The sequence below is a fragment of the Odocoileus virginianus genome, chromosome 22 (assembly GCF_023699985.2).
Source record: "Odocoileus virginianus isolate 20LAN1187 ecotype Illinois chromosome 22, Ovbor_1.2, whole genome shotgun sequence".
In the NCBI taxonomy this organism is placed as follows: Eukaryota; Metazoa; Chordata; class Mammalia; order Artiodactyla; family Cervidae; genus Odocoileus; species Odocoileus virginianus.
In genome coordinates, this window is record NC_069695.1 from 16,763,987 (window position 1) to 16,991,397 (window position 227,411).

Genomic DNA, 227,411 nt, shown 5'->3' on the forward strand with positions numbered 1-227,411 from the left:
GGCAAAAGGATGCTGGCTGGCAGGTGACTTCAGGTGCAGACACGTGGGGGAGCGAGCACCATTTTCCTTCCCTTTCTCCTGCCGTGTCCCAAAGACAGGCGGGAGAGGACAGAGCCAGCACCACAGCCTCGCAGTTTTTTTTCCTGCAATCTGGATGATGCTAGAGAGATTGCAGAGGGCTGGAGGGCAGAAACAAACACGGATGTGCACCACAGCTGGGGGTGACAGGAGCTTGGCGTTTAGTGATGCTGGCAGTCCCACAAACGCGGGGGTCAAGACGGCACTCGGCCTAGGTCACTGCCAGGCCCATCCTCACCACAGACAGCACTTGATACCAAAAGACGCGGCTTCTGTTTCAGCTTGTCTTGATGACAGATTTGTTCTTTTAAAAATGTCACAGAACAAGTAGAACTGGAAGTTATGCTTATGCTTCTCTGTGGCTCATTTCATGTTCTTTTGATAGTTCCAATATGTTTCTGCTCTTGAAAAACTGGTTTTGGCCTGAGACAGTGAGAACTGTAGCTAGATATCTTGGGAGGGCCAGGGGAGGGTGAGGGTGGTGGCCAGGACTGGGGCTGGACAGACTCTGGGGGGGAAAACTTCACCCATTTGGGTGGTGGGTTTCTGTGGCAGATGGTTTTCAGTAGATGGGCAGAAAACTGGACTTGGCTGTCATGATGGCTGTTCAGAAGTCTGGGTGCCTGTCAAGGAAATTCGATAAAGCCTTAGCCATATTTATGAGAATTCTCACAGTATATTGTCAAGTTAAAAAGAAAAAAAAAGACTGCATTTCACTGGCCTAGTTCTGTAAGAGAAAGTACACAGGTACATGTGGGTAGAGAAAAAACACTAGAACATTGGGTTACTTGGGATTTGGGGCTTTAAAGAACAGACTCGCTGAAATTTCTCAAGAAAACTGGCTTGTTGTAAGAAAACACCCACACGAGGATACAGCAAAAGCAGAAAACATGGGGCTGAGATCATTCTGGGTTCGGGCAGGCCTGAGCCCGTGCCACGGGGGCTTCACTCTGTCTTGTGACTGGCCAGCCTGTGACACCCCTTTCTGTTCCTCCATGATTCTGGCGTGCACAGGACCTGCGGGCTGCACTGGTCCTCCTGGCGTCAATCTTTCAGCTAGGCCCCACTGAGAGCAGCTCCTGGTCCTCACATGGGGAAAGAACAGCCAGGGTCCACATCATGGGGTCTGCCTCACTGTCAGACCGCGGCTGGGAGGCAGGCTGCTTCAGGTGGGACACCTCTGCTCCCTGGTCCACCCGGCACAGGACCCGGGTCCCGGGGTTACCTGACCAGCGGGGCAACCCCAGGTGTGCTCAGATCATGCACACACACGTTGACCTAACCATGGATATGGGAGAGGACGCAGATCTGCATGGTACCATGGTGCCCCCTAGAGGGCGGTTGTCACCCGCAGTCTCCAGACAGGCAGGTGGATGCCCCTCACGCACCCCTTGTCCAGCAGAGTGTGGAACAAGTCTAGCTTCCCGCCACTGTCTTGCTCTGCGCTCAGTGTGGCTTGGAAGCATCCGGAAGAGCCCCAGCCCTGTCTGTCCCCATTTCTCAGGAGAAACATCTGAATTCGATAAATAATTTAATCATTCCCCACCCCCCCAAATCCATTCTGTGAATCCATTACTATCAGGAGAATCAAGCAGTAAATGAAGTTTTCTCCTTTGCCCTATGTTCAGCAGATGTTTGTTTTTCTTTTTATCTAGAAATCAAAGAGAGAAAAGAATGGGAAAGTCTTGAACACAAAGACATGGCTGTTAGGAGACCTCAGTGCAGGAGGATGGGCCACAAAAGCCCACACCTCTGGGCAGTGGAAAGGCCGGGGCCTTGCTGTTTGAAGACCGTCTCCAGAGTCGCTGAACACCTGCACCTTCTGGACATCACTCAAGATGCCTGATCAGTGAGAATGTGTTCTTTCAAGGGGTCAGGTCCACTTCTGGAGCCTGGAGAGGAGCCTGCCTGGCGTCCTGCCACAGCCCAGGGATTCCTTGAGTCTGTGCTCTGGGCCCCTGTGGAAGGAGCTCTTTGTGTCTGTACTCATGTCAGAAGGTCCCTGGGAGGAGACCTGGTAGGTCAACTCAGAGGATGCATAAAAGGAGGGTTGTAAACACTCTGGGAGACAAGGTTTGTTTTAATAAACTAGCAATCACCTTGGAACGATGACACGGCTCTGCTTCCTCCTCCCCACAGGGCACTAGGAACTGCCAAAGTTGCTGGGCGCTTTAGAAAACAGGCATGGACAAGGACACTCCAGCTCAAAAATGCCACGGAGGCCCCACTGCTGGGTGGGAGGGAAGGGGGATGTAGCACAGCCTTGAAGGCGGCAGTTCCACAGCTGGTCGGTCGATGCAGCAGCAGAGGCGGGCCCTAGGTCTGTGTGCTTTGCTTGACCAAAGGACATTCTTCTTAAAGATCATTCTCACGGGATTTTGAAAAGCAAGGTTTGGAGTTTCTTGCTGAGGTTTTTGTTTAATCTGATTAGTTTAAGGAAGTTGAGATGTGGCTGTTTAAATGAATACTGTGGCCTGACTTTATATTCTTAAATTCCTTTATAAGGATAATGAAGTAAATCCCAGGTAAGAGAAAACACAGACCATAGGACTATCTGTCCTAAAATCTTATCGCTCAACTCTTAGATCCCATTTGGAAACTATTTATTAGAATTTGAGAAATGAATATATGTCACTGGTCTGTCAAAAATGTGACTAGATCAACCATTTGGGGGGTTTTCAGTTACTATCAAGACTCCCACTGACAAAGAATTTTGTCCTTGTCATATGTTGTTAGCATGTTTATTAGAGATCAGATAGCTAACACTGAGAGGGACTTAGTTTTTGCTGGGTGACAGAATAGATTTTTTAAGGAAAAATATTTTAAAGAAAAATTCTGCTCATGTGTTTTTGAAAATTTTAGTTTTAGGTACATATTTCTGAAAAGGTAAAACATGCTCATGGCTCACAGTTCAGGGATAAAAGGGTCGGTCCCTTCCCATCCTGCTCTTCAGCCTCATGTTCGCCCACTCAGAGGCAGCCAAGGTTTTCATCTTGTGAATCCTTCCAGGTATTTTACGTGTACAAGCGAATGTGAACATTGTAGAATATCATACGTTTTAGGGTTCCTCAGGTGGCAGCCCCATGGAGCAGCTACAGAAGCAAACAAAACATATTCCCAGCAAGCCAGGTCTCCTGGGAATGGACCTGAGCCTGTTTATCTGAAAGAATAATGTGAGTGGAAATGAGACTAGATGTAACCACTGGAATCAAATGCATCAGAATGCTCCTTTAGGCAAAACCTACTACAAACACCTGTGGTATGCCTGCAGCCTCACTGACTGGTCGCCCCCCTTGTCTGTCCAACTCATACACATGCTGAGGGGCCCTGAGAGTAAAGTCCTTGGCAAAGACACACAGAAATGACACCACTTCCTGTCAGCGAGGTCTGTGCCCCAGACCAGTACAGACATCAATTCCACCAGTACCTGCTTTATTCCCCAAATGCCCACAGGCATAAGTTTCAAAAGTTTAATTATCAATACTTCAATTTATTTTCTTGAAAAAACCCCCAAACCCGAGGAACCTGCTAGCAGTACCTGGAAGAAAATCTCAACAACAATCCAGGGGGGAAAGTCACTTAAACAAGTGGCAAAGCCAAAAGCATTACAAAAACTATAGAATGTGATCCCAGACTCTGTCCAAAGGCAGGGAATACAGGATCAGACTTGGCAGATGGAAGGAATAATCAACACAGGTGTTTGTACTCAACACGGAGAGTGTAGAAATATTATTAAGTATTTCCTGAGTTCCCTGCGGCCCAAGTATAGGCTCTAAGTAAGTTTTTAAATATTTTGGCTGCCAAAAGTTAGCCACCTGGTTGTGGTGGGTGTTTAGTTGCTAAGTCATGTCCAACTCTTTGTGACTCCATGGACTATAGCTTGCCAGGCTCCTCTGTCCATGGAATTTCTCAGCAGGAATACTAGAGTGGGTTTCCATTTCCTTCTCCAGGGGATCTCCCTGACCCAGGGATTGAACCCAGGTCTCCTGTATTGCAGGCAGGTTTTTTTACCATCTAAGCCACCAGGAAAGACCCAGAGTTAGCACCTACTAAATTATAAAATTAAAGATTATAACAAATTATTACTGCATTATCCTCTTGTGAATTATAAATAAGCTTAAAATAACATGTAGCAGTGGAGGAGTAAGTCCTTGTTGATGAATGTTTCAGTTCAGTTCTGTTCAGTCTCTCAGTTGTGTCCGACTCTTTGCGACCCCATGAATCGCAGCATGCCAGGCCTCCCTGTCCATCACAAACTCCCCAAGTTTACTCAAACTCATGCCCATCGAGTTGGTGATGCCATCCAGCCATCTCATCCTCTGTCGTCCCCTTCTCCTCCTGCCCCCAATCCTTCCCAGCATCAGGGTCTTTTTCAATGAGTCAACTCTTCGCATGAGGTGGCCAAAGTATTCAAGTTTCAGCTTCAGCATCAGTCCTTCCAATGAACACCCAGGACTTATCTCCTTCAGGATGGACTGGTTGGATCTCCTTGCAGTCCAAGGGACTCTCAAGAGTCTTCTCCAACACCATAGTTCAAAAGCATCAATTTTTCAGCACTCAGCTTTCTTCACAGCCCACCTCTCTCATCCATACATGACCACTGGAAAAACCATAGCCTTGACTAGACGGACCTTTGTTGGCAAAGTTTGTCTCTGCTTTTTAATATGCTATCTAGGTTGGTCATAACTTTCCTTCCAAGGAGTAAGCGTCTTTTAATTTCATGGTTGCAGATGAATGTTTAGAATGTCCTTTATTGAAACTCAAAGTACTTTTTTTTTTATCCTCAGAAAATGTATCGTGCTTGAGAGTCAAACTGGCTTTCAGACAAGTTCTTTTCGTACTTTGGCTAAAGTACTATTTCTTGACTGATTTACTAAATTATATTAGTAAGAATTTTTATTATATCAGGCAAATAAAAAATATTGCCAGACCTCAAATGAAAAACTGCAGGTGTGAGAACATTTTAATGCAGATTTTCTGTTGTTTGATGGTGAGATGAAGAGGCATGAGGCGAGCGAGCGTGGCAGGGTGAGTGGGATCAGACTGGGGGCCTGAGAGGCCTGCTGAGGAGCCGGGTCTTTATGTGAGTCCATTGTGGAGCCACCGCTTTAAGCGGACATCTGATAGGATCTGCTGAGTTCATTCATCCATAACCCAGTCGGGGCCAACCTCCAGGGTGCAGGGTACTGTGCTTAAGGCAACCACAGAACAGAAAAACAAGGCCCCTTCTTCATGGGCTTTGAATGCTGGGTGAGAAGAGATGATTAACTTTGGGGGGAGGGGGTGCTGTCACTGCCTATTAAAACAATGGAACTGGAGGGGGGTCACGGGGAGGGGTTGCTGCTTCAGAAACAGAGGTGGAGAGGCCTCAGCTGAGGTCTGAGTCAGAACGAGGAACCAAAATCTGCACAAACAGCAGAAGCTGCCGAGGAAACAACTCCTGCAAAACCCAAGGGTGGCGTGAAGCTGCTGGGGGGCAGAGCCAGCAGGTGTGGACAGAGGAGAGAGATGGTCTGAGCAACGAGGTTGCTGAGACTGCAGGCTGAGGGGCTGGGGAGTCACGACCATAGACCCAGGGAGGCCTCATGTCTAGTTTCCTTACTTCTTTAAATCAAGTCTGATCCTGAGTTCTTTGGCAACCAACGTGTCAGCCCGAGAGGCTGTCACCTGCCCTGTGTCACACAGAGCCCTGGGGCCAGTGTGGGGGGCCCTGAACAATGAGGGCTGAAACCTCCATAAAGAGGCATCTGCAGGCTCAGGAGCCTGGCCCTCTGCATGAGCTGCCAGCCCTCTCAGAGGGCCTCCGCCCCTGCGGAGGCCGGGGCACCCCAAGGCTGGGGAGGCCCAGACCCCTTCTGCAGCCTCCTCTGTGCTCTCTCCCCTCCCCCCAGCAGCATCCCCAGGGGCAGGTGAGGCTTCTGGAAAACAAAAGCAGGAAGTCTGCCTGCCTGATTCCTCCTGGGCACCTCAACCCTCTGGGGCACAGGAGCACCCAGGCCTGGCTCTCTGCCTGGAACTGGAGCTAGGGTTAGGTGGTGATGACCACACAGGCAGTCTCGGAGGCTTGCCCTGGCTTCAGTGTGAAGCAGTGAGCTCCAGGGGCAGGAACCATCAAGATACTGCAGGGGTGGGGTGGGGTGGGGGAGGGAGGCTATCTTCAGGCAGAGGGGTGTCTCTGCACTCTCCAGCTTCCTCCATCAGTAGTACCAGCAGCACCAGGAGGATGGGGGGCGGCCCTTCTCTCCTCATCTCTGCTCTTCAAGCTCTCATTTCAGAAGCCAGATGGCAGAGTTGTAGCTGCCTCTATCCTGCCAGCACGACTTCAAAATAAAAAGATGTGAATTTATTTTTTGTAGGTTAGGAAAAACCTCTTAAGAACTCAAGAGCCACAACTCCTAACCAGCAGCTGCAGGCTTGTCTGTGGGCACTGTGGCCTGGAGCTGATGCATCTTCGATAGCAGCCTGCTGCCTGGGGTCCGCCCTGTTGCAGGAAGGGGGACCCCTTCCAGGGCCCGAAAAGGGCTCTTGTCTAACACTCCAAAATGAATTGTCCGAGGAGACACTTGTGCTGACAAAGCAAGAGATTTTATTGGGAAGGGGCACCCAGGTGGAGAGCAGGGGGGTAAGGGAACCCAGGAGAACTGCTCTGCCTCCTGGCTGCAGTCTCAGGTTTTATGGTGATGGGATTAGTTTCAGGGTTGTCTTTAGCCAATCATTCTGGCTCAGAGTCCTTTCTGGTGGTACAGGCATTGTTCAGCCAAGATGGATGCTAGAGAGAAGGATTCTGGGAGGTGGTAGGACCTGTGTGTCTCCTTTTGACCTTTCCCGAACTCTTCCAGTTGGTGGAGGCTTATTAGTTCCGTGTTCCTTAACAGGACCTCCTGTCATAAAACAACTTATGCAAACGGTTACTATGGTGCCTGGCCAGGGCGGAAGGTTTCAGTGTGCTTCCCCTAACAACCCCACCAACTTCTCAAATTCAGAGGTCCCCCTCCTGACTCCAACCCTCCCTTCGTCAGCTCCTCACAACCGCCGGCCCTGGACACCGTCGGCAAAAGAACAGCTTTCTGGATCCAATGAATAACCTTTCCTGAAACTGATTCTACCCCTCAGGTCTGTCACCCCTGACGTCAAGCAGGCGGGCAAGAGCAGCCTGTCCCCTGGACCTTCCCCTCTCCACTACGCTGTCACAACGCAGAGTCTGGGAACAGCCCTGACCTCACTGCACGAGAAGCCTAGGTGCTCAGCTCCAGCAGCCCTGCCTGTCGAGTCAGGGTGGGGCCGATAGGCCTCTACCCACGGCCTTCTCAGTGCTCCTGCTGACCAACCGACCAATCAACCAACCCTTGGAAGTTCACGGGAGGCTGTGTGGCTTCACAAGGCCTGCAGGGCAAGGAGAATGTATGTATTTCATTTCCAAGTTTTCCCCATGTTGGAGTAAAGCCCATGAAAAAGCAGAAAGCAAACTTGTGAAAGAGCCTTTGTTTCAACAGATCTGTAGGGACATCCAGAGAGAGGGCGACATGCCCTTAAACAATAACTGCACTAGCCAGAAATGGCAAACTTATTCTAGTTTGCTACATTGATGTTAACAAAGAACACTGCACACTCATTTCAATTTTTTATTAAAATACTTTTTTGTTCATAGGGACAACCAAAGGAAAAAATACATAATTTTATATGTAAAATACAATAAACATAAACTCTTGGGAAAGCAGAATAGATTTTAAAAATCTTCAATGAAGATTTCATTAAAAACAAACTTTAAATATGTGGCTTTTTATATTTACCTCATTTTCCAGATGTCTTGGCTTCTTTTCTCTATTGTGATGCTATTCTATTAATAAAGTTATTCAAATATCCTAACATTTTATCGAGTTTGCTTTCTGAAACTTTAGAAATCATATTTCTAAATGAATGACTCTCTTTTATAGCATCTATGTATCTTACTGTACTTGGATTATCATTTGATTTGGTACTACTGTTGTGAGCACAGTCTTAGTAATAATTAGATGTTATGGGGGGGGGCAGAAAAGCACAGACATGTCTTACTAAAGGACAGAAACTTTTATATATGACTTTTAGAACACCTACTGGTTTAAGATTTAATTTTTTTGGATCTAGTTATAAAAAAGGTCACAAAATGATTTTTTATTTTTTTTTAAACCAGAGCTTTAATATAGAAGTGAATTGTGCTTAGAATGAAAATAGATGGTATAAATTATAGTAGAGCTATCAGTTTCCCAAATGCTATACTTTTAATTTGGAAAACTATTGTTTAAAACCTGAAATACATTATAGAATTGGAAATGGAATTGTTTAGGTGAATGCTTTAACTCCTTCATAAATCAGAAAGTTAGGTAAATTTGAATGTAAAACTTACCATTATATTTAGGGATAATTTCTATTGGGAGAAATAGTGATAAGAAAAATCAGTTAAAACACAACATGGTTCAAGAAATTATTCTTCCAATAAGTGATATATATTTTAGAGTTTAATAATGAACACCAAAAAAGGAAGATAAATGCAGTTAAAAAAAAAAGCTTGCTGACATATTTATGGAAAATTAAGCATGTTGTCAATAAACACAAAAACATTCCTCTATTCCTAGGTATAAATGATTCTGAAAAACAGTAAAGTGGAAATGAAGCAGCTGGCTGCAGATATCTTTAAAATTTTCTCTCTTAAGTTCAAGAAAACCTTCGGTTTTATAGTTATTAGTGAAGAACGGGAGCTAATGTTTGTTTTCAAGGCACTTGTAAACAGAGGCATTCTAGGTAAAAGTAAGAAGACATCCCAATGTTTTCCCATCTGAAAAATACATCCATGAGCTAAATTTCAACTTTTTAAAAGGCTAAAGTACCTTGAGTGTTCATTAGAGTTATCTGAGAGAAAAGGTATCAAGTCTTTATATTTTAGGAAAGTTAATCATAATATCACATGTGATCTTGTAACTACTGTTCAGATAATGAATACAAAAAGCATTATCTATTTTTATATACTAAAATATTTAGATATACAAAGAGGTATTCCTAGAAAGTTATTTATAATTCAAATATATACTATTTGAGAAATTAATAATTTTGTAAAGCTAAGAGAACATAAACATGTATGTTTCAGTTTCACCCTTGAAGACCAAGATTTCACTACCAAGAAGGGCACATACTGTTGAAACTTATCTTCATTGACACAATGTTCTGTAGTGTATTTAGAGTTAATGTCATCTTGAACAGAATTATCTGGGGGTGGGGGGAGCAGGTAGCAGTTCATAATCTTAACCTCCTACTGTGTGATTTCCTTTGTTTAAGGAGAACACTTGATTCAGATACAAACCTAAAGGAAAGGTTACAAAATAACAAAATAATGAATGTAAATAGTTTTAAGTTTGTTTCTGTTAGAATCCCCATTTTCAACCCTCCCCGTTCATACCTGGATTCTCTGCTCTGTCCCCTCTGACCACCCGTCCACTGCAGGGCGTGGCTCTAAGCCTGAGCGGGCTCACTCCCCCGTCCAGCGAGCACAGCACTGCCATCTCCACACAAGGGGCGCCGTGTCCCTGGAGTCCAGGTGGCAGTGGGTTCCCATTCCTGGAGCTCTTTATGCTGGCACCTTAAGTCAGAAAAAGCTCTCCCTTCCTGTTTACCGAGCCGTGCTCTTCACAAAGCCTCAGGTGTGCCAGGCAATTCTTGTAAAGATGCTTCATATGACCCACACCAGCACTCTGGGCCTGGGCTGGAGGAGGAGAGACTCTCCCTACAGCTTTGTCGTATGTGGAGTGCAGGACTGAGTGCTCCAGAGAGTTCTACATTGTAAAATACAGTAAACGTTTACCTTCAAAAACCAATGTAAAGAGGTTTCAAATTAAACTTTTATGGTGATCTTTTGGTGAGATCTCAGAATGATCTATGTGAACATCTATCATACGCACAGAACTAAACTTTTATGGTGATCTTTTGGTGAGATCTCAGAATGATCTATATGAATATCTATCATACGCACAGAACAGATAAATAATACCAGGCACAGTGGAAAATGGCAAACAACTCTAAAAACTCAGTGTCCCAGGAGTAGTACAGTGAAGAAATCATAACTCATTAAAATGCTCTAAACCTTTGACACAAGAGGCTTCTGGAATGTGGCAGAAAATGACAGGAGGCTTTGTGTTAGAAGCCTCTCCTCTCTGCAGGCATTCTCTATGCACTTGCTTCTCACATGACCAAGGCTGTAGGTGTTTAGAAGAAAGGGCTCCCACCAGCAGCAGGCAGGAAGAGCAATTAGAATTGGAAGTCAGCACAATCCTCGATTTGTCAGACTTTAAAAGTAACTCAGTCCAAACTCTTTACATCTTCTCAACCTGCTGCATTTGGATGCAACCAGTAGACATTGCTGAATAGCTTTCCATATCATACCTCTGACGAAACTGCTTCTGTCTATACATCTTCTCCTTCCTTAAAACATGCAGTTCATACATTTGACAGTTTTGCTACCATAGTCGATACACTCTGGACCGATGCACTCGCAGCAGGCATTATGGAACCAGCGATACTTGGAAGCACCCATGGACTCGCAGGATATTTTACATTGATGTATGGACATGCAGTCATCAAAGTAAACCACAGTACACATGTGTTCTGAAAAACCAAAGATTAAGTAAGGTTTCAGAGCAATGAGTAGGAAAAGCAGGAAATGCTTTAACACCTAGCTGAACACTACTAGCAAGTTATTTATCTAAGCTCTCTTGCTGTGAGCCTGCCCAGGACGGTGGGTGAGGTGTGGGGAAAAGAACACATCTGTTAATCACATCAAGGGAGTCTCCTGCTCCAGCTCAGACAGAGGGCTTCCTTCACCAGTTCCTCAAATTTCACTCTGACCTGGAAGGAGATCATTGGGCACCTCCAGTAAGGAGAGGATCCTCCAGCTAAAACAAGTTTGGGAGATACTGTTCTAAACTTATACTGAGAATGTACAATAAAATAAACTTAAGAAATTCAAAGGATGCAGTGTGGTTAGCAATGTGGCACAATTCAGCACTGGTTATTAGAAATTACCCTGGCTGGTGTCTCTAGTAATGAGCTTTGTGCTTATTAGTTCATGAATTTGAATAATCTTTGAGAAGAACTTATGAATTATTTAACATCTAGCATGTTGATTATCTCGGAGAAGGCAATGGCACCCCACTCCAGTACTCTTGCCTGGAAAATCCCATGGACGGAGGAGCCTGGTAGGCTGCAGTCCATGGGGTCGTGAAGGGTCAGGCATGACTAAGCGACTTCACTTTCACTTTTCACTTTTATGCACTGGAGAAGGAAATGGCAACCCACTCCAGTGTTCTTGCCTGGAGAATCCCAGGGATGGGGTCGCACAGAGTCGGACATGACTGAAGTGACTTAGCAGTTAGCAGTACCATGTTGATTATCTATATTTCAATAATGGGAAAGTGGTAGTAAGACATATTTGTACATTTCTGAAGTTTCCCAAGACCCAGAATTTGTCTTATAAAGCACTTTAACCTGAGGGGAGTTACGGAGTCTTACTCTTAACAAAAACTGATCTGCTTTTACTATTGAGGGCTTAAGTTCATACTACTTCAGATAGGTAGGCTTGTAATGGAGGGCACAACAAGAAAGGCAAACAAAAAAGCACAAATTATACTGCTTGTGCGATACATCTCAGATTTTAAGAAATAACTGTAATACTCAAACCTGTCTTATCCTTCCACAGTGGACCTGTGTGGAGAGTTTTATTTGGAAACATCACAGACTTTATGAAAGTTACATCCCTCTTACATTCCAAAGTTCAGGTATGACTTTGTTCACTATTACATGTTCCTAAACATGCTTCTCCAAGTCTTACATGTCACTCATTCAGTTTCCCTTCTGACCAACAATGCTCACTTGCAGAGCACTGGCTGGGGTTAGGCTACACCTGGAAGTCAGGTGTCTGTAATACCAGCTGGCTCATTACAAAACTGAACTGATGACCTGGCATCATTCATGACATCAATGCTATTATAGAAACCTGGGCTCCTAGGATGCTCCAGATGTTACCTGATGATGAACAGCTCTGCATAAGGTAAGCAACCCTGTTGTTGTCTCATGAAAATAACAATGAAAGCCTAATGCAAATAAAATTAGAACCAGGTTATCTATTTTTCAGTGTAGGCTTTATCATCAAGAGTCTGAAGGAGTTGTGAGAACAACTCCTTGTTTACTCAGGGATGGGGTTATTAAAGTCCAGAAAATACTTAAAGACTATACACACTCAAAACCAAAAAGCTGCTCTAAAAGATGTTAGAACAGGCTTCACAGACCACACAGAAAGCAAGGGAGACAAGAGAGAAAAAGTCGCCTTTGGCAGTTACCTTTGTCACTAGAATACGGAGCATGAACGTTGTTACTGGGAACAGACACGTTTTGGTGGTGGGGTTGGTTCACGGTTTCCAAAAATGAAACCAGGTTCTCGTGATGTGAGAGCTCTTCTGCAACAGGGAAGGAGACGATGTTCCAGTTCAGCTGGGTGTCTCCTTCCGTGAGCGCGCGGAAGAGGGAAGGGATGGGCTCGTGAAGCTCCTCCACCGTGCTCTTCGAAGTTGGTGGCGTGTCGCTATAGTTGCGAGGATTACACATGCCTGGCAGTTGGGGCGGGGGGATGGGAAGGAAGGCAAAGAGAATAAAATTTCTTTTTCTCACTGATTGAAATGTCATGAGATATTATTAGCTAGTGCCTTGAAACTGAAGCTCCAAAATAGTAAAGTCAGGTGCCTTCTAACATGTACACAGACACTTTCCTAGCTTTTTGGCCAAGAAGCCTAGAGGCAATGACACCCTAGTAACATAGAGTACACCAAGGGCCCAGATCTTGTTTTCTAAATACCTATACTTGGCTAAGAGGAACAAAGCTCCTTGGAGAAAAGAGTGACTCCAGGGGTGGGTTAGGGAATGTCCAAAATGACCCTGGGACACCCTTCTGTGCCAGAAAGTAAGAAAGTAATTAATGAATGATGGGACATGCCAAAAGACATGGGAGGCAACCTGAAAAGGCTCCCATTGGCCAAACTGACAATTTTAACATTAAAATAAATACTGACAATAATGGATTACCACTCTATACATAAAATAGGGATTTATGAGTCTTTATATTATAAATAAATGAATTTAAAAATGGAGAAGGGAAAGCTCTTCCTTTTGGTCTTCTAGTCATAGGAAACAGAGGACAGAGCAAAAAGTTACATAATCACAAGAAGCTCTCAGTCAGATCCAGAAGGTGGCATATTTTCCACCAGAACTCTCTAGTTCCTTCATCAAGTCAATGGAATTTTAAAAGGTGATGAGGGGAAGTGGAACTTTTTTAGAATAAAAGAAACTAAAGAAACCTAACAAGCAAATATACTAAGTGGACTTTGCTGGATCTTGCTTTGACTAAAACAACAATAAACAGCCCTTAGGCAACTAGGGCAATCTGAATAGGACTGGGTGTTAGATATGAAGAAGTGCTGTTAAACATGTTAGCTGTGGCACTGATTTTATGTTATGTAAGGAAACTCAATCTTTCTTGAGATGAGTAACTAAAGCAGTTTGGAGGTACAGTAAAACTATGTATTTACTTTCTAACAGTCCGAACAAACAAGGCGGGGACAGACACACAGGCAGATGATAGATGGTGCAGGCATGGCTGCTGGCGCTGGGGGCCATTAACAGCAGTTCACTGTGCTCTGTGTGTACATTGGGAAAAGTAAAAACAAAACAAACATGCGCATACCCAAAACAAAGCCTGCGGGTAGATCCAGCATCTAAACACCACCCGCATCTGAGGAGTATGTTGAACAGCAATGATGAAATAAGCTAGATAAATAAGCTAAACAGTTCCTCTTAAGAGAAAATCAGAAGGTAGGAACAGATGCTCTTACATAAGGGTGCTGGAGGAGGAAGCTTGCTGGACAAAGTACATGGTTCAAGTCCACAGTAGGAGACGGGACAGGAAGCCTGCCTGCCCTCTAATCTGGGTCCCTTCAGAAGTCTGGACCCCACCCACAGAAAGTATGGGAAGTGTTTCCACTTAGAAGGGAGGTGCGGCCACAGGTCTGCAAAGGACACCAAGGGAGCCCAACAAGGAGGAGAACTGCCGACAAGGAGGAGAGCACTGCCACATAAAAAGAACTGGAGTATCTAAACTTTACGCCAGAAACAGCAGCTGAAGCTAAAATGAGAGATGAAGTTATGTAATGAATTAACTCAAAGTTGAAAACTGGTCATTAAATCCTTAAAGGTAAATAATATTTTGGAGGGGGCAAGCTAAGAAGCACACCAGTTACTTCTAAAATTGTAGAGATATGAACACATATAATTAATCTTTCTCAGTGGAAGAACTCTTTCTAGAAAAAGCCAAATGGCACTATTGTGTGATGGTTAAAAGACACACACTCTCTCTCACACTCACACACATTCTCTCTCTCTCTCTCTCTCTCACACACACACACACAAACCTCTCTCTCATACACACACACTCTCACACACACATACACACTCTCTCTCTCACTCACATAGTATTTTAGGTAATGATTAAAAGTACATTCGTGTATTTGGCTTCCATGTTTACGATAAATGCTTTTACGTGTTTATCAGGGGTCAATACCATTGTCTCATTTTTGCTTTCATTATACATACTAAATTAACTTATATTTAATGCTCTAAAATAATTCAAGCTTCTTTTATTTCAGTTAACATCACACACACACACACAAAACTACACTCATCAAGGGCAGAGAATAAACTGTCCATTTTGGGAGGATGATGCAGTAAGAACTCATTTATTTGACAGTCACAAAACACTGGCATGCCTTCTGTGTGCCAGACACTGTACCTGGTACTGTCTTAGATACCGAGATATAGGGGTAGGAGAAGGCACATTGACTGCAGCTGTCTCAGAACTCAGTACAGGGCAAAAGAGAACAAGACACTGCAACATTTCTCCTCTTTGGGAGAGTACAAGAGCTGAATGTCACCGCTACAGTCTCCCTCAGGCCCATGTCACCGTGTAACTCTGGGAAGATTCAGGAGCAGAAGACCTATTTTATCTATAAAACAAGAACTGCATGCCCCCTTACAAGGATAATCAGAAGAGGGCTCTTGGAAGTTAAAAGTGAAAGCCATTGGAATTCCCTGGCGGTTCAGTGGTTAGGACACTCCACTTCCACTGCAGGGGCCACACGTTAGATCCCTGGTCAGGGAAGTAAGATCCTGCATGCTGCACAGTGCAGCCAAAAGAAAAACCAACAAACAACTCTGCTCTCTGCCAAGACTGACCCACCCCCACCCCTGGCCCTCATGCACCTATTCCTGACCTCTCTCATTTAAATTAATAAATAAAATTTAAAAGTAAAATAAAATTTGCATGACTTTAAAATATATATATATATGTATAAATAGTACAAAAATTAAAAATAAAAAGTAAAAAAAAAATCTTCTGCTTGTTCCTCCACTCTTATTTCACAAGAATTTCTTCCCACACCTTTTCTATAAAAATACAAACACACATATATATGTATGTAAATACTATTTGATACAAGCAAATGCAATGATGTTCTAAACACCTACAATATCTTATACACACCCTAGTCTATGAACATAAAATACATTTATACTGTTTAAAGTCTCTTAAAGTCAAGGATTCTATGATAGGAAATATTAAGAAACTTAACATCAACTTACCAACACAGTCACAGCACTCATCCCAGAGGGTCCCAAGACACAGCATGCACTCCTTACAGCAGGAGCAGTTTCCTTCTCCAGGGCGGCACTGGCAGAGCTCCTAGAAATAAAGCAGATGCTCAGACTTAAAATTCCAAATAACTACATTTAAAATCTCTACTTTTTTTGCAGCAGAAAAGCAGTCCATAATATCTGCATTTATAGTAATTTACTCTTGGCACATTATTTTTTTAAATTTAACATCATTAACTATTTGTAGGAACATAAATATCTACAAAGTAGATATTTAGACTTGGAATTAGATTCAAGTACTACTTAGCTCTCAGGAGATTTAGATTTTCTTTTGGACACATTCAATGAATGCATTTTGGATCCTTTTATCTTATTTTGAAACAAAATAAAGAGATTTTACTTCATAATCCATAACTTCATCTCCCATATGAACGCAACACACTCAGTACAAGAACAGAATCCACTTTCCAGCTATTAGATTCATTGTAAAATGCATGGCCAGTTGACTTGTAGTGGGAGCTGTGGTTCCTCAATATGTAAAGTGTAAATAACAGCATCTTTTAACAACTAGTTTCATTGATCTAAGAATTCGCTGACTGTTTACAAAATGGGCAGCGATCCTTCCCCTCCCCATGTCACCTTCTTTGCAGCTCCTCTGATCTACAGACAAGGATCTATTTCCAGACCTCTTGAATGGAAATCATCTTGAAACTTGCTCTGATCAACAGAATCTGGTGGAAGTGATTTAGTGTCAGTTCTGAGTGTGGGCCTGAAGACGGCGTGGGTGTTTTCACTCCTCTTAGAATTTTGCCCAGCTGCCATGTGAAGCCCTGGAGAGGGCCACATGGACAAGTCAGTCCATCTGGAGCCACCCCAGCTCAGCCATCCTCCAATCAACCAGCAACTGACAACAGCCACAAGAATGAGCCCAGAAAACCCACTCGGCAGATAAAGGCCCAAGCTGCTGACCCTCAGAAAGAAAAGCAAAATAAATGGTTATTGTTTTAAGTCACAAAACTTTGGGATGGTTTGCTACTGCACAGAACTAATCAATGTGGCTTGCTTTGCACATGAAGCTTCAAGGTAATTCCTTTAGCCTCTCCCCTACCCCTCCTCTGGCCACCAGGGCCACTGCGAAACAAATCCAACCTGAGGGAAACTCCGTGAACATGTGGCTTACTTGGCTTTCTCCAGTTGGTTACATTATATATATACACATATATAAAAACATAGCACAATATTCATCCCTATTAATCTTACTATGTTTCTAGACCATTAGAGTCAATCCATCCTTCTTATACGACATAATTTTTTGCAAGATGCTATTTCCAGTTTTAGTGAGAGGTAACTGACATATACCACTCGCTGTAACACTGACATACATTAAACTTTCATGTTTAAGGTGTACAGCATGATGGTTTGATTTACATTTATTGTGAAATGATCCCTGCAGTAGGTTTAGCTAACATCCATCATCTCATATAGATAAAATGAAAAAAAAAAAAAAAAAAAGATTTCTCCTTATGATGAAAACTCTCAGCATCTACTCTCTTAACAGCTTTCCTATATGTCATATAGCAGCGGTAACTACAGTCACCATGTGGGACATTACAGCCCTAAGACTTACTTTTAACTGCAAGTTGGTACCTTTTGATCTTCCTCCAATTTCCCCTCCCAGTGATTCCACTTCTGGTAACCACAAATATGACCTCCTTTTCTATGAGTTTGTTGGAGTTTTTTTAACGTATTTCATTTAGCACAATGCCTTTAAGATCTATCCATGTTGTTGCAAATGGTAGGATTTCCTTGTTTTTTATGGCTGAATAATATTCCACACCCCTGTATGCGCGCGCGCGCGTGCGTGTGTGTGTGTGTATGTATACAAATATATGCAAATACACACACACACACACCACAACTTCTTTATCCATTTATTCATCAGTGGAAACTGAGGTTGTTTCCCTATCTTGGCAGTTGTATGTTATGCTGTTATGAACATGGGGGTGCAGAGACCTCTTGGAGTTGGGTTTTTGCTTCCTTTGAATATATCCCCAGATGTGGAATTGCTAGATCATGCGATGTGTGATGGTTCTATTTTTAATTTTTTGAGGAACCTCCAAAATGTTCTCAACAGTGGCTACACCGATTTACATTCCCATCAACAATGCACAAAGTTCCCTTTTCTTCTGAAATTCTTCGCCTCTTTCATAGCCTGTCCATGTTCCAGCACCAGCTTCAGAAAGATGATTATCTTCTATATCATTTTTACTTCAAAGTCTCCATCTTAACTAGAGAGCCGGTTGTGCTGAGATGTGGGATTTCTGTGTGGACTGGCTATTTACTAGTTCACTAAACTCCCTGTGACCAACCCTGAGCACCACTCTGTAGGCTGAATGTAGGATCCCAACCAAAGTGGATGTTCACAGAGCCAGAAAGAAAGCCTAACCTAGTGCCTCCACTTTTGTCCTGTCACCACCTCCCCCAGAATTCCTAAGTGGGTTTTATGTAACATTAACAGGCATTGTGCTAAGAGTTTTATATGCATTATGTTGAAGCTCATAAAGCCCTTATCAAGTTATAATTTATCTCTATTTTCCTATAATGTTATGAATTTGTACATCATTCAATTAGTAAGTGGCTGAGATCTGACCCCGGTTTTGGATCACTATTCCTGCTTTTAAAACATAAAGCTTATTAATATAAATAATAATATAAAGCTTCTCATTAATTTAGCATTTCAGTAATTATAGTTATTACTTTCTTAGAACAAGCCCATAATTAAACTTAGCTAACCCTTCAGGTTGCCTAATCAAAGGCACTATTATATCTTTCACTCTCAGTACTTGAATACAATGACAAGTGCTACTGCCCAAGTTTAATCATTGTTTGTAAAGGTAAAATAAGTATCATTGGCATGAGCTGCAAAACCAGTGAGTTGGGATTTAATACCTAATTCTGTTTTTGCTCCAGCCAGTTAATGATTACATCACTGCCTCCATGGTCTGCAAGTCTCAGGGAAAGTGTGGGTGCTGCTCCTGGTCCAGATGAAAGGCTGGAGGGGGCAGACCAGCAACCCAACCCAACTGGGCTCCAGTGTCCTCCTGCCTCAGGGCTGCTCCAGCCCCAAGGCCTCCGTGAGCCAGAGCCAGTGGGACATTCATCTCCACCTCTGCACAAAGTACCACGCTAGGTGTTCTTAAGGCATGGTGATCACACCGTTCAATACAGTTATAGTGGAAAAAACTGAAACCTTATACTAAACAGAAAACAGAAATTTATACGTTTGAGCTATCCTACATTGAACAGCATGAGTATTTACAGATAATTTGGCAATCTGCTTCAAAAGCCTCTATGAAATGAAAACATGGCAGGATGAAAAGTTGTGGAAGAGTCTAATCATTTAAAATGTATTTTTACTATGTTAGTATCAGTGAGAATCTTGAATATTACAAAGAATTTCAATTTTTTCATGCCAAAAGACAGATTTCATATGATTATTCAATCTTTAGTGGAAAATCTTATTCTCTGTATGACTAAGGTGCTGGTGAGATCTTAATCCTCTATGCAAAATAAATTGGGGGCATTATTCATCTAAGAGTAAGCCAAGACTTATAGCTTCATTTTATAAACTCTTTATGAAAGAGTTCATTTTATAAACTTCCATACTTCCAGGTCAGAGATGGAAACTGCTCACTTGAGGGGAATTTTTATTTATATTCTGATGTAAAATCGCTGGTAAATATCTCCACTCTTTAACTGTTGCCAAAATCTGAGAGATTTTGGAAATATCATCACCGGAAACAGCATTAGAGTCTAGTGGACAGCAGATGACTTGGATTTACAGGGTCTGGATTCAAGTCCTAGCCTGCAAATGGTAGCATGTCACACCAAGTCTGTTTCTCAGATGCTGTGTGATCCAACAGTCCCACTCCTAGGTATTTACACAAGAGAAATGAAAACACATCCACACAAAGACCTACACATGAAAGTAAATAACTTCATTCATCATCAACCCAAACTAGAAACAATCCATGTCCATCAGCGAGTGAACGGATGAAGAAATACACACGACAGAACATCACTCAGCAAGACCAAGAAAGGACTTCCCTGAAACACACAGCTGCACTGTCAATCTCAAAAGCACTCTGCTAACTGAAAGAAGCCAGTAGGCACAAAAGGGAACACACTGTACGATCCTGTTAGCAGACATTCTGGAAAAGGTGAAATTACAGGAACAAAAATCAACCAGTGGTGGAAAGGTACTGAGGCTGGGGAAGAGGTTAGTCTTGACTCCCTGGGCACGATGGGACTTTTAAGGGTGATGAAAATATTCCCTATCTCAACTGCTGTAGTGGTTACATGAGCATATAAGACCAATCTTACCCCCCAAAAGCTTTGGGAGACTAAGGAATACCTCATCTCATCTTTGAAGGACCAGTATAGTACACTGAGATCCATAAATTTATTATTTTAACAAATCTGACCTGAAAAGTATAAAGCATTATATAAACATAAACTGGAATTTTAAAAAGTAATGCAGAAGATAGTTCTGAAAATATATTTCTCTATTTTAATTTCAAACTAAATTTCTCTAACATATATTTTTTAAAAAACAAAGAAACATAAAACAATGCTGGTGAAAAATGCAGAATGTGAAAGTTGTACTGATATACAACAACCTTTATTCTATATTTGTGTTAAAAAATCACCTAGACATAGAATAAAAAGGACTGTATCAAATATTAAGAGTAGTCAGTATTTAGATTCTAAACAGGACTATAAATTGCTTCCTTTCCTTTTTCTTCTTCTATGTGTTTTGTGGCGTCCCTTTGAGAACACAATATTTTTATCAAGGCGAATAAATTTAAATTTAGGTGGTAGTAGACTTCTTAAGATTCAGTTTAATTGTGTACAGTACAATAAAAAAAATAAGACACTCAAAAACATAAGCTGAGGTCCTTAAATATTAAACTAAACAAACTGATACTATTTATAATATCATGACCTAAAACCCCCAGGAATGTAAGAACAAAGGTAATTATGAAAATGAACACTGTGGGAACATCAGTAACCAACAAACCATCAGCCTGTACCTGCGGTGACACAATTTTCACAACCCTTACTTAGGTCAAATGAGTGTTTAAAAACCAAATATAAACAACACATCTTCCAATAATTAACCTTTATTCAAAAGAATAAATGTAATTATAATTATGCTAGTTACAACAAATCTGTTTTGACATATGAATATTCTTTAAGGAGGACATCAGACAGACTTTCAAACTTGGGACAGAAATATCTAACCCAAATCTTGTCAACGTGTTCAAATTCTAATTGGCCAACTTTTGCCTTGAAAATAATATAAACTTAAGTGAAATACTACTAACATTATGAAAACAGAATTTATCCTTTTGGTTAAATAGATCAGCATACAATACATAAACTACCAAAATATATTAAATTACACCCATTTCTTATATAAACCTCATAACAAAACTTTAATCCTACTTCAAAAGTACCCTAAAGCATTTCTTTAAAATCATCCAGATGAGGTGAAATGGGAGGAGGTAGAGAAGAGACTGGACTGGCCATATGCTGACCACTGCTGAAGCTGAGTGATGGGTGAATGGGGAGTTAATTTACTATTCTCCCTATGAACATTACATTTAAAAACTTCCAAGTCTTCTGATAAAATCCTCATCTTTGGGTTTTTTTTTTTTTTTTCTTTTGGCCCCAACATGCAGCATATAGGGAAGCATGAAGTCTTAACCAGTGGACTGCCAGGGAAGTCCCCCGCAACTTTGCATTGAAGGGAAACAATGACTTATTCTACCCTTAAATTACATCAGGTTTGACTTATTACTTCTGGATATTAATTTCAAAGATTTTCAGGAGGCATTCCCTGGAGCAAAACAGGACAAAAATAAGTCAGAGTCACAACTTTTAAAGACAAGGAAGTAGAAAAAAAAGAGGGAAAACATAGTAATGTTCATAAAAGGAAAGAAGAAACATCGCATATTATACACCAAAATATTACTAGTCTAGTAACAAAGCAAGATAACTGTAGCAAAAAACTAACGTGGAATTTAATTAGTACTGATTAAGGAACAAGGGAGAGTAAGTTAATTGTTTAGTTTACTGTGATTAAGAAAACCCTGATGTACCTGAACTATTTATAATTTTAACTTGAAATACATTTAAAAAAACTAGATTAGTGAGAAACTACTTTGAAATTTCAACTTATTTCAGAAAATCTAAGATTTATTGAGTAGTTAAATCACTTTTTACAATTAAAAAAAACCAGACTGTTGATTTAGTTCATAAAAGTGCAAAATAAACATTCAGACAACTGGCAAAGTGCTAAAAGAATGCATCAGTGATCTCTGAACCCAAGTTTGAATAGCTTCATGAAATATAATGTTTATATCATCCTAAACATGACCATAAATATTAGCTAAAAATACAAGTCAATAACGGGTGTTTCAGTTCTTAATACAAAAGGGGTCTGAAGATTTCATCAGTAGAAGTGTAATATTGATCCAAATTTTAAGTATTCTTTTCGAAGAGGCAGAAGAAAAAAACAGGAAAGATTTTGTTAAAAGCAAAATCTTGTATTATCATTTTTCCCCTAAAAGAGGACAGCTCAACCACTCGTTATATGAGCAAAGGAATACACCAAGATGACAATATTGCTTTCCTGATGTTAAAATTAGATTTCTTTCCTGTCAGCACAAAATAAATACTTACACAGGGACCACCCTTCTACACAGCAATTTGTAGGAGGGGTAGGAATACTGTGTTAGTAAAACACATTTACAACTCTGAGCTTCCAGGGAAAATGTTTTATATTTAGTTATTTCATGAGTTGCCGAGGGCTCAAACATAAACAAATGTTCTAATTTATCCTCACAGTACATCATTTCAACACTACAGATGTTGTTCAAACTAAACCAAAAGAACAAAAAGCAAAGCTAAATGCCCTCTTAGGAGGGAAGTTTCTTCTACAGCATGGACTTCCTTAAAGTTCTTATCTCCCATCTCTGTTTCTGTGCATGTTTTTCTGCAAGTTTAAGGAGAAAAGCTATCACTGCCATCTAAAATGTCAATGTGCCTTAATCTATGTTGAGTGGAAATGTAGAATTTTAATAACTCAGTATGTGTGATGGCAGACAAAGCCCCAGCAATTCCTCACCTTCTCAGGGCTGTCAACCACTCTAAGAACCTCCTGAACACTAGGGACTCTTTTACTAGAAAACTGTACATATGCAAATTTGAATATAATTCTGGAGATCCCCTTTAAGAGAAGCATTTAGGAGGCCCAAAGACCCCAGCTGACAATTCTTAACACGTGAAAGGTCAACAGCCAATCTATTTCTCAAGTGAAGAGAACAGGAATAAAAGAGGGTATTAAAGTTCAAGTTTCTACCTGATCAGTCAGACTACCCTCCACACAAGGGCAAAAAAGACAAGAACCAGGTATCTACCAACCAACCACCACTCCAAACACAGCACAAACATCGGCCATTCAAAACAAACAAACAAAAACTTAACTTCAGGAAAACGATCAGCCTCAGAGCAGAGAACACACTCCAGCATCGAGGAGTTCTCTGACCCTCAAGCGATACCCTCCAGTCTATGTATGCCAGCTCTGCCACAAACAGTCCAGCCAATCAGGCTTTTATGCTTCATTCTTAACTATAAAAGACATCAAAAGAATATTTTACATTTGAGGAAAGCCTCCTGCATGAAATAAATATACACTGAAAGAAAAAAATTATCTTGGAAGAAAGAGAAACCTAAGTAACAGAAAGGGGTGGGGGGGGAGGGGAGAGACATAGCTCCATCTCCATTAATAAAACTTCTAGTAATTCTTAGAGATATCTGAGAAAACAGCATATTCGATACAAGTAAAAGTGTTAATATGAAAAGTTAGCAAGCAGAAAATAAGTTATTGCTAAAATTTTAAAATTCAATAGAAAGGGTCTTAAGAAAATCCTCAATACTCAAGGCCTCTATCATTTTAACCTTACACACTGCCACTACACACTACCAAGGGCTATCTCCACTATTCCAGAAAAGGAACAGATGATTCTTGGCTCTGAAGGAACAGGAATTAGAATGCTCACATTACTGAAACCGTGGTGTTTTGTTTTTTTTTAAAAAGAGTCCTACGATCTTACAATGAGTTTACCAGAATCACCATTTAATAGGAGAAGCTGCACCTGATTTTCCAGTTTCTACACATTTTCTTAACCTACTTTTGGAAGCATTTTGTATTACAGATTTTTTAAATTAAATAGCAAAACAAAAACTTTTAAGAGTGTTTATCGACAGTAACCAAAAGCTTTCTTCTTTAAATACTGCCTTACCAAGCAAGGTCTTCAAATAAAATCCAATTTTTAATTAGCTGAATAATGGAAATCATAGTCTTGGAGAGTCAAAAATAATTTGAGATTTAAGTAGATTTCCACCTAAACATGAATATAGCAATTGTTATGAGACTATTTCTAATAGTGAATAATGAAGCTACATTGAAACAATGTGGGAAATGGCACGGATTCCCCTGTGACCACAGCACAAAGCTGGACTTCACGAGAAGACTACAAAATTTTCAGCCACCATTAAGCAGGTGTGTCAAATCAAAACTTCCAGGTATAAAACTACATGATGTTAAACAATTATTGTTAATTTTTAAATTCCTGATAGCTGTGTTCAAGAGTTCTTATCTTTCAGAGATAGATGTTAGAATTTGATAAAATAATGTCAGGGGTCTGCTTGACACTAACAGAGATGGGGACCGTAACAGTGCTGGGGAACAGAGATGAGGCAAGGGAAGCCCTGGGTTAATGACTCCTGTAACTGCTGATGGTTACTATTGTTCATTATACTCTTCTCTCTTCTATTTAAAAACATCCAGAGTTAAAAAAAAAAAAAATTAACAACCAAACAACCAGCCTCTCTAGTTAAAAGTTTTGGTTTAAAATGCAAAGTGAGGGTACTTGGAGTATGAGATGGTGGTGGGAGTATGAGATAGTGGCAGCCACAGTCACAGAAAGGCCAGGCTTCCCAGAATGTTAACTATTAATGAGCACCAAAATGTCACAAATCAGCACAGAATACCTCTCATCTACATAACTCATTATCACTTCTAGTACATATGTACAAGCGCTCTCATATCTGGAGTAGAGGCAAGAGCTGGTTGAATCATACTTCATACAGAATTCAAATATATGTAGTTTCAATAGTGCACTGAATTTCTTAGCCAACAGCTAGAATGGAGGCTAATTAATACAGACCCAAGACTGATGGTCTAACAGGATGGGAAAAGGGAGAACAGCTGTATAAGACATGAAGTTCACCACTAATTAACCCAACTTTATGGGCAATAATAATCAGTATGCATATGGAAAGGCCATAGCCTTCGTGTTCAGACACAGGCCAGTTTCCACAGCCACTTATTAGCTCTATGAACTAAGCCAATCACTTAACCCCCACTTTTCTCTTCAGAAAGGCTTGCCTTGAGAGAGATCACCATCAAGGATCTTGAAAGCAGATTCTCCCAATGCCTGCAACCTTGAGAAACCCTGACCCCAAATCACCCAGTTCAGCTGCTCCTAGGTTTCCAACCCTCAGGAACTGTGTAAATAACAAATGTTTACTGCATTAAGTTACTCTGTTTAGGGTAACTTGTTACACAGAACAGACAATTAGATTTTGGAGAACAGTCTGTCTATGATTTGACTATCTAAATTTTTTTTTTCTAAATATAGTAAGTGAGCCTCTTTGCTATGTAAACTAGATTGTACAACAGAACCCTTTAATTCACCTGAATAGATAGCTCATCACCTGTAATGGCCTGTTTATAAAGCTGGATATTATTTCCTGTACTGAACTCCTTGAGTCTGAGTTAGCTTCTGAAGTATGGGGGCAAAACCCCAGACTAGTGTTAACGGTTCTTAGACACTCTCTGTGTATTTGCATTCTGTATCTGCTATACAATAAATTTTAATATTAGTAAAAAGAGCATTCTTAGTCCTACCTGAATGAGGCATTTGCTCACATCACTGGCACAGAGCGCTTTGTTACAACTCAGTGACATAGGGACCCATGTCAGGAACACCAGGATGGTGAGAGTAAGCATAACAACCGAGGGTGACTTCATGATTCTTCAAAGATAATCAGTAACTACCAGGAAGCTAAACAAACAAAAAAACAAAAAACTTAAACTCAAAGGCAAGTGCTAAGGCAAAAACAAATACAAAAATGAAAAACAAATAAATAAACCAAGACTCATTGTCTGTGTTAGGATCACTGAGTGATCATTTATAAATATTATTCTCAACAAGATTACTTATACACCCAAAAAAAAAGTTACAATTTTATCTAGCAACATCTTGTTAGCCATCTTCAAAGGTATAGAATTCTGAAATTCCTCAGACTACCCAGAAATGGGGACTGTGAAAGTTAAAGCAAATAAGTAGTTTCAATACTACACTGTTACTATTCAGCTTTAGTTTCAGGTCTACTATTCAACTTTCAGCCAGTCAAAAAAAACCCCAAAACTATTAATATTGCATTATAAAATTTTAAAAACATTTAATGATATTTTAATTCCCACAATTAAAATTTAAAAATGCCAACTATTCTAGTGGTTACTTATTACTATCTCATTTTGTCTCTTAACATAATTAGCTAGAATGAAGCAGCTCAACGGAAGGAGTGGGCAGTTGTTCCTGAAATACTTTAGAGATTAACAAAGGGAACAGTAAATTATTGATTGCATTAAGAACTCCGATTTATCAAAATGTGACGATATTCTTTTACTTCTCTGCCTTAGCTACCAGAGATTCAAAGTTAATGAGAAAGATGTTACAGTCCAAAATGAGAAAAAGACCAGCACAAATTCTGAAGGTGGTAAAAACAACCAACACGGTCATTAAATTTTCAAAAAGGAGAAGATAAAACTTCCTAGGGTTTAAAACACACACTCAAAATGGAATCAATGAAATAAATAGGTGAAGAGAGATGGATAAAAGGTACGTTTATGGGCATTTCAGATCGCTGTAAACCTTTATCCTAAGTGTGAGGAAGAACAATAAAGCAAAACCACAGAAGGTGGAGAGAGAACCGGGGCTCTGTACCCGGGCGGCTCGGTTCTGGACGAGGAAAGCCCGGGGACGGGGCCAAGGCGGGGCCCCTCCCTGACCGTCGGACCTACAGTCCGCTGCACTGAACTCGGAGCCACCGGCCCGTACTCGTGGCGGCCCAAGAAGGCGTCGGAAAATGGAAGCTTCCTGAACTAGTTATCAGCCACAACCACTGAACAGGGGGTATTTCCCCACCTCACGGCTGTCCCCAAGACCCTTCCCGAGCGTGCGTCCAGGTGAACGAGGCGCCGAGACGCAGGTAGCCGGCTCCTCAGCCCGGAGCGGCTGCCTCCGGGGCCTCGGGAACAAAGCGCCGCGGCCCGGCGGGCGGCGCTGACAGCGGCCCCGGAGGCCGCGAGGAGCGACGCCCCGCGCCCGGCCGGTCTTATCCCCCGCAGGCCGCCCAGGCCTCGCGGGCCCCGTCTCCTCCCGCCGTGCCCGCCCAGCCGCGGCCTCCAGACCCAGAGCAGCGCCCCCGCCCGCCCCGCGCCGCTCACCCTGCGCAGCGAGCTCGCCGGGCCCCAGTTCCCCGCGGGTCGGCCGAGCGGGCGCGCCGCTGGCTGTGGAGGGAGGCAGGCCGCGCCTCCACGCCGTCCTCCGTGCGGCGCCCGCAAACCTCCTCCGCACCGAAAGAGGCAGAGACCTGCCTGTCGCCGCCTCGCCCCTGCACCCCGCTTCCCTCCGCCCCTCCGGCTCCCGCCTGGGCCGCCGCCAGCTCCCGCCAGGCGGTGTCTCTCACTCCCCCTCGCGCTCCTGTCAGCGCGCGGCCCGGCTCCGCCCCCGACTAGGCCCCGCCCCCGCTAGGGCTCCGCCCACCGGAGGCCACACCCCCGGCCGGGCACTCCCGTCTGGCCCACGCGCTCTGTCCTTTCTCCCTCTTACCCGTCAGCATCTCCGGCAGCTTCTTGTTCCCACAGACCCTGCTGTCCGGCTCTTGCCCCAGGCTCGACTTGCCCTGGTTCCGGAGCTGGGACGTGACGTGCACGAGCTCCTCGAGTCCTCACGGCCATCCTGGGAGGGAGCTGGTCTCCGCCTGGTTATGGGGATGCCCAACTGATAGAGATAACTCGCCGGTACCCAGTGCAGCTGACACCTGAGCTCAAAGTTGATGTCAGAGGGAGGATTTATAAAAAACGCAGGTGTCTGAGGTCTGCCCTCACCTACTGAATAAGGGTCTCCGAGAGTAGAGCCTTCAGCCCTCAGTGCACTGGATGCTGCACCCTTGGAGGGCCCCTGACCCTGTGCTCAGCGCTGGAAGAGGGCAAGGGGGCCCGTGGTGCTGGTCCAGAGGGTGGTTGGCCAAGGAAGAGTGAAACCGTTTGCTGTCGTTCCGGGGCTCCAAAGGGCTCCGGTAAACAATCCTTTATGTCTCTTCGCAGAAGGCATTCAGCAAAGAGGCAAAGTGATAAATAAGTGTTTTACTAGACTAGGACGCTTGTAAGGCTTACAAAAGAGTGGGAAAAGGGGTGTCACATCCCTAGGCCATAGTTTTATAATCAAAGTGGGGAGAGGGAGAACTTCTTTGTCTTTCTTGAGTAGACATCATGCTTCCATCATCAGTTCCCCCTTCAGGTTGGGCAGGGGAGTTTTGTCAAGCTAGGTCCATAAATTACTGTATTTTATGTGTGCAGAGAGCATGTCCGAGTGGTCATTAACTTTCTGAGCTCATTGGGCAGGATGTGGGGCTCATTCCACCAGTGTTTTATTGCTTGGGGGTCATGTCCCATGCTTTAGTTGCATGGTTTTGTTGCTAAGCAGGACTGCTTGGTTTTGTGGTTAAGCAAACCTGCTTTCTTGAGTAACCATTAAATTACAGGGGTCTCCCTTATTTTTCTATTTACAATCCCCTAGTAGGATAGACTACACCAAAGCTTTTGACTGTGTGGAACAACAAACTGTGGAAAATTCTTCAACAGATGGGAAAACCAGACCACCTTACTTGCCTCCTGAGAAATCTGTATGTGGGTCAAGAAGCAACAGTTAGAACTGGACATGGAACGACAGACTGGCTCCAAATTGGGAAAGGAGTACATCAAGGCTGTATATTGTCACCCTGCTTATTTAACTTACATGCAGAGTACATCATGCGAAAAGCAGGGCTGGATGAAGCACAAGCTGGAATCAAGACTGCTAGGAGAAATATCAATAACCTCAGATATGCAGATGACATCACCCTTATGGCAGAAAGTGAAGAACAACTAAAGAGCCTCTTGATGAAAGTGAAAGAGGAGAGTGAAAACATTGGCTTAAAACACAACATTCAGAAAACCAAGATCATGACATCTGGTTCCGGCTAATAGATGGGGAAACAATGGAAATAGTGACAGACTCTATTTTCTTGGGCTCCAAAATCACTGCAGATGGTGACTGCGGCCATGAAATTAAAAGACACTTGCTCCTGGGAAGAAAAGTTATGACTCACTTAGCATATTAAAAAGCAGAGACATTACTTTGCCAACATAGGTCCGTCTAGTCAAGGCTATGGTTTTTGCAGTAGTCATGTACGGATGAGAGTTGGACTCTTTTAACTTAAAGCAAGTTAAGTGCTGAAGAATTGATGCTTTTGAACTGTGGTGTTGGAGAAGACTCTTGAGAGTCCCTTGGACTGCAAGGAGATCCAACCAGTTCATCCTAAAGGAAATCAGTCCTGAATATTCATTGGAAGGACTGATGCTGAAGCTGAAACTCCAATACTCTGGCCACCTGATTCGAAGAATTGACTCATTGGAAAAGACCCTGATGCTGGGAAAGATTGAAGGTGGGAGAAGGGGATGACAGAGAATGAGATGGTTGGATGGCATCACCGACTCAATGAACATGAGTTTGAGTAAGCTCCAGGAGTTGGTGATGGACAGGGAGGCCTGGTGTGCTGCAGTCCATGGGCTTGCAAAGAGGCAGACACGACTGAGCAACTGAATTGAGTGGGATTAACTGGGCTTCCCTGGTGCTCAGATGGTAAAGAATGTGCCTGCTATGTGGGAGATCTGAGTTCAATCCTTGGGTTGGGAAGATCCCCTGGAGGAGGGCATGGCAACCCACTCCAGTATTCTTGCCTGGAGAATCCCCATGGACAGAGAAGCCTGGCAGGGTGCAGTCCACGGGGTCACAAAGAGTCAGCCATGACTGAGCAACTAAGCACAGTAGGATTACCTATTTAACCACCTACTCTGTCCCTATCAGACTAGCTAATGGGGTGGATTACATTATTGATATTAGTCCATTTTTATACAGTAAGTATACTTTTCAAAAACCATCCCTGAAAATTATCTGAAAGCAATAATTAAGTGTACACAAATTTAAGGATCTTATTCTTGGAATTACTTACTGGTTAAATGACTATGATACTCCAGTGCAAAGTGGTAAACCAGCTATGAAAAATAGTATTATAGATCAGAGGTTTACAAACTTTGTATTCTCAGGACCCTTTTACACTCTTGAAGATTATTGAGTGCTCCAAAGATATTTTGCTTATGTGTGCTACAGCTATCAAAACTTTTGAAGTTAAAACTAAGAAATTTCAGAAATATTCATTATTTCACATATTATGTACTCTCTAAAAAATATGTGAGAGGAGGATGAAAAAGCAAATAAGGTATTAGAATTAAAGTAAGGATGGGGGGAGCAGTCATGAGGGCGTCTGTATGATCTCCAGAGGCAGCGGCGTCGGAGCTCGGCCAAACATAAAAGATGACAACAGCAGCTCGGCCAACTTTTGAACCTGCAAGAGGTGGAAGAGGAAAAGGTGAGGGTGATTTGAGCCAGCTCTCAAAGCAGTATTCAAGCAGAGACCTACCCTCTCATACAAAGATAAAATATAGACAGACCACTCAGGATGCCCCTGAAGAGGTTCGAAACCGTGACTTCAGGAGAGAGTTGGGGGAGAGAGAGCTGCTGCAAGAGAAAAAAACAGAGATCGGCCAACCCGAGAACATACAACCTCTTCCTCAGTGTCAAAGAAGCCCCGATTGGACCAGATTTCTGCTGCCAACCTTGATGCAGATGACCCACTAACAGATGAGGAAGATGAAGATGAAGATTTTGAAGAGGAGAGTGATGATGACGACACTGCAGCTCTTCTTGAAGAGCTGGAAAAAATTTTTAAAAAAGAAAGAGCTGAAGAGCAGGCCAGGAAGGAACAAGAACAAAAGGCTGAAGAAGAAAGGATTCGTATGGAAAACATTCTGAGTGGAAACCCTCCTCTTAATCTCACCGGCCCATCCCAGCCTCAGGCCAACTTTAAAGTTAAAAGAAGGTGGGATGATGATGTTGTCTTTAAGAACTGTGCAAAAGGTGTAGATGATCAGAAGAAAGACAAAAGACAGGGAATGCAGGTCGCTTCTAGAAGCTAGAAGGGGAGACTCTGTGCCCTTCTAGCTTCTAGAAGCGACCTGCATTCCCTGTCTTGTGTCCCTTTCACCATCTGCAAGGCCAGCAGTACAGCATCTTCAGGTCAATAAGCCCACTTCCCTTCCACCCTCCCTCTCCCTCAATGCCCCCCCTTCTCTCTTCCTCCCTGTTTCTCAGCTCCTCTACACATCTTTCTCAGACTCTCTCCTCGTCACAAAATTCATAACTTTCTCATGTTTCCAAAGTTCCTCTTCCCATGTAGATTGACATGCACAGCTCTTTGGGATTAGGATGTGGACATCTTCATGGGTGGGGTTGGTGGAAGCAGTGAAGCTAGGGGAGGGGGAAGTTGTCTTGCCCAGTATAGAAGGATAACAAGGACAATTGTAGCTTCTTACCTCTGGGTCTCTCCTCACTCCAGCCAATACACCCCAGGAGACAGAGAGCAAAAGGATCACCAAGGCACAGTGCTGGGTGCCCCCAGCACTGGAGGGCTGGTAAGCACTCCAGTTAGTCTGGAGTCTCCACTTTGGAGCTTCCTTACAGGAGCGTGGGCAGATCGCCCAGTCCAGCCCATGGGAAGAGGAAGCTGGGCTTGCCTGGAGGAGGCATCCAGCCTGTGCACCACACAGCCCAGTGGAGACAGGAAAACCACTCTGTGTCCTGGAACTGGCCAACTGCCCCAGGCTGGGTACTCCAGTTTGGAATCCACCACTCCCCTCTTCATGCTTTGCACCCAAGAGACTCAGCTGAATTCGCGTATTTGATTTACAGATCTAAAGGGAGCCAGTCTACCAGCTTCTCAGCTGCCCTGTGGGGGTAAGATTTAGGGATGGAAGGCCCTTTGGGGAGAAGCCTCCTTCCCCCATCCTCGCCCTGCTCTTCCCTCCCTGCTTTGTGGTGGGAATTACCACAAAGCTTTCAGAAGAAAAACACTGAGTTCCAAAGGCCTCTCAAGTCTTGTTTTAAACATAAAGAAATGCAGAAAATCTTGAGGCTATTTCTATTTTGTTTCAAGTTCTTAAGATACTCCTAATTCCCTCTGTGAGAAATGGCTGTGAATCCACCAGGCAGGACGCCCAAGGGAGCTCTTCCAAGGCTCAGGACCCAGTAAACCTCTGGGGAAGCTGCTGGCCCACCTGCAGGGAGAATATGCTGTTTTGGCAGAAGATGTTTGTACAGCACTATCAAAGGCTATTGAGAGATTTACAAATCATTCTGGAAAGCTCCTAAGGCCTCTCAAATCATAAGTAAACACTACTCACGGCTCACTCTTGCCTACCAGATTAGGTCCAAACTCTGTAGCTTCTCTAAAATACTTTTTTCAACTGTTTCCTTTGTTCTGATTACAGAAAATTTAAAAATTATGGAACCTCATGCTCACCCCTGGCCATTTTAGCCTCTGGAGATTGCACCTTATTTTATGTATATTCCTTCTTTTTTAAGTCACATGTAGTGACATGCTTGTGAAAAATGAAATGATGCTAAGAATACTTCACTGCAACATGCTTTTTCCCACCTGGCATATCTAGAACATCTTTTCATGCTACTAAATGTAGAATCTTTTTTAGAGGTTATACAAATACTCTCCATAAAGCCAAGGTGGTCTATTTGCATGCTTCATTCTTTTCTACTCCTGTATCCTGCACATTTTTCCTTTGGCTTTGGACAGGATTTTTTCCCTTGTTGCATAAACCCTATCCACTTTTTTTCTAAGTTATTGGAGTATAGTTGATTTACAAAGTTGTGTTTCAGGTGTACAACAAAGTGATTCAGTTATACATATTATTAATATCCACATTTTTCAGACTTCTCTATTATAGGCTATTACAGGATATTGGCTCTAGTTTCCTGTGTTCTACAGTAGATCTCTGTTGTTTATTCATTCTACATATAATAGTTTGTACCTGCTAATCCCAAACTTAGTCCATCCCTCCCAAACCCTCTCCCCCTTGGCAACTACAAGTGTGTTCTCTACACCTGTGAGTCTGTAGGTGAGTTCATTTGTGTCGTATGTTAGACTCCACATATAAATGATATGGTATTTGTCTTTCTCTTTCTGACTTTACTTAGTATGAGCAGTCTTCATTGTCTGAAAACCTTGCTTCCACTCTGAAACTCATGGGTATGAAGTGAGAGGCGAATGGTTCCAGGGCAGGTAAGAGGGGACCTAAGACTGTATCACAGCTGTGCTGATGTTTTATCCCACGGGGAAACACAGCAATTCTGAGACAAGAGTTCTTTCGAGACTGAGCTGGGGAGGGCTAAACACAACAAAATAATTAAAATAACAATAAAACCAACCCACGCCAAAAAGCCCATAGGAAGGCAGTTGGTTTCCTACTTTTACCTGTTTGCCAGCATCTGCTTGTTCACTCCCTTGGAATTAGTGATGTTTTTGGACTTTTGTCTATTTCTATGTCTGAAATGGAGCACGACCCTATGGTCCTTGTCCCCCATGTCCTCTGCCTGCCTTCTGTCTGTGGAAAAACTAGCCAAAAAAATAAGTTAATCAGAGAAATGAGAATATGCAGAAACAAGGAAAACAGTTAAGAGAAACCAAATAATAATAGTCATTAAGCATAGTCAAGGACCTTTGGTTCCTCCTCCAGGGCTACAGATAATATTCTGAGCTATATCCTATGAGCCATCTTATATGTACTGAAACCCCCACCAGGTAGAAGTTAAACTGTATGACGACCCGACCGTAACCATGACATAGCTGCCACAATTCCTAGAACTGGCCTCAAGGAAATGGGAACAAACTGACTGTGGAATTGAAGACTAGCTATCACTGATGACCAATTTCAAGGTGACTATCAGAGCTGTGCTGTTTCTGCACATTGCCCCCACCCTCAGCCTATACAAACTCTAGCCCACTGATGGTGAGAGGAAAGAGTGGGCCTTTGGACAGAAGTCTATCCTCCCCTCAAGTTGTCAGCATCCAAAATAAAGCAAGCTTTTGCCTCTTTATTACCTTCTGAGCAGGGAGCAGCTGGGCCCCACTTATGGTTACATGTTGGGAGTACACTTTTAATTAAGATGTTTCTTCATGAAACTTCCACCACCTAACTTACTTCTAAGAGCCAGAGCTTCTTGATGCTTTCTGGAGGACAAACTGCTCCTTCCACCATATCCAGCCTGCGGTGTCACTTGTTCAGGGAACCAGATGGCTTTAACAGGGCTTCCATCTGAAGTATCTCAGATTAGACTGTACCATTCAAGATTTTCTGCTCTCTGCCCTTCAACAATGGCTTCAGCTTTTTGCCTTCAAGCCTGTCAAACTTTTCAAGTTCTGAGGTTTTTCTTTCTTTCCTTCAAGCTCTTTAAAATACAGATGTCACATTCATCCCTTTCGTTTTTAAATATCATTCCCATCTCACAAAGCATGTTGCTGTGATTCTCTTTCCCTTTTAGGAAAACAGAGTTTTTGTATTCTCCAAATATTCCAGTTGGGATGGTTACACAGTAGTTTAATTAAAGCATTTTGAGATAGTTAAAAATATACTACTATAATTTATTTTAGCAAAACTGCTTACATAAGAATGTTTGAAATGATACAACATTGTGCCTTAATCCCTATCACTAAAACCTAAATGCATGGATATTCACACATTCCTTAAATTCTTATGGACATTAATAAAGACCTGACAAAGGATTTGTGTGCAGAATAAAAACTTCCTATAAATCAATCAGTAATAAAAAGACAACACAATGAACACTTGAGGACTTTTCACACAATAAAATGTACAAATGGCCACTAAACATATTAGCAATGTTCAAACTCCCTAATCATCAGATATGCAAATTGAAAGAACAGGAAGATACCACTACATATCCCTCAAAACTGCTAAAACTGAAGACTGACAAGTCAGTCTTTCCAAATGTACTTTTTCACTGTTTAAATGCTAATGCTTAAACTCTAACCTTTTTAGCCATCTAATTAGGAATTATTTAAATTTTAAGGTTTGAAAAGGATTTTTTTAAGAAGTTGTGAAAATGTTTTTTTTTTTTCAAAAATACAAGAAGACAAGACTACCTCATGAATTTTAAAAAGTCAATTTTCCCTACATAAAATTTTGGGCTTTTATGTGTCAGAGATAGAATAAAAAATATTGTTAACTTTTTGGATAGCTAAATATATACTTAGCATTGCTCAACTTCTAGAGTAACTGTCTTATTCTTCAGTCTACTAAAATGAACTTCATAGGGTCTTTGCTTGAGATTTTTAAAGTTAAGTCTGCAGCATGTCTAACACGTAAAATTCATTTTTGAGACCTCATTACTGAGTAGACAAGGCTAATTTTTGTCTTAGAAAAAGGTTGTTTCCCAACAAATGAGTATTTTACCATTTTGCCACCTGCTCAAGTAAACACTGGTGTTGGGCTTGGAGTCATGTGGGAGTGGAAAGTAAAAAATTAAAAATAAATCACTTATCACACATTTCACTCTTATTTTTTCTATAAAAATATAACTCTTTATTAAATAACATGCACAAATATCAACTAGTCATTTATTAAACAGATATGATTTAGAACAAGATTTAAAGAAATACAAATCCTTAGGTACAATTTAGTATCTTGTTCATGATATTTGAATAGTTAAAAAAAAAATCACTGATTAAACTAACCATCATTTATTTCTTTCAGAATCCTATATCATTTTAGTCATAGACTTCACTCCAAGTTTTTTTCTAGCATTTCAGAGCTTCAGAATATCTTTAATATCAAGAGCCCTTAACTACTTACTTAAGTATGAATTCCTCTGGAGAAGGCATTCACTTTTTTTTTTCCTAAGCTATTCCAATTAGCTTCGAGTCACTTTACAGAGGGAATCTGCAGAAGCATAATCATGGCAGACAGGCTCCAGCAACTTGAGGTACCGTTGAAGAGGGAGAGAACTGTGGTTAGTACTAAGACGCTGGGGTGACTAAAAAAGGCCAGATTTCTGCTTGCTTGGTTTTTCTCTTCTGCAGCTTGTTCTGTTTGGCCAAACAGTGATTTTTTTTTTTTTTTTCCTGCGTGCCCCATCTCTGGTTGAACCATCAGAACAAAATGCTGTATGAACTTCCCCTTCTCATGTTTTCTGTGACTTCAATGCTCAGTAATCTGTTTTTTTTTTTTACTTTTAGGCAAAAGTATAAACAAAATTTGCATTAATTTTTTCATATTAAAAAGTATTGCTTTTATAAATTAGCTTTTAATGTTCCCAGCCTTAATAAACTTAACTTCAACAAAACCAGTGCTTTAAAATCTACCCTGCCTTTCTTGGCCTCATTTATCCAATAAAAAAGGCCAAAATCTTTCATCTAAATTTCTAAAGACTACTACATCCAATCTTTATAATAAAGTCCTTGCACTGTGTATTTTTCACATGTGCTGCTTTATTGCGCATGCCAAGTACAGTATGAATTAAAATATAAACTGAAGTAAAAATTCAAAACCCCTAAGCTTAATATATACCTTTGCACTCAAAAACTTCAATTTTACATTCTTTCCCATTAGCTGGGACTTCCAACTTGTTAGCTGAATTTAAATCACTTTATTCCTTATATATTCTCTTTTACTTCTATTGGAATAAAAACATCCAGTATTATTTTATAATTCAAGAAGGTATTACGGAAAGTTCTGTAAATTTTATTTCATATACTTATGACCAATTTTACATATAACCTAATTTTCTTTCCAAAAATGTTTAATAAGTTTAGCAGCAGGTTTCAAATCTGAAATATTCCTGAACATTTAATTGACATCATGTTATAGGAGAAACTGGACTTTTTCTACATATATTGCTAATTATTTTACTAAAAAACAGCATACCAAATCTTACTTTAATTATAAAATTCTGAAAAGTATGTTTTGCTTCTTGATACAAGGAAAAAATACAACATATTAATTTTTCATAAACATTGCAGAGGTCAATAGGAATATGCCCATTGCTTTTACTTATTGTGACTACCAAGGATTTCTTTCTTGAGTATTCAGTTTTTATTTAAAAGTGCAAAGGTTATTAAGCTTAAAACATTATATTTGAGCAATGTAAAAAAGTTTTACAATGATTTAACATGACCAATAAAATTTATTAAACATATTTACATATATTCACAGATTCTTTCATACTTGAGTATTAAAATAGACATTTACAATTTCAGAATTTTCATTCAAAGGCATTTTTTGGGGGGAGGGAGGAGAATAGGCTCTATCGTGAGATGAAGAAAGAGCTGTTTCTTTGCATGACTAATTCTAAATAAAATGTCCAACATAGTAAGTCAAAGGTCCTACCCTGGGAGACTGGTATGAAACACCTTACACTACCGCCAGGCATCACTGTGGAGAGGGTTAAATTATAGGAAGCATGCAGCTAAGTCACAGTCTCTACAATTCTGTGATGGTAACAAGCTAACGCAGACACGCATGCCTTATTTAAAGGTCCTGCTACCTCAACACACTATCACTACACTCCATACCATACAAACTACAACTTTGGTCCAATAAAACATTAGACAAAACAGGTTTACAATTATCTCTTTGTATATGTTTTGACTACCAATCCCTTTGTATACATTTTGACCATTAATTACAAGATTTACATCTGCACAATATGTATAAAATAAGTTATTAAAAAGGAAGACAATATTAAAACTTTCGAAAAGAAAGCTATACAATTAACTTACAGATAAAATAAACTGAAGAAATTTTGTGCCAAGTTTTCCTTCCACATTAGAAACTATTTGGTAGGAACTGCGCCTTTTAGTTTGTTGATCTATTTTAGCAGACTGTGACAGAACCTGAACACCCGCAGTCACCTCGTACAGAGCGCTAACAGCTTCCAGCGCCATTAGCAGCCCCCTCTGCTTCCTACTCAACTATGACATCTGCCAACGGGCTCCAATGTGAGTCACATTCCACCAATATAAATAGTAGTTTTCAGTTAGAAACTGCTTGGATCTAAGATCCAAAATAATTCTTTTCATTTTTAATAAAATGACAGTGTTTACTACATCACCAACTTTAGTTGAACTTTACTAACAATTGTGAAGGCATAATATTGTATTTTTGTCAAAAGGCAGCACTCCACAGCACAACACTCTTGAGCCTCATTTGTTTAAGATACCACCAGGAAGTAACAGCTGCTATATAGGAGTCAATTCAAAGTCATCGTTAACATCAACCAGGGGAACGTAAAACTCCTGAATTTCATAGATGCTGATAGATTTATAGGTGGCAGGATCAAGTTCCTGGAGTTTGAGCTGCCATTCTAACCTCTGGACGGCATTTAAAGCTGCAGCTTCATGCTGTTGCCTCATTAAAAGACAGGTCTATTTAAGAGAAGAGAAGAATTGATTATTTATTAAAAACTGCTTTGTTTAAAACTTAATCTCATGCATTGTTTCTTTAGGGAGCAAGATGGATATACTAGGGTATGTGAAGTTTCTGAGTTACGTCCATTTATGGTTTACTCTGTCTATATCGATATCCATACACCAAATCCTTCTGGGCCTGTGATTTCACACTCATCTAACAGACTTCAATTTGAAACTGTTCTTTTGAGCAATAAAATTTCAAGTTATCAGAAGAATTATGAAAATCTAAGGAAGAGTGATTTTTAAAATAATTCAAGCCAAACAATTTTCTTTACAGACTATTGGCAAAATAACATTTCTTGTCTTCCTGTTCTCCCCCTCCTCTTGTACAAAGGATAACAAGCACGAAGACCCACTTCAGAAACAGCTTTTTCTGTGGCAGCTGCACCTTTGATACTAAAATGAATTAAAAAAATGGGCGGGGGGCCCTTTTCTTCATTTATCTTCCAAAGTGTGACCAGCGTGAGGATTCACAGCTTACCATCTTTCATTACCTAACCACTCCTCTATCACACAGCAACAGTTTCTGTTGATGAAGGGGAAGCATCCAGTTAAAGTGAACTTCTAAACATACATACCTTTAATTTGTCGAATTTATCATCCACATCTTGTAACCAAGACATGAACTGTCTTGCATTAAAGCGATCCCTCACAGAAGTTTTACTGTCATCAGACTGAAACAGAGTATTAAAATAGTTGGATATTACAAAATAAAATAACCTACTTTAAAAAATCTATATGCCATTGTATCTTTTTATAGTATATTCTACTTTTAAAGGAATAATGAAAGTATATTTCAAAGAAAGATAACATCTAACTTGAGTATTTAAAAAGGCTGATAAAATATTTCCATACTGAGCTGATTAGTTATTAGGATTATTAGGATGTTGGGTTTAGTAAGTAATTAAAGAGAACCTTACTGCTCTGTGAGTCAAGAATGTCTCAAAAAGGCATGTCATATGATGTATTACATGCCTGTGACCTTATTAACATATAACTGATCATGAAACTCATTTTAACGTGACAGTTGGCTCAGACCTGGTAAAGAATCTGCCTGCAACTCAGGAGACTTGGGTTTGATCCCTGGGTGGGGAAGACCACTGGAGAAGGTAATGTCAACCCACTCCAGTATTCTTGCTTGGGAAGAATAGCCAGAGGAGTCTGGAGTGCTGCAATCCATGGGGTCGCAAAGAGTTGGACACGACTGAACTACTAACACTGTCACTTACCACATGTTGGTAGTAAACAACGAGGTGGCAGACAGGGCTTTGGGGCGGACATTTCTCCCAGGACCCAGTCCTTTTGTAGGACCTATTCTCTGGAGAGTTTATAAGGAAATCCTACACCAACTCTTAATAATACCAGTTTTGGTATTTCATTAAGATAGGCAATATTCAAATGTCAGCTTTGTATCCTACTGTGTAATCTCAAACTGATTACATACTCCTTCAATTTTCTATTCTGTAAATGGGGTTAAGAGCATCTCTTTACATCTTGTTTGAGAACTGACTTGTGAAGGCCTTGTTCTAATGCCCAGGCAACAGGCAGCTGCCTCCATGACTGCCCTGCCCAACTTGACCACCAGCACCGCCACAGGGGTATCCAGGCCTCATGCAGCCCCACTACCACACTGCCCACATTCTGAGCTGTGACCACTTTTGCCCTGGTCTTCAGGAAAGATGTGTTGACTATTTTAAATTTTATCATTCAATCCTTTTTAATATTACACGTTTATCTGGAAAATGAAGAGGTCTGAAAAGAGAACAGCCTACCCAAGGAAGTGGACTTGTTCCTTAGACCCTCTGCAGCTCTGGACAAGCCTGCTCCTCAGTCGAGAGAGACTATCTATCAACTGTAAGGCCAGCCATACAAGGACGGGCAACAGGCCCACAGTCGTTCTCAACGATGACTACGTTCTGTTGACTGTGGCGTGATCCTTTTTAGCCTCTGATCAGTCTGGGTTTACTAGGAAAATTCACTTTTCAGAAATTCTCTTTATGACCTGTCTGGGACTCCTTTTTCTCCTTTTAAAAAAGATGAGAAAAATTAAGCCCAGAAAGAACTAAGTAATTTTCTCTATAGTATACCGCATATACTTTGTTTCTCTATGGTTGGCCTGATTTAATACAGCATTTCCTGGGACTTCCCTGGTAGTACAGTGGTTAAGAATCTGCCTGCCAATTCAAGGTACATAGGTTTGATCCCTGGTCCAGGAAGATCCCACAGGCTGCAGAGCAACTTAGCCCTCGAACCGCAACTACTGAAGTCCATTTGCCGAGAGCCCATGCTCTTCAACAGAAGCTCCTGCCATGAGAAGCCTGTGCACTGCAACTAGAGAGTAGCCCCCATTCTCCGCACGAGAGAAAGCCTGTACATGGCAATGAAGACCCTGCGCAGCCAAATAAATAACTGACTTTTTTAAAAAACCCAGCATTTCCTAGTCTTTTTTGGCGATAATCCTTCATTGTCTTGTGTTTATACTTTTATATTCTTTTATGACAGGTGAATTTCATTCTGGTTTATGAACCACAAAAAAATTCTGACGACTGATGTCTGGTTCTGGATTCCTGAAATTTATATGTGGCAGTTCATGTTTTCAAACTACAGCTACAGTTTCCCATAGTTCTTTTAATTTATCCCAACAACACCCAAGATCCAAATAAAGCCTGGCCCTCTCTCAGCACTGACTCAACCCGGGTTCCACCTGCCAATTTTTTTTAGCTTCCAGCTTTAAGCTTCCCAGTTGCTCGAAGGTCAGGGTCGGGGTATAAAATCCATGACAGACACAACTCACAAGTTATCTATAAAATGACGCTATCTTAAACACACACGAATCTGTTCTGTAATTGTCTTGATTTAATGACGTTCAGAGGGCCAGGTGATCTGGAAGTGCTTCACTCATTTTTGCCTTTGTTGTGCTTTACTGACTGCTAAACTCAAGTTTGTCCTGAAGATACCAACTACCAGAGGCGCTGCTGTCCTGGGGGCACTGAGGCAGCAGGGAGGCCTTACCTGGGCATCCAGGGGCACGCTGTACACTTCCGCGTCCAGGAGAACCGTGCATGCACTGAATGGCAGTGTCTGATTTGCCAGTGTCCTTGCAGCTCTGTAATGAACCCGAAGAACCTCCTGTTCATTGGATACAATGAGTTTTTCCTAGTTGAATGAAGAATTAAAAAAAAAAAAAAAAAAACAACTCTTCAACCACTTGTTTTTTTTTTTTTTTTAAAAATCACTTAAAATGTTAAAAGAACTTGAATCTCAGATCACTTAAAATGTTAAAAGAACTTGAATCTCAGAGCAGTTTCTCCTTCATAGTAAGGCTGATAAATGAGAACTCTGAGAACTCTAAAAGTAAATTTTCTTTCCAGAATTGGCAGTCTCTTTTTAAAAATGATCTTTTGAAAGTGTACAATGATGGCTTTCATTAATAATATATAGTCATCTACTGGTATCTGTGGGGGATGGGTTCCAGGACCCTTGTGGATACCAAAATTCATGGATGTGCAAGTCCCTTATATAAAATGGGATCATATTTGCATATAACCTACACACATACTCCCATATACTTAAAATCATCTCTATATTACTTACAATACTTAAGACAATGTAAATGCTAGGTAAATTTGCCAGTATGTGGCAAAATCAAGTTTTTCTTTTTAAAACTTTCTGGAATTTTTTTATTAAGTATTTCAATCCACAGTTGGTTGACTCCATGAATACGGAACCTGTGGATATGGCAGGCTGACTGTATTTACCAAGATGTATTACCAAGATATTGTTACCACTTAACTCCAGGACATTTTTGTCACCCCAGGAAGAAATACCTGGGCCCACCAGCGGTCACTCTGCATTCCCCTTCTGCCCCTGGCAACCTTAACTCTACTTCTGGTCTCTATGAGTTTACTTGTTATGAACAGTTCATACAGGTGGAATCAAACTGTGTGGTCTTTTGTGACTGGCTTCTTCCGTGTCACATGTTTTCAAGGTTCATCTGTGTTATAGCACACTTCACTTCCATTCATTTTTACATTTTATTTATCTATTCATCAGTTGACGGCTCCTTTGGGACATAGTGAATAAGGCTGCTATGAACATTCATGCTCAATTCTTTGTTTGAATGTGTATTTTTATTTCTCTTGGGTAAATAACTACGAGTGGGATTGCTGGGTCATATGGTAGGTTTATGTTTAACTTGTTGACAAATTGCCAAAATGTATTCAACAGCAAACTCCGGGAGTTGGTGATGGACAGGGAGGCCTGGCGTGCTGCAGTCCACAGGGTCACAAAGAATTGGACATGACTGAGCGACTGAACTGATTCAACAGCAGTTGTGTCATTTTATGTTCTTGCTAGCAAGGTAGAAGATTCCAGTTTTTCAAACCCTTGCCAACATTTGTTATTATCTGTCTTTTTATTATACGCATTCTAAGTGTTCTGAAGTGGTACCCCATCATGGTGGCAGGGTGGAGGCTTCTCTTCTGTAACAGCAAGGCGTTTGTAACATGGCTACATGCATAGATGAAATATACCACAAGCTTGTGGCTGAAACGGCTACTGATGTGGGTTATATGACCTAACTCCTTTCTGCTAACAAACTGTTCACCAATGTGGGTCATGCAGTGTTGTTAAGTTGTTTGAGTGCGTCTTTATTTGCTTTTCTCTTTGTAATACTATAACTTTATTTCATTCATTTACAAACATTATTCTGAGCAAAGTTTTATACAGGAATCCATGGCACAAAAAAGGTTAAGAACCTCTACCTTAGGGAATCAATCATGAATGAAGAAATTACATACAATGTTTTGCTTGTATAAGAATCTATGTGTATGTCTGTAAAGAAGGGTCACAGCTTATATCACATTTTCAGAAAGTCCCTGACTGTCCAAGAAGAGATATAGAAGGTAATTTTTCATTTTTATCAATCCAAGTTACTTTGATGATTTCTATAAATAATTAGATAGGTTTGTTCTCTTGTCATTTCATGACAAAACTAACCACCAGAAACTGGAATACTAAAGCAGACCTAAAGGGACCTAGGAGCGCAGCCTTAGTATGATTCTGCACCATGGCAGCTGGTACCAAGCAACAATCTCAGAACCTGGAAACCCCTATGTCTAGACAGGAATTCACTGCTACCGGCCTGCAGATCTGGCAAATGATACTGAGAAATTTTAAGAGGTTTCTGTATATCAAATAAATCCTGAACATAAATTGTAACATAGGAACGGCTATCCAAAAACAGGCTTAAAAATTCTCCATCTTATTGCAGAAGAACAAAGATAAAATCAAGCCATTTCCCAAAATGGATCTAAACAAGGAAGATTCACTAATAAGAAACTGTAGGCCATCATAATCTACTGTTAAAAGTTATTTTTTGCATAAGTGAATTTAAACATTTCTTACCCTTTCAATACTGTGCTGCAAACGTAGTTTCATCCTGACAACTTCCTGTTGTCGAAAAAGCTCTTTAAGTGGATCTGACAGTGAAGGTGGGGGTGTAATCTAATGAAAAAAATAAAGAGTTGAAAATATTATATTTCATTTACAATAATCAGCTAATCCTATAAAATTAAACCTTTTTAGTGCAGAACATAATGCAAACATAAATTCTTACGTTCTTTGAATTAAATAATACAGTAAGTAACAATTTCACAACTGGTTGTTACTTTTCAACTCTGAAAGAAAGCAAAACATTTCAGAAAATGTACACATTTTACTTCTGAGGCCACAGCAAATCCCAAAGAGCAAATCAGGATGGAGGGAGTTGTTTACCACAGAGACACGTTTTAGAGTGTCCGTATCTGACAGTTCACAGACAGGGAAGGAGGAGTAACACTCAAAAACACTGAACAAACAGTCCAAAAGATGACGGCAGTCTGAGTGTACAGTAAGTCAAGTCTCTCTGCAGACATGATAAAATCCAAACACAAAACTGCAGAGTCTTAAAACAAAAAAACAAACAAACAACAAAAAAAACTGCAGAGTCTTGTATTTAGCGAGTTAACTTTTATAAAAATAGATGAAACTGTCTTCTAACAGAGCTGTGGTTTTCAAACTTCATTACAAATGTTGATACCTCACTTTGTCTATCCATTCTCCAAAGAGCTTACAGTTAGTTCACCTCTGATTTGATTATCATGAACTGTGCTTTTTGATAGATGCTGGAGCTTAAGAAAGCTGACTCACTCTCAAGCGTTAATACAGAGAGACATCCAAGTATGGCAGTAACTGTCTGTGATCCCTGCGTATTCTCCCTCTGCCCCCAGCTTTTAATAACTGTCAACATACTAGAGTGAAGAAACAAAGTTTTCTCAGAACATCCTGGCACAAAGCAGCAACTCTGGGGGACTCTTTTGGCAGGGGCACAAGGAGATACTGACGTGCGGCTGCAGGGACAGTGTAGCACTATACCTGAAACACTTGCCAAAGATGCAGAACTGGACCTAATCAAGACTCTATTTATAAACAGTAGACAGTTTAACACCACTAGGATTCAATCAGGTGAGTCAATGAAGAATATTCTATAAAACAACTTATTGGGGCTGATCATTTTTCAGGTCTCTAATTATACATTTGATTTGTGTCTTAAAACTTCTTTAAATTTAGTAAGAGGCAAGAGTACAGTTTGGTGCTATTATTTCAGTTTTGAAAAAATTACACTGGCATCCTTCAAGTGGCACAGGGAAAACACCTCCTCCTTTAAGACTGGAGTGTCAGAGAAGGCTTCTCTAAGAGGGTCAAGCCCGAGCTCCACCTTAAAGGAAGAGCCAGAGTAAAGAATTCAGAGAAGTAAGTTGTGGGGGAAAAGAAAGAAAGCAGGGAGGGAGCTAATTCGCACAGGAGAGAACGGTACGATCACCTGCTAAGACAAGCAGTCTGGTGTCAGGAGGCACCTGCAGGCAGGCCTGAGCTCCGGAGCATCGAGTGTGACAGCAGAGAGGGCAGGATGGGGAGCGTGGCAGGGCCCAGCGCTACAGGCTGTAGTCTACCCTGCACACAGTGCTTCTCCAGACATGACTCACAGAACGCTGGGGCTAGAAACATGGCTTACAGGAAATGGCCCCAAACAAGTGAGGCTGGGAAATACTGTGTGTGTGTATACACACACACACACACACACACACACATAAATATACTTATTTACATATCTCATAATTAACAAATTAAATTTTAATAGTTTTAGAAATCCTACAGTGAAGAAATCTATTTTTGATTAATGATGTTTCCCAAACTTATTTGGTCATAAAAAACACCCCTCTTTCCCCACTGAAGAAGGTATTTAATTAACATGCTGTGGAACACATATTATGTGTAACACATTGGAGTAAATTTTGTATGTAATAGGGAACCAGGGAAAGGTCTTAGCAGCTCACAGCTGTAGTGGAGAACAGCTATGAGGAGGACGTGACTGTAAGCAAGGAATGAAGAGAGCAGGCCACTGCTGCACTGGTGTGAGAGGGGAGGCGGTGAAAGGGATGTGGTCTAAAATGTGGGTGACTGAGTGAGGATAAAAAGAGCGAGCAGCTGAGGACTCGCAGGTCCTTCAGCACTAGGACTGGATGGCTGCTAACAGAGACTACAAGAGGGGACCCAAGGAGAGAGAAGCAGGTTGGGGCAAGTTCAGTGCTGAAATGTTGAGTAGACCAGCTAGTATTAAAGAAGCCAAGGAGAGAGGTTTGTGCAGAATATATAAATCTGGGAATTCTCAAAATACATCCATCTGTAGAGAAGGAGTATGTGGAGACTTTTTTTTGGGGGGGGGGGGAGACTTTTTGAGGACACTTTCCCTCTGCTTTTTCCTCATCTTGTCCCATGTTGTGGGACATTCAGAAGACATCCAGAAGCACGTAGAACACAGTTACGGAAGTCAGTAGTGTAATTCAGGTTTGAAGACAGAGGCAGGCATCATTCTCCAAGAGACCTCCAGTGTCCCAGCCCTTCATAAGATTACAGCTCAAAGGGAGAAGCAGGCCTGTAAACAGTTAACTGTAACATCTTGGGGAGGTTTAAAGACACAAGCAATTCTGTTCCGACAAGATCCTGCCCAGTGACATCACAGCTCACACGAAGACGGGAGAGAAAAATGGCCCTGGTGAAGACAGCATTCCATATAGAGGGAACAGCACTGCCAAAGGACCCAGACAGCAAGCAGAGACTCCACAGAAGAGGGGGGCTCAGTGTGGCTGAAAGGCTGGGTGACTTGGACGAGTGGTGAGATGAAGCAGGGGTGGGGAGATGGGTCAGGCTGCTGTGCTCAGATGTAGGTTTTTATGTGTGGCCAATGGGGAGCCAGCTAATCACAGCTAAGATACCTCAACAGGGAAACAGCTTTTCATTGTTTTTAAAGGGACATAAATTTAACAACAAACGGAAGGTGCCAAAAGAAAGAAACTAGGAGAAAAAAGAAGTGGAAAAATTGCTGCAATGCTGAAGTGAGAGATACTGATGAGGGCCCTGGAACAAGCAGCAGAGAACGTTGATTCTGGAATGAGTCCTCAGATCTAAGGGATAGAACCTGGTTAACTGATGGGTTTCTACTATGGTGTCATCACCAATAAATAACGTGTTTGTCAGGGAGTGGGTGGGGGGTCCTGTTTCAAGGTCAGAGGTCGGAGTGGGTGCCGTTAGACCTGCTTTCTGGAAAGAGAGAGTTGGTGGCCAAGGCACCGCAGCAGCTCAAGTTAACCTTCCCCACCCAGGGCAGGCTCTCTGCCAGAGGCTCCCACAGGTGCATGCAGTCACTGCACTCACCTCAGGGCACCTGCCTGCTCTCCTCAATTCCACTTCCCTCACACACACAGGCACAGCTCCTGACAACTCCCACCTACAGCCCTCCTGGAAAAGCCTCAGGGTCAGCATACTGGGGAACCAAGCCTGGGACATGTGCCTGAGGTCATTTAACGGACTGTGTCCAGGAGGCACCTGCCATTTGATTCTAGAGATGATGTGGCTCAACAGGATGTTTTGGGACTAACTGCACATCGAAAGCTGCTGCAATCACAGAAAGAGACAGGAACCTTGCTGACTGAAGAATTAACTCCTGGAGAACTCTGATGTTTAAGGGGTTGGTATAAGAGCCATAAGAAGACAGAAAAAGATAAGTGAGGCAAGAGAACCAGAAGAGCACACCATCATGAAAAACCAGGGAGGGGAGGAGTTTATGAAGAACCAGATGGTCATGAAGTTGAATGCGACAGAGAGCAAGCAGAAAGAAAAAGGGAGAGGTCAAACAATGAGTCAATTTGGAGCTCATGGGGGATCTCTGCCAGTGCACACACAGTGAATGGATGAACAGGAAGTGACACAGAGGGGATGTTGGGCACAGACCACTCTCCAAAGTGTGGTGTGAGATCACTCACTAGGCATGACCAAGTGCCACAAGCAAGGGTAACTTTTTTCTCCCCAGGATGAAGGAGACCCAAATATGTTCAGTGGATGGGTAATGGCCAGTGAAGAGAGAAACTAAAAATACAGTAGTAAGAAGTGTTCTCATAGAGGAAGGTTCCAAAGAAGGCTGGAGGGAATGGAATCAAAAGGATAAGGAAAGGAGTTACCCTTCAAAGAAATAAAAGCATTAACTCCTTAGGGTTGAAAGCAGCAGCGGGTAAGAAACAAAATACCAAGGAGCACTGCTGTTCAGTAAGGTAGCACAGACCACACACGACTCCTGAGCACTGACTGATGCGTGGCTGGTCTGAACTGAGACGTACTGCAAGCCAGCCTGGTTTCAAATACTCAGCACCAAAAAAAATACCTATGTAGACTATCTCAAAAGCTTTTCTATACTGATTATATTTTCACATAGAATTGTGGATATATTGAGTGAAATATTAATTTCACCCATCTCCTTTTACTCTTTAAAATGTCAAAAGTCAAATCACTCAGTCGTCTTCGGCTCTTTGCAACCCCATGGACTATACAGTCCATGGAATTCTCCAGGCCAGAATACTGGAGTGGATAGCCTTTCCCTTCTCCAGGGGATCTTCCCAACCCAGGGATTGAACCCTGGTCTCCTGCAATTCAGGTGGATTCTTTACCAGCTGAGCCACCAGGGAAGCCCAAGAATACTGGAGTGGGTAGCCTATCCCTTCTCCAGCAGATCTTCCCAACCCATGAATCAAACTGGAATCTCCTGCATTGCAGGTGGATTCTTTACCAACTGAGCTATCAGGGAAGCCCCCATTAAAATGTGGTTACTAGAACACTGAAGACTACACATGTGACCTCCATCACATTCCTACCAATGGGGCTGCAAGTGTATGTCAAGTGAGGCTACTTACTGTGGGTATGCAGATCTTGCTTAAGGGGTTTCCGTCCAGGAGATACGACCCATTAAACGTCACATATTCATCATAATACTGAGGTGCCTGAGGGATCACACTACATAACAACTTGCGCTTTTCTTCAATCTTTTTTCTTATGTGCAAGTATTCAAAATAGGGATTTGCGCGCTCTGAGCTGTATGGCTGGATCTCATCGAGCTTCAGCGAGTCCACAATGGCGGCCAGGGACTGCTGGGTTTTCTCTTTTGCTTGCAGCAGAGAGGGACTCACTTGCACGGGCTGAGGCACCCGAGACACTTTCCTTTTCCGAGGGTGGTGAATCTGAGGGTCGTCCTCCTCAGTTAATCTTATTCTTCCTCGAGGGGATGCAGATTCACTGTCTTTGTCTGGTAACAGAGCACAGCTGGCCAGAAGCTGCTTGCTTTGACTGGCTCCTGTGTTCCCTTTGTTTCTGGTCATCCTTTGAGGGATCTGGTTTTCAGGTTTATCATCTTCAGCACTTTCCTCTAGTTCTACTTTAACTAAGTGTCCGTATTTATGCATTTCTGGTGGAGCCGATGGCTGTGGATGGTTCTCTAGACTCGATAAAGTACTCTGTTGTGACTCCTCATCCTCAAAGGAAAGCAAACACTTCTCACTTTCAGGACAAGGTTTTGGATTATCTGGTTCACTCAGGTTTCCTTTTGGCACCCCTGCATTCATTTCACATAAATCAGAATCACACTTATTGTTCAAATGAGTCAAAACCAAACTCTCCAGTTTGTTTTCTTTTTCATGTGAAGTATCCTGAATATCAGAAGTGCTTTTTTCAGCCTCATGGCCACTGGAAGACTTAAACATTAGCTTGCTAAATGTGTAATGAGGATTTGGCTGGGAAGACGAATCACTTCCATTAAAGTCCTTTTCTGATGGCAATACTGGCAAAGTACTAGCTTTCTCAAAATTTGGTGCTGCTTCTTCAACAATGTTTTCAGAGTACACTGGGACAAAGGCATCTGTCTTCTGAACGTCCGTTAGGACAAAAGTATTTTCCGTATCTTTTGTAGGTTCAGTATCAGTATCCAAAACAGAACTGATCATTTGAATTGCATTTTTCTGCTGCAGAATACCTGGTTCTTGAGCGGTGACATAGGACAAAGAAGTATGTCTGGAAATAGATTCACCATCTGAAAGTGATTGGCTGTGAGAAGAGCAAGGTTGCTGTGAAGCGAGAAAGGATGCTGGATCCTGAGCACAAGTGTTTCCTGGCAATTCAGTCTGGTGCACGGACACAAAATCAATATTCTGTTCTCTCAATACTTTGTTTTCAGGATTACAAAAACCCTGAACACAAGAATCTTGATCAGGTGCAGCAGAATTTGGGCAGCTAAAGTCTCTGGTGTTTAACGACTCCATCTCCCATGACTTACTTTGGATCACACCAACCTGATTAGACGGCTCTAAGTGCGCAGGACTGCCCATCAGCGTGCCCATGGGAGCAGTGCCCTTGATGACATTTGTATCAGTAGAATTATATTTGCTGTTTACAGATCTAGTTGGAGAGGCTGCAAAACTGGAATGTACGTTAACGCTCAAAAGTTCTCTTTCAGGCACATTGGAGGATACCTCAGATTTGGGAGAAGGACAAATCTCTCTTGGCACAGCTGAGCCATCTTGATTGCTCTCTTCTGATATTGTTTGAAATTGCTTTGTATGCTCACAAATGACAGAGGGCATGCTACATCTTCGGGCTTCTGCAGCTGATCTCCCTTCATTTGTAACTAGTTTAGCATCTTCAATAGAAGATGCCCGGAGATGGGAGGTCAGAAGCTTGCTAGCATACGATGCTTTAATCCGCTCTGATAGGTCAGTCAGGCTATCCAGCTCCCTGTCATGAAGGGCAGGAGATTTGGCAACTGGCAAAAACGGTGACTGGGAAAAGGACATTTGGGAATCTGAACCCTCTAACATAAAGTCTGAGTCATACTCAACTGGAGGCCTTGGGGTTGTCATTGTAGTAAGGCAGGAATCTTCTGAGCTAGCCACTGAAATCATGGAGACAGACCTGGAGCTGAGACCTGGCTTTTCACTTTCTGATCTAGGAGACCTGTTCAAGCTATTATCTGAAACAAAGGATGACTTGCCTAAACTCGTCGTATTTTTGGTGTCCACAGATTGGGATCTGTTACTTACAACATCTTTACAGTGTTTCTCCTTAGTGTAAGTATCAGTCAACTCAGAACTCTTTGACCTAGTAAGTTCTTTATTTTTGGACTCAGCTAGTCCATGCTTTGTTTTTTCTTTATCTTTTACTTTAAGTTCTAAACAATTGCGATTTCTCAACCGTTCCTTTTCTTTTTGTTTAATCTTTTCCTTGTGTTTTCTGTGCCACTGCTCTATTTCCAGGTCTTTAAGGCTTAGCATCCGTTCAAAGCTGGTCTGCATTAAGTCGTCATTCACGAGCCTCTTTTCTTTGGGCCGAGTATCCTTTGATGCTGGTGATGACTTAGGTTTAGGCTTATCTCCTTCGGATTTTAGTTTGAGTGAACTACTCAGTTGAATTTTATCCTTATGTTTGTCTCGTTCTTTATATCTATCTATATCTTTATCTTTTTTATCTTTTTCTTTTCCATCAGGAGTTCTCAAAGGTTCATCTTTTGTTTTTTCTTTGAGAGAGAAAGTTTTTTCATGTTGTGCTTTATTACTGTCTGTTATACTTGACTTTCTCTCTTCCTGGAAGTGTTTGGAATTACTTACATTTACAGTGTCTCTAGATTTGTCCTTTTTATCTACCTCCCTATCTTTTTCTTTATTTTTGCTTTTTTCTGATTTAGTATAGTCACTATTATCTGATGGCTTGTTTTTTTTTTCCATCAAGTGCTTCTCTTTGCTCTCTGCTGGATGTCTCTCTTTCTCAGGTTTTTCTTTGTCATGTTTCCTATCCATCTTTTCTCTACTTTTATCTCGGTCATCGTTTTTTTTAATAGTAGTAATGTTTTTTAGCTTCTCACCTTCTCTATGGCATTTTTCTGTGTGATGTAAATATAGCTTGTCCTTTTCTTTTATTCTGTCGACACATTCACTAGGATCTAATCTGTCTTTCTCTGACTTATGCTCATGTTTTATCTTCTTCTCTTTTTCAGAATTTTTTCTGTCAGCCCTCTCAATGTCCTTATCTTTGGTCTGAAATCGTTTCTCAGATTTTTCCTTACTTTCTTTCATATGCTTTTCAATTTCTATTTCCTTCTCCACTGAATGTAACCCTATAGTCTCTTCAGTGGCACTTACACCTAAAGAGCTGAATTCTGTTTCTTTATCTGTAAGTACATTCTCTCGCTCATCTTTTAAATCTTTTATTTTTTCCTCCCTAAAAGATTTTTCACTTTCCTTTTTAATCTTTTCCCGTTCGGGAAAGTTTCTCTCTTTGGAGATATGCTTTTCCTTGGTTGATTTATCATCTTTAATGTTTTTCTCCAACTTTGACTTTTTTTCTAATGTTAGGGACTCATGTTCCATACTTAAAAATAGATCTTCGGTTTCATCACTTTTAAAAAAATTCTCTTTCCAAAACTCTCTATCAAATTCCACACTCCGTTGCAGCTCTTTAGTACCATCCCTACTTTTGTATTTTTCCTTTTCACCTTCAATTTCTTTTTTATGCTTTTCTTTTTCCCTTTCTTTATGTTTTAACTTATGTTTTTTTAATGTTTTACCCTCTTTATCCATTTTTTTCAGTGTGCAATCTGAATTTTCAAATGTTGGACTGTGATCATCATCTTTTATTTTGGCATTTGACTTCTCACCAAATTCTAAGTGGAAATCTTTATGATGTTTGTTTTTTTCCTTATGCTTACAAGATTTTACACTTGAACTTTCTGGCAAGAATTCAGATTCTATATTATCATACCGAACAAGATCAGGCTGTAATGACATTTCAGAACTTCCTGGTGATAAACAGGTTTTAGAATGTTCTTGTTTTAGTGGTGTTGACTGCTTTTCACTGAGTCCACAAGAATGTTTGGGAGATTTACCACTGGAAATATGAAACAAATGTAATGAAGTATCATCTTTCGGGCTAAAAGATTTCCTAAAATTCCCCTCGTCTCTGGTCTTATCTGAACAATCTAGTGTAGTATTAACTGTCAAGTTTGTTACTCTGGTATTTTCTTTCCCCTCTTTTTCTTGCTTCAGCTCTTGGTTCTCTTTATTTTTGTTCTGGTTCTTTAATTTTCTTTTAACTTTGCCTTTCTGTTTGTGTTCATTTGAAACTCCATATTCCTTTTTGGTCTGAATATCAGAATTTGATGTTTCAGGGACAGAACATGGAGCAGAACACTTTTTGTTCTGAAGAATTTCTTCATCTGAACTTTCAGAACTTGAATATAAAACCCTAGATGGCTTTTGTTTTTTACTTTTAAATGATTTAGGATAGAAAGCTTTTTCCTGTTTTGCAAATAAACTATTTTTTTCTACTTCAGATTCATTCTCTTTTCGCAGCTCTTTCCTAAGAATATGTCTGTCATCAATCATTTTATTTATTTCCTCTTCATCATCATCTTTGAACTCATACTCATCAAGGGCAGATGGAAGAGGTGCTTTACTGGGAACTATCTGTTTACTTTCACAGATGAGAGAGTCTTTCTCTGTCTCAGAGTCAATATTTTCATCAACGCTGGAAGGATTTACTGACTGAGCCTCTTCAGAATCTAAAATATGAAAAAGAAAATCTCCTGTTAGTCAAGAGACAACTGTCAGGAAAATAATACTGAGAGAAAAACATAGTATATACAGCAAATACTTCAATTCTGAAAAAATTTCATATTTATATGTAAATAATACAATGAAAAAATATGTAAGAGCTCTGCTACAGTTTTCTGGAAAAGCTTCAGAGACTGCTTCAGAATGAGACCTCATGACACCTATAAAAGCACATAATACACTGGATATACTATATATATATATAAAAACTAATATTAAAATATATGAACAATATAATTAAGAGGTTCAAAAGTCCAAGGGGCTGGATTCAGGGAAACATTGGCTACTAATGTAAAAAATAAAAAAATCATTTTGTGGCCACATTATGTGGCATGTGGGATCTTAGTTCCCCAACCAGGGATCAAACTAGTGCCTTGAGATGGAAGGATGGAGACTTAATCACTGGACCACCAGGGAAGTCCTCTGTAAACTTTTATATATATGTACATTTTCTTTTTTCCTGGAGAGAGAATATTTAAGTAAAATTCTTTGATGCATAAAAGATTAACAATCACTAACTTAAAAACTTTAATTAAATAAAAATTAGATTATTTTATATGCTTCAGAATTTTTTTTACTAGTAAAAGCATAAATGATCAAATGACTCCCACAAGGACAGAACTTGAATAAAGGTGAACGGTTGTAACTATACAAGAAACATGATTGTCAGCTTTACCACCTGTAAAAAAAAAAAAAAAAAGAAATATATCCCCCAATTACAACATCAAGATTGTAACAGATAGACTGATATATAATTTGAAAAAAGTTACTTTATTCTTTAGCTCTTTTATATATATTTTTCCCTTCCTAGTTGGGCATCTTTTCTTAGCTGAAATGTATGTTGTATGCATGGAGCCTCCAACTGCAAAGAAAACCCAGGCCTGTAAAATTAAAAGAAAACTGAAGACTCTGACCAAAAGAAAACATCAAACTTCACTTTTTTGGCTAAATATATAACAATATAAAGGTAATCAATTTATTTGAATACATCAAGTTTCCCCTAAGAGTAATCTAGCTCTCAAATATTCTTTACATGGAAACTCAAATTGCAGAAGCATTTTAGAGTGCCTGTAAGGTTCTGAGCACTGGACAAGAGCTCTGGAGAGATGTGGAGAAGATGTATTAATATTCTAATACTATTAGCTGCCAAATGAGTGACAGTTATATTGACATGTGGAATTTAAAAAAAGAACATTTTTAGAATGACAATTGCTTGTAAGTGTAACTCTCCATTCCCAGTTCTTAATACTGCAATATAGAGCATCAAACTGTAGAACTTTATGGTGCAAAAAAAGGAACAGCTGTTTTGGTAGTAGTATTTGTTCTGCTCCTCCACTAAATAAAAACAAGAGTATGTACTTATATGACAGGTGTTATTTTCCTTGTTGGCACCTTATTTACAATTTGTTCTTAAGGACTTTTCTCCCCTTGCAGTTTTTAAGGAGTGGATGTTTTATGGTTTGTATATAACTATTCTATTCTTTCTCATTAGGTAAGTTTAACTGGAAACTGGGAATGATTTTTTTCCCTTGTATATTCCTTAACACCTCAAGTAGACACTAGAATCAATCTTAAGTAAACATTTAGTATGCTTCTCTAGGCACAGAGTGCTCAGCGGGAAGTGTGATGTGATGAAAAGAACACAGCTCTGCAGAGTAACAGTGACTCAGCCTGATGATGACTCAGATGGCTGTTGGCACCTAGTCTAAAGGGTGCAGGTAACCTTCTCCAGTCAGTACCTGGGAAAGGGGAGCAGGCTTCCGACAGCAACAGCACTGAATGGGGTGGGAAGGATATTAGGAACTTCAGGCAGACTTCAGGGTGTGAAAACAACTAATGTAACAAAAGGCAGCGCAAACACAGCATGTCCCATTTCATATACAGCTTTTTTTCATTCAATAGTTGCAGACATTTTCTTTTAAAGTTTCATTTTCTTTATTACTGTTTTTAAGGGCTGCGTGCTACATGGAGTTAATACGTAATCACGATATACCGTGATGACAGTGTGGTCACCCCGGGAGGAGGATGGCAGCCTGGCTCTGGCCACTGAGTTACACCTGCCCACCAGGCTCGTTCCTCTGTGTGTGGGCTCTCAGTACTGCCAATCAGGACCCTGCATGCTCTCCTAAAGCTGGCAAGTCTGGGACCCCAGCGATGACTCTACATATGTGATGCCATTCCACTGGCAGACCAGGTTCAAATCCCTTTTTTTCCCTAAGGAGTCCTAAACCTTTCTGATTTACTTTACCCAGGACTATGGATAAAGCTGGTCTTGGAATTCTGGCGCAGTAGTAAAAACAAACATGTTTGCTCCACCTCTCTTAGGATAGGGAGAAATTCACCTAAGAATCCAAACCCGAAAGCCCTTGTACTGAAAATGGCCATGGTCATCGTGATGTGACACCATTTTCAATTTGGTTCCAACTTTTTTTGTCTTTACTATCTATTTAGTTACCAGATTTGAACTTGTATTTAAAACAGTTTACTGAATTATTTCTGATAAAAAAGCTTCTTTAAAAAATATCATGTTTATCATTTCAACAATTTTCTTTGGGAAATGAGGAAGACGAGTAAGAAATAAGCAATCATTAAAGCATTAAATTTTTCATTACTTTGTTATCTGTGAAAAACTGCTAAATAACAAAATAAAACTTAACTGATTAAAAATGCAATACATTTGAAAGTTGCTCTTGTACATCTAAAGGCATTATTTGGAAAATAGTTTTCCTGAAATTGAAATCATGGAGATGCAATAAGCAAAATCCAGATTTTGAGAAAAATTACCAGGCAAATGATTTTTTCAACAACAAAAAATTACAAGAACAAAAGAACGGAAGGGGATATTTACATGACATGGTGAATTTCCAAAATCTAATTCACACACTATGTGTACTATAATCTACTCCTTTCTTGATAAATTCTTCACAAACCTCTCTGACTCTTTGTTCTAAAATATGACAATTGCTCGTTGCTGTCACTTGGGAATTTTTCATCAAAATCTGAATCTTTGTATTTTCCTCTTACACTTTTTTAACCTTGCACTTTAGCTGCGAATGAAATTCTAGCTTCAAAACAGTTTTCATACAACGTCGAGCCTGAAGCTGCACCCATCTTCTCACAACAGCTTTTAAGAACAAGAAATCAGAGTCACTCTGACTGATTCTGGGAGTCTGTAAACTTTTAAACGACCTTTATCCTTGAAGTTGTGACGTAACCTGATGTGGGTTCTCCCTTTCCATGCTTTTTGCTTTGTACATTCCCCTTTCATCTATAAATATCTTTCTTCAGTTAAGAGACATCTTCAACTAAAAAAATTATTTTCTTCCCAACAATTATTATTTTTTGGAAAAAAATACTGGATATGCTGGGTATGGTTTTTTTTTTTAACCATTTTTCTCATATTCCCACTGCACTTTTCAATGTTTATGTGTTGCCCGTCTCTTAGACCTCAAATTAGATCTTCAGCGATGTCCAGTTTATTCTTTGACCCTATATGGAATGCTTACTTTCAGTAATGATAAACACTTTGAATTTCAAGGACTTTCCTGGCCAACTTTTTCAAGGTGGCGTTCTGTTAGAGTTATTGGATTGACTGCCCCCACCATCATCCCAGCGTCTCCAAGCGCACTGAAAACTTACCCTTCTGCTTCCTATGTAATTTTCATTCTCCAGATCAACTGTTGTGCTTGTTCATTTTGGCCCTTCTTGTTTGTCTTTCAGTTGATTTTCCTCAACTCTCTGGATTTCTTTTCATACTGATAAAGGGAAAAACTGGTTTCTTCAGCAGTTTAATGGAGGACCCTCTACAGCAGGCGTCCCCTGCATGTGTGCGCCATGGTCCCTCTAACCGCAGTCTGTTGCTGAGAATGCGCCTGCAACAAGCTGGCTCTGAACTTCAGAGCCCCTGGGCTCCAATGGGAGGGATATTTGAGTTGTTGCTTTGCTCTGCAATACTCTACTAACCACAACCAGTATACTGAACCTGATTACATAAATATAACTTACGTTCTAGTCAAGGAAGTAACATTAGGAAAAAACACCTGCATTTTAGGAAACTTATCTTTATAGTTTCCATATCCCTAAATTGATTGTTAAATGCAGTCTAGAGACAGGAAAATAAAATATTGGGTAATTTTATACAGCTTATTCTGAATCTCCATTTCTAAATCTCAATTTAAAAAGAAATAAACCTCAATTTTTCTAAATAAAGGTTAGTTATTTTAATTTTACTGTATAGGAAAAAAGTAGTCATGTTTAGTACATTTATTTGGAAGTAAGTATGCCATATGGGAATATATTTTCACTGTATTTCTACAGTAACAGGTACAGGTAAAGGAGTTACAGCAAAGAATTTAGGGGTGAGCTGGGGAGAGAAGAGAGGATAATCAATAGGTGAAAACACTGTCTAAAAGAGAAATTGACATAAAAAGTAAAACCAAGTACCACACCACTCTGTACACTCCCTTAGTTATACATTCCTTTCTACCAACATATCAGTCACACAAAAATGAAGTCTATAAAGTATAAATTAATCAAGACTGTCCCCCTCTGAAAATATGACTGGTATCACTACAAAAAATTTGATGTCACTAAAGGAAACTGACAAAAATCACCCAGTCTCGGCTATTCCATCAATACGTGTGTGTGTGTATATATATATATATGCATGCATATACATATGAATGCATATATATATATATTACATGGAGGTCCTTTAAACCATGAGTAGGTAAAACAGGATGATATAGCTAAGGCTAAACTCATTTATTTGTATACATATATGTAATATTTTAAGTCAAAGGTCTTTTTTAAGAGTTCTGCCCAAATGTACCCTTCAGAGTTTTAGTCTTAAATATTCAGTAATATCTCAAGGACTAAAATAATGTGACAGACTCACTTTAAGTTGCTAGGCACTGGTAGAAACGAGGTTTATAAGAGAAACCATCAAGCTAATATATTTTTAACAAAAAATCGATTCATTTTGAATTTGCAATAAGCCATTTTATATATGTTGGGCAAATACACTTAAAATTTCTTGATTATATTTACATAAACTTAAAGAGAGGTATTGAGATTATTATTTTATGTAACATAAAAATTTAAAGACTTATATTCATTTGCAGACATCCAAACAACATACCAGCTGCAGTTACAATTTCCCATTTATTTTTCTGATATATGAGCAAGTAAAAAATATAGAACTATGCAATTTTTATAGACACTACTAAAGAGCAAATGCTTATAATATGGTAATTTAGGTATAGTAATTTCTTTCCCTTTTTCTACACTTAACAAAATTTGACATATAAAATTTTAAAAAGACATTCAACCTTGAATTTAAAACTCTTAAGCTTTAGAGTTAGGTTGATATAATGAATCTACATAAAACACATGATAAAACCTGTACTGATTTTAAAGTATTGGCTTTCAAATAAGAGAACTATAGAGGTTTTTGATTGTTTAAGATTCAGGTAGAAGTAGTTGGTGATATTTAGAGAAACGTGTGAAGAATTAAAATCAGAACTCTGTGTATAAAGTGTACCATATACATCACAAAACAGAGGAGAAAAAGCAGAGTATGCAAAACATGGTGACGGAATTTCTTTTAATTGATCACTAAAGAATATCTTATTGCCTATTATGCTGTATGCTCAGCCCTCTGCACATCACATGCCTTTCCATTTCTTGTAAGCACCTATACCACAGTGATGGGTGAAGAATTAAAGTCGTTGAACACCAAGTACGGTGCTTACTCTATGTGACCTCTACCTGTAGTCTTTATGCTTCCAAGGTTAAAAGAAGCTTGTTTTAAAACTTCCTCAGGTGAGTCTTCTTCCTACTTACAGTTAAATTGTTAATATCACATAATCCATTTAATAAAAATTTCTGGTCTATTTTGACTTAAGTAATTGTTTTTTGTATCTCTTGATTTATTAACTGTTATAATTCCATATCTGCATGAATCAATAGTCATATTTTCATAGTTCCTGAAATATAAAACTGAGGATATGAGTTTAACAAATATGACAATATATTTAGAATAGTTACAATCTTTTAACATTAAGAAAATAAGGCTTCAAATTACTGGTCATTTTGTGTATTTTATGACACAGAAATGCACTCAGTGAACACCAGAGGGAAACAACATATCACTGTCTTTTTGGAAGTTTCTTAATCTATCTCACGGTAGACTCTAAACACAGACTGCCTACTTATGATGGAGTATTTCCTTGCTTAATTTGAAGCACGCAAGTGAGCAAAGCTTATAGCAGTGGCTTAATAAACATGGCCAAATTACTGGCAGTCAAAGCAATGTAAGGAAAGGGTGAACAATTATTTTTAACAATGCCTAGCATTTTCAACTTTACCCACTGGGCACTTTGTTTACGCAATAAAACAGGGTCTGCAAACCTGCAGCAGAATCTCTACTTTGGCAATTAATGAGAGTCAGAAAGCATGGGGAGGGGCGCAGTGCGACACAGAGTCACCCACTTCTCCGTTACCGTAATTCTGGTTCAGGAGCGTGGTCTGGTTCTCTGAATATGACTCAGCTTTCAGCAGGTTAGCAAGAAGCAAATATCTGTAGCAAATCCTATTATCAGATAGAATTTCTGTCAGGAAGGTAATATGGAATAAGACTGTGGAAAAAGGGCAGAGGTTAGGGGAAAAAAACCACAGAATTATGCAGATTTAAGTGTCATACACTTGTATGCAAATCAGTTGTACTGACCAGGACATGAATTCCTCCAACAATATCATGAATATCTGATGTGCATGACATAAAATGACTACTCAGGGAGGTTCATGAACTTGGGCCATCCTGCACATTGTTTATTACTAATGTGTGATGAAATGATGAAGAAACAGGCTTCTATCAGAGGAAATCAGTGACATCACAAGTACACTCTGAGCTCATAGGACAGACACCTCTTGTCAGAGCATTCTCCTCTCTGATGAAAGAAGCCGTGCAATGGCGTATATTCTGGCACAAGCTCTGTGCCCTGAGGACCTGACACTCTGTAGAACAGTGCCTTTGAGCAGCACTGTCACAAAGCACAACATCTAATGGGATAAGCCAAACTCTAAAATGTTTCCTACAGAATGCCTTTTTATCTACTCCAAATTTAAGTTCTGAAATCCACAGCCAGTTATACTATCTAACTTTGCAGCACTTAAAGTGTATCTGTCACATGGATGACATAACATACAATATGAGTAACAATGCTGTCAGGCTTTACATGTACAAATGTCTATGGGCAGTCAGATTAATACTCGATTAAATATTAATACATTCTGAATTTAGATTAGATGATGTTTAGTCTGACAAGGACCTCATGTAAATGAAACAATAAATTTGGGTATTTTCATCAGTCTTTTTCAGCAACTTCAAAATCTTTGTATGATACTTACGGATGATTTTTACTGATGATTTTTAAATCATTCCTTGAGGGATTTTGATCAAGCAATAATTCAGGCACATTCACCATGTGGAAAATAAGTATGCTGAAAAATCAATACATAGCTGATGAACACATGAAACAGTATCAGTAAAAATAAAAAACGGTTCTAAAAGACGTGCTTTACTCTAATGAAACATGTAAGTTCAAATAAAATACTTAACTTCTTCCATGGAAAAATTTATTGCAGCACTTTTTTCTCACAGAAAGATTTTTAACCAAAGCTGCTTTTCACTGCTATTGTTTTCTGAAGAGACCAGGATTACAAAGTCCATAGGCATAATAAATGGGAGAATTAACATATAAAATGTTTCTCTTCTTCAAATCTTATTCTCTTACTTTTCTATGGAAGCTATGTAATTCAGTTATTATAATCCTTATTTCACACAGCACAAAGATGTTCAATTGACTTTCAGTTTGCACCTGGCAGATAGATTCACAAATACTTTGAAATTAAAGAAGTGACAGGGGTTAGGGGATAATCATGTTAGTATCTCCATTTCCTTCACCAGCTATGTCCTCTGAGCTCACGGATGGCCCCTCTGTGCTAAAGCACCAGAGGAGACCTTGCTGTTGCCGGACCAGGTGTTTCCAGACTCACTCAGTCTCCTTAATGGATAAACTCAGTCTACAGGTTCAGCGACTCTAGATTTGTGGGTAATGAAAGCTTCTGGCATAATCCCTAAGGCCCAATTACCCCTTCCTCCAATGAAACAAATATTTGTTAAGCAATGTCTATGTGCCAAACACTTCAGTCTACATAATTTATTGGAGGGTGAAGGAGAAAATATACACAAAAAGGAATGTTGCCACCTTTACAATTCCTCCTATAGTTTCAGTTCCCATCACTAGGATTCCCATTACTAAACACTGCTGTCAACCCTTTAAATAACATGTTTGTCTCTCTCTATTCCTCCCTCCCCCATGTCTCTTCTCCTTATAATCAGCCCCCCTTTTGGATGGGTGATAGTTAAGTGGAAGCCTTTATCTTTTCCTAAATGGAATATAGGAACAATCACTACACCGGCCCCTTTCAGAACTATTGAAAACATACCAGACGTTTCCCCTAACATATCATCTTGAGAATTTCTTAGTATTTCAAAAAACCCAATATCCTGAACCTTCTATGTGCTATTCACCTTAACTGAGTTTTGTACAAAATTCCCCTGGAGAAGTACCTATTAAGTACACACTTAAAATTTTAGTCTTGTCCATTTTTTAAAGTCTGATATGGTGTTTTAAGTCATTTTTATTTTTTTCTACAGGTCCTCCCTCTTTTTGTACAATCCAGCTGGGAGAAGATGCTGGGTGCAGCTCAGCACACTTCTCTGTCTGGGCCCCTCCTGCCAATGGCAGCAGGATCCGACCTGGAGGACTGAGGAGGGGAGTAGACTGTCCCTTTAGTAGGAGGGCAGGCAAGGGTTTCATTCTCTTTCTAATTTAATGTTGGCAACTACTGATCCTCAATGCTCCTGGACATCAACCAACAGGGGGTTGCAAAGTGGTCAGTCTCTCTTATCATTCTTTTAGCTGGATTAATCTTATAAGAAAACATTTCTTCTCATCATAATGAGGATACCCAGTGATAGAGTTCATACAGGAATATGGAGGCAAAATAAATGATTGACTTTTCCCCCTTTTCTGCCTATTTTTTAAGATAACAAACTGGTTCTTTGCTGACCATGAATTAATTTAAAAATTCACCATGAGAGATTCATGAATTTAAACATGTTCAATGGGTTTCAAATCTTTGTAATTAACACTTATTGAAGCTCAAACTTTCCCATTTTTGGCCAGTGGGGAACTGTTCCAAGCCATCTAAGGCCTTCTGACAAAATCTGAAATCTGAAATAACGAGATGTTCTATATTTCCTGCCCTAGACTTAGTTTAGCATCATCCACTGTTTTCCAAGAAAGTTTGGCTTTCTTTTAGTAGAAAATATTTCCCAATTATAATATGGGTACCAGGAATGACTACTGCCACGGTCTTTATCAGCTTTAGATCTTTTCAACAGATCTAAATTTATATTTTAGTTTTAATTTGGAAATAATTTCAACTCACAAAAAGTTAGAAAATAAAAAATAATAAACATTATAAATCCTTTACCTAGGTTTTCCTATTGTTAATGCTTTACTCTTCTTGCATTATACTTTCTCTCTATATATAACATATGTGTATAAATACATATTCTTCCATAACTATATGAGGGTAAATTACATATACAATTTAGTTTATATAAATTATATAATTTACATATATATTATATATTAATTATATATATAATATAGGTTCTTTACCCTATATACTTCAGAGAGTATTTTGCAAGACATAAAGATATTATTTTGTTACAGCACAGTTGCCAACTTCATGAATTTACACTGAAACAACACTAATCTACTGTCCATATTCCTTGCTAAATGATCTAATAATATCTTTTATAACTACTTCCCCCTTCCACGACAGAAACCAGTCCTGGAGCAGGTTATGTTTTTTACTTATCGGTTTTTTAAAAAACTCTGAGTATGCCAAAAGTTTTCTGAAATACTCTTCTCAGATCTTCCCTTTTTTAAAACTTTGATTGTAAAATTGTGCTCCAATTTTACAACAATGACCAGAATTCAACCACCTAAACACAAAAATAAAAATGCAAAGGTACTCATCAATGCCAGGAAGGGTCTGGTGAGCAGTGCTCAAATTGATAAAAGGATTTAAAGAATTCAGACGTGGTACAGCTAGCAGTGGCAGTGTGTAGCAGTGCTGGTACCTATTAATGGGGAGAGAGGCTGCAACAGGCTTGAATCTGACATCAGCAATTTGTGGGGAAAAGAAATCACAGAAATAGGGCAAGAGCATCTGGACTCCATTTACACGGAGGACGTGGAGACAGGACCTCGACTGAGGTTACCGAACTCACCATTTTGAACAGCTTTTTCTGTTACAAAGCAGAAGTATGACATTCTACTAAAATAGCATGTAAACAAGTGAACAGAGACCATGTAGAACAAACCTGTGTAACTCTCATCATCATCAGACAAAGGCACCTCTCTTTTCAGCAGCAACTCCAGCTCCTCTGTTTCTGCCACATCCACTGGACGCTCCCCATGTTTATTAGCTTGAAAAGGATTTCCACCATGACGAAGCAGCAGTTTCACAATCTGCAACATTGAACAGTAGGAAGACTCAGTCCTTTCGTAGACTGCATTATCTCAACCATTCTCCCGATTACACGCATAGTCTCCTCCAGCTCCGTCTACTCTGCCTCCTTCCCCAGTATCTATTCTAAATCATAATTACTCTCAAGTTCCATTTTCACTGCCATACCCCTTCGGATCACATCTACTACAAAGACAGTTGCTCCTTTTTTTTTTTTTTTTTTCCTCCATTTTATCCTTAAAATTGAAGTTGGGCTATCTTAGCACTGAATCTCATGATTTTTCTTCTTGTTTCATCAAACATTTGACAAATATTTACTGAGTACCTATTAACAAGGACTGCATCAAGTTCTGCAGACAAATCAATGAACAAGAGTAACAAGCTCCCTGGCCTCTTGCAGTGTACAGGCTACAGGAATTCTCAAAAGAAGTATTTCCCCTGTTTAAGGCAACCAGCCCTACACCAAGGCTCTTTAATTATCTTCTTTTCTCCATCTCCCTGGGATGTAAACTATCACTAACTGATATGAGTTTACTTAAAACTAATGAAGCTTAAAATGCAAGGCCTCTGACTTTCACAGTCCCCTTACATGGCCCTGTATCTAACTTTTCTTTTGTTTCTTAAAGAACCTTGTCCCCACAAATTACATAAGCTCTGGGCTCCACAAACCAAAATGTGCCTGGTTAGTCATTTTTTTTGGTTTCTTTCTTTCTTCCTATTCCACTTCTTTTCTATATTAAAACCTCTTTCTTGATGGACTCCTTTCTAGAAACCTATCTTTCCAGTTCATTTCTCTTTTGCCTTAAAACAATAATGGGAATAAAGAAACAGACGTTTAAAAAAAGAAACTGTTTTAAGCCTATACTCTTCTCCTCCACCTAAACCTCTCTTCTTTCCTTGCCAGTCAAGCTCCTGGACAGTGTTTATCCTTGCAGCCTTGACTACTCCTTTCTTACTGGCCCTTTACCCTTCCACCTACAATTATGTTGCCATCAGTCCAGTGAAATGAGTCTTCTAAAATCTGTGAATATCTAAGCCACAGGTGATTTCCCTAGGGCTCTGTCCTTGATTCACTTGATTGATGCTCTGTTCTACATCATCTCCCTGGAGCGCTCACCACCCACTCTGAATGAGATGACAATTATGCAATCCATCCATCCATTTTCATTCTCATGCTCATTCTTTCTTGGCCCTCTTCTTCAGCTTCAGAACCAAATAGCCAAGTGTTCTGTCAATATATTGTATTTTAATACAAATGTTGAAACCAATTGGTCCCAGAGTTCATTAAACTTGCACCCTTATCTTTTATCTTTTCTATTCTTAGTGACTAGCACCAAAATATACCCAGTCACTGAAGCCAGAAAGATGGGAGTCATCACCAATTCTTGTTTCTTATTCTTGTTTCATTGTTGCTGTTTAGTCACTAATTTGTGTCCTTCATTTTTGTGATCCCACAGACTGTAACCCACCAGGTTCCTCTGTCCATAGGATTATTCAGGCAAGAATACTGGAGTGGGTTGCTAGTCCCTTCTCCAGGGGATCTTTCTGACCAAGGGATTGAACCTGCATCTCCTGCATTGGCAGGAGGATTCTTTACCACTAGCGCCACCAGTGAAGTTCTTTTCACTCATATTCCTCGTCGGACAGGTGGGAAGTATTATTAATTCTACTTCATAGACATCTCTTTTGCTTTGAGCTGTTATTTCCAGTGACATGAGTGTGTTCTGTCACAGGTAAATCTGTACTATAATTTATTAACACGTTTCTGCCCTTATCCTAGACTATAAACTTTATGTGAAATCTTTGTCTTTGTATTCTCAATACACAACTATGATGTTTTCTGGTATATCACATCTTTCTCAAAAAGCAACATTAAACAAGATGCTACAAATTAGGAATTTCTAACAAATGAAAATATTTAAGAGTAACGATTCACAGTGAAATAAAAATGAAAAATTGCTTCTAGGCTATGAAAGAATAAACCATCAAAACAGAACACTTGAAATGTAAGAATACAAAAAGAAAACAAATAACTCATGTCAATCCTTACTGTTTAATTTTCCTATGTATTAATTTTCATCAAATTACATGTTTTTTAATAAGATAAAATAGCTTTCCAAGGGTGCTAGTGAAAAACAATTGTCCCTGATATTTATCTCCGAATGCTTAAGTATCACACCTAGCATGCTCCTTTCATATTTTTCAGTTTTCGGTATTGTCTACTGTCTTACAATGGAAGACAGGGACTCAACTCTCGTTTACCAACTCCACCCCTATACTCCTATACACAACCATTCCCCCTCCTCCTAACTTTCCAAGACAGTCATATTATTTTGTGTGTATTATGACTAATATAAATGTTGAACCAAGTAGCATACCATGACTAAATTTCCATTCTTACACAAGTTATTTTATCCCAGAGTTAACTATCTTCATTTTTCATTTGCTCAGTGTTCTACACACTTATCTTTAACTAATCCCCATTCTGCTACAAGCGCAGATCCCTTCAGTTCCACACAGAACCACTGTTTCTGTTAAAGCCCTTCTCCAAGCCTTCTCACTTACTTTAAAATGGACTGGCTGCTGTCTAGATTTGCTCCTCATCTGTCATCTTCCTTCATCCTATCATCCTAGAAACATCCTTTCCTCAGTTTTGTGTTGAATTCTTCAGGTCGTATCTTCTTCGTTGGTTTACTCCCTCATTTTGTTGAAACACTACCTCCAGGAGATTCTTGAGAAATGGTTAAATAATCTGAAATTTTTTTTCTACATGTTGGGAAATACCTTTACTCTATCCTCACTTGAGTAATACTTACTTTGGACATAGAAGAGTTTTCCCTCCAATTTCAAAGGCATGAGCATTATCTTTTGGCTTCTAGTGCTGTTATTGAAAAGTCTGACACCATTCTGATTTTTTACCTTTACATGGAATTTGCTTTTTCTCTCTGTAAGCTGGAGGACGTCCTTTGCCCTATGGCTCAGAAATCCCAGGATAATGAATTTTGATCTCAGTCTTTTTAACATTCATGCTGAGCATTCAATTGCCCTTTCAATCAGTTCTGAGAAAATTCCTGCTTTTATTTATCTGATAAAGTCCTGTGTTTTCACTATTCTGTCTTCTAAGAACTCTTTAAGACACTGGATCTCCTGAATTAATCTTATTTTTTCTCATTTCCCATCCTTGATCTTTGTCTTTTTGTTTCCTGGTTTCTGGGAGGTTTTCTCAACTTTATGTTTAACCTTCAATATTCTATTTTTCATCCTGTTATCATTTTATTAATTTCTAAGAGCTTTTTTTTTTTTTTTTTGTAATTTGTTAATTTCCTTATTTAGCAAACCTTCAGTTTCTGTTTCATGGCTACAAGAAACTCTCATCTCTTTGGGGAAGGTAATGAGTTTTTTTTTTTTTTTGAAGTTTCTCTTGGTCTGTATCCTCTAAGTTCCTATTTTTCCATTTGCCTGTTCTGATCTTTACCTTCCATAGCAGAGACCTTTCTCAAAGGTCAGGGGATCAATGGCTGTCCACATTTAAGACTAAGGAACTAAAAGACTTACGGTAAGTTTTCCAGGACTAGGTAGGACTTGCTGATAGATGGACTTCATGCTAATGTGATATGCCTGGGCCACTTCATGGGAGCCTCTCTGGGCTAGTTCACTTTTCTATGGAGAAATCTCTCAATTCACACCTTCCTGTCACCATTCTGCTTGACTGAGGTCTTAATAAGCTGACGTTTAATCCTTACTTCCAACTATTCTTGTGGTATGTCAGTCCAGACAGCATGGTTTATACTTGTTAGAAAATAAACCTTCAATCAAATCTGCCAGGGAGATTTGCAGCTTGCTGTGAAGGGTTAAGAAGGGCTATGAGGGTCAAAAACAGTTTGATCCAATCCTCTTGTTTTCTTATTCAACAGGCATTTCCAGGTGAACCCAGCCATCAATTGCTGAGCTTCAGTTTTTCTGGGATTTTGTGCTGAAATGGCTTTGGCTTCAATTTTCTTGGATTTTTTTAAATCAGGAGAAGCTGGTAAATTTGGTCTGTAGGCCAAATCTGGCCTGCTGACTAAGAATAATTTTTATATTCTCATGAAATACTTAAAAAAATCAATAAAGGAGAAATATAGAGGAGGACACAGAAAAAAGAGCAAGAGGAAGAAGGAAGGAGGTATTTACTATTTGGCTTTCTACAGAAAGTTTGCCAAACCCTGTTCTATGTAGTCACCACTCAGTCCTCAAATTTCTATCTCCCTAAATACTGGTTTCCTGTTTTGTCTGTTCTTTGTCCTTGTGGGTCCATGTTCTTTAAAATCTCACTTTACTATCATTTGAGAGGTTTGAGAAGGTAACTGAAGGCAAAAACCTTTAGTTATTATAAATACTGGTATAGTGAACATCTTCACAAATTGAAATATTTCCCGCACCACATTTTTAGCCTTATTTCCTTAGGCTAGAGTCCTAGCTTGAGAAAATAGAAGATCTTGATACTGCTGAATGCCTTCTATATCTATTAGGAAATAATTTTAAAAATATTTATTCCTATGATGGGACAATTAGTTCATTCAAGCATGCTACAAAAACCCCAAATCTAAATAATCAATACTTTACAGATCATCCTCACATGCAAAAAATTATTCTAAAAAGAATTTAAACTAACAAAGTTGCTTAAAATAGCAGGCAGTATATTAGAAGTAGGTAAAAATGTTGAGACAAGAAGAAAATAATGGTAGGTGGTATCTAAAACAGAACCAGGAAGAGGGCTACTATAAGAATATATATTATGAAGTACTATACAGTTGAGAAAGGTAGGCCAAAGATTAGGTTCTTAGTAAGCTATGTTAAGAAAAGCAATCTTCTCTTACTCTGAATAATTTAGGACAGAACTGCTATCTTTCTGTTTTTCCCACCTTAGATATGTCTTACGGATGGTTGCAGTCATCATGAGTATCACTGGAAGAAATCTAATTCTTTGGTGGAGAATCATATGGTACAGATAAACACAAATGAGCTTTTGGTAGCTCTCATTTCCCTCCTCCTCTTTGGGGACAAGTAAAGAATAAGGAGAAAATAGCCCTCAACAGCTCTGAATTATGACTCCTACTATCCTAGGCATGTTGGTAGGAGGAAAAGCAAAGGTCTCCTGAAAACAGCATGCCAGTCTCCCTCTGGAAGGAGACTGGAAATAGTGTTTGAATCCTTGTAAGTACATCAGCTCAAAGGTCAGCTTCTGGAAATATTTTGCAGCAATGTGCATATTTAGAAACTTGTATTCATAGAAACATGTCTTACTCATAAGACATAATTCTTTAACATTACATTTAGCAATCAAGAAATCTTTTTATGCAACATTTGAAGAAAAACTATTCATGTCTGAAAAACTATCAATAATGCTTTTTTAAAAAAGGGAAGTGAGCATAGTATTTAACACAGCACACCCAGAACATAAATTACATATGTATAAGACTCAATATTCAATGCAGTAAACAGACAAGCACATGAGTAAAAATTAATATAGTTAAGTGCTATCCCATAGGTATGTATGAGCTGTCAAAGGAGCAAAAGAGACTGGAACAACGGTAAGCATCAGTTTAGGAAAAATAACATTATAGGCTTCATTTTTCTTCAAAATTTGAACTTGAGAATTATGAAAAAGTCTTTTAGAAAGATTTAAATGAGAAAATGACATTTTTAATTTCTGAGTTTTAGTTTCTAAAATATGAGTATATTTGAAAAAATAACAATATAAAAGTAGCCTTTTAATCTCTAACCCTGACATTACTATAACATTTTAGATTTCAAGGTAGGTTTATGTGCTCAGTGTCTTTTTTTCCTTCAAAATATCCCCTTTAAATAGGTATTATTTATTATGGATGAGAAAAAGGAAGTTGAGAGGAAAAAAGTAACTTGAGACCACACATTTGGCAAACTGGCCAGGCCAGAACTGAATTTGTATCTATCTTCACCAAGTTTCATTTTTTTCTCAACTAAAGCGGCTTTTAAAAGGCAGGCAGCATGACCCTGAAATTTTTATTGTGTCAAAAAAGAAAATAAGGCTGAGAATGTTTGCTGCTAATGAAAGAACTAAAGGGGATTTTTCTAGCATAAAGGTATGAGGTGACATCAAAATTCGAGCTAGGGTGTTAGAAAGCATGTCCTATGTTATTCACCAGAGAGCAGAGAGTGTATTGAACAACAGCTCTTCCAGTTTAATATATCCTTACCTCACTTTGTCTTAAGAAGACACTGGCATTTATCTTATTTAATCCCTTAACTTGGACTCTTATCAGTTTAATAAACTTGGGAGTGTCTCAGACCAATGGTACCTCACGTGTCTTTGTTTCTCCAAACTCCGGGAGAAGCTAAGGGTACTGGAATGTAGTGGGTCATACAGTATCCACAAGAGACACGAAAGGATGTTCATTTACTGTGATGATTAAAGTGATTAATACATATGAATCATTTACAACACTTATCTCCAAGTGAAAACACACAAATATTGCTGTGAGAAGTTAATGCAATGTAGTTCACAAATTCACAACCACTCCAGCCAGAGACTGGAAATCTCACAGAGACTGAGAATCCCACATGAAATTCACAGCAAAGAGAAATCCTTGGACAGCATCTGTGCCACAGATCTAGGGCAGCTAGTCTCACCTGAAGCAGGATACGAGACATTTTGTATACAAAGATACTCTCAAAAACAATGAACTGATGGATGTGTCTGACCTTATTCAGGGCATTTTAGAGTTATGAAAGAGAGTAAGGAAATACAAAATATATATTTACACAGAGAACTAAATAAGAAAAATTAGAACAAGGCTGAGTAGTAACCAAGGTAATAAATAAAAATCCAAGGCAAAATAAAATTAGAGTACACTCTGTGAGTCTCAGAAAAGCAATATATATTAAAATCCTTTGCAGGGGTCAGTAACTAGAGACTAAAAATTTAATAAAGCAAAATAGCTTACACCTTGTTAGAAATGAAGAGAAGAAACACAACAGCTGCTTTTGGCTAATGGTACTGGGAAATGTGGAGGGATGCAAGGGAGAATTCAGGTATTCTTCTGAGCTAAACAATACTTTTCAACTTTCTAAACTATGCACAAGTATTCGTCAATAAAAGTCAAAATTAAGTAAAAAACAGAAACTACTTCTTTGATGAACCGAATCCTTTGCTTTAGAACCACTGCTAACAGTGCCCTAGGTTGATCTGCTTTGGCTATAAGCAGGTTACAGTAATGGAACTAAGCATTAAACACGCTTAAAACATAAGCTTCATTACAACAAAGATGGGGTAGGCTTTGATGTCAATATGCCAGAGACTGAAAATGCAAATGGAATTTAAAACCCAGCATGGGTCATAATATTGCATCAAAACAAATCAAACATGGTATTTAAAGATGTCATTAAATTTTCAAGCATATATAATCGTGTTTGATTAAATCATGTCTTATATACATAAGCATCTGAATATCTTAAATAATGTCAGCTAAAATTCAAGAACAGATGTTATGTACAAAGGAATCATTAAATATTAATATCTTAAAAAAGGTATGACTGTAAAATTTTTATAAGTAAAATATGTTTTAATCACTACATCTAATTATCCGACAGTAGAATGGCCCTTCAAATAAAAATTTTGCCAAGTTGCTTAATTATCAAATTAAACAGATTTTATGCAAAGATAATGCTAAACCCATAATAGGAATTAGCAATCAGAAGGTAGAAAAAGGGAAAACAAAACACAAATGAGCTGGTCAGGCAATGAATGAAATATGACACCAGATTGTACAACTAAGAAGTGAGTTAAATTACTCTGGGTTAAATTTATCTTTTGAAGATGTGTATTACTGCTCCTCCTGTCATACTCACATCTCTGTGCCCACTACTAGCGGAATCATGGAGTGGAGTGTCATCATCTAATCCTTGTGTGTTAACATCTGCTCCAGCTGCTATCAGTATCTTAGCAACATCATAATATCCCACGTTGCAAGCTTCATGCAGTGGTGTCCAACCTAAAGTTACAATATTAATTGAACATATGGTTCACTTCTACTAATTCAACACATATGCTTTTACTATAACCATGTGTGATACAGTAGTTCTAAATGTATACAATACAGAAGGAAAAAGGAATGATGAACAAGCTACTGAAAATAAGTACCTAAGAAAACCACTAATTTTACAGAACGTTCATCCACAGTAGTATTATTTCCCATGAAAGTGAAGTCGTTCAGTCGTGTCCGACTCTTTGCAACCTCGTGGACTGTAGCCTATCCGGCTCCTCCATCCGTGGGGTTCTGCAGGCAAGAATACTGGAGTGGGCTGCCATTTCCTTCTCCAGGGGAGCTTCCCGACCCAGGGATGGAACCAAGGTCTCCCACACTGCAGGCAGATGCTTTACCTTCTGAGCCACCAGGGAAGCCCCATTATTTCCCACGGGGCTAGATTATTTGACCGAAGTATTAAACTAACATTTAAGCTTACCTAATGAATATAAACTTGCTATAATTTATAAAAATCAACTGAATTATAAAATAAAAAGCAGAAAAGGGCAAAATAAGCTTGTTAGGGTCTTGCAATAATACAAGATATTAAATAGAGTTCCCTGTATACAGCAGATTCTTATCTATTAATGTTTTATATACAGTAGTGTGTACATGTTAATCCCAAACTCTTACTAATTTATCTCTTTCCCCTACCCAGGGCTCTCTCATATACATTTTTTTTTTCCTTTCTTCCATATACTCTTGATGGGAGTGTAAATGGATCAAAGGTCTTTTTTTTGGAGGTTTATATGCCTGATTATCAAAAAATTGGATAAAATGTTTATCCTAAATTAGAGAAAAAATTATATGGTAATATGCCAGATAAAACAGAAGCTTAATATTTAAGAATTTGAGTGACTACTGACATGGAATTGTCAGTAACCCTGAGATCAGGGTTTCATGTACAAACTCCAAAATAGTTTTACATTAAAGTATACTTTTAGAACGTTTTTATTTTAGAAAGAGAAACAAAGAATGTTGATTAAATTGAAACCAGAGTCTGTTTAGGGGATAATCTCAAAATTTTAGTTCCTATGTCTTTAATTACAAGTCTTACCTGCAAAATCTTTCACATTCACATTTGCTCCTAAACTTATTAGTTCTTTGACTTGTTTTACATCTCCCCGAATAGCTGCCATGTGTAAAGGAGTTTCACCACGTTCATTTCTTTTATTAACTTTGTCTTTTTGTCGAGATGAGGAACTGGGAGTTTTCTTTTGGGCTGGTGTTGTTTGCGATGGATGATTTGGTGTGGAATCTGTAAGAAAGAGAAAAGTTTAAAGTTCTAGACTAAATATTTTGTATATTCATGTAAAGGTTTTTACAGGTAATGTGCTAATTTCTTGGATTGAGGGAGTACGTTCTCACCCAAACAATCTGACACTTGACTTGGATAATCTGATAACGACCCAGAGTAGATCTTCCTTTAGGGTTATCAAATACTGCATGTGCCAACTAAGAAAAAAATGTTTCATTCTGTCAATTCTACTCTGAAAGTACTTGCTCAGTGAATAACTTGATAAACTGCAAAAAAAAACATTTTTCATGGCATGTTATGATGTTATGTCAAGACCTAGATGAAAAGACATTGAAGGCTAGAGTTTACACCTCTTATTCAAAGTACTGGACATAAAGTATGTATTCCAACATTAGGTACAAATTAAAGTCATACATGATTTTAGTATGAAATAAAGCTTATGATCCATAAGAAACAAGGACAATCTAGAAAAAGGCCTTTAAAAATGGGCCGATAAAGGAGGGGGAAAAAAGTGCTTTGCTTTGATTTCTATCTTTTGGTATTTGTTCCAGTTTCTCGCTTAAAAACAAGAAAGTTAACTGCATGACAAAGTCCTCTCCTCCCCATTTCAGAACTAAGAAAAAAACAAAAAATAGTTTCTTAATCAATTAAGGATTTGATACGTATGTACAGTGTTAATAATTCTGAAAATTTACAACTATTTAAAAGAAACAACAGCTCTAAGGGAAAAAAAAAAGTCTACAGAAAATAATTTTCTGGCATCATATAATGACTTCCTTGCAAACTGCCACAATGGGAGTGCTAAAGTATTACCCCTCTTTTCTCAGTAAGAAAAAGGTTTAAAGTTTACCTTTTGAATTTTAAAGTACACCGAGTTAGTAACAGTTTCTTATCTATAATGTACACTCCAGAAGTACATGAATCTTGTCTAACTCATTACTGTATCTCGACTGCTTAGAAGACTTCCTGTTACACAGTGTACTTACACAACACTTGTTGAGTGAATACATGGTTATTACAATATTTTTAATCAAATAATTTATTTAGGAAATTAGTCATTGAACTTCAAAACAAAAAGGCAGTTTTAAATTCAAACAACTTGCAAGGAATTAACTCATAGAAAATTTTCTCAGCCATACCAAAATGATATAACACAGACAAAATACCAGTAGCACTACCCATAATGGCAAACAGAATAAACATGGAAAATGAGTTATGTAATGGATAAGACTATGAACCTTAACAACCGTATCTATCAGCTGGCAAACAGGCTGACACTTCAAAAGCTTTCCCCTCTATACATGTATTAATAAGAAGGACTGATATACCTTAAAAAAAAAAGAACAAACTGCAGAACAGTATTACAGTATTAATCTTATTTATATTTAAAAACAAACAGCAACAAAAGATACATTTACATGTTTATATCTAAAAAAACTTTGAGAAGAAATTATGAATAGTGCTTGCAGCTCAAAGGGAGAGGTTATTGGAAATGAGGAAAGATTTTTAGCTTCTTGCCTTATTGCATTAATTCTTTAATTTACTCCAAGGATAGAGGTTCACAGTATTAAATAACACTTTTAAGAAACAAAAGTTTTCTCATCTAGCTATTAAATCTGAGTCAGAGTCAACACTTTACAGAAACATTTGAAGTCTAACACTGTGAATAACTTTGATTTGGCCCGTCTCCCCAAGTTGTGGGTGGAAAGGCAGAAGAATAACCAAAACAACATGCCCCACTTTAAGGAGAAAGCCCTAACACGCTCTTGTTAGTGAAAGATACAGATACACTTACGTGTTAATGGAAACTATGATCTATAGAAACTCTAAGAATTTTACCAAGTTGTCCCATTTTTTAATAACAAAGAGCCAACAGTGGAAAAGTTCACTAGAAAAATTGTGTTCTTGTCAATGCATTTCAACAGGGTCTGTCATGTTACCCCAAGTGTTATACAAAGATGCTCTGAAGAAAAGAATTTTTCTTCCAAATTTTGGGAACTTTTCTTTTCAAAAGAAAAAGATTTCTCCAAAGAAATTTACTTTCTTCTTGCATTGGTCAATGAGAACTTTATACAACTTAAAACTCTTGTTTTTAGCTACCAGAATGTATAACTAAGTCCACTGCTCAATGTAGTAACTATCCCAGCCCAGCTGTCTGGACCTTATCTACCTTTTAAACTCTTTTAATAAATGAGCAAGTTGGTTGGTTGTTCCTTCTTTGTCTTCATCCTGCTGGTAAGCCATCTTTAATCATTTCTGGAGGGCAATACTATTGATACTTGAATAAACACAAACACACACAAGAAGCACAACATCTTAAACGGAAATGTGAAATGAAACATGAAATAAATTTACATAATACACTGCAGATATTTTTTCTTTTGAAATAAATTTTGTTGCTGTTGTTGTCCAGCCATTAAGTTGTGTCCGACTCTGCAACCCTGTGAAGTGCAGCCTGCGAGGCTCCTCTCTACCCATGGGATTTCCCAGGTAAGAAAAACAAGTGGGGAGCCATCCTGTTCTTCAGGGGATCTTCCAGGACCAGGGATCAAACCCATGTCTCCTGCACTGCAGGCAGATTCTCTACTGCTGAGCCACCACAGAGGCCCAAAATAAATTGCAGCAGATCTTAAACAATAAAACATGAATTACACTCTTGCTTCTAAAAGCACGTGATAAGATTACCAGCTTACAATAGAATGCTAACTATAAAAGTAAAGTATAACTATAAAAGTAAACTATAAACCTAGAAGCAGTTTTACAGAAACTGAAGTGAAAATTTCTGCAGTAAGGTAAAAGCACACACAGTTCTGCAACAGATTTCTCATGTGGACCGATCCAATTTTAAATAACAGCTGACCATTTAACAACTCAGGGATCAGGGGTACCCACCCTCCTCACATTTGAAAATCCGTGTGCAACTTACAGTTGGCCCTCCAAATCCAGAATTCTGTATCTGCAAATTCAATCAACCATGGATTGTGCAGCAGTATTTACTACTGAAAAAAATCCGTGTGTATGTGGACCCACTCAGTTCAAACCTGTGCTGTTCAAAGGTCAACTGTACTCATTTTAGTAGACAAACATTTGCAGAACATTTGCTAAGAGCCAAGATCCCTGCTCCTGTGTAACTTTTAACTTTTCATCTAGTAGATGAGACAGACAATAAACAATTGTCACACAAACACATGTTAAGATTACAAACTTACAAGAATCTGATTAAGTCCAAGAAAGGACAAACATTTAAAGTAGTTAAAAATAACTGTCAAGACAAAACTACAATGTGAAGAAAACCACGAACACATAGGAACTCAATGATGGTGAGTGTTACCTGGACTGTTGTCCCTTGCTGTCATCTGCATAAGAAGTGCCATCTGCTTTCGCTCTGAAAGTGGGTAACCAAAAAGAATGCTAACTGGAGTGGACTTCTTATTTCCAGCTTCCTTTTTTGTTTTCTTCTTTTCTGGACCTTCTTTCTCTGGAATTATTAATAAATATGTAAGAATCTGAAACAAATTTAAGCACTCAAAAGTAAAGCATAAGGAGACTTTTTAAAAATAGATGATACATGTTTATGAGAAACAAGAGTAACAGAGAAACTTGCAATAGGCAGACAAAAGAGCACTAGGATTTTATTATATAAGCAATTTTCTCCCTGAATGCTTTGAAAAGAACATCTTAATTGTATAATTTTCAGAAAATTACTTAACATTTGGAAATTTAGTCCTAGTAAGATCTGTATTTTAATGATCATTTCTATTAAAGAACACTTCAAACATTCCTTAGTTTTACATCTCTGAAACTCCTTCATTCACTCTAATCTTATTCAATTATTCCTAAGCCTATATAGCAATGTTCCTTCATATTACCTCCCTAATTCCACTAATAATTTGTACATCTTCTAAGGAGCTGTTTAAGACAAAACACATCACACAGAGTAATTACTGAAAAATAACACCAAATCACTCTATTGAAGTTACAGGATAGTTGAACATGGAAGACTATTAATCAAAGCTGAAACTGAGCAAAATTAAAGATTCTATATGTGTGTGGGAAGGGGCTGGGGGAATTAATAGAGATCCTGCAAAAATTCAAAAATGTCTAAAAAATTTTCAAAGAGATTTGATTCATCATAAAGCCAGTTCTCAGATTTAGCTATTTGGCAAATCTCTGGCCAATGGAGCCAACATTCCCCATTATAAGCCAGAAAATTCAGATGGAACTGAATTCCACAGGTCAAAGAAACATAGGTGCCTGTTACTCCTTCCTTAAGGACATTTCTGGGAATTAATTCAAGTGGCCGTGTGAGATAAGCTGCCTGTTAACTGTCTAGGCATCTGTTTCCTGGAAAATCCTGTACCAACATCTGGGATTTACTGATCTAGGTTTGCAGTATAGAGAGGAGCTACAAAACTATAAATAAATTAATAAAAATTGTAAACAAATGTAAAATAGCAAAATGAGTGCAAGAAGACAAGTAGTAGTCAATACTGTCATTTTTCTAAGGTAGATGTGGACAGCAGTTAGACTACTCTAGGAGATAAGTATTTATTGATCTAGTAACTTTCAAGAAATGAATAAAAGTTTGATACTATTTATATATTACTGTATTATTATTTAAGGCATAAAATCCTGTAGTGTGCCACTTAGTTAATCAGGACAAACTGGCATCCTAAAGGCCTGGAAAAATCAAAGGTTCTGCTTTACACTCTGCTGGCCACAAATCACCCAAAATTCAATAGCTCTGAAAATGTCCATTTTGTTGATATTTGCAGAATTTTACATAACAGAAATAAAAAATTCCAAGATTATTAAATTCAGCCTTTATTAATAGTGCTAATATACTATTTTCTAACTTTTCATTTTATTAACGATCTAATTAGTATAAAACCCATTTCAGCAGTGTTACACCTAACTTACTAAATTTACTATAAACCCCCAAATAGGTCTTTTGGAGAAACCTATTTTTTCCTGAAACACATTCTTTTTCCTAATAATGTTCTGTATGGTTTGGTTCTCAGATTTAATGAGGAACCACAAATGTTGTTTTAATAGTTGTTGATCTGAATACCAAATCTTTAAATATAATGAATGTACTTCTCACTTAGATTAAAACTCTTATAACAGTTTAAAGAAGGAAGTTGTTTTAAGAAAAAAAAGTACAGTTTAGTAATTAGAAGAAGCAAAATAAAAAATACATATCTATCCTTAAAACACTTAAAAATTTTTGGAAAAAAGTTTTTATTTTCTCATTTACAAACTCTTGATTTCTGGTATTAATCACATTTTAGTAACACAATGTTTTACGAAGAAAATGCTTGAGGACTTCCCTGGCAGTCCGGTAGTTAAGACTCTGCACTTTCAATGCAGGGGATGGAGGCTAGATACCTGTTAGGGCACTAGGATCCCATGTGCCATGAAGGAGTGGCCAAAAAATTTTTTAAAAGTAAATTCAGTAAGAATAACATCAAACAGCAAAAATCAATTATGTTCCTCTATACTTGCAATGACCTCCTAAAAAGAATATACTTTAAAGTGATACTCAGTTTATAGAAGAAAAACTTTAAATAATGAATTCATTATTAAAATTCCATGCTGCAAATGAACAAAGATATTATATTTTGGAAAAGAATAAACAAACTGGATATATTCCAAATTTTCAATCAAAAACTCATACTAGCATTTATATGAACACTATTTTTTCTCTGAGTTACCTTAGCCATCTGTCTTGAGTTCATGCTTTACATGAGACAGGAAAATAAGGTAGGTGAACAGTAGCTGGTGTAAGACAGATTAGAGATAACTTTATACCATTTTTAAAAATCATAAATCTTAGATTAGTATGTCCCAAAGTGTGCTTTTTCATGTTGAAACCATTCAACAAAACTTGTGAAAGCATGGATTCTTAACAATTGGACCACCAGGGAAGACCACCTTGAGAGATTTTTAAAGAAAAATCCAGGTGGTTCACTTAAGACTAAAGAAAAACAGATACAGCCTTTTCAACAATCCAGTATTCTTTACTTAAGGTTCAGAGGACCTTTAGAATTACAAAGATATCTCTCAGTCTTATAATTCTGAAAATTAGTACCTTCTTCCCTTGTCTTATCAGAATAAACAGAAAGCTCAACACTGTCACACCTCAATTAAGTATATTGAGAAGAGACAAAAATGTTTTTCTTGGGGAACTAGTTCATAAGCCTACCAATGTCTCAGAAATATGACACTTTCCCACAAAGCAGTCACAGTATAAGGAATGAAACCGTGGGAGCTACAATTCAAATACAGATGGTTCTGCAATATCTAGTTTCTGACAGGTGAGTGCTTATATCTTCTGATTTCCAGCCATGACCTTCAGATCACAGGCAATTTCATCACATACTGCTCTTTTAGGTGTGCCTTGGTACTCAGGGGCCCCATTTTAGGAAAGTACCACTAACTCCACAGTAAGTGTAGATCTGTTCAATTTAATGCTGACTGTAGACAAGCCATTGCCCAATTTTGATAACTAAGTATTACTGACTTATCAGGTCAATTAACAGTTTTCAGCGTGATTTTAAGAATAATTGCTTTGCTGTATACCAACTCCACAAATTTATAAAATGAATACAAAGTATATTGGAAACAGAAATTTTATTTTAGTTTTTACAGTTAAAGGCCATATGCTAAAAACTGGACACTGAGGGACTAAACAATATTTTACATTTAAAAAGTTCAGAGATAAGAATGTAAGATAATAAAAAAGTAGGAAAAAAAAGAATCAAAACACCTAGCTAATTTAGTTTTCACATACTAGGGGATACATTTACTCTTTGATAGCATTTCTCCAGGAAACTTGGTGTTTTAATCCATTTTTAAATTCAACAGGGGCAGCAGCAAAGTCAACAGACTAAAGAGGTCAACTGAAAATTTTTAAAATTTGTTTTAAAAAACACTGCATGCTTGAAGATAAGATGATACTGTCTATGAAAATCACTATGTGTGGTATAATGTGTGAAGGGTGTACAGCTAAGAGGTGGAGGACCAGGGCACCTTCCCACAGGGGTCGCTGCTCAGCACAGCTCCAAGGGTGTGCCTCTCATACTCTTCTACGTGAATGGACCCCCAGCTGTGCTGCATGCCTAAGTGGTTGTGTGCAGGATCCTGCTTGCAGCATCCACACAGAACACGTCTTGGACATGGTACATGGGAGCTCTTAAATGAGGCTGGAAAATTTTATGTCACTCATATAGTCACTTATTCAACCACAGACATCTATATGCTGGTTTGAAAATAAGTTATTTATAGTACAAGAATTAATTATAAATGTGACAGAAACCACTGGCTAACAGGAACCCCTGATAATCTAGTTACCTGAGCATGTCCTGTAAGAAGATATAAGTCTCTCCCCCCAATTCTCACTTGTATGTCCTGGGTCTGAATCTACAGAATGAGAAGAGACAGGAGAAGAGAAAAAAGCATACGAAGGGAAATGCAGAATTCAACAAACGAACATTTTTCAAAAGACCACAATGATGTACCACTGTTTTTCCAAAAGATTACTTTTAAGGTAAAGCCAAAAGTACATTTAAAACACAGGTTTGGCCAATACCTAAGATTTCAGTTTCTTTGGTCTTAATGTGAAGAAAGTCAACTATGTAGCTTGCAATAACAGTTATTACTGAGGCTGCTTACTAAAACATATCATCTTTCTTGAGAATACTTTTTCAATCTCTGAATACTGATAAAAGAGACAGTACTCTGTAACTGCTTTTCTGTTTAGAATTTGCCTTTAGAGAACTTGAATAAAGACTTGAATCATCCTTTTTGTTCTACGAATGCCAAAACTACTCAGAAGACAATAGAACATTTTGGACTACAGTATCATTCCAGACCAAATATTTCTATAAACTATAAACATTTCAAATACTATGAATTATTACACTGACCACCTCTTAAAAAGAAAGCAGGCTAAAGCAAAACAAAATTTATCAGCTAAGAAATGGAATGCTGCCTAACAACTCAATAAATTAGACAATCAAGAATATGCAGAACTGACTTTTGGACAGTATGGCCAGAGCAAATATTTTTAGTTACAAACAAGATGCTATTATAACTTAAAATAATATTATTCTAATCTTTACAATCTCAACTTATTGGCTTGTAGTTTTTTTTTTCCAGAATGATTACTATAGACATTATTCATGAATTCAGTTAGGTATAAGTAAAAAACAAAAATATTGGGGGAAAAAATTTAGAGAACAAGTAACTCCTAAACATAATATTTGCAAAAAAAGATAAGCCTAAAAGTTTAGTGATGAAAAAGCTCACTCAATTGAAAGGGAAATCAATAATAAAACAACATTTAGACCAATTCTACAGCCAATGGGTAAACAGATTGAATCACAAGCCTTTCAATAAACAATTAATGTTTGCTTTTTGTAATTGTTAACAAAACCATTAAGTTAACAACTAGAAGAATTCTATGAAGAATATTTGACATTTCAAGATAAACAAAAATTTAAAAAAGCCTCCACAGGTTGCAAAGCAAAGTGGCAACTAATTCATTGCACCAACAAACTGAATTAAATGGATAAGTGAAAGCAGATCATACTATTGTGATCAATTAAAGAATTGGGGTAAAATAAACTTGCTTTCAATTATATTCATTAATATAAGAAAGCAGTTTAATAGTTTATCCAAACCTTCCTCTGGAAGTAATTAATCTATCCTGACCCCACACACCCTTTGGCTTTTACTCAAGTAAGTATGTTCATATTTGGGGCATCTGTATATGTATTCTATAAAGATTTAATTAAGGAGCTAGAAAATTATCAGGGGGAAGGGACAAAAATAAATCTATAGTAGATAATCTCCATGAAAATCACCAAAAGAGGAGTATCCTTATTAATTTTATCTGTTAGTTTTAACACAGTTATCAGAAAAATAACATTTATTTTCTTTTTTAAAATGTTGCCCTCTTCAAAGTTGCTTGAGTCACTAAATAGGGTAGATCCTTCAATGGCATCAAAGCCTCAGGAAAGCAGGCCTTGATGGATGGCCGGCAGAGACTGAGTTCAGAGCATGTATGTGAACACACTCTACAACTGCGACCATGGCCTTGGGGAATGGAGCATACTGTGCCTCTCTGCATCTTCTCCTTCCACATTTATTCACATATTACTTACATATGCCACTAGAAAAAATGCAGCAAGCAAATAGATAATGCTTATTAAGAAGAAATCAACATTTTTTAAAAAGTAAAGAATTTTTTTTTAACTTAAACATGCAAACTAAAATGAAATACTACTGGTTTATCACTATAGATAATTAGATCTATCAAACCTAAAAAAAAAAACAAAAACAAAACAAGTGCTCTGATGTTGAGATTAAAGAACATAAATATACTGCTGGAAGATTTTGTAACAACATATAATTATTTTAGAGAAATGTCATAGAAACGCTGTATCCTTTTAACCCTATAACCCTACTCTTGGAATGAATAAGAAAGAAAAAATTCAGGGTATAACAAAAACACAATCTGGAAAGACACTCTTATGGCATTACTCATAACAAAATAACTCAAATGTAGGCTGGAGGCCAAGAAGAGACTCATTCATGTGTAGCCTCAAACAGTCAAGTTCAGTACTTTCATGTTAAAGAACTGTTATGGCATCCAATGAATGCCATTAGACTAGGAAAGACAATTAGTATGGTTTTATGGTGGATAGAGCAGGAATAAAGTTCACTCAGTAGAGACATTAGCAACTATTAAAGATAACAGCAGTTATCAGTTATTAATATTTTGCTGTTGTTTAGTTGCTAAGTCGTGTTCAACTCTTTGGTGACCCCACTGACCGCAGCCTGGCAGGATCTCTGTCCATGGGATTTCCTGGGCAAGAACACTGGAGTGGGTTGCTATTTCCTTCTCCAAGGGGTCTTCCCAACCCAAGAAGCAAACTCATGTCTCTTGCATTGGCAGGCAGATTTTCTAACAGTGAGCCACCAGGGAAGCCATATCAGTATTATAAGGTGCCTACTTTAAATAGTCATTATCCTCTTCCTATTAATAGGAATACTCCAACTTTGATCAGAGTGACAATATACCCAGCTCAAAAATATTCAACTTTTCAGACTTTCCTGCAACTAGCAGAGCTTAACCAGTTGAGGTGCAGGCAAAAGTCTCTAGGGAGGTTGTTTCAAGAGTAAAAAGCAACACTGGTTTTTCCTGCCCAGGAAGGATGTCCTGTGACTATAAGGCAAAATGCTGAAGGACAAAGCCTATATACAAGCTAAGGGTGGCAGAGCAGAAATATGAAAGGAACCTAGTCCTTGTCGGTATTACTGAACTGCTGCACTGCCTATGCCTGCTCTTACTGCAGTAGACGAAAAATCTCTAAGTCAGTTTTCTATTTTAACTAATATACTGCAAACTGCTTTTATATGTTATGTCACTCAGAGATCACAATTTCTGAAGTTGGTATTATATGTGCACTTTTACAGATGAGACAAACGGGATTTACAAGGAACTCAGCTAATCTGGCCACAGCAAGAACTCAACGTTGGTCTGTCGGACTCAATAGCCCCTGGTTAACAAACACTAGGCTCTGACCTCTCTGTTATAACTATAATAACTTATCTTGTCTGGATTCTAGGCTGGGAAAGACTGAAAGTAAAAGCTAAAAAATTGTGATAAAGCAAGCTGATGATGTAGCTGTAAAGAAACAATTTGTTTTCTAGATCAGAAGTAGTTACTTCCATAGGCTGTGAGTTACATATAGACAAGCCTCTTAACATTTTATGAACAAAATTTATAGAAATTCTCTAATAGGACAGGATAATGTGGGCTAGATACTGGAATGATATAAGTAATTATCCTGGAGATTTGTTGAAATGAAGACAATTATGATATAGCTATAAGAACTCATGGGCAACACTTCGAATTATGCTTTAATTTCCCCCAAAATATTATCTGTCTAGTTAAGCAACTACTTTTCTAGAAAGTGCTATCTTTTAAAAAATTAATAAACATGAAATAATTGAGAATTTAAAGAGTTTAAGACACACTAGGCTATCTCAAAATGAAGACTAGCAATGACTCATCTGGCAGATGGCATTATTGCTGATTATGAGAACCACTGAATCTTTCTTGGACAATATGAATGTCTTTAAAAAAAATAATGATGGTTGTTTTATAAAAATAATGTATGTCTGTCATGTTAAAAATTCAAGGCATATAAAAGAATACAAAGAAGAACGTAACAAGTCATCCCTAATCCTGGAAACAACATGCTAACATCTCCTGAGTGTCATGCAAGGTACCTTTCTAAATGCACGTAAAGACAGAGGGGTCAGGGGAGAGAGAGAGAGAAATCAATTTATGTAAGAGGAAGAAAATACCATACATATGTGCGATCTTTAAATAAAAATCTGTAAGATTAACTAGTTTAATCCAACATAAAAAGAAAAGGAACTAAAGGAATCACTTCTTCTCTACAAGAGATTCATATGCTAAAATATAAACACAGGCATATATATAAATATACAGATAAAAATTTAAATACGGAAAGATTAAAAGTTTTAAGCAATAATTTTGAAAAAAATTTCAGTTTTAGACAATTTCAGTTAATCCCTTGTCATGAGAGATGATGAGTTGAGTAGCACTCAGCTTTTTCTCCTTTTTCCCCATTCCCTATTCTTTTACTTTTCACTAACTCAGGGTTCATAATATTTACATTTTTATTCAGGACCCTTAATAACTCACTAGGTTTAGGTTTAGTTCTACAATGAAACAATCTTTGTATTTAAACAATTTTCTCTCTTTGTGTGTTAATATCTATGTGCATAAGCATATAGACAAATATAAAGAACATGACATAATGCAAACAGTACATATTATTTCATAATCTGTTTTTTTCTTTCATAACCTGTTTTTTTAATTTGTATACTATGAACATCTTTCCATACTGCTTATTCTTCTACAATATTATTTTTAAGGATAAAAGGTATTTCCTCAGTATTTACCATAATTAAACAAATCCTTTATTTCCTGACAGCCCTTTCCTGTTTTTTTCCTATTATAAAGTTGAGAGAAATACACTTGAAGATAGTTTTCATTCTCATCAATAATTATTATTGAATAAATGCCAAAAGAAAGAATAAGTCAAATGTTAACAAGTTTAGTTTTAACACAGGTTGTTACATCAAGGTAGTTCTATAACTTAAGTAATTATCAGTGACCAGTTTGTATGATTTAATGAAAGTGAAAGTTGCTCAGTTGTGTCTGACTCTTATGCAACCCCATGGACTATACAGTCCACGGAATTCTTCAGGCCAGAATACTGGAGTGGGTAGCCTTTCCCTTCTCCAGGGGATCTTTCCAATCCAAGGATCGAACCCAGGTCTCCTGCATTATAGGTGGATTCTTTACCAGCTGAGCCACCAAGGAAGCCCTTGTATGATTAACCAATGATAATTTTGTCAGTCATTATAAATTCTATTTCCTTGACTACTATTATTTCATATATTTCTTTGTCAACTGTAATTCTGGTGTTCTGAACTACTTGCTTGTATCTTTTGTCCATTCTGATTTCTGTGTTTTTTTTCTTCACATTAGAGAACTTTAATTAGATTAAGTGTTGTCATATATGTTGTATTTCTCCCTTCTATACTTTATTCTGTATAGTTTCAGCTAATGATCTAGAATATTAAAAAGATCAATGTCAGATATGAGTTTTGGTACTATAATTTATCATTCATATTTGAAACAGCCATTAATGGTACTCTGGACTCTTTTTTAAAATTATGAAAATAAGACAGCTTGATTGTAAATAAGACATTTTTCCTTGGGCCTGGGGAAATTCTTCTCAATGCTTTGGATGTGTGGTGTGTATGTGCATTCATGCAAAACTAAGGCGTTCATCTGTTACTAAAATTTATAAATTCAGACTACCAAAACTACAGACATATATTTAAATCCATCAAAATCTTATTTAATGTTAGCATGTGACCTTTTTAAAAAAAATGTTCATACTACGCAAGTCTGAGAGAGAGCTACAGTGCCCTATTAAATTCAAATAGTGGAAAGACTGTAGCAGAGAAAAGCATTAATCCCATCAATAATATATGAATTAGACTATGTTCATTCAGTGCCTAAAGCTCATGTCTTCCTAAATCTTTCTCCTTTATTTCACACTAAATGAAAGACAAATAACCCACCTGATCTAATAACAAGGGTTCTCCTGGGAAGTGTGTTATTTTGAAATCTTACATATTTTGAAAAACATGTTAACAACCTTTGAATTTTTCTAAGTCCCTTCTTCAAACTACTAACGAGAGAATACTGTCACTGCAAAACAACCTAGTTAATGTAAGTACTTTAAAAATGACTAGCAGAAGGACTTCCAAGGAGCAAGTCTGAGACAAATTAAAGCCTGTATATCTGAAGGCACATGAGCACTTTCTTCTCAGCTAAATGACTTCGTAACCTTGAAAACAATGCTGAAAAATAAGGAGGGCCAGGCTTAAAAAAAAACAAAACAAAAATCCGAACCTTTAGAAGGCAGTGTAACTTAAAATGAACAAAGCACATAATTTCTTAATTACTCAAAAAAAAAAAAAGAGCAAAACTTCTAATTCAAGCTAAGAGAAATAGCCAAATACACAAAAGGAAACCTAGCTACCACCAAAAGTGTACACTAAAATTAGGTTATTTTCTAAAGCTATATTAGCATAACGCATTTCAAAAGTCCTTAGGGTATTTTCAAAGATTCTGGAGTCAAGATTATTTCTATATTGATGACTAAGGTGGCTAGAAAGATAAAAGTAGGATATAATCTCTGTACATAAATTTAGAATGTTAATACTGATTTTTCTTCCTGAGAGTGAAACTAAAAACTAAAACATTCTTAAGAACAGTTCATTATTAATACTTCATTCAGGGGATAAAACGATTATGATAAACATACAACAAACATTCAAGTTTATATGAGTTTTAGGAAATTACTATCTCAGGGCTAAAATACAACCTAGTATTTATAGATAGTGGTCATAAGGTTCTAATCTATTATGAATAACTGGGATTGACTGATGTCAAGTATCATTCCTGATACAGTGCGAGTTTTGAGGGAAAAAGTACTATGAATTGGACTGAGGCAGCCTCAATATTTTTCTTCTTTTTTTGGAAGGGACATATTTCTGATTCATTTCTGAATCTAAAATGTCTAAGCTTTTTTTCCTTTGGTGGGTTCAATAATTTGTCCACAAAAACTGAACAACTCTTTCTCAAATCTAGCACATCAAAGATCCATGTAACTTAGAGTAAATTATCATCACTGAAATGCTCCCCAAGAAACCAAGTTCTTAAAATGGTAAGAGGTCTATAATGAATACTAAGACTAAGAAAAAAACTATTTTTATCTATGATAGAAATTATATTTGGGCAAGGAATATATGAATTTCTGCCCCAATGATAAACCTGAAATTCTGAAATACAAATATTTCTCTATAAAATGTAGTACAAAAGGAATGATAAAATCACAGTAAAAGAAGGAAAATGATTTTATTAGAAAACAACAAATTTTCCTACCTGTGTCTGAATCTCGTTCTTCATTTCTTGATGGGCTGATGGTAAAAGGAAGTTTACGTTTCATGGATGATTTCTCTTTCATCTCCTTGCCCACATCATTTCGATCAATTTTTGGAGTTTTGCTATAGGATGCAATCTTGTCTTTACTCTGTTAAAAAATTAAACATGAATAAAGTTATAATGATACTAGCTAAGCAGTACAATATTAAAAAATTCCTTATGAAGGAAACTTTCATACACAAAAGTTGAAAGGGTATTACAAACTACCATCATATTCAACGTCCTCAAGGCCCACTTTCAACAACATGTTTTCTAATTTGTTTCATATTCCCTTTCATTTAGTAATATAATTTAAAATAACAGTAAAACAAGATATCTTGACTATAATAGAACTCGATGTCTAAGATAGACATCATCCAATAAACAAATATATAAATCAGAAAAAGAATTCTAGATTGAATTGAGCAGAAAGATTACTGAAAAATAAAACTATCAAATTATTTCCCACGTGTAAAGGAAAATCCTCTTGAGCTGTCTTTTCACTTCTGCTAATGAAATGGACCTTCACAGGCATGCCTTTTGCTTACAATGCTGTTTTAAATGGTCAATTTTATTATTATTCTGGCATAGTGAGGCTAATAGGTCAGGAGACCACTGCCAGTTCAAAAAGAGTTTGTCACTCACAGCTCCCAAGAAAAGAGGGCATGTCACACATGCAACACAGTTTCTCCTGGGGAAGCACCTAGCCAGTTCGGGGAGGCAGAGGAAGGGAAAGAAAGGCACGTGGAAGCTTTAGTGTGGCTTCCACAGGAAAAAGCTAGGAAAGCAAGCAGGTTTAGGGTTGGCTAGTCCACATAACTTGTGCAGGCCCTGAGGTATACATGTCACTTCTCTAGTTGTCTGGTACCTGATGGTTATTCTGGGTAACCGTCAGGGCAGGGGGACAGTGCCAGAGTATGAGAGTTGCTAGAGCTGGTGGTCAGGGATGAACCCTGGATTGCTGGTTTGCAAATGAAAGGTGTGGTCACAAATGAGCTATTTATTTTCTCTGGGAACTGAGTGGCCCTGGGAAGGACAGTCTGCTCAAGGTCAGTGAAGGCCCCAGATGTCAAAGTATCAGAAGTAAACAGGAATGATTAATAAAAAGGTTAGCCAACAAAGTTCAAGAGATCTGCCTTAGGAATACAAATATTTTGCTATTAACAAAAGGATCTAAAAAAAACATTAAGAAGTCCCTTCTACCTTGCATATCTGTTAAGATACTATTCTATGACATAAACAAGTTAAAACAAACCAAAGTGTTAAATATGTTTACATGAAAAGTGTTCACAAGACTATATCAATCATGTTCTCCTATACGATAATTTGGTGACTAGTGTGAATATTCACACAGGGCTTCTAAGATAGCCCAGCTGGTAAAGAATCCACCTGCAACGCAGGCAACCCCAGTTCGATTCCTGGGTCGGGAAGATCTCTTGGAGAAGGGACAGGTTACCCACTCCAGTATTCTTGGGCTTCCCCGGTGGCTCAGACAGTAAAGAATCCCTCAGACAGTAAAGAATCCGCCCGCAATGCAGGAGACCCAGGTTCAATCCCTGGGTTGGGAAGATCCCCTGGAGAAGGGAGCGGGTACCCACTCCAGTATTGTTGCCGGGAGAGCCTGGCAGGCTATAGTCCATGGTGTCCCAAAGAATTGGACACAACTGAACAACTTTCACTTTAAGTGTGAATATTCTTACCTGCTACCAACTTACTCTGTTCTCAAGTAAAACTGTCCTTAAAACTGTTACCCAAACAAAGTGTTTTTGTGAGAATCTTAACACTAAAAATTATTTTCAGTTCTGGGGAAAGTAACTTTCAAAAGAAACAGTTACTTCTGATTGTCCTGAAATTTCTATATTATCAAATAGTATTTATATATTAATATAAATACTCTTGTCTATTCAGGAGAGGGTCATTGGCACATTCTTCTTTCATATGATGACATAATAAACTTAAGAGATTTTTTTCATTTTAAAATGTTAAGTGCTTTTAATTTACACTGTTTTTCTTAAAATAACCTACAACAGCCATCACACACAGCATGAAAGTATTAACAGTTAGCCAAGAATGACCTTCTATCACTGCTGATACTAAACAAGGTGCTGGCAGTCTTCACCAACTCAAGAAGATAGAAAAAAGAAGAGGTATAAATTTACCTGGAGATAATTTAAAATATATATACATATATAAACCCTTGATGGATATAAATCAAAATGTTAATGGCTATCTGTGGGTAATGGCATTGCAGGTGTGCTGGGAGACAATCCACCACAGCTTTCTTGCATTTCTGTACATCTAGCAAACAGAAGCACTAAATAAATCCCTTGTTCAATCTTTTCAAAGTTATCTGTATACAGAACAGCCTTGGAAGACAGAGACAGTGTCTTCCTCTGCAGCAAAGGGTAGATCAGATCTGTTTACTCTTCAATATATTAACTTCTCTCCTTAGGGCTAAGGTCAGGTAGATTTACCTCCCATTAAAAAGATTTGGGGTTCCTCTCCCGTTACACAATCCACTGTATATGTAGTTGTCACTGGCCTTCACTACATGCCTTTGTGAGAAATAGGGCTCTGACAACAGACACAAACACTGATATATGGCTACTGCTATGGCTATGTGAAAAAAAACTTTTCTATCTGACCCAGGAGTCTCATATCTTCTGCTGGAGTCCATGAAACTAATTAGCCTGCAAATAGGGTAGAGTAAAACCTCAAGATCTTTCATCTCAAACAAAGCAGTTTCTATTTTCATTATGCTGATATGTTTTTTAATTTTTCTACAGCGAACATGAATTACATTATTTGAATAAACAAAGTTCTCAATTATCATGTGGAGAAGACAGGAGATAATGAAGACTGAACCTTCACTGATGATGAAAAGGACAGGACAGAGCTATTCAGGAAGGTAGATGATTAACATCCACTCATTCACACTTCATGAATGTAATTCGATATTTAGACTATCAGAATATGTTTGATAAAAGATACTGTTTTGCAAATTATAAACACCAACTTATAGCTTCAGTGGAAAAACTTCTAAACTAAACCAATGGGGAAAAAAAATCCCACAGATTGTCAGAAAAAGGATAAAATATTTGAAGAATTCTGAGTAGGTATTTTTGATGAACCCCTATTGTGATACTTAATAAGATAATAAAATCATTTTCTATAAAAAGCATATTGCTACAGAATTATTATTTCAAATATGGTCTATTTGAATGCATTTAAGAAATTAAGCTTTGGTTCAGGTTATTTTTAAATTTAGAAATCTCTTAACAGCAATGTCTTGTGTTATATTAAGATATAAATATGGTCTCTATTTACATAAGAGAACAACTACAGATTCATTTCTAAAAATTTTATGGAAGGAAAAGCTCAGCAGAAGCTAGAAATTGGCTTCAAGGCCAATAACTCACGAAGAAAAGACAATCCTAAGAATATGCTTTGCAAATAAATAAGTGAAAAAAGATAATCATGTTGCCTTCTCTCCTCCCCTCTAATTCTGTCATAAGAAATAGTAGTAACATATAGTCTATAAGCAAAAAATTGAGAATGGATATTATAGCCCTTCCTCACTTAAGCTGTCAAATATTTGTTTAAAATGAAAGAAAATTACGTCCTACAGCAGCTTTGGATGTCAAGCTGCTCGGAGATCCCGAGCATGGCAGTACTGAGCATCACGCACACTGCTTCAGAGGGGCTTCTGACCCTTACACAAACACACGTGTGCTCCTGAAAAAACACTGAATGATTAAACTGAGGCTGAGAACAGTTAAATATATCCCGTTGGGTAAGTCAACTGTTAATAACTAAAGAATTTAATAGTCTGTATTTATTCTTCCCATTTATTTTATAAACCTAATAATTATTAAGCATTCTTAACTTACCTAAGGAATGTTTTTAACAGAAATATATTAGTAAAAGTTTTTGCTTTTTTGCTTGCCTCTACAGTTTTAAGAAATCACACTTTTATGAAGGCAATGTTCAGGACTACTGCGTATTTAGTGGCAATCATCAAAAGATAAAAACAAAGCACCTAGAAGACTAAAAGCTTCAACAATTTTGGCCTTATATATTCAAATCCAAAAACTAACATCAAGTAGCCTCACAAACAATTTAACAAACACAACCTTCCCTATACTTAAGCATTTAGAAGTGAAAGCTCCAATTCTCACCTCAGATCTAACACTGCACCCTGTCCCCACAACTCTGAGATTGCCTCTACCCAGGTCACTGTAAGGTGTCTTCACTGCCAACACCCAACAACTTCGTCTTTCCCAGTCACGGCCACTCTCGGCCGTGCAACCTCTGCTTCTCTCTTGTCCTCTCCTGATCCCTCAGAAAATGTGTGAATTCCTCAGGGTATACTCTCCTCCACTCCTGCCCCACTCTCTTTGGGTGACATCGTCATACCTATAGGTCACTTTTCCACAAATTCTCATACTTTTAACTTGCTTTTAGCTGTTCTCAGCTCTAGTTTCAGAGCTGAGAAACTCTGAGTTTCGTTATGTCTACTGATACTTCTATTGGATGTTCCGATGGCTGACTTCATTCAACAAGTACAGACCAAACATGCTTCCTGAAACCACCTCTTGCTTTCCTGAGTGCCCTCTAACAGTCCAATCAACCTCAGCATGGACCCAGGCCACTTTTCTACATACACAGGTAAATCTCAGTAATTCAGTGTCTTTCAGACCTGCCACTTCTCTCTGTCCTCACAGTCACTGCCCACACTGCCTTCTCCTTGGATTTTTAAATACTACTACTGGTCTCTGCTACGGCCCTTCCCTTTGGCTCCCTGGCTACAGAATAAATTTCAAGATCTTCAGCAAGGAACACAAGGCCATAATGAACTGGTCCCTGTCTAAAGCTTATTTCCTATCCTCCATCCTTCATAGGCTACATCCTAACTTTGTGTTCACTACTTTAACAGATTCTTGTCTTTTTTACATCTCCTGCTTAAGACGACTATTTACTCTCATTTTCCTGCTGGTCACATACGTACTTATCCATGAGAATCCAGATTATGTATTTTTTCCACTGTGAGACTACCTGAACATCCATAAACTGCTTTTCTCCTTTGTTCCATCACTGTACACTTGAACACTTTCATTAGTGTGCTTCCTACAACAGTACACAAGTTCACAAAGTGTGGTCCCTCAGATCATTTCAGGAGACCAGCAAGGTCAGAAATAAGCTTACAGTAACACATAGGATGTCAGTGTATCTTTGTCTCCCATTCTCTAAAAAGTGTGCATTTGACTCTTGAGACTATGTGACAAGAGGTATCTCAACACATGGACTGCAGAAACAAATAATTTTAATATCTTTCTGTTAAGCCACACATTAAAGATATTTTGCAAAACTAATGACACGCTTCTCCCTGATACTGTCTTGGAATATATAGTTTCATAAAAATATATTCTTAATATTCAACAGCTTTTAGACCAATTATTAAACACATAAATTTTTTCTCAGTTTTCATTTCTGATTATGTAAATGTCAACAGACATACTCATTTATAAAAAAGCTCGTCAGCCTCCTCAGTTATGTTGAAAAATATTAAGGGGTCCTGAGAGGAAAACATTTCAGGAACAGAGACAAAGCAGTTACTTAAGAGTCTTCATAAAGATTTAGACCAAACATTAACTACTTTTTGTTTCAAAGGTTCACAGGAAAGGCACACAACACAAACAAGCATCCCACATGAGGTTTGTTGGATAAAATAAGTAAATCAGTGAACTCATTCTCCTTGCGATTCGGCGCATTAAATACATTTGAGAAAACTTCTGTCTATAGTAGAATGAAGATACTGGCAACTTATCTCTGCAAGAAACAACTATAATCCTAGACAAAATTGTCAAAAAAAAAAAATTTTTCAAGGCTCCAGAAAATGAACAAAAACAAACAAACTGAGAAGCACTTTCGGTAAGAACTGCTGAACTATGGATAAGAAGACTGCATTCTCGCCTGGGGCGGTTCTCATTCCCAGCTAATGCTTAGTTTGCATGACAAGGTTCCAGGGTGGAGCTGGCAGTGAAAACCAGCATCTCTGCTGCCAGACAGTCGCTGTGACTTGACATAGAAAGCCAAAACCTCACCCCTCAGTCGCATTGTTGATGAAAACAGCCAACAGTGTAGGAAACAAATGGAAGCAGGGAACAAAAAAACACAGTTCTATTAGTTAAGGCTGTGTGGTCCCACTGTTGGGTAGCAGCAGCAGATAGACAAGCCAGAAATTTAACAGAGAGATTGAAGAAATCAAGGAGCCAGGGGAGCACTAGATAAGACAGCCATTCACCCCTGGATGACAGGGCAGCTGGGAAAGCATGTGGGGAAGATCAGAGAATGGTGAGCCTCTGCACAGACCCCTGATGACACCAAGACTACGTGCGCATGTGGTGGAGATGTGTGAGGGTCCAAGCTCTCCACAACACCCTGAGTCGACAAGGAGCCTGCACGCATGAAGGAAGACCCGGGTGAGCCCAATAGAAAGTAAATGCTAAGGTAGATCTGAAAATGCCTGAACACTGTGAAGGAGGAAACAGACGGAGCTGGACTCCATCTTAGGCCAGGCTGCGAACATTAGGCTACACGCATGGTCATCCTCCCAGTGGACTCTGAACTTTGTGCCCGGTGTCTATAGAAGTGGCATACCAGTGGGAAACCAGACCCCTGGATAAAAGAGCCTCAGGACTTGGACTCTCCCTTGCCAAAAGAATATGCTAATTATCTCTGTAACAGAACAAAGTCATTAATTCCATTATGTTTATCGGGATATGACCACAGTCCTATTGAAAAATGTCCACCGTTTATCTAGTCCTGTGACACAGGAACCATGGGTTAACTTTGATCGTATCTCTCTTTCACCTTGTCCAGACTAGTTTCAAGGAATTTGGGGAGGTGGGTTTGAGCAAGTACACTTAGGGTATATAAGGTTTTCACAAAAACTAGTCAGGGTCCTTGGCTAAGAGGAGACTCTGCCTTGGGCCCGCTGGTGTAATAAACTGCACTCCACCATCTGCACTGTCCTGAGTGAGTCTGTTTCCCAGAACGCGTGGCTATAACAACTGAACATGCTCCCTAAAACACGTGCAAATCTACCAGTGGAAGGTAGAAATCTTACTGGCTCAAGGTGTTTCAGCAAAGTGTCTGAATCAATGGTTGCTGACTAACCCATATAAGTATGGGGCAACCCCTAGAAAGCAAGACCAAACAACCCCCACCCCCAACAAGACCCCAGTGGTTGTGACAAAGTAACAAACATCCAAAACACCTGACAACTTACTAAAAGCAAACAAAAACTAGCAACAGTTATAACTTTCAGGTGGAAAATAAAGAGAAACCAGAGTTGTTGTAATATATTACGCAAACTGTTTCATTTTCAACAAAAATGAAGACATATGGGAAAGTGAGGAAAAAGTATTCAACAGAAACTTCTCTGAGTTGGTCAAGATACTAGCTTTGGCAAAGACTGTAAAGTAACTATCAGAAAGAAAGAAAACATTGTTCAAAGAATCAAAGTACCACAACTTATCAAATAGAGATCTGGAATAAAGGAAAATTACAAAGAAAGCCAAATGGAAATACTTGATTTGAAAAGCAGAGTGACTGAAAATATACTAGGTATCTTCAACAACAGATGGCAAAAAAAAAAATCAGTAAATTGAACACACCAATTCATAAAATATTAATCTACAGATCCCAGAAACTCAATAAACTCTAGGTAGAATAATCAAAAAGGGATCCTAAACACATTACAGTCAAATGATTTAAAGAAAAAAAAAAGAACAGCAATGAAAAAAATTCATCACAATTAACAACTGACTTCTCATTAGAAACACTTGAAGCAAGAAAGTGGGATGACAATCTATTGATATTAATACTAAAATGAAAAAAAAGTCAAGTAAGAATTCTATATCCAGTAAAATAAAGGCAATCAGTCATGAATGACCACAAACTGTAACTCCACTTAGGTGAAATATCCAGAATAGGAAAGTCTATAGAGACAGAATGTAGGCTTATTCACACTAGGGCTGTGGGATTTAGGGACAGAATGGGGAGTTACTGGTAATAGGTACATAGGGTTTCTTTTTCAGGTGAATATATACTAAAATTGATAAAGGTAATTGATAAAGGTACAACTGAATTCTACATTTTAAATGAGTGAATTGTACGGTATGTGAATTATATCTCAAAATACTCATTTTTTGAGAATGGCAGAATCAAGATATTCCTAGGTCAACGAAGACTGAGAGAAATCACAGTTGAGAATCTGTCTTACAGTAAATCCTAAGGAAAATTCTTTAGATGGTAAGGAAATGACACCAGTGCCCTGAATTCAAAGGAAGAAATTAAGAGTGCCAGAACTGGTCAATTTCTGGTAAAAACAAAGAACTGTATAAATATATATAGTTCTCTTTAATTCTCTTCTTTCTTTAAAAACAAAAATGTATAAAATAATAATTATAACATTCTGTTGTTGGGCTAATAACAACTGTAGATATAATCTATATTACACAGATAACACAAACGAAGGGAAGGTAACACAGCTATACTGGAGCAAAGTTGCCTTATTTTACTGCATTAACTCAATAATAACCTGTAGTAATTAGCATGCACATTATAATCCCTAGATCAACATTTAAAAATACAATTTAAGAAACATGGTCACAAAACATAGAAATTTAAATAGTGCACTGAAAAATACATATATATTTTAAAAAGGCAACGAGGGGAGAAGAAAAAGATCTGAAACATAAGAACGGAGAGCAAAATGACAATTATAAATCCAACCTTATCAATAATTAATTAAATGTGAGTGGGCTAAACACTACAATCAAAAGCAGAGAATGCTAGTGCAATCAAGCAAAAAAAGGAAATAAAAGCATTCATACTGGAAAAGAAGTTAAATTATTTTTGTAAGCAGATGACAATCCCAAATGCAGAAAATCCTAACGAATTCACAAACTTTTAGAATCAATATATGAGTTCAGTAAGGTCAAAGGATACAAGATCAGCATACAAAAATATCTGCATTTCTATATACTAAACATTAAAAAAATAAAAAATGAAATTATCTACAGTGGCACCTGAAAGAAGGAAATATTAATAATTTAACAATAAAATTACAAGATCTGTACACTGAAAACTACAAAGCATTAGTCAGGGAAACTGGAAATCTAAATAAATGGAGAGATATTCTGTGGCAATGGATTGGAAGACATATTGTTAAGATGACAGTACTATTACAGTCTGTAACCTACAGTTTCAATAAAATACCTGTAAAAATTTCAGGGTTTTTTTGGTGGAAGCTGATAAACTAATCCCAAAATTCACATGGAAATGCAAAGGACCTAAATAGCCAAAAAAATTTTTTAAAAGAGCAAAAGTTGAAAACTTACATGTTTGATTTTGAAAGCAGATTTGAAGTCTTTTGGGGTTTGGGGTGGGAACAGGGACACACTGCAAATGGGCATAAGGATCTTTTAACAATGATGGAAATGGTCTAAATTGCATTATGATATAGTTGCACAATTTTATAAACTTACTAAAAATCACTGAATTGCACACAAAATGGGTGAATTTTATGGCATTTAATTATACCTCAAAAAAGCTAATTTAAAAAAAAACTTATACACAAACGTTCAGAGACTCTTTCTTCGTGTTAGCCCAAAACTGAAAATATTTCAGATGTCCTTCAACAATAAAATGGCTGAGGGGAAGAAAGGAACTTAAAAGAAAGAGAAAAAAAAAAAACTTCAAAGGTAACGTATAAAACTTACTAGATGAAGGAGAGACTAGGGACAGTGAGACCAATTACTAGATAACTGCAGAAGTCTAAATAAAGGTTTAGAGGGCCTAAATTAAATAGGAATGAAGAAGGAAAGTTGTAAAAGGGCAGAATCACTGGCAAGGACTAATAACGAACAACAAAAACAGTTAACATTTATTGAGTACTTCCTGTATAACAAGCATTGTATTAGATACAACACTTTAGTCATTTCACTGTCACAATTCTATAAAGTACCACTGTCCTCTATTACACTGAAGTTGGAAAAATTACATAAGATTTATCCAAAGTTACAAACATGGAAAACTGAATAGCTATTGTATTTGTGCGTTTTGCTACCAGGAGTCAGGGGGAAGAAATAACAAATGACTGTGAAGTCTTGGATTCCCCAACCCTTGATTATTTCTCAAGTTAACTGTGTGATCTTAGTAATTTTGTTATCTCAGGGAATGAAAAACAATCTCACGCCCAAATCTGGCTTCCATACTGTTTTTTATTTTATGGACAATTATTAATATTAAAAATACTAAATCATGGGAATTCCCTGGCACCCTAATTCAGTGCTTAGGACATCTAACTACTTCACTGTGGAGGGCCAGGTTCAACCCCTGGAAGGGGAACTAAGATCCAGCAAGCTACTAGGTATGCCCAAAATTAAATTAATAAAACTTACAATTAGAGAAATTTTTTAAAAAGTAAATAAAAGTACTAAATCAGGAGTTTTTTCCACAATTTCTAAAGAGTCGACAAAATCTTTAGCATAATCATATACCTTTCTTCCATATGGTTTTTCTACCATATTGCTGTCACTGTCAGAATTTTCACTCTGAACTGGTTTTGTGAACCCAGATTTGGGCATCTTATAGCTGTTCAGCTAGCTTCTTCTCTTGTCAGTCTTCTCATCCTGGATCTGTAAAGAATGGATATATAAGGGTTATTTGCATACATATGCAATGAAACCTACTTAGTTTATGCATCACAATTAGTGCAATTTGGTTACCTCTATGTCTCTATAAAGTCATTTCTTAGGTAGGTTATCTTAGCCTAAAGCAAGCTTTCATTTAACGATCTTTTAATTAAAGATCTCCTATTCAAGTCCATTCAGCTTGCCACTGAAAAGAAGAAAACTACTATTATGTCGCTTTCCATCTTCTCTAGCCTAGTATCTAACCTTAGCTTTTGGGGTAACCAGCCATGTCGAAGTGGAAGTTAAGTGTCTGTCACCCCCCCACCCCCAGCATGGCTCTAGCAGCTGGAGCTCCTAACAAATTCTCTGGTAGTTCTGCATTAGTCCGGAAATTATTTCTAATTATTTCTAGGTATGATAAGTAATTTTACAACATCTAATGCTATTTTAAATTAAATAAAGTCCTCACTACTTAAAATCCCCAGAGTGGTTTCTTTTCATTCACTGAACTCCCAGACACCCCCAGGTATTTAGTCACTCTATAGTCTATACGTTGATTTAATCCTTATCATACTGTAATTGTCACTTTACATACTGTTTTCTTTCCAACTTGTTCAGTCTTCTGTCTCATGCTCTACAAACTGATTTAATAGATCAAAGGGCCTCTTGGAAGCCTTTGCTTGAGAGATCCAGAAAAAATTCCAAAACGTGGGTTTTACAATACAAAATGGGTAGCCATGAGGTTAGACCTGTGTGCTGTTAGCCACACATGGTTGTTGAAAGTTAAATTAATTAAACACTGCTCCCACACTACACAGCACCTGTGTGTTGGCACCGTCACCTGTTCTACGGCCACAGAGAGCTCTCCTGCACAGCCTCTGGCTGCACCAAGGCTGCCCGCTCACAGCAGCAGGACTCGGGCCGCAGCAACAAGCGTAACGACTGACAGCCTTACTTTTAACTACTTGATGCTGTAAATTTCCTATAAGGGGGTATCGATCTAAGTAACATACATTCTAGGATCTATACAAATTATTAAAATCCAGATATTCTGGAAATAGAAAATTAGTAAAAATCTATATTCTTCAAATTGGTGCTTTAAAATTTGTGGTTTCGATAGAAACATAACCAAAATATCCTTAACTGAAATGAGTTAATTGGTAAATTATCAAAACTAGTTTAAATTAACCTGAATGTAGCCAAATTTGAGTATACTGCAACACATTAAACTTCCAGAGTTCAAATAGTTCAAAGCTTTCATTTTATAGAGCAGGAAACAAACTTGAAGAAATAAAGGGAAAATACTGACACTACACCAAAGAGGCAAAGTTTCCCTTGGGGTCATTTAACTTTCTACTGTTACTATATAAACAGAGTCATTTAAACATAGCACTGTCCTCAAAGCCAGCTCTATGCAAACCTTACAGAGTTAAGAGTTACAAGTCATATCTAAACAGAAAAATTCTGACTCAAAAGCAAAACTGAGCTGCATAGTATCAACACCCACTAACCCAGGTGAGACTATGAAGATAAAGCAGTATCTCTTCTGTAGATCAAGTGAAATAAGTCACTGGTGAATGAAGAAATGTCATGAATATTTTTTAAAATTAAAATTAAACATGGCAATAATATTGTATTAGTAGACTGTTAGAAAAAGCTGTTATTATTCAATAACTGTATTTGGAAAATCTCAGCACCAAGAAAACTGACAACTGGATTTTTAAAATATTACTTTAGTCAATCAAGTATTTGATATATAATTAGGTTCTGGGCCTAAGATATATACTGTAATCATTAGAACTATTGATGCACAAAGAAGTGATCAAAATCACATTGGGTAAGTAAAATTTGACTGTTTAAGAATGTACAAATAACCCAACAGAAGGCAGAAACAGAAATACTGAGGAATGAAAAACAGAAGGAACACACAAAACAGTAATAAAATGACAGACCTAATCGAAACATAGCAATAATTATATAAAATGCAAATATTAAAAACAACAATTAAAAGACAAAGATTGTCAGAGAAGAGGGAAACAATGATCAAACGATACACTACTAATAGTTTCACTTCAAATATAATGGTATGAGTAGATTAAAAGTAAAAGAATGGAAAAAGATATGCCACGCAAGCATACTCAAAGGAAAGATGGAGTAACTAAATTAATATCAGACAAACAGATCTCAAAGCAAAGAGGGACATTACATATTACATATCTTACATATTACATACTGATAAAAGGACCAGTTCGCAGAACATATATCAAACTAGCAACAGAACTTCAAAGTACAGGAAATAAAAACCGACAAAACTGACAGAAGAAATAACCAAATTGATAGTTATAGTTAAGAGGCTCAACTACTCTCTTAAGTAAGGCAGAATATCAACAAAGATATAAAAGGACTGAAAAAATGCCATTAATGTGAACTGACTGGATTTAATTGACATTTACAGAAAAATCTTCAAGAAAAATTTCTGCAAGAAAATTAGATACCAAGGAAACATTTCATGCAAAGATGGGCACAATAAAGGACAGAAATGGTATGGACCTAACAGAAGCATTAGATATTAAGAAGAGGTGGCAAGAATATACAGAAGAACTATACAAAAAAGATCTTCACAACCCAGATAATCACGATGGTGTGATCACTAACCTAGAGCCAGACATCCTGGAATGCAAAGTTAAGTGGGCCTTAGGAAGCATCATTATGACCAAAACTAGTGGAGGTGATGGAATTTCTGCTGAGCTATTTCAAACCCTAAAAGATGATGCTGTGAAAGTGCTGCACTCAATATGCCAGCAAATTTGGGTAACTCAGCAGTGGCCACAGGACTGGAAAAAGTCAGTTTTCATTCCAATGCCAAAGAATGTTCAAACTACACTCATGTACTGCACTCATTTCACACGCTAGCAAAGTAATGCTCAAAATTCTCCAAGCCAGGCTTCAAAAGTACGTGAACTGTGAACTGCCAGATGTTCAAGCTGGATTTAGAAAAAGCAGAGGAACCAGAGATCAAACTGCCAACATCCACTGGGTCATAGAAAAAGCAAGAGAGTTCCAGAAAAACATCTACTTCTGCTTTATTGACTACGCCAAAGCTTTTGACTGTGTGGATCACAACAAACTGTGGGTAATTCTTAAAGAGATCGGAATACCAGACCACCTGACCTGCCTCCTGAGAAATATGTATGCAGGTCCAGAAGCAACAGTTAGAACCGGACAAGGAACAACGGACTGGTTCCAAATTGGGAAAGGAGTATGTCAAGGCTGTATACTGTCATTCTGTTTATTTAACTTATATGCAGAGTACATCACGAGAAATGCTGGACTGGATGAAGCACAAGCTGTAATCAAGATTGCAGGGATAAATATATAAAACTTCAGACATGCAGATGACACCATTCTTATGGCAGAAAGTGAAGAACTAAAGAGCCTCTTGACGAAAGTGAAAGAGGAGAGTGAAAAAGCTGACTTAAAACTCAACATTCAGAAAACAAACATCATGGCATCCAGTCCCATCACTTCATGGCAAATAGATGGGGAGACGATGGAAACAGTGATAGACTATTTTTTTGGGGCTCCAAAATCACTGCAAATGGTGACTGCAGCCATGAAATTAAAAGATGCTTGCTCCTTGGAAGAAAAGTTATGATCGACCTAGACAGCATATTAAAAAGTAGAGACATTACTTTTCCAACCAAGGTCCGTCTAGTCAAAGCTATGGTTTTTTCATTAGTCATGTACAGATGTGACAGTTGGACTATAAAGAAAGCTGAGCGCCGAAGAATTGATGCTTTTAAGCTGTGGTGTTGAAGAAGACTCTTGAGAGAGTTCCTTGGACAGCAAGGAGATCCAACCAGCCCATCCTAAAGGAAATCAGTCCTGAATATTCATTGGAAGGACTGGTGCTGAAGCTGAAACTCCAGTACTGGCCACCTGATGCAAACAACTGACTCTTTGCAAAAGACCCTGATGCTGGGAAAGATTGAAGGCAGGAGAAGGGGATGATAGAGGATGAGATGGTTGGATGGCATCACCAACTCAAAGGACATGAGTTTGAGTAAGCTCTGGGAGTTGGTGATGGACAGGGAAGCCTGGCATGCTGCAGTCCATGGGGTCGCAGAGAGTCGGACACGACTGAGCAATTGAACTGAACTGATTTGAAATAAAAGAGAGAAAATCTATATAATCAAAATAATCAATGAAAGGGGGAGCATTACTACAGATACTAAAAATACCAATAGGTAAAGGACAATAGGGGAACATCACAAACTTTATACTAATAAATCCAAATTAAATGAAAACAGACAAATTCCTTGGAAGGCACATACTACCAAAGCTCAATGAACAAGACAATCTCAACAGGTCAGTACTTTTTAGAAAAAAAAAAAACTCCTAGCATCAATGGTGAACTCTACAAAACAAAATTCTACAAAAACTCTCCAGAAAAGGAAAGAATATATTTTATGAGGCCATCAATACTCTCTGATAGCAAAATCAGTCTTTTACAAGAAAAGTCCAGAGCAATATTCTTTATAATCATATAACAAAACTGTCAATCACATTTTAGTAAACTTGTAAAAATCAGTAAATTAGTAAAAAAATAAAAATCCAACTATATAAAAAAAGATAATACATCATGACTACATGGGATTTACATGAGGAATTTGAGGTCAGCTTCATGTTTGGCAATCGATCTATGTAATTCGCCGTATTAACAGACTAAGAGAAATAACCATTTCAACAGATGCAGAGAAAGCATCCATCCATCTATAACATCTAGCAGAAAACACAGGAGAATATTTTTAGTGATCTTGGGTTAGCCAAGATTTCTTAAATAGGCTATGAAAAGCAGACATTTATTACAAAAGAAAATATATGGATTAAGTGGGACTTAGCAGAGGTAACTCTTGTTCTTTAAATGACACTGTTAAGCAAATGAAGAGCAAGACATACAGGGAGAAAATACTTGCAAACTATGTCTTTATAAAAGACTTATATCCAGAATATATAAATAACAAATCAATTAGCATAATCCAACCTTAAAAGAACAAAAGATTTAAACAGTCCATCAAAGAATATACAGAAAAATATCTTCAACCTCATTAGTCATCAGGAACATAATAATGAAATACCACTATACATCCATGAGAATGGCTAATATTAAACAGTAACGAAGACCAAGTATTGGTGAAGATGCAGGGGAACCAGAACTCATATATACAGCCAAGGGTTAGACGGAAAGGCAAACTAGTGCAGTGCTTTACAAGTGAAAATAGTTGGTGGTATCTTCCCAAGGCTAAGAAGAGTTATTCTTTACTTCCATTCTTTGTATGATAGTTTTGGTGACTATTAGAACACTGCTTGTTGTTCAACCTTCTTGCCCTAAGACTACACAGAGACAGCAATACCTGTTAAGGGCCAGCTGTCTGCAAGCTCTATGACAGACTTCCTTTGCTCTCTAACAGCAAAAAGGAAACAGTTAAAAAGTTTTGATTCTCCCTTTTCAAAGGTGTTTCTTTCTTTACAATAAATACATTCTTGCTTGTTATAGACCAAGGAGACTATGTATTCATCTGACAGCAACTTAATTCTGGGGCTGACAATCCATAAATGTATGCTATTATATTCAAGAGTTTTTCTACTCTACTTAGTCAGAGTAGCAAAATATATCTTCTTCTAAAAGTGACTCAGCATTCTCAATTTTTTTTAAAATGATGCTCCTGTTTATGGTAACTCAGGGATACTAAAAAAAATTATCTTTAATAGTATTGCTATCTGAATAACTTTGTTTCTAATAAACTTCTCTAGTTGCTATTCAGAAGTACCAAGGTAGCAAATATAGGTACATCAAAAACTCGAGTATAAACTAAACATCATTTGGATGAATAAACTGTATATATGCCATTTATTCTTTTAGTTTAAGCACTTTAAGAACAAAGGTTGTTTTTTTAAAACTGAGTCAAAATTATACCAAAAACTTATTAAATTTCTCACACAGTGGTGAGTAATGGATGGGTGAATATATCTGGTTGGTTAATATCATTGTCTTGAACCATCTATCTATTCAGTGTCACCTTCCACTGTTCCCCCTTTCTACATGCACGCTATTCTCAAAAACACACTTAGAAATTTCACAGCTCTCTAAATGGTCACAGAATCTGCACTTAGTACCAGTTATATCATTTGATTACTAGTCAAAAAAACTGAATCCATTAACAACTTAAATTTATCAAGCAAATAAACAATAGTGGCCCCAGAAGTCCTCGATGATAAGTGCTACACATTCATTAGGTCTGAAAGAGACTCAGGAATTTGTCCTTTCAATAAATATCCCAGTGGTTCTCATCATCAGGGAAGTTTGAAAAACAAATTAAATGATGGATCATTTTTAATCATATAAAAAGATCTCAGAAAAGAATTCACTAAGGAAAATTAAAATAGGGGATTTCCCTACCATACTAAACACAATGTGCATGTATGTGGGTGTGTGGGTTACCATAAAATTTAAAAATAACCACATTAGGCAGCCTGATAGTCTCTTTAAAAACAAAACATTTTACTATCATTTCCTTTTTTCACAGGATGATAACTCTTTGGAAGAGTATTTTAACTTACAATGAAATGGATTCTGAAGAGCATTTAAACACTGGTATCATATTTAGTTTGTTCCTCTACAGGTTGTTAATTATGCCATAAATACTCCATAGCTTTCTTCTCCTAGGTTTATCTGTTTCTATTTTTTACGGGAAGATTTCAGAGCAACCATTAGTTTCTTGTCACTGCTTATTAATTATAACATTTAGTACTGGCTTCCCTGTAAGTTGATCTTTTCCTCTACTCTAGACAGAAAAATTGTTTTAGTTAATGCTTTTTTGTACTTTCAAGTTTGAAATAGTCTCAACAGAAGCCTATAAACCAGTTAACATTTCTTCCTTTTAGATTACAAGTAGAAAATGATTTAAGTTCTATCCAATTCTTTCAGCTTAGTTCAGTCGCTCAGTCATGTCCAACTCTTTGTGACCCAATGGACTGCAGCACACCAAGCCTCCCTGTCCATCACCATCTCCCAGAGCTTGCTCAAATTCATGTCCATCGAGCTGGTGATGCCATCCAACCATCTTATCCTCTATCGTCCCCTTCTCCTCTTGCCTTCAGTCTTCCCAGCATCAGGGTCTTTTCTGGTGAGTCAGTTCTTCCCAACAGGTGGCCGAAGTAGTGAAGCTTCAGCATCAGTCCTTCCAATGAATATTCAGGACTGATTTCCTTTAGGATTGATTGGCTGGATCTCCTTATAGTCCAGGGGATTCTCTAGAGTCTTCTCCAACAACACAGTTCAAAAGCATCAATTCTTCGGCACTCAGTTTTCTTTATGGTCCAACTCTTAACATCCATACATGACTAATGGAAAAACCATAGCTTTGACTAGATGGACCTTGGTTGGCAAAGTAATGTCTTTACTTTTTAATATGCTGTCTAGGTTGGTCATAACTTTTCTTCCAAGGAGCAAGCATCTTTTAATTTCATGGCTGCAGTCACCATCTGCAGTGATTCTGGAGCCCAAAAAGAGTCTGATTGTTTCCCATCTATTTGCCATGAAGTGATGGGACCAGATGCCATGATCTTAGTTTTCTGAATGTTGAGTTTTAAGCCAGCTTTTTCACTCTCCTCTTTCACTTTAATCAAGAAGTTCTTGAGCTCCTCTTCGCTTTCTGCCATATGGGTGGTGTCATCTGCAGAGCTGAAGTTACTGATCTCTCTCCCAGCAATCTTGATTCCAGCTTGTGCTTTACATTTAAATGTAACTTTAAACAGTTTTTTCTAAACTGATTTTTCAAAGCCTCCTTCACTGAGATCTCTACAAACTGCTTTTGAGAGGGCAGGGGTAAAATCACAACTGCAAGAAAGCTACAAATCTCAAATCTCTTGACCTATGTAAGGTGGTGAAAAAGATCTCATAGTCCATCTACCTTATCAAATTCTTTTTAGTTGGAAAAACCACTCCACACATTCTCTCGGATTACACACACATCTGCTTTAGCAAAAGGAGTCTCCTCAATTCCTCTCTGAGACACAATGCACACTTGACGCTTGGGGGACACAATGCACGCCCGCCCCCAAAGTCCAGTGTACTGGAAATCTGCCAAATATTATTGTTGCTATAAATGCATATCACTACTGACAAAGTGTAACCAAACAGGTGTTACAAACAAGAACAGCAGAATCAAATACAACTAACTCAAGAACAAAGGATAAGCATCAGATAAGTATCCTTTTTGAAAGCAAGGTTAACTGCAATAATGCTAAGTCTTGTGTGCAGGTCAGACAGAACAACTGCCCTGGCTCTTCAATAACCATTTCTAAGTTTCTCTTTTTTATTTATGAACTGTCTGTTATAAAGCTTTATAGCTAACTATTTGGGGAGAAGTTTATCATTTTAGCAGAGAGTACAAAACTGCCAACAGAAAGAGTCCAAACTTTGTTGAGAAGATATTCTGAAAAGCTACTCCAAACAAACTGTGGCACCATGTCTGTGGGGGATAAACTATCCAACATGTCAAAAGGAGGGCAAGTTAAAAGACAAAGGAAAGAGAGAAGACGGGCTATAGGCAAGATAAGAATGAGAGAAAAAACACCTTTGGTTGGCAGTACAGATGGAGAATTTTGGAGAACAGAAATGGATAACAGAATATGTGAAGCTGTATGCTACGGTAAAAAATTGACGCAAGTGTCCCTTTAGGAATTAAAGAAAAGTCTGTAATTTGAGACATTTCTTAGTCTTTCAGCTTTAGTGAGCACTGGACCCTCCGGAGAAGGCAATGGCAACCCACTCCAGTACCCTCGTCTGGAAAATCGCATGGACAGAGGAGCCTGGTAGGCTGCAGTCCATGGGGTCGCTAAGAGTCGGAAGTGACTGAGGGACTTCACTTTCACTTCTCACTTTCATGCACTGGAGAAGGAAATGGCAACCCACTCCAGTGTTCTTGCCTGGAGAATCCCAGGGACAGGGGAGCCTGGTGGCCTGCCGTCTATGGGGTCGCAGAGTCGGACACGAGTGAAGCGACTTAGCAGCAGCAGTAACAGCAGGACCCTCAGGACCAGTGCTTTAAACACCATTTGTTGTCTTTACTCACTCTTTCAACTATAAGTCTGACTTAAAAATTCTTCATTGGGGAATCATAAACCACTAGGCTTTTGTCTTTAGCTTCCATCTAGAAAACCAGAAGAGATCTAACTCAAAGTGTGCCATCTTCCCAACTAAGTTATCAGATATACTTGGCTTTAGCACAGCTCCAGAGTTACTTGGCAGTGAGTACTTTTTTAAGAATGCATTTTTACCAAGGTAGTGGGGGCAGGAAGAGAGAATTTTCTTAGGACTGGACTAAGGTAAGTAGAAGTCTAAAAAACATCAAAAACAAAGCAAAACAATACCCCTAAGAGAAAACAAGCAGAAGAAAGTTACTGACACCAAGACATAGTAATGGAAAAATACAGACTATACAGATTAAAACAACTGAAAATATAAACACAGATGTAACAAAGTGACAGTTTAAAATAATGCTTTCCCTAATTTCAACCCTAGGCTGATATTAATTTAAGGATGATCAAACTGTGCTGGCAGTATTTTTGATGTGCTGCAGTAGGTTTGATGAGGTGCTCCTTGATTGACATTACTACTTTTATGACATTTCAATTTACTCAAACTATGCTGTTCTTTTAGGCTCATGCCATCTCATAATTCAAACTTGCTTGCTTATCAGAAGCACAGCAGAATACTTTTTTAAAGATACAGACTCTAACTTCACCTTTAGAGCCACTGAAATGATACCTGGGGAGGCAAGACAAACACCACTTTTTGAAAAGCTCCTTTGTTGCTGCCTGGGGAAGAGGGAAAACAGGGACTGGCTGCTCAATGGGTACAGGGTTTCTTTCTGGATCATGAAAATGTTCTGGAATTAGTGGTGACTGTTGTAAAATACTATAAATATACTTAAAACCACTGAATTGTACATTATAAGAATTTTATTTCAATGAGGAAGCTGTGGTACATATACACCATGGAATATTACTCAGCCATTAAAAAGAATTCATTGGAATCAGTTCTAATGAGATGGATGAAACTGGAGCCCATTATACAGAGCGAAGTAAGCCAGAAAGGTAAAGACCATTACAGTATACTAACACATATATATGGAATTTAGAAAGATGGTAACGATAACCCTATATGCAAAACAGAAAAAGAGACTCAAATGTATAGAACAGACTTGTGGACTCTGGGAGAAGGCGAGGGTGGGATGTTTCAAGAGAACAGCATTGAAACATGCATATTATCTAGGGTGAAACAGATCACCAGCCCAGGTTGGGTGCATGAGACAAGTGCTTGGGCCTGGTGCACTGGGAAGACCCAGAGGGATCGGGTGGAGAGGGAGGTGGGAGGGGGGACCGGGATGGGGAATACATGTAAATCCATGGCTAATTCATTTCAATGTATGACAAAAACCACTGCAATGATGTAAAGTAATTAGCCTCCAACTAATAAAAATAAATGGAAAAAAAAAAGAATAAAAAAGAAAAAGAAAAAAAATACTATTGTGAACCAATGTGGATTTCAAAATTTTTAAAAAAAAAATTTTTTTTTATTTCAATAAAAAAATCTCCCTGGAAGTACACGTTAACAATTCTGAAATCACTACACATGTCCTCTGGAAACAAACATTTGAGAAAACGGACAGTGGATGTTTAGGAGATTGTCTTCTCACCACAGGAGCAGGACGCTCCAGACAGGCAGGTCAGGGGAAGGCTGGAATGTGGCAGAGGATTACTGTCTGAGACATCAATATGAATTCATGTCTAGTTTGATGTAAGATGGTACAGAAAAACCTGAAGGATCTTTCTGGCCAACCCAATGGCTACAAACAGTTACATACAGAAGTATTCATAGATATACATACACAGAATTAGTACACATACATATACTCCTTCCTGTCAGCTAAGTGAGTCCAGAGGCAACAACACCTGACTAACAAGGAGCACACCTAAGATCTTGGTTACTATTACTTTTCTCCAATGAGAAGATTCTGGGCTCCTTAGAGAAATGGCTGATCCTAAGACTGAGGCAGGACACAGACAAGGTAAGTCTGGAGACTCTCATACTGCCAGAGTAAGGAGGTGCTCAAATAATACGTAAACATATAAAGTTAACAATGGGAATCTGTCAAAGGGATATAGATATCAACTGAAGGAGGTCCCTGCTGGCAAACTCACGATAATCTGAGCAACAAAGTAAAACAGTACTGGGTTATAATCCAAGGTAAAATATCTGTGTCCATACTGACACAAGTAAATGTTTAAGACAAAGAACAGGAGAGAACAAATTTTCCATGAAGAATTCCAGGTAGTTCATGGGGATTTTCTGCTCTCAAGGTGGTAGGACATAATGCCCTACTACTCTGTTAAGTCTGGGTCACACAGTAACTTCCTTCCACAGGACACAACATGGAAAGAGGGGAGGAAAGAGTAAGTTGAAAAACCCTACAAATTCTAACTCAGCAAGGTGATCAAAGTTAGCATCAGTAGTGATAAATCATGTTGACAGTATGTATCTTTTTGATAACATGTGGTTAAAAGGGCATTTTACCTCTGTAATCTTCCTTTTCAAAATGCTTAACCCCACGCTTTTCACAGGAAAAATAAAAGGTGAATTTCAATAGTGGAACATCTTACAAAAAGACACCTGACCAGTACTCTCTAAAACTCTCAAGGTCATCAAAAACAAGGACAATCTGAGAAACTATCACAGCCATGAGCACTTAAGGAGACATGATGACTAAATGTAATCGGGTATCATGAACAGGATCCTGGAACAGAGAAATGAAATTAGGTAAAAGGAATACAGGATGGATTGTAGTTAATAAGAATGACACTGATCACAGAGGACACTGGGCTGAGGTACACAGGAACTCTGTTCTATCTCTGCAATTCTTCTGTGTATCTAAAACTATTCTAAAGCAAATAGGTTATTTTACAAAGAAGTTCCCCAGGTAGTTTTAATGGTTTGGGAACTGCTAAAGCAACATTTGCCTTGATCCTTTTCACAGAAAGCACCTGCATACCTACCAACCCCCGGTCACTCCACTCCATACTGACTTTTCTTCACTGATAGTCTTTATCTCTGCCTCAAAATCCTGCCCATCTTGGTTTTCTTGTCTCTCTCCCATCTCTATCCCATGCTCCAATCCCTCAGGTTATCTGACTTCTTAATATTAAAAACCTTTTCACTCCACTTTAGCCACTTATTTTTCCTCTTTTGAATTTTGTTAGCATTCCTTTGCCATATCTACTTTAGCGATCATCATTTTCCTATGATTTCTAAATGAAAAGCCATGCTGTTTTTTTTGAATACACACACATACACAAGTGAACTGTGGTTAAATATACTTAATATAGAATTTGCCACTTCTAATCATTCTTTAAAGTATAATTGACATGAAACATTAGTTTCAGGATGGCTATTGTACACTATTATTTCAGGTGTACAACACAATATAATTTTATTTATATGTATTGCAAAACAATCACAGTAAGTCAGTAACACCCATCACCATGCATAGTTGAAAAATTTTTATGAGATTTAGTCTCTTAGCAACTTGCAAATATGCAATACAGTGTTGTTAACTACAGTCACCATACATTCCCTTTTTCCCGTAACTTTTTTATCTTTTGACCTCTTTCATTCATTTCTGCCCTCGCCTCCTTCCAGCAGCCACCAATTTGTTCTTTGTATCTATGAACTTTTTTTTAAAGGTCCTCTATCTAAAAGAGATCCTATGGTGTTTGTCTTCCTGTCTGACTTATTTCACTTAGCATAATACCCTCAAAGTCACTCATGTTATCACAAATGGCAAGACTTCATTCTTTTTTATGGCTGAATAATTTACCATTGTATATTTAATCACATCTTTTTTTATCCATTCATCCATAGATGGGCACTGCAGTTGTTTTCACTTCTTTGCTATTGTAAATAACATATTTGCAAGTTAGTGTTTTCATTTTCTTCAGATAAGTACCCAGAAGTGGAATTGCTGAATCATAAGGAATTATATTTGTAATATTTTGAGGAACCTCCACATAGTTTCCCACAGTGGTTATATCATTTTACATTCCTACCAATAGTGCTAAAGGGTTCCCTTTTCTCCATATCCTTGCCAACACTTTTTTAAAACGTGTAGGTCTGTGGCATTAAATCCATCCACACTACCATGCAACCACTACCAGCATCCAACTTCAGAACCTTTTCATCTACCGCAACTGAAACTCTACCCATTAAACAATAATTCCCCACTCCTCCTGGTCCCTGGCAGCCACCATGTCATTCTCTGTCTCTATGAAGTTGACTACACTAAGTACCCCATAAAAATGGAATGATGTAACATTTATCCTTTCTTGACTGGCTTAGTTCACTTAGCCATGTCTTCAAGGTTCACCCATGTTGTAACATGTGTCCTTCCTTTTACAGGTGGAATAACATTCAATTTATTGATGTAAAAAACACATTTTGTTTATACACTGACAGAGACTATGCTAAGAATATGAGTGTACAATGGACTATAGAATCAAACATACATTTTATGTCTCTATTTTCTTTATGTATCCTTTCTTCTCTTTTAGGCTCAAACTATCTCTATTTCAAGATCTGAAAATATATTTTCTTTTTCCCCTGTAATTTCTTTTCACATTTAACTCTTCCCATCTGTCTGTAATGCTAGTCTTTAATAACAATCTTATTCCTTTACACAGGGCTTCCTAGGTGGCTCAGTGGTAAAGAATCCACCTGCGACACAGGTTCAATCCCTGGATCAGGAAGATCCCCTGGAGAAGGAAATGGCAACGCACTCCAGTATTTCTGCCTGGGAAATCCCATGGACAGAAGAGCCTGGCAGGCTACAGTCCATGGGATTGCAAAGAGCTGGATGTGACTTAGCAACTGAGCACGCAAGGAAATAATGTTAAACTAGAAAAGCAAATATCATTAATAGGAATCAGAGGACAAGTGAAAACATCTGCAACACATATGAAAAAGAGCTAGTAATCAAAGAGCTGTAACAAATCAATTAAAAATCAGAAGACGACTTGAGGCAGTTCAAAGAACAAGACATACAAACACGGAGTAAACAGAAATATTCAGATTCATTCATCATTTTAAAACTAGAAAATAACGTATAACTTTTCATTTAAAAGACTGACAGAATTAAGGCTGTGCTGGCAAGGATTAAGGAAAATCGTACATGTGAATATTCATACACTACTGATGGCGAAGAAAATGGGATGACCTCTTTGGAGAGGAATTTGGCAAAACTATTAAAATGCAGATGCACAGCTTTTTGTCTTAATAATCCAACTTTAGTATTTACCCTACAGGTATACTATACAAATATGCAAAGATAATATACAAACGCAACCGCTAAAATGTTACTTGTATCCAAAACACTGGAGAAATAGTCTACTCATTTTATAAAATCTAGCTAAATGAAGTACAGTATATTTTTATGCTAAAAGTTATGCAAAGTTCCTATTTCCCTGACTGTTCCTCTTCTGCAGAAACTCTAAGTGTCAGGAGTAACTCAGGACCTGATCCTGGATCCCTTTTTAATCCCTAACACACTCCCTAAACAACCTGATCCACTGAAGAGCTACTCCCTTCCAAGTCTGTATCTCTAGTCCTCCTCTAAAACTCCCGATCTGTCTACCCAACTGCCTACCTGTCATCTTCACATGGGTGTTTAACTGGCATTATCAAACCAAAAACTTACTACAGAAAATTCTTAATTTTCTCTGTCAAATTTTCTCCACACTCCCCACACTTCTGCTCCATTTCAATAAATGGCAGCACCACCCATCCATCCATCCCTTAAGCCAATAACTTAGAAATACTGACTCCATCTCTAAAGCACATTTCAAATTAAATCCATGTCTTCCATATCAACTGCTAACCAACCATCATCACTTAGGCTAGGGCAAAACTCGGCAAATTATCTCCCTGTTTCTATTCTTACCCCACTCCTCCCTTCTCTCTCTCACACACATATTCCTTCTACAAGCAGCCATCAGTGGTCAGATCTCTTAAAATTAAAAATCAGATGCTACCACTGACTTGCTTTTTTGTATTGGTTCCCCACCGGAAAAAAATCGCAACTCAAACTAAACCATATGGAACAGAATTAATGGAACAGACATGGGAAGAAATTTTTAACGCATTTAAAATTCTCAAAGAAACAAGAGAAAATTCCAATATGCAGCAGGACTAAACAGAACCAAGAAGAAATGCATAGTATGAAAGTGATTGAATGCAATGATTGAAATAAAGAACTCCACAGATTAGGTAAATGGATAAGCAAAAGAATGAGTTAGCGAGCTAGAAGATCAGGTAGAGGACAGTTGCAGAAGATATCAGGAGGGAATTATTTTTTAAGAAAAACATTAAAGAACAGACAAGAAGCAACAGAATCTATATTAACAGAATTCCCAGAAAGAAAAAAAAATTGAAGACAGACTACTTGAGAAAATGACAATAATTTTCCAGAACTGAGGAAAGATCAAAGATCTTAGATGAAAATGTCTGGAATACAACCTGGCATAGAGTAGACTCCCAGTAAGTAGCTAACTGTTGAATGAGAGAAGGATGGAATGAGTACAAATCCAAGTGCCAAACAAGACAGAAAAACTATACCCAGACGCACTATAGACGGAAAAAGATAAACAAAAATTTCAAAATCTAGAGAGGAACTGCAGGTCACACACACAGGAAAAGAAATCAAACTGACATCAGAACTTGCAAAAAGCAACAGCAGAGATGAGAAAATAATGTAGAAATATTTCAAAATGTAAAGGGAAAAGAATTTCAAACCAAAAATCTTTAATTAAACTAAGCTATCATTTAAAAGTGAGGGTTAACAAGTCATATTTTCAGGCATAAAAAGGTCTTAGAATGTATATTTACATAAAACCCTGTTCGAAAATTGTTTTTTTAAGTAGGCACTTAAAGAACTGAAATAAATCTATGAGAACACTATGCGATATACTGTAACTGTGTGCATGTTCGGTCACTAAGTCACGTCTGACTCTTTGTGATCCCAGGGACTGTAGTTCACCAGGCTCCTCTGTCCACAGAGTTTTCCAGGTCAGAATACTGAAGTGGGAGTCATTTTCTACTCCAGGGAATCTTCCCGACCCAGGGATTGAACCCATGTCTCCTGCATCAGCAGGCACAGTCTGTACCAGTGAGCCACCTGGGAAGCCCTTATATGGGAATTAATTATTTGTTAGGTTATTTGTTAGGAATAACCTAACAGAGCTAGTATATCATACAAAAAGAAAAATGACAGATGGATGGATGCTTGAAGAATACCTCTATAGAACTACAATTCTACAAAACATCAACATGGCTGCTGGGACCTTGTGGGGGTAGGAAGTGTGGTGGCAGAGATGAAAGGAAACTGAGAAAGTGGATAAAGTACTACTCTTGTTTGGAGGAAATAGAATATACATATTTGAATATATATTTGAAAATATACATATTTGAATATATATTTGAAAATACACATATTTAAATATAATTTTAAAATACAAGATTAAGAAACTGTGGGAAATGAACAAAAATATAGTAAATAGAATGTAAATAATTTACAATAGATATTATGAAAATTACAATAAATGAAAATGGATTAAACTCATTAATTAAAAGATAAACAGTCTCTGATGTTGGGTAAAAAGAAGATTCAGCAATATACTTTGTAAAAGAGACCCAAAAAGGATACAGAAACAGTTAACAATAAAAGGACAGGAAGAAGACACATCAAGAGATACAACCCCAGGTTGGCAGACTCTTCTTTCAGCCCCATTCATCAACCATTCAGACCCTTACTGATCTGGGGACAGCTCCCTGTCATTCCTGGGCCTGCGGGTTTCAGCTTTCCTTTTAGGACAGGGCTTCAATTTCTGCTTCCTAATATTCCTTTGAGTTCTTTTTCCATTTCAAGCACCTGCTGACTCTGCTTTTTTGCTTTCAAGCTCAGCTGTGTTTTTTAAATATTTTATTTTTATCTAGCTTTCCATATACATTACTGAAAAAGAAGGGAGTGTCCCCAGTCTGCCTCACAGTCCAGAAATCCCCAAAGCATACACTTAATGTTCTCATCTACATCATGGAATGGTAACGCTCAAATAATAAGGCTATGAGAAAACGTTATCTTCACATACAAAGTCTTTGGTGCATATAAAATATTCAAATGCTGCCCTCTAAATTTACCAGCAATTTTACATTCTAACTAAAGAAAGTAAAGATGGAACCATATGAACGGAATGGAAATTCCTAACTTTTTTCCTGATCCAGCTTCCACTGGGCTAGAGCTATGCTGAGGGTAAAAAAACAATTCAAAAATTGTTTTGAGAAAAAAAGGTAACTAGTAGAAGATGAAATCAACAGAATTCAAATGACCCTTAAGAGCAGGGACTACCCTTGTGGTCCAGTGGTTAACACTCCATGCTTCCACTGCAGGTGGCAGTGGTTCCATCCCTGGTTGAGGAACTAAGATGCCACGAGGCATGGCCGAAGTAAAATAGTTACTTTAAAAAATAATAATAAATAAAAGTTATGGAGCTCATCCTTTAAAAGAGAGAGAGAGAGTCATTGAGTTAGGAAAGTGACTATTATTTTCTCTGTGATTTGATCTGGGAGACTTTAGTCCAAGATTCTATTCTGAGATCTACCACTGACTTTTTGGTTGACCTTCATTACTTCTCGGTACTTCTGTTTCTTCTTGAAAGTAAAGTTAGGCCAGATTACATTGAAGAACTCCTATTCTTCCAAAATCCTGATTCCAGAATAAGAGGTTTAGAACAATTTCACTCCATTCTACGTTTCTATGAATACAAAAATGATAGCTTAAACTACTAAACAATTTTGACATCCTTATTGCTGTGCTCCCCCATGCAAAAGGGCTTCTCTGGTATGTGAGTCAATAAAGAATCTGCCAGCAATATAGGAGACCATCTGCAGCACAGGAGACCTGGGTTTGATCTCTGGGCTAGGAAGATCCCCTGGAAAAAAGAAATGGCAATCCACTCCAGTATTCCTGCCTGGAAAATCCTATGGAAAGAAGAGCCTGGCAGGCTACAGTCCATGGGATTGCAAGGGTTGGACACGACTTAGTGACGAAACCACCACCACCCACGCAAAAAAAGCAAACCATCAGACATAAATATTAAACATTTCCTATCTGCAGAAAGACCAAAAGCTCAACTCCCAAACCAACAGAAAAGCTTTCAGATAAATCTTAAATATGGCCATATTTCTGGAATAAGAACTGGACCTCTCTACTATCTCAACTACTTTAACAGTTAAGAGTTCAGTCTCTGAAATGGGTTCATGCCTGCTTTATCATACCTTCCTAAAGTAAGCTGTGGGTGATTTTCACCACAATGTTTCTGGCAGCTATTTCATAACATTTCCCCCACAAGAATATGATGGTTGTATTTCAGCCCAAGAAATTAGTATCATAAAAATCACAAATTTAACCAACAGCATGAAAAAGGTGAAAACACCCATATCCTTTAAAATAAACTGTCTTCAGCACTGTCCTTAAGACTATATTTTCTACAGTTAAGAGATGTCTATGGTCTATTTTATACAGTTCTATATTAATTTTTATAATAAACAGGTATTACTTGTATAATCTACAAATGAAAAATTTTTTAAATAACAAAATAGGTCAACTTCCATTTGGTTTGCTCTGGAGAACTACAGTGTTCTGGTTAGAACCCAAGGGGAAAGACTGATGAGATGGCAGGTGAGAGAAGTACCTCAGACAGAGGTAGAGGTACTTTCTGTGTTTTATGTTTTCTAATCCAGCCACTAAAATAGGAAAGCAAACAAAAGAATTAAGGACAGAAGCTCAATCCAGTGAAATAGGTTGCACTTTGTGTTGGTGCTGCTGTAGATTTATCTCCTTCAAAAATCTAAAAGTGAAAGTAAAAGTTGCTAAGTTGTGTCCGATTCTTTCCGACTCCATGGACTGTCCGTGTAACTCTTCAGGCCAGAATACTGAAGTGGGTAGCCTTTCCCTTCTCCAGGGGATCTTCCCAATCCAGGGATCGAACCCAGGTCTCCTGCATTGCAAGCAGATTCTTTACCAACTGACTATCAGGGAAGCCCTAAAGCACAGCATTAATTTAGAAGACTGTATCAAGTAAATGCACTGTAAGTAGTCAATTTAGTTTAGCTCTATGCGTGTATTACCTTCAAAATTCCACAAAGGTAAACCAGCGGTATAAAAGACAGCAACACTTAAGACAGTCAAATTGCTTGAAATATAAACAACCAAGCAAGGGTTCATGCTTGCTTTATCATATCTTCCCAAAGTAAGCCATGGTTGATTTTTAGCACAATGTTTTCTGGCAGCTATTCCATAACATTTTCCCGAAAGAAAATGATGATTGTATTCCAGACCAAGAAATTACATCTGCCCACACAAGAGAGCAGGCCACAGGGAAGGACAGCAAGAACTGAAGCACAGCAGGGGCGACAGAGAGGTTAAACAGAGGAGGAAGGGATCAACATGAAGTACCTCGTCACTGTGTCGTTTGATCTTTATGATGACAAAAGCAATTTAAGGCTTTAAAAAAGTCAGTGACACAATTTGAGTAGCATGTTTAACAAGGGACTGTTGAGGGGGAAAACGGGGCCGTTCGGAAACTCTGGAAGAGAGACTGAAGAGGAATAACAGGAAAGACATGGAGACCACTTCAAGTATGACAACCAGATTGTGAGACGGGAATAAGAGTCCACAAGAGCAAGGAGGCTAGAATGACACCAGCAACAAGAAGCAGAAATGCTTTGAAAATACTTTAAAAGAAGCAATTATCCATTGTATTTATCTCCTAACAGAAATGACCAAACAATATCTCAAATTTTTTAAAAAAATAAAGTTCCCATTACTTCGTTAAGATATTTACAAAAGAGAATGTAAAAATATTTTCTGGCATTATCAACAGTGGACCATAAAGGATCACATTCTAATAATACAGTTAGAATTTTTTAAAAAGTAATACAGGCAGTTGGATTTAGGATGATCTACTTGCCCTTGATATCTAAGCATATTTATATGTGTTTATTTCCAGAACTGTAAAGGTCAACATACAAAATACTCATCTGCAATGGAGAGTTGACATAAATGACTTCTAAGATTCTAAAAGTGAGTTGCTGGGGTTACTGACCTCTTTTTGGCCTGATAGGGCTCTAAATGTGTGACTTCCACAGACCAGCAGAGGGCTGCAACAGCCCAGAGAAAATGGTCAGGCAGCTTTGCTTGCATCTCTGGCACTGAGTGGTGGAAAATTTACAATACTGAAAGTAGAGATCTAATAACCATGACGTACTCCCTCCACTATCAACACACTCTAAAAGGGGGCAAAGACCAATCCCCCAAACCCTGAAAACTAGCAACACTCACCATTAAGCATTCTGCTACCAGCTCCTTTCACTTATTGCAAAATAGTAAAGTATTTGGAAGCAGAACAAAATCTCACTAAGGTAGGGTAATTAGAAAGGAAAAAAGCCAGTCAAAATGAGTTAGCAATTCACACTTCCTTCCAGACCACTACTACACACTACTGCTACAAGACTAACCTTCCTAAAATGATTTCATGAGGTTACTCTCACATCTACTTTGCCAATCTGTTCTACATATAGTGCAATGCTGAAGTCTTTACTCTGCCTAGATTTGAAGGTAGACTTCTACCTCGTGTATACAGATAATCATTTTCAGCTCCACTAGTCAGTCCACCTTACCGGTATATACAATACACAACAGAGCTGCAATGGAAAATGTCACCATGGTGAACCCTAGAGAAAGAAAGAAATTTACACAGATCTAGGGAAAGGGTAGAGCCACAGCTGGGAAAAGTTTGCGCAAAGAGGGAGATAGGAATTTGCTGGGGGAAGAAAGCAACTGGCTCAGGGAAAGGTATACAGGGGCCTTCAACTGAATTTGTAAATGTTTAATTCTTAAGGCTGCAGACAGGTGCTATATGCAGAGTATGCTATTTTCTGTACCTTTTAAATTATCTGAAATATGTGAAAATCAAAACATTTTTGGTATTTTAACTTCACCCCTCAAAAGACAAGTAACTCGTGATCTCCTCAAGAGATCAGACCTCTGGTCCATTCTCAGTACATACTCACCCTTTAATTCTGAATACGCTCTCATTTTTACAGGTTTCTTTAAAAAATGATAGGTACATATTTTAGCCTTAAATGAAAGGAAAGGACTTTTTACTGCTTAGATAATTGCATATAGTTTGAATAATGGCACATAAAAAAATAGAGATTTGAAATAAAAGGCATGGCATAAAAACCCAGAATAGTTTTTATGATAATCACAGCTTCTGCAATATAAGCCTGAAATCCTGAAAATCATCTTTATCTATGCCCAAACTCTCTATGTGTTAGAGGTAGTTGAAGTCAGTACCCCTCTCAAGAGAGCAACACTTATGAAAGTATTAAGTTATTTCTCATCTACAAACCACACCATTCCCACCCTGACCCAACAATAAGGTGGGTAATTAACACTACTTCAACTATAGCCAAAGTCGTAGCTTCCATACAACCTCACACCAAGGCTGAACTGTCTGGGCCTTCTTTTAGTCCTGATCTACCACTTCTGTGTTCTGTACAATCTCCGGCACAAATCCACTTACAACACTACCCACAAGAACTCAGGACAACTGCCAACTTTAAAGGAAGTATAACCTAAAAAAATACTGACTCGCTGTATTAGACACCTGAAACTAATATGACTGATACTATATATCAACTAAACAGCAATAAAAAAAGAATTCAGGATAACTGCATATGAGTCATTTAAAAGGTGCTCTAAGTTAACTTAGAATAGTAGTATGCATGATTGGTAGCTCTTTTTAGTTAGGTCAATTTAGGATTGTAAACTGCTTTCCTGTCAAAGGATGCTGAGGAGAGTAACGAGGAATGTGGTACAGAGGGAACGAAGCATAGTGAATTCACTGTAATCTAACAGCATTAAGTGTGTGACACAAAAAGGGTGGTACTGTGGAAACTCCAATCCCAATGGCAAAGAGTATGTGGGTATTTGGTTTCATATTTAAAATAAAGCATTTCCTGAAATATAACAATGTAAATATTATGAACTGGGGTAAAAAGGCAAATCTCACTGATGATGCCAATATTAAATAGCTTTATCTATAAAAATAAATATACTGTAAGTCTAAAAATATAAACTTAGGACTATTTAAGAATTTAACAGTTCTACATCAAAAATTGAACTTAAATTGCCAACTCAGTGATTCTTCATCTTTTTTGGACACACCTATATCAGAGCCTGAAAGCCATAGGACCTTCCACTAAAAAAATCTGCAATGTAACTTCCAGACGTTTACAGAGCCTCTCTGTAATTATGGATCCTTGTTTTAAGTAATTATCTCTTCCAGCTAGATTTTAAGCTCCATACAAGCAGAAACTGTCTTCTTCAGATGTGTGCTTAGCAATGGCACCTAAAATCTTAATATCTCAGCACTTTTTCAATGATCTCCTTGTCTGCTATGTGAACTCCATACAGCCTCGTGAATTGTTTCCCAAGGAAACCAGTGTTACATTACTCCCCACCGTGAAACCTTGTTTTTCTCAAGCCCCCTCCTGGCAATCACCCTTTTCACCTGCCACCCATTTTCTCTCCCTCAGTCCAGCTCATCCTCCTGTGCCAGACCACTTGCCTGACGTCAGCCCTTAGCGTGTGATGGAATCTGGGGCACAACAGGGAACAAGACAGACACAATCCATGTCCTTGAGGGCTCACCGTGTTCCATTCTATACCAACTAGAAAGCATTTGAATGATTAAAGAATACTGTCCCCTATATTCACATATTCAGTGTAAATTCTTAAAAAAAAAAAAAACTACAGAAAACTATCAGTGATGATCATATTAAATTCCTGCCTCAACAACGCTAAATGCAATACTGTTCATAAAAACATTTATTTAAAATTTGTTGGGTCTTCCTTGGTGGTCCAGCGCTTAAGAATCTGCCTTCCAATGCAGGGGACGCAGGTTCCATCCCTGGTTGGGGAACTAAGAAGATCCCATACGAGGCAGGGCAACTAAGCCCATGTGCCACAACTAACACCCGACACAGCCAAAACAAACAAATATAAAAAAATAAAATTTGTTAACTAAGCATGCACTGTTTAAAACCTTGATTATATCCATAATACTTGTTCACTGTGGCAAAGCTTGAAAATACAGAAAAATAAAAGAAATTTTGGTTACGATCATATTCAACATCCAGAAATATTCTGTCACATTGTCAGACTCAATCATTCAAAAACTTTCCTTGTAAAAATTCATAATACAAAATATTTTCACCACAAAGGTTTGAATTTTATATATCACTATCTTTTTTTTCTCTTAATAATATCAACTTCTTTGAAGGTGTAATTTTTTAAAGGAGCAATACAATCACTGATTTAAACTCATCTGTACAATGAAAACAAACTTCAAAAGGGCATGGTAAAGAGTGAATAGAAGGGAAAAAAGTAGAGGCAATGACAGATATTATTTTCTTGGTCTCCAAAATCACTGCAGACAGTGACTATAGCCATGAAATTAAAAGACGCTTCCTCTTTGGAAGGAGCAAGACAGTGTATGAAGCAAATACATCACTTTGCCAACAAAGGTCTAGACTCAAAGCTATGTTTTTTCCAGTAGTCAAGAATGGATGTGAAAGTTGGACCATAAAGAGGGCTGAGCGCCGAAGAATTGATGCTTTTGAATTGTGGTGCTGGCGAAGACTCTTGAGAGTTCCTTGGACTTCAAGGATCAAACCAGTCAATCCTAAAGGAAATCAACACTAAACATCCATTAGAAAGACTAATGCTGAAGCATCTTTGGCCACCTGATGCAAAGAACTGACTCATCGGGAAAGACCCTGATGCTGGGAAAGATTGAGGGCAGAAGGAGAAGGCGGAGACAGAGGATGAGATGGTCAGATGGTTAGACAAGACTCGGTGGACATGACTCTGAGCAAATTCTAGTAAACAGTGAAGGACAGAGGAACCTGGAGTGTAGCAGTCCATGGGGTCGCAAAGAGTTGGATACAGCAAGCAACTTTCAGTAACAACAACAGAGTGAATGAGAATTTTCTGAGGACAGCCCATTATCAGTCACAGGATGTTTGTAATTGTGCCTGTGACCAAAGTGTATGAAGTATCAATTCACAGAAAAGGCAAATGATTATTTCTCCACGTTATTAGCTAATGATCAAATTCCTGTAGCTAAAATCAAATCCATTCACACCACAATTAAAGATGAAAGTCTTCGATAACAAGAAAGTGGTTATATAATTTAAATAGAAAAGTAAGTAAAAGTAAAAAGTAAAGTTGCTCAGTCATGTCCGACTCTTTGTGACCCCATGGACTGTAGCCTACCAGGCTCCTCTGTCCATGGAATTTTCCAGGCAAGAGTAGTGGAGTGGGTTGCCATTTCCTTCTCCAGGATATTTTCCCAACCCAGGGGTCGAACCCAGGTCTCCCGCATTCCAGGCAGACGCTTTACCATCTGAGCCAGCAGGGAAGCCATTTTAAACAGAAGGACACAAATATTAATGCTAACCAACAACAGATAGGGATAGATTTATTTTCACTGGATATTGGAAAGCTACTGAACAATAGCACCTGAAGGGGGAGGAGGAGCTAAGGAGGGGAAAAGTGTACACGAAGGAACAGTGAGTGAGCCCCTCTGCTGTCACACATTCATGTTTACTTTCAATAGCATGAGGACTAATAGAAGATAAAGAAGTATTTTTTGGCCCTGTTTGACTGCAGCCTAAAGAGAACACTCATCTTCATTCTTGGGATGTCTTTATGAACCTTAGAAGACAGGGATAATTTCTGAAGGTTGAATAACCACTGCTGGGTGATCACCTCAACTAAAAATCTGCAAACAAATTGGATTGATCTTGAGGAAAAAAATAGCAGCTCAGACAGTAAAGAATCTGCCTGCTATGTGGGAGACCCAGGTTCGATCCCTGGGTCGAGAAGATCCCCTGGAGGAGGAAATGGCAACCCACTCCAGTATTCTTGCTGGAGAATCCCAAGGACAGGGGAGCCTGGCAGGCTACAGTCCATGGGATTGCAGAGTTGGACACGACTGAGCAACTAACACTTTCGCAAATTTAAAGAAAAAATAATTCTCAAAATAATAGATGAACATTTATATAACATAAATTTCAAGTTAGTTCTTGAGTAATAGTGTCTGGAGTTGGAGACATTCCAGTGACAACTTTCTGAAGTCTTTTGCATAACTGGAAGTGTACCATTACTCTCATCATATTAAAATAACATATGTAAAAGTATCTAACAGTACAAAAGCTCAATAAAAGTTATTTTCTTTGACCACCAAGTAACTTCCAAATAGCCAAAATTAAACTCTGGTAAAAGGGACTTATTTTAACTCAGAGGTTGAAAGACTTTAGTACACAATATGAGAATATAAACCAAGGCTTCATTCCTAGTCACAATATTTTTGTGTGAATTATGGTAGAAAATATTTTATAAATTAAAAATATTCTCAACTACCTGACATCATTAACCACCATCACTAATTAGTAAATTGGTATAAAGAATGTTTTTAGTACTTACTTCTACCCTGTTTGTTAAAGCTTCAGAAGTGGTAGAACAGAAAGCAAGCTGTGTACAATGTGGCTTTGGTGGAAGAGAAAATAGAAGTAGGTGCTTCTTTCCTCTTCCTTTAGATTTGCTAATACTTCTCTTTCATAAAGGAGTCTAGCATTACTCCAGAGAATTTCAGCCTGGATCCCATCCATGGTTCAATATCATCAGATTAGCGGACATTTTGCTGATCTCAAGAGTAGTTGTGAAATTCAAGCGATCTGATATAAAAATATTTCATGAATACTGAGGACATAATTTTTTACATACTATTATCTTTTACCATGAGCTTATATACCTATTTCTAGGAAGAAAGACCCATGCACGCATGGTTTTTGTTTTCTATTATAAATCAGAATGCCAACAAAACTCCTATTTAGGAAGAACAACAGTCTGAAATGTAAGAAGCTACAAGACTCTCATAATACTTTTAAGCAATCAGTTCAGTTCAGTTGCATAAGGGAGTTTTAAAATATGGTATTTATCACTAATATTTGTGGTATTTTCCCCAGTTGTGGCCCAAATGCAAACTGATAAGCAGAAGTGTAAGCAAATACATATTTTGAAACAATTTTAATGCAATAAACAAATATTAAGCGATCAGCCAAAGAAACACAATTTTTACATGCCAAAGAAATGATTTTGTAACTTAGCTTTGTAATTTACCTTTTTTTTTAACCTCAACTTGGAAGTATTTCTGTGGAGGGTTCCACTAATCAGAAAACTTAGTTTGGGTTGCTATTTTCTATACTAGACAAACTCCTATTTACTCTTCCTGAATCTATTCCTTTATAAAAGTCCTAAATGAGTCTGGTTAGTTATCTTTCTCCTTCACTCACATTGTTTTAAGTATGTTTCCTTATGATCTGAAAGGATACCTGAACCTCAATATTCATTTGCAACACTGTTTACAAAGTCAAGACATGGAAGCAACCCAAATGGTCATTGACAGAGGAATGGATGAAGAAGCCATGATATATATATTCAATGAAATATTACTCATTAATAATGAGTAAAAAGAATGAAATAATGCCATTTGCAATAACATGGATGGACCTAGAGAGTGTCATAGTGAAGTTAAGCCAAACAAAGGAGGAGGAGTACCATATGACCTTCTATGTGGAACCTAAAAAGAAATGATGCGAACGAACTTACAAAACAGAGAGACAGAGCATGAACTTATGGCTGCTGGGCGGAAGGGACAGTTAGGGAGTTTGGGATGGACATGTATATACTGTTATATTTTAAATGGATAACCAACAAGAACCTACTGTATAGCACATGGGATGCTGCTCAATGCTGTGTGACAGCCTGGATGGGAGGGGAGTTTGAGGGAGAATGGGTACATGTATATGAATGGCTCAGTCTCGGTTCACCTGAAACTATCACAACATTGTTAATCAGCTATGCCACCAATACAAACTAAAAAGCTTAAAAAAAGTAAAGTATATTCCCTTTTAACAATGAACATTAATATCAAGGTGGAGTCTTTGAGAACAGTTCTTATAAATCTGTTAACAACTGTAGTCCTTCGGTAGCTGGTGAGACTAATTTGCTTCTGACAACTAACATTAAGGAAAAAAAAAAAAAAGACAACTATATCAACATCTCAGGAAAAGGCTTGCTGGCCTATCTTCCACAATTCTTTGTTTTTTTAACCAACACAGTAGAAGGTAGAATGCTAGCCCCACAAATTTTTTACAAAGTCAGAAACTTAAGAAACACTGCCTTAAAACGTCTCAAAATCAGCTAAGCACTCTTAATTAAAGGTAGAACAGAGAAATGGTTAAGAATGAGGACAGCAGAGTCTGTCACTTTTTTAGGTCTATGAATATCTACACACCACGTTCAAAGCCTCATTTTCTCAGCCATAGTATTTGTTTTACGGGCCTGTTATGAAAATTATCTGAAATAATTCACTTAAAAACTGAAGATTCTAAGTGCTCAACAATGTTTATCATAACCTTTAGCTTCAAAGTTACAAATAATCTGTGTAACACCACTACACTACAGTACTGATGTATTGACTCCCGGTATTATCAATGTAAAGCACTAAAAGGAAAGGTCTCTAAACCTAATAGCAAAAGTCGTCTTAACATTCCTACAGGGTATATTTTATTTTAGATCTACAAGATAACCTTAACATGAACTACTCAAAAGCTGAGTTTACAAAGGAAATTACATCTCCTGTTGTTGCATATCTCAAAACTAGCAACAAATTAACATTGTTACTAAGATACATAACTGTTACTTTTTAAAAGTCACTGTCTGTTAAAGAAACAGACTGTGCATGCATGAGTGTATATGAGAATGTTTTCAAATGCTGTATGAAGAAACTTCATATGCTCCAGAGGAAGTCAGACTCTAACAATCACAATATTTAAAATGTTCATAAGAGGCTTTACTAACATTAGAACTAAGCAGGGATCAGAAAATGTATCTACAGGGAGTTATAATCTGTAAAACAGCAGGTGCTCAAAACAAGGAAGGTAAGTAAGGCTAAGCAAAAACCTAGGGATCTAGACACCTTAGATAATACAGTAGGAAACTATTATTTTTAAAATATCACCACTTTTTATATGTGCAAAAGCTTATAGTATATAATGTGCTTTCCATATATAATCATATTGGGCCATCAGAAATGCTGTTAATTATATAACAAAATGTTTTGGTTTTTTGCAGATTACAAATGCAAGGCTCTGAAAATTAATATGATTTGTCAAAAACCACAGTTAGGAAGTGACAAATCAAGAATTTAAACCCCGGTCCTCTCACTTATATTTCCCTGTTCTTTCCACTATTCTATAAATCTACTTCTTAAAAGAAAGAAGCAAATTAGCACCTTCACAAGAAGAAATCTCTAGGCCAAACCACAGGCTTTTAATCAGCTGTGCCGAGTTGGGGAAGTCATTTCCCCTCATCAGGCCTTTATTTTTTCATCTGTAAAATGAAGGTAACAGATTAGAAAATTTGAAGTCCCTTCCAGTTCGAAGGATAAATCTCTAGACGGTACCCTTTAAGAAAGAGTACCAGCATTTTACAAATACATGTTGATGTCAGCTTTAGCAAGAGTTCCAAGTCAGAAAGTGGTGTCATTAGCTATTAAGCAACGTATGGCAATTACTGGATAAATTCTTCACACCCATGTGACAGATGCTGCTTCAGTAGCATCAAGTTTATATACAGAAAGCTGTCTAAACCTTTTCCAGACTACAATGGAAATTATTAAATATCACTAATCATTCTCTCTTTAGACTGAAGCAATGCTCTTAAAATATAAGAATGGTTTAAAGAAAATCTAACCACTAGTCAACCAGTACCAAGAAACGGAAAAATTTTAGTATTATTTTTATTCTTTAGAATAAAAACCTCTTTTCCAATTAAGAGTTTTCCAAATATCCCTATTGTTTCTTTGATACCTCAAAGAGTATCAGATACATGTTTCAGCAACTTCTATGGGGAAAAAAAAAGTAACATACAAGCATTTTGATAAAAACATCTTCCATTTAAATTCATTCCACCAGTTAGGTACTTATTGCCAAAGAAAATTCAAGCTTTTCTCCCCTTCACGGTATAAGAGAACTAAAATCAAAGACTGCACAATATACTTTCACCTATTATGTTCCTTCCTCATCTGAATATTTGTTTCTTACTCTTCCTCAGTCTTCATGGAATACACACCCAGGGACTTCCACTTTCCCAGCTCTGCCTGTTCATAAAACCATCTTAACAACAACTATAGAAACCAGAGCGCTTAAGACCATTATAGGCCTCTTTCTCTTTTCCTTTCATGAATACTACTTAGGATTTCCTTCATTTTACACCTCGCCTGTCCTTAAAATAGAACACATATCCTGAATAGTTAATCTTGACCATACTTACTCAACTATTCGCAGACCTTTAGAAATTGTTAGTGCTTGTGTCAACTATAAAAGATTTTTTAGTAAACCTTCCCCCTCTTGCCTAGGAAACATTTCAAATGTTTACATGTTTTTGCGTTTAGCCCAAATTAAAGACTTTTCCCAACAAGCTTAGTTAATATAACGACTTGATCTTACACAGTCGACACTATCTCATTTTGTTTTTTAAGCCTCTTGGCACCAATATAGCATATGTTCTGCCAGTTCTGAGCTAATCTCCAGGAAAGCCTTTGTATAACGATTGAAGAAACTGAAACAGATCAGTGCCCAAGATTTTTAAGAGCCTACACGAACATATGTTTTTAATCAACAGTCAATTTATTTTAAAATAGCTATTTCACCAGTTCACCTTCTCCCATAATTCACATAAGCCGTTTTAAAAGAAAAAAGGACACACGACTGGGAACACAGGCTCAAATCAACTTCAGGATCAGAGGTTTTTCCGAAGCGTTAGGGATGCCGGGGTCTGAATCCCGTCACCGCGTCCACGGGGTGGCCGCGGGCGTCCAGTGGACATCACACTCTCGACCACTACGCCGCTTGAAGCATTCCCTACGGCTTCAACGGGTTCAAAAGTGTCAACTTCCCGTCCCAAACTGTTTCTTACAGTTATTATTAAAACAGCTGTCAGCTGGGCTCCAGTGACCTCTTTGTACAACCGTTTATTCAACGCTTTGGGATCCTCGAGGATGCGTCACGGCGGGTTACCCTCGAACGAGCTCCGAGAGCCCAGCGGCCCGCGGGTCCGCGAGCGCCGGCCGGGCTCACCCGCGCCGCCCTCCCGGCCTCACTCGGTCCCCGCGGCTCAGACTAGGCGCGCCCCCAATCCGCCCCGCCCCGCCCCGCCCCGCTCCGGCGGCGCCCCCGGCCGCGCACACCCGCTCCCCGCCCGCTCGCTCGCACACGCGCCACGGCCCCGCCATGTTCCGGGAGCGGCACGGCCGTCCGCCTGGCCCCCGCCCCCCGGTCCCCGCCCGGCCGCTCCCGCCGCGCCCCTGCCCCGGCGCTCCTAGCGGACGGCCCGTCCTGTCAGCGCGGCGGGGCGGGGCGCGTCCTTACCTTGCTCTGGGGAGGGGACGGGAGCGGGCGCGACTGAGGGGCTCCTCCCGGGCGCCGGGGCCGGGGCTCGAAACCGCGCCCCTCCTTCCTCCTCGCCTGTCGCCACGCCCCCCTCTCCCGCACGGACCCCAGGCACGGCCGGCGCGGGAGGGTCTACCCCCGGGACGAAGGCCTCGGCGCCGCCGTCGCTGTCGTGCTCTCCACCACCGCCGCCGCGAACGCCGCCGAGGCCGGGCTCGAAAACATCTCCGGTCTCCGCCGTCCCTCACCACAGCCTGCTCGCTCCCAGGACGGCGCCGCCCGGCGATTGGCCGCGGCGCGGGCACGTGACGCGCGGGCACGGGACGGGCAGCGTGAGCGCCCCGCCCCCGGCCCGCCGCCCCTTCCGTCCGCCCGCCCCGCCCGCCGCCCGCCGCTCTAGAGGCGCCGGGAGAAGCTTCCCGAGCTGGGGGCAGGGGTCGGGGCGTACCAAGTGGACGCGGGGCAGCGGGGTCGGTGGGGCGCCGGGCGGAGCCCCGCGTCGCCGTCTCCGACCCCAGAAGGCAGGGGTAAGGGAGCCAGAGAGTAGCGCAGGCGCCGCCTCGCCTTGTGCAGTGGCCACCACCGTGGCTTGACTGGAAACTTCTGGAAATGGCGGCGGCGACGAGGACGAAGAGGCTCTGTCTACGTAGGGTATTCACATGTTATTTTTTGCGGGGATGGGCGGACGAGTTTGCCAGCTGGGACACGGGAGACCGACGCTGCACCCCTGGCTGGAGGCGGAGGCGGAGGCGGGTGTCCGCCCGGCCCACGGCGCGCGGTGGGCCCGAGGCGTCCGAAGAGGCGGGCACCCGCTTCCGCGCACTGCGCCTGCGCGCCGGCCGGCCGCACCTGCGGGAGTCCGGGGACCCGCAGGGCCGCGACGCGCCCTCACCTGCGCCAGGTGGGTCCGGGCCCGTCCCGAAAGCACGTCCACGTGCACCTACCCCCGGGTCCGCACGCACTCTGCAGTACGCCCTCCCCCAGTCACACCTTCGGATAACCTTTTAAGACAAATTTTGGTGCATTTTCCCCCAACCGCTCGGGGCACTGCCAGCTGGAGGACTGCGCAGAGGAAAAGTCACCGCCTCGGCAGCCCCGCTGCTGGCAGTCTGACTTCCTCTGGAGGTTAATCCGCGACAGTCTGTACTTGCCCTTATTTAACCACCGAAGGGATTACATAATCGGAAGGAAACCATTTTATTCTGAGTTGCTTCTGGTGGCTTTTTATTTACAAAGAGGTTAATCCGCGACAATTTGTGCATGCCTTTATCTAACCCTCAGAGAGCCCTCATCGTTGTGGCCTCTAAACTAACAGCACGGGTTTGTGACTTAGTGAAGTTAAGAGTTTGTCATTAATCAGCAGATGAGATATTTCAGACTTGACAGAGAAAGCTACATCCCAACATTTAACTGTATAAAGCATAAACTTGCATTAAAGATCACTATTTTTTCCTTCCCTACATTTCTCCCATCTTTAAATACATCAGGTTCAATATGAATAGTAAGAGTGCACCTTGTGGCTAGAAGTGGAACACTGTTACATTTAATCTGGATATTTAAGGCATGAAGTAACAAATCCACTAAAAATTTATAACTAACTTGTCTGACTTCTCAAGTGGTTGAGTTGGTTCTCATTTAACTCGCTGTAATGACAATAACAATAGCTATTTCTACAGCAGTACAAGCCTCAGTTAAAAATTGAAAGCAAATCTTGAATTTGCTGAAATCAGTTAACCATAATTTATGGCAATAACTATATGCACAGCCTTGTTACTTAAAAATCAGATTACATGGGTAATTGTAATCCAAGGCATTGTACTGATTACTACTGAACAGGACACTATCTGTACAAAGTTCATTGTAGAATTATTCAAGTTGCAAAAAAATTTTAATTTAAACTTAAGATTATATGTGACACATTGTAAATCAGCCACAATTTGTTATTGGAAAGATTCAAATGAAACTTATGAAGGGAAGAGGAGCTAATTTTCCTATTTAATGTTTAACTAGAAGTACAAATCAAGAAGGTAATTCTTATTAGGATAGAGGCCTGAAAAGAAGCTGGAGCTAGTTGACTATGTTGCTAAGGCTCTTCATTGTAGAACCCTGTCTTTCATTAGCTCAAATCTCTTCAGCAAGTGGGCAAAATGTTTTTTTAATAGCACCAGGAGGTCAAGGATCCCAAGCAATAAAACATCATTCTTAGCCAAGGTTAAGTTTTATCACACTTATTTAGGATTATTACTAGCAGACACTTAAAATGTGTGTATGTGGTATGTGAGATAAAAGCCACCTGCAAAATTTACCTTCTTTCCAACTTAACTTCTTACCGTTAAGAATCAACTACTGTTATGTTTCCTACATGAAGTCCAGGTAGATCATTCAAAAAATCCTGCCATATTTTGGGAAGGTGAATTAATAAAAATACAATCTCAGTTATGGCTTACCATACTGACAGTCTACACAGATGTAACGCTTGGGCAGTGAATACCCATGATTGTCACTTGCTGTAGGATTTACTAGGGCAATAGCTCCATCCAGTTACAGCAAGTACTTCTGAGGAACTGGTAGCCTTCCCTAGCAACATTCAGTAGCCACTCCAAAAACCACCAAAAAAGCCAGGCATGAGTTTTTGCCCAATAGGAGGAATGACAATTTGAATTATTTGTTGGTTTATTTTTGTAATATGAACATTTCCTCCCTAAATATCTCTTTTTGAAAAAAACAGCATAGAGCTAGGAACTGAGAAGAGGAAATGAGGGAGCAAATGGTGTTAAGACACATCAACAACGCCAGCTTCTCTTTATTGGTTTGAGAAGCAGGCTAGGCTATAGCTGTCATCTCTAGCAACTGAAAACTGGCAAGGAGTTTTGAATCAGTGTGTTCATATATTTTTGGAACCATGTTGGATTACTATAATGAAATTTTACCTGCCAGATGTTTTTAAAAGCCTATCTGTAATTATTAAAAACCAGTGCTCTTGTGTAAAAAATTGGTACAATTTTCAAGAAAAATGGGCAAAAAAATTACACAAGATTCAATGCAAAATCCTAATACATACTACTGTAGTGCACTGTACGTGATGATCTAAAAGTATGTTTTGATAGTGGTATAAAATTATGCCTATAAAGACTTAAAACAAATTTTCTGCTTCTAAAATAGAACATCATAACCAATATCCTTAATACATAACTTGTTTTTTTCAGCCAGTATTTGAAACTTTCCCATTCCTAACTTTCATCTACTTGGGGAAAAAAAAGTCAAGAATGTAAGACATTTTTTACAATAGTAACTTTAAAGGAATTTAAAGTTATTTAAATTTTTCATAATTTTTAATTTTTTCATATGTATTTTGTCATAATTTCAAATAAAAGCTTAACAGCTAACAAAGAGAAGATAGACTATTTTTTTTTTAAAGAGATAAAAATAATAATAAAGCATTCCATTGCCTGTGGGAAGATGGTCTGAGGGCTCCAGGGCAGAAGTGAGCATTTTCACTGTGTTATTTTTTTGTGCCTCTTGAAAAATTACTTATGCTGTTACCTTCTTAGGTGAAAAATGAAAACTAATTCTTAAAGACAGTCTTAAAAAATAAAATGTATGTTCATGTTTTTAAGCATCATATACTAGTCTGTCATAAGATTAAGGCCAACCAGTGACTTTGAGAAATCCTGAAACAGTTGAATTATTTAGATTTACCCCTGAATTAAAGCTGGCTATTAATTTTTTATGCCAGCTTGCAAAACTCATAGCTAGTTTCCTAAACTGGATGTTATACACAAAGGGTTTTATTCTTCTAAGTTGTAGTATGCATTCAGTTTCTAAGCTTGTAATATGCATTCAACGGAGGAGCATATTTCCCATTCCCACTGAACTTTCAAACTCAAGTTATACTTCCAGTTTCTTCCCCTAGTTAGTTTTTGTGTACCTGCAGTGTCAGAAGAGTGAAGGATAATGTCAAAGTGTTTTGCACCTTCCTTCTTTAAAAATGATAAACAGTACATCTAAAGACAACTACCTTATCCTTGTTACACCTATAGTCTGCTTGACATAGCACTTACCAGTTGAAATTACAGTAACAACTGTGTGCCACAATACTAACAAGGTTTATAGAGAGATCATATTAAGATTTGGCTATGGCTAAAGATGGGAGAGCAAAATATACTTGAAATTTGACAGAATTTTTATTTCACAGTACCCTAATATTGATAAGTGAACAGGCAGTTAAAAATGATGCTCTGAAGTTCTGACATGATACTTAACAGCTGTAAGTTGCTAGGTTACAAGCAAGGTGTACACGGATGGAAATGAACAAGTAATATAAAAAGTTTAGGTAGATAAGAGATTCATATTTTATTTCCCCACTGACATATTTACAGCTGGATATAAATTAAAGACCTGCTTGCACACCAAACCCAGGTCCTTTCGGTGGTTCAGTCAAAGAGGTAAGACCTCCAGCTGGCTCACAGGAGAAGCGTCCACTCCTGAAAGAAAAGTAACATTAAGCTGACTGCTAATGATTACCATTTATAATTGTTACCTTACAACAGCCCAGATAAGAAACTATTTCTCTCCCAAGAACTAGCACGGACTATTTAATCCAAACATCATAACTGCTGCAAGATTTTCACTTCCTAAATATGAAAACTGATATATAAAAATATGAAATATGAAAAATAAAAAAATAATACTAATACTAGTTCTCACTCAGCAGTGAACATATATCAGTGGCTCATTAAATCTTTACAACAATGCCAAGAGACAAGGGACACTGGCCAGTGTTTTACAGACACAGAAACCAAGGCTGGGGTGAGTCAGCGCCTACGCAGAGATGAGCACTAAGAACTCAACCCCAGAGGACATTTTTAAAAATCATGTTTTAATAAACTAGAGCACTACATTTATTTATATTTGAATTTTATTTTGACTGAGATCCATTGTCATAGGGAATATATACTTAATACACTATATCTGGAAACAAACAGAAACTAAATTCTTTGAGAGATTTGAGGGCTTGGGAGGAGGTCCCTTAGAGGCAGTGAAGATGAAATTAATTTGTATTGATGTTTTTAGAGGCTAAATTATTAGTATTTTTCAACAGCAGGCTCCAGATCAGCAGGTGCCACAAAGAAAACATGAACAGGTCCTCCTACAGCTCTATGAAGAGAGGCAGCAAGAGGTAGACGAACCTGTCCTCTTTTCACCCCCACACATACTTTCCCAAGTGATCTTTCAGGCTCAACCTCTGTCCTGTCTGACCTCTGCTGCTAGAGCCTGGCTCAGCACCTACTCCTGTTTCCCCCTCCTATTCCCTGGCTTTGTTCATTTACCTTGTTCCTGCCACAGATTTCAGCTGAAGAACTTACTCAATTAAATCTTTTTATTCCCTCTGGCTTTGCCCTTCACATTCTGTCATCAATCTTACAAGTCTATTTTTAGAGCCCTAGAAAATCATTTGTTGAGGGGACAGGAAAATGACACCACATAATCATTTATAAGCTCTTTCAAGCTACTATATTACATAATGCAAGTAACTAGTGTAGTATAATAAAGAATACATACAAAGTCAGAAATCAGTTAATATATCTACATAACAGGTTTACTATGAAAACCAAATACAAAAGCAGTCACTATAATAGAGTATAGTCGCTATACTATATCTATCGGATATCCGTTAGAGCCTAAAATTAAAGTTGCAGGGTAAGTGGCAAAATGATGTAAAAACAGTATTTCACTTTGTGATTTTTTTTTTAATGTTAACTGGTAGCAACCCACTCTAGTATTCTTGCCTGGAGAATTCCATGGACAGAAGAGGAATCTGATGGGCTACAGTCCATGGGGTGGCAAAGAGTCGGACACAACTGAGCAGGTACACTTGCTGTTCTTGACTACCAGTAAAATAATAAAATTAACTTTGAAGGACCTCTCTTTCTTCTCCTTTACTATGTTCCTTCTTGTGGAAGATGTTTTCTGTACCCCATAGAATTCTGTAAAATTTAAAATATCTTTTAAAAACTAAATATGAAGAATTCAAGTTGGGTTTAAAATTAGTTTCAGATAATCCATACTAAAAAACAACCTCTATTCATCAATAATTTGGAAGCAGGATTAGATGTTATGTTCAGTACTTTAAAAACAATCCCTAGCACACAAATATTTATAAATGTAAAGGAATTTTGTATTACCGTCAGTTTAGCATTTTCTTTCTAGCCATCATTTACCAAAATAAAAGCAGCTCTGAACCAGAGAGACAGTCCTCTTTACCAGTTCTGGCCAGAGAATACGTGACAGCAGGGCTCAAAGTCAGTTACCACAGAACCAGTTTCACAACTAGCACCTCTGTCAAATATTAAAGGCAAAGCACTTTATTATAAAAATACTAATAAGAAGTAGCCAGCTTTGGATAATTTAAAGAATAACTATAGCTGTATTTTGGTTACTGCCATTTTATTCACTTAAAAATTTTTGGCTGCACCACGTGGCATGTGCAATCTTGTTCCCACCCACTGTGTCCCCTGCAGTGCAAGTGCAGAGTCCTAACCATTGGACAGCCGGGGAATTCCCCATCTCAACTTTTTAAATAAGAGGTAATAAGAAGGAAGTAAAAATAGGTTTCTCAGCCAGTAATTCTAAAGTCTTTGGCTCAAATCTGGAACAATGTCAAAAACTCCCACTGAAGAACTATTTAAAATTACTGATAAGCAACATCCCTATTATTAGATGTTGAAAATGCTTAACGGTGGTACTTGTTTCCTGCTTATTAATGTTCAAATACAATGTTACAGAACCCCTGGATTAAAAACAAACTCTAATTTTGCCCCTGGCAAGCTCATCCAGGAGCTTCCCTGGTGGCTCAGACTGGAAAGAACCTGCCTACAGTGCAGGAGACCCAGGTTCAGTCTTGGACAGAGGAGTCTGGTGGGCTACAGTCCCTGGGACTGTAGCGAAGAGCTGGACACAACTGAGCAACTAACACACACAATCTCATCCAGACTTATAACTTTAAATGCTATTTATTAATAACTAACAAACTCCCAGTGTGTATTTCCAGCCCTAATATATTCCCTAAATTCCAAGCTTGTATCTACCTTTCAGCCACTCTACCATGAATGTCTAAGTAGGCATGTCAAACATGCTAAGTAGCACATCCAAAACAAAGTGACTTTTCTTCCCCAAATTTGCCCTACCTCAAATCTTCTTTAATGGAATCAGAGGTACTCATCCTAAAAAGTTAGAAAGCATTCATAATTCCTCTGTCCCACAACATCCATTAAATTTTAAACTATTCTTTACACAGCAACTAGGACGATAGTTTTAACAAGATCATGCATATCATTCCCTACTGAAAACACTCAACAGTTTTTTATACTGAGGATTCAACCCAAACTGCTTACCTGGGTCTGTACCTCTCTGACCTCTTCTACCCCTCTCCCTCATCACCTCACTTCAGCCATAATGTCGTCTTACCTTTCCCCCAGGACCTTAATACATCTTCTTTCCCCTCTAGAACATTGTTCCTCCAGATTTTTACATGATTCCTTTGGGCTTATTCAGGTCATTAACTAACCACCTTAGAAAGGCCTCCCCTGACTAAATTTACCTCCATTCTCCCAGCATTTATTACTCAGATATTATACCAGTTAAAGGACTTTCCTGGTGGCTCAGATGGTAAAGCGTCTGCCTATAATGTGGGACTCCCGGATTCAATCCCTGGGTTGGGGAGATCCCCTGGAGAAGGGAATGGCAACCCACTCCAGTATTCTTGCCTGGAGAAGCCCATGGGGTCACAAAGAGTCGGACACGATTGAGCAACTAAACTTTTACTTTTCACTTTACACCAGTTGTCTCCATCACTAGAATATAAAATATACGACTTTACCTTGTTCATAATTTGCACACACAACCTAAGATAGTGACTCACAAACAGCACATATCCAGAAATATTTGTGAAACAAATGAATGCTGAGGGAATGCAATAAAGTAGACAAAGCAAGAGAAATACTGTAATCTGAAATGACAAAAGGTTTCACTTCAGTAGCCGCCATAATGGAGACTGATTCTTCAAAGTGGAAATATTTTATTCCTAAAAATATTTTCAGTGTAGCTCAAGAAAGTGAGGAACTAGGAAGAGAATGCCAAGCCTCTTTTAAGTAAATTCATTTCAAGTGTTGAAAGAAGAGTATGTTTTTTAGGGGCCAGCCTGCCTTTGCTAAACTTAAGTTATCCTGAACTGACCTCTTTTTCTCATTGTATGTTAGTTGTTTAGTCATGTCCAACTCTTTGCGACCCCATGAACTATAGCCCACCAGGATCCTCTGTCATGGGATTCTCCAGGCAAGAATACTGGAGTGAGTTGCCATTCCCTTCTCTAGGGGATCCTTCCACCTATGGATCAAACCCGGGTCTTCTGCATTGCAGGCAGATTCTTTAACATTTGAGCCACAAGCAAAGTCCCTTTTTCTTACTAGGTAGGGTCAGTAGTCAGCAAGAACACTGAGGGAGTACTTCTCAGTACTTCCAGCAGACCACAAAAGCATGCATACCCTCTTGACCTAGTAATTCAACCTCAGAGAATTGTTGTTTACAACAAAAAGTAGGAAAATATATTTTAATACAATGTATAAAGGTCACATCATAGTTCTCTCAATACATCAGAATACTATATGGCCTTTAAAACCTACAAATATGTTGAGACAAGAAAAATTTTACGACATAAGCAGAAAAAAAATACAAAGGGAATATGACTATTAAAACTATGCAAACACTGCTAGTATTGAGAGAATTTTAAGTAATGTGAACACTTAGATAAGGAATAGGAGTTTGTTTGGAAGCAAAAGTACAGGGTGAAACCAGAAAGGAATAATTAGAATAATACAACCTGGATAAACAGTGTTTAAGTTGAAAAAGATCTAGGTATTCTAACTGATTGTAAGCACAATGTAATGGTATAATGATGTGAAGAATTGATGTAATTAGGCTGCATTATTATAAGCATGACGTCTGGAATAAAGATGACAGTCCCACAGTGTTCTACATGCTGAGTATGTATCTCAAATACTGTGATTAGTCCAAGTATCACATTAAGAAAGTCATCAGCCAACTAGAAGACATACAAAGGAGGAAGACCAAAACTATGCCATGTAAGGAAAAACAATGAAACAACTGTGGATATTAAATCTGAGAAAAGATATGAGGAAGATGATATAGCTGTTTTGAGTAACTAGAGAGCTGTCATTTGGAAGAGGTCTAAAAATTGTCTTGTGTTTGTTCAAAGGAGATAATCTTGGGACCTCTACGTGGAAGAGAGGAAGACAGACATTGAGTCAAATTCTGGCAGCATGAACTTTTAAACAACGAAATAGATTTCTATTTGTAGTAAATTTGCCTTCCTTATAAATATCCAGGTATATACCAGATGATTATCTGACAGGGTTTTAGAGAGGGTAAAAAAATCATTTCTTTAAATGACAAGTTGGTTTAGACAGTATTCAAGGCTCCTGAAAACTCCCATAGACTTACAGTATAAAATTTTTTTAATTAAGTCTACATGAAAGACTAACTTAGGTTAAGCCATTAAAATTTACTAAAAAGAAACTGAAAAAGTACCTTGGCCCAGGTTTGGGGATTTTGCCAGCCTTGAGTTCATCAATAATTTCTTCAATATCTTTAGGTGTCAGATCCTCCTAGAAAAAAATGTAAAACAGTCATATTAAAATTACATCCTACTGCTGAAATCAAGTGTGAATCCCTAGGTATCAGTTTATTATTGTCTGTCCCAGCTCACGAGTTACTTACCAAGGCAGCACACCTGAGTAATTCCTGGACATAGCCTGTCCTGCCAAATGCAATCGCAGTAGGAGCTGCAGCTGAAGGGGCAGCACAGAGCAATGCTCTGAGGGAGACAGTTCTGCATTTGAACTCAAGTTCCAGCACTTACTAGCCAGCAATCTTAGAGAAATTACTTAGCTTCCCCAAATTTGTTTCTTCATTTCTCAACTGACTTCAGTGTTTTGAGGTTTAAAAGCGAAAATACATAAAATAGAACATGGCCATGCACATGCTCAACAAATGCTATGTCCCTGAAGAATCGGTGAGAGGCACTGGCAGTCATAAACAGTACATGCCTTGTATCTATTGCTAGGCTAAGGACCTAATACTCTAGTGATATCTTCTTGATTTCCCAGGTGAAATTCAACCTGTTTCAAACTTCACTTAATTTTCCAAGGGAAAAGTAATTTTGGACACATTTATTTTAAAAATTCTGACCCTCCAATCCCCATTTCAACCAGAGCAGATTTGTATTTTGTACACTGTGCACCTGTGTAAAATTCTGACCTCGAGAAAGGATTCTGTTATTTAAAATAATAAATACAATTAAAACACACAGACACACTCCTAACCCTGGCTGCGCCATAGTTTTAGTCAAAATAGAAGGGGGCAAGATTAAGAGGAAAATGCCTAAAGTACATCATATCCCCTCTACCCCTCAAAACTATTAAGTCCTTAAGATGTTCTGGCCTCTGGTTCTAGACTAGAGAATGACAGTGCCACACAGTGTCCTCAGAGCCTTGCCATACAGAAGCCCTTTAACAGATGATGGTAAACATTTATAGAAACAAAAACGGCTTAGAGTTCAAAAGATGCTCAGAACCTCAAAACTAGAAGGAATCTTTAAACTCATCTAGTGATTTTTATCCCCCGCAATTCTTTATTATGAAAATTTGAAAAGTATACATGAATAGTCATGAATGAAAGTTGCTCATTTGTGTCCAACTCTTTGCAACCCTGTACAGTCATGGAATTCTCTAGGCCAGAATACTGGGGTGGGTAGCCTTTCCCTTTTCCAGGGGATCTTCCCAACCCAGGGATCAAACCCAGGTTTCCCGCATTGCAGGTGGATTCTTTACCAGCTGAATCACCAGCGAGGCTCACATGAATAATCCTATTTCTTGTCATATCTGAATTATGTACAACACACCTTCTGGTTTTGTGTTTGTACTGTACCATTTAAAAGCAAGCTACAGACATCATGACACTTCACCTTAATAACCACAGGAGGCATCTCCGAAGAACATTTTTTTTTTTTTTGCCATGCCACATGACTTGTGGGATCTTGGTTCCCTGACCAGGGATTGTACTTGCGCTACAGCAGTAAAAACGTGGAGCTTTAACCACTGGACTACCATGGAACTCACAGAATATTTTTAAATGTTCTTAAATAATACAATGTCATTATCACACCCAATTAACAATAATAGTTCCTTAATAAAATCAAATGTCAAGACCATATTCAAATCTAACCATCCTCAAAATGTATTTTATATTTTTTCCCTAATCAGTAGCCATTCAAAGTTTATGTGACTATTTCATTTTATCCACCGGTCAACTGAGATCCATAAAAGTTAACTGCCTTACCAAAGACCATACTACGACTAACTGAAAGAAGCGCTTACATAAACCCATAGTCTACTATATTTAAACTTACAGTGCTTCATACAAAGCCTTGACTGTCTAATTCCTGCTTAAATTAAGATCCTCCTGATTATGAGTAAACAGCAGAAATGTAGGAAAGGGAAAGATATTGCCATATTTTTAAAAGGTTGTTTTTTTTTTTAAGGTTTTTTTTTTTAACATATGAGAAAGAGAGGGGGTAATAAATTTGAATCACCATCATTCAAATGAAGAAAATCCCTATAGGTAATAGAAGTATCCTAGAAATGTAAAATGCCAAAGAAGTCCAATTTCATTTTCATTTAAAATAAAATCATAGATTTCCATTTCAGGCATTATGACACACTAGCTATCCTGACTGAATGTCCTGTTGTAACAACTATAAATTCTGGATAAAATAAAAACTTCAAAATTTTATTAAGACATTGACAAGGAAAAAATACTCAAGAGATCCAAAACTCAATGAAAACTTAGGGAGACAAGTGGAACAGCAAACAAACTTGGCTTCAGGATGCCACAGCTTATAGGGGCAAGGGACAAAGTCGCAGGCACAGGAGGGCATCCAAACCACAAAGTGCAGACACCCGAAGGCTATATTCTCAATATAAAGGAAACCAGAAATTAAAACTGCCTCTCAAAACACCTGCTAGTCTGGAAACTGACACTTCAGGGGAAGAAGAGGATATAAGGAGAGGGGATTTCTTTTGGGTCAGTAGTATTTCCAAGAGCAAGAGAGAAGCAACATCAACTTCTTCTGGAATAATCTACCTTCAACATGGGCCTAAGAGCTCATAACTTCTAAGAGTTATGAGCTAACAAGATATTATGAATGAAAACCACGATATAATTAGGGTAGCAAGCAATTAAAAAAGATAACTAGAAAACGCCACACACCTGGATATTAACACTTCTAAAAAAATAGGTCAAAGAAGTAAAATTGCGAAATTTAAAAATATTTAGAACTAAATGATAAAAATATTACTTATCAAAACTTGTGAGATCCAGCTAAAGCAGTTTTTAGAGAAAGGTATGATACCATCTCTGTAAAATTTTTAAAACACACAACACAGTATGACTACCATGCCTGGATACATATATTTTGAAAGTTTAAAAAACACATACAGGAAGAATACACACTAAATTTATGATAGTGGTTAGCTCTGGGAATGAAAAGGAACAGGATTTTGAATGGAGGCAGAGGAGGTTCACCCTCAGGTATAGCTTATTTCTATGTAATGGCAACCCACTCCAGTATTCTTACCTGGAGAATCCCATGGACAGAGGAGCCTGGAGGGCTATAGTCCACGGGGTTGCAGAGTCGAACATGACTGAAGAGACTAAGCACAGTACATGTATAATAACAACGATAAACATTATAATACCTGAAGCAAGTGTGTTAAAATGTTATCTATTAAGCTGTGGTGGTGATTTTTTGTATTTAAGTTTTTGCTATTTAAAAGTTTTTTAATTGTATCCTGGAGTTAAATGCAAAAATGTTTAATGATAACTTTTTTTGGATGACAATTTTTGAAAAATGTTCTGAAGGACAATAATGTGGAAGCTAAAACTGACATATTTTTATTAATAATTACTTGATTTTTAATAAACTTTGAAACCACGAAAAAAAACCTTCTAGATATTTATACCAACAAGAAACCAAGTATTTTAAATATAATGTCATACAAATTTAATTTACATTAAGTAAATACTCACATAGTAGTTGTCATTTATTTGAACCATTGGTGCATTTACACAGGCCCCTAAACATTCCACTTCTATAAGAGTGAAAAGCTTGTCAGGTGTAGTCTCTCCAACCTTTATTCCTAAAAGTATAAATAAGCACTGTAAGGCTCAGATAATATTTTAATTGCAACAGAGTTTAAGGAAAAAAAACAAAACCAACCCATTACAGAGGCATGTAAAAAGTATTTAAGAGCACTGAATTTCTTAAACAAACTCTATAGTTTTTAATAGAACATTCAAGGATTTCTTAAGTGGACCTGTTCCTTTTCAAACAGTCAAATTTCAAGGGCCTCATCTCGTGTTTGTTGTTACATAACAGTGTATCAGACCATATAAATTTTGATCATTGATAATTAACCTACTATTGTAGCTATACAATCAGATTGGGGAAGACTCAGAAAACAGTTAATGTCAAAAATCATTAAGAATGTGAGGATAGTAAGTACTCTCAAATCTTTAGGGAAGGCATTTTTTAAAAAATTTATTTTTGTTTTTTTTTTCCATTTATTTTTATTAGTTGGAGGCTAATTACTTTAAAATATTGTAGTGGTTTTTGCCATTGACATGAATCAGCCACGGATTTACATGTGTTCCCCATCCTGAACCCCCCTTCCACCTCCCTCCCCATCCCATCCCTCTGGGTCATCCCAGTGCACCAGCCCTAAGCACTTGTCTCAGCATCCAACCTGGACTGGTGATCTGTTTCACACTTGATAATATACATGTTTCGATGCTGTTCTCTCAGATCATCCCACCCTCGCCTTCTTAGGGAAGGCATTTTGGTAAAATCTGACCCAGCAGAAACAACCTTCATGCACAGTTGGACAAGTATGCAGAGAGATGCATACATGAAAGTAACTGCAGCATAAACTTATATAGAAAAATGAGGCAGACATACATATTATTATAGTCAAAATCAAGTGCAAAAAAGCAAACAGACATATTACAGGTATGTATTCAACAATAAAAATAATTAAAACATTAACTCTAAAACTGATATACCCAACTGTCATCACAAATTTGTACCTCAGAGGTAGGGGGATAGAATTTTAAGTGGACTTCAGCCTCTGTTTTATATACTTTAATACTGTCCAGCTAGTTTTACAACATTCAAGTACTTTATATTCAAAAACAACAAGATTAAGAGACACCTCCTTTTACTTCATTTGATGTGTTTAGTGATAAATGTGACAATGGCAGTTTGCCCCTGTAATAACATCTTCTTCCACACTTCCCTTCCTGAAGCATTCTTCCTGTTCAAATCTTTTTTGTTTGAAGTCTTGTTTGGAAGAATATGAGGATAATACAGTCACTTCATGTGCCACATGCTATCACACAATGAGTGAAACTTACTTTTCTAAACAACAAAAACTTTAAAATTTCAAGAAGCTTTTATTTATTTATTTGTTTTAGTTCTACCAGTTTATTGCTACCAACCCATCTCCCTCCACCCTCGTGCCAGACACCTCTGTCCATGGATTTTTCCAGGCAAGAATATTGGAGTGGGTTGCCATTTCCTTCTCCTCAAGAAGCTTTTAAAACATACTCAATGATTAGGAAAGAAAACATGAAAACTCAGCTTTGAGAATGAGAACTAAAGAATACAGAATAGGAAGAAATAATGGTGAGCAAACACAGTAAGAAAAATTAACTCATGAAGTAAGATCCAGTATGATAGTAAAAGTTGGAAAATTTAGGTAGAAAGAGGTCACATTTCAAAAGACAAATCTATTTTTCATAAACATTATAAATATACTGTGTCCCATACCAAGTTTTTTCTGAATGGCTTCCAGTATGCTGTCTGAGTTTCGGAGCATGCAAGGCGTAGTAGTGCAGACCTGAATGTGATACTTTCCAACAGGCTTTCGATTATACATTGTATAAAAAGTTGCTACTTCATACACTCTCATTGGAGGTACTTGTAAAATTTCTGCAACCTAAAATATTTTAATAATATGGTTACAATGTTTATTGAGCTTTAGGTAGGTCATAAAAAACATTAATTTCAAAAATGCTTCAATTTGGTAAAAACCAAAAAAGTTCTTCAATACAGAAACTACATCTGTATTTGGTATCTGTGAGGCATAAGTCCTTCAATTTTGACACTTAAAAATCACACATATATCCAGGTCTTGACATGAAAAAAGGACTCGTTAAATGGCATTTCAAATGACAAATATATTAAACTTTCTCTTATCAGGGATTCTAAAGGAAATATATTCTCAAAAGACATCTAACCCTGGGCTCACTCCTGCAGTATTAAAGTAGCTATGCTAAATCTAATTCTGTGGTACTAAATCAGGCTTACACCTCTGAACCTGGGGAACTCTCTCAAAATACACAAGCTGGTGTCCAATTAATGGGCTAATTGTAGGGCCCTGGTGTCTAACTAAAATAGTTCTCCTGAGCTGCTCTTGTGCACCTCCCTATGCCTTAGTGATGGTTAAGTAACAATGCATGGGCCTCTGAATATTGTTTTTGTTGTAAGGTTGGGCTTTTCTTGGAGGGGGAGGGGCAGTAACATTAAAAGTCTCAAAGTGGAAAGAATTTTGATTCTACTCTCTGTATGCCATTTCTTCCTCTCATACATACACATCCAATTCTACACAGGATAGGACAATATTTTTTAAATGTTTTCACATTTATTTTGCTCTGCTAAGCCTGACACTCAGCAAGACTTTCAACAAGCTTACCATTATCACAAACATAAATTTTTCAAAAAAAAGTTATTTATGATTAGAAACGCACCTAAATCATCACTGAGGAAGTTGGCTGTTATAAAAATATGAGGAATTTAGAAACACCCCCAAACATTTATTTATTGAAATAAAAAAGCACCTATGTTTACTAAGTATATCACTAACCAACCTGCTTTATAACATTTTCCATAATCAAAACAAACAACAAGGGTCCACAACACTGTTAGAGTATTGTGCCAAGTACATAAGAGATCTATGAACTCTATCTAAAATTTGCATCCAGGATTCCATGAGATAAACTGAGGACATTCCTAGACTCTAAGAAAGACTCTAAGACATTCCCCTTGTCACAATGAGAAAGTGACAAGGGGAATGAAGCACAGCAGAATCTCTGCAGAAGTCAGTCAAGTACAAACTGCACAGAATTAGAGATGAGTCAGCCCCAGCTCTACAACTTAGAAATAATATAATAATTGGAAGAGCTTTATCTACTCCAGAATTATCACTGCAGATGAGGAAGTCCAAAAAAATCAGATCTCTGAGCTCAAAGTAAAATATATTTTCCATTATATCAACACTGGCTTATTAGCCATGTGAGTCTCACAAGAATCAAATAATATATGACTTTGTATGACACTCATAAATACACTATAACATAATACCATACAAATGTAGTTACATTAAAAGGATATGAATAAACTTGAAATCTGGATTACTGCTGAAAACACTATTAGGAAAAAAACAAGTCCTAAAATATATGTGAATATACTAACTGTATTTAAATGGGTCACTCAAAAGATTTCCCTAGGTTGTTGATTCCAAGCTGCCACAACCAAACGTCACAAATGCCATGTATTACAAGGATTTTAATTAAAGCCTGGGGCCAAAAATGCCAAGTAATAAAAAGATTCACATTAGTTGTGAGCAGATCTTTTTCTCTGCAATTCTAGTATTTAAACAGTACATTCCTTTTCAGAATATCTTGACAGCAAATTATACACATTTGGGATCTTTTCTCCCTCTCAAAGACAGGAAAAAAGCTTCTTTCACTCTAATGCCCTTATTATTTCTTACAAGGATAAAAATCTCCACCCTTTCAGTTTTCTGCATTACTAAGGGAACCAATAGAAACATAAATATAATTTAGGGTATGAGATATATAAATGATTTGTTGTTGTTGTTCAGTTGCTAAGTCATGTCCAACTCTTTGAAACCCCATGAACTACAGCACACCAGGCCTCTTTGTCCCTTACTATCTCCCAGAGTTTACCCAATCCGGGAGAACTTCAAATTCCTGGATTATGACATTAATGACAGTCAGAGAAATTTCCACATAAGGAAGTTACTATATACAACCTCTCCTCTTTTTGAACTAACACAAAAATGAAGTACCTTGTTCATAGCAGAGATAGGCAGCCATCCATTCTGTCTCTGGGCTAAATCCAGAACTGGAAGCACAGCTGCTGCTTTATGCCCCTCTGGGTAGTTTTTCACAATGGCCTCTATCCTCTGTATCAGAAAAAAAGCACTTGTTTTTATATATCTGGAAGATACTAAATATTCTGTAAGTTAATCATAATGTTAATTCAGTCATACCTTATAGTTTTCTGGTGTGAAATCAAATGGAGTTTCTGGGTTATTCTCAGGAGTATCTCTGTGCTACACAAAAGGAAAAAAAAGTTTCTCAAAATTATCAACATTTCCTGAAAAGTGTGAACAACTTTGTACCTTACTACTACTGATCATTTAATTTCTTCACTTTGATTCAAACATGATATATGTCAATCTATCCTTGCTTCAAAAGCAATGGCTAAACTTATTAACTACACATCTGATAAGTATGATTACCAAAATAATATTAGCAGAATTAAACAACTTAGACATTTTCAAAATCACCCTTTGTAAGTTACAAGAAGTAGCCTTAAGATCAAAAACCAAAAAAAGTGTTATGCAACTTGATGAGAGTATACGATCTTCTAACGTAATATAATTACAAAAAAATTCCCAATTATTGGGAAGCCATATGAAATTAAGACACAAAATTTTGAGTGTGACAATATGTACATTTTTCCAAAAGAATGTACCAGATTATCAGAGACCCACTACCTACTCCAAAAGCACCATCTCTTCCCAACACAACAAAAACTAGCCCAGATAGTTTTCCATAACAGAAACTAGCCAACAGCAAGCTTTATTTCTTCTCCAATAAGGCCCTCTTCAAACACTGACAAGAAATGGCATGTCAACAGGAAATCAAATGAGTCACACTGAGATTAAAACTTACATCAATTAATGTTTTGTATATATGGTGAAACAGAACTGAATCCCTTAATGTGTTAACTCTCAAAGTTCTGCTTTTTCAAGGACATGGAAAAGGAAACAAAGTTTCTTTGGATAATCATCTCAAATATTTTCAGACAAAGATAACAGAATACAAAGCAGGACTCTACTTTTAACAGTATGACTAACTCATTTATTAAGATTCAGCCTTAAAATAATTCATTTTCCAAAACTATACCAACTGAATCATCACACAACTCCACCAAACTGCCCTTAAACACTAGATTGATTTCTGAAAAATGTACCTTGTCACAGAAAGGGCATACATATCTTAGTCTTTCTGAATTGGGCAACCAATCAACCTCTACCTGTAGTGAAACCCTGGAAACCAAAAACATGAAGGGCAACTGCCAATGTATTCACTCTATTACTGAAATCCATGAGTTTCAAGCTGGTGTCATTTTGGGATTCCCCAATTTGCAGCCTAAGAATCTTCAGTGAGCCAACATAAATGATCTTGAAAAATCCACAGTATGACAAGAAATCAGGTTAGGGCTCACAGTTATTTCACCAAGGAATAATCTAAATTCTTAATCCCAGGGTGGCCCTGGTACCAATTTAACTGGACAGGCAGTGAATTCAATTAGCTATATTTAAACTCCCACAAACTCCCACTCCAGCAAACACCAAAGATGTTGCTCTTTAAGATATTGCATTTAGCCAAACTTCCAAGTCCTTTCATTCTGAAGAAATCTTAGTAATTACTTACCACAAATAAGGCTCCTCCAGCTCCATTCTGAACAGCTGTCTTATGCAGATTTCTTATATGTTTTCCCTAAAATTTTAAGAAAGTTCGGTAAATCAAATGCCTTATGAAATTTTAAGATTAGTAATTTAACATAATAGAATCAACTTATAAAGTAAGTTGGACTTCCCTCATGGCTCGGCGGTAAAGGAAATGGAGATTCAAAGGGAAGGTTACTATCTTGCTTGCCTACGGTAACACACAATAGTCAAAGGAAGAGCCAGAACCACAAACTAGATCTCGTATGTTCTTTTGCATACAATTGCAGAGCTAATGTACCATTAACTTACTGCTTTTCACTGTCTGAATCAAACTGGATGCCAACCTTCATTCGCTATGGATCTTCATAAACATGTTTTCATTCTGTAAAAATGTATTGAATGTTACCCCCTTTTCAATTCTTCACTACTTTAGAAACTCCAGCCATAAAAGTATTAGTCAGAAAGCTGCTCATAGTTGACCATACTCAGTTACTCTGGAAGGAATCCATTTGATTATTCTCCTTGGTTTTTGTGTTTTTTTTTTTTTTTCCTTTGAGCATGAAGCCAAGTCCCAGTCTATCCCATGATGGACAGCTAAATTCAAAGAGAAAAACTACAGTCTTAATGTCTTAGGCTCCAAAATCACTGTGGACAGTGACTGCGGCCATGAAGTTAAAAGACGCTTGATCCCTGGAAGAAAAGGTATGACAAACCTAGACAGCATATTAAAAAGCAGAGACATCACTGCCAACAAAGGTCTATATAGTCAAAGCTATGGTTTTTCCAGTAGTCATGTACAGATATGAGAGTTGGACCATAGGGTAGGCTGAGCACCAAAGAATTGATGCTTTTGAACTGCGGTGTTGGAGGAGACGCTTGAGAGTCCCTTGGATAGCAAGGAGATCAAACCAGTCAATCCTAAAGGAAATCAACCCTGAATAGTCACTGAAAGGACTGATCCTAAAGCTGAAGTTTCAATACTTCAGCCATCTGATGCAAAGAGCCAACTCACTGGAAAAGTCCCTGATGCTGGGAAAGATTGAGGGCAGGAGGAGAAGGGGGCGACAGGATGAGATGGTTGAATGGCATCACCGACTCAAGAGGCATGACTCTGAGCAAGCTCCGGGAGATGGTGATGGGCAGGGAAGCCTGGTGTGCTGCAGTCCATGGGGTCACAGAGTTGGACACAACTTAGCGACTGAACCACCACCACCACCACCACAGGAGGGGGATAGGCAAGTAGGAAACCCACGAAAAGAAAAAGCCAGAGAGAAGCCCCCAGTTTTGTGACTGACTCCAAACAGCCTAGCTGAAAGAGCTGAACCAATATATGAGCCGCTGCCCACAAGGGAGCAAGACCGCAGTTTGAGTCAAGTTAATTGCCTACCTGCAACAATAACTACAACAAAATACTCTTTGGAGGAATTTTTAAAATTCATAACTTCTATGACCATCATTCACAATATCCAGGACACAATCCAAAATTATTCAACACATAACAAAAAAGGAAACAACTCATTTTCAAGAAAAAAAAGACAACCAGTGGAGATTATCAAACAATAATTTCAAAAGGACTACAACAGTGTATAAGGACATAAAAATATCTTCAATGAATGAAGACAGGAATAGAAACCATAAAAAAAGAACCAAATGAAAATTCTAAGACTGAAAACATAATCCATGAAAATGCCACAACCCTTTCACCTTTATGAAACTAATTAGTGGCTTGGCAGTGAGGCAGCATCAGTTGTAAAGTGATGTCAACAATACAAAAAACGCTGGGCAATTTACTGAAGGAAAGATAGAAATAAACCTATTCTGAGTAGCTTTTGCTCCATATTTCATAATTTTTAAGCAATTCTTGACAATCATTCAATAAGATATTACTGCACAGAAACGAAAAATAAAGTTCAAGGAGATTAAAAATTATGGCTCAAAGTCACACAAGTGTCTTCGACTAGACACAGTACTAAATTCCGGATATTTTTTAATCAATGACAAGTTGAAAAAAGCCTGTGGCTTAAGAAATTGGCAGCTAGCTAATAAAGCAGCAATTATAACAAAATAAGCAATTTCTTTGAAAATGTAAATGATTCCCTTAAAAGTTTCTCTTTTAGGAAAGGAACTTCATTAGTGAGACCTCTTTACTCACATATTTCCTGACTTTTGCTAGGTCATTATGATATCCCAATATTTGTAAAAGGTTAGAAGGGCCTGATTATATAAATTACAGAACATCTTCACAATGGTGTATCATGCAGCATTAAAAATGATAGAAATGTTTACTGACCAGGAAAGTTGCTCAAAATGTATAATGGAAAAAACATGCTACAAAAACAGTATGAACAATACGATCTAATTTTTAAAAATTCCGTTAAGGTCTTTTCACTACGGACGTCAAAATGTTCACGTTTTGGTAATTTCCCGTTTGATAAAATGACACGTGATTTTTATTTTTTTAACTTAATTCTACTTGCTGTTCCTAATATTATGCTTTTCTTATGTTGTCCTTTCCACCTAGAATACCCTCTCCCCAGTCCATCTGGTCCCACCCCTAACCTATTCCTATTGCTTCTAGGAAAAATGATGCCACCTTCAAACCAAACTGGATGCTCTGTCCATGAGTATCTCTTAACAACGCACAACTGACCCCTGAAGGAACTGGGGGTTAGGGGAGTATCCTAACTGGTTTTGCGAGGTTCTTTTTTTGGGTGGAGCTGGGGGCAAGGGTGGGGGCTGGGGGCGGTCAGTGCTTGCTGGGGTCTCAGTTCCCTGACCAGGGATTGAACCTGGGCCACAGGCAGTGAAAGCGTGGAATCCTAACCACTACGCCTCCAGGGAACTTTCTGTGGGACTTCTAAGTAGTAGAATATCCGAACAAAACGGATTCCAAATGAGGTTCCTCCATATACCCTGGTGGCTCAGTCGGTAAAGAATCTGCCTGCAGGGCAGACGACCTGGGTTCGATCCCTGGGATTGAGATCCTCTGGAGAAGGAAATGGCAACCGACTCCAGTATTCCTGCCTGGAGAATGCTATGGATAGGAGCCTGGCTGGCTACAGTCCCTGGGTTTGCAATAAGTCGGACGCGACTGAGCGACTAAATCACCATCTACTCTGAATCCTGCAGTAGTCTAGTATTTACTGTTGAGGAAAAAAAAACACGCTTATAAAGTGAACCCGCTTAGTACAAATCTGTTGGGAGGATCAACTGAACCTTTACGTGTACGGTATTTACTACCTCAAATTCCTACTGCGTAAGACTATCAACTCCACAAGAATAGGGGATGTCTAAATCCATAGCTATGGGGGAAATAACAGTATCAACCTCATAAATGAGATTTCGAGTGTAAAGAGTTAACAGTGCTTGGCACACGGAAAGCAGTAGCGGAATGTTGTTCCCTATCACCATTATTATCCACATTTTGTCACCTGGAGCCCAGCAGGTAAGAGTGGATCCTCAAGCGTTTATTGAGAAACCAAGTCTGTACACTGGAATATCCGAGGACACCAGGGACAAGCGTAGAGGCCCAAAGTCCGGAGAAGGCGCGGTGCGGCCACCAGGAGAAACCGGGACTCACTTGCGAGCCGCTGGACTCGACCCACGCGCAAAGCCCCGCCGGCCCCTTCCCCCGGAAACTGGCCCCACCGTCCCAAGGCCCAGCCGGGGACGCCCCGCCGTCCCCCTCGTCATCTCTGGGCGCGTACTGCTCAGTGAGCACGAACGACCGTTTCGCTCGGGGACTCAAGTGTCCTTCCCCGAGTGAGACGTGCTCGGAGGTCACGGGCGTCCGGCCCGACGGCCTCGGGCGCGGAGACACCCCACTTGGCCAACCTCCCCACAGCCACGGGGGGACCCCTGGACGTCCCTCCGCGGAACGGGACGCCCGCGGCCGGGCACGCGGGGGGATCCTGGCGCCGCCCCCCAGCCTCCTGTCCCGGGGAGGCCTCGCTCCGACGCGGCGAGGTCTCCCCGAAGAGGGTGAAGGCCGCGGTGTCCTTGTCGCCGCCCGGAGCTAGTCACAGGCCCGGGCTCCCGCGTGCCCGCCGCTACAGGATGCGCGGAGAGAGGCGGGGAGGGCGGCGTCCGCGTTCATTCGAGCCTCCTTACCCAGTGGGCGGCGAGGCCGGCCGCGCGGGCCCGTAGCGCCGCGGAGAGGAACATGGCTGGCCAAACTGCGGGGCTCCGGGCCTCGCCGGGCACGGTCCCGAGCGGTCGGCACGCACAGCGTGCGCGCGCCCGAGTCCAGCCCTCGCGCCCAGGGCAGCGGGGGCTCGCGGGGGCTGCTGGGGCCAGTGGGCGGAGACTTCCGGGGCGGGGCGGGGCGACGCCCGCCGGCGCCCGGAAAGCAGTCGAGCGAGCGGTGCTTGGGCTCCACTCGTTGAAAGAAGTGTCCGGGAGGCTGGCCCTCCGCCGATCCGAGCTTATGGGACGAGTTTCTCTCCTGGAGCCTTAAGAGGATTTAGCTGTCTCTCTTGATTGTACTTCCCTTGTACAGTTGCTCCGTGGTAACCCCTATCAGTCGTGTGTTACACATTGCAGAACTGAGGACAAATGGGCTGCCACTGGGCTCCCGTTCTTCTGCTTTGAGGCGCGAGCCTTCGTGTTTAGGGGGAAATAATACGATGATAATAGAATCTAGACTTGGCTCCGGAGTCGCGGAGAGTGGGAGGTGGAAGGCAAGCTGGACGGCCCAGAGTGACGACTGCCTGGCTACGTGGTAGTGCTCCCTGCTATTCTCGGTTCTTTGTACGTGTTAGAAATTTTCCATAATAAAACTTTCCATAAAGAAAAAAAGCCACTTCCTCCTTGCTGTTTGTCTGGTCATCTCTGGAAATTCCAGCAAATATGTGCTCGGTAACAGCTGTTCTGTGCCGAGCGCGTTTCCTGCAGTGGAGGGTTTACCCCGCCGCCTGCTTTGCTCCTGAGTCTCGCACCCACTCCCTTCCTTCTGCCCATTTTCTTGGCTGTAATAAACTTGTGAATGATTTCTGAACTTTCACATCAGAACAGGGACTTTTAAAAAACATGTCCTTCATTAATTTTAAAACTCCAAAATATCCCTTTGCAACACTGTGAGTCATGTTTCACAAATGAGGGAATTCGAGTCACAGAGGGCTGCCAGCCAGTACCTAGGAATAGACATCAAATGCCTTGGTTCCCATTCCTTTGCCTTATCTTTTATATTGGTTTGCGTCTTCTAAATTGGCTTCAGTATTTCCCTTTAAAAGGGAAAAATATTCTGGGCCTCAGTGTTGATTCAAGCTGTTTTATTATAGTGTTAGTCTCTCAGTCAGGTCGACTCTTCGCAACCACGTGGACTGTAGCCCACCAGGCTCCTCTGTCCATGGGATTCTCCCGGCAAGAATACTGGACTGGATAACGGTTCCCTTCTCCAGGGGATCTTCCTGACCAGGAATTGAACTCGGGTCTCCCAAATTGCAGGCAAGTTTCTTATCATCTGAGCCACCTTATAATAATATTATAACATTACCTAAATATTGATACACCTAACACTATTATACACATAACACTTTTATAGTTCTTACATAACTAAGACCAAAACATATCACAAACACATAGAAACTTATACATGGATGATATTCATTGATAAGGCATGGGTTCTTTACACCTGGAATGCATGCTATTTTACTGGATTCTATGAGGGCCTTCTCTGACCTTCTGATCTGAATTGCCTTCCCTAAATACACCTGCCTCCAATTTCATCACCACATTTACCACCAGGTTATAACCAACATAGGTGGAGAATGCTGCCCTTCTCAACTCATTCGGTTCAACAACCTAAAATGTACCTGTCATAAGAGGAATTCACTATTTGTTGACAATGAAAATCTCATGGTGCAAATATTTGGCCTCTCTGAAGGGGCTGTACGTCTGGTTGGATCCAGGCTTACATGCATGGGTACTGGTGAGAGTGCTTTTCTAATACAAGGAACAGGAAACCTAAGTAAAGTTGATTGAAGAGCATTGGGTTCATGATCTCACACAAAAAGAATCCCAGAGGTAGAGAAGTTCCAAGATGAGATAATTCAGTTACTCAAGGAGTCCTTAGAAACGAGTACCTTCCGTCTTTTCATCTTCCATCTTCAGCTGGGTTTCCTATGATGGTCACAAGATGGCTGCAGCAGTTCCAAAGACCGGATAGAGATGATAAGATTCCGAGGGAGAAAAAGAACTCTTACCTTTTAAGGAAGAGCCCCACATGTTCCTCCAGCAGACGTCTTTGTCTCATGGGTATTCCTGCTACAGAAGTTAAAGGACAGGCTCTGGAATCAGAGCTGGTTGAGGGCTTTGTAGCAGTGTGACTGGGCAAATTATCTCTGTGGGCTTCCATTTAAATGGTACCCTCCTCAAAGCTTTACCCTGGAAATGAGATGGGTTACCAAACGCCTGTAAAAATGAAAGGAAATGAAACACCTGTGAAATGCTTTTAAAAGTACTTAGTTTATAGTAAGCATCAACAGGGGGTCTTCCATGGTAGAGCGGGCATCTTTGGAGGTGATAATCAGTAGATAGAGTGTATATTTCATTGGCGTCTAGCAGTGAGCAAAGACTTAACAAAATAGGTGTCCCTAATTTCTGTTACTTAGGAGCGAAACCAAAACGTGAAAAGAGTAATGCTTAAAATATGAAAGTTCGGTTAAGAGAATGTCTAGACTGTTAGCACTTTTCCAACAATGATATACAAAGTAAAATGCTTTCAGTTCAACATTCAACTGCTGCTAAGTGCGGCACCACTCTTCAGCAGTCCGAAAGATTTGTTAATGGCTAGGGTGATTTTGGCTTATCCTTAACCCAAATAATTCTCAAGCGCAAATGTCAGGATTAATATTTCTCACACCCAGTAATGTGTGTTCATTTCTAAAGCTACCCTACTGCACAATCAACTATTCTTCCCTGAGTTCTTAGGTTAGAATTGTGGGAGCTGTTTGAAAAATCCCTATCCTTCCTTCTACTTTCAAAGTCATGGTTTCTGAACACAGACCCACATGGACATCAGTGATTTCAAATGTTAGTGACCAAATAAATAAATAAATAAATAACAAAAAATAAAAAAACAAATGTTAGTGACCTAACCATGTAGGCATGATTAAAGCTGGCTTGATTACATACATGTGGATTTCATTCCAATCCCAAAGAAAGGCAATATCAAAGAATGTTCAAACTACCATACAACTGTGCTCATTTCAAATGCTAGCAAGGTAATGCTCAAAATCCTTCAAGCTAGGTTTCAGCAGTAGGTGAACCGAGAACTTCCAAATGTACAAGTTGGATTTAGAAAAGGCAGGGGAACCACAGATCAAATTGCCAACATTCAGTTGGATCATAGAAAAAGCAAGAGAATTCCAGAAAAACATCTATTTCTGATTCATCATCTATGCTAAAGCCTTTGACAATGTAGATGACAACAAACTGTGCAAAATTCTTAAAGAGATGGGAATATAAGACCACCTTACCTGTCTTCTAAGAAACCTATATGCAGGTCAAGAAGCAACAGTTAGAACTAGACATGGAACCATGGATTGGTTCAAAATTGGGAAAGGAGTACATCAAGGCTGTATATTGTCACCCTGCTCAGTTAATTTATATGCAGAGTACATCATGCAGAACACTGGGCTAGATGAATCACAAGCTGGAATCAAGAATCAGCAACCTTAGATATGCAGATGATACCACCCTTATGGCAGAAAACGAAGAGGAACTAAAGAGCCTCTTGATAAAGGTGAAAGAGGAAAGTGAAAAAGCTAGCTTAAAACTCAACATTTAAAAAACTAAGATCATGGCGTCTGGTCCCATCACTTCATGGCAAATACATGGGGAAAAATTGGAAACAGTGACATATTTTATTTTCTTAGGCTCCAAAATCACTATGAACAGTGACTGCAGCCATGAAATTAAAAGACACTTGCTCCTTGGAAGAAAAGCTATGAAAAACCTAGATAGTATATTAAAAAGCAGAGACATTACTTTACCAACAAAGGTCCATGTAGTCAAAGCTATGGTTTTTGCAGTAGTCATGTATGGTTGTGAGAGTAGGACCATAAAGAAAGCTGAGCACCAAAGAATTGATGCTGTTGAACTGTGGTGTTGGGAGAAGACTCTTGAGAGTCTGAGCAACTGAACAATAACATACATGTAATGGACATTATGGCTGCCTGGATAGCGTATATCCCACTATTCTAAGTTAGTACTATTGCCATAAGCCGAGAGAAGTTGGCTCTAACAATAGTGGTCAACCCTTTAAGAATACATGTGTTTTGGGGTGGGAGATGGGGCACTGGGAGTCAGGAGAGCTAGAATAAAGTTGAGAGGAAATGACCAACTGTGAGAACTTTGGCTCTGCCAATCCTATGCTTTCTTCTTCAACTGAAGCATCACAAACAGCAAACATTAGGGATGTGGAATAACGGAAATCATGAGCTTTGTCATCAGAGGGACCTGAATTTGCATTCTGACCCCATCACATACTAAATTCTGTGAAGCTGTGGTCCTCAATTTCTGAAAGTATAATGGGAACATTAAACCATTCAGTTTATGGAAAATGATGAAGATGACTCCTGGCACAGAGTTCCTTCCAGTACCTAAGAGGGGGTCTGCTCCATCTGTGAAATGCTTTAGTTGGGAGTTCTAAATTGTGAAGGTTCCCTAGGTCACAGCCTACTTATTAAGGCAGCCTTGGGCAGATCACTGTGTACTCTGCCTCTAACGTTGCTGACTGGCCTGCCTTGCCTGGCTTTCTAATGTGTAATGTGAAATGCAGGCCCAGTCCTGCATAAAGGGAAGAAGTGTGGCTGAGAGCCAGTTGTTATAAAATCAAAATTCAAAGGAAGGAAAAAAAGGGATAAGGTGACTGCTGGTGAGTAAGACAGAGTTGAAGGAGGTGGGCGGGGGTGGGGGAGCTCTTCAAACAGGAGATTTGAGGGTGCAAAGAAGAGTCACCAGTCACAGTGGTCCACTGAAGCACTCAGCTGTTTCCTGCTGTTTCACACCTGGGTGAGTGGGGATAAGGACAGTGAATCATCTCTTCACGGTCCTTCCAGACTCTCCTCAAATTAACCAGGAATGTGTGGGACCAAACAGGAATGAAAATCAGAACAGTCAGTAACTTAGCTACATGGACTCTCAGAGTAGACTGTTAAAAAAATAATAATAATAAGCAAAACGTCACCTAAGCCATTAACATATTCAGGTGACTTCCCTAATGTGAGACTGAACCTAGTGACTTCCATGGCTCAAGTGAAATTTTCTACCCAGAATTTAATCAGTTTGATCAAGTAATCAAAGTACTTAAACAACAATGAATATAACGTCTGCCTAACAGATTGGAGAAATTTTAAGGCTGCTCATTGCTGGTATCAGAATGTGGAGCAACAACCTGTCATCCATCATGGCGGCAATGTAAATAAGATCAGCCTCTCCACAGAGTGATGTGGCAATGTGCACTCAGTTTCTTAATATGCAGATCCTTTACCCTGCAAGTTTATGCCTGTGAATTTATTCTAAGGAAATGACTAGAAAAGTCTACAAAGTTGTATGTACCCCACAGTATTATTGGGCTTCCAAAGGTGGTGCTAGTGGTAAAGAACCTGCCTGCCAATGCAGGAGACATAAGAGATGTAGGTTCTATCCCTGGGTCAGGAAGACCCTTGGAGAAGGGCATGGCATCCCACTCCAGTATTCTTCCCTGGAGAATCCCGTGAACAAGGGAACCTGGTGGGCTATGGTCCATAGGGTCGCAAGAGCTGGACAGGACTGAGGTGACTTAGCACAGATGCACAGTATATTCATAATATTGAAATCCTGATTGCCAGGTAAATGATCATGATCAACAGAGAACTGATTAAACAAATTACAGTACAGCCATACAACAGATAGATTAAAAATTAATAATAAAGATCAGTATTTATCATAAAAGAAAAACACCCACAATAGAGTTTAATTTAAAAATTTTACAGAATGTTATGTATAACATGAGCACATTTTTTGACTGTGTATAGGAAAAAATGCAGAAAGGTACACACCAAAATGTTAAAAAGAGTTCTCTCTGGGTTAGAGAACTTTACACCCTTTGTACTGAATTTATTTCAATTGATATGTATTATTTTCATCACACAAAAAAGAAAACTATGTTCATTTTGAGAAACAGTCTAAGAAAAAAATAAAAGTTAAGAATATAATTTGGGGAGACTTCCTGGTGTTCCAGCAGTTATGCCTCTGTGCTTCCACTGCAGGAGGCATGGGTTCCATCTTTTGTCAGGGTGCTAAGATCCTGCATGACCCCAAAAAAAGAGCAATAAGAAAAAAATGTTTTAATGAATAACTTTGCTAATAATTTTCTTTTATACTCACTTCTTTTTACTGGATGAAAATCTTCAGAGTTGCTTCCTTTAACTACGACTGATTTTTGTTCAGGTCTTCGTTTAGGGCTGGGAAGAGGGAACTGGGCTGTTTCTTAGGCTGTTTGGGGAGTTGTGATTCTAGGCAGACGAATTAGCTCTGGACTCCTTCCCACTGCTCCTTCTAGTCAAAGCTTTGGTTTTTCCAGTAGTCATGTATGGATGTGAGAGTTGGACTATAAAGAAGGCTGAGTGCCAAAGAACTGATTGTTTTGAACTGTAATGCTGGATAAGACTCTTGAGAGTCCCTTGGACAGCAAGGAGATCCAACCAGTCCATCCTAAAGGAATCAGCCCTGAGTATTCATTGGAAGGACTGATGTTGAAGCTGAAACTCCAATACTTTGGCCACCCAACTCATTTGAAAAGACCCTGATGCTGGGAAAGATTGAAGGCGGGAGGAGAAGGGAATGACAGAGGATGAGATGGTTGGATGGCATCACTGACTCAATGGACATGAGTTTGAGTAAACTCCAGGAATTGGTAATAGACTGGGAAGCCTGGCATGCTGCAGTCCATGGGGTCGGAAAGAGTCAGACACGACTGAGTGACTGAACTGACTGAATGACTGAACTGACTGAGCAAGGGCGGTTGATCCCGGTGCTGGGCCTTCATGGTCCTTCATGGAAGAGGGGTGCTTTTGGCAGGATTTGCAAACTGTGTGCCAATTGTGTGTGTTAATGTCAAGACAAGAAGGAGCTGTGGTTCCAGGAGGTGGAAGGACAGGAGTGGCTGTGTGGACTCAGAGACAGCCTGATCTCATGAGTCTTGGTATCAGCATTTCACAGCAGAAGAGACTAGACAAGACCTGGTCCAATCTCTTCACTTAAAAATTAAAAAAAAAACAAAATTACTGAGATGGCCAAGCTATTAACAACTGCCCTCTCCTTTAAGAGTAAATTATTAAATGTCACATTCTGTGAAGTGGTGCTCCAGCACACTCTGTAAAACTTAACGAAAAGACCCATTCCATTCATTTGAGGAGTAGCATGGTAATGCTCTGTTTCCTAGCTGCAGCCCCATGTACTTCTTGTGTTTATATAGTCAAAGGTCAAAAGCTGACTAACAACAGATGAGCCCTTTCCTTTTGCCTCACTTTTCAACTTTTCAAAGAACTTAAAATAAACTATCATTTTCCATTATTTACTTAAGGGATTTGTTTGGCAGAATTTGTAGCTCTTGGGAACCCCCGTGTCATTCTCACGAAGTACACAATCTGATTCTTACCGATCTGCCAGCATCTAAGGAAGGTGAGTATCACTCTGCATGATGTGTGTCACCCAGAACAGAATAAGACAGCGGAGCTGCCCTGTGAGGTTTGTGACTTGCCACAAATATTTGGGTATGTATAGAATCAGGAAACCACTCTTCCCTGAGATAGAGGAAACAAAAGAGATGGAGATAAGAGAGAAGGACTTGGGGAGAGAGAAAGAGAAATGGGAGAGAGTATATCACCCCAAGGATTAATTTCCCCTGAATAAAAGAACTTTCCTTTCTAACCAGCATTTTATCTGGGGCAAACAAAGGCACATTCTGAAAACCTACAGCAATCCTGAACTTCCAAGGGCTTATCAAAATGCCCAGGTGGCATTGTGCAGAAAAGGGCTTGCAATAATTTTCACATGGATTCACTCTTCTGCTAAACTCCAATTCAGAATCTCTGTGAGATGCCAGGCCTCACAGCACATACAGGACCTCAGTCCTTGCTAGTGAACCTTGCTAGATTCTAGAACCTGAGTTCTAGATTGTATTTGCCCAATGACTGTGCTACAAAGATCAACTTGATGGTAATAACAAGTGCAGATTTCACCAGATACCATCTCTGTTAGTCCACATTGCTTAGTCACTAAGTCTGACTCTTTTGTGACCCCATGGACTGTAGGCTGCCAGGCTCTTCTGTCCATGGGATTTCCCAGGCAAGAATACTGGAGTGGGTTGCCATTTCCTTCTCCAGTCCACATTGTAGGTTTTCTCAGAATAGCATTTTGAAAGGTATTGAAAAATGAAGTCACCAGAGTTAATGTGGGGTTTGCCCAGCTGACATTCTTTCAACCAAGTATTTGTTCAGATTGCAACAAAAGTAAACTTCCTCTTTTTGTGACTACTTTCTAAATTGGCATAATATTTTGTTAAATGTGTAACCCAGGTGAAAAAAGCTCTAAGAGGGACAGACTTTGTTATTCACTGAACCAGTCCTCAATCCATTCAGTGTTTGCCAAGCTCCTTTCATGAGTCAGGGAAGGGACCGCAGGTGCTGACAGTGTCAGACTAAGGACACAGTCCTGCCTTCAGGGAGCTCACATTCCAGCTACTAGCACAGGCCTGGGTTCTTAGGCGGATGTGTCCACGGAAGAGAATGGAATGTACCATCTCAGACTCTCGTATTATTAACACATGGCCAATTCTCTTTGAAATCTACTGTTCTTTTGCTGTGACGTAATTTTGCAACTTGTCCTACTGTTTTGGGAATAATATATATGCAAAATAACAAACATTATTGAGTACTTGTTATAACCAGGTGGTAAGGACATCACGGCGGGCAGACTTATAGGATGAGACTCAAGTATCCACCTTCCTTGTATTCATGGCCTTAAATAATCTCCTCCTCTAAGTGTAGACTTGCCCTAACCAATTGACTATGACAATGGTGATGGATGTCACATCTATAACTAGGTTAGGGAAGACTATGACTTCTTCCTCTGTTGTACTATTGGCTTCTATGCTTTGGTGATGCAAACTGCCATACAGCAGGGGCCCACCTGACAAGAACCTGAGGGTGGCTTCCAGCCAACTGCCATCTTGGAACTGAGGCCCTCAGTTTCCCAGTCCATGAGGAACTTAATGCTGCCAACAACCCTGTGGACCTGGGAGCAGATCCTTCCCCAGTCAAGCCCTCAGGCGAGGTTCCAACTTGGGCAGCATCTTCACTTCAGCTTGTAAAAGACTGAGAAAGAGGGCCCTGGCCGACTGTGCCCGATTCCTGACTTATAGAAACTGTGACATAATATATGCGACTTGTTATAAGCAGGTAAGTTTTAGTAGAGTAACGTGTAATGCATCAATAGATGTGTAATGTGGAAGCTACCCCTGTTCTTAAGAGTTGCAACGATAGACGGAGTCAGACAGAACACAGACTACAGCACAATGTGAAAAGAAGTGCCACCTTCAATGACTTGGTAAGGGTTTAAATGAAGGACTCAATTCCCGGATTCTGGCATTTTAATTCTTATCTCAAGCTCATTTGATTTCTGTCATAGATTTTCCAGCTGGCAAAGGTCATGAGCAACCCCATCACTTTAGTGCTTGCCCTGTACCCCACCTGAAAAGAAGAATAATGGTACATATTGGAATTGCCCTACTTCATGATGTGTTACTTGGGGGTAGGGGGAGTATTTTATACTTAGCGCTCTTTTAAGCACCTAGTTCCTGCCATTTTGTATGAGGAGAGGGCTCGCAAAATGTGAATGATGAACTGTAGCCTCACAGTAAAAGAGCTAAAAGGACACGGAAAACCACTGAGTTTTTTGAAAGACCTGGTGCATGTAATGGAGATGGAGGGACAAGGGGCTGCCAATGCAGGTTCATACAGGGTTCTCATGACAACTCGTAAAACAAAACCACCTTGAAAGTCTTCCACAGGTCATACTGAGAGCTGCACGCTTCCTCCAGAGGCTTTCCAGAATCACTGGCAGTAGCGGACGCTGCCTGTGTTCCGCTCACATCCTCAGGGTACTCGCCATCATGGTATATTTTAGAACAGCCTTACTGCAAGCACCCACAGCTCTCCCTGTGAGGGCTTCAGCCAAAAGTGCAGGGCAGCCCTCAGCCCTGGACCACCTGACCAGAAGGAAGGACCCTGAAGCTCTGCACCCTCCCTCTGTGAAAGGACTCTGAGCTGTCTTTTGTGCTTTCATCCAGAGCTCCTCAGCAGCACTGAGCTCCAGGCACCCCATGGGTAATCCACCCAATCACACTCCCTTGAGTCACTCCACCTCAAATCAACTCCTTGGACTCAAATTTTCATCTCAAAGTTGACTTCTGCGGAAACCCAACTGAAGACCCTAGTGAATAAACAAAGACTGGAGACTAAAGTCAGAGTCTGGGTGCATTGGTCTCGCTGAAGCTGTCTTGCTCAAGCACCTCAAGGACTGACATGACCTGGCGAAGAGGGATCTGGTGAAGAATGCTGGGGCGGCGGGTGGGTGCAGGACTTCTAAGTTGACTTGCTCCCTGGGGTGGGAGGAATGTGGGGGCTCAGATCCAGCTGCTGGAACTGAGAGAAAGTTGAGCTCCAGGGCTGTGGCCAAAGGTGGTGGCCACAAGAGACAGCAGTTATGTCAGCAGTGGGCTGCAGAGACCCGCCTGCAGGAGGGCAGTGCCCCAGCAGGAAAGCACCCTGATGTGAGTCTGGGTGGTGCCTGGATGTGCAGGCAGCCACTGTGGTGGGGACGTGGTGGGGGAGACCGGACTCCGGCACTGAGGCAGGATAAGGGCCGGGGGCTTCCCTCTCTGAGGAGGAGCTGCTGGAACAAAGGAAACGGGTCCTAGGGGTCCTCTAGAGCTGACCAGGGTGTAACACTGAACTCAGGCTACGGAACAAGCAGAAGCTGATCTATGCCCGGGTCCCTGGGGCTACAGCTCTCTGCTTTGGATCCACGTCCCACCTTCCCAGAAGGTGGCTTATTTGGCCTTTCGGAGCTCAGTTCCCTCATCGGCAGCATGAAGGCTGTGGAAAGGTTTTAGCAACAAAATGCAAAGTGGGGGCAGGAGGTGAGTGTGTCCCTTCTCTGCTTGAGTAACTGGGGGCAGCCGGGAGCCGCCACGCTGCCCCTGGAGACAGAACTCGCTCTGAACGGAGAAGGAAGGTAAGGGTGATCTCAGAAACACTCATGGTCAAGGAACTAATCCCGTCCTTTCTTGGTCACGCTGCTTCCTATACCAGCTGACCGTCTCTGCTGAAGTGATGCCTCCCAGGCAGAGCCCGGAGGACGCAGCCGGGCTGAAGTCACAACTCTTCCCAGGCGTGCCTGTGGGCGCATGTGCCAGGCAGGCCGCCAGGGAGCAGCCGTGGGGAAGGAGAGCTGCAGAGCGTCAGGGTGCCGGCTTGTGGGTCCCTAATGGGGGCCCCGCGCGAAGGCAGGGTGATGAGAGCGAGGTTGCCTAAAGAAAAAAAATTAACTGGGTTCTTCTTCCATCACTGGCATCTCTGATTGACCCCGGAGACTGGCTGAGGTCAAGGCTGGCGACAAGGACCGGGTTGATCCAGCAATGGAGAGAGGAAGAGCTCAACCAGATTTCAGCGCTGAGACAGTACATCTGCCAAGACCCGTGATGGGGGGGGGGGGGGCGGCCACAGACACAGTGATGAACTCTGGGTGAGGCCCAGGTACCAACTGATTAAGGTGGACTGCAGTGGTGCCCAGAATGGATGTTGGCACCTGCTAGTTATCAGCCCTGTGTCTGTCTATCTGTCAAAGGGCTCCAGTGAGCACATGTTTGTGCCCCAGGTAACCCTTAATATGTAGGACTGGTGGAATGTTCCATTTTCAAGACATACTTATCAAGCTCAATTTGTATTAAGCCTCTTAGACAGGAGAGGAGATTTAGAAAACCAGAGGACTCTTCTGAGAAATGTATCTGATTAATCACAACGCTTATGACGCTTGTTTCGAATACCCTTAAACTGACCTAGAAATCTAGAGAGGAATAGTTCAATCTACAGTACATCTTTGCCTTATCTTAGAGTTGACAGATTATTTTCCAAAATGATTTGGATGTCCCAATAAATTTTTAGAATATTGACAAATAAGTTGCTAACACCTTAAGTCAACACAGAGTCTGGTTTCTTTCAGCAAAGCTGGGAGATATCGGTCACTCTGAGAAGCCCCACTTCTGCCTTAAGCAAGGTCCCAGGAGAGGTGGTTATGCTCTCGCTCTGACCTCTTGACCTCCTGAATCCTCCCAGGTCTTGAAGAGCAAAAGCTGAAAACAAGGGTCCCTTCCACTGCTGCAACTGGCTCCAGCTGTAATCACCCACACCAGGACTGAAAGGTCCCCAGTGACATGGTGGGAGTACAGATATTTATTTTTAAATAAATTATTTTTTCTGGTTTAATAAAAAAGCTTTTATAAAGTTTAGACCACATGCAATACACTTATCTCTAGAGGATTTGGCAAAGATTTATTTTTTTCAATTTCTAGTTTTTTAAAAATGTAGGCAATTTGCTTAGATTAACACTGATTCTCAGAGCCCCCAAGTTCAGCACAAAGGACAAGGTTAGATACACCAAGTTACACTGATGAAGGCTTCCAGGGTGTGCAGTGGTAAAGAAACTGCCTGCCAATGCAGGAGATGCAGGTTCCATCCCTCGGTCAGTCAGGAAGATCCCCTGAAGGGGGAAATGATAAGCCACGCCAGCATTTTGGCCTAGAAAATCCAATGGACAGAGGATGGTGGGCTACAGTCCTTCCTTAGGAGCGCAGAGTCAGACACAACTGAGCGACTGAGCATGCCACCCTCGCACACGCTGGTGAGGAGCCTGAGACAGCCTGAGCAGATGTCTCTGAGAGAAAGCTGACATGTCCTATTGCCTAACCACTGAAGTTTAAGCCATTCTGCTGTGAAAGCAAACACATTTGGCATCTAAACTCCACTATGAGTTTGGTTTGCACCTTGGTTTTCTAGTTCCAGGTTCACAAAGAATAAATAGCAGAGTTCAGTGCAGCCTTCAGTAGACAATCTCCCCTGTGTGCCACAGCCAGAGGCCAAGTCTTCATCCAAAGGTGCCAGTGGCCAGACACTTCTCAACATGACCCCCAAGCCACTGGCAGCAGAGATGGGAGGAAACCCCTTGGAAATTCTGCTGAGAAAATGCTCCCTTTCATCCTAACACACATGTTCCTCCTGCCGGGAGAGGCTGTGTGCTTTGGATTATGTTTAAAGATGTTTAAAGGCAGTCTTTTGCGGGGGCGGGGAGACATTTTCAAACCAACCTGACCAATCCCATGTGCAATCTGAGTTTTTCTTCAAAAGGCTTTCGATTTCTTCTCTCAATATAATTTTCTTTGGGCCGAAGGCTGTTTTTCCTCCAATGCTGTGGGTGTCTAGTCCAGGAACTACTAGTATCTTGTCGATCATCACAGTGGACACTCTGGGGGTGACATAATCTGGGTTCATGCTGGGCCTGCAGTAGCGTTTGATTCACATCATGACTGCAAATAGAAATTGAGCCTGCCTGGGCGTATATCTAGAAAAGACAAAAACTCTAATTCAAAAAGTTATATGAACCTCAGTGTTCACAGCAGCACTATTTACAATAGCCAAGACATGGAAACACCCTAAATGTCCATCAACAGAGGAATAGATAAAAAAGATGTGGTACATATATACAATGCAATATTACTCAGCTATAGAAAAAGAATGAAACAATGCCATTTGCAGCAATATGGATGGACCAAGAGATTATCATAACAAATGAAGAAAGTCAGACAGAGAAAGATAAATATATGTGAAATCTAAAAAAATGATACAAATGAACTTATCTACAAAACAGAAACAGACTCAAAGACAGAGAATACAAATTTACAGTTACCAAGTGGGGAAGGTGGGAAGAGGGATAAATTAGGAGTTTGGGATTAACAGATACACACTACTATACATAAAACAGATAAACAATAAGGACCTACTGTAGAGCACAGGGAACTATAACAACCTATAATAGAAAATAATATAAAAAAGAATATATACATGTAGGTATGTATAACTGAATCACTTTGCTGTATACCTGAAACATTGTAAATCACCTATACTTCAATACAAAAAAAATTTTTTTATTAAAATTAAAAAAAAAAAGAAATTGAGGATACAGCTGTGCTCCATTCCCATTGCTGAGGTACACTCCCCCTGCCCCCCGACCTGAGGGCCCCACAGATCCTGTTTATGAAACCTCTGGCCAGGTAGTCAGCTCTGTAACAAGCAGGAATGAGAGTCTGAGCTCATTACTTTCATCTTTTGCAATATACTTTATAAGCATATTTAATAAAAGCAACATAATATTCAAATAAAATTCAAGTCTTCTTTGTTCCCCTCCTCCTTTGCCTTCTTCCACTTTTCTCAACCCCCAGAATACCCTCCAGAACACAGCTCTGTTTATTGTGTGTATATGTACCCATCATAATATATAGTGTTTTTAAAAATTTTTAAATCATTTGTATTGTACTGTTTAAATTCTCTGCAACCTGTTTTTTTTTTCTTCTGAGTGCTATGTTTTAGTGACCTATGTTAATAAGATTAACATATAGAGACCTAGTTTGTTTTTAAACTGCTATTTTAATGTTCTTGGACCTACAAACTTTGTCTCACACAGGTTTGCAAGTTTCTCTAGAGGAGATCTAGATCACAAGGAATGTAAATTTTCAGCTTTACTTGATACTGGTCATTTAATACCAAAACAGTTGTATTCATTTTCACTCCCATTAGTAGAAATCCAAGTTCCTATTTCTATGTCCTTTCCAACATCTCATCTTGTCCAGTTCAACATCTTGTAAACAATCAGAGGAATATCATGTGACATCTAATATCATGTGACATCAATTCATGTCTCTCTAAGTACGTGAAGAGGAGAACATTTTGTGAATTTTGGTGATTTTGTTTGCCTTTTCTCTTTCCTGTTCATAATTTTTTGTCCATTAAAAAAAAATGGGGGTTTTGTTTTGTTGCTTTTTAATTTTATTTCCTTGTGGTTCTTAAATACTTTGCAATACATGTTATAAATATCTTCTCTGAATTCATGGTTTTTTCTTTTTAACCAAATTTTCCAGCTAAATTTTAATTTTGGCATCATTTAAAAATTACAAACAAACTTCTAAGTTTTTTCCTTTATATTTCATGCTTTTTTGAGCCTAAGTAATTCTGCTTAACTCAAAGTCATGAAGATAATCTGCACATTTCCTTCTAATAGTATATAAGTTGTGCTTCACATATAGTGTTCAGTAAGGTTCTAATTGAATATATTAATATTTACAAATAACTTGCTTTTTAAAAATTTTTTATTTACTTGTTTGGCTCTGCCAGGTCTTAGTTGCAGCATGAAGATCTATTTCCCTGACCAAGGATGGAATGCAGGCCTCCTGTATTGGGAACTTGAAGTTGTTAGCCACTGGACCACCAGGGAAGTCTATACAAATAACTCCCTCAAAATCCTACTCCCCCAAGAGTCACCACTGATATTCTCAACATCGCTTGTCCACAGTCCCCTCTCCCCCACCCCCATTTTGATCCTGCAGCTATCACACAAGGAGGGGACTATACTAGCATTCAGGCAAGCTTAAATAATTAATAGTAGAACATCATTCCTCATCAGGAAAATACACATCAAAGCCATAAGGAGGTGTTGCCTCACACCTGTCAGAATGGGCATCATCAAAAAGACCACAAGTAACGAATGTTGGTAAGAATGTGGAGAAAAGAGAACCCTTTCACATTGTTGATGAAAATGTAAACTGGTGTAGCTACTGTGGAAAACCGTGTGGAGGTTTCTCAAAAAACTAAAAATAGAACTACCATATGACCCAGCAATTCCACATCTGGGTATAAAGCTGAAAAAACCCAACACTAATTCAAAAAGATACATGCACCCCAATGTTCATAACAGCATTATTTACAGTTGCTATGATATGGAAAAAACCCAAGTGTCCATCAACAGAGGAATGAATAAAGCAGATGCCTTGTGCATGCTAAGCACATGCTCTACCACTTTGAGCTACAACTGCTCAAAGACATATGCTGTATGATATCACTTATATGTAGAATCTGAAAAATATAATGAATTAGTGAATATAACAAAACAGAAGCAGGCCTACAGATATAGAGAACAGACTAGTGGTTACCAGTGGGTAAGAGGGGGAGGGGGAATATTGCGGTGGGGGAGTGGGAGACAAAAACTATCAGAAGTAACATGGGCTCAAAATTTTGTAATTACTGTAAATGGAAGATTCCCCTTTAAAACTACATAAAAATATTTTTAAAGAATTAAAACTAGATCTGGACACAATTTATAGAATTTGAAGTATCAAGCTACAGGATTTTCAAGTTAGAGAACATCATGTGATTGTCTCATTTCCTTAAGCAGTATAAATAAGTAAAAAGAATGAGAAAGGAGAACCCTGTGAGGAGTTAGGACTCCCCAGGAACAGCCAGTTCTCCAAGGTTTGGGAAACTATGGCACGAAGAACTGCCAGCTTTTGAAACCCAGGCACAAATTTTCCTAGTGTCACATCCAGCACACTAGGTTCATCTTGCTGAATGTTTTCAAATTAAGACTGTTGATATTGCCTCTAACAAATAATTTATCTTAATTTTGCCACAGAAGTACATAAAGAGAAACAGAGCCAAGTCCTAGAGAAGCTCTAACTAATTTGATGGAATGTGAGTACCTGCGATCACTCTATTTTGGAGATTCTGTGGAAAGAAGTCATTTATCAAATTCCATCACCACCAAGAAACAGGCTCTCATATCTGTCCTCTACATACATGAATATCACCCTTCAGTGTGTTAATACTTGCTGTTCTTTATGAAACTCATATGTAAATTCCTCCATGGGTACATTAAAATTACATTTGATTTTTTAATTTAAAAATGATCAAGACCATACACAGATCATGTTTATTAGCATGTGGGAGGAGAGCAAGCATTCATGCAGACCTTTTATAATACACAAAGCATGGATTTCTGCAAACATATCTGGTCATTACTAATTTCTGTGTTACAATGGTTTGAAAACATTTTACATGATTAGAATATTCAGGGCAGAGTTCAGATAAAAATCGTATAACTGTATGAGATTTGGAAGAGCTGCCTAAGGATTAAGTCCTTCAATGAACACAGCCATGGAGCAGAATTCAGAATGAAGCCAGGCTACATGACTGCATTACTGTTCCACTCCCTCAGATTTGGAAAGGTCTTTCCTTGAGGACACTGCTAAGGAGAGAAAAGAGGAAATTGCTTCTATGTGTGTTTCTGAGATGACTTCAAGGGGTTTTTTTTAAGTGGGCAAAAAATTTCCAGTCTGCCTTCTTTCTTACTTTTTATTTTTTACATCTCATCTGAAAGACAGTGTGGTTTTCCACCAGCTTGATGCTGTCACTACAGTCATTTTACCTGACCTCTTTTTTTCAGCAGGCGTAAGGCAAGGCTGAGCTCATACTTTCATGAAAGCCACTCTGCCGTCTAAGCAGAACGAACGCTGTTAGAAGAGCACGCAAATTGTAATTAAACAAAAATCCAGCAGCCAGCAGTTTCTTTTGACCACAGCGGTTTTTTCCTCCCGCGCGTTCTGCTGAAACAGCAGCGCTGCTGTGCATGGCCAGGCATGGGCTTTCTGCTCGGCTCTGCTGTTCCTCTGATGAGAACTGTGTGTGTGAGGACGTTTTATTTCGTGCATGCTAAGGGTTGCATGCAGCTGGATTTCAAGTATCTAAAGACGTGGGCCCTTCCCTCCTCATCTCTTCTCACTATAGGGTCCAACCCAGGGCTTTCATGGGTGCTCAGTTATCATCTTCTAAGTGAACGTGTGATTGCATAAATAAGTGACTGCACAGGTCCCTGCTTTCTACATGAAACAGTGCAAAGTAGGTGGGATCCGGGTCAATTACAGAGCAGGATCTGTGTGGTGCAGAAATGAAAAGATAAGCACAGGACTCCAACAAGAGGAAGCAGGAGCTGGTGTCCACCAGTTCCTTAGTGATGGTGGTTTAGATCTATGTAGACATAGGCCAGAGGGTATACATGTGTGTATTCACAGGTAGTATGTGTTGTGTATTCAATTATACACACAGCCATGTAATGATTTCTACATTTCAAAGTGTTGTATATTATGTATACATATAGAACATATGGATAAGTGTATATATATTATGGGTATATGTTTATATGTGTATAGATGTATATGAATATATATATATATATATATATGCATATTTATGGCTTCCCTGCTAGCTCAGCTGGTAAAGAATCCACCTGCAATTCAAGAGACCCCAGTTTGATTCCTGGGTTGGGAAGATCCCCTGGAGAAGGGATAGGCTACCCTCTCCAGTATTCTTGAGCTTCCCTGGTGCCTCAGACAGTAAAGAATCCACCTGCAATGCAGGAGATCTGTGTTTGATCCCTGGGTGGGGAAGATCCCCAGAGGAGGGCATGGCAACCCACTCCAGTATTCTCGCCTGGAGAGTCCCCATGGACAGAGAAGCATAGCGAGACAGAGGAGCCTACTCTTTGGGGTTACAAAGAGTAGGACACAACTGAGTGGCTAAGCGTGCACACACACACACACACACATTACAAATAATTTGCACAAGAGTTCCTCTTTTTAAATTGTTTGGCCGCACCAGGCAGGATCTTAGTCCCCCAACCAGGGACAGACCCTGGGCTGCCTGCACTGGAAGCATGGAGACCCAACCACTGGAATGCCAGGGAAGTCCTCCGAGTCTCTCTGGACAACCATCTTTGTTTAGAAAAATACCTTGATTATATACTTGTGGGCTGGAAGGAAGTGAAGTCATAGCTAAACCAATGTGAATCTAAATATCCAGAAGAATTTGGGAGTCAAGAGAGCAGACAGAAAGCAGATTAAAGAGAGGTGGATTCCACCAGGGCTTTCTTGGGATGGTTGTCTTGGGGGAACACAAAGAAAAGTGGCTGAATTTCATGTCTGTGTTGGTCCAAGTGGAGAAAAGATGCAGACAGTGGAACTGGCCCCCAAAAGAGATGTGAGCACAGCCAGAGCAGGCTTTTGTAACTGAGGGTGAACATGAACATGAGTCTATAAAATCTCAAGAATAAGTGAATCCGGGGCAATCATGAGAACTCACTGACTTGGGAAGAAGGTCAAGCAAATTTTCATTAAATCTTAGAAGTTGCCGGCATGTCAACTTAAGTTTCTGGGTTCTTGAGACTTGAGAAGCCCTCACTTCATTCCAACAAGTCAGCTCGTGCGGGATCTTCCTGAGGCCCAGAGTGACAAAAGAAGACAAAAGCAAGAAGACAGACAAACACACTAAGCCCACAGCCTCTCCAGGGGCTGTTAACAATAGATTTTGAACTGGTAAGACCTACTTAGTGGTTCCAGCCCTAAGCTGGTGCCAAACCTGAGCGGGTACAGACCTCCACACGACGGTCCCTGATGCGCACCTGTGCCCACAGGCCTCACCTGAGCATCGAGGCGAGAATGGGGCTTAGGGGGCAACCTGGGGAAGTACGTCAGCTTAGTTAGAATGGTGATGGAGTCTTGTTACCTTCCCCCAGGGCTCTGTTAGGGCATACAGTAAACTTGCGAGGTAATTCTATACTTGCAGACAGAGATGGGCACTGCTCCTCTGTGACAAACCAGAGCGCCGAGGCTTCAGCTTGCTCAGCGCCAGCAGAACAGGATTCTGGGGGAGGAATTACGGTTTCCCGTGTTGGGCTTGGTTCACTGGATACCATTGTCCTTCTGCACAAAGGGTGTATTGTGAAATGTTCACAACAGCACTTTTAGGAAGAGTTCAGTGTCTATCTCTATCTTGGTGAGAATGTGGGTGAATCTCCATGAGGGGTGGCAGAGTACCCCAACAGAGGGAGAGGGGAGTTTACACTTGCTGTGTTGCCAGCTGAGCCCAAGACCAGGCTCTTCCCCAACGTCATCTGTGCTTTCTGAGAGAGGCGGTGACAGTGACCAGCTTCCTACAACGTGACAAGACAGGCACGCAGCGTAGGGATTTACCCAAAGGCATCCTCTGGTCCACTTAAGATTTTGGCTCTTCATTCTTTCAGAAGTTTACCTCAAAAGAAATAGAACATAAACAAATACCGAACTCTGGTCAGTGATACAGATGTTGGAGTATTTAGTTGTGGAATATTCTTATGCCCAAAGCTTGCTTTTTTCTTTTTTTTTTTTCTTTAAAAAAAATTGACATGTAGTTGCTGTACAATATTATATGTTACAGGTGTATGATGGAGTGACTCAGAATTTGAAAGGTTATACTCCATCCATAGTTATAGAATATTGGCTATATTAACTGTGTTGTACAATATATTCTTGTAGCTTATTTTATGCATAATCGTTTGTACCTCTTAATTCTCTGCCCCATACTGCCCCTCCCCCTTTCATCTTCTCACTGGTAACCACTAGTTTGTTCTCTACATCCATGAATCTATCTTCTTTTTTGTTATATTCACTAGTTTTTTGTATTTTTTGGATTCCACCTGTAAGTGATGTCATACAGTATTTGTCTTTTTCTGACTTATTTCACTTAATGTAATACCACTCACATCCAGATGCCTCTTAAACGCTCCAGTGGACTGTCTTCCTGAGTCCCACCCCTCTAAGTGCCAATCTGAACTCTGGGCACACCACCGCACACGCTGAGAGAAACCCTTGCCCAGGTTTCTCTCTCCTATACCTCCTGCCGCCACCTGCCTGTGACCATCCACTGTTCTGGATCAACAGGTGCCTCCCAGCGCGTCCTCCCACAGAGACTCACTTCACTCTAATTGAATGGAAGCTTTAAATGCCAACTCATCTTTAAAAAACATACATCTAATTATAGCTCTTCTCAAAACTTATCAATGGCTTATCTCTGTGAAAGTGAAGTGAAGTCGCTCACTCTTTGCAACCTCATGGACTCTAGCCTGCCAGGCTCCTCCATCCAAGGGATTTTCCAGGCAAGAATACTGGAGTGAGTTGCCATTTCCTTCTCCAGGGGATTGTCCTAACCCAAGGATTGAACCCGAGTCTCCTGCATTGCAGGCAGACTCTTTACTGTCTGAACCACCAAGGAATCCCATCTCTGTGGATGGGACAAAATAGAGCATTCTTAATGTGGGCTGCATGGACCTCCCTTTGCTGCCTCTGCTGGGGTCACATGAACCTCTGTTCCAGCAACAATAGAAGCATCTTCCTACCCCAGGCCCTGTGTATATTGGAATGTTCCCAACCATCCTTCCTGCGAAACCCCTACTCATTGTTTAGGTCTGAGCTTAAATAAGGCATTTTCAGAGGAACTTCCTGACATATCCCTCCACCATCTAAGCTATGTCTCACTGTTACTTTCTCCTACAGTAGAATTAGTGATATAGTTTGTCTGTTTCTCCTGCTAGAATTCAAACTCCCTGTGGGCAGGGAGCCCGCGTGCTGTGCAGGCTGTGTCTGGGGACACAGCCCTGACACAAGTCCCCAGCACCCAGGAGGGGTCAACTGATACACTTATCTGTTGAGTGAATGTTCAACTGTGCCTCAGGGAGAGGCAGTTTGAAAGGTGATGGGCAGAGTCCAAATCAACATGGCACAGTGATGACCTGTGTCGCTACCCCACCTCGAGTGTGAGCATGACAGGCATTTGCAGAATCATTCCTGTCCCTCCCCTCACCCCTCAAGCCTGCACACTCCCCACTTGCAGGAAAAGAGAAAGGGAGAAAGAGCATCCAATACTTTAAATGCCTGCTAAAAAGACTTACTCTTCCTCACGGACTCACAGGTGCTTTGGGCAGTCTGCAAGTCCACAGGAATGAAAAGAAAAGGGCCTGAACTCAGAATCACACGGTCAGTGCCCCCGGCTTTGTAGCCCACTAGATTAGGACCTGACAAGGATGGTTTTGTATCTTAGAACCTTCATGGGCCTGCCTATGCTGCACACCTATTAGGAGACAAAATGAGCTAAAGTAAGTGAAAGTGTTTCTTATGCCATAAACCTACGATCACCACATAGAGGTGGGATACCTGTAGATTGAAGAATAGTAAAATGTTAGATATACTGATTTTGCTGTGCTTTTTTTTTTTTTTAACAACGAATGATGTCAATACCAGTTTTCATAATATTATCTTACTGTGAGAATAATGAACAACTTGATATTCTTTCCACTTTAAGGAAGATATTAAATATAGATAGGAACATGATAGAAATGACTTAAATTTAGAAATATTACTTCCTACATCAGCAATTTATGATCACTGTTACGCTACACAGCACTTAAATTGTGTAAGCACTCAACTGACCTGTAAGGAATAACTTTCCAGGTTATGCCACACTAAAATCTAAATTTTTTTCTCATACTACTTTTATAACAAACCAACTTTATTTGCCTGTTTGTAAAAGTAATATGCATTCATAAAAATTCAAATGATATACAAATATAGTAAGAAGCAAGAGAAAATTATTCAATATCTTTTCTTTACCTACATAAAAAAAATTGTAAAAATAGGCAAGATTTGCAAGTAATTATAAATATGTCTCGTAACAGGCATCATTTGATGAGAATTTTAAAATCTCTCATACATGGAATTATTTCAAAAGACTTTCCACATTTTAATGTTCCACATTTTAACTTATCAGCTATTAGTTCTTTTTGCTGATGTGTATTTGAGAAGATCATTCTTTTTGGCTGAAAAATAAACTAAAATGTCCATTAGATATTTCAGCAACCTTACAATATATAGAACAACTAAGATATAGATATTGTTAGCAAAGGGAAACGGCACAAGCATCCACAGTATTTTTTTTTCACAGTATTTCTTAAATGTTACATTGAAGGGACAGAAATAAAGCTTCACAGCACATGCTAACTTTGCAAATTATTAACAAATACAGACATTATGCTGCATCTGTATTGCCGCAAGGAAACAGCTAAGATATTACTAATTTTAAATGCCAGGCTGTCAGCAAGAATGAAGCTGAAATCCAGGGATGTTCCAAGAAAAGGCAGAAACATGCCTGGAGCACTGAGTAAACTTTCAGGCTGAATTCATGTGAATCACTGGACAACCCTGGGTTTCTAAATTCTTTTGCAGCCTACGTGTCAGGAAGACTAAGAAAGGGCTACTCCTGTTCTGTACTGCCACCTAGTGGACAACGACACCCACGCTCTGGCACATTGCTGGCCCCAGTGAGATAAGAAGCTGATGAATACTGCTTGGGACAAAGAAGACAAATTACCCTTTGAGTTTTAGTTTTGGTTTGGACTTCAAATTTCAGAATGCCTGGTTAGTGAAGCAAATCTGGTATTTCATAATCTTTGATCAGCCAGTAGGAAAGAATAAGCAGCATTTATATGCTGCATCTTTTCCTCTTTTCTAGTATTAAAAATGCATAAAGGTGTTGATATCTCCACTGAGTTGCCATTAATAATTAACTTTTTAAAATCTCTTTTTGTCCTCCTTCTCCGGCTCTTGCTACCTATTTCATTAGTCTTTGATACCAGCTTCAACAACTCAACCATTTGTTTTAAAGCAAACAGCAATTCAGGTCCCCTTGCAAAGTATTTCAAATTGTGGGAGCAACACATGAGTGGATCCTGACATCAATGCAGGGAGTCTTGTCCAGCATTAAAAAATAAAATATTCATTTTTTGAGGAGCCTCCACACTGTTTTCCACGACAGGACTGCACTTCTATGAGAAATAATCCAAGATAGTTGGACTCCCAGAAGTAGGAGCAGTGAGGTGGAAGTCAAGTTTCGGTTACAGGAGATGAAGTTCCAGAGATCTGCTGACCAACACTGTGTTTATAGTTAACCGCACCATATTGTGCGTTTTAAGAGGGTAGATGTCATGTTAAGTGTTATCACAATAAAAAAAGCGATCATTCAGGAGGGCTATGAACAACAAGAAAAAAAGAAAGAAAAACAGACTTGCTTGGAATCTAAAATGTCAACCAGCCTCCCACACGTATGGTGAATGTAATGCTCTGAAACCTGTTACACGCACATGTGTTATATGTCTTCCAGCGTGAGGTTTTTCATCCTGTGGGACAAGTTCAAAAAAGCTCAAGAGGCCCTGCTCTATTGTTCTTAAAAAAGACACACCCAAATTACAGATAAAATCTGTTGTATTGCAAATTGATTAGGGTTCCTTGTATGTAAACAGCTTCCCTGTTTCTGAAATAGGCGGTTTAAAATGCCCTGAGCCAGGTAACCACCAGCATCCTGAGCACAGAAGTGGAACTTGGCTGGCCAATCTATCCTTTGTCTTTGACGTGAGGACGTGCCCGACGGTCTGGAAGCCTCCGTGCTGGGATCGGCCTCTGGAGCCGGGCAGCCATGGTTTTGAATTCCGAAGCAGATGCTTCTCACTGTATCTCAGCCTCTGTGGTCTCGGTGGCCTATCGGAAAGTGAAACTGTTCGTGCTCTCTGCGCGGAGCTGTCACGAGAAGCCGTGCAGACCGTCTGCCCAGCACATGCAAGTGAAAGTGAAAGTCGCTCAGTCGTGTCCGACCCTTTGCGACCCCATGGACTATACAGTCCGCGGAATTCTCCAGGCCAGAATACCGAAGTGGGTAGTCTTTCCCTTCTCCAGGGGATCTTCCCAACCCAGGGATCAAACTCAGGTCTCCTGCATTGCAGGCGGATTCTTCTCGAGCTGAGCCACAAGGGAAGCCCAAGAATACTGGAGTGGGTAGCCTAGCCCTTCTCCAGCGAATCTTTGGAAGAAACAGTCAGTGTTGCGCTGGCATCTTTTCAAACAGTTCTTTGTCTTTCTTATGGCTCCAGATTTCTACAGCTTAGAACTGCAAATATCCCTACAAGAATTTAAAACCCAAACTCCTAATCAGGATTGCTTCTCCAGAGCAGTCCAGTGAGAGCCTGTACTCTGCATTCTCTGATTCTGTTTATGATTGTGTTTACTATAAATCTCAGTGGAAGTGTTTTCCTTGTTTCTGCAGGGCCTTCTATATTTTACAGAGAACACGGGTCTCTCATGTTTTTTCTTCTCAAACTGGGATACCATCCTGGGGGGAGTGACCACCCAAATGGAACCACGGTGTCTCCTGTGAGCAGAGCAGGCCTGGGGAGAAGATGAGGACCCATTTCTCTATTTGCTTTAAACTGAGGGGGAACTGACATAGAACTTCACATAAGTGTCCGGTGTGCACCAGAGTGACTCCACAGTTGTAAATATGTGAGACCGTCACCACGGTGAGTCTAGTTAACATCCATCACCACACGAAATCACACATCTTTCTTCTGGTGATGACAACTCTGAAAGATCCATTCTCTTAGTAACTTCCAAACATGTAGCACATTATTGTTAGCTGTGATCACAGCCTTGTTTCCATCCTCAGAACTCATCTGTAACTAGAAGTTTGACCTTTGACCCGCTCTCCCCCTCACCCACCGGCCAGCCTCTTGGCAGCACCAGGCTGCTCTCTGAATCTGAGTCCAGCTGCATTTATGCCCCTTCCCTTCAGTCTCTCCTCACCCTCTGCTCCCTCCTCTTTGCTCCTCCAACCCCAGGAGGACCCGAATAGACAGCGTGTCGCTAAAAATAGCAGCTGTCTTGCCTCTTGGTTGTGGGGAGCTGAGAGTGTCCTGATGAAGAAATGAGCAAAGAAGCAGGTGTGAAGGGAGCGGGGTTGCACCAGCGTCCAGTATTTTCATGTCATGAATCCATCTCGGAACGTTAGCAACACAGGCAGGCGCTGAAGGCACCGGGGTCTGCCGCTCACCAGTGGAGCAACCTTGGCAAGGTAGCAGACCTTGTGAGGCCTGTTCCTCAGCTCTAAATCGCAGAAAGCAGTACCTCCCACTCATAGTAGATTTGAGAATTGAACGAGTAACGAGGGTAGATGTGCTGAAATAGATTCCAGCCACAATAAGTATTGATGACAGACTGAAGGTTTACGTCCCCCTATATTCACAAATGGGAGCCTACTCCCTGGAGTGATAGTATTTGGAGGTGGGGCCTTTGATTTTGTCATGAGGGTGAAGTCCCCACGAATGGGATTGGTGCTTTTATTAGAAAAGACAAAGATTTCCCCCAACCATGTGGGGGCACCAAGGGAAGACTGCCATCTGCAAACCACGAAAAGGACCCTCAGCAGACATGGACCTGCCAGCAACCTGCTTGTAGACTCTGGCCTCCAGAACTGTGAGAGTAAATGCTTGTTGTTTAAGCCACCAGTCTAAACAAAGGTCTGTATGGTCAGCGCTATGCTTTTCCCAGGAGTCTCGTGAGGATGTGAGAGTTGGACTATAAAGAAGGCTGGACACCGAAGAATTGATGCTTTCAAATTGTGGTGCTGGAGAAGACTCTTGAGAGACCCTTGGACTGCAAGGAGATCAAACCAGTCAATCCTAAAGGAAATCAACCCTGAATATTCATTGGAAGGACTGATGCTGAAGCTGAAGCTCTAATACATTGACCACCTGATGCAAAGGGCTGACTCACTGGAAAAGACCTTGATGCTAGGAAAGATTGAAGGCAGAAGGAAAAGGGGATGACAGAGGGTGAGATGGTTAGATGGTATCACTGACTCAATGAATATGAGTTTGAGCAAACTCTGGGAGATTGTGAAGGACAGGGAAGCCTGGTGTGCTGTAGTCCACAGGGTCGCAAAGAGTCGGACACAACTGAGCAACTGAACAACATTATATTGACACAGATGGACTCCAGTTCTCATAATTAGGTGCTTAGTTAGTGTGTATTTGAAAATATGTAACTAGCACCTCAGATGATTAATCATGGAAATGACAGTGTTTGAGATAACAGAGAAGTAAATTAAAAGTGAAAAGCTGAGCTGATTCCAAGAAAAAAAACACAGTAATATAGGAAGTACTCAACATTGACAAAATTGTGAGCACAGGATATGACAGACTTGGGTGTGAAACTCTGTTGGTTCTGGTGGAGTCTCTTCTGTGGGAGAGTCCTCCTGTGGGGCCCACAGATGAATTCTCACAGAGAGCCCATCACTGGGCTGGGACGGGTCCAGGTGCGCCTGGCCTAGTCATCTCTGTTGTGCAGGCAAGGTCACAGCTAGAAAAGTGCCCTGGCTGGATACTCTGAGGTGGTGGAGGGCCTCCCCGGGGCTGAGCTTTCACACAGGAAGTAGCAGCTGCTGTTGGTGCTCACGTGCAAGGCAGGCGGGTTCCCCAGTAGCAGCACCTGCCACTGTGGTCACCAGGCCCTCATGGCCCCAGATGCCAGCAGGCAATGTGGCAAGGAGCAGCCCAGATCCAGAGGCCTGGGATGAATGTTCTGGACAAACTGGAAGGGTGGAGGGAGAAGGCAGGGCAGCCTCTGCTTTCTAAGAGCCAGAGGTGCAGCCACTTCCGGGAGGGGTTGGTTAAGGGAGGAGGAAGTGTCCCAGTCAGCGCAGGCTCTGGCTGGCGTGAATCCCAGGAGAGGAGCCTTGGGGCCTTGCTCTGGTGGAAAGCCCAGGCACCAGGGCAGGAGCCGGTGCACCTGCTGTCCTCAGAGGCCTGCTGGGATGCTAGAAAGCTTGGTCCTGGGCTGAAGGCTGAGTGGAGGGTGGAGGGAGGCAGGTCCTACATGGCCTGTGAGTCTTACTACTAGGCTCACGGGTGAGCCCACCTGACCTTCCTGGGACCGTGTCTGAGGAGCTCTCCCAGCATTCAGCCCGAACCAGATGGGGTGGGGTCCCCCGAGAGCAAAAACCTGGGGGCTAGGAAAGGCACCTTCCTTTGAGGACAAGGACCAAACACGGCCAGTCTCTACACAGGGTTTCTCAGGCAGCTGCCATCAGCTTCCCTGACCAGAGTTACAGGGTGGTTGGACCAGGGTTTAGTAACACCAGGCCCCCAGGCATCTCCACCATCAGCAGGAGACCTAAAGAACGTTAAGACAGTTCCAAAAACTAAAACAAGGCATAGAGCAGACCATGAGCTTACCAATGCCAAAGAAACATCCAAACAGCAAAGTGGAAGAATAACTGTCCAAGTCATTGACATTACAGCATTTGTGATTATTCCTTATGAACAGTCAACTACAGAAGGAAGGTGTCAGCCAGTTTTCTAGCAAGCTGAGATCCTGGGATGCCTGGAAGGATGATGGTAGGGACCTTTTTGGTTCCAGAAACTGCTAGGTGGTACTTATCCCTTGATTTTGACTGTTTTGGTAATACGAGTTGAAAGATGAAATATTATTATCACAACCTCATGGGGAGAACCCCAACCAAAGAAACCTGAAACATAAAAATGCTTTTTTCCCCCTTTCTTAGATTTTGAATGCTAGTGCCAAACATTCAAATGCTGTGGTTTAAAAAGAAATATTTTGCCTTTTAAATTTATTCCTGGGATGAGGGGAGGGTGATGTTTTTGCTTTCATATGGGACTGTCTTTAAAATGTCCATATGAAGTTCTTCAAAAGCAAAATTTTTACTCTTGAAAGGAAGAAAAAAATTTGTTCCTCCACCCAGTACTCAGGTCCCTCAGACAAGGTGCTCAGGCTGCCCGGCCAGAGGTGGCCTTGGGAACAAGCGCATGGTGTGTGGCGGAGACAAGATGTGTGTGTGCAGAAAGCTTGCCACATGGTCAGGACCTAATGTGCAGCAGCTATTAGCTCTTGTTTTTTGTAAACCTGAAGCAGGTTTTTCTTTTAAGAGTCCTGCGTCCCATGATCTGTGGGGAGAGGAGGGAGAAGGAAGGTCGACAAGAGTGATGGTGACAGTGGAAGAGGCATGTGGGCGGAGTTCTGTGACCTTTGGGAAAAGAAATCATAAGCTGCCCACATCACCTATGTTCCCCGTCCTGCCAACTCAAAACCAACAGAAACACACCACCTCAGGGAACAGAAGACAAGAGGAGGCAGAGGGAGCCTTGAGAGATACCGAGGGAAAATAATGAGAAAAACTGACTTTAACCCCAGGTCTCCAGGGAAAGCCTCCATTTGATGGCTTATTTGAACCTCTGCTATTTGAAGGAAGACAAATCACCAGAAAAAGCAGAGAAACAGGGTGAACAAGAAGGGTGAGAAAGTCATATATAGACTGGGCACCAGAGAGGTAAGTGCAGATGAAACGATAGTCCATGAAAAGGTAGCAATTTTTAAAAGGTGTGTAGGTACATACAATTCTGTGAAATATATTCCCAATGGTAATAATTAGAGGGGAGTTTGGCATAATTAGAAGATATTCAGTAAAGTTTAAAAGATGCTTAACTTCAATTAAGTACACAAAGCACTGCTGAATTAATGAATCTAACAACATTCATTGGGAGTCACTGCGTGGTTGCAGTGTCCTTGGCTCCGGGAACAGAGCAAGGAGGGAAGTAAGTGTCTGTTGCGTGTCTAATGGTGACAAGTGCCACAGATAAACATGCAGTAGGGGCTGGGGTCAGGGTGGCCTGAAAGGAAGCAGAGGGGAACCCTTTGGCCTCTGGGGTTGGGGAGTACCAGGCAGAGCAGCAGTAGCTCGAGGGCCCTGGGTGGTGGGTCCAGGGGCAGGTGGGCAGGAAGCCAGAGTGATGGGAGCGGGAGCGGAGGCAGTGAGGGGAGTCAGGGAAGGATCAGAGAGGCAGGCTGTGTGGGACCAGGCAGGTCCTTTTAGTCTGGCTGCGTTCAGAGTCAGTGGGAGGTTTTGAGCAGAAAAGTGATAGGATCTGATTTTTCATCCTTTTTAGGCAAGGACCCCTCCAGCTGCTAGATTAAGAATCAGTGTGAGAAGGTAAAGGCTGTAGCCACAGAACATTGAGTGGGCCACTTAATCACCCAGCAAGAAGCACCAGGGCTCCAGGGGCAGGCATGGTGGGCAGGCTTCCACCTGTCCTTCGGGGCGGTAAGGCCAGGACGGAGGAGTGGACAGGACGGAGAGCAGCCCTGGCTGTGAACACAACCAGAAGTCTGGTTTCGGACATACTGGTGTCGAGTTTTATATTACATATATCTTTCTTTTCTCATGTTATATTCTCCATCCACGTTAGAGAGGAGGTGCTGTTTCTTTTTTAGTATTACCATTGAACAGGAACTGAGGGTTTATGTAACAGTCTGGCGGGAACTGAAACCAGGGCAGGGTTGGGGGGGCGGGGTTTGGAGTGTTTCTGTTTAAACACAGGGAGACAGATGGACGTCCCACCATCCCATCTTCCTTCAGCAAGAACTCAACTTGCCATGGGCCTTCATGAGCCAGCCGCCAGCTTCCAGCACTTGGTGCTGCAGGCTTTAGCATGACGTCATTCTGGAGGGAAGCCGGCATGACATCATGTCCTCAGGCCCTGCTGGGACAGGCAGCCCATCGTGGGCCCTGGACACCCGGCAAGCTTGTGCTGACACTCAGGCAGATCTGTCCCCTCACTAAGCAGGTCACTGCGAGGGGGCAGGAACTGCTTGCTGCCTGGTCATGTGCCGGGCACTCGACCCCGGTCCTCTCCTGCACGTGCTGGTGTCATCTCTGGGCTGCACGGGGGCAAAGGGAACTCATGCAAACGGGGGACGTTGTGTGCTGGGCTGTCAGCACTGAAGTCCTTGGTCTCTGACCCCAGAGTCTTGTCTTTTGCCAGCCTCTAGGAAACAGGAGCAGGGCAGCTAGTCAGAGTCTGAGTTGGGTGAAGTCTCAATCTTTCACACCTGCGGGCAGACCATGCCTCTCAGAGGGGCTATGGGAGCCCCACTCGGGTGGAGGGGTAGCACGGGGTGAAGCAGGAAAGCTGTCAGAGCAGGTGGCCCGGCCGGCCGGAAGGGACTGGTCTTCTTGTGGAGACCTGCTCCTGAATGGAGCACTTGATGGGGCAAGTGAACAAAACTGATCCCGAGGAACAGAAGGGTTTGGGCGAGTGTTCAGTTTGTCTACACAGTGCTCCTTTCCTCCCTCATATTGTAAATGGGAGCCCACTCTACAGTCCTCCGGATTGAGTAAATGAAGGGACAGATGGAAAGATCATATTCAGAATAAAGGTTGCAAATAATGGCTGCTGAAAACCAAGGGAATCCTTGTTCCCCTTTGTCTAGGGAGGGATGAGTCACCAGGCCACGAAAAATGTGAGACCTTTACTTTTACAAACAAAATCCATTTGCACTTATTTTTAAGATACTGAAGACTGGCGAGGCTGCTGGAGTGCTGAGCCTCCCCACTCACATCATTACTGGGGAGCACCCCTCCCTCTGTGGATCTGATGCTCAGAGGCCCCGGCCAGAAGATACCCACAGCAGGCGCTAGGGAGCACAGGACTCTGGCAAAGCTGCTGACCAGCTAAGGGAACACAGGTCAGTCTTTCAAAGATGCAGAGCATTAATTTGGAAACGTACCAAATTCCTGCAGAACTGCAACTCTAACCTTTATACTATGTGCAGTGCAATCCCTCATCCCCTAATGGAGTGCATCCTTTTAAGTTGATTTCAACGTTGAAAAGGGAGGGCTAGCATGACAGTGCTTCTAGAACCATCAACACAAAGAGCTCACGGATGAATCAACATCACAATAACTTGTGGGAGTGAAGGAGGGGAAAAGTCCTTCTCCCGCCAGGGATTTCCTCAGGTGTCTGTCCTGGGTTTCCTGCTGGTCAAAATCTTTTCTTAGAGGAATGAAGGGGCGGGTCGGAATGGTGCACCATGACAAATGATATGGAAGTACGCTGAAGGTGATCTGGGTCTTCTGGTCTCGTGTTATTTCCCCCAAGAAAGAAGGAAATATTAAATCCAGTGCTCATCTTTATCTCTCTGAACATGCTGCCATCCCAAAGAGATAAGAAAATGGACATATGATGAAATGTGGAGATCCCAGCAGCCACTTTGACACGAAGTAGGGAGCTCTGACTTCCACAAACACAGGTGCTTCTGTTTCTCATTTTGCGTCAGCCGAGTTAGAAAAATGTCTTCTCCCACACACAATTTTCAACATTTCTTACTTACCCCTTTTATGCACTTTTCCAGGTGTTCATACTGAAGGACAGGCATGATGTCACAATCTGAAATCCGGAACTCTGGCATCCAAATTAAGTTCTAATTATTTCCATCTTCTCTTGCTATCATGTCATACAACAAAAAATACAGTAATTGCAAACAGCCTTTGAATCAGATCTCCTGTAAAAGAGGTGGTGAATCCATGGAAGCTTCCAAATACCTTTTTATTCCAAATATCCCTAAAATTCTCATCTGGATTTTACATTCTGTTTTCTGCTGCCCGGATGAACTTTTCCTCTCTGGATCCACACACAATATAAGGTGCTATTTCCTTTCCAAACATCTTTCTTCTTCAAATCCATGTCTCTTCTTAAAGATACATACTTTCTACTCATCTCCTTGGAAAAGACACTGATGCTGGAAAAGACTGAAGGCGGGAGGAGAAGGGGACGACAGAGGATGAGATGGTTGCATGGCATCGCCAACTCAATGGACATGAGTATGAGCAAGCTCTGCGAGTTGGTGATAGTCAGGGAAGCCTGGTATGCTGCAGTCCATGGGGTCATAAAGAGTCGGACACGACTGAGCAACTGAACTGAACTGACTGACTCATCTCATACCAGTGAGAATAGCCGTCATTAAAAAGTTCACCAAAAAAATTATAAAACTAACAAATGCTAGAGAGGGTATGGAGAAGAGGGAACACTCCTATACTCTTGGTGGGAACGTTAATTGGTGCAGCCACTATGGAGAAACCCTATAGGGTTTCCTTAAAAAACTAAAAATAGAGATGCCAGATGATCCAGCAATCCCACTCCTGGACACATATCTGGAAAAGACGAAAACTCTTAATTTGAAAAAATACATGCAACCCAGTGTTCACAGAAGCATTATTTATAATAGCCAAGACACGGAAACAACCTAAATGTCCGTTGACATATGAATGGATAAATGAGATGTGGTATATTTATACAAAGGAATATTACTCAGTCATAGAAAGAATGAAATAATGCCATCCATTTGCAGCAACATGGATGGACCTAGAGATTACAATACTAACTGGAGTAAGTTGTCAGAGAATGTTTGATGGGAGGATTCCTACGTGCCGTCTCTCATGAGTCCTTTGTCCCTCTTCAAGCGGAACAGCACGCTGCTCCCAGGGACTGAGATCATTGTGTGAGGCAGGCTTGGGTCTCCTTTAGTAAACATTCTCTTTAGGACAAAACTGCTTAGTCTCGTTCCCCTTTCTTGAGATATGGATTGTGACCTGACCTTGTGACTAACATTACCCCTTGTTCCCTTGGTAAACGCTGTAGTTTGTTTGGTTTGCTGAACTCTATCATTCCCGAAAGAAGTTTCTTGTACTGCAGCCTGTATATACTCATAGAAAAATCATTAAAGCACCTTTGCTACCATTAGAGCTTAGGTCCCCGGGTCTTTTTTTTTGTCTCTCTCTCTTTTTCTCTCTCTCTCTATCTTTTTCGGGCTGACTCTCTGGAGCGTGGAGACCCGTCATGCTCACTTTTCTGCCCGGGCTTCTAAGACCCCCTCGAGAGGGTGCCTGGTACCTTGGTGAGTGATGCAAGCCCTGTGTCAAGGACAATATTGGTCCTCTGTGTAAACCAAGGGATGTCAGCCTCTTTCTCTCTTTCACTTTCTTATCATCGACTCTGTACCACAAGGTTCCGGTCCATTAAAGGACCCCAACAGTAAGTCAGACAGAGATAAACATCATGATACCACTTATATATGGAATCTAAAAAACGATACAAATGAGCTTATTTATAAGACAGAAGGAAGATGCACAGACATAGAAAACAAACTTATGATTACAGAGGGGAAGGTGGGAGGGATAAAGCAGGAGTTTGGGAATAACAGATATATACTTCTAAATATAAAATAGGTGAACAAGGACCTACTGTATAGCAAAGGGAACTAGTCTCAACATCTTGTAATAAACCATACTGGGAAAGAATCTGAAAAAGAATACATACATAAACCTGAATTTTTATATATATATATATATATACATATATATGTGTATGTATATATATACATATATATATATATATATGTATATATATACATATATATATATATAGGACTTCCCAGGTGGCTCAGTGGCAAAGAATCTGTCTGCAATGCAGGAGACCCAGGTTCAATCCCTAGGTCAGGAAGATCCCCTGGAGAAGGAAATGGCAACCCATTCCAGTATTCTCACCTGGGAAATCACATGGACAGAGAAGCCTAGCAGGCTACAGTTCACAGGGTTGCAGGGTCAGACAAGAGTCAGACAAGACTTAGTAACAAAACAGTAGTATATATATAACTGAATCACTTTGCTGTACACCTTATAAAATTCACAACATGTAAATCGACTATAATTCAATTAAAAAATATATATATATACCCTCCACCTACTCACTGAGTCTTTTCTTCAAGACTACTGTTAATGCAACACACATCACACCCCACTGGTGACCATCGTGTTCCTGCAGCTAATGCAGAGAGGCCGGCCCCAGACAGGACTTCCTGGTAAACTTCTCAAGGCTTCCTTCTAATGTAGCACAGTTTCCCTAGAACACAGGACACTCCCAGAATGTGCCAATTCTGAGCCCAGACCTCCTATTCTTCCTCTCTTGCTTGGTGTACATGAAGCCGTGCAGGGGGAACATGGGCCCCATCCTTCCCACTCCCCCCCCCCCCCCGCCCCCAACAGCATTCTTCATCTAAGGAAGCCCAGACTCTCTCAAGTTCTTGGCCCTGCAGCAATTGTGAAATTGGCTCTAATGATTAAAGAAAAAATTCTCTGAGTCTCTTCCATCTTCATCCACTATGAATGCTTTAGAATGATTATATATGATCAGCACTGTCAGCCATATGCAAAAGAACCTGAACAACCTAAACAACCCACTGTATCTCTATGATTAAAAGACAGATCTGAGTTTGGAACCCTTGTGATTACTTTGCAGGAGAAAGATATTATGAGGAAGAAGTCTAGAACTTGACTCAGGCCAGGTTAGTGTCTCTGCTCATTTGGTGATGACAACACATTCTGCTAGATATTCAGTGTTAACGATGTAGGATTACTGTATTGTGTAACCAAAAGAAGGAAGTGCTCATTCTTCCTGTTTTCTGTTTTAGGACAGAATGGAAATATCATCTTGTTCTTATCCCTTTTCCCTTACCACAAAGTGAAAATAGCGTGTAAAAGTTATATAAGCAAATAAATGAAATATATCCTGAGTCCCTTAGTACAACAGATAGTTCTACAGCAAAAGAAGATTTTTTTTTCCTTTGATTTACTTTTCTAACTATGGATGGTTGCTTTTATTACTGAACATTTAAAACAGTGTCTCCAAAAAAACCTCCATTATATGTCCCAAATGAAAGAGAACAGGTTCAGTTCAGTTCAGTTGCTCAGTCGTGTCCAACTCTTTGTGACCCCATGAATTGCAACACGCCAGGCCTCCCTGTCCATCACCAACTCCCAGAATTTACTCAAATTCATGTCCATTAGAGTCAGTAATGCCATCCAACCATCTCATCCTCTGTCGACCCTTCTCCTCCTGCCCTCAATCCTTCCCAGCATCAGGGTCTTTTCCAATGAGTCAACTCTTTGCATCAGGTGGCCAAAGTATTGGAGTTTCAGCTTCAACATCAGTCCTTCCAATGAACACCCAGGACTGATCTCCAGCAGGATGGACTGGTTGGATCTCCTTGCAGTCCAAGGGACTCTCAAGAGTCTTCTCCAACACCACAGTTCAAAAGCATCAATTCTTCGGTGCTCAGCTTTCTTTACAGCCCAGCTCACATCCATACATGACCACTGAAAAAACCATAGTCTTGACTAGGTGGACCTTTGTTGGCAAAGTAACGTCTCTGCTTTTTAATATGCTGTCTAGGTTGGTCATAACTTTCTTTCCAAGGAGTAAGTGTCTCTTAATTTCATGACTGCAATCACCATCTGCAGTGATTTTGGAGCCCAGGAAAATAAAGTCAACCACTGCTTCCACTGTTTCCCCATCTACCTGCTATGAAGTGATGGGACCAGATGCCATGATCTTAGTTTTCTGAATGTTGAGCTTTAAGCAAACTTTTTCACTCTCCTCCTTCACTTTCATCAAGAGGCTCTTTAGTTCTTCTTCACTTTCTGCCATAAGGGTGGTGTCATCTGCATATCTTTGCATCAGGTGACCAAAATATTGGAGCTTCAGCTTCAGCATCAGTCCTTCCAATGAATATTCAGGGTTGATTTCCTTTAGGATTGACTGGTTTGATCTCCTTGCAGTCCAAGGGATTCTCAAGAGTCTTCTCCAGCACCACAGTTTGAAAGCATGAATTCTTTGGTGTCCAGCCTTCTTTATGGTCCAACTCTCACATCCTTAGGTGACTACTGGGAAAACCAAAGCTTTGACTAGACAGACCTTTGTTGGCAAAGTAATGTCTCTGCTTTTTAATATTCTGTATAGGTTGGTCATAGCTTTTCTTCCAAGGAAAAAGTGTCTTTTGATTTCGTGGCTGCAGTCACCACCTGCAGTGTGATTTTAGAGATGAAGAAAATAAAGCCTGTCACCGTTTCCATTGTTTCCCCATCTATTTGCTATGAAGTGATGGGACTGGATGCCATGGTCTTAGTTTTAAGAATGTTGAGTTTTAAGCCATTTTTTTCACTCTCCTCTTTCACTTTCATAAAGAAGCTCTTCAGCTCTTCGCTTTCTGCTATACGGGTGGTGTCATCTGCATATCTGAGGTTATTAATGTTTTTCCTGGCAATATTGATTACAGTTTGTGCTTCATCCAGCCTGGCATTTCACATTATCTGGGTAGACTTAACCTAACAAGAGCCCTCAGTGAGTTTTCATCAGCTGGTAGCAGAAGAGGACATTAGAAAGAGAAGTAGGAGAAGATTCGACACAATTTGCTGGCCTTGAAGATGGAGAAGACAATGTGCAGGGATTAGACTGGCCTCTGGGACTGAGTAAACCCTGGCCACCAGTCAGCAAGGAACCTCAGTCCTACAACTGAACAAGCCAGATAAGAGTTCAGAGGTGAACTCAAGAAGAGGACCTGGTCCTGAGTTTGTGAGAATTTGTTTGGCTGCAATGGAAAACTAGCCCAGTAATTTGCAGCCTTCAAGTGGGGCCTGAGTCAACTTGATGCATCAAAAGCTACCCAGCAAACTTTGTTTTTTGTATAAAAATTTTAACTATATAAAATTACTTTTTAAAACAAAAACATGAAACATTGGCATCTATTTTTGAATCAATTAAGTTATGAAACCATTTTCTTTTGTACAATACACAGTGGCAGTGAAACAGTGTGAAGTATAGTGAAGTATAGTGAAGTATAGTGAATACCTACAGAATTTAGTTCCCATTCCTCCAAACTTTGTGTCTGTATATGTGAAATACAATTTAAAAATTGAGTTTATAGTGATTTTTTTGAACTGCACCAGTCTTCACTGTTATTGTCTTTATAAAGGACTTGTCTTAAACTTTCAAAAACAAAAAAGAAAAATAAAACTATGGTACTAGCATAACTTTGCTATATATTTTTAAGTGTTTTTATGTAGAACAATTTGAGTCAGCCCTCAAGCAACTTCCCTTGTTTTTGTATACATGAATTTAGGGAAAATTGCACTCATTAAAAAAAAAAAAATTCCCCAGTATAATAAACTCAACAGTAAGCTCAAAGCAATGTTAAAAAGACCAATGTGAATGGCACACAAAAATCACAGCTTTACCCATTAATAACTGGAATTCCTGATTAGGAAGTAGGTAAAGAAACACCCAGGCCCTAGGGCTTTCCTCTCTGGAAGAACACCTTTTGAGTAATTCTTTACAACTTCAGCATCAAGCTACAAAGTGCTGGACAGAAGTCTGGAATTGCTTCTGGAGCAACTTGCAAGAACAGGAGTCCTCATTGCACTGCACACCTAGCCCCGATGAGTGCGCTGTTCTCCATGTGCCTGCACACTCACAGCCCAGCACCGTCTGCACCGCCAGGTGGTTTGTTCTGCAGGTGCCAGCAAAACTGTGGGACCTCTGACCTCCTACAATCCTAATGATTGAGCTGCAGGTCTCAGTGATGCATTGATTTTGCCCACTCAAACTCCTGACAAAGGGTGGCTGACTCTGAAGGGCCATAGCAGCTCCGTAGCACCTGGCAGGGTCAGCTGAGCCCCTAATGCAAGTGAACTGCAGCTGAACTCCTTCTGCCCCAATCTGCTTCCCTGTCCTGCACAGGTAGTGCTCCCTGATAAACTCCTGCATAGAAATCTCTGCCTCAGAGTTTTTTTCCCATGGCGGGGTAGGGGGTGAGAGGAGGTGGGACAGGGAGCACCTTTGGAAACAGGTGTGCATAACTACAGCGTAAGGCCCCAACCACTATTCCTTCTTACTTCCATTCTCCAAGTACCAGTCTTGGTTAACATAACTGGGAGCAGTGCCTCAAAACGAAAACTCTGAACAGATTTGTGCCCAGCATTCCATTTTAAAATGCAAGAGGGCCATCTCCTAGGTCACTGGCAATCTTTGGTTCATCACATGATAAATCACTATCTTCTACCAGGGCAGGAAGGGAGGGGGAGAGCTGAGCAAGGTTTGAATTTTGTTGAGCAGAGCTGGCGGTGTGCTAAAGAGGAACAGAGAGGGGGTTACAACTGAGGTTTCATGAAATTGAGATCGATGTTCTAGAAACATTTTGAAAGCAACTTGACTGAGAAGGATGCAAATGAGGGCAGCTGCCACAGGCAGCTGGTCTGGCGAGATGCTTCCTTTGCAAAGCCACCTAGCAGTCCGGTTGCTATGGCAGCAGGAATAGCCCTTGACTGCAGATTCCAAGTAAAAAACACTCCTCTGACTTTCACTCTTTTTTTCTTTAGTATTTTGAAAGAAGCTTTTGAAGTAAAATATTCAGAGCTGGTAGCCTTCTTTGGGGTACAGTAAAGCAAAGTCCTTTTTCTCTTGTAGCCTTTCTGCATACATATAACCGGTGCTTTTAAACTTGTGATTTGCATAGAATTTTAAAAAGGTTTTATGCAGCTGTGACCAAGCAGTTAGGTGAGCAAGACTATGTGACATATATTGAACAGCTCCTTAGCTGTCTAGATAATGCAGAATTATTCATTTTTGTACTTCAATCAAAAGAAATTAATTTATTTATTGAAGTATTACATGTCTTATTTCTCCATTAGTAAATTTTAAATAAATCTAACTTTGTTAACTATTGTGTTTAAATAAATAATTACCAATCAGAAAGCAGAAAAAATTGAAATGACTATAAATCAATACAATTTTATATCTAGTTCTTGTTCAGATCTCAGATTCATAAACAAAGATGTTTTGAAGAGTTTCCTTGTAGGGGATAATATTTGTAATGCCCATTTATTGAGGACTTACTCTGTTCAAGGTACTTTGCCAATCACTTTCATAATTTCATTTAATTCTGTTAACTTTGTGAGATGGGTGTTAAGTCCACATTTTGCAGATACAAATTTGGCAGCTGCAGCATCTTTCTTTATGTGTGTGCTCAATGGGAAGGCCATATGAGGACACAGAGAAGTGGACTTCTGTAAGCAGAGGAGAGACCCTCGCCAGAAATCAACCCTGAGAACACCTGATCTTGGACGTTATGTCTCCAAGCCTGTAAGAAAATGAATTTTCATGGCTCAAGTCCCCCAGTTTGTGGTATTCTGTGGTGCAGACCAATACAGCCACTATAAGAAAACATAACCAGTGCAATTCTTGGTTTGCTTTACAAGAACACAGTGCAGCTTTTTTAAGAGAAGTTTTAGGTTTACAGCAAAATTAAGAGTCAGGTACACAGGTTTCCCAATATACTTTCTACCCCCACCACCAATTCACGCCACTCCCACTTCCAACACCCCCCACCAGATGGTACATGTGTGACAGTTGATTGCATTGACACATAATTATCCAAAGTTTGCTGTTTACATTAGGATGTACTCCTGGTATTCTACATTCTACGGATTTGAACAAACATGACCTGTACCCATTATAACATCATACAGAGCACTTTCACTGCTCTAAAAATCCTCTGTGCTCCTTCCACTCATCTCCTCCCCAGTGTCTCCATAGTTTTGCCTTTTCTTGATCAACATATAATTGGAAGCATATAGTATGTAACCTTTTCAGACTGTCATCTTTCAGTTAGTAATATACCCTTAAGATTCCTCCACATCTCTTTGTAGTTTCATAGCACATTTCTTTTTAGTGCTGAATCATATTCCAGTGTCTGGGTGGACCATAGTGCATTAATCCATCCAATCACTGAAGGACATCTTGTTACTCCCAAGATTTGGCAATTATGAATTCAGTTCAGTTCAGTTCAGTTGCTCAGTCATGTCTGACTCTTTGTGACCCCATGGATTGAACCATGCCAGACCTCCCTGTCCGCCACCAACTCCCAGAGTTTACCCAAACTCATGTCCATTGAGTCAGTGATGCCATCCAACCATCTCATCCTCTGCCATCCCCTTCTCCTCCCGCCTTCAATCTTTCCCAGCTCAGGGTCTTTTCAAATGAGTCAGTTCTTTGCATCAGGTGACCAAAGTATTGGAGTTAGAATAAAGGTACTATAAACCACCCATGTGCAGGTTTCTATGTGGACATAAGTTTTCAACTCCTTTGGGTAAATACCAAGGAGCATAGCACTGGATCATATGGTAAGAATATATTTAGTTTCGTAAGAGATTACCAGATTGTTTTCCAATGACACTTGAGTTGTTTTCTGTCTGGGGCTGTGATGGGTGCGATTGCTGTGAACTTTACTGTATAGGTCTTTGAACATAGGTTATTTTTCCCTTGGAGAAAATACTGGAAGTAGAATAACTGGGTCACATGGTAAGGGTATATTTGACTTTGTAAGAAGTTGCCAAGCTGTTTTCCTAAATGGTTATACTATTTTACATATTTCCCAGCAATGAATGCGAGTTTTGGTTGCCTCATAACCACCCCAACCCTTGATACTTTTAAGCTTTTAAGTAGACATCCCCATTGGCATGCAAAGGCGTCTCCTGTGCTTTCAGAGGACTGCTGACATGGAGCGGCACCTCCCAGGCTCACCTGGCATTTGTGTATGTTCTTTGGTGAAGTTTTCATTTAAATATCTCACCCATGTTAAAACTGGATCATGTGTCATCTTATTGAGTTAATTCTTTTCTGTAAAAATTTCCTTACACTAATATATCTTTGCATTTTCTTTTTTATTTTGAAGAGCAGAGGATTTTAATTTTGATGAAGTCTATTTGTCACTTTTTTCTTTAATGACCCATTTTTGGTGTTTTAAGAAATCTCTGCCTACCACAAGTTTGCAAAGATTTTCTTACATTTTTTTCTAGAAATTTTACAGTGTTAACTTTTAGATCTATCACTCATTTTAAGTTTAACATATAGTATGAGGTAAGGGTGAAGGTTAATTTTTATCCAAGTGGATATTCAACAATTGTTGAAAACTTTCTTCTTTCCCCGCTGAACTACCTTAGTATCTTAAAAAATAAATTTGCCATATAAATGTTCATCTGTTTCTGGACCATATATTCTTCTCCATGGATCTCTATGTCTGTCGATTTCTATTTCTATCCTATGACAATAATACCACACTGTCTTCATCTTTAGAGTTTCAGTCTTGAAATCAAGAAAGGTGAGTCTCACGTGAGTCTTGCATGTCAGAGATGGACTGGCTGAGAGCCAAAGAACTGATTGTTTTGAACTGTAATGCTGGAGAAGACACTTGAGAGTTCCTTGGACAGCAAGGAGATCAAACCAGTCAATCCTAAAGGAAATCAGCACTGAATATTCATTGGAAGGACTGATGCTGACGCTGAAGCTCCAATACTTTGGCTACCTGATGCAAAGAGCCAACTCATTGGAAAAGACCCTGATGCTGGGAAAGACTGAAGGCAGAAGAGGGTGACAGAGGATAAAACAGTCGGATGGCATCACCAGCTCAATGGACATGAACTTGGGCAAACTGGGAGATGGGGAGGGCAGGGATGCCTGGCGTGCTGCAGTCCATGGAGTCACAAAGAGTCATAACCTGATGACTGAACAACATACAGGCCTACCTTAGAGACATACATGTTTGGCTCCAGGCCAAATCAACAACCTACTTAAGGAAGCAAAACCAGTTTAAGCAGGTTAATGTTTTATGTGCTGTTTCATAGTCTTTAACTATTGAATTCTGCTGATGCAGCAGGAAAAGTTATTGACAATCCATAACCAAATGAACATGACTATGTTTTAATAAAATTGAAATCTAATTTTTTTATAATTTATGTGTGTCAAGAAATATGTTTTGTTGCTTCTATCAGTATTAAGACATGTAAAAAAAATTTTTTTTGGTGGGCAGTATGAAAATAGGCAGCAGACTGTAGTTTGCCTAGTCCTGTCTTAAACTGAAGAAATCCTCTTTGCTGTTTATGTTTTTAATTTTTTGACTTAAACAAATATAGAGAGCCAACTTCAGGTTTTACCATTTGGTACAAAATGTAATATGTTCTAGCAGTGTTGGGATATTTAGAAAGATATAAAAATAGTGAATAATTTTGAAACAAAACCAAATACTCAAAATTACTATTTATGACTATTAGATATCAAAGATAGCATACCCCCAAATCACAGTTTTCTGGGTTTCAGCACATTTAAAAAAATTAAGGTGAGATTCACACAAAATAAAATTCATCACTTAACCATTGAAGTATACAAATTAGTGGATTTTAGTACATTCACAATGTTGTGTGACCATCAACACTAACTGGCTCCAGAACATTTTTCTCACCTCACTAAAAGAAACCCCATATCCATTAAGCAGTCATTCTCTACTCCCCCTTCCTCCAGTCTCTGGCAACCACTAACCTGCTTTCTGTCTCTACAGATTGCCCTCTTCTGTATATTTCACATGAATAGAATCATATAATGTGTGACCTTTTGTGTCTGGTTTCTTTTACTTAGCACTGTTTTCCAGGGTCAGAGCCATACCATGTACAGTGCTTCATTTCTTCTTATAGCTTCATTTCATTTCATTGTGTTGATGTACCAAACTGCTTATCTATTCATCAGCTGAAGGACGTTTGGGCTGTTTCCATTTATTGGCTATAATGAAGAGTGCTGCTATAAACATTTTGTGTACAAGTTTTTATGTGCACTTCTCTTTCAATTCTTTGGGGAATGTACCTAGTACTGGAATTGCTGCATCATGTGGTAATGCTACATTTAATTTGAGGAACTGCCAAATTGTTTTCCATAGTGACTGTTCCATTTCACATTCTCACCAGGAATGTCCAAGGGTTTAAATTTTTCTATATCCTCACCAACACTTGATATTGTTTGATTCTAGCCATCCTATAGTGTGTGAAATGGCATCTCATTTGTGATTTTGATTTCTTGGATGACATTTTTTCATGTGCTTATTCACCATTTTATGTCTTCTTTGATAAAACATCTATCCACCCCTTGTTTTTTGTTGTTTCTGGATTGCTTGTCTTTTTGTCCTCAAGTTATAGCAGTCCTTTACTTCTAGACTCTAGGTCCTTATCATGTACATGAATAGCAAATTTTTTCTCCCATTTTGTTGGTCACACTTTCACTTTATTAGTATAAACATCTTTTGATGCACAGAAGTTACTAATCTTGATGAACTTAAATGTGTTTTTTCTTTTGTTGTTTGTGATTTTGGTGTCACATCTAACAATCTATTGCCAAATTCAAGAATAGGAAAATTTACTGCTATGCTTTCTTCTAAGAGTTTTATAGTCTTAGCTCCTGTATTCATGTCTTTGACTCATTTTGAATTAATTTTTGTAGATGGTGTGAGAAGTGTCAAACTTCATTCTTTTGTATACGGTTTATCCAGTTGTTCTAGGACCACTTGCTGAAAAACTATTATTTCCACACTGAATGATCTCGACACTCTTGTTGAAAACAGATTGGTTATAGAGATATAGGTTTATTTCTGGACTCCTGATTTTAGTTTATTGGTCCTTATGTCTATCCCTGTCGGTACCACATGTTCTTGATTGCAGTTGATTTATAGTAAGTTCTGAAACTGAGATGTGTGAGTCCTTCAACTTTTCAAGACATTTTTCCTATTCCGTGTCTCTTGCAATTACATATGAATTTAGAACCAGCTTTTCCATTTCTGCAAAGAAAGGTAGGAGGAATTTTGACACAAATTGCATGGAATCTGTAGATCCCTTTATGGAGTATAAATAATAGAAGTCTTAATAATACTAAGTCTTCTTATTCACACCATGGGATGTCTTTATATTGCTTAAGTCTTCTTTAATTTCTTCTGGATAAAATTTCCAATATATTATTGAATAGAAGTAGCAAAGCCAAGTATCCTTAACTTGTTCCTAATCTTTGGGGAAAAGCTTTCAGTTTTTATCATTATTCCTCACATTTTTGAGGCATAACAGCTTATCCCTCAAAGCAGAATCATAGCTGCTTTATCAAAGACAATTTTCCTAATAAATTTCTATAAATTTTTTTAGTCAAATAAAGCCTGTATCTCAACCTAAGGATCCTTTCTTGAGACTGAGAAGAGGAAGTCAGAGAAATAAAGGCAGACTTCCAGAGTTTATCTCTGTTAGGTTACAAAGATGGGAAAAATAGAACTCTGAAATACTTAGTCCTACTTCTAATAATGGTGGAACAGTATTTCCCAGACCTCTCCCCAGCAAAAAGTAGATGAATTAGTTTGTTAAGAAGAGTTATGAGGTATATTAGATTTTCTGTGTGTGTGTGTGGTTCCAGGTAAGTTTTATTCTTCCAGGACTTAAATGTATCTATAATTTAATAATCCCACTTAATTCCACAAAGAATTTGAGTTAGCTTATTTTTATCATATTTAAATATTATAGTGGTAACCATAAATTTGAATATATTTAGCATATGATTTAGTATGCATTTCCAAAGCTGCATGTTGTAAATCATACTCCAACACTTGGTGTAAATCAATATCCTGTTTTTCTTAAAAATGATTCAATTATTAAAGGTTATACTCCATTTATAGCTATCATAATATATCGGCTATTCTCTGTGTGGTACAATATATCCTTGTAGCTTATTTATTTTGTACACAGTAGCTTGCACCTCTTAATTACCTACCCCTAACTTGCCCCTCTGGAGAAGGAAATGGCAACCCACTCCAGTGTTCTTGCCTGGAGAACCCCAGAGACGGGGGAGCCTGGTGGGCTGCCGTCTACGGGGTCACACAGAGTCGGACACGACTGAAGCGACTTAGCAGCAGCAGCAGCAGCAACTTGCCCCTCACTGCTTCCCTCTCCCCTCTGGTAACCTCTGATTTGTTCTCTGTGAGTCTATTTTTGTTTTGTTATATTCATTTGCTGTATATTTTAGATTCCACATATGTGATAACATACTTTGTCTTTATCTGGTTTATTTAACATAACCCTTAAAAGTGTTTTAATTTCTTTGAATTTGGAGACACCTAAAGCTCCAGTGGAGTACTGGCCAATGGGAATGTCTAGGGTGCTGTGCATTATATCCCAGTTCAAGTATATTTTAGGAAATCACTGAAAAATCCACGTGTCTTCATACATTAAAAGTCAATATTTTATCTCTGAGTTTCTTTTTCTTTCTGTATTATGATTACACAATACTCATGTAATCTATTTGCATGATTACAAATCTTTCTCTATCATGCCTTCTTTTTGACAAGGGCTTATCTCCTTGAGTGCATGATGTAGCTGTTCGTATACTCTTTCTACAACTGAAGCTACTTAGCAATGAACTGGGGTCCTTCACTGTCTCTGAAGCATTCATGCATGTGATGAAAAACCCACTGTTTTGGATGTTACTGAGAAGATGCCTACAAGTAAGAGAGGTTCAGAGACCATAACCACCAAGGAATTTTTAATTAAAATTTACACTCTTAAGATGTAGGGAAATTCTAGTTTTTCTGCACTGAAGCATAAATCCCACGTCATAATCGCTCAGCACAATGTATGCCAATGCTTTCATGAACAGTCCACAGAGCAAGATGACAGAATGTCTGTACATGAATTTCCTGGCTAATCTAGCATGTGAAATCTAGTTACCATGAGCAGTCAAATGGAGAAAAATGATTATGATGAAGAGAAGGCCCAAGGGAAAGGATTTTTCTGCTCAAATAACTAAATGTCAAAATTAAATCATTTCCATTGGGAAAAGTGTATCAAATTCAAAAAGTAAAGAACCACAACAATGGGAAATGAAGACTTGCCTCTAGCATTATGTTTTCTCAATTTTTAAAAAACCACAATCAGAAATGTGTTATACACATGCACACACACACACACACACACACACACACACACTCTGAATTGTTGACTTTTCACAGTGAATCCATCCAAGTAACCTGTATCTTATTCTATTTCATTCTGATTTTTTATTGAGGTAAAATATACAAGGCATAAAGTTCACCAGTTTTAAGCATACAGTTCTGTGCTATTAAGTACATTCACATTGTTGTGGAATCTTCACCACCATCTGGAACATTTTCATCATCTCAAACTGAAACTCTGTCCCAATTAAACAATAATCCTCTTCCCCTCAACCCCAGCTCCTGGCAACCACCATTCTACTCTATGAATCTGAGTACTCTATAGATTTCTCATACAAGGGGATTTTGCTTTTTGTGGTGAAAGGCTTATTTCACAAACGTCCTCAAAGTTCATCCATGTTGTAGCCCTTGCCAGAATTTCCATCCTTTTCAAAGCTGAATAATATTCCATTGTGTGTATAAATACATTTTGTTTATCCATTCATCTGTCGATGAACACTTGAATTGCTTCCATCTCTGTCTGGGCTGTTGTGAATAACGCTGCAGTGAACATGAGTATACAAATACCTTTCTTAAAAATGCCAATTGCAACACATTAAGTTGATTTTCTTGACCTTAAAAAACCCAGTGTTCTGGTTCATTGAGATCAAATGTATCCTTTCCTTTGAGACATGTGAAGCTAACCAGGGCAGTCTCAGACTCATTTCCCTTCCTTGAACTGGGAAGAATGTTCAAGTTGCTCAGTTGTGTCTGAGCCTTTGTGACCCAATGGACTGCACTATGCCAGGCTTCCCTGTCTATCACCAACTCCTGGAGCTTACTCCAACTCATGTCCATTGAGTCAGTGACACCACCCAACCATCTCATCCTCTGTCATCCCCTTCTCCTCCTGCCTTCAATCTTTTCCAGCATCAGGGTCTTTTCAAATCAGTCAGCTCTTTGCATCAGTTGGCCAAAGTATTGGGAGTTTCAGCTTCAGTTCAGTTGCTCAGTTGTGTCCTATTCTTTGCAACCTCATGAACCGCAGCACACAAGGCCTCCCTGTCCATCACCAACCCCTGGAGTCAACCCAAACCCATGTCAATTGAATTGGTGATGCCATCCAACCATCTCATCCCCTTTCATCCCCTCTGTTCCTGCCTTCAATCTTTTCCAGCATCAGGGTCTTTTCAAATGAGTCAGCTCTTCGCATCAGGTGGCCAAAGTACTGGAGTTTCAGCTTCAACATCAGTCCTTCCAGTGAACACCTAGGACTGATCTCCTTTAGGATGGGCTGGTTGGATCTCCTTGAAGTCCAAGGGACTATCAAGAGTCTTCTCCAACACCACAGTTCAAAAGTATCAATTCTTCGGTGCTCAGCTTTCTTTATAGTCCAGCTCTCACATCCATACATGAGTACTGGAAAAACCATAGCCTTGACTAGACAGACCTTTGTTGACAAAGTGATGTCTCTGCTTTTTAATATGCTGTCTAGGTTGGTCATAACTTTCCTTCCAAGGAGTAAGTATCTTAATTTCATGGCTGCAATCACCATCTGCAGTTATTTTGGAGACCAGAAAAATAGTCAGCCACTGCTTCCACTGTTTCCCCATCTATTTGCCATGAAGTGATGGGACTGGATACCATGATCTTAGTTTTCTGAATGTTAAGCTTTAAGCCAACTTTTTCACTCTCCTCTTTCAGCTTCAGGATCAGTCCTTTTAATAAATATTCAGGACTGATTTCCTTTAGGATGGACTAGTTGGATCTTCTTGCTGTCCCAGGGACTCTCAAGAGTCTTCTCTGACACCACAGTTCAAAAGCACTGATTTTTTGGTGCACAGCTTTCTTTATAGCATGTGCCAGAAAGGATGACTGAAGAGTAGATTTTTTTTCCTTTTAACAAAGGAAACCATCCATGAGTGACATGTGATACCTTGTGCAGAGAATCTCTCAAAAGGCCCCACTCAGACAGACACTAAGCAGCCTGCTGTCTTTCTGGAAGTAGGACCGCTTATGGCCAGCCAGGCTTGTAGTATGGTCAGGGTTAAGGTCTATCTGAACAGCTATAATATCCAACACCTACCGCTAAATCCAACACAAGCCCAACTGCACTTTCTCAGGAAACTGAGTCCACACACTGTGTTAAAAGATATTATGGGCTTGCAGGGTGAACATACTGTTCACTGTTTCAAAGTTTTTCTGAGAGACACTACTTCTTGAGGCATCAGTGGTCTACTGTCACATGATAAACCTTCTCAAAAATGAGTACTTTCACATAGCAACTGGTCCTTGGGCTGGTGGTTGGGATGACTTAGCTTGACATTCCTGCTCTTGCTTCCAGAGTCATACACGTGGCTGTAATCATCTGCCAGTTCCACTTGGTCTTCCTCATGTGTACTGGCTGTTGGCCGGTCTCAACTGACATAGAGGTTGTTGGCTCAGGCTTCTTCACCTGGAGGACTGTGGGGTCTGAAAGGGGGGTGGGGAGAGATAAAGAGGAAAGGGAGGGAGACAGACATAACGCTCATGTGCAGGAGGGAGTCTTCATTTCGGGATTTTGCTAACTTGAGACTTTAGAGATTTCGAAGTCCTTTCTCCATGTTCCTTTTTTTTTTTTTTAAATATTTATTTGTGGTGTCGGGTCTTAGTTGCCATACATGGGCTCTTAACTGTGAACTCAGTGGTTGCAGCTTGCAGGCTTAGTTGCCCTGTAGCATATGGAATCCTAGTTCCCTGACCAGGGATCTAACCCGTATCTGCTGCATTAGAAAGTGGATTCTTAACCACCAGACCAAGTCCCTTTTCCATATTCTATTGGCCAAAGTGAGTCACAAGCCAGCCCAGTTCCAAGAGTGGGGAAATGAATTTCTTGGGAAACAGGAGTGGCCAAGCTCCATGGCAAAAGAATGTGCATACAGAGATAAGAAAGATTACTGTAATTATCTTTGTCAACAACTTGTCACTCTACTCTTCTGGCTAAAAATGAAGGTACTGTCACTGGCAAAGCCATTAACAATTCTTGAAGAATAAAAATAGAATATGGGCAATAAAATAAAGTCTAACCTTCTTTTCCTTTGTGCTTAATCTAGTTTCACTTGCTCACAGGGAACCACGGGCCTCACATCCAGTACTTCAAACCAAAGTTTCTAGTACAAAATGGCTGCCCCAACACCTCAACTTGGTAGAGTGTGTGCAGAATGCTGTACCTGGCACTTCAAGATGGCAACAATGGGCCCTGTGCAAAGATGCTGTGCATGACACCTGGATCTGGAGCATGAGCAACACAGCTGTGCCCAACCTGCAAAACCCCAATCTTCTCTTCACTTAAAAGAACCTTTAAAAAGCAGCCTTGCCTATAGCCTTTTGGGGAGAGCATATACTCTAAAGCAGGGGTCCCTATCCCCCAGGGCCATGGGCAGGTACTGGTCCATGGCCTGTTAGGAACTGAGCTACACAGCAGGACGTGCATGGCAGGTGAGCAAGCGAAGCTTCATCTGTATTAACAGTTGCTCCCCGTCGCTTGCATTACTGCTTGAGCTCTGTCTCTTGCTCAATGAACTCAATAAATGTAATGTGCTCAAATCATCCCACAACCATCCCTCCTACCCAATACAGTCCATGGAAAAATTGTCGTCCATGAAACCAGTTCCTGGTGACAAAAAGGTTGGGGACTGCTGCTCTAGAGCATGTGCTCCCACTTCTCCATTCTTTGATCAAAGAATAAAGCTTTCCTTTGCTTCTGAATCAAACTTGGTCTCATTTTATTGGCTCAAACAACACAGGGCAGGAAGACTCTTACTGAGGACTGACGCAAAGGGGTTAATAACAAACTCTGGAGACCCACATAGGACAGGTCATGGCCTTTTTGCCTGCACCTGTTGCCTAGGCTCCAGGCTTGGCATAAGTGGCTTTGGGAGGCTCCTGCAAGGATGACTGACTCTAATCTCTGAGTACACTCTGACAGGTAGAATGGTGGTGGCCTCTGGCTGAATTCAGAGCAACTCTGCCCAGCAACCTCACACCCAGGTGTGGTGTGCACCCAGCATAACCCCCATAGTCATCTGGACTGTGCCCCTCTGAGGAGGTCACACTGTGGAATCATTGGGGATTGGAGACTGAAACTCATGTGTGTCTGCTGCCTCCGGTTGGCCCCCACGGTGCTGGACGCCTGGGGACAGTGGGGACTTGTGAACAAGTTGGAACCCCAGCAGTCCTGCCTGTGGTCTCGCCAGTACTGCTGTCCTCTTGACCTCTGTACACGGTGTAGTGGCTGCACCAGCTTTTTGCTGTCCCTGCCAACCTCCGGGATCAACAGTAGCATTCTCCATCGTTACTTCCAGTTTAGTGAAAGAGCAAAGGCAGCCCTGTGAGTCAAGAGACGAAACCAGGAAAAAGTCCAGGCGATGAGTATGCATGACAGAAGGGAATAAGGACACTTAATCCAAGTTCAGGAAAAGGCATCAAGGACACCTGAGTGTGAAAGGGTTCCAAGGTAGGCATGTGACCAGTGATCTGACTTGTCCAGTCAGCACGAGTTTCTCTGAAGTGGGCTGGGGAGACCAGTGAGTGGTTCTCAAGAGGCAAACGATAAAAAGGCCTGTAGGAAAGGCCACCTACTGGCTATTTTCCTCCAGTGTCAACCGGTGAGCATGGGAATCCGGACTAACTGTCCGGAGATGTTTTAACTCTGGTGAGTGACCTCAGCCCCCAATAAGGGATAGAAAGCCAAGGAAACCGGGACCTAATTAATGTGCCATAAGTACATATGAGGAAACAGGAAAGAGAAAATGTCCTCATGATCCCCCCCAAAGGGGTAGAAATGGCAGATCTCAACTATACCCTTGACAGCAAATGATCCAAAGAGATGAAGAATGACAGGGCCAGGAGGCCCCTGAGCAGGCACTCCAAATGACCTCTTAAGGAGCCCGGGCTAACCTCTGACATGGAGCAAAAACACTGTCGAATTCTTAGTTGACACCAATGTCATTTTTTTGGTTCTGAACACCAGAGCCAGCAAACAGTCCTAAGAACTGTAAAATTATGGGGTGTTCAGGGAAGTCTTAAGAAGGGGAATTATAGAGCCACTGCCACTAGGATGGGAACTGGATGAACACAGGTGCATCCATTCCTTCCTGTTCCTCCTTGAATGCCCTCCACCCTTACTAGGAAGAGATACCTTACATAAACTGTGGGGTTACCCTCCACCTAATGGGAGACAAAGGACTGTTGTCTCTTTAGACAAGGGGCTGGAGATGATAATGTTAATGACTGAGGACAAACCTCCCCAAACAGAGCAAGTCCATCTCCCTGGAGTGAATCCTGAGGTATGGGCCCTAGCACAGGGAGGACCAGTTAAAGGAGCCAGTCTTGCAATAGTTCATCTAAAACCTGGACATACACAGCCCAATAGAAAGCAGTGCTCTCTGCCAGGAGGCCCTCTTGAGCATTTCCCCTGTGATACAGACCCTAAATGACCAAAGCCCTACTAGAACATGCCAATCAGCTTGTAACACCCCATTCTCTCCATAAGGAAACCCGACAGGGAATACTGGATAGTTCAGGACATCAGGGCAGTCAGTGGAGCCACAGAGTATACACGTAGGTGGTCCCTAATCCCTACACATTGCTGGGCACTCTGTCACCCAGCAAGATGTAATATTCTGCCCCAAACTCCAGAGACACGACTTAGGGTAACAGAGCCCTGGACCACTGTTGTGACCCTCTGACCCGAAGCTTCTCTTATGAGAAACCACCCAAGTGTGGCCAGGGAGACAGGCCCTACAGCAAGCATTGTATCAGGGTCAAAGGCCTAGAGACCTGCATCTTCAGGAAAAATGCGACATGTGAGCATTATTCTCTTGTCCATATAGGGGCCAGGGAGCTTAAACTGTCTGAGTTCCTTTGTCCCCCAAAGGTTACACAAATGGGGGTCGTCCAGGGATGAGTATGCTCAAGGCCGAGGGCTGTGGGCAACCAAACATACCTGAAGAGAAGTTCCCCTCCTCCACCCAAGGTTACCAGCCACTCTTGCTCAGCAGGAAGCACTCACCGAAAAGGACTCGGGCCCTCGGCGTCCTCTCCCATCCACACAGTGAGGAGACACAGGGCAGAGAAGGGGTTTGTCACCAGCAAAGCCCATTTATAATTCCCAGGGAATAAAAATAGAACCTAGGTGATAAAAAAGGATTGTCTGACCTTGTTTTCTCTGCGCTGAGTCTAGTTCACTGGTTCCCAGGGCACCGGGTACAGAGGCCTCCCTCCAGCTCTTCCCAACAGGATGCCTGGTGCAAAACGGTGGCGACGACGGCAAAAGCTTCGCCCCCAACACTCTGTTCAAGATGGCGGGGGCGAGCCGTGTGCAGAAACGCTACACTCAGTGCCTTGATCCGGTGCAGGAGCAGCAACTGCGCCTGCGCTGCCCCCGGGATCCCGCGAGAACTCAGCCCTCTCTCGGCCATGAGCTCCTTGTAAGCAGCCTCGCCCCAGACCTTACTTGTGGAAGCTCCTATTGGTGTGAGCTGCTGGATGTGGGAGGACCCTTGCTGGGAAAGGACTCATGAAGGCAGGTAGCAGTTGGACCCCACATCCCCGCTCCGACAGTGTGCCCTGAAGATCTGCCTGCATCCGTTCTTCAGCAGCTCTTGTGATAGAAACTACCGGAGCGTCTGCTAATAGGAAGCTGCTACACCCAAGTTGGGACGCTGAGCATCCGTAGGAGGAATTGGGAACTTCTTGCTTTTTGTTGCAAGAAGATTCCTAGGCTGTAGTGCTGACTGACAGAAGTAAAAATCTTAAGAACATAACACGGTGTCACCACAGTTTTAGTGCTACTGCCCCATTTACCCCCCTGAGGACTGCGAGTCTGCAATTACAGACTCCGAGGGACTTGACTCCCGGGAGCCTGTGTAATAGATTTCCTTCTTCCTTTAGCAAGCATCCTCTGACTCAAAGCTGAGGACAAAAATACTATCAGTATGACGAAGGAATTTAACTCGTGTGCTTTTGAAGGCCCATTTTTTTTTTTTTTTTTTAATCTGCAAAAACAAAACCCAAGGTCAAGGTTGTTTTGAACTCAGTCGGGTGAGCCTTGGCTCTCTGACCAGGAAAGAGTGTCTGTTGAATTCTTGGAGGATTCTTGGACATACTTGTTTCTGGGTCCAGAGGAAAAAAGATGCAAAGTTGTCAGAGAAGAAGAGGCTCCGAGTGGACTCAGAAGTGCAGGTGGCCAAGATGACTCAGTAGTTTTCTGGGTTGGAAGCTTGTCCCTGCACAGGGAGAAAGATGTCCTTCACTTTGAAAAGCTGGGACGTGAAACTACCTCTATTTATAAGTTTAAAATTTTTACTTCTGTTTCTGTCGTGTTCCAAAAATGATTTAAGGTGGCTTATGGAGACACAAGGGTTTCCGAAGTGGTGCTAGTGATAAAGAACTTGCCTGCCAATGCAGGAGACAAAAGAGAAAGGGTTTGATCACTGGGTGGGAAAGATCCCCTGGAGGAGGGCATGGCAACCCACTCCAGTATTCTTGCCTGGAAAATCCCATGGGCAGAGTAGCCTAGCTGGCCAAGTCCATGGAGTCAGCAAAGAATCTGACACGACTGAAGCGACTGAGCATGTATGCATGTGTAAACTCACCTGCACAAAGGTAAGCAAAGATACCCTCTTTGCTTACACCAAATCTTTTACACACCAAATCAGGGCTTTGCCCACTGCCCTACTCTGCCCTGGACATCCTGTCTGTGAATACTCAAGGCATAGGAGATTTGGTTCCAGGAGATGAGGCAGTGAGGGAACAGAAGTGACCAAGCTCAGAAGATTCTCCTGTGAACCCACCTATGAAACAGAAACAGATTCAGATATAGGGAACAGACTGGTGGTTGCCAAGTGGATGAAGGAGGGATGGAGTGGGAGGTTGGGGTTAGCAGATGTAAGCTTTCGTATATAGGATGGATAACAAGGCCCTACTGTGTAGCACAGAAGACTATTCAGTATCCTATGATAAACTCTAATGGAAAAGAATATTTTAAAAAGAATTTTCATAGAGCAGAAATTAATAATATTGTAAATCAGCTATGCATGTGTGCTAGGTTGCTTCAGTTGTCTCCAACTCTTCGCAACTGTAGTCCGCCAGACTCCTCTGTCCATGGGGTTCTCCAGGCAAGAATACTGGAGTGGGTTGCCATTTCCTCCTCCAGGGGATCTTCCCAACCCAGGAATTGAAATCATGTCTCTTATATCTGGGTTGGCAGACAGGTTCTTTACCACTAATGGCACCTGGGAAGTCAAGTCAACTATATACTTCAATTTTAAAAATACTGATAAAGGATTAAAAAAAAAATCCTTCTGGTATCAGAAGAGACTGAAGAATGAGCCCAGGAGTGGAGGAGCTGAACAACATTGCAGAACCCCACCTGGGAGCAGAACCTCCGGGGAACAGCCTGCCCAGTCCCTTGGGTCTGAGTGTCACAGCCTCAGCAAGCTTGTTGTGTGCTGGCTTGTCATAGAAGTGTTGGCCTCATCAACGCTTTAAGGAGCATAAGAGCTTAGATGAGAAAACAGGAGGTCCTCCCTGAAACCTCAGCTGTAGGTTGAGGCCCACTAGTAGGTCAGGAAATCAACTTAGTGAGTCTTTGACCAGTGATTTTTCATTAAGTGGAATAGAAAATAAAAAAATTTTTAAAGTGCTGTTTCAGGATTGCTTTTTCAGTAACAGATCAGTATGTATGTACAGGGTCGTGATGCAAATGTATTTCATATTCTGGGTCATGGTCAAAAAGCTTGAGAAGCGCTGAATTAGGCTACACTACTGTGAGGGAATAAGGCTGCCTTTTATAACAGCTTCTTCTGATTCTGAAATAATGCCTTTTCAAATAAGCTACACTGCATACTCCACCCTTTAAAAATTCAGAAAACTTATTGGAAGTCATATGAAACTCACGATAAGGCTCCCCACCCAGTCCCCACAACATCCCCGCCCCCCCAAAAAAAAAAAAACAGGTCTGAGACTGTTTTGTAAAATTGGCTAGTTCACATGAAAAGTTAAGTAACAAGAGCACATGGGTAAAACATTCCATAAACTGTTTGGCAAAATAAAAACTTAGGGTGGTCAAACAAAGACTGTTGTGGGGTTTTTCCCTCAGATGTCTCAGACCCAAAAAGTCACCCGACTGCCACAACAGGTCAGTTAAGACTGGTCTCATCAGGCTGCTGGTGGTCTCTTTCTGGAAGTTTCCACGGACACAGGAGTCACAGTTTGTCTTATCCTGCTGTCCTCTGCCCTGGTCCTCCTCCACTACCCCATTCCCTTCTCATACAAGCCCACATCAGAGCTCCTTCCCTTTACTCTGAGAATCTATCTGAACATAGCCTTATCAATTTGTCAGGTTTCTCTTTTCTAGGAGAAAAAAGCTAAGGGTCGAATTCATGGCGCATCAGCATGGATTTGTGTATTCATCTCAGGCCTCATCTCATATCCTTATCCGTTTTTTTATTTTTTAATCTCCTGCTTCAATGTTATGTCTTCTTGCTACAGCCTTTCTGTCTCCTCTCCGTGTGTGTGTGTGTGTGTGTGTGTGTGTGTGTGCACTAAGTTGCTTCAGCCATGTTCAACTCTTTGCAACCCCATGGAATGTAGCCCACCAGGCTCCTCTGTCCATGGGATTCTCCAGGTAAGAATAATGGAGTGGGTTGCCATGCCCTCCTCCAGGGGATCTTCCTCACTCGGAATCAAACCTGTGTCTCTTGCATTGCAGGCAGATTCTTTACAGCTGAGCCACTGGGGAAGCCCAGGAGAGTTTATAAAGTGGGTGGTTTCTGCTCTAATTCTTTCTTTTCTTTGTAGGAACTTTGTGATCTCAATCATTCATGACCCCATCTCAATATATCTATAAAATTCTATTGATGTTTTGTTCTGTTATATTCTTTTGATACCTTTTGTTCATCTCTGTTGATATAATTATCATTTGTGTTAAAATGGTCTATTTCCTGACTGGATTTGGATCTTTCTTAGTAATTATGTCTTTTTCATCTTTGCATCAACTGTGTATTTAACAAAGGGCCATGCACACAGTGCATGAGTAATAATAAATGTTTGTTGACTAATTAAATGTAAACATTTAACTCAGGGTCAGTTAACCTATAACATAGGCCAAATACTGACATGTCCAACTTTGTGACCATAGCAGACATCATTAATTGATAACTGATCACAGTGTTCTTTCCCACTAAGCTGGGATATAATCCCTAAATCCTTCTCAACACAACTCTCTAGCCAGTAACTATGAATAGATCATTGCTGTTACACCACGGGAAATCTGTCAACTTGGTTTTAACCTAATGTTACCTTTGCTGTAAGCTGCATTAGCTGGTGCAAGACAAGTTCTGGGTCAGAGTCAGCATTCATTGAGTGCCCGAGAATGACCCACAGATGGTTCACAGAATCCCATGGGCAGAGGAGTCTATACTCCATGGGGTTGCACAGAGTCAGACAAGACTGAGTGACAAACATACACACACACACTCACACACATTCACACTCACACACACACACAGAAGAGGTTGTTATGGATGAACAGTCAAGTTCTTCACACTGTGATTTTACATTCTGTCTACTTCTCCTTGAGAAGATAGATCCGGTTCTTTCCTCCACTCACCTTCCTTGGGGGAAATGGGCCTTTTTTCTCCCCATGCTCTGCTTCGCAGTCTTGGTGTAGTCTCCAGGGAGCTCTGTGCTGACAGCATGATGAGCTGCTCGTGAAGGAAAAGCTATTCCCAACAGGATTGCATAATAGACACTTCACAATAGAGGAAATGATAACAGTGCTTACAAAAAATGGGAAAAAAAAGCCAAGAACTAAAGATTTCTCAGCTCTATTTTCAGCAATACAGGTAGAATTATATCTTAAGAAGTTGGACTCTATGTAATTTAAAACTACTGATTTCAATATTTGGGGTCTTCTGTATTTGTTCTGTCTACTCATTTCTTTCTAAAGGAAAAAAAGAGCAATTCCTTCTGAAGAAAAAAATGGAAAAGATGACAATCCATGCCCCTGGCCCCTGCAAATGACTTAAACTGGAAAAGGTTCATTTAGAAACTAAGAAAGATCCTATAGCTTAAAGATTTCATATGACTAATATTCATCCTTTTTTTCAGATGGAAAGCTTTTGGACAATCACAGCCTTGAGATGTGACAAAGTTGCTGCAGCTGAACTTAAAAAGATGAACCTGGACAGTGCTTGTTGGCCTTTCTGTGAACTTCAGGTTTATTCTTAGATCAGCTCCTTCCACGGAAGAATTGGAGCATGGCTGTTCCCCATAGCACTGAATCTTTAAATCAGTGGTGCTTTCTGCCATCCTGTCAGAGAACGACAAGGTGAGTGCCAGGTTTTGATGACTAGGATTCATGACCAAAGTCCTAGGTCTATCTCAGGCCACCTGTGTCACCTGTGTTACCCTCTTCAGGTTTATTCTCCTGTCTTTAAATAGTCTGACCAAAAAAAATATATATATGAGCCAACCACATTCCAAGCCAGGGAGCTAATGTTGGGGAAAGTCCAACCCCAAACAAGATGTGTGTGTGTGTGTGTGTGTGTGTGCACGCTAGTCACTCAGTCATGTCCAGTTCTTTGCGATTCCATGACTGTAGCCCACCAGGCTCCTCTGCTTGGGATTCTCCAGGCAAGAATGCTGGAGTAGGTTGCCATTTCTGAAACAGTATTCATTGAATTCTGAAAGTAGCCAGCATCAATAGGGGCATAAAAGGCATCCCAGAGAATTATGGGCTATGAGGTTCAAGGGTTGTTGTAGTTATTCCGGTTTACCTTGATTCATGGAATTAACATTGCACATTCTTATGCAATATTATTCTTTACAGCATCGGTCTTTACTTTTACCATCCACTGCTGAGTGTTGAGAAAGAAGTTCCTGCTTTGGCCCAGCTACTTCATTCTCACTGGAGCTGTTAGTAATCACTCTCTGCTCTTCCCCAGTAGCATACTGGACACCTTTTGACCTGAGGGGCTTGTCTTCTGGCATCATATCTTCTTCCCTTTTCATAGTCTCCATGGGGTTCTCCAGGCAAGAATACTGGAGTGGTTTGCCGTTTACCTCCTCCAGTGGACCATGTTTGGCAGAACTCTTCGCTGTGACCCATTCGTCTTGGGTGGCCCTGCAAGACATAGCTCATACATAGCTTCATTGAGTTATGCAAGCCCCTTCGCCACGACAAGGCTGTCATCCATGAAGGGGGAGGTTTACGGGACCAGGCGCTAATCTGGGATTCAAGAAACTTGTGCTGTGACACAAAGATAATACACGTCTCACCCTCTACTAGTTAAAATGCTTTTAAGCAGTACAGATAGAGAGCGATCTGCAGAATGAGGGCATGCAGCCATCTGTCACCACTCCTGATCCCTGAACACACCTTCCTGTAAGCTTCCCTGAGGTTCTGCAGTTCTGCGGCCACAAAGGCATGAGGCTGGGAGAAGAGAGAGAACAGAGGAAAGTGGTTTGCAGAGAGGTCTGGATACTCCTGTGTACATACAGTAAATATTTTATATGAGACCAGTTAATATCGTGCTTCATTTTTATGAAGAGGGAGGTCAAATATGTTATTGGTCTGAATATGTTTTATTTTGTCTTTGGCCCTCAGTCATTTATTCATTTATTTGTCTATCCATTTATCTATTCAGCCAATATTTATTGAACACTTATTGTGTATCATGCTTTGTTCTAGGTGCTGGGGAGGCAGATAGAGATATAAAAGATATTCAAATAAAATGTGAAGAAATATAAAGCAGTTATAGGAGGTAGTGAATAACAAGGAATATGAAAAAAAGTTGAAAGTGTTAGTCACTCAGTTGTGTCTGACTCTTTACAACCCCGTGGACTGTAGCCCGCAAGGCTCCTCTGTCCATGGAATTTCCCAGGCAAGGATACTGGAGCGGGTTGCCATTCCCTTCTCTAGGGGATCTTCCCGACCCAGGGTTCAAACCCGGGTCTCTTGCGTTGCAGGCAGATTCTTTACTGTCTGAGCCATCAGAGAAGCCCAATGAAGAGTATATTGCCAAGTAAAGAGGTGGCTTGTGTTTGAAGGAACACACGAGATAATGAATTTGCATAATAGCTGTTAAAAACACTGTTTTTGAGACTCAGCTGTCTTTTATTTTTTGGTATTCAACTTATGAATCTTTCATTCTGATAGTCACTATATAGAAGAATCCGTTTTCCCTATGGTAAAACTAAACCACGCTATTTTAAACAATAATGTATTATGTAAGAGTATATATTATGTCAATTATTACTTAAGTAATTAATTTCCAAGATGTCACAGGTTGGGTTTTCCAGAAACAGATGCTGAGATAGAGTTTGATGTGTATGGTTTTTATTAGAGACCATCATCTGTAGAAAGAAGATGAAGGAAGTGGAATTTCTTGGAAAAAGTGTCAAACTATAATGCAGACTAATAACATCCCTACAGAGAGCTCTGGAGCAGAAACGACCGTCAGAGTGGTACCAGGTTGGGCTGAAATGGCTGGGTCTCTGTCTTTGACCACGATCGGTCAGTGGACGTGGGTCCCCCAGGAAGAGCATGCACTTGGCCAAGTCAGCCCACGGCTGACGAGGCAAGCAGGATGTGGTGACACTAGCATATCTCCCTAGCATCTGAGAACAAGCACTTTGCCTCTCCTTCTGCAAGTCAGTTTCTTGCACGTACAGAATAATGAATGAGTGGGAAGACAGCAGTGATCAAAATGCAGCTATAGTTATGCTTTAAGCTTAACTTTCTACCAAGTCTTTTAACAAGAGCTGGTTAATTCTTTAAAAAAAAATTTTTATAGTATTTTTAGATGAGTTCTAGGTTCATAGCCCCTACATACACAGACTCTCCCCGCCGTCCATATCCCACACCAGATGGTACATGTATTATTATCAATGCACCTGTGTTGACATCATTATCCTCCGAAGCCCCTAGTTTATGTTGGGGTTCACACCTGGTATTGTACCTTCTGAGTTTAGGTAAATGTATGATGACATATACCCACCGCTACCATGTCCTGTAAAGTCTCACTGCCCTAAAGTCCTTTGTTCTCTGCTGATGTATCCCTTCCTCCTCCTCAGCTTCTGTCAAGTACGGGGCTGTTTGCTATCTCCATCATTTTGCTTTTTCCTGCATCTTGTATAGTTGGAATCATACAGCCTTACCACAGTGGCTTCTTTCAGTTAGTAATATACCCTAAGATTCCTCCACATCTCTTTATGGTTTGATACCTCATTTCTTTTTAGTGCTGAGTAATATTTCAGTGTCTATAGGGACCACAGTTCATTTATTCATTAGTTTACTGAAGGACATCTTAGTGGCTTCCAAGATTTGGCGATTATGAATAAAGCTGCTATAAACATCTGTGTGCAGGGTTTTGTGTGGACAGACAGTTTCAGTTCGTTTGGGTAGATACCAAGGAGCACAACTGCTGGGTCATATGGTAAGACCACGTTTAGTTTTACAATAAAAGGACAGACTGGTGACTGCTCCATTCTGTAATCCCACCAGCACTGAGGGAGCCTTTTCGCTGTTCCACACCCTCACCAGCACTTGGTGGTGCCAGTGTTGGATTTTGGTCATTGTAATATGTGTACAGTGCATTAATTCTCCTTTAATTAAAATTTTCTGACGTTATCACATATTTCAAAGAGTTTCTAATTTTAAGCCTTTAAGTAATAAAACTTGAGAAAGTTAAGTTGCTTCAATAGCAACTAGTTTTTGAGTACTACAACCAGGTCCACCTGGATGAAAAAACTGTGTTTTTTTTTTTAAATTATTTTTGGTAAATAATTGGAGAAGGAAATGGCAACCCACTCCAGTATCCTTGCCTGGAGAATGCCATGGACAGAGGAGCCTGGCAGGCTACAGTCCAGGGAGGTGCAAGAGTCAGACGTGACTGAGCGACTAAACCACCATCACCTAAAGTGGGCTCCCCTGATGACTCAGACTGCAAAGAATCTGCCTGCGAATGCAAGAGACCCAGGCTTGATCCTTGGGTTGACAAGATCCCCTATATTGAAAAGATCCTCCAATATTCTTGCCTGGAGAATTCCATGGACAGAGGAGTCTGGCAGGCTACAGTCCATGGGGTCACAAAGAGTCGGACACAACTGAGTGACAAACACTTTGGTAAATCATAGATAAAAACAAAATATTAAACCAAGTCATGAGAAAACACTATTTCTTAAAGTTGACATCAGTAAACAAATATTTATGGGCTGGGATTACTTTCAATTCAAATACTAAGATAATTCTAAAGCTGTGTATCAAATGACCAATTAACAGATAAAGTTGCTTTGGGTACAGGTTAAGTAAAACAAATTTAAAACCTAATTAGAATTCTTCATATTGATTTTTTCAAAAGATACTTAAACTTGGCCGAATTCTTTGGGAGTGCAGGTAGTATCTGAAATATTGAGAAAAACAGCAAGATACAGGGCTAGTGTGGTTATTGAATTTGGGGACCGTGGGTCTGCCTGGAGTAGGAATGGGATGCAGGATGCAGGAGATCTGTTAGAGATGCTGACACTGACCTGGGTCTTGACGGATGAAAAGACCCTTGGTTTTCTCTGTCTGTCAGCACTGATGTGGGGGAGGAAATCCAGGACTTGGAATCCAGTGTCCTTACTGACCTCTCCATTGACCAGGAAAAGGTTGCTTGTAGAACTTTAACAGCATCTCTGGCATTGCTCTTAAAAAAAAAATCCAAACTATTTTCTAGACTTTTTTCCCTAAATAGGGCAGATCTGCAAAGATGGAAAGGAAAGGAAATACTAAAAATAACTTTCCCCAATTAGTGATAGCCAAACACATATGGTAAGATGGAAATAGTTTCCAATCGCCCAAAGCAGAACTGTGCATTCCCCAAGCGCAGGGGGTAATTAGAAACAGCTCTGATGTTCTCAAGGTGCAGTTGGGACAATGCGGTCTGACCTGGTGGGGACTCCGAGCATCACCTCCTTGTAGACATGCACTGACGTCAACTGACTCCGAAACCATTTATATATGTTATTTTATTTCACAAAGGACTGGGTGCTGGGTTTCTTCTTGGAAAGTCAGAAATCCTGCATCTCAAAATAGAGGTTCTGGGGCTGGAACATGGTCAGGATTGCACATTTCCTGAAGCCCAGAGGCAGGGGTGCAGCCGTCCCTTCTCAGCTGGCAGGGTTTTGTTTTCCATTGTGGTGGTGGTGGAGGGGGCATGGAGGAGAGCCACCTGTGTGGGCAGTGGCACCAGGGGAGGGCACGGAGGCTGCCAGGACAGCCTGGAGGTGCGTCACTCTGGGCTTCGGCCCAGATGACCAGCTGGTTACCCGGCCTTGGCGACTGGGCTGCCACCTAACCAGCTGGCCGGGGGCTCCTGCCAGGCTTGCTTCCCCAGGCGGGCAGCGTCAGCAGCTACGACCACTGGGGCTGCCAGATCACCAGACGGGGAGGTGGGCAGCCTCCCCCACCCTGACTGCAGGGTTGCCGACCACCCTTTGTCCTTTGACAGTCCCCAGTGCTTACATCTCTCTCCCCGCTCTCCTATTCCCAGTGCAGATTTCAACCAGCACACACCTGTGAGTGGTGGCTGGTAAAATACCACATTGCTCTGTATGGGTCAATGGCCAGTGACCATGCCTGAGGGTCCCTTACTGCCAGGCCTGTCTCCAGGGCCTCCGGGTTCTCCCCAGAGTCCCATCGGTCAGATGGGTCTGCGTCCACTCTGCTTGCTTGTTCAGTGTTGTGAACCTGACCTCTGCCCACACCCATAATCGCTTTCTTTTCCTTTCTTCCACTGACGCTTCATTTCCTAGCTTGTTTTTGTTCAGTCACTCAGTCGTGTCCAGCTCTTTGCGGCCCCGTGGACTGCAGCTAGCCAGGCTTCTGTGTCCTTTACTATCTCCTTCAGTTTGCTCAAACTCATGTCCATTGAGTCAGTGATGCCATCCAACCAACTCATCCTCTGCCATCCCCTTCTCCTCTTGCCCTCAATTATTCCCAGCATCAGGGTCTTTTCCAATGAGGTGGCTCTTCGCATCAGGTGGCAAAAATACTGGAGCTTCAGCGTCAGCGTCAGTCCTTCCAATGAACGCTCCGGGTTGATTTCCTCTAGGATTGACTGGTTTGATCTCCTTGATATCCAAGGGACTTTTGAGAGTCTTCTCCAACACCATAGTTTGAAGGCATCGATTCTTCGGTGCTCGGCCTTCTTTGTGGTCCAGCTCTCACTGTTTTGGCCGCTCCCCCATCCCATGTTCCTGTGAAAGACCTGCAGCCTAGGATCCTCTCTCAGAACTCTGGGCTTGTTCCTCTCCTCCTCCTGAAGAACAGGATGCCGCCTTCCTCTGCCTCCTCCTGCAACTCCCCCTCCTCTGACCATGGGGTTCTGATCAATCTCATCAGGGACAGCTAGGCCGACCTGCCTGGGGTTGGGGCCCTGCAGACAGCACACGGCCAGACTCCCCAGGTTCTGAGACTTGTTTCCCCTGGTTCCTCTACTCAGCCTGCTCAAGACTGAAGCGCCTGAGCTGACCTCTTTACTCCCACCCGTTCGTCCGTTCACCAAAAACTTGTAAACCAAGGCTGACTGATCCGGGTTGGGCCGGCATCCACACTGCCTGCAGCTCCTGTTTTGGACATAACAACTTCCTGGTCCCTGAATTCATTGCAGTTTCACAGTTAGGTGGATGGGTGAACACACCTGTGCGGAGGACCCACTGCGTGTGGGATTCCGTGTATAGAAGGCAGTGGAGGCCACGCCCCCATGGACCTCGAGTTTCTGGTTCAGAGAAAGAGGAGCATGATCTGAAGGCAGGGGTCAGGGTAAAAAAATGGGATGAGGGAGAGAAACAGGTGTCCTGGGAGGAGGGAGCTGTCACGCTGGCTGGGGGGTGATGAGGAGAGGGGCCTGGGCCTGGGGAGGGGCCCCGCGGGGTCAGAGTCCTGGCTTTGTGGCTTCACTCTGCCTCGGTTCCTCCAGCTCTAATATGGAGAGAATCATGCCTGCCTCACAGAATTGTCATAGGATTGATCACTCGAGCTCCTCCAGCCCCTGGCATGTGATAAATGAGGATTGAACAGGAGCACTTGCCCGGTTTCACGGAGGAGACAGCCTCTGACCAGGTGGATGCAGACATGGGCGCATGGGGTGTCCGTGCAGGTTAGGACTCGGATCAACCAGGAACTATTCCCACCGGTAGAACTCCTAAAGAACCGAGGACTTAAATGATACTCCAGTCCTCCATGATACTAATTTTTCCATTTCCCTTTAATGCACAGGCCTTGAAAATAATGACCAAAGAAGGTCCCTAACAACAACAACAAAAAAGACAAAGCACCCAAGGGAGGACTGTGGACTTCCCGGGTCTAAAAGTACCACCTGTGGGTGGGACTTGAAGCGAAGGACGGTGTTCGCCCAGGGAGGGGCGTTTCTCCAAAATACCACTAGGTGGCGACAGACGCACACGGAGGCAGCGGGAAAGTCCGCTTCCAGCGTGGGTCCCCGACAGGCGGATTCGGGTCTGGGAGCCACGCTACTCCCTGCAGCCTCCCGACCTCCACCCCAAGCCAGCTCCTCCCTCCCTTCCTGCTCTTCTCTCTTCTAATGTTTCCTAAAAGGCTAATAATGTGTCTCAGGCACGCACAGGCACTAAGGAGCAGAAACGGATGGGAAATTCTATGGAAAAATCCAATCTTGTACATAGGTCTGTTACTGTGTAGTCGTTACAGTCAGGTCCGACTCTTTGCCACCGCATGGACTGTAGCGCTCCAGGCTCTTCTCTCCATGGGATTCTCCAGGCAAGAACCCTGGAGTGGCTAGCCAGGGATTCTCCAGGCAAGAACCCTGGAGTGGCTAGCCATTCCCTTCTCCAGGAATCTTTTCAATTCAGGGATCGAACCCAGGTCTCCTGCATTGCAGGCAGATATCTTGACCATCTGAGCCCCTGGGAAGCTGAGAGGACAGTTCTTGGCTCCCTGCTCCCTGTGGCTTTATTAGGAGTCTGTGTCAGCTGGATTCTGGGTAATTGGGTTTGATGGCTCAGCCTGGAGTTGATTGACATTCCAGAGGGATGCTGAGCCTGACTTAATCACAGTGCATTTTACATGGAGTATGTTATGAACCGCGGGTGCCCCCGTGACCTTGGGCAAGGTTGGTGGGGGCATGAAGTCTGCTGTTAGAACGGGGGTGTGATGTGTAAGAAGGGCTTAGACTTAGGACGCTGGCACTTGAGTGCCAGTCCAGCTTCATTGCTCCTCGTGGACTTGAGGCAGCACCTGGAGACAGGGCTCGTGGTGGAGTTCTGCGATGGCCCCAAAGCTTCCTGCCCCTGGGACACATGCTCTGAGTGGTCCTCACCCCCATGTAGGGTGGCACCTGTGGATGTGGGGGGGATATGAAACGCATATCATCTCACGGTGGATGGCAGAGGTGAGGGGTCTGCAAGAAGTCATCAAGGACTTAAATCAGCACCTGGGTGGGCCTGGCCTAATCAGGCAAGAGGGTGCAGAGGTCAGAGACAGAAGTCAGGAAGAGACAGAAGCCAAAACCAACTGCACTGTTTTGGAGCAGACCACAAGCTAGAGAATGGTCCCAGCCGACAGACCGGCAGGACAGCTGGGACCTCGCTGCTATGACTGCAGGGACTCTGGCCGTCACTCCCAGGGTTATCCTCAGTGGGAGTGTGTAGGGGTGGGCTGGAAGATGCCCTGAGTGCAGCCCATGAGACCCTGAGCAGGGCCGGGATGGACCCCTGACCATGGAAACATGTCGACTTAAGCTGCTTAGTTTGTAATTGTTTGTTTGGCAGCAGCAGAAAATGAACTCAGGACTTGCCCAACTCCTTGGCACGATCATCGTGAGGACCAGAAAAAAGGTATGTAAAGCACCTGGCAGGTAGGAGGCTGCTTATGAATGGTAGCTTTTAGTCACATAATCTGTAATTGTTTCATTCTTTTTTCCCCAGTGAACATGAATCTCTCTGTTTTGAATGGATCTTGTGAAATGTTCAGAACTGCTGAGGGACTTGGATGAAAGGATGTGTCACTTGCTCTAGTTTGGGGTCTGGGACACAGTGAACCAGGAGCGACAGAGTCAGTGGTGGTGACTTTGCAACCATGATGACGTTTACCCTGCTGAAAATTAGGCATATTTTTCAATAGGACCCAGATCTATTTTCCCTCTTAAAACCACATTTGATTTGCTTCACAAGTAGCTTTTCTTACAGAAGAACCAGAAACCATGATTGAATCACACACTGGGTAGAAACAAACCTTAGATATAATCTGTTCCAACATCTTCAGGTTACAAATAAAGAAAAAACTAAAAAAAAAAAACCTGAATCTGAAGCAGCTTTGTTTAAGGCCACAAAGCAAACCAGCGGTAGAATGAGGAACGGACTTCAGGTACCTTGATGCCAGGGCCATTTCCACAGATCCACATATTTAGTTCTCTTCTGAAATTTTCCCTCTATTTAAGAGTCAGGGCCATGTTAGCTCACCAAGTGTCAGCATTCTCGTCCTCTCTCCCTGGTCTAAAAGTTACCTGGGCAATTAAAATGGGTTTGTAACATTTGTTATAGAAATAGATTCTATGCAAATGCTCAATGGATGAGTTTCCTAGGAGACTCGTGAGAAGTAAACAGCCAGTAAAAAAGAACACACACGCTAGCATGGAGCCCATGTAGCTCCTGGAACTAAACCAAGGCCGGCCTGCAGCAGACACGTGTTCTAAGATGTACAGTGGATGGGAAAGTCGAGGCCACTGAGAAGTCATTTCTGTTTTGAACCAAACACAAAGGATCACTTCTCTGTTATGTCTGCTCCCAGGCTGTAGGCCCCTGTCTGGTCCAGAGGTCAAGCAGGCCTTTGACCTTCACTGAGGCTCCTCAGCACTGCCCTGGATCTTGATGTCTAAGCCATTGGGGTCCACGTAGCCTGAGCATCTCCTGGCACACCAGCTGAACAGCAGATCGGGAAGCCAGCGACCCCTCTGGCCTTCCCTCCCTTCTGCCCACCTTCTTGGCACCCCCTCCCGCTCCTGCCTTTGCCCCCCACCCCTCCTCCTCCACCACCACATCTGCCACTAGTCTCTGGGTTTTCTAGCTTGAGGGCATTTGCTTTAAACCCTTTTCTGTTACTGAGGATCAAAATACCCTTTGCTCCCACTCAAAGTGGTTCCAAGCTCAGGGTGGTAGTGGGAGAGAACACTGACTCTTCATTGACCTGGTTCCTAACTCTCTGTGTCCAGGGTACAAAATTCAAGGGACCGAACCTGCATTTTTAAAAAAATTCATCTTTATTGAAGTATGGTTGCTTTACAATGTTGTGTTAATTTGTGCTGTACAGTGAAGTGAGTCAGTCATACATATACATTTATCTCCTCCTTTTTAAATTTCCTTCCCATTCAGGAATTTCCAGTTATAGAAAGCCTGTCAGGTAAGACGCATGCTATCTAACGTTCAAAAACTTGCCACACTACTAGAAATGAGGTAGGTTTAAATAATTATGGAATTAGTTACTTTTCAATAAAAGGATATAAATCCCTGTAAAAAAATTCAAGGGACTAACATGTGATGACTTTGTGGGCCTCATTTGTACAAACCACATGAGGAGCTCACCTCTGTCCAGGTGGCCGTGACCCTAAGAAGCGGGTCTGAGATCCGGTTTTTGGAAAAGCAATTGAGGCCTCTGAGGTCTGGTAACCATTCTGGATGAACCAGGCCTGGAGCCTGCCCCCAGCACTTCTTATCCCTTCCAATTGTCTTTCTTTCTGCAACATTGATCCTCCGTGACCCTCATATTTACTGGGTTTGCTGCATGGTGTCTGTCCCCTTGCCTCTCCCCACCCCAGTGAGAACCCTCCTGTCCCACAACAGCCAGGGTTTGTCAGTCCCTCTAGTTGGGGGGCCTGCAGTGGCAGAGAAGAGGGGCTGCCCCCATGATAAGTGCTGGGTTCAATTCAGTTCAGTTGCTCAATTGTGTCAGACTCTTTGCGACCCCATGAACTGCAGCATGCCAGGCCTCCCTGTCCATCACCATCTCCCAGAGTTTACTCAAACTCATGTCCATTGAGTCAGTGATGCCATCCAACCATCTCATCCTCTGTCATCCCCTTCTCCTCCCGCTTTCAATCTTTCCCAACATCAGGGTCTTTTCCAATGAGTCAATTCTTTGCATCAGGTGGCCAAAGTATTGGAGTTCCAGCTTCAGCGTCAGTCCTTCCAATGACTATTCAGGACTGATTTCCTTTAGGATGGGCTGGTTGGATCTCCTTGCTGTCCAAGGGACTCTCAAGAGTCTTTTCCAACACCACAGTTCAAAAGCATCAATTCTTCGGCGCTGGGTAGACATTTGATAAATGAATGAACAAGAGCAGCCAAGGCGAGATTTCAAATGAAGTGTTTTTCTCCAACTTCAGCACCAACTTAGGAATCACTCAAAGGTGTCTTTTTAAAATTTTTTCCAAATAAAGAGTGCCGTATTTAAAATGGATCACCAACAAGGGCCCACTGTATAGCACAGGGAACTCTGCTCAGAGTTATGTGGCTGCCTGGATGGGAGGGGAGTTTGAGGGAGGAGGAGATGTGTATATGTATGGCCGAGTCCCTTTGTTGTTCACCTGAAACTATCACAACGTTGTTAATTGGCTATACTCCAACCCAAAATAAAAAGGTTAATTACTAAATAAAATAAAGACCCTCAGTTCAGCTGTCTTGTGTCCTGCAAGGAAACAGTATTTGAGGATTTCATGCCATGAAGTGGGCCATGTTGCCTTCACCTGCTCCCTATCCTGGGCGGATCTGTGTTTCTTTCCACCCACGTGAAGAGCAGGGAAACTCAGCTGTCAGCAGCTGCGGAACCATGTTTATCACCAGCCGGGCTCCCCGGGGAACCACTAGGGTATGAGTGTTGTCTGGGGGTCACGTCTTCAAGTCATACTTGTGGGGGACTTCCCTGCTGTTCCAGGAACTAAGATTTCTCCTTCCAGTGTGTGCGGGAGGAATGGGTTCCATCCCTGGTTGAGGAGATAAGATCCCACTTACCCAGCAGCCAAGAAACCAAAACATTAAACAAACCAGCCCAGAAGCAATATTGTAACAAATTCAATAAAGACTTTTAAAAATGGTTCATACCTGTTTTAGAGCACATGGAACTCTGCTCAATGTTATCTGGAAGCCTGAATGGGAGGGGAGTTTGCATAGAATAGATATATGTATATGTATGGCTGAATCTCTTTGCTGTCCACCTGAAATTACCACAACATTGTTGATTGGTTATACCCCAATACAGAATAAAAAGTTAAAAAAAAAAACAGTCCACAACAACAAAGTCTTTAAAAGAAAAAAAAAGGCATGCTTGTGGGCACTGCTCCCTCTGTCCTTGGATGTTCCACATGGCCACCAGCCTCCTATCCTTGTTTCTGCTCCCAGACGGTCGCATCTGTAAAGGATGCGTCCTTCCCTTCTCCCCCAGCCTCCCTGCCAACCACCTTCCACACAAGAGCCTGACTGGGATCTGAACCTGTGGCTGTGTGCCTGCTGTCTTGGGCCACTTATCTTGATACTCTGTATATGGGTTGTTCTGGTTTTCCTAGATCTCTGTATGTGGGATTCTACGTCTGCTTTGATGCCGTCTTAGATAATTATCCACCCTAGTCACACAGTTCTGTTGGGTTTAAAAGACTCCACATCCATCCCAGCAGCCTGTGAGGTCGACAAGACAGGCATAGTTACTGGAGATGTTTCGAGTGTAGTACCACGTATGATTAGGTGCTTCAGAAGTGCTTTTTAAGGCTGATGTTCTCTTTAGCTTCTGAAGTAATAGTCCCTGTGAACCTTGTCAAAATAATCGGGCTAAGGGAACAAAAATACAATCCAAGGTGGTCAGAGAGTTTTCAGGGCACCATGTGAAATGCAAGGAATAAATACATCAGGTGGATAGAAGACAGATTCTGAGGAAGAAAGGCCAGGGTCAGACTGAGTGGAAAAGAAAAAAGAGACGATTTAGCCGGTGTGGTGTTTTTCATCTTCAAATAAGTGATCTTTATTCCTCAACCAAACTTGGGAGGTAGGTGTCTTTAGAATCTCCACTCATTTGATGGAGGTATTGCAGATCAGAGTTTTAGTGCTATTTTTTGTCCTCTAATACCACACAATTAGCTTCTGTCATCCCTCAGTATCCACGGGGGATTGGTTCTAGAACACCCCTCAGATACCAAAATCCAACTAAAGTCCCTTGTATAAAATGGTGTGATATTTGCATATAACCTATGCACATCCTCTTGGATACTTTAAATCACCTCTAGATTACTAATAATACTTAATAAAGTATAAATGCTATGTAAATAATTGCAAATACAATGTCAATGCTTTGTAAATAGTTGCCAGGGCATGGCAAATTCAAATTTTGCTTTTTAGCATTTTCTGTTTTTTTTTTTTTTTTTCCCAAATAATTTCCTTCTGAGGTCGGTTGAATCTGTAGATTCAGAACCCACCTGTGGATATGGAGGGCAGACTGTAAGGGATGGAGCTAGGATTTAAAGGAGCTGTCTGATTTTAAAGACTGAGTCCTTACAAGGGCAAAACCTAGACTGTTTTTCTCTGAGAATGTGCAGGAAGTCTGGGTCCCTGAGTGCTATCTAACTTGTTCTTCTGGAGTAAAACTGGCCACCCTCTTTGTTTCTCCCTTTTCGCAGTCAGTTCTAGAGGGAGTTAATATCACACATGACAAATATGAGTTCAGCCCCCCTGCTCTGCCACTCACAGGTATTTAGATTTTTTTAAATTGAAGTTTAGTTGATTGACAGTACTGTATTTGTTTCAGGTGAGCAGGTGACTCAGCATTTTTACAGATTATACTTCATTACAGGTTATTACAGGAGAATGGCTATCATTCCCTGTGCTATACTATCTATCCTGGTTGCTTACACGACTTGGTATAATATCTTATCCAGTGATGTGAATCTAAGCCAGGTACTTGCCATCTCTGGGCCTCAGTTTTATCACCTGTGGAATGGGATGACAGTGTGTCTAGCACAGAAGGTTGTTTTGAGGACGATATGAGAAGTGAAGAAAGTACGCACATGAGGCTGGCACCTAGAAACCTTCATTAAACGTCAGTTGTCATCATGGTGCTGTGATGAAGAATTCATCTGGTCTTGCCCCAGATTACTGGCACTGAGCTTCGGAACTCTTGGAATTTCCTGATGCTGGGAGCATCTTTGTTATTCCTGGTGGTCCTTGAACCACACCTGAGTCTATGCCAGTGAGATGACTCAGGATGGGCGAGTTGTGATAACAGTCCTGCCTCCCATCTCTCGGGGTGGCAGGGCAGAGGACTGGGGGTTGAGTAAATCCCCAGTGCTGTGAAGCCCCAGTAAAAACTCTGGACACCTGATGCTGCCCTGACGTGGGTGCTAGTCCATGCACCGGAGGACGACGTGTCTGATCCCATGATGAGCGTGTGGAAGTCCAGCGTCCATGACCCCCAGCCTCACCCTGTGGGTATCTTCACATGGCTGCTCCCAACCGGGATCTTTTGTAATAAGGTTGTAACTGTAAGTGGAGCCCTTCCTCAGTTCTGTGAACCATTCTAGTCAATTACTGCACCTGAGGGGGGTTGGTGGTGGTTTAGTTGCTAAGTCATGTCCAAGTCTTGCAACCCCATGGACTGTAGCCTGCCAGGCTCCACTGTCCTTGGGATTCTCCAGGCAAGGATACTGGAGTGGGTTGCCATGTCCTTCTCCAGGGGCTCTTCCCAACCCAGGGATCGAACCTGGGTCCCCTGTGTTGCAGGCAGATTCTTTACCAACTGACCTATAAGGGAAGCCTGAGGGGGCTTGAGGGACCCCAAAACCTGCAGCTGGTATCTGAAGTGAGGACCTGCCTTGGTGGAGACTGACCCACCTGCAGGGTCTGAGCTGACTCCAGGTGTTACGGCAGAATTGACTGTCATCGGATGAGGTGCTGCCTGGCTGCCAGCCACCAGAAGACAAACACCTCCCCGAGGGCCAGAGTCTAGGTCATGGGGGAAGGAAAAACAGGCCAGATTCAGTGAGAGGCCCAAGTCCTTGGTCTTTTTTGGTCTCTGAAGGAGGGGGCTGGGTGAAGGAGGGGGCTGGGTGAAGGAGGGGCAGACGGGGATAAGAGGCAGTAGCCTGAGCACATCTTCACTTTTGTTTGTGTGTAACATTACGTATTCCGAGGACTTGTCCTTTTTTTTTTTCCCGGAATTAAAATATTGATAATGTAGGCATTGCAGCTAATCCCGAGAAGTGATGCTCTTTGGTATCTCCTGGATGCTGGGGACACTTCTAAGCTCTTTTGCCTCTAAAGCACCCTCTTCTGCCACTGGCTTCCAAACCTTGTGTCTGCCTTCCAAAAGCTCCTGGTTGTGCATGTTTTTTGGGTCTGGCTCTCTTAGAGGCCTGGCTCCTGCCCTTCTGGTCCACGTGATGCTGCTGGGTCGGCCCCAGGTGACCCTGGAGGCCAGCCTCTCTGCCTGCAGTCTGGGTTCTCCTCCCTCACCCGTTCTTTCCACAGGCTTCACGTCTGCTCCCTGCGGCTCTCTGCCTCCGAGTGAACGCCTTCTGCTGCTTCTTGCCAAGTCCTCTGCCTTTGCTCTGAATTCCGCCTCCAGACATAGATCTTCCATGACGACTTTTATGGAGATTTTTGCGCCAGGGTGCTCCAATGATTTGTAACAACTGAGCTGTTGTGTCTTCTAGATTTATCTTGGAGGACAAGGAGCAGCATATAAGCTGATGTAGCCCGAGAAGAAACCCTGCCAAATGGTGGCATTTACTTCTGCAGTTCTTATGGAAATGGTTTCCCTTACGACACAATCCTGTTAAAAACTGACAAAATGTGCATTTAAAGCCAGTCTGTGGTGGTTGCCAAGGGGATGGGGGTGAGGGAGTGTATCTCTGTGCAGTTCCAAAGCTGCGGAACGAGCGACATGAACTCAGGTAGCCTTCCGGGACCTCAGTCATCTGAAATGAGGGTGATAACAGTACTATTCGAAGAGAATTATTTGGGGATTAAATGAGATAATCCACCTAAGCTCTTGACACAGTGGCTGGCACCTAGTAAGCATTTTATACCTGGTGGGCTGAGTTGGAATGGCCACTGGTGGACAGAAGTCCCTGGAGAGGCTTTACGGCTTCCGTGCCTGTCGCCCTGGTATGCAAGTACCTGCTGCTGGGCGGGGATCCCTGGCCGGTGGTGCTCAGCACACCTTCCCGGAAACCCAGAGTGGAACCCTCCACTACTTACCACCTCCCTGGTGCACAGATGAGTCAATGAGACCCAGGTCTTAACCTGAGGTCACCAGCTAGTTAGTGACAGGAAGCCTCATAAATAGTGTTCCCACTGGCTTCCCTCGGTTTCAGTGGAGATGGGGGACCTGCCTCACAGTGGGGAGGAGACCCCTGGTACCTGGGGTGCTGTGTCTGGCTTGGAACCGCTGCCTCCTATGCCTTCGGCCTCTTCCATCTCTCCCTCCTGGCTGGGCCCAGGCTGCCGCCATGGTCCCTGTTAGGCTGGCTTTCCTAGAAAGGGCCCCCTTTCTGAAGGTTGCTGCCCTGGGCTGGAAAGATAGGAAGCCTGCCTCTCTTCCAGGGTATTTGTTTTCCCTTGGGAAATGGACTAATTGACTCTGGAGGACACACTGTGGTTGATTGTTGAGTTAAACCTGACCCAGGATTGCAGACGTGTGGTGTCCATTCCTGCTTTGCTGGGGCTGGGGTTCTGGATCTGACCTATGGGCACTGGGAGTGGTCAGAGGCTCTTCCATGCCTGGTACCTCAGCGATGCAGACCAATGTGGTGTGAAAGCTAACCTGCGGCCCTGGGCTGCAGGATGTTTATCCTGTGACTGATTCTACTGCTGGATAAGGTCTAGGAACACAAGCTAATCCCACCCTGTGGTTTCCTTGGCAATGAGGAGGGAAGGGAGTGGAAGTAAGAAAGATGGATGGAGGGAAGAGGGTGGGGCCGTGAACCACCAACTCTGCCAGCTCATTGGTGTCAGTTTGCTGTTTTAGGTACTGAATGAATGTGCTGTGTTCTTGGCTTTGAACAAGCTCATTCTCTGGAAACACACCTCTCCCCCTTTTATTTCCATTTCCTTTTAATAATACAAAACTTTTGCAGCAGCTGTTTTTTAACGTAATTCCGATGCTGGTAGGAAGATTCTCCTGTCTCTCCATCTGGCTGACTTCTGCCCGCCCTCTGGGCCTCAGCTCAGATGTCACCCTTCGAGCTGCATCCCCATTAGGTCACCATCTGTGGTGGCTTTGAAATCTGTCAGCTTGGTCTGGCAACCACATCTCTCAAAACTGCCTTCCCTGTGTGTCCCCCGTGCTGATGACCCAGGGAAGGGGTTCTTATCACAGGAGGCGAGGAGGGTGGAGGTGGGCCACAGGCCCTCTGGAGGTGACGGATGCCCCTCTGCTGCCCTTGTGGGCA

The 227,411-nt window shown here is 40.4% G+C and overlaps 3 protein-coding genes and 1 pseudogene across 5 annotated transcripts; 1 reads left to right on the forward strand and 3 right to left on the reverse strand.

The window, feature by feature from the left end:
* Positions 1-7,686: 7,686 nt before the first annotated feature.
* TWSG1 (twisted gastrulation BMP signaling modulator 1) lies at positions 7,687-27,681 on the reverse strand. Its single transcript, XM_020878056.2, has 5 exons — positions 27,443-27,681; positions 25,838-25,994; positions 15,787-15,886; positions 12,441-12,707; positions 7,687-10,710 (listed from the first exon to the last, which is right to left on the reverse strand). The coding sequence occupies exons 2-5, from the start codon at positions 25,958-25,960 to the stop codon at positions 10,529-10,531; spliced, it is 672 nt and encodes a 223-aa protein (XP_020733715.1). The 5' UTR covers positions 25,961-25,994; positions 27,443-27,681; the 3' UTR covers positions 7,687-10,528.
* A 2,880-nt stretch (positions 27,682-30,561) lies between these two features.
* On the forward strand, positions 30,562-31,294 carry LOC110127707 (spliceosome-associated protein CWC15 homolog pseudogene; annotated as a pseudogene).
* A 4,974-nt stretch (positions 31,295-36,268) lies between these two features.
* On the reverse strand, positions 36,269-129,724 carry ANKRD12 (ankyrin repeat domain 12). Of its 3 annotated transcripts, none has more exons than XM_020878036.2 (13): positions 129,634-129,724; positions 98,766-98,903; positions 88,159-88,306; positions 80,946-81,014; positions 76,924-77,070; positions 73,392-73,592; positions 72,159-72,301; positions 64,144-64,291; positions 48,939-53,626; positions 44,062-44,160; positions 41,668-41,811; positions 39,234-39,329; positions 36,269-38,610 (listed from the first exon to the last, which is right to left on the reverse strand). In XM_020878036.2, the coding sequence occupies exons 2-13, from the start codon at positions 98,850-98,852 to the stop codon at positions 38,425-38,427; spliced, it is 6,156 nt and encodes a 2,051-aa protein (XP_020733695.2). In that variant the 5' UTR covers positions 98,853-98,903; positions 129,634-129,724; the 3' UTR covers positions 36,269-38,424. The 3 variants fall into 3 exon arrangements, with proteins under 3 accessions (XP_020733695.2, XP_020733696.2, XP_020733698.2); XM_020878037.2 differs by lacking the exon at positions 129,634-129,724 and adding an exon at positions 129,182-129,203; XM_020878039.2 differs by lacking the exon at positions 80,946-81,014.
* A 4,258-nt stretch (positions 129,725-133,982) lies between these two features.
* Positions 133,983-152,881, reverse strand: NDUFV2 (NADH:ubiquinone oxidoreductase core subunit V2). The gene is made up of 8 exons (XM_020878040.2): positions 152,724-152,881; positions 148,597-148,662; positions 147,144-147,206; positions 146,940-147,056; positions 144,617-144,785; positions 142,819-142,928; positions 139,261-139,337; positions 133,983-134,138 (listed from the first exon to the last, which is right to left on the reverse strand). The coding sequence occupies exons 1-8, from the start codon at positions 152,775-152,777 to the stop codon at positions 134,045-134,047; spliced, it is 750 nt and encodes a 249-aa protein (XP_020733699.1). The 5' UTR covers positions 152,778-152,881; the 3' UTR covers positions 133,983-134,044.
* Positions 152,882-227,411: the final 74,530 nt, after the last annotated feature.

Coding starts and splice junctions, on each gene's coding strand:
- TWSG1 (XM_020878056.2), bottom strand. CDS start 25,960: ATGAAGTCACCCTCGGTTGTTATGCTTACTCTCACCATCCTGGTGTTC. Junction 15,887..25,837: donor TGAGCAAATGCCTCATTCAG/GTAGGACTAAGA, acceptor CTTTATTTCTAG/GAGCTCTGCCAGTGCCGCCC. Junction 12,708..15,786: donor TGAGTGCTGTGACTGTGTTG/GTAAGTTGATGT, acceptor CCCAACTGCCAG/GCATGTGTAATCCTCGCAAC.
- ANKRD12 (XM_020878036.2), bottom strand. CDS start 98,852: ATGCCCAAATCTGGGTTCACAAAACCAGTTCAGAGTGAAAATTCTGAC. Junction 88,307..98,765: donor AAAAACCATATGGAAGAAAG/GTATATGATTAT, acceptor ATTTTTTAACAG/AGTAAAGACAAGATTGCATC. Junction 77,071..80,945: donor TTCTTACAGGACATGCTCAG/GTAACTAGATTA, acceptor TAATAATTCCAG/AGAAAGAAGGTCCAGAAAAG.
- NDUFV2 (XM_020878040.2), bottom strand. CDS start 152,777: ATGTTCCTCTCCGCGGCGCTACGGGCCCGCGCGGCCGGCCTCGCCGCC. Junction 147,057..147,143: donor TCACACCAGAAAACTATAAG/GTATGACTGAAT, acceptor TTTCTGATACAG/AGGATAGAGGCCATTGTGAA. Junction 144,786..146,939: donor CTATCTCTGCTATGAACAAG/GTACTTCATTTT, acceptor AAAATATTTTAG/GTTGCAGAAATTTTACAAGT.